This window comes from Phocoena phocoena, chromosome 2 (assembly GCF_963924675.1).
Source record: "Phocoena phocoena chromosome 2, mPhoPho1.1, whole genome shotgun sequence".
NCBI classification, from domain to species: Eukaryota; Metazoa; Chordata; class Mammalia; order Artiodactyla; family Phocoenidae; genus Phocoena; species Phocoena phocoena.
Genome location: NC_089220.1, coordinates 99,205,776 through 99,468,446, shown reverse-complemented (window position 1 = coordinate 99,468,446; position 262,671 = coordinate 99,205,776). Strand labels below are relative to the sequence as shown.

At 38.0% G+C, this 262,671-nt stretch overlaps 1 protein-coding gene across 1 annotated transcript; it reads left to right on the top strand.

The window, feature by feature from the left end:
* Nucleotides 1-45,228: 45,228 nt before the first annotated feature.
* On the top strand, nucleotides 45,229-192,903 carry RFX7 (regulatory factor X7). Its single transcript, XM_065872360.1, has 9 exons — nucleotides 45,229-45,389; nucleotides 98,940-98,973; nucleotides 126,723-126,805; nucleotides 128,157-128,279; nucleotides 181,777-181,893; nucleotides 183,192-183,276; nucleotides 183,922-184,129; nucleotides 187,737-188,032; nucleotides 189,619-192,903. Exons 1-9 carry the CDS (start codon nucleotides 45,229-45,231, stop codon nucleotides 192,901-192,903), a joined length of 4,392 nt encoding a protein of 1,463 aa, XP_065728432.1.
* Nucleotides 192,904-262,671: the final 69,768 nt, after the last annotated feature.

The following is a 262,671-nucleotide window of genomic DNA, read 5'->3' as shown; positions in this document are numbered from 1 at the left end:
ATGTATCACAGGAAAAGTTTCCTAAGGTTGAATCTTGATTTCTTTCCTGGGATAAATCTCTTTGGTCTGGGAGATTAAAAATACAATTGTTGTTTTCTCTTTCTCACATTCTGTTTAGCATTTTTTGCACCTATATGAATGAGAAGGATTAGTAACAATGATTTGAGAGCGGTAACTTAGAATGAGAGAACATCAACATTTAAAGGAGCAGGTAGTCTCTCAACTTAAGCCAGAAATGCCTTTTATTATAAATGAAAACAATTGATAATCTGAAAAAAAGGTATCCTGTGAATTTGATTAGCATGAACCCATATCATCTCATCATCTGTGGATGAATCAAATTACTCAATCTGTAGTTCTTAGGGGGGAAACACTGTATTGGGGCAGAAGTATAAAGTATCATAGCCATGAAAACTGCCTGCATGCAGTCAGCCACACCAATTCTCACAAGTTCCTAGGTCGAAGACCTTAATTTCAAAGGGCAAAAATATTACAAAATTACTTCATTATATAGATACCACAGTTTTCTTTTGCTTTTCAGTTATTTTGACTACCTGAGGATTTAAACCCATATACTAACCTCTGTAAACTAATATCTTTTGGGGGATTTTCTTTTCATTTGCCTTAAAAGGGTTCTATTTTTTTCCCTTTCCCATTCTGTGACACAAATATCTTTAAAGGCCTATTAAGCATTTAGGAACCCTTATATTCAGAAACACCAGCACTTTTGTAATGCTGAAGGTAATATGCAAGTAACTCAGATGTCATTTAACCTGTTCAGTGCAAGTTTTCTATCACACACACAATAACTTTCTTACCAATCATTAAAAAAAAATCCCTGGAGTACCTCTGAACTCAAAAGAATCAAACTTAAATCAAATTAAGTCTTTCTGAAGCTATAAAGGACAACTTTGCTTTGGTTTCTGGTTTAATTCAGTGACTGATACCCAAACACAAACCTTTGGTTGAAATTACTGCAGCAGATCTATGACAGGCATTAGTTATTCATGTGGCTTTGCAATAATGTTGGTTTTTCTAATTAATGTTCACTCTTAGGCATAAAATCTGCATTGAGAATTTAAATGATTCAGCCAGGGACTGACAAATGTGGAAATCATTCCCAGCTCCGATGATTCTGTTACATCTCTCTTCAGATAACTTTATTCAGAACAACAGTTCTCTGAAATTAAAAATATCCTGATGGAGTTATGTTCTTTTGTATCTTTCTTGTGGACAATGTTTCTTTTTCTTATAAATCTGCTAGAAAATGGTTAAAGTAGGCATAACCTTGCTTTTATTTGTAGCAGCCACAATCATACATTATTTAACTTGGCTCGTGTAATTTATTCCTTATGCACAGAAATTACATCTATCATTACCACCCCCCATCTTTGCCTTTGGGTAGAATATTCAGAAGATAAAAGGGGGTTATTTACCCCTTCTGGTAAAATTATTCCTGCATAAGAACGTGTGTATTTTCAAGACTTACACAATGTGAGGGTTTAACAATAAAATAAATAACATCCTTCATCTCCCTAACACCAAAGGTAATTCCCACAAAGCCAGCTAAAGTTGTTAGTAAGGATCATAGGGAAGAAATGCCTCCAAATTATCTCTCAATTCTTATAGCACACTTCTGCTTTTCTGTACACAAATTTAATATTTCTGAGACATTTGCTTCATGTTAATATAATTACGTTAAGAAAAATGTTCTGATATTTGTAAATAAAGCAAAAGGATAAGTACATACCTTTTTCATGTGTTGACTGAAAAAAAATGCACCACCTAAAAGTTGAGAATTATGTTTTATTCAGCAGACTTACTGAGAACTTCAGCCCAGGATACAGCCTCTCAGATAGTTCTGAGGGATTGTTCCGAAAAGGAAAGGGAGGAGCCAAGATATATAGGCATTTTTGCCAAAAAAACCCCCAAAACCCCAAAAACCCAGGTAGTCTAACATCAAAAGATTGCTGCTAATCGAAGAAAAACCAGGCATCTCAAGTTAATGATTTTAGCACTTTTCTAAGTACGGGAATATGCAAGAGTCTGAACTTAATGAAATTATTCCTTTGATATGAACCTTAACTATCTAGGGTCAGTATCCTCTTTTTCTCCATCCTGAATCCCCTTCAGGGTGCACCACTGGGTAGAGGGTGGGGGTGGCTGCAGTAGCTGATGGCTTGATAGCTGCAACATCCTTTGTTTACTGAAATGGCAGCAGATATTCTTTGTCCACACGTGTTACTCTAAAGCACTAATGGCTCTGTCCAAAGATTATTTAATTCCTGAGTAGGGAATTTTACCCTTGCTTGACTTACTATTTACTCTTGATTATGGGCTAGATTCTATAAAATTAGATATTAATTATAGATTTTCTTCTGGAAATAAAGGTAACTCCAGTGGTTACAGCTCTCTTGCCCTATAGGACATTAACTAGTTTGCAGCTGTTAGCAAATACATTTCAGCTTTCCTTTCACTGGATAACCACCTATCTTGGGTTCCTCAGATTTTTTCTTGAATCAGCTTTGCCATCTTTATGATTTCCTCAATAATGGATTAAGAAATCCCTGACCCACCATGCTCACTATAATATTTGCATAATAAACCAGTCTTAATTTTTTAAAGAAACTACACTTTGACAATTCTCATGTTTAACACATAGTTCACTTTTGAGGTCAAAGCTTCCTATGTTATTCTCCTCCCAAGCTCTTCTCAAAACAATATGAAGGCATGTAGTTTCAAATACCATAAAACATGAGAAACTATAATCCCTGAGGTGTATTTCTTTTTTTTTTTTTCTTTTTTTTCCTGAGGTGTATTTCTAAACGCAAGCATCGAGTAAACCCCTTAAAAAAAAACCCTGTCACTGATAAGTACATGAACAGGGTTTTTTTTTTCCCTTAAATTAACAAAAAATGAAAATTCTGAATGCAATTTAATAGATTGCATCAGGCCAATGTTCCAGATGCAACAATTAGAAAAAAATAAATAAATGACAAAAATCACATTTTTAAAGACATCAGAGTGATATTGAAGTATAAAGGACTGGATAATATTCCAAAGAAGGAAGAACCCTTTCTAATAAGCTATGCTGGCAAGCAGTTTTCTTCCCTGGTGGAATTGGCTAATTCTAGGCTTGGATTACAGATTAGACTTGGTGCATGTAGAAGAATTAGAATGAGTGTAAGAAAAACCAGTGGATCTTTGGGTGGTTACAGAAGGTGACATGACAGATTGGAACTTGAGGAGCCTATACAAATACTAATCAAAAGAAAGCTGGGAAGGCAATACTAATATCAGAAAATTGGACTTCAGAACAGGAATATTTCTGGGGATAAACAGAAAAGTTACATAATGACCAAGGTATCAGTTCACTAAGAATACACCAAAAAATGCTAAGTTCACATGCACCTAACTGAAGACCTTCAGAATACAAGAAGCAAAACTGGGTAGAATGAAAAAATAAAGACAAATTCAAAATTATGATTGGTGATTTCAACATTTTTCTCTCTATAATCAACAAAATAATTAGACCAAAATTCAATAAGGAATTAGAAAACCTGAACAACATGTCAACCAACTTGAACTAATTAGTATTCATAAAACACTCTACCCACCACAGCATATGTCATCCTTTCCAAGAAAATATGAAACATTCACCAAGATAGATGATATTCTGGGCCATAAAACAAACAACACATTTAAAAGACTTAAAGCCATACAATGTATGTTTTTATAACAGGATTAAAGTAAAAAGAAAGATTTCTGAAAAAATCTTCTATTTGGAAAATTTTAAAACTCTTCTAAATAACAAATGGGTAGAAGAAAATCTTGGAAAGGAAGTTAGAAAGTATTTGGGATTGAATGAAAATGAAAATACAACATATCAAAACTACTGGGATGCAGATAAAGCTGTCCTTACAGAGACATTTTTAATATTAATGCTCATACTCACAAACAGCTGGAGAGATATACCATGTTCTTGGATTGGAAGAATCAATATTATCAAAATGACTGTACTACCCAAAGCATCTAGAGATTCAATGCAATCCCTATCAAATTAATATCATTTTTCCCAGAATTAGAACAAATAATCTTCAAATTTGTATGGAAACACAAAAGACCCCAAATAGCCAAAGCAATCTTGAGAAAGAAAAATGGAGCTGAAGGAGACAGGCTCCGACTTCAGACTATAATACAAATCTACAGTCATCAAAACAGCATAGTACGGGCACAAAAACAGATCAATAGAACAGGATACAAAGTTCAGAGATAAACCCACACACCTATGGTCACCTGATGACAAAGGAGGCAAGAATATACAATGGAGAAAAGATAGTCTCTTCAATAAGTGGTGCTGGGACAACGAGACAGCTACATGTAAAAGAATGAAATTAGAACACTCCCTAACACCATACACAAAAGTAAACTCAAAATGGATTAAAGACCTAAATGTAAGGTCAGATACTATAAAACTCTCAGGGAAAACACAGGCAGAACACTCTCTGACATAAATCGAATCAAGATCTTTTTTGATCCACCTCCTAGAGTAGTGAAAATAAAAACAAAAATAAACAAATGGGACCTAATGAAACTTAAAAGCTTTTGCACAGCAAAGGAAACCATAAACAAAATGAAAAGACAACCCACAGAATGGGAGAAAATATTTGCAACCAAAGTGACCGACAAGGGATTAGTCTCCAAAATATACAAGCAGCTCATGCAGCTCAATAACAAAAACAAAAAACAAAAAAACAACCCAATAAAAAATGGGCAGAAGATCTAAAAAGGCATTTCTCCAAAGAAGACATACAAATGGACAAAAAGCACATGAAAAGATGCTCAACTTTACTAATCATTAGAGAAATGCAAATCAAAACTAGGTATCACCTGGCTATCACAGAAAAATCTACAAACAATAAATGCTGGAGAGGGTGTGGAGAAAGGGACCCCTCCTACACTTTTGGTGGGAATGTAAATTGGTACAGCCACTATGGAGAACAGTATGGAGGTTCCTTAAAAAACTAAAAATAGAATTACCATATGAGCCAACAATGCCACTACTGGGCATATACCCAGAGATAACCATAATTCAAAAGACACATGTACCCCAATGTTCATAGCAGCACTATTTACAATAGCCAGGACATGGAAGCAACCTAAATGTCCATCAACAGAGGAATGGATAAAGAAGATGTGGTACATAAATACAATGGAATATTACTCAGCCATAAAAAAGAATGAAATAACACCATTTGCAGCAACATGGATGGACCTAGAGACTGTCATACTGAGTGAAGTAAGTCACACAGAGAAGGACAAATATTGTATGATATTGTTTATATGTGGAATCTAAAAAAATGGTACAAATGAACTTATTTACAAAACAGAACTAGAGTCATAGATGTAAAAAACAATCTTATGGTTACTGGTGAGGGGGGAAGGGGGAGAGGGATAAATTGGGAGATTGGGATTGACATATACACACTACTATATATAAAATAGATAACTAATAAGGACCTACTGTATAGCACAGGGAACTTTACTTAATACTCTGTAATGACCTATATGGGAAAAGAATTTTTAAAAAGAGTGGATATACGTATATGTATAACTGATTCACTTTGCTGTATAGCAGAACGTAACACAACATTGTAAATCAATTATACTCCAATAAAAATTCTTTAAAAAAAAGAGACATGACTATATGTAATGTGGTATCCTGGAAGGGATCTTGAAACAAACAAAAAAACAGACATCAGTGGAAAAACTAGTGAAATCCAATAGTCTGTAGTTTAGCTAATAGTACTGTACCAATGTACCAGTGTTGGTTTCTTAGCTGTGAGAAATGTGCCACTCTGAGGTAAGGTGTTACAATAGGGAGACAGAGTGAGACTTATATGGGAACTCTCTGTATTATATCTGCAAATTTTCTGTAAATCTAAAATGATTCCAAAGTTGAAGTTTATTAAAATAAAAAACTAAAAACATGCTAATGCTACTAGAAAATTAGAAAGGTCTCACATCAGTGATCTCAGCTTTTATCTTAAGAAAGTAGAAACCTTATATGAACAGACAAAGGAGCTAGTATAACAAAAACAAAACAGAAAAAACCAAAGGTGGAGGATATTTCCTATATGGTTTCGAGATGTATTACAAATAATGAAATAATCAAGATTGTAATACTGGTGAAAGAACAGACACATAGGTCAATGGAACCAAGTAATCCAAAAATAGAACCATAGCTAACTGGTTTTCAACAAAATTGCAAAGGCAATTCAGTAAAGAAAGGATGTCATACTTTCAACAAACAGCATGGAAAAGTAGGACATCAATTTCAAAAACAAAACTAAATCTCAGCCCATAATATAGACCATACACAAAAAGGAAGTCAAATGAGCTACAGATATATGAAAAATCTAATGCTATAAAACAACTACAGTAAAATACAGGATAAAGTCTTTGTGACCTTAGATCGTGCAAATATCTCATAGACAGATTTCTTACTCAATAATTTATGAACCATAAAAGAAAAAATTGATACATCAAAATTCAAAATTTCAGGTTTTCAAAAGACCATGGTAAGAAAATAAAAGATAAGTGACAGACTGGGAAAGAAATATTTCAATAGCACCTATCAGTTAAAGTCTCATGCCCTCAGTATATAAAGAACTCTAAAAACTTGATAAGAAGAAAACAGAAATCCTGGAAAAAAACTTGGTGAAAGATCTGAGCAGATACTTTACCAAAAAAGACATATGGAATATCGAATCATTGTTATACACCTGAAACTAATATAATTTTATATGTCAATTATAGCTCAATAAAATAAGTATTAAATAAAAAAAAACAAAGAAACTTATGGGTGATAAATAAGCACATAAAAAGATAATTTACATCAGTAATTTTTAGAAAAATGCAAATTAAAATCACAATGAGGTACCACTACACACCTATTAAAATGACTAAAAAAACCTGACAACACCCAGGGCTGATGAAGATGTTAAATTTTTATACATTATTGGTAGGAATTTAAAAACTGTATGACTACTTTGGAAATGAGTTTTCAGTTTCTTAGTTATCAATTAACTGTTTACTGATCATATGAAATAGCAATCCAACTCCTAGGTAATTACCAAGTAAAAAGGAAAGAATGCATTCACACAAAAACCTGTATTGAATGTTCCTAGCAAATCTATTCCAAATTGCTAAAAATTGGTAGCAAGTTAAATGCATTACTACTAATAGTCAAAAAATGGGAATAGGGAGAGGGGGAAGATGGCATAAGAGTTAAGACGCAGAGATCACCTTCCTCCCCACAGATACATCAGAAATACATCTACACGTGGAACAACTCCTACAGAACACCTACTGAACGCTGGCAGAAGACCTCAGACCTCTCAAAAGGCAAGAAACTCTCCACGTACCTGTGTAGGGCAAAAGAAAAACGAATAAACAGAGACAAAAGAATAGGGACGGGACCTGCAGCAGTGGGAGGGAGCTGTGAAGGAGGAAAGGTTTCCACACACTAGAAGGCCCTTCACGGGCGGAGACTGTGGGTGGCGAAGGGGGAAGCTTAGGTGCCGCGGAGGGGAGCACAGCAACAGGTATGTGGAGGGCGAAGCGGAGATTCCCACACAGAGGATCAGTGACGACCAGCACTCACTAGCCCGAGAGGCTTGTCTGCTCACCCGCCGGGGCGGGTCAGGTGGGGAGCTGAGGCCCGGGCTTTGGTCGGAGCGCAGGGAGAGGACTGGGGTTGGTGGCATGAACACAGCCTGCAGGGGGTTAGTGCACCACGGCTAGCCGGGAGGGAGTCCGGAGAAAAGTCTGGACAAGCTGAAGAGGCTTTTTCTTCCCTCTTTGTTTCCTGGTGCGCGAGGAGAGGGGATTAAGAGCGCTGCTTAAAGAAGCTCCAGAGATGGCCACGAGCCGCGGCTAACAGCGCGGACCCCAGACACGGGCATGAAACGCTAAGGCTGCTGCTGCTGCCACCAAGAAGCCTGTGTGCAAGCACAGGTCACTATCCACACCTCCCATCTGGAGAGCCTGTGCAGCCCGCCACTGCCAGGGTCCCGGGATCCAGGGACAACTTACGTGGGAAAATGCACAGCACACCTCAGGCTGGTGCAACGTCACGCCAGCCTCTACCGCTGCAGGCTTGCCCAGCATCGTGCCCCTCCCTCCCCCCGGCCTGAGTGAGCCAGAGCTCGCGAATCAGCGGCTCCTTTAACCTCGTCCTGTCTGAGCGAAGAACAGACGCCCTCCTGCGACCTACACGCAGAGGCGGGGCCAAATCCAAAGCTGAGCCCCGAGAGCTGTGCGAACAAAGAGGAGAAAGGGAAATCTCTCCCAGCAGCCTGAGGAGCAAGGGATTAAATCTCCACAATCAACTTGATGTACCTTGCATCTGTGGAATACCTGAATAGACAACGAATCATCCCAAATTGAGGAGGTGGACTTTAAGAGCAAGATTTATTATTTTTTCCCCTTTTCATCTTTTTGTGAGTGTGTATGTGTATGCTTCTGTGTGAGATTTTCTCTGTATAGCTTTGCTTTCACCATTTGTCCTAGGGTTCTATCCATCCTTTTTTTCTTTACTTTATAAAACAATTTTTTTCTTAATAATTATTTTTTATTTTAATAACTTTATTTTATTTTTTCTTACTTTTTTTTTTCTTTTATCTCCTTCCTTCCTTTCCTTCCTTCCTTCCTTTCTTCCTCCCTCCCTCCATCCCTCCCTCCTTCCTTCCTCCTTCCTTCCTTCCTTCCTCCCTTCCTTTCTTTCTTTCTTTCTTCTCCCTTTTATTCTGAGCTGTGTGGATGAAAGGCTCTTGGTGCTGCAGCCAGGAGGCAGTGTTGTGCCTCTGACATGGGACAGAAAACTTCAGGACACTGGTCAACAAGAGACCTCCCAGCTCCACATAATATCAAACGGCAAAAGTCTCCCAGAGATCTCCATCTCAACACCAACACCCAGCTTCACTCAATGACCAGCAAGCTACAGTACTGGACACCCTATGCCAAACAACTAGCAAGACAGGAACACAACCCCACCCATTAGAAGAGAGGCTGCCTAAAATCATAATAAGTCCACAGACACCCCAAAACACACCACCAGATGTGGACCTGCCCATGAGAAAGACAAGATCTAGCCTCATCCACCAGAACACAGGCACTAGTCCCCTCCACCAGGAAGCCTACACAACTCACTGAACCAACTTTAGCCACTGGGGACAGACACCAAAAACAACAGGGACTACAAACCTGCAACCTGCAAAAAGGAGACCCCAAACACAGTAAGATAAACAAAATGAGAAGACAGAAAAACACACAGCAGATGAAGGAGCAAGATAAAAACCCACCAGACCTAACAAATGAAGTGGAAATAGGCAGTCTACCTCAAAAAGAATTCAGAATAATGATAGTAAACATGGTCCAAAATCGTGGAAATAGAATAGAGAAAATGCAAGAAACATTTAATGAGGAACTAGAAGAACTAAAGATGAAACAAGCAATGATGAACAACATAAATGAAATTAAAAATACTCTAGAAGGGATCAATAGCAGAATAACGGAGGCAGAAGAATGGATAAGTGACCGGGAAGATAAAATATTGCAAATAACTACTGCAGAGCAGAATAAAGAAAAAAGAATGAAAAGAACTGAGGACAGTCTCAGAGACCTCTGGGACAACATTAAACAAACCAACATTCTAATTATAGGGGTTCCAGAAGAAGAAGAGAAAAAGAAAGGGACTGAGAAAATATTTGAAGAGATTATAGTTGAAAACTTCCCTAATATGGGAAAGGAAATAGGTAATCAAGTCCAGGAAGCACAGACAGTCCCATACAGGATAAATCCAAGAAGAAACATGCCAAGACACATATTAATCAAACTGTCAAAAATTAAATACAAAGAAAACATATTTAAAGCAGCAAGGGAAAAACAACAAATAACACACAAGGGAATACCCATAAGGTTAACAGCTGATCTTTCAGCAGGAACTCTGCAAGCCAGAAGGGACTGGTAGGACATATTTAAAGTGATGAAGGAGAAAAACCTACAACCAAGATTACTCTACCCAGCAAGGATCTCATTCAGATTTGATGGAGAAATTAAAATCTTTACAGACAAGCAAAAGCTGAGAGAGTTCAGCTCCACCAAATCAGCTTTACAACAAATGCTAAAGGATCTTCTCTAGGCAAGAAACACAAGAGAAGGAAAAGACCTACAATAACAAATCCAAAACAATTAAGAAAATGGGAATAGGAATATACATATCAATAATTACCTTAAATGTAAATGGATTAAATGCTCCCACCAAAACACACAGACTGGCTGAATGGATACAAAAACAAGACCCATATATATGCTGTCTACAAGAGACCCACTTCAGACCTAGGGATACATAAAGACTGAAAGTGAGGGGACGGAAAAAGATACTCCATGCAAATGGAAACCAAAAGAAAGCTGGAGTAGCAATTCTCATATCAGACAAAACAGACTTTAAAATAAAAACTACTATAAGAGACAAAGAAGGACACTATATAATGATCAAGGGATCGATCCAAGAAGATGATATAACAATTGTAAATATTTATGCATCCAACATAGGAGCATCTCAATACATAAGGCAAATACCAACAGCCATAAAAGGGGAAATCGACAGTAACACAATCATAGTAGGGGACTTTAACACCCCACTTTCACCAATGAACAGTTCACCCAAAATGAAAATAAATAAGGAAACACAAGCTTTAAATGATACATTAAACAAGATGGACTTAATTGATATTTATAGGACATTCCATCCCAAAACAACAAAATACACATTTTTCTCAAGTGCTCATGGAACATTCTCCAGGATAGATCATATCTTGGGTCACAAATCAAGCTTTGGTAAATTTAAGAAAATTGAAATTGTATCAAGTATCTTTTCCAGCCACAATACTATGAGACTAGATATCAAAAACAGGAAAAGATCTGTAAAAAATACAAACACATGGAGGCTAAACAAAACAATACTTAATAACGAAGTGATCACTGAAGAAATCAAAGAGGAAATCAAAAAATACCTAGAAACAAATGACAATGGAGACACGATGACCCAAAACCTATGGGATGCAGCAAAAGCAGTTCTAAGAGGGAAGTTTATAGCAATACAATACTACGTTAAGAAACAGGAAACAACTCGAATAAACAACCTAACCTTGATCCTAAAGCAATTAGAGCAAGAAGAACAAAAAAAAACCAAAGTTAGCAGAAGGAAAGAAATCATAAAGATCAGATCAGAAATAAATGAAAAAGAAATGAAGGAAACAATAGCAAAGATCAATAAAACTAAAACCTGGTTCTTTGAGAAGATAAACAAAATTGATAAACCATTAGCCAGACTCATCAAGAAAACAAGGGAGAAGACTCAAACCAACAGACTTAGAAATGAAAAAGGAGAAGTAACAACTGACACTGCAGAAATACAGAAGATCATGAGAGATTACTACAAGCAACTCTATACCAATAAAATGGACAACCTGGAAGAAATGGACAAATTCTTAGAAATGCACAACCTGCCAAGACTGAACCAGGAAGAAATAGAAAATATGAACAGACCAATCACAAGCACTGAAATTGAAACTGTGATTAAAAATCTTCCAACAAACAAAAGCCCAGGACCAGATGGCTTCACAGGCAAATTCTATCAAACATTTAGAGAGGAGCTAACACCTATCCTTCTCAAACTCTTCCAAAATGTAGCAGAGGGAGGAACACTCCCAAATTCATTCTACAAGGCCACCATCACCTTGATACCCAAACCATAAAAGGATGTCACAAAGAAAGAAAACTACAGGTCAATACCATTGACGAACATAGATGCCAATATCCTCAACAAAATACTAGCAAACAGAATCCAACAGCACATTAAAGGATCATACACCATGATCAAGGGGGGTTTATTCCAGGAATGCAAGGATTCTTCAATGTATGCAAATCAATCAATGTGATAAACCATATTAACAAATTGAAGGAGAAAAACCATATGATCATCTCAATAGATGCAGAGAAAGCTTTTGACAAAATTCAACACCCATTTATGATAAAAACCCTCCAGAAAGTAGGCATAGAGGGAACTTTCCTCAACATAATAAAGGCCATATATGACAAACCCACAGCCAACATCATCCACAATGGTGAAAAACTGAAAGCATTTCCACTAAGATCAGGAACAAGACAAGGTTGCCCCCTCTCACCACTCTCATTCAACATAGTTTTGGAAGTTTTAGCCACAGCTATCAGAGAAGAAAAGGAAATGATATAAAAGGAATCCAAATCAGAAAAGAAGTAAAGCTGTCACTGTTTGCAGATCACATGATACTATACATAGAGAATCCTAAAGATACTACCAGAAAACTACTAATCAATGAATTTGGTAAAGTAGCAGGATACAAAATTAATGCACAGATATCTCTGGCATTCCTATACACTAATGATGAAAAATCTGAAAGTGAAATCAAGAAAACACTCCCATTTACCATTGCAATGAAAAGAATAAAATATCTAGGAATAAACCTACCTAAGGAGACAAAAGACCTGTATGCAGAAAATTATAAGACACTGATGAAAGAAATTAAAGGTGATACAAATAGATGGCGAGATATACCATGTTCTTGGATTGGAAGAATAAACATTGTCAAAATGACTCTACTACCCAAAGCAATCTACAGATTCAATGCAATCCCTATCAAAGTACCACTGGCATTTTTCACAGAACTACAACAAAAAAATTTCACAATTTGTATGGAAACACAAATCCAGAATAGCGAAAGCAATCTTGAGAACGAAATACAGAGCTGGAGGAATCAGGCTCCCTGACTTCAGACTATACTACAAATCTACAGTAATCAACACAGTATGGTACAGGCACAAAACCAGAAATATAGATCAATGGAACAGGATAGAAAGCCCAGAGATAAACCCACGCACATATGGTCACCTTATCTTTGATAAAGGAGGTAGGAATGTACAGTGGAGAAAGGACAGCCTCTTCAATAAGTGGTGCTGGGAAAACTGCACACCTACATGTAAAAGTATGAGATTAGATCACTCCCTAACACCATACACAAAAATAAGCTCAAAATGGATTAAAGACCTAAATGTAAGGCCAGAAACTATCAAACTCTTAGAGGAAAACATAGGCAGAACACTCTATGACATAAATCACAGCAAGATCCTTTTTGACCCACCTCCTAGAGAAATGGAAATAAAAGAAAAATAAACAAATGGGACCTAATGAAACTTCAAAGCTTTTGCACAGCAAAGGAAACCATAAACAAGACCAAAAGACAACCCTCAGAATGGGAGAAAATATTTGCAGATGAAGCAACTGACAAAGGATTAATCTCCAAAATTTATAAGCAGCTCATGCAGCTCAATAACAAAAAAACAAACAACCCAATCCAAAAACGGGCAGAAGACCTAAATAGACACTTCTCGAAAGAAGATATACAGACTGCCAACAAACACATGAAAGAATGTTCAACATCATTAATCATTAGAGAAATGCAAATCAAAACTACAATGAGATAGCATCTCACACCAGTCAGAATGGTCATCATCAAAAAATCTAGAAACAATAAATGCTGGAGAGGGTATGGAGAAAAGGGAACACTCTTGCACTGCTGGTGGGAATGTGAATTGGTACAGCCACTATTGAGAACAGTATGGAGGTTCCTTAAAAAACTACAAATAGAACTACCATATGACCCAGCAATTCCACTACTGGGCATATACTCTGAGAAAACCATAATTCAAAAAGAGTCACGTACCAAAATGTTCATTGCAGCTCTATTTCCAAGAGCCCGGAGATGGAAACAACCTAAGTGTCTATCATCAGATGAATGGATAAAGAAGATGTGGTACATATATACAATGGAATATTACTCAGCCATAAAAAGAAACGAAATTGAGGTATTTGTAATGAAGTGGATAGACCTAGTGTCTGTCATACAGAGTGAAGTAAGTCAGAAAGAGAAAGACAAATACCGTATGCTAACACATATATATGGAATTTAAGGAAAAAAATGTCATGAAGAACCTAGGGGTAAGACAGGAATAAACACACAGACCTACTAGAGAATGGACTTGAGGATATGGGGAGGGGGAAGGGTAAGCTGTGACAAAGCGAGACAGAGGCATGGTATACACTACCAAACGTAAGGTAGATAGCTAGTGGGAAGCAGCCGCATAGCACAGGGAGATCAGCTAGGTGCTTTGTGTCTGCCTGGAGGGGTGGGATAGGGAGGGTGGGAGGGAGGGAGACGCAAGAGGGAAGAGATGTGGGAACATATGTATATGTATAACTGATTCACTTTGTTATAAAGCAGAAACTAACACACCATTGTAAAGCAATTATACTCCAATAAAGATGTAAAAAAAAAAGTGGGAATAACTCAAATGTTTTTCAATTGGTGAATGGGGAAAGACTGGCTGAAAAGGGACACAGGCACAATTCTGGGAATCACGGAAGTGCAATATACAGGCATACCTCATTTTACTGTGCCTCACTTTATTTTACTTTATAGATACTGCATTTTTTTTTACAAATTGCTGGTTGTGGCAACCCTGCACTGAGCAAGTCTCTTAGTGCTGTTTCTCCAATAGCATTTGCTCACTTCATTTCTCTCTGTCACACTTTGGAAATTCTTCAAATATTTCAAACTTTTCCATTATTTGTATATCTGTCATGGTGTTTTATAATCAGTGATCTGTAATCAGTGATCTTTTATTTACTATTGTAATTTTTGGGGGCACCTTGAACTTCATCCATGTAAGAGAGCAAAATTCATCAATAAATGTGTATGTTTTGCCTGCTCCACTGACCTGTGTTTCCCCCATCTTTCTCCCTCTCCTCAGGCCTCCCTGTTCCCAAAGACACAACAATATTAAACTTAGGCCAATTAATAACCCTACAATGTCCTATAAGTGTTCAAGTTAAAGGAAGAGTCATATGTCTCTCACTTAAAATCAAAAGCTGGAAATTATTAAGCTAAGTGAGGAAGGCACATAGAGAGCTGAGATAGGCCCAAAGCTAGGTAGGCCTCTTACATCAAACAGTTAACCAGGTTGCAAATGCAAAGGGAAGTTCTGGAAGGAAATTAAGAGTGCTACTCCAGTGAACACATGAATGATAGGACAGCAAAACAGGCTTATTGCTGATATGGCGAAAGCTTGAGTGGTCTGCATAGATTAAACCAGCTACAACATTCTCTTCAGTTGAAGCCTAATCCAGAGCAAGAACCCAACTCCCTTCAATTCTATGTAGGCTGGGAAAGATGAGGAAGCTGCAGAAGAAAAGTTTGAAGGTAGCAGAGGTTGGTTCTGAGGTTTCAAGAAAAGGTGAAGCAGCAAGTGCTGATGTAGAAACTGCAGTACGTTATCCAGAAGATCTAGCTAAGATCAATACTGAACATGGCTACACTAAATAACAGATTTTCAGTGTAGACAAAGTCGCCTTATACTGGAAGAAGATGCCGTCTAGGACCTTCGTAGCTAGAGAGGAAAAGTCAATGCCTGGCTTCAAAGCTTCAAAGGACAGGCTGACTCCCTCATTACATGCTAACGCAGCTGGTGACTTTAAGCTGAAGCCAATGCTCATTTATCATTCTGAAAATCCTAGGGTCCTTAAAATTATGCTAAATCTTCTCTGCCTGTGCTCTATAAATGGAACAAGAAAGCCTGGACAGCAGTACATCTGTTGACAACATGGTTTACTGAATATTTTAAGCCCACTGTTAAGACCTACTGCTCAGAAAAAAAGGTTCCTTTCAAAATATTACTGCTTATTGTTTTCATGCCTGCTAACGCAACATCCATACTTCAGCCCATTGATCAAGGAGTCATTTCAACTTTCAAGTCTTATTCTTAAAGAAATACATTTTGTAAGGCTATAGATGCCATAGATAGTGATTCCTAGGATGGATCTGGACAAAGTAAATTGAAAACCTTCTGGAAAGGATTCACCATTCTAGATGCCATTAAGAACATTAAGGGTTCATGGTAAGAGGTCAAAATATCAACATTAACAGGAGTTGAAAGAAGTTGATTCCAATCCTCATGGATGACTTGGAGGGTTCAAGACTTCAATAGAGGAAGTAACTGCAAATGTGGTGGAAATAGCAAGAGAACTAGCATTAGACATGGAGCCTGAAGATGTGAGTGAATTGATGCAATCTCATGATAAAACTTTAACGGATGAGGAGTGGCTTCTTATGGATGAGCAAAGTGGTTTCTTGAGATGGAATCTACTCCTGGTGAAGATGCTATGAAGATGCAGTGGCAGAGTTTGAGAGGACTGACTCTAATTTTGAAAGAAGTCCTACTGGGGTTACAATGCTATCGAACAGCATTGCATGCTACAGAGAAATGTTTGTGAAAGCAAGAGCTTACTGATGCAGCAGACTTTGTTTCTGTCTTGGTTTAAGAAATTGCCGCAGCCATCCCAACCTTCAGCAACCACCACCCTGATCAGTCAGCAGCATCAACACTGAGGCAAGACCCTCCACCAGCAAAAAGATTATGACTTTCTGAAAGCTCAGGTGATGGTTAATATTTTTTATCAGTAAAGTATTATTTAACTAAAGCACATACATTTTTTTAAAAAGACAATGCTATTTCACATTTAATGGACTACCGTATAGTATAAACAACTTTTATATGCACTGAGAAAGCAAATCTCTAAGCTATGCCTATATCTTGACTGTGATGGTATTTAAGAAAAACTAGTAAAGAAGTAATACAGAATAATAAAATAATTAATCCTAAAAAATAGGAAAGAAGGAAAAAAGAAAGAATAGATGAGAGAAATTAAAAACATAAGCAAGTCAGTTATATGACTAATTATATGAAGTACAAATGGACTAAACCCTTCAATTAAAAAGCAAAGATTTCCGGACTGGATTTAAAAAACCAACTCAAGTGTGTGCTGTTACACTTTAAATATAAGTACACAGATTGAAACCAAAATAATGGAAATAAATATCACACAAACTATAAAGTAAAGGAAGCTTGTGTGGAAATATTAGTAACAGATAAGGTAAACTTTAAGGCAAGAAGTGTACTAGAGATAAAGGGTGGCATTTCCTAAGATAAAAGGGTCAATTCAACATGAATACACAGCAATCCTGAGTTTTTACATCCAAAATAACATAGTTTCAAACAAGGTAATAAAACAAAAAAGGAGAAATAGACATAACCTCAATCTTAGTTTAATACACCTATTTCTGGTGTGTTAGACTAAAAAAAGAAAACTAAGTTATATAGACTCTTTGAACAAAATTATTAAAAAATTTAACCTACCTGATATATATATATATATATATATATATATATGACACTATACATGTAGGATACTATATATATATATATATATATATGTAGGACACTATACATGTAGGACACTATATATATATATATATATATATATATATATATATATATGTAGGACACTATACATGTAGGACACTATATATATATATATATATATATGTAGGACACTATACATGTAGGACACTATATATATATATATATATATATATATATATATATGTAGGACACTATACATGTAGGACACTATATATATATATATATATATATATATATGTAGGACACTACACTAAGCAACTGGAGAATCCACATTCTTTTCATGTGCTCACAAAGTATTTACCAAAATGCACTATATGGTATACATAAAACAAGTCTGAAAAAACTTCAAAAATTAAAATCACATAGGGTATGTTCTCAGGCTACGGTGGAATAAAACTAGAAATCAATTAATAGATAACTAGAAAATTTGATAACGTTTAGAAGTTAACCAACATTCTTCTAAATAACCCAGCAGTCAGGAAAGCACAATGAAAATTAGATATTGAAAATAAAACACACTAAACTTTATGGGATATGGCTAAAATGGTGTGTGCTGGTTATTACTTACTGCCTTTCAGTTCTAAGTTCCACCTATTAGGCTGCTTTGTGAAAATGGGTTTGGGTCCTTTAAATATTTCCCCTTGCCAACTGGTACTTTGCCATTAGAGGGCACTGTAAATACATTGCAAGAGGGAAAAGTTTTTGCTTCCTGGTTCTGGGGTGCCTGCTGTGCAAGCTTCTCCAGGATGCATTATTTTCCCCTACACTAGACTTCTGCAGTGCACAGTGGCCAGCAGCGCCTAGCAGCCAGCGGCTTCCCCTGGCATATCCCTCAGGCAGTTTTGTAGCAAAGGGCCTCCAGTGAGATATCTCCCTGTGAAGAGTCTTCCCTGGCACCCCACAGGGTGGATTTCCAGCAAGTTTCAGAGGGTGGATTTCCAGCATATTGAAGCAGGATGGCACCACAGTAACCTTTCTGCCATCTAGTGAGCCACACTGTGCCTTCTAAAGAAAGGTCTGGATCTCAGGCCTCAGTGGGCCTCTTCCTTGGTGTGCTATCTCAGCTCTGGGGTGTACTAGCTTTTCCCTATATCTACTATTCCTATATTCTTTTGAATCCTCTTTAATTCTTGCTAACCAATCCCTCATTACTGCCATCCCCTGGTATTGTTAATAATTCCTTATATTAAAATCTTTCTGTTGAAATTACTGTGTGATTTCTCTCTCCTGATTGGACCTGTTGATTCACAGTGCTTAGGAGGAAAATGACTTTCAATGCATATATTGGAAAAAAAATTAAAAATCAACTTCTAAGTTACCATCTCAAGAAGTTAGAAAAAGAATAAAAAATAGAAGGAAATTAATAAAAGTGAAAACATAAATTGAAAAAACAGTAAGCTCACATACATAGACAAAAATCAACAGAATCAAAAATTTTTTCTGTCATAATATCTATAAACTTGATAAACTCTTAGAAAGACCAATCAAGAAAAAGAAAGTATACACTACTAATATCAAAACGAAAGGGAGATATCACTGCAGATCCTACAGACATAAAAAGATAATACTGGGTTATGATACATAGTTTTATATAAATAAATTTAAAAAACTAAATAAAACAGATGATTTTCTTTAAGATCACAAGTTATCTAAATTGACACAAGAAAAAAATTTTTAATCTGAATAGTTGTTAAATATATTAAATCCAGAGGGGTCCAGATCAAGATGGCAGAGTAGGAAGATTCTGAGCTCACCTCCTCCCATGGACACAACAAAACAACAACTACATATAGAACAACTATCTCTGAGAATAACCTGATGACCTGCAGAATGGATTTTCTACAACTAAGGATAGAAAGAAAAGGCCACATCAAGACAGGTAGAAGGGGCAAGAGACATGGTCTACTTAGAACCCATACCCCAAGTGCTGTGACCCACACATGGGAAAGATATTACAACCACAGAGGTTTCCCGGGAGGAGTATGGGGTCTGAGCACCATGTGGGTCGCCACGACCCAGAAAATCTGCACCAGGAAGATGAGCCCCCATAACATCCAGCTTTGAAAACCAGCAAGGCTCACCAGGAGAACTGGTGGGCTTTGGGAAACCAAGACTCTGCTCCTGAAGAGCTCATGCACAGACTCACTCACTCTGATACCCAGCACAGAGGCAGCAGCTTGGAAAGTACCTGGGTCACACAAGGAGATTCACTGGCTAATTTTAGGGCATATGCTGGAGAGGCAGGTATCTGGTGGAACTTTTTCTGGGGATGGAAGTGCTGATGGGCACCATCTTTTTTTTTTAGCTGTCTTTCTACCTAGCTGGCCCAGGGCTGGCAGGCACCATTTCTGTCACTCTCCATCAACCTAGCTAATGCCATATGTCCTGCCCTGGCATTCCCCTGAGGACCCATCTACCAAGCCTGCCAGCCACTGGCCAGCCCCTCCAAAGTGGCTCCCACCTCGCCCCACTTAGTGGGTACCCTGACTGGCACTGGCACCCCTCCAAAGCAGCTCCCACTCTCGGGGGCAGCCCTGCACACCAGCATGACTACAGAAGTCACAGCCAGCCCACACAGCCAGTATACCAGGGGACAGCCCCACTCACCAGTGTGTCTGCAACAATCAGGGCCCAACCACAACAGGAGAGTGCACACAGCCCACAGAGGGAATACTCCTGGAGGCGCTGGTGACCAGCACTATTGGGCTGCACTATTGGGATTGCACTATTGGGCTCCACAAAACACTTTCTACATAGGCTGCTCTTTCAAGACCGGGAGATGTAACTGATATACCTAATAAAGAAACAAACACAGAAAGTTAGGCAAAATAGGAGACAAAGTAATACCTCCAAATGAAAGAATAAGACAAAACCTCAGAAATAGAACTAAACAAAATGGAGATAAGGAATTTACCAGAGACTATAAAGTAATAGTCATAAAAATGTTCACCAAACTTGAGAGAAGAATGGATGAAATCAATGAGACCTTCAACAAAGACAGAAAATATAAAAAAGAACCAGCAGAACTGAATAATACAAAAATGTAAATGAAAAATACACTAAAGGGAATTAATAGCAAATTAGAGGATACAGATGAACAGATCAGCAATCTGGAAGACAAGGTAGTGGAAATCGCCCAATTAGACCAGCAAAAAGAAAAAAGCACTAAAACAAGCAAACAAAAATAAGATAGTTTAAGAGACCTCTGAGACAACGTTAGGTGTAAAAATGTACAAACAAGACTACCATACCCAGCAAGGTTATTATTCAGCATAAAAGGAGCGATAAAGAGTTCTCCATACAAGTAAAAGCTGAAGGAGTTCATAGCCATTAAACCAGCCTTACAAGAAATGTTAAAGGGACTTCTTTAAATAGAAAAGAAAAGGCCAAAACTAGAAACAAGAAAATTATGAAAGAAAAGTATTATCAGTAAAAGCAAACACACAGTAACGATAGCAGATCGACCACTGATAAAACTAGTATGAAGGTTAAAAGACAAAAGTAGTAAAATCATCTATCTAAAATAATTAGGGACTTCCCTGGTGGTCCAGTGGTAAGGAATCCACTTTCCAAGGCAAGTTCCATCCCTGGTCGGGGAACTAAGATGCCACGGGGCAACTAAGCCCATGCGCAGCAGCTACTGAGCTCGTGTGCCTCAACAAGGGAGCCCATGTGCCACAAACTACAGAGTCCATGAGCCCTGGAGCCTGCACACCACAACTAGAGAGAGAAAACCCACATGCCACAACTAGAGAGAAGCCCACGCACCACAACTAGAGAGAAGCCTGCGCACTGCAACAAAGAGCCTGAGCGCTGTGGCAGAAGATCCCACATGCGACTACGACGATCCCATGTGCCGCAACTGAGATCAAGGCAGCCAAAGAAATAAAGTAAAATAAATAAATTAAAAAATAAAATACTTAGTTAAGCAATACAAAAAATAAAAAGGTGTAAAATATGACATCCAAAACATAAAACATTGGAAGGGGGGAGTAAAAAATGTAGCATTTTTAGAAGCATTCAAACTTAAGTGACCATCAAATTAAAATAGACTGAAATATACATTGGTTTTTATATATGAACGTCATGGTAACCAAAAACCAAAAACCTATAACAGTTACACAAAAAATAAAGAAAGGAATCCAGACATAACACTACTGACAGTCATCAAACCATGAGGGAAGAGAGAAAAAAAAGAAGGGAGGAACAGAGAAAAACTACATAAACGACCAGAATACAAGTAACAAAATGGTAGTAAGTACATATCTAACAATATTTACTTAAAATGTAAATAAATTCTCCAATAAAAAGACATGAGTGGGGCTTCCCTGGTGGCGCAGTGGTTGAGAGTCTGCCTGTCGATGCAGGGGACACGGGTTCGTGCCCCGGTCCGGGAAGATCCCACATGCCGTGGAGTGGCTAGGCCCGTGAGCCATGGCCGCTGAACCTGCATGTCCAGAGCCTGTGTTCCACAATGGAAGAGGCCACAACACTGAGAGGCCCACATACCATAAAAAAAAAAAAAAAAAAAAAGACATGGGTGACTGAATGGATTAAAGAAAAAAACGAAGACCCTTATATATGCTGCCTACAAGAGACTTACTTTAGATGTAAAGACGCAGACTGAAAGTGAAGGGATGAAAAAAGATATTCCATGCAAATGGAAATGAGAAGAAAGTTGGGGTAGCAATACTTATATCAAACAAAATAAACTTTAAAACCCAGACGGTAACAAGAGACAAAGAAGGGTATTACATAATGACAAAGGGATCAATCCAACAAGGTGACATAACACTTGTAACTGCCTATGCACCCAACATAGGAGCCCCTAAACACATAAAGCAAATATTAACAGACATAAAAGGAAAAGTTGACTGTAATGCAATAATAGTAGGGGACCTAAACACCACACTTACATCAGTGGACAGATCATCCAGACAGGAAATCAATAAGGAAACATTGACCTTAAATGACATATTAGACCAGATGTACTTAACAGATATATGTAGAACTTTCCACCCCCAAACAGCAGACTACACATTCTTCTCAAGAGCACCTTGAACATTCTCCAGGATAGATCACATGTTAGACCACAAAACAAGTCTCAGTAAATTTAGGATGACTGAAATTATATCAAGCATCTTTTCTGACCATAACACTATGAGACTAGAAATCAATTACAAGAAGAAAACTAAGAAAAAAACACAAATACTTGGATGCTAACCAACATGCTTCTAAGCAACCAATGAGTCAATGAAGAAATCAAAGAGGAAATCAAAAAATTCCTTAAGACAAAGGAAAATGGAAACACAGTGTTCCAAAATCAATGGGACACAGCAAAAGCAGTTTTAAGAGGGAAATTTATAGCAATACAGGCCTACCTCAGGAAACAAGAAAAATCTCAAATAAACAAACTAAATTTACACCCAAAGGAACTAGCAAAGAAGAATAAACAAACCCCAAAGTTAGTATTGTAGAAGGAAAACAATAATAAAGATCAGAGTTGAAATAAATAAATTAGAGATTGAATACAATAGAAACAATCAATGAAACTAAGGGCTGATTCTTTGAAAATATAAACAAAAGTGATAAACCTTTAGTCAGACTCATTCAAGGAGAGAGAGACAGAGACAGAGACAGAATTCAAATAAATAAAATCAGAAAGAAGAGAGAAGTACAACTTAGACCTCAGAAATAAAAAAGATTATAAGACATTACTATGAACAATTATACACCAACAAATTGGACAACATAGGAGAAACGGATAAATGCCTAGAAGCATACACTCTTCTAAGAATGAGTCAGGAAAAAATATAAAATTTGAGTAGACTGTTCACTAGTAATGAATTAGTAATCAAACAACTCCCAACAAAAAAAAAGTCCAGGACCAGACAACTTCACACGTGAATTCCACCAAAGATTTAAAGAAGAGTAAATACCCATCCTTCTCAAACTACTAAAAAAATTGAAGAGAAATGAATGCTTCCAAATTCATTCTACAAGGCTAGCATTACCTTGATACCCAAACCAGATAAAGATACTACAAAAAAATTACAGACCAATATCCCTGATGGACACAGATGCAAAAATCCTCAACAAAATATTAACAAATGAAATTCAACAATACACTAAAAGGATCATACACCATGATCAAATGATATTTATTCCAGAGATGCAAGGTTGATTCATTATTTGCAAATCAATCAACATGATACATCACATTAAGAAAACAAAGGATAAAAATAATATGATCATCTGAATAGATGCATAAAAAACATTTGACAAAATTCAACATTTATTTATGATAAAAACTCTCCAGAAAGTGGGTACAGAGGGAACTTACCACAACATAATAAAGGCCATATATGAAAAACCCACAGCTAACATAATACTCAAGGGTGAAAACCTGAAAGCTCTTTCTCTAAGATCAGGAACAAGATAAGGGTGCTCATATCATCACTTTTATTCAACATAGTATTGGAAGTCCTAGCCACAGCAATCTGATTAGAAAAAGAAATAAAAGGCATCCAAATTGGAAAGCAAGAAATAAAACTGTCACTATTTGTAGATGACATGATACTATACATAAAAAAACCCTAAAACTACCAAAAACTATTAGAACTAATGAATGAATTCAGTAAGATTGCAGGATGCAAGATTTTAATATATAGAAATCTGTTGCACTGCTATACACTAATAATAAACTACCAGAAACAGAAATTAAGAAAACAATCCCATCTACAACTGCAATTGCATCAAAAAAAAATAAAATACCTAGGAATACATTTAACCAAGGAGGAAAGACCTGTACTCTGAAAACAATAAGACTGTGGATGAAAGAAATTGAAGACAATACAAATAAATGGAAAGATATACTGTCCTCATGGATTGGAAGAATTAATATTATTAAAATGACCATACTACCTAAAGCAACCTACAGATTTAATGCAATTCCAGAATACCAATGGCATTTTTCATAGAACTGGAACAAATAATTCAAAAATTTGTATAAAACCACAAAAGACTTTGAATTTGCAAAACCAATTTTAAGAAAGAAGAACAAAGCTGGAGGTATCATGCTTCCTGATTTCAAGCTATACTGCAAAACAACTGTAATCAAAACAGTATGGTACTAGCACAAAAACAGACATAGATGAATGGAACAGAATAGAGAGCCCAGAAATAAACCCACATTTACATGGCAAATTAATTTACAACAAAGGAGCCAAGAACATAGAGTGGGGAAAGACTGTTTTTAATAAATGGTGTTGGGAAAACGGGTCGGCTACATGGGAAAGAAGGACACTGGACCACGTTCTTACACCATTTACAAAAATAAATTTAAAATGGATTAAAGACCTAAATGTTCATTCTGAAACCATAAAATTCTTATAAGAAAATATAGGCAGTAGGCCCTTGATATTGGTCTTAGGAATATTTTTTTTGGATCTGTCTTCTCAGGTAAGGGCTACAAAAGCAAAAATAATCAAATGGAACTACAACAAACTAAAAAGGTTTTGCACAGAAATGGAAACCATCAACAAAATGAGAAGGCAACCTACTAAATGGGAGATGATAGTTGCAAAAGGGGTTAATATCCAAAATGTATAAAGAACTCACACAACTCAACATCAAACAAAAACAAGTAAAAGTTGGGCAGAGGACATGAATAGACATTTTTCCAGGGAAGACATGCAGATGGCCAACAGACATATGAAAACATGCTCAACATCAATAATCATCAAGGAATAGCAAATCAAAACCACAAGGAGATACTACCTCACACCTGTCAGAATGGCTATTATCAAAAAGACAACAAATAATGAGTGTTGGCAAAGATGTGGAGAAAAGGCAACCCTCATGCCCTGTTGGTAGGAATGTAAATTGGTGCAGCCACTATGGAAAACAGTATGGAGGTTCCTCAAAAAACTAAAAATAGAACTATCATATGATCTAGCAATTTCACCTCTGTGTATTTATCTGAAGAAAATGAAAATATAATTCAAAAATATATATATGTACCCCTATGTTCATTGCAGCATTATTTACAATAGCCAATGTGGAAATATGGAAGCAACCTAAATGTCCATCTATAGACAAAGGGATAAAGAAGATGTGAGATACATATATATTATATATATATGTATTATATATATATAAGAGAATATTACTCAGCCATAGATATATACTCTATGTTATCACTTGCATGTGGAATCTAAAATACAAAACAACCCCTCAGGGGCAAAACTGCCCCTGGTTGAGAACCACTGCTTTTGACAAATTATTAAGCAGAGAGTATCTCATACTCCACTCTGAATCTGAATAACCACTGGCAAGAGATGATGATTCACAGAGACCATTTTAATCTTCTCATTAGTCATTATGATGCTTTTCCTATGCAAAAATAAAACTGACAACATTGCAAAAAATACAAAACAAGTGAATAAATAAAACGAAATGAAACAGACTCATAGATTCAGAGAACAAACTGGTGGTTATCAGAGGGAAGGGGAGTAGGGGGTTAAGCAAAACAAGTAAAGGGGAATAAGAGGTACAAACTCCTAGATATAAAATAAGTAAATCATAGGGATGTAATGTACAGCATAGGGAATATAGTCAATACTATTGTAATAACTTTGTATGGTGACAGATGGACTTAGACTTATTGTGGCGATCAGTCTGTAATGTATATAAATGCTGAATCAGTATGTTGTACAATTGAAACTAATATAATATTGTGTGTCAACTATACTTCAATTAAAAAATAAAAAGGGGGCTTCCTTGGTGGCGCAGTGGTTGAGAGTCCGCCTGCCGATGCAGGGGACACAGGTTCATGCCCCGGTCCGGGAAGATCCCACATGCCGCGGAGCGGCTGGGCCCGTGAGCCATGGCCGCTGAGCCTGCGCATCTGGAGCCTGTGCTCCGCAACGGGAGAGGCCACAACAGTGAAAGGCCCGCATACCGCAAAAAAAAAAAAATTAAAAAAATAAAAAGGAAAAAATGGATAAGGTAAAATAAATAAATAATAAAAGAAAGAAATACATTAAATCTGTAACTAAAATCTATCCCAAAGAAAATTTGAGTATAGATGACTTTACTGGTGATTTCTGCCAAACATTTAAAGAAAGAAAGAATACCAATCTTGTACAACCTCTTTTAAGGAATATAGAGAGAGCACTTCTTCCTAACTCATTTTATGAGACCAGCATAAGCCTGATACAAAAATATACAAGGAAATTACAAGAAAAGAAAACTGCATAAGTGTACTTCTTATTAATTGATACACACATTAGTATAAAATATTAGAAAATCAGATCCAGAGAATATATGTACTACATCATGACCAAATTCGCTTATTCTAGGAATAAAAAATGGTATAGGGACTTCCCCAGTGGTCCAGTGGTTAAGACTCCGCCTTCCAATGGAGGCCATGGGTTTGATCCCTAGCGGGGGAACTAAGATCCCACATGCCATGGGGTGTGGGCAAAAAAATTTTTTTTAATGGTTTAAATTTTGAAAGTTAATCAATATAATTTACTTCTTTAACAAAAAGTGAACATTAAGGCCATATGATTACCTCAACAGATACAAAAAGGCATCCAATTAAATTAACCACTAGTTCATGATAAAAACTCTCAACAAACTAGGAATAGAAGAGAACCTCTTTAATATGATTAAGTTTATACATAAAAAGTCTATTGCTCACATATTTAATGGTGAAATGTTGCGTGCTTTCTCCCTGAGCTCAGAACAATTCAAATACATTCATTTTCATCATTTCTGTTAATTATTGTTCCATAGGTCCCAATTAGTGCAAAAGGGCACGAAACAAGAATTATGAGGTATAAATATTGGAAAGGAGCAAGTAAAAATGTAATTCCAGGTGATGTGGTTGTCAATATAGAAAAACTCAAAAAAATATGTACACTATTAGAATTAATAAATGAATTTAGGTAGGTCACTAGGTACAAACTCAATATATAAAAATCTATTGCATTTCTATATATTACACTTGCAAAAACAATTAGTCAATAAAATTTTAGATACAACACTATTAACAATAGCTTTGGAAACGGTCTAATATCTAGGAATGAATCTGATGAAAGACAGGCAAGATTGCTAAACTGAAAAATACAAAACATTGTAGGGAAAACCACAGAACACTTAAACAAATATATAAATATACCATGTTCATGGATTTGAAGACTCTGTTTTATAAAGACATCAATTCTCCCAAAATTAATTTATTGACTCAATGCAGTCACAGTCAAATTCCCAGCAAGGTTTTCTGTGGAAATTTATCAGGCAATTCTAAACTTTATATGGAAATGCAAGAGTCAAAAAATCAGGAAGAAATTGTTGGAAGATTTACAATATCAGATACCAAGACTTAGCATAAACCTACAATATTTAAGATAGTGTGGTACTGGTGCAGTGATAGATAAACAAACAGTGAAATAGAAGAGAGAGTCTAGAAACAGGCCCATGCCTATACAGTAACTTGATATACATCAAAGGTGCTACTGCAATTTTGTGGTAATGAGATTTTTTTTCAAAACGTGATGCTGGAGCAATTAGATAATTCATACGTAACAGACTTTAACCCTATTTTATACCATTTACAAAATTTAATTCCAATTGGATTATAGGCCTAATATGAAAGGAAATCAATAATTTTCTAGAACAGGGGTAGTAAATTTTTTCTGTAAAGTACAAGATACTCAATATTTTCAATTTTGTGGTCCACATGGTCTCCGTTGCAACTACTCAACTCTGCTGCTACAGCACAAAAGCAACCATAGACAGTACACTAACGAATTGGAATCGCTGTGTTCCAATAAAAATTTATTTACAAAAACAGGTGGCAGGCCACATGGGCCATAGTCTGCTGACACGTTCTAGAAGATAACATAGACGAATAATTCCAGGCCCTTGGGGTAGGCAGCGATTTCTTAAATAAGACCCAAAAAACCATGAACCATAAAAGATTTATAAATTCTGAAATTCTATTTATCGAAGTACACCATCAAGAGAGTGAACCAGAAAGTCATAGACTAAGAGAAGACATTTGTGATATATATGCATACATATATATATGCATGTTTATATACATATATCATAGATGTAGCATATATATCCAAAAAATATCTCATAGCCACAATATCTAAAGAATGCCAACAAATCAGTAAGAAAAAGATAAACAACACAATGAAGATAAACAGCTCAAACAAAATGAGAAAAATCTTGAGTGGGAGTTTTAGAAAACAGAATATCAGCATGGACATAAGTACATGAAAAGATGTTCCATATGATTAGTTATCAAGCAAATAAAAATAAAACCAGAATGTAATATCAGTATGGACTCATCAGAATGGCTAAAATGAAAAGAATTGACAATATGCAGTGGTAACCAGAATATGGAGCAACTGGAACTGGAACTTCCATATACACTAATGAAAGTGTAAATTGTTACAATTACCTTGAATCACTCTACTAAAACCTCCTCTACGACCCAGCAGTTCCAGTACTAGGTATATAAGAGAAATGCATGAATATCGCAGAAGGCATGTACAAGGCAAGTCATAGCAGTTTTCTTCCTAATAGCCCCAAACTGAAAATAACTCAAATGTCTATCAATAGAGGAATGGATAACTAAATTGTGGTGTATTCATACAGTGGGATACTATAAGCAATAGAAAAGAACTGATAACATGGATTAGTATAGTAGACATGATATGAAACTAAAAGAGCCAGACAGAAAATTAGAACAAGCTGTATGATTCTATTTCTATGAATTTCAGGGACAGATAAAATAATCTGTGGTGGTGGGTACAATGGAGGACCACAATGGAGCATTCTAGGGAGCAGAAATATTCTACATCTTGATCTGGGTAGTGGTTACATGAGTAATACACGTGTAAAAATTCATTGGGCTATATACTTATAATTTGTGCACTTTAGTCTCAGTATGTTAAAACTCAAAAAAAAAACTTTAAAAAATCATAGAAATTTACAGGATATATTTTCACTGAAAGATTCAAACAACACTGAAATATAGAGACTAAAACATTAGTCTTACCTCTGTTTCCTGTCCCTCATTATTGCTGTCCTCCCTAAAAAAAAACATTAGGTGATTCTACTTCCAAATTATTTTTTATACATTTACATGCACATATATATGTGCATATATATATGTATATGCACATGTATGTGTAACATTAAAAAATTCACATTCACACTTCACAATAATTCTGTAATTTTATTTTTAGCCTAAAAATACATCTCTCAGCTCTTTCTGTCAAATACAGATCAGTCTCATTTTAACAGCTGCACAGTATTCTATTGTATCAATGTAACATAATTAATTTCCCTACTAACGGATATATAAATTACTCCTAATTTTTCACTATTTGAAACAATGTTGCAACAAACTTTCTTAAAATTTCCTGGTGCACACAAACAAGTATTTTCTTTTTTGTGCACTATGAACAATTCTTTTGGCTGAAACAGTAGAAACAAAATTGCTGAGTAAAAGAAATTGTAGAGTAAAAATTTTGGTAAATTCTGCTAAATTGCTTTCTAAGAAAATCTTACAAATTACATTCTGACCAACAGTATATGAAAATACCTGTTTCCCAGCATCTTTATAAACACTAGATATTATCAATCTCTTACAAATTTGCCAGTTCTAAGGGCAAAAAAAAAATGCAATTCACTGTTATTTTAAATTACTTTTTATTCATTATTTACATTTCTCCTTATGGAAGTGGTTATTTAGATCCTTTGCACATGTTTTTATTAGGTTGTTTATATTTTTATTATCAATTTTGGGGTGTTCTTTATTAAATGTAATAATATATATTTTGAAAATATTTTCTCCTGGTTTGCCACTTTTAACTTTCTTTTTCTTATCATATAGCATTAGCCAGGACTCTCAAAGCAATATTGAAAAAACTTTCATAGGAAAGCTTCTAATACTTCATTAGCTATGATGCTTGTGTATGCAGATATCTTTCATTAAAACAGAGAAGTTTCATTCTATTTCTGGTTTGCAAAAGTGGTTTTCTTTCTAATCAACCTAGGGGCAGGACAGGAATAAAGACACAGACGTAGAGAATGGACCTGAGGACACAGGGTGGGTGAAGGGTAAGCTGGGACGAAGTGAAAGAGTGGCATTGACATATATACACTACCAAATGTAAAATAGCTAGTGGGAAGTAGCTGCATAGCACAGGCTTCTGTGCTTTGTGACCACCTAGAGGGGTGGGATAGGGAGAGTGGGAGGGAGATGCAAGAGGAAGGGGATATGGGGATACATGTATACATATAGCTGATTCACTTTGTTATACAGCAGAAACTAACACAACATTGTAAAGCAATTATACTCCAATAAAGATGTTAAAAAAAATAGATGTCAAATTGTATCAAACGCCATTTGTATCTCTTAATATTTTTTTTATTTTGAATGTAATGATTTGCATTAATATATTTTGAATTTTGAATCAGCCTTGAATACCTTAGATAAATAGCTTAGATAAATCCTTCTTACTTATGACATTTAAAAAATACATTTCTGGCATTAGTAAAGTGTTACTAATACCAACACTTAAGATATGTGTTCATAAGTGAGTGTATGCTTTTCTTGCCAGTTTTAAAATTCAGGCCATGTCAGCTCCAATGTAAATGGGTTAGAAAACTTTCTATTTTTTCCATGCTTTGGATTAACTAATTAATATACCATAGGGATTATTTGTTCCTTACTTATAGAACCATCTTTGTTTGGTGACCTTTTATGAGAGAGCTTTGACTATGCTCTCACTGTTTTTATTGTTGTTGTTTTAAGGTGACTATTTCTTCATGGGTCAATTTTGGTGATTTCTATTTTCCAGAAATTATTTTAATCTAGAATTTTCTAACTTATTATCTTAAATTTTGTATTCATCTCAGATTTTTTAGAATCTACTCTATACTTATAATGTCCCTTTCTTATTTCAAAGGTTGATAATTCTGTCTCTTTTTCTTTTTTTTTTTAACCTTGATTAAACATTCTAGACTTCTGATATTTTTGCTTCTTTTCAGATGATCAGTTTTAATTTTATTCAGATTAACTCTACTCCTTATTTCATGCATTTCTGGTTTTTTCTTTAGTAATACTTTCCTTATATATTTTTATTTTTCTTCCTTTAGCTTCTTGAACTGTATGCACGATTTACTTCCATTCAATCTTTTCCTATTTTCTAATGCATACATCCAGGGCTATAAGTTTTCTCTGAGTATGTATAGATTTTGAATTGTATCGATCTCATTGTTCTTCTTGTTGTAGCAGTTAAATATACTGGCTCTGGACTATACTATCTAGGTTCAAATCCCAACTCTGTCATATATGGACTATATGCCCTTGGGCAGGTTATTTAACAGAGCTTTGTGTTTCAGTTCTTCATCTGTGAAATGAGATGATAATGGAATCAACTTCTCAGGATTATTGTGATAATAAAATGAGACAATCCAGGTGGATCACTTACCACAAAGCTGGTTGCATAGTAATGTTTAATAAATTTTTGGTATTGTTATGTTTAAATAATTGATAGCTTCAGTTTACATTTCTTTTCATTAAAGTTATTCTAAGTTAAAGTTATTTAAAGGTGTGGGTTTTTTATTTCCAAGTTATAAAAATTGTATTCTTTTGTACTAACTCCAAATTTTATTGCAGTGTGATCAAAGAATGTGACCTGAATGATTTCTTATCTGAGAATTTATTAACATTTTCTTTTCTCTCTTTGTTTTAGAAAGTAGTTAATGTTGCATGTGTGTTAGAAGAGATTATGCATTCACCATTTATTGTGTACAGTCCTTTACACCTATTCAGTCAAGTTTCTTTATTGTGTTATTCAAATTCTCACTACGCTTGCTTCCTTTTTTCCTACTTTATCTGTCAATATCTGAGTTGAAGTCTTCCAAAATAGCTGTGTATTTTTCATCACTACCTGTATTTCTATCAGTTTTTACTTTATACGTTATATTATAAACATGACTTTTGATGTTATATTGTTAGGTTTGTAAAGGTTCATTATTAATTGACCTTTTAGAACTTTCCTCTTATCTCTTCATCACACCTTGTCTCTGCCATCTTTATGCTGCATTCATCCAAAACAGGGGTGGCAGGCAGGCTAAATCTGTCCTGCTGCCTGTTTTGTAAATAAAGTTTTATTGGAACACAAACAGGCCCATTCAATTACATATTATCTATGGCTGCTTTCACACTATAGCAGCAGAGCTGAGTAGTTAAGACAGAGTCTGTATGGACCACAAAGCTGAAAATATTTACTCTCTGGTCTTTTACAGAAAAAGTCTGCCAGCATCTAATTAGATTTTAATTTTATGTTACTAATTTTTAAACACAGGCCATAATTAGACAAGTTAACTAGTTTCTTTCCTTTCCACTGTTTCTTGAATATCTTCACCTTTCTTGGATTCATTATTTATTTTATTAAAATTCATCCAAAAGTCAGTTATCCTTTCAAGGAATTTCTATTGATGATACACATCTGCTGAGTTTTCTTATTTTGAAAATCATGTTTTTAACCCCTAAGATCACTGTTTGCTTCCTTTCCATTAATGTAATAATGTCCTAATCTCTTTGAAGATAACTGTTAATTTGTAGCAAGTATATATTTTACTTATAGTTATATTTTTCTTAAAATAAGACGAAATTTATACTTGCTTTTCATTTATCTTTCCACAGGTATTATTTCAGTATTTACTGAGTTTGTTGCCTCTACAAACTTGGGTTATTCTTACGTTGATTAATCTTTTACTTTGTAAATGAAAATTCCTTTTAGTGCTCTACTTCTGCTTAATGTGAGTTGACTTCAGTGATTATAGGAGAAGGGAAGGACATACTGCTGGGCAGAGTGATTTCAGAGTGAGGGGTCTCCCTGTCCCTCCTGGAGTCCATTGCTATTATTCTATCTTTGGCTCCCAGGACCCACAGGCTCACTGCTTTAATCTGGGGACAATTCTAAGCAGGAAAAGGGAAGGAGATCAGCAGTCCAGCTGCTCCAACTGCTATGTCTTCATTCATTGCTCTGGTCATTACGCTAGCACCCTCTACGCACTGAATCTGCTCTTTCTGAGATGGGAGCAGCCCTGAAATTGCTTCTAATCCTTTAGCAGTCTTAAGCTTAGGAGTATTTGAGGTCCAGGTGCTCTAATTTGTTTTTCCAAGAAAATTTTCCAAATTTTCTGATAGACTGATGACACTTCTTTGTCCCCAGTCCTGTTACCAATTATTCCTCTCCCCCTTCCCCTTTCCCCCATCTCTCAACCTTTTCTGTCATTTCGTAAGATTTGGTAGAGGTAAGCTTCCTTCAGTCTGACGTCTTGATTTAATCTTCAAACACAGGATTTTAAAACTAACCCTTTCAAAACACCATTAAATATAATTTATTTGTGGGTGGTAACTTATTATCTTACCATATTTAAAATTTCAAAACATTTAAAAATATACTCAGAAAGAGCATCTACGACACAGAAAGAACATTGAAGCCCTACTCCAACAGCATCTCTGAGGGGACTCGAAATGAGAAAACGATGTTCACCAATTAGAGTGAAAAGGGGTACTTAGTCTTGAGTCACTTGCCTTTAAAAATAGATTCGGTGGTCCATTCAATTAAAAAGTGTTCCTTCATGGGGGTGGGAGACACCGGTTGCTGCAGAGCTGTAATCATTTAGCATTTTCTGCCTGATAACAAATGACACATTAGGCAGCAATCAGTGACATCTGTGACATATTCAGTCAGAAAAATCTGACTAACAAGCTCATCCTGTTTTGGAATGCTACCCCCATCCTGCCATACCTCAATCCCTGCCTGCCAAGCAGCCTGTCCAGTTAGCCTGTTTATGAGCTAACTTTTAACCGTTTTTAATCCTGATTTAAGGGAACTCTACCCAGAGCAGCTGGAAAACATAAACCCTGACGCCCCCCTCCGTCTATCACACACACACACGTTATCTGGGCTCTTAAGTCCCTGGGAAGAGTAGCTGGTCTCACTGGGCTTTCTTTCGGGACCTCAGAAGGGATACATATGGATGTGAAATTCCTATGAATACTCTGAGATTCCTCAATTGATTATGAACACCTTCCCTTCTTTCTCCATTTCCAGTGTTGGGTTTATTTGCAGAGGTTGCCTCTGTACATTCTCAGAACTCTCTGAGACAGCATTAGATGAATCTCAAAATTTTCTCTGCTTGGTGTAGGCCAAAAATTTTCCCCTTGCCATTAATGATGCCTATCTCACTATCAACTGTGCCCCAATTTCAACCTGGCAGGGTTTGAATGTCCTTCCACACTGATCAAAAAATCTCCTGTGGCAGCTGCCTCAGGTGCAGTGTGGCTTTGGATGACTAAGACCTGTGCTTTATCAGATTTTCAAGTGGTGGCACACAGTCCCTCAGCTGCTGGCCCATTTGATTTTCAGGGCCTCTGTAACTGTCAAGGTCCTTGTCTTCCACCATCATCCTATGTCTTCCCATCCCTTCTCCACCTCCTCAGGAATATACAGGAAATTCACATTTATTTGGCTCTTATGAAGTATAAGACATTGTGCTAGGTATTTTCACAAATATTTTTCATCAAACATTCAGCATAACTATGTAAGGGAGTCCTATTTCCCCACTTCTACCACTTTGAAACCAAGGCTCAGAGAGTTGTGAGGGACTTGTCTGGGACTACAAAAGTGGCAAGGGGTATGGCTGGGATTTGGGTCCTGGACTCTCAGCTCCGAAGCCCAAGGGATGTTCCTGAGAGTGAGCCTCAAGCCTGGCCTCTCCAAGAGTGTGGATCTGAATTCAGATGAGAAACTGGAGGCTGAAGGGAGAACGTAGCTGACTCTTCTACTTAAAAGGAAGAGGGGGCTTCCCTGGCGGTGCAGTGGTTGAGAGTCCGCCTGCTGATGCAGGGGACATGGGTTCGCGCCCCGGTCCAGGAAGATCCCACGTGCCATGGAGTGGCTAGGCCCGTGAGCCATGGCCACTGGGCCTGCATGTCCGGAGCCTATGCTCCGCAACGGGAGAGGCCACAACAGTGAGAGGCCCGTGTACCGCAAAAAATAAAACAAAACAAAATGAAACAAAAAAAGGAAGAGGGCTGGCCAAAGTACCTTTAAAACTGGTGAATCATAGCACCAGATATCTAGCTGAACAGACAATATTTGGCTGCTTGGGAAATTTTTGTATAGTCACAGAGACATGAATTTTAAGTATGAATTAACTAAATTCTTAGTACCTGCACTATTATTACAGACAAGCTATTGAGTTTTCTTATTAGCCCATTCTGCTTTTTCCTGCATCCTGCCTTTGTTTTTCTTGGCCTAAACAAAAGGAGTTCTCTCTAACTCAATAATTCAATTCAACAAACATTTATTATTTGGCTACTTTATGGTAGGGACTGTACTATATGTAGGAGATACAGAAAAGAATAAAAACATAGGGCTTCCTTGGTGGCGCAGTGGTTGGGAGTCCGCCTGCCGATGCAGGGGACACGGGTTCGTGCCCCGGTCCGGGAAGATCCCACATGCCGCGGAGCGGCTGGGCCCGTGAGCCATGGTTGCTGAGCCTGTGCGTCCGGAGCCTGTGCTCTGCAACGGGAGAGGCCACAGCAGTGAGAGGCCCGCGTACCGCAAAAAAAAAAAAAAAAATTATAAAAACATACATCCTAACCACATACAGTTCACAGTACTTGGAGCCAACGGTGGGGAGGGTAGGTACAAGAAATTGACAAGTAAGCCTACAATTACCATATAATGAGATAGTGTCTTTGACATAAGGCTGTGTGAGGTCCTAAAGTACCACAGAAAAGGGACAGCTAACTCAACCTGGGTGCGGGTGAGATAAGGAATGGATAAGGTAAGACTTTCAAGAGGACGCAATTCTTGACATTTAATTGAGCCCTTCAGATGGTCAGGACCATAACCGCATGTGTAAGAATCTTTTGGAAGAGAGAGATCCACCCTAAAGTAAGGTAGCAATGGAAACCTTCTCCTGAGGATCTGAGGAAATAAACCACTTGCTAGAACTGCATTGGAACCTAAATGGACTTTTAGTTCCCTAGCTCTCTTCAAGTCTGTATGAAGTCACTTAAGACTTTCTGCTCCTTGGTTTCTGGTCAGTTACTCTGGATTTCCCCAAGGCCTGGCCAATAATCTGCTCTGCCTCATTTGTGCCCTCTTACTCTGGAGCTCCATCAAAAAATCTCCCCAGTTTCTATCCACCTCTGGGCCTATTGCTCCTACCATTACTAAGCAACTATCTTATCTTCTGAAAGCCTTTTCTGCTTGTCTTCTCACAGTTGCCTCTTACTTATTCCCTCTACTGGTTGCTGCTGCCTAATGCTTTCTGAGGTCTGCCTCTCTTGTGTCTCTTAGCTACTTTATTTTTTTTTTTTACCGCCAACTGCCTAACTGTCTCTCTTTATCATATTCATATTCTCGAAGAAAGGAATCAATTTGTTAACTAATTACTAACCTCTTCCTTGAGCAAAGACCTTATATTTAGCCAGCTCACAGGTCACTGTCCAGCCAGGGGATTGGTTGCCCTTATGTTGGATGCTGAGCCCTGTTCCAACCACAGACCCAGGGTTACAAGTGACAAGGATGGAGGCTTACATCAGCTGAGCCTTTTAGAAGGTAGCTACAGAAGGCAGAAATCTGAGAGCTTGGCCAACTCAGGAGAATGATGGTAATAGGTACATTAGAGGCACTATAAATAGGAAAAACAAAAGATTTCTTAAAAACCCATACTAACATCAAACCACAATTCTTACTTGGTACAACTTCAGGTAATGGGAGCGGGAGGGAAGGATGAAGAAAAACAGGAAGTTCCTGGGAGTATGTATATTTATATACAAAAAAGAGCAAAGAAAATAAATATACCCAAGGAAAGGACACAAGTTGGCCTACTTCATAGGAAAGGATCTTTCCTGAGGTTCCTAAGAAGAAAGTCCAAAGACTTCCTCCTCTTCTCAAATACATGAGGGATGACATAAAGAGTGTAGTGAATGTGACTGTTAGTTTTATGTGTCAACTTGACTTGACTAGGCTAATGTACCAGTTATTCAATTAAATGCTAACCTAGGTGTTGCTGTGAAGGAATTCTGTTAGATGTGGTTAACATCTACAATCATTGGACTTTAAGTAAAGGAGATTATCCTTGATATTCTGGGTGGACTCCATCTAATCAAGTGAAAGGCCTTAAGAGCAAAAACTAAGGTTTTTCCTAAGGAAGAAGAAATTCCACCTGTAAACTGCAGCGCCTGTTCCTGCCCAAGAGTTTCTGGCCTGTCAGCCTGCTGGCCTGCCTTACAGAGTTTGGACCTATTAACCCGCACAATCAGGCAAGCCAGTTCCTTTAAATTATATATTATAATAGAATAATTACAATAAATATTGTGATAAATATGTGATCATAATGAATATTACAAGAAATTTATCATATATTCTACTGGTTGTTCTCTGATCCAACCCTGCCTTGTACAGCAAGGACAGAAGCAGAGATTTGGAATTTGGTACCCAGCACAATCTTTATCATCAGCTATTCACTCCGGTTAGGCCAGTCTCCTGTTTGTCTCTTTAGTCATGCTGATTTTCCTGCTTCTGTTCACACTGCTTTTCCCTTCTGGCTTGCTGACATTCTCTCTCCCACTTTCACAAACTTCTTCCCTTTCCTTACACTCCAACTCTGTCCGAAGCCCTCCGTGAAGCCACCTCTGTTTTACTTTTTTTTGGCCCTCCGTGAAGCCACCTCCATTTGCTCTTTGCTTTCTCTTAACTCCCTCAGCAGTTATTAGCTGTGCCATTCACTGTGATGCTTAATCTTACACATCTCGCTTAACACTGCTTTGTATATAGTATCCACCACTAGTTAGGTTTAAAGCTGTAAGTACAAGTTTGGGCGCGCAAGAAATGTCACGTTTCTTTATTGTGTTTAAATCAAATTAAATTCACGTCAGACTTAAATGATCCCAGCCTTAATTCCACTGAAGTAGAAGGAACTCCAATCCCAGTTATTACTGGGCTTCCCTCCGTTCTTCCCTAGAAATGCACTAGAGTCTGGAAGATTTATGTTGAGCCCAGAAAATGGGGGAAGATGGACTTTGACAACTTCTTTGTTCAGGGATACATGGTCCCTAGAAGCCAAGCAACAGCTCTGCTCATAGACAAAGAGTGGTAGGGCGATCCAGCCTCCATAGGGTCACCATGCATCTGTCTGAGGTCTGGCTATCACTTGGGGTGATCGAGGAAACAGGGCTGGTGTCCCCACTACTGCAACCCTGAACTTTGACTCTTTTCCAGTTTGGGAAATTTTTTCATTTGCAACAGTTCCAACTACGCACAACCCCTCCTTCCTTCTCTCTCTTTCCTCCTTTCCCTCACTAGATGCCCCTACCTCTTGAACCCCCTAGCAAAATCCCTCTAGGAGCAAGGAACCTGGAAGGCAAATTGCTGGGCACAACTCCAGGGGTAACAGCATCCTAAGGAGTTGTGATCCAGGAGGCTTCAATTACAATGTGAGTGGTGCCCCCTGGAATGGTCTAATATGGAGCTCCTGTAAACTTCTTTCTGCCTAGAAACACAAAACTCCCTTGAAGCATGTTTGGAATGGAGAGGAGGGAAAATATAAGGGGAACATAAACCAAATTAATAGCTCAATAAATTATCCTGGCACACACTTATTTTTTTGTTTGTTCCCTGCATTTTCACTTCATGTTTAAAAATATGTGTGGGCTGATATGTCTATGTTCCAATTAGATTATGAACTTCTTGAAGATTAGAACAATACTGTATTTACCACTTATTTTTTTTCATTTTTTTTTGATTTATTGATTTATTTTGGCTGTGCTGGGTCTTAGCTGTGGCACGCAGGATCTTTGTTGAGGCATGTGGGCTCTTTAGTTGCGGCATGTGAACTTCTTAGTTGTGCCATGCGGATTCTTAGTTGCGGCACGCATGTGGGATCTAGTTCCCCGACCAGAGATCGAATCCAGGACCCTGCATTGGGAGCACAGAGTCTGACACACTGGTCCACCAGGGAAGTCCCTTACCACTTATTTTTAAATCTTTCTGTAGTTTCAGCATAATAATTAGTATATAAGAGGGACTTAAATGTGTCTTGAACTGAGGAGTGATGAGTTTGTGGATTACTGACTAGGCTCTACCAGTTCAGACTGCACCAGTGCTGACCTCCTCATTGTAGGACTGGCTCTAGTGTCTTTTTACTGTCACTTTTAAGGTTAAGTAAATATGCTTTTCCTTTACCGGCTTCTGTTCATAGCTGCTGCTGGCCTGAATTTCCAAGATATCAAATTTCTACTTGGGACCTTTCTGGCCCCAAGTAAAAGTAAACATTTCTTTTAAAATTCAGACGGATGATATTAACTTGAACCTTCTTTCATAAAAAGAGAATGCAGGTCACAACATAAACGTGTATTGTAACAACAGTGGAAAATTTCTAAATGAAATCAAAGCAGTACCTGGCATTCATTTTCATAATACCTTTCACTTGAAGAGCCAAGTACATTACGAGAACTTTATCCCAATAATCCTTAGGAGTAAGTAAAGGGACCTGACAGAATGACTGGTATAGATAGGGTCACATAGCCAGGTAGTGACAGGGTTGTTAACACCTTGTTGCCTTACCCAGTATTTGAATAGTTAGGCTACTTCCCCTTAACAAACCATTGTTTTGATGACATAATAGAATATTAGCACTCTAACAGGAGAAATCATATTTTCATATCATGCTAACATTAGTAAGTATGGAGTGGAGAAAATTTAACCAAATTTGCCAATATGCACTTGATTTTGAGCCTTCCAACCTCCCTCTTCTGTAATCTTGCTTCCTCTTTGTTGTCTTCCCCCTGACTGCCCTCACCTCCCTCCCTCTAATGCTAGTAAAAGACTGAAAACTCAATTACATTACAGCACTGGAACTTGATACATCAGCTCCCCTTGTACTACATGCATTTTGAAAGACAAGAGCTTAGTCCAAAGAAATTAATCATCACTTTCTGATACACAGAAAGTTTTTTTGGAGATGGAAAGCCTTCCTTCCCTGTTCCCTTAAATAATAACATGTAGATAATTACATATTCCACTTTCAGCTGCTAGAGGGAAAAGTTTGCAATGGAAGAAGGCAGAGAAAGTAATGATAAAGGAAAAAAGGATGAGGGAATCCTTTGTTTTTAAGAGGGAAAGGAAAAGAGGGTAGAACCTGATCTTTTCCACATCTGTAAACCACCATACTTGGTGGAAATTAAATGTACACTTTAAGCACTTAACCAGTATTAACAAATGATGAGCCTATTTGAGGCCTCATTTTGTCAGAACAATCGTAACTAACGGAGTAACACTTAGTAAAATGGGCTGTGTCTCCCTCCCCTCCTTCTCCTCCCCTATACACTCCATTAAGGATCTGAGCACAGAGCTAACACTGGGTTCTGCATTATGCACTCATCTCATGTGCCCTTTCATGGCTTCACACCAGTGTTCATGCTGCTCCTTGACCTGAAAACATCTTCCCTCAGTGTACTGCCTGTTGAACTTCTATTCACCCGATGAGACCCCATTCAAATGATAGCCAAGAGGCCTTCTCCAAAAGCTCTTTTACCTTGAGCAGGACCAATCCCTCCCTCCACTATACTCATCACCTTGTGTAACTAATATATATTAATAGGTCTCTCTTCTCCCCAGAATGTAAACTACTTCAAGTTAGGACCAGGTCTTACCTATCTATCTATTTATTTATATTTTCAATGCCTGACACTCTTATGTATGGGGTATAATAAATGTATGATAAACATATGTACATAAACATATGTACTCCTGTAGTTTCATAAAGAAGACAAAGTTTAGACATAAGAGAGCAAGATGGTATAATGTACTGGGCTAAGAAAATTCAGGTTAGGTAACTACTCAGTTCAACAAATATGAACACCCGGGAGTAAGGAATTGTGTCCCGGGATTACTAAGATAAAATAAGGCTTCGAGGTACTCACGATCCACCTTATAGACTGTGTTTCTCTGTGTACAGCATTTCCCTGGTTTAGGTATCACCTTATGTGTTTCTCACAATAACCCTGTGAGATAGGTCATGATTTTCATTTTTATAGAGATGAGAACAGAGGGTTTGAATTCCTAGGTTTTCTGACTCTCAGACTGGAGTCTTTCTTCCCCACTACATCAGTGTTTCTCAAAATTTTCCACAGGAGTACACTTTCCCAGGGAGAACAGACTTATACTCCTCAGGGTTGAGAAACAAAAGCTCAAAATTTAGTGTATTCTCTTGAAAATTCATGTTCACTATAATGTTTTCCGCTACTTCTCACTGAGTCAAACCGAAGGTCTGAGGAAATCAGCCACATTGATTCTGGGTCCCTGAGGGACCTTAGTACAGAGTTTCATAACCAGAGGGGGGCAAACACAATTTCAGAAGCACCATGGCTACACTGCCACCTTTACTCAAGGTATCTGGGTTTGGCTTGAGTCCCCACCCACGATTTTGAATAACTTCATCAGATTTCTTTTAGGTTTCTACTGGTATAACCGTATTCACCGCCCTCTCGGAAGACGGTAACAAAACACACACTCCACTCCCAGATTTTAAGTGAGCAGTGGGGGCTGACTCTTTTAAAGCCTCCCTGCAAGGATGTCCATTCTGGCAATAAGATCTCTTAAGTCTGACATTATCTGCGACCCCTCTCATTGCTGGTTGAACCTAAGAGTCCCAGATGTCAACCCCCCGTGGGCCCTTGAGGGCCCACAGGCTCAACACTGCCCTCTCGTCAGCACCGCCGCTAGAGGGCAGTTCAGGGTTGCGGCTCTGCTGTGCCCTCTAGTGGCTGCTGGGATGACATGCTCTTTTATGGAACCTATAAAACCCTGAAAAATTGCAGTCGGGAAGTCAGCCTGTGTGACACCCGGTAGTAAATTTTAAAAGAAACGTCTTGGTTCTCAGCTTCCTTTTCTTAAGGCGTTTGGCAGTCTCAGATACATTACCCTTCTTGGATGAACCTCCTCCCTAGGGTCTCCCCCTCCCAGGGTGTGGCAACGTGGAGCCATCATTCTCTCTTGGCAAGGTAAAAAAATTAGAACCTGGGAGACTTTGCAACTTTCCCCAATGCCTTTTTACTCCCTCCATCTTCCCCATGGATATACAGCTTAGATATGCATTCAAGATTTTTCAGTATAACTTCATTTTCACCAAGGCTTGTAAGCTCTGGCATTAGACTTCAGGATTCAAATCCTGGCTCCCTCATTTACTATTTGGGTCACTTTAAGAATGTTAACCTCGCTAAGCTTCTGGTTCATCTGTAAAATAGGGAGACTAGTACTACACTATACAATTTGGGGATGACAATATATGGAAAGTGCTAGGTCTGTCTTGCACAGTAAAAAGTGCTCAGCAAACATCAGCCATTTTCATTCTTCAAAGCTTCTGTCTAGTGCACAGCACGTCTATCAATTTGGTACTGAAAAAAAGCCTGTTTTTACATAGAACATAAGGGTCCATAAGCAAAATGAATTCATAAACAACTAATATTTTCTAGAAATGGCTAAGCTAATAGTGACCCTAGGTTATGGAAACGGGGGCTTGTTTGTGTGGCAGTCAGTGCGGTGGGTTTCAGGGTGCAAAGGAATCCAAGGGGCTTCGAATCCTCATGGAGGAGCTGTCTTGCACGCAGGTGTCCTTCCTCCCTCCTACTCCTCCTGCTCCCGCCATGTGCAAGAACTCAGGGTGAAGCTGGGAGTGGATTCTGTGAGTCAGGCCTGAGGGCACAGTGGTGCAAAAGCAAAAAGGTTCCAGGCCAAGGCAGGGAACCTAGAACTCCAAAGGCCAAGAAACCCAAGCCAATCAGATTCCCCACCCAGGAGGAGTCTAAAAGGTGGCAGGGACTCACTGCCCAAAGTCCAAGCACTGCAGGAAAGTGGCCAGAGAATCTGACAGGTAGAAACCTGATAGAAACTGTCAGAAAAGTTAAAGCAGAATAGCTCATAACACCCACAGCCCCATAGAAAGGTCAGTGTGAGCTGAGCAGCTGTTCCGTCTGGTGCCAGAGGCCTTGGCTGTAGCCTTCTACACCCAGGCAGTTTAGGCCTCCCTGATCAGCCCCACCTAGAAAAGCCAATTCTTCTGCTCTTAAAGGGGACTTGCATGTTTCTGGCAGGGAGTCTTACTCTTCGTGGGCAAAGCTAGCTCTTAAGGATGAGTAGCGTGGTAGGGGGCAGAGAGTACGTCCAGGGGTTCAACTGGCTCCGAAGGAAGGAGCTTGTGGCTGGAGTCTGAGCCTCCATGTTGTGAGAACTACACGCGTTTCTTTCCGAGGCAGGCAGGGGCCTTGGCTGCCAGGGACCCTGACAAGCCGCGACTTGAGCTGTGCCCGAGAGCCTGGGTTGGCTGGAGAGCGGTATAGAGGAGGAGGGAGGGCAATCCAGGAAAGGGGGTGGGGTGGGGAGGGAGGTGAGAGGAAGAGCACGAGCAAAGGCACGAAGGAAGAATGAGTCTGCGGCGCATTGAGAATGGCATGGAGACTTCACTGATTGGAGCCGGGAGTTCTTGCACGGGGATGGAGGCAGCTATGATTGGATAGCTAAAGTGGGGCCAGATTTGGAGGGCTTTGAATGCCCGACCGAGGAGCACTCAACCCAGCTCCTGCCTTGCGACTTCCGTTCAAGACTAAATGACCTAAAGGGTGGTTAATTCCAACGGGTGTTCTTCTTTGGGGGCTTCTGAAAAGTCAGCTTATGCTCTTACCTGCTTCAGTTCTCTTCCTTTACCCAAGGAGAAAGTAATCCTCGCTTGCCGAGGGGAGGGAGGATAATGTTGATTGATTTCACTTTACTTGCTTGGAGGATGCAAAAAAAAAAAAAAAAATCCCATTTCCACGCCAAATGTTAAATTTGGTTTCTCCTCCTCCTCCTCACGCAAGTTCTCCTTCTCTCGCCAGCACCTCCCCCCACGTTTTCCTGCTCTCCTCCACCAGCTCGGCCAGTCCCCTCCTCGGCCCCGGCGGCTCACGTTCCGGGCCTAGCTGGCCCGCGCCCGCCCTCCGCGCCCGTGCGGCCCCCCGCGCCCGCGCGCGGATCCCGCACACACTGGTCCACGCCCCCCCCCCCCCCCCCCCCCGTCGCGGCCGAGCGGTAGGTGTTTTGCCGTCTGCGCCGGGCCGCAGTGCGGCTGCGCGCACTGGGCTGCCTCCGGGGCTGGCAGGGCAGCGGTGGCCGCGGCGGCGGCGGCGGCGGCGGCGTGGGGAGTGGCGTGGAGCCGAGCCTGGGGCTGCAGCAGCGCGAGGCTGCCGGAGTAGAAAGCCCCGGGGGCAAGAAAGGAAGGCCAGGCCGTCAGGTCCCTGAGCAACCGTTCTCCTTGGATTTGGGGGAGCCCTGCCCCCCCACCTCGTGTTCAGACGCCCCCTCCTCACCCCCCCCAAGCCCCGGCCGCTGACGGGAGGAGGCGGCGGCGGCGGCGGCGGGGGGCTGAGGGGCGCCGCCATGCCTCTCCCGCGGTGAAGCGCCCCGGCCGTAAGGAGCCGCTCGGTCTCCCCGGTGATGTCCCCCAGGCGGCAGGCGAAAGCGACTCACTCGAGCCCTGGGGTAAAGGCCTAGCTTATCCAGCTTCCTTCCTCCTCCTCCTCGTCCTCCTCCTCCTCTTCCCCTCCCCCCTCCTCCTCTCCCCCGACGTCCTCCCCTCCCCGTCTCTTCCCTCACCCTTCCCCGCGCCCCCATCTTCCCTCCCTCCCTCCCCCCCCCTCCAGCAGCGATGGCAGAGGAACAACAACAGCCGCCACCACAGCAGCCTGATGCCCATCAGCAGCCTCCCCCCAGCGCCCCCAACTCGGGGGTGGCTCTGCCAGCCCTTGTGCCCGGGCTGCCAGGGACAGAGGCCAGCGCGCTGCAACACAGGATCAAGAACTCCATCTGGTAAGAGGATCCTCCATCGCTGGGGTAAAAAAGCCCAGGCACATTTCTGCTGCAAAGCGGGTGGGGGGCGGCGGGCAAGGGAGCCGAGGAGGAGGCTGATGCATTCATTGAATGGGGGTCTCCACAAAGTCGGGTGCATATTCATAGGACCTCTGGAGGTGTGGGGACTTTGCATCAGCTCCTGGGCTCCGGAGCCAAAAAATGCTTTTGCCCCCTCCTTAATTTCGAGTGCAGATAAACAAGTCATTTATGTTTTTCACTTATGTGTAAGAGGAATACGGGTCGAAATTAAGTCATGGTGCATGATGGTAGCATGAATTTGGGACTGAGGAATGTAAAATGTGTTTACTCCTTTTTGCAGTCATACTGGGAGGAAGAAGTGTATTGTGAATTTTCACCAAACAGACACTGTGCGTAAGAATATTAATATGCAGCACAAAACCTAATGTGTCTCTTCCTTTCAGTTGGTTTAGCTGCTGTTTCTGGATGTTTTTGCCTTCTTTATTCTGAGATTAAAATTCTCTTCCAGGGATCTTAATCTTTGCATTGATTGTGAAGAAAGAGTTTCTTTAGTATGAGATATTTTAAGGTGGTAGTTTACACAGCAAAGTGATTTTCTAATTTAAAAGGATGTGTTTAATTTAAAATAAATGTGTTGCCATTCCGTGTGTATTTTTTTAAAAACCATGGATGAAATATCCTTTGCTATTCCTATACTTTCTTGTATGAGAATTTCCAATATTTCAACATTAGATTAAACTCTGAAAGACTGGTAGCAGTCTTTTAGTAATTAAATACACTGACTTAAGTCTGTACTCTGTTAGAGCCATTGCAAATATTCTTTGAACATGAACTTGCATTATTTTTGTAGGGTTCTTCATTAACTGACATGTTTTAAAAAGTGTAGTGCTATTTTAAAAATGGAAAGCATTATTTGGAGTTTAGTCTAAGAGACTGCTTTTAATAGAAGTTTAAAAATAGAATTAAATGTGGTGTTTAAAAAAGCTCTGATTTTAAAAATGAGATCTTGCATGTTCATCATTGAATATGATTACTGAAATATCAAAACTCCTTTTTTATATTGCAACTTAAAAAGTATAAAACAACTGGCCTTGCAGTACAATATTTACACATTTAAAAACAGTGACAATTTTTGAATAGAAAATTAAAGTTTGTTATATAGTAATTTCATTATTTTCTTGGCATACATCCATATTGTCATGATGATAATATGAAGTAGGTCAGTGCAGGCTTTAATAGTTTCATACTACACAGTAGTTGGCAGCTGAGTATCTTGCTTTCAGTTTTAATTTTAAAATGAAGTTTAAATACTTTAAAGGAGAATTTTTTAGGGTTAACAATAGTCCTGCTGTGACAGTTTGAATAGGTCAGATAAATAGGATTGCCTTGTGTGTGTGCGTGTGAGAGAGAGAAGGCTTTATTCTTCGATGGATGCCCTACCCCCTTTTAAAGCTGTAATTTAAAGGAAGAGATGCTTAATCTCCTTACCACCAAGGTTTCCAGAAACCAGGTTTTTTTTCCCCCCTATTAACTTGATGTAACTAGTGTCTCTGAAATCTGAATTGAGCACTTTGGTTTTTACATTCAGGTAAGGGACATCCAAGTTAAAGGACTAAAATCTTTTAAGAAAGGCAAATTTTGAAAGTTGAATTAGTAAGTATATGTTTTAATTTATTATGAGAACAGTAGGGGAAAGGAACCTTCACCTTATATTTTTAAAATATGAATAAGTTGTATAGGCAGTGGACTGAAGTGTTTGAATGATAATGATAGTGGAGTGGTGCTCTTTTTGGTAAATCATGTGATTTAATTATTCTTTAATTGATAATTTATATTTACACATCCATTACAACTTAACCACGCTGATTTTAATGTAAGAAAAACTTCTGAAGTACAGTGTGCTTCAGTTTTTGGTACTTGCTCTGAAAAGCAAAACTGACAACAAACACCTTAATCCCCAAATGTACAATTTTATAGCTTCATTTTAAAATTGTACTGGCACACTTAGTAGCATTTAATTTTAAGCTTTAGAAATCCTATTTGCAAAAATTATTTCTTTATATTTAAAACTTTAGAATAAACAACGTTTGTGGATCATAAACAACGTTAGTGGCTCTATGTAATATATAGACTCATAGCCGCTGCTTCGCAAGACTGGATTTATGTTATTCATCAAGTGACTATATAAAATAAAGACATTAGAAAGTGAAATCTCCTTCACCACAGTCTCTTCCTAAGAAATAGTGTGTGTATGTGTATAAAATTAAAATGACTTTTAATAGGTAAGAGTGCAGTTCTTTAGGTATCTCTTTTCACATTTTTTTGAAGCAACAATATCTTTTTACCAATTATTTTATCACTTGATAATGTTCTGAAAGATTATCAGTTTTGTAGTACATCCTATATCAACCTTTGGTATCATTACTAATGAGAATTTAAAATTGCATTAAACAAATGTGGCATTTAATAATTATCAAAAGGGTTTTGCATTTAGGTTGATCATAGTTTCTAAATTATTGGACTTGCAGGTCACAAACAAGTCTGAACTTGTCCTCCTATTTTACACATATATAGTATGTGATGTAGGCCTTTAGCTGGATAATGAATTATTTATTATCTCAGTTCATAATTAATCTATTCTGTTTAGTAAACTAAAATACTGTTAGATAAAAGTATGACCATGGTTATTTCAAGCATTAAAAATGAGTCTTTGGAAAAAATATTAAGTATTCAGAGTTGAAATCATGGTACTTAATGATTAACATCAGAAACCAGATTTCTTAAGAATTGGAAATATAATGTATTTTTAAGATAGTTCTACAAAATAAAGTTACTAACTTGATAACTTGATAGTCTTGTAGTATTTGTGTAATATATTTACGGGTATCTTCAGCTTAAGTCCAGTGTAACGAGCCTGTACCTTTCTTGGTCTTCCTTATTCCCACTCCATAGACAGAGGTCCAGATCACTTACACAACTCACTTGAAAGGAGATTTATTTGCAGAGGTGTGTTTTAATACTGAATATGCTATAACATAGTATTTATATTTTGTAAGTAATAGAAAATAATAGAATTCTGATATAAACTTTTCATTAAAAAAGGAAAGCTGGTAACTCATGCATTGTTTCTAAATAAAAACTCATACTGACAACCTAAAACAAAGCCACAATCTAACCTCACTGCAGACTTCTTTAACTTACATTGCACCCCTCTTTGGTTACCTAAAAAAAGAATACTGAAGCAAGTTTTTCCTTCCTCTTATCTCCCAGTGTCTTCACAGTTTTAAAAAAAAAGAATGTTTGTATTTAATTTAGACCAAAAGAATGTAAGTGCTTTTCTTTTCCTTTTTAAAGCAGTTTTTCCTGAAACTCTGATAGAATAAAATTACTGTGGAAAAATTGTGTTTGAAATCGCTCTGCCTGTTTGTGATTAGTTATGTTTAAGAATAATCATACCTGCATGTTTGGGGGTGATTAGCATATTTGGAATTACACTGTCACATAGACGACAAACATTTACCTATAAATTCAAAAGAAATCATGATGTTTCATTGTAGAAAATGTTCTAATACTGTATTTACTCAACAAACAAATTCAGGGATTCTTAAAAGAATTCATTATCATCAGTTATTATTTTTATTTATGTAACTATTTGCAAGTAAGACCTTAAAAACCATTTTTTTAAAACAGTTCTATATGATGTGTCATTATTCTACACACTTTACGGAAAGAGATAAATTGAGTGACAGGGAAGCTATAGGATTCCTCTGATTCATTGTCAGATCCTGGGAGCAGTGCTGTGGCTATAGTTCCTTGTCTTTATTTAATCCTGTAAGTCATACAGAGGTCTGAATCTGGTACATTTTAGATTTAGAATTTAAACCCAAATTGAGCAATTTTGTTTTACTCTCTTATTTCTTAGTTGCAGTGAGCAAAGTACGGCGATCCATACGTTTTTCTTATTAGCGCCATATTTGTTCTGATTTCTGTCCCCTGTCATAGAACTCAGTAGTTCAGTTTTGTTCTTGGCTCTGGGACAGGCAATTTTTAGCTCTAAGGAATAGTTATTGTTTGTTCAACTTCAGGGGGAAACATTTGCTATAAAGCTCATGACTTTAGAGTTTACTTTAACCATAAGCCCAAGATTTTCATTTTGCTTTAAAATTAGAGACTGACTAGTACATCAGCTGGCTTTTAAACATTTTGATTAGTTGTTTGACATGTCACCTACCGAGTTCAACCTATCCTCCATACCAAGCACACTAAAGACTTACGGTCCTTTTAGCTTGTCTGTATTGAGGCCAGCTGTGATGGTGCCTCCTAGCACTAAGTGTTTCTGATTCCAGAAAGAAGGCAATTCCTTGTTCTCCTCTGTTATCAGAAGCTGATGAAATTGTCTTCCCTATTGCTTAGATAGGCAAGTTAGGCAGTTTCAAACCCCTCAACTTTATGGCCTCGTTTAACTTAGGTACTGATTATGTGTGTGTATAAATTATTGACCAGTTTGCTCTCCCCATTGGGAGGTGTCTTGAATGATGTAATGTGCAGAACTGATTTGGTTTCTGTGTCACTATTAGTTTTTGGTATTATTGGGGGGAATGAACTTCACAGTGGTAGGAAAGGCAGAAGTGTCTTATTTGTTATGAAAGACGCTTTAAATAAAAGCTTAAGTCAAATCACTTTTTATATTAGAAAAATGTTACACACTAAAACTGTACAAATGAAAATGAGCATTGTCGTTCACTCAGATTTCAACACTTTAAGCAAGAACAGTGTTTAAGTACTCACCTGAGTACCTGCTGTATACAAAGTACTATTCTAGAGACTGGCATTTGAGGAATGCCCATTCACATGTAATATTAACCTAAGCAAAAATGTGCAATAAAACGTCTCTTTCATTCAGTTAGAGGACCAGGGAATGCGGTGACAAGTGCCAAAGCATGGGAAAAGTAGACCCCTTCGTTTCCTTGTCTACAAAATGAAAGATTTATACTAGATGACCCTGCAAGTTCCTTTAGCTTAAATTTCTATGGCTCTTTTACTAAATTAATATTGACAGCAATAATAAAGCAGACCATAAGTACAGTGAAAGACTAACATTTAATTAATCAGCAATCAGCAGAACATTTTCAATGGACGGATTGTTAGGTTTTGTCAGTGTTTCCTTGGGTGCTAGCCCAGGAGAACTACCTGAAGGTGTAATTCACTTATTGTGCAAGAGTTCTGTTACGTGAGATTCAGTCTGCAAATATTTATTGAGCATGTATTACATTTGATGTATTCTAAGAGCTGTTGTTGATTATGCAAAAATATGTGAGACTATGTAGTGCTCCCTGGTGTTGGGGAGTTTACTAGTTGCTAGTTGAGAGATTGCACTAGGGGGGTTATTTGTGTGATTGTTTTGTTTATGAAGAGGTGCTCAATACTTAAGAGCATGTCACATAGGAACTTTTCTCCTGTAGTAATAATATAATATTTTAAGGCAGTAGAGAGTGTTATATTGTAAATTTGGTTATGTAAATAAGAAAGGTGTGTATTCTTTTCAGAAAATTGAGTGTTGAGTTGAGCTTCACCACTTTATTCATCAAGGGTAGACATTTTTTTTTTTTTTTGTGGTACGCGGGTCTTTCACTGTTGTGGCCTCTCCCGTTGTGGAGCACAGGCTCCGGATGCGCAGGCTCAGCGGCCATGGCTCACGGGCCTAGTCGCTCCGCGGCATGTGGGATCTTCCCGGACCAGGGCACGAACTCGTGTCCCCTGCATCAGCAGGTGGACTCTCAACCACTGCGCCACCAGGGAAGCCCCCTGCATTTGGTCTTTTTAGTTGCTTTCTTTTCTGCTTCCTTGAGGTTCTAAAAGTTCAGGTTAAAGAAGAGTAACATGGGCCAATAAGAGGAAGACTCTTTCTGCCCTGGGCAGGATAATAAACAAGGAACAATAAGCTCTGAAACCTTAATGCACTTGATTGCTGACTATGAGATTAAGGTAGTTAACGCTTAACCTTAACCCACATGAATAAAAACTTTAAAACATGATTTAATTTTTCTTTCTTGAGACGTTTACTTTTTTCTGTGTCATGGACTGTGTACTTCCTATTCATAAGAGGAAATAGAAAACAATGAGGTTTGGTTAATTATGCACAATACCTCTATCAGGCATCTATTACAGGAGCTCCTATATATATTACAAGAATGTGTGGGAGGTGAGGTTTTGTATCGCAGAACAAACTGAAAACATACAAGTGTATTCCTTGCTATTTGTACCCTATTTGGTTTCTTAATTTGAAGAGTGAGAGGTCGGAGTGACAGGTTCCGAATCTGTTATGCTTTGGAATTTGGGGAAGCAAGAGTACATATGGTGGGAAATACCATCTCCTCCAAATAGCTTTATCTTAAAAAAAAAAAAAAAAAAATTCCTGAACCTGTTTGTGGTGGTCTGGGTTTGGATAGGAAGCGTTCAGATAGCAAAGGATACCTTTACACTCATTTCAACACAGGATTCAAATGGACTTGAACTTGCATGCCACAAGTCTGATTAATGAGTGATGCCTATCAAGGGCATGGGAATAGGAAGTGATGGTACGTATGCCCTATATTTACCTCCCCTTTTCTTTCTGAAATCCGTGATTTTTAGAATTTGAGCTGTGTTATAGGTAAAGCATCAGAACTATTGGTTATCTTGGAGGATGATTCCCTAGAACTTTGGGGTTGCCATCTGTGATTCCTAATTTTAAGATACAAACCAAGCATGTAGAGCACTTGGGTTTGTGTTTTTCATTCTTTTCTTGTGTTTTTATTTTTCTGTGGCTTTCCTATTTTGATGATCTTTTGCTGCTAAGTAGCTTCAAGATGGGAACGGGATTACTGTATTAATTGGCTACTTCAGTTTGTATTATCCATAACCCTTTTTCTTTGCTTTCATTATCTTATTTCTCTGCTTATGCCTGTGCTGGTCTTTTTACCTGCTACCTTAAAAACCCTTCTCTTTTTTCTGTTGATGTAAGTGTCTAACTTTAAGATCCAACTCATGTGCTACTGCTTCCATGAAACTTCTCCCAACTTCTAAGGAACAATGATCTAAAGTGTATATAAATTAGTTTTTTTCATTAATTTAGACTGGCCTTACCTGAGATGAATCCATTTTAGTGAATTTTTACTGAATTTAAATGAAACATTCTCATTTTCCAATATGTAAGGTTTATAGGAATTCAGAGACCGAATATACCTGAAACACAGCAATCACTGCATAATAAGTAGTTTACAATATGACAGTAAAATATTATTTGTATATGGGAGAGCCAAGAATTTGCCATTGCTTTTGCAGTATACATGAAATTTTAAAAATGTAATTGGATAAGAGGATCACTTCAGTGATATCTTGCTTGGAGCAAAGTTGGTGCTTCTTGCTTGGAGCAAAGCTGGTGCTTCTGGGAGGTTGGGAAATGTATTTGAACAAGATGCTTCAGTTAATGTAAGTGAATCATTTCCCTAATTTGATTGCATTCAATAGATTTATTAACTGCATTTGTGTATAAGCAATCTATGATCAAAAAATTAACTGTCAGATTACTAAATGCATGATCCCTTTTTCTGCAGTAGAAGATATTAGCAAGCTTTGTTTGGGCAAATTCTGTACATACAAGTTCCAAAGAAGTGAGGAGGTCAACAACTAATCCTGCATTTATGGAATCAAGTGGTCAAAGAAAACTGAATTCAGTGCACATTTATTTTAATGTCTACTGCATACAGGCATAGAAAGATTAAAAAGCAATATGACACTAGCTCTACCTTACATTCACCCTCTGTGTGTAGTTGTATGCAACATAATTGAATTTAACAAAAGTAAGGTTTTGTTACATGCAATGATGGTATAATCAATGGTATAAACAAATACCGAATTAGATGAGAGAAAGAATCAGTGAGGACAAAATAGTTTTATTGGCAAAATTCAGGATCATGGCCTTAGCAAAAAATCAAGGGATGGGCTGTTGATCCAGGTACATCTAACAGTTTGCTTACTGGGAGGTCTTTATTCCCACTATCAGGAATTAGATTCAGAGTTGTGGATGACAGTAAGCCTTGCCAGTAATGAGACTAATTAGAGGAAAATAGCTTAGGACAAAGTTTGCTTGACTGAGGAGTGGGGTTTTCACCAATCACAATCCTCTCATCTAAATTTTAATGCACAGAGGTGGAAGCAATAATATAAAGTAATAATAGAGAAGAAAAGGACGAGGGTGGGTGGAGCTGGGGCAGGGGACCAGAACTGCTCCAATAGCAGTCTTGGCAGCGGACTGTGTGTACCCTGAATTGACTCTGTGAGTGATGCCGCTTCATGAAGAGGATTAGAATATTTAATGTGGGGGGTCCCTCATGTATCTCATTCAGCCCATATCTTGGCTCCTATATCTTGGCGTCTATATCTATGTACTTTTCTATTATTGGAGGCAGTTTGCTTTCCCCCTTGGATTCATCTGTGTCCATATATGTAGGGAATTTGTTTTAACACATACCCCTTTTCTGTCAGCATCATCAAACTGTTCTTTTCCATAGGCTGCTTTTCCTGTGGCTTTATACATGCTTAGGGCTTCCTTAAATCAGCAGCAAACAACCTTGGAGGTTTTGCAGTAAAACAAACAGTTGATCCCTCAAAGACCTAAAGAGCTCATTCATAGTCATAAGAAAAACGTCATTAGGTAAGTGAATGAAGAATGTAGATACTCATTTTATAGGAAGAATAGCATAAACTATTAACAAATATGCAAAAATCTTTACTCTCGATGATAATAATTATAACAGAAAAGTACTATTTTTCTGACCACTAAGAAAAGGTTTAAGAAATATAGTAATTATTGCTAGCTAATCTTACCCCTGGTAGTTTTACTATTTTCCTTATCTCTTTCCCTCCCTCCAGTCCCTCACATATTATCCTGTTGTATGGTATGTAAGCCCACTCATATTTTTGGTAGAATAAGTTTGAACATATATTTTAAAAGTGTTAACTGTGTCTGCACTTAGGTGGTGGAACAACGTATGGTTTTTCCCTCTGCTTTGTTATATTCTCCAATTTTTTTTAAATGAGCAAGTATTAATTTTAGTTTGGAAAAATATCCAAACAAGTAAAATAATGCTCGTTGTCTATCCTGCTGCTCTTCCCTTTAGGCTGCCATCTGTCCTTCAGATCTTTTCTCTCTCTTACCCATTTTAACTCTTGCAGTCTGGCTTCCTGCTCTTCTTGCCAACTTAGTGGCCTTTTCTGAGACTCTGTTTTTCACTTTGTAACTTTTCTTCTGATTATTAAGATTCCTTCGCACTTTGGAAATTCTCATTCATTCCTTTTTGAGAGTCACCTTTGTATCAGCTGCTCTGCCAGGCATTGGGGATTCCATGGGCAAGGATGTAGGATCTCTGTTTTCGGGACCTTACCTCTGATTAATGTTTTATCTGTTCTGCTGCTTTCCTCTAGATGCTCTTTAATTGTGCATATCCAAAAACTTACTTCTCAGCCATACATTCTTTTTCTCTTTTTATATCTTTGCTAAAGTCACGAAATAGATAGGCTCACCAGAAAACTCTAACCACATCTACTTATTCATTCGCCAGAGTACAGGTTGCCACCATTGTCACGTTAAACTTGGCATTTTCACACTAACCCTTCTTCTGTGCCTCAATTTGCTTTCCTTTCCAATTATTCTAGTTCTTTTGGTAGTAGATACCCGTGTTCCTTCATTCTATAAGGCTAGCAGTATTGGCTTCATATTTGATTTTTCTCTCTCATCCCTTGCCCAATATTTTAACATGTTGCCAAGTTCGCCTTGTCACTTAAGTTTCCCCCTATCTTCCTATTTCTACTGCCAGGACCATAGCTAAGTGCTTTACTATCTCATTCCTGGATTATTACAGCAGCAAAATGGCTGTTCTCTGCCCCTGGCCTTTCCGCCTGTTCAGTGATGCTGTATACTGCTGCCAAAATCAGTCTCTAAAACATCCTTTTTTATGTATCTAAAGCCTACAGTAATTTCTTCTTGCCCCCCCGTACTGTGATTGAATATTTGTCAGGTTTCAAAGGCCTTTGTAACCTAGTCCTGTGCAGTACATCCAGCCCTACTTCTTGCTGTTCACAAGCATTCAGCCCCACTTCAGTGCAGCAGGCACTTCACTGTCTGTCTTATATTTTGTGGTCCTGCTTTCACTCCTGCTTTGTATGTTTTCTAGAATCTCCACTCCTCTCTCTCCAAATCCTGCTTAATCACATTTTAACTATTTTGAAGTCATAGCACAAGTTATTGTACTATAAAACATTCTTTAGCTACCCTAGTCCATATTTGTTTTTTCTTGACCTCACGTTGTATATTGAGGTCTGTACAATTAAGCACTTAATCACTCTTAATTTTTTTCCTGTGCTGTTTCAATCAACAACAAGTTCTTTGAAGCTAGGGGCAACATCTTTTGCATCATTTTATTTCTCATGTAGCAGTAGGTACTACTGAACACCATTTTTGTTTACTATATTCTTAGAGGTATTTTTTCCTACATATTAATGTTTCTGTATTTTATATATTTAATGAGGTAATTTCCTCCCCAAACAAGTTATTAAACTCATGCTGCATTTTACATAATAGAGGCCTTATAGCAGTTGTTTTTTTAAAAATTATATTGGCGAAACTGAAGTAATCATGTGTTTCGAGTTTCAGTTTCACTAGTCAAATGTCTTTCACTGTATTTAGATTAAAAAATGTTGTATATCCCAAGTGAGAGCTGTTGTGTCCCTCATTTAAAAAATACTGAGCAGATGACAACTACATAGTTCTGTAACCTTTCATGAATGAGTATACAGTAGTAGAGTTGACCCTTGAACAACGTGGGTTTGAACTGGGAGGGTCCACATTTATGTGGAATTTTTTCAGTAGGTATGTGCTATGGTACTACACCATCCGTGGTTGGTTGAAACCGCAGATGCGGAACCATAGATACTTAGGGTGACTGTAAAATTATACTCAGAGTTTTGACTGCACAGGGGTGGGCAGCCTGTCCTCCGCATTGTTCGGAGGTCATTTGTATTTAGTTAGGGTTTTCTGGACTGATGAGCTGTGTCCCAGCTTAGTTCCCAAGTGATAAACTTGGAATTTTGGAGACTCTCTTAACATTGAGCTGGAGATAGCTTCTTTTAAGTTTGGTCCTGGTGGAAGGTTTGACCTACTTATTTTGGGAGCCAAGATCCAAGGCTAAGGTAACTTGTTGAGTCATGACTGAAGTCTGAAGACAGCAGAGGAAACCTGTGAGTGAGGGCAAGTAACTGAGGGAGGTGGATTTATCTGGGAAGTAAGGAGGGAATGACTAAAATATGAAAATAATTCTGAGGGCCTGAAGTATTTCAGATTCATAAAACAGGCTAGTCTGCTGGGCCTGTTTATCTGACATGGAGCCTTTTAAATTTGTTTATTTGGCCTGCTAGATATTCTTTCAGAGAAATACAGCAACTAGTTTATCTTTAAAAGACTTTTTAAGCTTTAAAATTGTATTTATACGATGCTACTTGGTTTTTTAGAACAGTGGTTGTCAAATGGTGGTCATACTAGCATCACCTGGGAACTTGTTAGAGCTGTAAATTTGGGGACTCTACCTCAGATTTACTGTAACAGAAACTGGGGGTGTGACCAGCAGTCTTTGTTTTAGTAGCCTTTCAAGTGGTTCTGATAGATACTGAGGTTAGAGAACCACTGGCTTAAAGGAGATATCTTCTAATAAAATATTAAGCCCAAGTCTTCTCTGTGGCAGAGCTTTAGTATTCTCAATTCTTGAGTACCCCAGGTAGAGTTAGTAACTCCTTTATTTTAATTTTCATAGTACTTGAATATAATTCTGCTATAGCATCATTTACACTGTGCTGTAAAAGATTTCCACTAAGTTGAAATCTTTAGTTTCAGTAATTGTACATTAAGTGAATTGGTGAATAAAAATAAAACAGATAGTGCATAGTCATCATTGCACTCATCCCTGGTCAACAGTTTAAAGACAGGCAGTCAGGCACACGATACCAGTGACCACATGTGCAAGAAAGTATGGGATGTATAACCCAGGAGTCAGCAAAGTTTTTCTTCAAAGGGCCAGATAGTAAATATTTTTGGCTTTGTAGGACATAGAGTCTCTGTTGCAACTACTTTACTCTGCCATTGTATTAGGAAATTAGCCATCAGTAACATACTAGTGAATGGGGATAGCCAAATTTGTTCCACTGCTGGCAGGATTTGGCCCTTGGGCAGTATTTTGTGGACCCGTGTATACCACTGCTACCTGGGAGAAGTATGCAAAGAATAGAGATAACTGTTCTCAATCTTCACTGTCTCACATTGACAAAGAATGGATGCTAGTCACCTGCTTGATATTAATTGTCTTGTAATTCTCCCTTGGGTAAAACCAGGATTATATGCAAAGCATATTAGAATACAAATGAGAGTTATATTTCAGCAGTAGTCGTAACTCAGCTCCCAGTGTTGATAATAAAGTATACTGACTTGATTTCTGGTCCAACATATAAAGAGCTTGAAAGTCTTCACTCCTGTTGTCACAACAAGAATAAAAGGAGGAGGAAAATAACCATTTTGAAATACAGCCAGAGCTCTTTGTTCTCTTTAAGAAGGCCTGCCTCAAGGGAAACTTTTACCACAGCCTAACTAACTGGGGCTTTACCAAAGCCTAATTGACCTGAGGGAAAGAAAATACCCAACTCCAGTCCCCTCTAGTCTTCTATGTGGGGGAAGGGAAATACCCAACTCAGGCTCACTGAAAGACCTGAGACCAGGGGCTTCCCTGGTGGCACAGTGGTTGAGAGTCTGCCTGCCGATGCAGGGGACACGGGTTCGTGCCCCGGTCTGGGAAGATCCCACATGCCGCGGAGCGGCTGGGCCCGTGAGCCGTGGCCGCTGAGCCTGCACGTCTGGAGCCTGTGCTCCGCAACGGGAGAGGCCACAGCAGTGAGAGGCCCGCGTACTGCAAAAAAAAAAAAAAAAAAAGACCTGAGACCTAATCATAGGACAGTAGAATGCTCCTCACCCCCCACCCCCAATTTTACCACGTCAGTAGGGCTTCTGTATAATAATGGGATTACAGCTAAAACAACTATAAACCTCAGACCTTGCTTAATAAGTACCTTATTATAGGTACTCTCAAAGACAACACAGGAGACAAAAACAAGGAAGTTAGAGAAAATTTTAGTTTCAGGCACCACAGCAATGGCAAACAATTAACGCAGCCCAGCTCCTAGACAGATGAACATAACACCTTGCAGTAAGGAGCTATCTATCTCAGTTCTTTTTACCCAACATCATGTCTGTCTTTCAGCAAAAAATTACAAGGCATGCTAAAAGGAAAAAAGCACAATCTGAAGAGGTAAACCAAGCATCAGAACCAGACGCAGATATGACACAGATTTTGGAATTATCAGACTGAATTTAAAATCACTAGATTAATATGCTAAGGGCTCTAATGGAAAAAGTGGACAACATGCAAGAACAGATGGGTAATGTAAGCAGAGAGATGGAAACTCTAAGAAAGAACCAAAAGGAAATGCTAATAATCAAAAATACTATAACAGAAATCGAGAATGTCTTTGATGGGTCCATCAGTAGACTGGACATGACTCAGGAAAGAATCAGTATGAAGTATGAAGATACCTCAATAGAAACTTCCAGAACTAAAATACAGGGAGGAAGAAAGAATGAAAAATGTGGAACAGAATATCCAAGACTGTGAGACGATTACAGAAAATGTAACATGCATAATTGGAATACCAGAAGAAGAAAGAAAGAGAGGAACAGAAAAAATATTTGAAGTTTAATGGCAGAATTTTCCCCAATTAATAACAGACAGCATACCACAGATCTAGGAAGCTCAGAGAATACCAAGCAGGATAAATAAAAAATATCTACACCTAGGCATATTATGTTCAAACTGCAGAAGATTAAAGGCAAAGAGGAAATCTTGAAAGAACTCAGAGGGAAATAACCACCTTACCTACAGAGGAACAAGGGTAAGAATTACAATAAGACTTCTCTTTAGAAACCAAGTAAGCAAGCAAGCAACCAAGAGAGTAGAGTAAAATATTTAACATTGAAGGAAGGAAACCACCAACCAGTGAAATTATCCTTCAAAAGTGAAGGAGAGTGCTTCCCTGGTGGCAAAGTGGTTAAGAATCTGCCAGCCAATGCAGGGGACACAGGTTCGAGCCCTGGTACGGGAAGATCCCACATGCCACAGAGCAACTAAGCTCATGTGCCACAACTACTGAGCCTGTGCCCTAGAGCCTGTGTGTCACAACTATTGAGCCTGTGTGCCACAACTACTGAAGCCCACCGCTTAGAGCCTGTGCTCCGTAACAAGAGAAGCCACCACAATGAGAAGCCCACACACCACAACGAAGAGTAGCCCCTGCTCGCCACCATTAGAGAAAGCCTGTGCACTGCAACGAAGACCCAACGCAGCCAAAAATAAATAAATTAAAAAATAATAATAATAAACATATTTTTAAAAAAGTGAAGGAGAAATAAAGGCTTTCTCAGACCAACAAAAATTGAGAGAATTCGTTATCAGTAGACCTGCTTTGAAAGAAATGTTAAAAGAAGTTCTTCAAAGAGAAGGAAACTGATATAGAACAGACACTCAGGTCTGCATAAAGATAGAAAGAGTGAGAAGGAATAAATGAAGATCAAATAAGATCTTATTTTTCTTTAATTGATTTAATGGCTAACAGTTTGTTCAAAATAATGCGTTTGGTAATTATAGCTATGGATAAGTGAAATGAATGACAGTAATGTTATAAGGGACTGAAAGAAGGAATTGGGAATACTCTTAAAAGGTACTTGCACTGACTGTTAAGTGGTATAGTGTTACTTAAAAGTGAACTTCCCTGGTGGTGCAGTGGTTAAGAATCCCCCTGCCAATGCAGGGGACATGGGTTCCAGCCCTGGTCCAGGAAGATCCCACATGCCTCGGATCAACTAAGCCCGTGTGCCACAACTACTGAAGCCTGCACACCTGGAGCCCATGCTCTGCAACAAGAGAAGCCACCACAGTGAGAAGCCCCCACGCTGCAACGAGGAGTAGCCCCCGCTCGCAGCCACTAGAGAAAGACCGGGCGCATCAACGAAATCCCAGTGCACTCATAAATAGATAGATGGATAGATGGATGGATGGGTAGAAAGAAAGTGAACTTAGAGCAGTCATAAAAGTATCCTAGGGTAACCAGTAAAAAGATTTAAAAACGAAGTATAATTGACATGCTAAGAGAGTAGAGAAAATAGAATCATATAAAATGCTCAAATAAAATGAAAGAAGGCAGAAGGTGGAGAAGACCAAAAAAAAAAAAAAGGCAATGAATAGTAGTTACAAATATGGTACATATTAATCCACCTATATCAATAATCACTTTAAATGTGAATGTTCTAAATACACCAATTAAAAGAGGCTGTCAGTAGATTAAAAAACAAGCCCCAACTATACGTTGTCTACAAGTATTACTGTTCTTATACTTTGGTACATTTAGTAAGCAATTACTTGTAACATAGCTCAGGAATATGTTGTAACTGAATTTGAGAACCTTTGCTATAAAAGTTGCAGGCAAATGGTGAGCAGTTTAAATGGTAAAGCGCTCAAGGGAGAGTGGCCATGTTTTGTGCCCAGTTTTGTCTATAAACTATTTAATATCCATTTAAAATTAATTTTACAAGTAATTATTGAGCATTTCTTATGTAGATTCTGATTTTTTAAACAGCTTTAATGAGATAATTTGCATACCATTAAATTCACCTGTTCTAAGTGTACAATTCAGGGGTTTTAGTATATTTACAGAGTTGTGCAGTCATCACCATGATCTAATTTTAGAATGCTTTAATTTTTTTTTAAGCAATTGAGAAATTAATTATATTGACTAGAAGTGGAAAGGTTATTTGTCTAATTGTAATTCTTCAGGGTCAAAGGTAGTAGGAGCATTTGAGGTAGAGTTTTTGTTTTACCTGTTGATGAGACTTAACAATAGTACATGGGTTTCTAGAAACTCAAGAGATGAAGTTGCATTTGGCTCTGCTCTTTTTCCCTACAGTCTTTGCTTGTCTTTATCCTCTGTGGACCAGTCTTTCATTACTTTAGATATGCCAAAAAGCTTTCTTCTATTTGGGTGCTTGCTGCTAAAAAAATTTTTCGAAGTATTGCCTTGAGCTTCATCATAACTGGTTAAATACTTGTGTGAGTCTTACTATGGCACACATTATTTTAAGACATTTCTATTTTATGTATTTGTAATTATAAAGCATAATATGTCAGCTCTCACTTTTTCTTTAACATGTTTTTGAACCAGTGAGGTAATTGTACTGTCCTAAATTAATTTTCTCTTTAAGATGGTTAGAAATTTTCTCTACCAAGCATAAAAACTTACAAAATAGAGTAACTTTTATTTTTAAAATCTTACATATTTAACAGTTTTAAAGTGAAAGTAATCAGAATCACAAAGAGGCAGTCCAGTGCAGTGGTATAAGTCATTATAAGATATTCTGAAATTAGTTGCCTTGGTTTGCCACTCAAGTCACATAACCTTTTGAAGTTGTCTCCTTTATCAGTAAAATGGAAACAGTAATAGTGTTTACCTGGTAAGGTTGTAGTGAAGGTTAAATGAGATAATTCATGTAAAACACTGAGTACAGAATCTGGCACATGGTAAGTACTCAGTAAATGTTCGCTACTATTTTTTAACCACGGTAAAATTCAGAGAACTTTTTCACTTTAACACACAATCTGTTTACACAGAGAATTCAGGTTACTTCCTGATTCTAATTACTGAATTACTGTACTGTGATAGAAGGAACCATATTTGAAGGACGTTTTCCAGGCTGAGGGAACAGCAAATGCAAAAGTCATGAGAAGGCCTCCCCAAGGAGGCCAAGTGATGAGAGTGCATCAGAGTGTACAAGTGAAGTCAGAGATAGAGGGGCAGATTTGTTTAGGGCCTTGCAGGTCTAGTAAGCAGTACGACTTAGGCTTTCCTTCTGAGTGAGATGGCAGCCACTGGAAGGCTCTGACCCGAGGAGTGACATGATGCTACTGATGTTTTAAAACGCTCACTGGTCCACACTTTCCCAGCCCAAATACCCCCTTGGTAAATTTCTGCTTACCATTCAGAGCTCAGCTCATATAACTCGAAAAGGAAAGAATCTTTCCTGAATAATTTAAGGTAAGTCAGGTCCATCACTCTCCTAGGTTCTAGTTCTTATTACCATGCATTACAATTGTAGTAAAATAGTTGAAGAACTTCATAGTCTCCTCCGTTAGAATATTAGCACCATAAAGACAGGGATTGTATCTCTCAAAGATATTTCCCCAGTGCAGTGAATACATGCATGTATACAGGAGCTAACTTAATAACTATGTACCAGACTTCTTTTAAACTTCAGTTGGAGGTCTGGTGCAGTTTTCCTGCTATTCCTTCTCCCACCTTCCACTGTCTACCCCTCATGTAAGTAACTTATTTAAGTTGTAAGTTACTAAGTGTAGGAGTTATAAATAAAAATAGCAAACTTTAGTATTTTTACCATTAAAAATCTTAAGTTTTCTTGATAAACCGTTTTCAACAGTACAAAAGTATAGCTTATTTAAAATTTCTGTTTAGAGATGATCTTTTTGAATGTCTAAATTAGTGTTACTATAGGCAGCATTACCAAAAATAAATCATTTTATCAGAATTCAAATTGATATGTATTATCTCAAGTTGGTGTTTTTTAGCTTGAAGTATGAAACATTTTTCTGAAACTCTCCCACATATTCCTTTTTCCCTCAGTATGGTAGATTTTTACTGGTGTATATATATGTATATTATAGTATGTTTTATTGTGAAGAAGTATTAAGTGCTCTTAATAGAAATTTGTTAAATTTCTTTATAATTTCTCATTGGGGAGGTAGGGGAGGAGAAAAAAAATGACTTTGTGGTGTCACTGCCCCACTTCTTTATTTTTAATATCTGGAAATGATGACATGTCTGATTAATACAGCCTGAGTGTACTAATCAGTATGAGGGAAACAGTATGAAGGAAAGTCTGGCATATAGACAGCCTACGCACTTAGCTATGATCCTTAAGGCTTAATTCTGGGGGGATGTGATTTATTTCTTGAAGGGCATTTCCAGGGAATTCAAGATTAACTAAACACATATGTTTTTATGTCTATCTCAATTCTTTAAAAGATCTTTCTGATTGCTTTTTTCCCCTTGGAGAGTGATAAAGTTTTTATTCACAATTTCTTGCTTGGGGATTTTTGGAGTTTTTTTGTTTTATTTTTAAACACAGAGAATTCCAAAAAAGTTTCTCCGATGTAAAATGGATCTGAAGAACCTCCAAACATAAAGAAAGCTCTCTTTTGTTCTTTGGCTTGTGGTTCACCACACTTACTCCCTTCCCAGTGTTGGGTGCCACTTTCCTTGGGGCTGCACTCTTGTTTTTATGCTCTTCCTCTCTGGAGGGTTTCACACATTATGTGCTCAACTATTTATAGCTTTTCATTCTATATATCATATATACCATAATGATAAGGAAATCTTTGGTTATGGACTTAAATACTGATGGGTAATTACATCAGGGTCACGCTTTTGTCATGTGAAAGAGCAGGTCTTAACACAGTGTGTAAGTATTTACAGTTTCCTCTGTATATTACCTTCTTGTTCCATCTTTGCTTCTAGCACATTTAAGTCTGGGTTTTCTTTCTCAGTTTCTTTCATCACTGTCTGTCTTTTTTCCTCCAGTTCTGCCTCTGCAGTTGGCATGTAGCATCTGTTTGTCACTCTTCCCAGAGCTATTCCTTGTTCTCTATCCTTCTCTAGGGGACTTACCTCAGGATAAGTAACGGTGGATATCTACCCTGTACTTCCTCTTAATCTTCATAGTTAATCATCAGTTTCTCATTTCTTCTAGTCATTTCTTTAGGCAGACTCTCTGTGGCCCCAAAATATTTACATTGGTCTAGTACATTTACTTCTTTAAACTTCTGGATCATTTCATCTAAAACAAGACAAGAGATAATTTCCAGTAAATTGTGAAGTGTTTCCTCACAGTGCTCATATTAGTACAAGGTGTTTATAACAGCTAATTCAGAACCTCCTAGTTTGTCTCCCTCAGTTTTTCTCCATCCCCCTTTTTTTCTATTATTTTGTTCTCTCTTATTCTTTTCCTTCCCCCCTCTTCTTTTACGTTTTTTTCTGTCTCATACCTTTCCCCATCATAAAAGAAAAAACTTTATGTAATTTATTAAAATTGTATGTCATTTCTTAAATTTAGAATCTGAGAAGTTGATAGCTTTATATTTTTTTTATCAGGGTATTTCAAAGCCTAATCAGGTTTTTATCCTTTTTTTCTTTTTTTGGCCACGTCTCTCTGCATGCGGGATCTTAGTTCCCCCACCAGGGATGGAACCCATGCCCCCTGCAGTGGAAGTGCGGAGTCTTAACCACTGGACCACCAGGGAAATCCATAATCAGGTTTTTAAAGAAAAGATGTGATGAGCCTTTGCTATGGAAAAGATTATGCAAAATCATTTAATAATGTACTGTAGAGAAGGTGTTAGTCAGCAGGCAAGTTTAACAGAAGGAAGGGCTGTGCTCGGCTGATTACTTTCTTGCTTTAGTCTCCAGATATAAGGCAACCAAATCCCCACCAGTTGAAGACAGATAGGAATTAAGCTAAAAGGACATTTTGGGATACCTGACTCCTGAAGTGAGAATGTGAAGTGTTGTGAATTCTCTAAAATTTCAGCTTATTTGGGTAGACATGCAGCTTAGTCTTGCTTTATTTAAATAACAGAATAAGTTCTCTGTAGTTGTTTAAAATCTTTTTTTTTAAGTAAGTTGGAAGTTGTATTCCAGCATTGGCAATGCAGTATGAAGAATTTAGACGTTGCTCAGACAATTGCTTTGCTGGATGAAGACAAAGAACTGTGAGGGACTATAAATGAAACCCAGCTAGAGAAATTCAGTTTTTTTTTTTTTTTTTTTGCGGTACGCAGGCCTCTCACTGTTGTGGCCTCTCCCGTTGCGGAGCACAGGCTCCGGATGCGCAGGCTCAGCGGCCATGGCTCACGGGCCCAGCCGCTCTGCGGCATGTGGGATCTTCCCGGATCGGGGCACGAACCCGCGTCCCCTGCATCGGCAGGCGGACTCTCAACCACTGCGCCACCAGGGAAGCCTGAGAAATTCAGTTTTATAGGAAATTGTTCTGGGATGTCAGTGCTGTAGTGTGTTTGCTATTTGAATGTATAGCTGAGGTTATATGTGTTTAATCTTTCTGATAATTTAAAGAGATGAATGGGCTTTGGAGTAATCATGGCAGATTAAAAAACAAAACAAAACTGTATATTTTAGACCTGTATAATTTGGCTGTTTTGGATTACAATTATTCATCCCTTGAGTTCCAAATATAAAACTGTTATACATTAAGTAATATTTAATAATATAATTTTGTTTGTTACTGTCATTTATATTTTTTTAAAATTTAGAATATAATCAAGTTGTTATTTCAACTATAATACAAATACATGATAAAAAGGGCACCACAGGGCTTCCCTGGTGGCGCAGTGGTTGAGAGTCCGCCTGCTGATGCAGGGGACACAGGTTCGTGCCCCGGTCTGGGAAGATCCCACATCCCACATGCCGCAGAGCGGCTGGGCCCGTGAGCCATGGTCGCTGAGCCTGCACGTCCGGAGCCTGTGCTCCACAACGGGAGAGGCCACGGCAGTGAGAGGCCCGCGTACCGCAAAAAGAAAAAAAAAAAGGGCACTACAAATGAGCAGGAGGATTATTTAAGAAATGGTGTTAGTACAATTGCTTAAATTTAAAGCTGCAACTCACAGCAGTCATCAATATATTACAGATGAATAAATGGTTAAATGAAAAGAAAAAAATGGGTTGATTAAAATAAAAGACTAGAACAACATAGAAATCAGTTTTGGTGTAGTGAAAGATTTTTTTCTGTTAGAAGTAGTAGAAGACATCTCAGAACAAACCAAAAAAAAAAGAAGAAAAACAAGATTTTACTACTTAAAATAAAAAACAAAAAACGTAGTAATTTTTTTTACCTCCTAGTTCAAATTAGAAGACAAATTGAACAGAATAAAATTTAAATGGTTATGCTCCCATTAAACATGATTGAGGAGAATAAATAAATAAAATATTTTGATAGACTCTTAGTGGAATAAAAAAACAATATAGTTGCACATTTCATACACATAACCAAACATACACACACATGTGCACATATACACACACCCACACACAACCCTAATCTTAGAAGAGAGAGTGAGAGAAAACACACCAAAATACTGCCTTTCAATAATGTTGGGAGTGGTGGTGTGGGTGATTTTCAAAATAATTTATTTTATTTTATTTTTAGTTTTTTTTTTTTTTTTTTTTTTTTTTTTTTTAGTATTTTTGAACCTCTCTGAAATGCTTACTTACTTTACTTTAAAAGATATTTCTTTTAAAATTGCTTACAGGATGAAGTCTAAACACTTCCCAATTTGTTTCCAGTTTTCCTTTGTCTTACTTTCTCTTACACAGTGTGTCTACCAGGGACTAGCACAATGCTTTTTATAAAATTTTACAGAAATTTTAATGTGAATACCTTCAATTTGTTTGATTTCACAGCATGGCCCACCACATCTTATTTGTGTTAGATACTGATGTGTCACACATTTAGGTTATATGTCTATCCCTGGAGGATATCCTTGCCTTGCACCCCTTGCCTGATAGGTGTTTTGGAGTTTGTGCTGTTCTCTTACAGATCTGTCACATAGTCTTCATCTCTTTTCCTTGGCTTTGGCTTCCCTTTTCCCTCTGCATATTCAAAGACAGTTTTCAAGAACATAATTAGGCCACCCCAGTTTACTGTATTCTTTCCAGTGTTTCTTTTACCCCATTTTACCTTGTACTTCCAGTATAGCACTTATCACAGTTTGCATGTACTGTATTTTGTGCTGTGTATGTCTTTCTTTCTCAGTAGATGTTGAGTCTCTGATGGGCAACAACCATATCTTATTCATCTTTGTATCTCCCACAGTGCTATGTTAGCAAATATTTATGGTCTTGAGTTGATATAAGTAATAATTTGTCACAGTTTAAATCACTAGTCAGAAAGATGTTTTAGTTCTTTTTTTACTTATATGCATTTATTCTTGTTTGATATGTAATCCAAATGCACTGTCTTTTTCAAAAAGAACATTTATTTTTTACATCTTCAAAGCAAAGAATATTAATTGCAGAAAACTTATAAACATGTTTCTTTTGTTTTTTTTCTATAAATAATTTTTGTTTTGGTCTAGTTTAAATCATATTGTATAGTTTATCCTTCTTTAATATTCATATAATGGTTCATTCAACAAATAATAAGTACCTGCTGTTAAGCAGGGATTCTTTTAGAACTCTGGGGTTATAGCAGCAAACAAAATAGTAGAAAATGTCTGCTTTCATAAAGCTTGCATTGTTGTTGAGGGAGACAATAAACAATAAATAAATACACACACACTAAGTAATATGATGGTAAATTATATATACATATATACCACCATTTCTTTATTCATTTATCTGTTAGTGGACACTTAGCTTTCTTCCATAACTTGGATACTGAAATAATGCTGCAGTGAACATAAGGGTGAATATATATTTTTCAGTTAGTGTTTTTGTTTTCTTTGGATAAAGACTCAGCAGTAGCATTGATGGATCATATGGTAGTTCCCTTTTTAATTTTTTGATGGACCTTCATACTGTTTTCCATGGTGGCTGCGCCTATTTACCTTTCACCAACAGTCCACAAGGGTTCCCTTTTCTCCACATCTTTGACAACACTTGTTATTTCTTGTCTTTTTGGTAATAGCCATTCTAACAGGTGTGAGGTGATAACTCATTGTGGTTTTGATTTGCATTTCCCTGATGATAAGTGGTGTTGTGCATCTTTTCATGTGTCTGTTGGCCATCTGTATGTCTTCTTTGGGAAACTGTTTATTCAGGTCTTCTGCCCATTTTTTTTTTTTTTTTTTTTTTTTTTTTGCGGTATGCGGGCCCCTCACTGTTGTGGCCTCTCCCGTTGCCGAGCACAGGCTCCGGACGCACAGGCTCAACGGCCATGGCTCACGGGCCCAGCCGCTCCGCAGCATGTGGGATCCTCCCCGACCGGGGCACGAACCCGTGTCCCCTGCATCGGCAGGCGGACTCTCAACCACTGCGCCACCAGGGAAGCCCTTCTGCCCATTTTTTAATTAGGTTGTTTTTTGGTAAGGGCTGTAATCCCTAAGAAAAGGAAAACTCAAGAGGTGAGCTCACTCTGGCTTTCCAGACTGCAACTCAGGGAAGTAGAGCCCACTGAGAGACCAGAGATTTAATGAGATGGTGGAAACAGTGATTGGAGTGCATGGCTGCTGAAACAGCTGGAATTGGAGGTATTAGAAAGGAAGGAGATACTTACAGAAGGAGCTTCAAAAATTTCAACAGTGATTGTCAGATTCTTTGGCTAAATAGTGACCTCCACATGTGCAGGACAGGCCTTTTTTCAGAGAACAACTACTGGGACCTTCAAGTCAGCAGGAGATTCTGAAGGTCACATGGTGCTGAGAGACAGAATTTCAACCAAGCAGATTGGAAAGACCTTGCTGAGCACCTTGAGTATTAGTTGAAACCCCAGAAAGTCTTATATTTTAGGGCTAAGGCTATTTTACCCATAGAGTAAGGGCTGTTCTAGACCTACTCCAACAAAGCTTAAAACTAAGCTTCAACAGAATCATGTTGAATTGCCATGCATTAACTTCCTGCCAGAAAAAAACACACTTTGAAGGAACTTCAGACACTCAACAACATAGTACCCACAGTGTCCAGTTATATAAAAAATTATTAGACATATGAAGAAGAAGGAAAATGCAACTCATCTGTAGAGGAAAAAACAATAGGAACAGACCCAGAGATGACAGAGATGTGGAATTAGCAGGCAGATATTAAAAATTATCTCTGGTAAATGGGACTTCCCTGGTGGTCCAGTGGTAAAGAATTCACCTTCCAATGCAGGGGACGTGGGTTCGATCCCTAGTCAGGAAACTAAGACCCCACATGCCACGGGGCAACTAAGCCCGCATGCCACAACTACTGAGCTCACGTGCCTCAACTAGAGAGCCTACATGCCACAACTACAGAGCCCACACACCCTGCAGCCTGTGTGCCACAACTAGGGAAGAGAAAACCTGCATGCCACAACTAGAGAGAAGCCTGTGTGCCGCAACAAAAGATCCTGCATGCTTCGACAAAAATCTTGCATGCTGCAGCTAAGACCTGACACAGCCAAAAAATAAATAAATAAATAAATTTTAATTAATTAATTAAAATAAATAAATAAAAATGATCTCTGGTAAATATTTTCAAGGGTGTAAAGGAAAAGATGGGCATGATCCATGTGTGCAGGTAGGGAATCTCAACAGAAGTGGAAATCTAAGTAATTATCAAATGAAAAATCTAGAACAGAAATATTCAGTATCTGAAATAAAAGTTCACTGAATAGGTTTAATAGCAAATTGTAAACTGCAGAAGAAAACTTAAGTGAACTGAAGCTCAGAGAGGAAAAAAAATGAACAAGCCTCAGTGATCCATGGGCCACTATTGAGTGGTAGAACGTTTGTGTAAATAGAGCCCAGAAAGAGAAGAGAGATTGGAGCAGGAAAATATTTGAAGATAGTAGTTGAAAGATTTCCAAATTTGATGAAAATTCACAGACCTATGGTGGTCAAGAAACTCCAAGTACAGTAAACACAAGGGAAGCCATACTAACGTATCAAGTCAAACTGCTGAAAACCAAACATAAAGAGAACACCTTAAAAGTAGCTAAAGGGAGGGAAAGACATTGCATTATAATAGGGGAACAATAATAGGAATGACCACTGATTTCTCATCAGAAATAATGGAGACTAAAAGACAATGGAATATATTCTTTATAAAGTGCTGAAAGAAAACAAAAATCAACCTGGAATTATAAATCCAGCAAAAATATCTTTTAGCATTGTAGGCAAAATAAAGACGTTTTCAGATGAGCAAAAGCTAAGAGAATTCATCACCATCAGAATTCACTACTAGTAATACTAAAGTAAGTCTTTCAGGCTAAAGGAAACATACCAGTCAGAAACTCAGCTCTAAATGAGGGAATGAAGAGGGCCAGAATTGGTCTTTATTTAGGTAAATATGAATAACATTTTTCTTATTTCTTATTATCTATAAAAATTCTATTTAAAATTGCCTCTTTAAAACAAAAATGTTAATATATTGTGAGATAAAGTAAAAAACATGGGACAGTAGCACAGGATAGTAGGAAGGTAGATTGAATCACATACTTGTAAGATGATGCAATGGTGTAATATTAACTGAAGGTAGACTGTGATAGATTGAGGATATAATATAACAGATCCCTAAAGCAATCACTCAACAAAGTGGTATGGCTAAAAAGCCAATAGAGATGATAAAATGGAATACTAAGAGATACCAGATGAAGCAAAGCCAACCATGTTAATATTTACCTTAAATGTAAATGGACTAAACACTACAGTTACAAAGCAGAGATTTTCAGACTGAATAGACATGCAAGACCCAACTATATACTGTCTCCACGAGATGCACTGTAACTATAAAGATACAGACTAGGTGTAAAAGGAAGGAAAAAAGACATACTGGTAAACACTAATGAGAAAGTTGGAGCAGCTCTATTAATATTAGACAAAGTAGTCTTCAAGACAAAGAGCATCACCAGTGATAAGGAGGGACATTTCATGATGATAAAAGAGCCAATTAATCAAAAAGACCTAGACACCTAAAACACGTATTTGTGTTGTCATGTAATGGAGCTTCAATATACATGACACAGGAACTGATGAAAGAAGAAATAAAAGTAAATATTGTAGTTTTGCCAGTTAATAACCAAGGAATTAATATATTTTAGGTTTTTATAGTAAACTTCAGAGGGTATTAGGTTACCAACCTTTTCTTTTCCCAGTGTCATCTTGCTCACTAAATTTTTATCTGAACTTGAGTTCCTTCACTTATTTACGTTAGTTTATTCACTGTTCTAATGGACATTAACTCTCTAATTTTGCAGTTAGGTGTTTCTCTTACCTGGTATTGGTAAATAGTGAGTGTATACGTTTGTAATAAGACAGACCTACATTTGAACTCTGGTTCTTTTTCTAGATTTGTATTTCTTTGTACCTCATTTTATAAGCAATGTATATAAAATACTATGTATTGGCACTTAGTATGTGATAACATTATTACCTGGGAGAGTTTTTGTTTCGTTTTAGTATTTTTTTGCTTTGTTTTGGACAGAGGTGATTAGATCTTTCTTGTTGCTCACTGCACATGCTGTTAAAGTTCAGTCTCTACTTCCTTCCCAAATAGAGAATAACTATTTGTCATCCCTTCTTGCCTCTAGAGGCCCAGGTACTGTAGTTCCAAAAACCAGGCTCACTGTGTTTTCTCCAGTTTCCCAGGTAATCAGCCTGACAGTGCATTGCCCCTGCTGTGGTTTTAGGGACACTATGTTTCTTCTGTTTGGGATTTAAGACCTAAGGGACTAATGGTGTACAATAGTCAGTAGTCAGTGAATTGTTGAAGGACTCCTTAGAGCCTACTCTTTAGGGAAGATGTAGAGAAAGATTAAGTCTCAGTCATAACTGTACCAGGGAAGAAGGCAGGATCAAGGAATATTGGTTCTCTTTTTAATATGTGATTATTGAATATGAGGATTAAACTCTATGCTGTTATTACATGCAGTAGACCTTGGTGCTAGTTCATTACTGGAGAAATAATAAAAATGAAAGAAAAACTGACAAATTGGTTTGGTTGAGTAAAAGAATATTGATAACTATCATTTACCTGAGCTATTTAGCATTTGTGTCTGAATACTTTGCCAGAAAACCAAAAAAAAAGCATATCATTAAATTTGGGTCAAATTAAAGCTATAATCAAATAAATCTTACGTACCATGCAGTTCAGCTAGTGTGTTCACAGACATCCAAACTGGTGCTCATATTATATGGACATTGACTCATAACTTAAAATGTTTAGTGGAAAAGATAAAGTATTTGCTTTAGGGTAGTCCTTGCATTCACTTGTGCCATCAGGAGGAAGCAATTACAAAAATCCAGAGTATATGACATTATCAAGTCAACTGTCCTGGACTTGGACTCTTCAAAAAGTGAATGTCATAGGGGAAAAATGGGAAGAGACTGTTCTAGATAAAAGATAGAAGAGCCACTTAAAGTGTATGAATCTGGATTTGATCTGGTTTTGGGATAAAAGCTATACTAAGATATTCTTGAGATAATTAGGGAAAATGTGAATGTGGGCTCCATGCTATCTTGTGGAATTATTATTAATTTTCTTAGGTGACATAACGGAATTGTGGTTATTTAAGAGATTGTGCTTATTCTTAGGAGATGCATGCCAGACTCTTTAGGGATCAAGTGTCTTAGTGTCTACAACTTTTAAATGGTATAGCAAAATGCATGTGTTATATATACTATATATGTGTGTATGTATTAAGAGAAAATAAATTTGGCGAATAATTATTATTGAATCTAGGTGAAGCATATATACAGTTGTTGGTTGTACTTTTTAAAAAATTTTCTTTGCTTTGACTGTTTTTATAATGAAAAGTTTGATAACACCTCCATGCATTTAGCAATTTAAAAAATATCTTCAAAGAAGAAATGATGATGAATATTAGAAAATAGTAAGAACTGGCTGATAATGAAAAGATTCCCTGTTAGAACTTATAGATGTAGCTAACTGGTACTTAATAGAGAAATTTGTAGCTTTCCTCGCTTGTATTAGGAAAAAAGAAGGATTGAAAATTAATGAGCTAAGCTTTCAGTTTAAGATGAAAAATAAACCACAGAATTAACCCAAAGAAAATAGAAGGAAGGAAGTAATAAAGGTAAGAATAAAAATCAATTGAATAGAAAACCAAGATATGATAGGATCCAACATCAGAGTTCGTTTCTTTGCAAAGTCCTATTAAATGGTCAAGACTCAGGAATGATGAATCAAGAAAAAAGTAGATAGAAATAATATTAGGGATGAAAAATGAGATATAACTATGGATGCAGCAGAGATCAAAGTAAGGGAATTTGTAAGCAACCTTGATGTCAGTAAATTCGAAACATTAAATGCAGTGGATAAATTTTTTTTAAACTTTAAATTACTTCAATAACAGAAAAGCTGGTTGCCCTTTAACCATTAAGGAAGTTGAATCTGTTCTTCAAAAATTGCCTACAAAGAAAATAGCAACTCACAATAGTTTTAGAAGTGAAATCAACCAAATATTCAAGGAACAGATCATTCCGATTGTACACAAATTTGGAAATTAGAAAAAGAGAGAATACTCTGTGGTCATTGTAAAATATGTTAAACTCTTTGGGTACTGGCTGGACCTATTGATGCAACCTTTTTTTTTTTTTTTTAATTTATTTATTTTGGCTGTGCCAGGTCTTAGTTGCGGCATGCCGGATCTTTCGTTGCAGGCTCTTTGTTGCGGCAGGCGAGCTTTCTCTCTCTAGTTGTGGTGCATGAGCTCCAGAGCGTGTGGGCTCTGTAGTTTGCAGCACGTGGGGTCTCCAGTTGAGGCACACAGGCTCAGTTGTTGTGGCATGTGGGCTTAGTTGCCCTGCAGCATGTGGGATCTTAGTTCCCCCACCAGGGATAGAACCCATGTCCCCTGCATTGGAAGGTGGATTTTTTACCACTGGACCATCAGGGAAGTACCCTATTGACACAGCCTTAACAGAAAAAAAGCAGAAGCGATGGTATGAGACTTTAGAGAATAGTTCTTAAAGGCCCTGCAGCTTCTTCCTCACTCTGTCTGTTGGATTACTCATTCTTGGAATAGCCAGCTAATTATCATGAGGACACTCAAGGCTATGGTGGAACCTCTGTTTGAGGAGGTGAGGCCTCCCACCAGCAGCTGTGATTGGGCCATCTTGACAATGGATACTGCAGCCCCTGCTGACATCCTGACTGAAACCCCATGAGAAATGCTTAAACCCCACCCAGCTAAGCCACTCCCAAGTTCCTGACATACAGAAACTGTTAGAAATGTTTGTTGCTTTAAACCACTAAGTTTTTAGGTAATGTATTACACAGCAAATAACTAATATATACTGTTACTCATTTTGTGAGGCTAGGATAATCTTGGCACCCAAATCAGGCAGAATATTTAAAAATAGTCTTTAATTTTACTATACCACTCAAACATAGGAACAGAATGTCCAAAACAAAAATAAGAAGATTGAAGCCAAAAATGTTTAAAAAGGTTGAGTTTTACAGAGTACAAAGTTAGTGCATTAGCAAATCTATTCATATAAATGACCACTTTAACATGCAGGAAGACAAATTATTTATCTGTGATGCAGGAAAAGAATTTAATAACATTCAGTATCTGTTTATGATAAAACTCTTAACAATCTAGGAATAGAACTTTCTTGACTTGTTAAAGGGTATCTACAAAGAAGCTACAAAAAACATACCTATTAGTGAAAAAGATTTAAAATATACTTTTTAAAATCAGAAACAAGATGGTGATGTTTCTTATCACTCTTATACACATTGTACATTCAGAAATAAAGAAAAAAATAAAATGAGTTAAAGTTAGGAATAATTACAAGGAAAAAGCAAATTTATGGGTTAATTTGTATAGAAAACTCAATCTACATAAAAATTACTGAAATTATTAAAATAATCTAGCAAGAGATTTTGCTAGATTTTGCATTTGCCTATACAACAGTAATTTTATCTAAAAATTTATATACAAGTATAAAATTTAATTTAAAAACATATTCAGTAACAAAACAAATAGGTACTTGTAAATAAATCTAATAAGAAATGTGCCAACCTTTTAATAGATTTTAAAACCTTATTGAAAGATTTAAAATAATTTAGACCTAAATAAATGGAGAAACTTACCATGTTTATTTAAAGAGTACTGTGAAGATTTTTTTTCATTTCTTACCAAGTAGTTCTACAGATTCAATGCAATTTTAAACAAAATAGTGTTTTTCAAAAAAACACACTATCTAATTTTAAGCTTTTTGTGAAAGAGTAGTCAAGGTGCTTCCTAAAGAAGGACAAAGTTAAGAACTTGAAATGCCAAGGCTAATTATAATTATGACTGCAGTATTTATGGAACAAGGGTTCCAATTTCTCCATATCCTTACCAAGACTTGTTGTTCTGTTTTGTTTTTTTGTTTTGTTGATAGTAGTTATCCCAATGGCTGTGAGATGGTACCTCATTTTTCAACCTATGGAATTGCTCCAGCACTGTTTGTTGAAAATCTGTCTTTCCTCCATTATTGCTTTTGCACTGTTGTCAAAAGTCAATTGAGGGCTTCCCTGGTGGCTCAATGGTTGAGAGTCTGCCTGCTGATGCAGGGGATATGGGTTCGTGCCCCGGTCCGGGAAGATCCCACATGCTGTGGAGCGGCTGGGCCCGTGAGCCATGGCCGCTGAGCTTGCGCGTCCGGAGCCTGTGCTCCGCAACGGGAGAGGCCACAACAGTGAGAGGCCCACGTACCGCAAAAAAAAAAAAAAAAAAAAAAAAAGTCAATTGAGCATGTTTGAATGGGTCTAGTTTTAAGGTGCTCTGTTCTATTTCATTGATCTATGTGTGTTATCACTCTGCCAGTATAGTCGTAATCCCAGCTTCATAAAATGAATTGAGACGTTTTCCCTCCTATTCTATTTTCTGGAAAAGACTGTAGAGTTGGTGCTAGTTCTTAAATGTTTGGTAGAAATCTCTAGCGTTTCTGAGCATTTAAATAAAAGTTTATTTAATTCTAAAATTTTATTAATTTTGTGTCAGCATAATGAAAGTGAAAGGATAAGTCACGAACTGAGAGAACGTGGTTGCCACATAACTGAAAGATTAGTATTTGAAATATATAAAGAAGTCCTCCAGATTACTAAGAAAGAGAAACAAGTAAATGGAAATTTGGGCAAAAAATGTAATCAGGCATTCCGTAAAAAGGAAACATGTTTGTTTATTTATTTATTTTTGGCTGTGTTGAGTCTTCGTTGTGGTGTGCAGGCTTCTCATTGCGGTGGCTTCTCTTGTTGTGGAGCACAGGCTCTAGGCACGTGGGCTTCAGTAGTTGTGGCACACAGGCTCAGTAGTTGTGGCTCACAGGCTCTAGAGTGTAGGCTCAGCAGTTGTGGTGCCTGGGCTTAGTTGCTCTGCGGCATGTGGGATCTTCCCAGACCAGGGCTCGAACCTATGTCCCCTGCATTGGCAGGCAGATTCTTAACCACTGCATCACCAGGGAAGCCCTTGCTTTTATTATCTTAATTGGCACCCTTATAGATATTTTCGATTTCTTTTCATTCTAGACAGTTTAGCTGTTTCATGTGTTTCTGTTTACATTAATTATTCTGGTTGCTTGTTTACTTTAACTTTGTGCTGTGATGTTCACAAAGTCCTTAAACATGCCTAATTTCAACTGCAGCAGCTTTAGAATCAGATGAGATTTTGACCCTCACTCCTATTTGATTTCATAAAGTTTCTCTTTTGGTTTGCAGGAGCATAAAGACCAAAATAAGATTTGGGGAGGGTAGGATTTTAATTAAATTAATCTTGTATTTCATAGACATTATGACTTGAATATAGGAAGAGGGTAGGTATTACAGCTCTCCAGACAGATCATTGCCTTTTATACTGGACCAAATCAAAAGGGTGTTCCTGATAATTTAGTCCTTAGAGTTTGTTAGAATATTGTTAGGAACTATACCTTCAAAGCCTACCCTAACAATACAGTATATTCTGTTCTTAAAGCCCTTACCAACACTCTAGCATTGATGTTCCCTGGGGTTGTGGAAGTAGTCTTTCTTCCCTGTGCTTCTAGATCATTATTTCACAGCTTGAGATACTAGTTTCTCAAGATGATCCATGAGAGTAAAGTATCTTTGTTAAATTAGTTGGGAAATGCTGCATACTGTAGCCCTGTTTCTAACCCACTCTAAGATGGAGACAGTGCATGGTAGCATGTTAAGGTGCATGAACAGTCCTGTATTATAAGGATGGCGGAACCTAGAATATGTTTAATTTTATTTAACTCAACAGTTCCTAAATTTACTTGAATATTGGCCACTTTTCACATGGGATACCTATTTGTATTAGGAGGAACAGTCCTCACAAAATGCAACTCTAGAATAAATACCAGCAATATGTCACTAATGTCTACTAACTTTACAGTTCTCAGTTCCAGATGACTGGCTGCTAACATTTTCATACTCTTTCTTACTTGACAACTACCTTCTCCCTGTATTATGTTGTAATCACTGTATTATGTTATAATCCCTTATTGACTACAGCACATAAATGCTTTATCATCTGTGCCTGTGATTCTTGGTTTTAAGTGAAGGACAACAGGATATTAGCTTAGTGACTTGTTTTGGTAGGGACAGATATTGGGATACTGATCCCTTCATTGTCCTAGTAAGATCTAGAAAAGGAATTATTCCACATGAATCGTGAAGGCAGTCAACCCAAGAGATTGATAGTTTCATATACTTTTTAAGGAGTAGATATAATTAAAGAGTAACAGATGACGTGTTTGGTCTCTGCTTGCTTACCTCTGAAGCCATCATCAAACGTACTTATATTCTTTTAAGTATAGCCCAGGAGACATACTGTGCCATACACCTGTGCTTTCCAGTACACTAGCCACTAGCTACATGTGGCTATTAAGCACTTGAAATATGGCTAAATCATATTGAGATGTGTTAAGTAGAAAATACATACTGGATGTCAAAGATTTAGAAGTATGAAAAAACAATCTAAAATATTTTAATGATTTTTGTATTTAAATACTGAGGTGGTAATTTTTTTCTCTCTTAATGCCTTTATTTTTTTATTAAAAAATTTTTTATTGGAGTATAATTGCTTTACAATGTTGTGTTAGTTTCTGCTGTACCATGAAGTGAATCAGCTATATGTATACTATATCCCCTCCCTCTCAGACCTCCCTCCCACCACCTCCCCCCATCCCACCCGTCTAGGTCATCACAGAACACCGAGCTGAGCTTCCTGTGTTTTATAGCATGTTCCCACTAGCCATCTATTGTACACATGGTAGTGTATATATGGCAGTCCTAATCTCCTAATTTGTCCTACCCTCCCCTTCCCTGTCCTGTGTCCACATGTCCGTTCTCTATGTCTGCGTCTCTATTTCTGCCCTGCAAATAGGTTCATCTGTACCATTTTTCTAGATTCCACATGTGTGTGTTAATATACGATATTCGTTTTTCTCTTTCTGGCTTACTTCACTCTGTATGACAGACTCTGGGTCCATCCACATCTCTACAAATGACCCAATTTTGTTCCTTTTTATGGCTGAGTAATATTCCATTGTATATATGTACCACATCTTTATCAAGAATATTTTAATGATTTTTATATTGAAATACTGAGGTAATTTTTTGATGTATTACTTATAAAATATTTAATTAAAATGAATTTCATCTGTTTTTTACTACTTACTGTGACTACTGGATAATTTAAGATTACGTATGTGGCTTGTATTATATTGCTATTAGTCAGTGAGACTGTAGATAATTTTCCCATTCACTGACAGATCTTGAAGAACTGAACCTCGTTATATAGGTTTTTTTTTTTTTTTTTTTTTTTTTTTGCGGTACGTGGGCCTCTCACTGCTGTGGCCTCTCCCGTTGCGGAGCACAGGCTCGGGACGCGCAGGCCCAGCGGCCATGGCTCACGGGCCCAGCCGCTCCGCGGCATGTGGGATCTTCCCAGACCGGGGCACGAACCCGTGTCCCCTGCATCGGCAGGCGGACTCTCAACCACTGCGCCACCAGGGAAGCCCCGTTATATAGGTTTTTATAAAGCTTTCTGGCCCAGGGAAGAATTCTGTTTTTGTTTTGAAAACTTCTGACCTAAGATCAAATGATCCTTCATTCTGTAAGTCTCTTTGAAGTATCCCAAGAAGAGATTATTACCAGACGTTCCTTTATGAAATCATGCTTTAGGCATAGAAAGATGAAAAATCTAGATGTTTCTAACTGTATCATTAATAAATTATTTTACCTATTTGAATTGATAACTATTCTGTCTTTAAAATATATCAGTATCTTCCTTTCTAAAACATCTGAGCATTGAATATCGATCTCCTTGGATGGTCTTCTACTTTATAGATTGGAACACTGTTTTTAGGTTAGGCTCTCTGCTTTTGGTTCTTTTAGTGCTTTGGGGGAAAGAATTTCAGTATTAACTATCAAATTGCTTTTTACCTTTCTGACAAAAGTCCTTGATTCTTGAGCTTAAATGGCAGACAATAGGACATTGAACTTGGTGGCTTCGTTTTTTGAACAGATACTGAAATACTGAACCCTCTACAGCCCTAATAAAATCTAGAAAAGGGTAGTAGTAAGTCATGTCTCAAGAAGGCAGTATACACGAGGGTCACTTCAAGTACAATTTTAAGAAATATTCTTGTAGCCGTTTATATGAAACATTAGCGTAGTTTCTGATCTGCACATCAAGCATCATTGCCTGCATCTGCCATCTTCGAGGAAGTCTCATTTTAAGTTCAGTCCTCTGTAGCCATCCTCACTTTGGTTTTCTTCTTTTAGAATCTCAGTTAAGCATCTAGTAATGACTACCACAGGTTAGTATAATGCTTTTTAGTTTAAAAAGACTTACACAGGTCTTCCCTGGTGGCGCAGTGGTTGAGAGTCCGCCTGTCGATGCAGGGGACACGGGTTCGTGCCCCGGTCTGGAAGGATCCCACATGCTGTGGAGCGGCTGGGCCCGTGAGCCGTGGCCGCTGAGCCTGCGTGTCCGGAGCCTGTGCTCCACAACGGGAGAGGCAATGGCAGTGAGAGGCCCGCGTACCACAAAAAAAAAAAAAAAAGATTTACATGTATGTCACCTATTGATCACACATAAGGTACCTACAAAGAAAATGAAGTCACTTACTTTTATCTCTGTTTTTCTCAATTTAAAGATCTGCCTTCTCTCTGATCCTGCTTTTTCATAAGGTAACATAAGAAGATATGAAGCTGCATGGCTGTGTAACTCTTTTTCTGAAACTATGCAGTAGGGGGAGAAGAATAGTTTACCCCACTGGGCTACCCACATGATTCTGTCCTCTGCATAATTTAGTTTGTTTTTGAAAGTTTAATATGTTTATTATAAAAATTCAAACAGAAACAGAAAGTGTAAAAAGTTTTTTTTTTAAGTTTGAAAAGAAAACAGAGCCTCTCAAAAATCTCATCTCCCAAAGAAAATGGAGTCACCTTTATAGATGGGTCTCTATGTGCATGCACTTGTCTCATGTTTCACTTCATTATTTTTATGGGCACTGTTAACCTGTTCTGTTCGGAACCTGAGGCTGCCTCTGCAAATCAGCACTAGAGGGCATTGAAGCCCAGCAAAGAGTATATGGCTTGGGAGCTAGCCAAAGCCTTCATCCAGCCCACTTACCGGCAATACCTAATGTTTTTTGGAGAAGTAAGTTCCCAAGCGATGAGACTAGGGCACAGTTTTTCTTCTTAATTAAAATACCAGTGTAAAATAGAGGCATTATTATCAGTTAGTATTTTTTACTGGATAATGGGGCAGTGTGTGACTACCAAATGTAAAATAGATAGCTGGTGGGAAGCAGCCACATAGCACGGGGAGATCAGCTCGGTGCTTTGTGACCACCGAGAGGGGTGGGATAGGGTGGGAGGGAGGGAGACACAAGAGGGAAGAGATGTGGGGATATATGTATATGTATAGCTGATTCACTTTGTTATAAAGCAGAAACTAACACACCATTCTAAAGCAATTATACTCCAAGAAAGATGTTAAAAAAAAATCAATGAGTGACCTTGCACAAGCCATTTAATCTTTTTGATCCTTAGTTTCCTTACTGTAAATGAAAAAGGATTTGACTGTTTAGTTTCATTTAACATTTATTAGCAATCTATTACTTGCTTGTTGTTGCAGTATGGCTTTTATATAAATCATCTTGTTTAATCTTCACAAGAAATTTTGGAGGTATCATTCCTCAAGAAAAAACAGTTCATCTAAGTAAGCAGCATATCGCTGGTAGTGGCAAAATTGGAGTTCCTTCTTTCAAAAACCACAGTATTGGGACGTCCCTGGTGGTCCAATGGTAAAGAATCCGCCTTACAATGCAGAGGACGTGGGTTCAATCCCTGGTCAGGGTACTAAGATCCCACATGCCGTGGGGCAACTAAGCCAGCACGCACCACAACTACTGAGCTCGGGCGCCTCAACTGGAGAGCCTGCACGCTGCAAACTACAGAGCCCATGCACTCTGGAACCTGCGCACCGCAACTGCAGAGCCCACATGCCCTGGAGCCTGCATGCCACAGCTAGAGAGAAGCCCATGCACTTCAAAGAAGAGCCCGTGCGCCACAACGAAAGATCCGGCGTGCCGCAACTGAGACCCGACGCAGCCAAAAATAAATAAAATAAATTTAAAAATAAATAAATCTTTTTAAAAAATGATATTTTTCTCCTGCTGCATGTACCATGGTGTTTCTTACTACATAAATTTCTTTGAAGGAGTCTTTTGAACTTTAAAAAGTATATTTATGAGCAAATGCTTTCCTTTTATTTCACTGCACATTTGAATCCTGTTGACTATTTGAACTTTTATTATCAGCCTGAAAATCTGCGTTGAAAAAAATTGGGCAGATGCATAGATTGAGACTAAAGAGAACAACCAATATTGTTCAGTACCCTGCCTCCCCAAAGTACAGATTTTTACAGTCCTTTTAGAGCAAATTTTAATGGTAAAAGTCAGCATTTGGAACAACCAGCTCATATAATGAAAGATGCCTGTATGTGGAAGAACAGCAAAAAAAGGAAAAATAACTCATTAGAAACTTTTTATGAAAATGAGTCATTATAGTCTAAACTTTATAATACAGTCATCCCTCGTTATCTTTGGAGGATTGGCTCTAGGACTGCCCTCGGATACCAAAATCTGCGCCACTGAGATCCCCAATATAAAATGGCGTAGTACAGTTAGCCCGCAGATACTGAGGGCTGACTGTACTACCAACATAATTTTTCAGTATCACTCAGGAGACATTGGTTATTGTAAGGTCGGATCTTAACAAACGGCACCGCGAAACAGAGAAAAGCTTCAAGTGAGCTTTATTAGGGAGCGCTCCCGGGCGAGGTTCACTGGTCCGAGAGAAAGGGGGCCAGAGAAGTCGCACCCTGGCGAGGGTTGGGCAAGATTTTATAGGGGAAGAAGGGAAAGGGGTGTGGTGAATCTGGGAGGGCGTAGGGTATTCCTTATTTGGTGGTCTTTTCAGGTATCCTGGGGGACGGTTAGTCCCGCCCCTGGAAAGGCTGGGCTGGTTTCAAAGTCTCCAGGTCAGTTTCTGGAACTGGGTGGTCCGGAATGTCTCCAGGGCAGTTTCTGGAACTGGGTGGTCTGGAGAATTTTGTTCTGATGCAACCTGTGAATCTGATTGTGTTCCCCTGCCTTGGGCCAGTTGGCCTTACAGTTATAGTGGATGAATCGATGATTCTTAAGTATTCTATATAGTCCTCTCATAGAATTTAAGTTCTTCAGAGTTTTATCAACATCAGAAGGTTTCTAGGTCTCAAACCATTCTCTCAGCTTTAGGACCTACATGGTTAGTTTGCTTTTCTTTCGAAAAGGAGCTACTAAGTACTCCCACTTTCTAAACATGTTTTTGAAACATTTCAGTTGTATACAGGAGGAGAGAAAATGCAGTGAACTCTCCTGTCCTTATTCAGCCTCAACAACTAGTCTCATAGCTAATCTTATTTTTATATAACCCAATCTGTAACCCTCCATTGATTATTTTGAAGGAAATCTCAAACATTATATGATTTCATCTGTTAATAAATATAGCTCTATGATTAACACACAAAAAAAATAGTGATTCCTTAATATTTGCAAGCATACAGTCAGTGCTCAAATTTCCACATCTCATTTTTTTTTGTTTTTTTTTTTTTAACATCTTTATTGGGATATAATTGCTTTACAATGGTGTGTTAGTTTCTGCTTTATAACAAAGTGAATCAGTTATACATATACATATGTTCCCATATGTCTTCCCTCTTGCGTCTCCCTCCCTCCCACCCTCATTTTGTTTTATTTTTTCCTTTACAGTTTGTCTGAATCAGCATCCATACACTGCTATTGGTTGATAATCTCTTAATCTGTAGATGTTCTTTTAAATTTTTTCTTGTAGTTTTTGTATTTGTTGAAGAAGCTGGATCATTCGTCCTCTGGATTTTCCCACAGTCTGGGTTTTGCTGGTTTCATTCCCGTGGTGCTATTTAGCATATTTTTCTTCCCCTCTTTTTCCTGTATAGTGGTGGTTAGATGTATATATGGTTCAATATGCAGACATTGTTCAGTATTTCAGCAAGAATATTCCTTTTCACTCTTATGGAACATACTTCTTATACTATACTGAACTAGATACCATAATGTTACTCTAGGGAGCTGTTTTTCTGTTGAGGGCCACTGAGACAAAAGTCATTCTAGATCTCATTCTTTTCTTTGTTTTCTATTGTCCCCCGCCCCCATTTGACTTTCAGGTTAAGAATGGTTGGGAGGAGACTATTCACCCACCTGTTGATTGTTCCTGTATTATTTAGTTAAGGATATAGGAGCCACATGACTGTTCTGAATAGTAGTAAATACAGCTTACCTTTTAACAGCTTTTTCAATCTCTAAGCTTCTTGTGGTACATATAGCCACCTTTCCTACAGGAAAAATTCAGCTAGAGTTATTATATCGAATTCTTGTTATATCTTTGCCCTTTATACTTAGGCTTTGATGAACATTCTGCAAAGACTTGATGTAACCATCAAGTGATGCTTACAACATCACAGTTTTCTGGATTTTTGAACCAGTTCAACACCAGGAAGGCCATATTCTCATCCTGGGAGAGAAAAAGCAGAGTCAGTATCAGTTACACATGAGTAATATCTTTGCCTCTAACTTTCAAGAGTTCTGGAAAGTCATCTTCCTGCAGACCACCTCTGAATCTGTTTTGATACCTTTTGACTTGTATGGGTCTGATATTTAGTTTGCACCAAGGACTATGATCTGAATACTTTTCCCCACACTCCCATCCCTACCTTGCCTTCCTTTCTTTCCCTTTTCTTCCCTCTATTCCTTCTTTTATTGATCACACATTTATAACAGCCTAATATGCACCAGGAAAAGTGCTTTTAAGAAACATTAATAAGACATAGGCCTTATCTTTAAGGGAAAGGGGGGACTGCTGGGACCTTTAGTTATCTATATGAAAGAAGAAAAGCTTATATCACATGCAGAATTCAGGGAAATTTAACCCCCTAAATGTGAAAAGCAAACATTAAAAAAAAAAAACCTCTATGGCCTCATGATAAGGAAGACTTTTTTTTAAAGGAAGACTTAAGACACAAAAAGCACTTCTCATTAAGAAAAGTATTAATAAATTTGACTATATTAAAATAAAAACTTCCTGTAAAACAATGAATGCCATAAAAAGAAAAACAAGCTGCAAATGGGGAGAAGATATATGTAATTCAAATAATTGGCAAAGGATTAGCATGCAAAGTATAAGTGGGCTCCTCTAAGTATTGTATATATATATATATATATAATATTGGCAAATAACCAAATAGAAAAATGTGTAAAGGATATGAGTAGGTAGTTCACAGTTGAAAGATTAATGGTCATTAAACATGTAAAGATGTTCAGCCTCACTAATAGGGGAATGCATATTAAAACTATTTCACGCGCATGAGATTGGCAAAAGTCTGTCATTACCACATTTTGGAGAGGATAGAGAGAAATCATTCTCATACACAGTTCATGGAGTGTACTTTGAAGGGCAATTTAGCAGTAATTAGAAAGTTGAAGATCAACATTCCAGAATTTCCCTGCAAGGTTTGTCTATGTATGTTTCTGTATGTGTCTATCTGAGGAAAAGTCTTGGCAGTGTGTATAGTAAGATCTGTGTGCCACATGTTTGTTGCAATATTGTGTGTTACAAAAATAGAGCTGGAAGTACCATAAAAGTCCTTCAGTGAGAGAAGGTATAAATAAAAAGTGGTATGTTCAAATAATGGGATACTATATGTATTACTTTGCTAGCGCTGCCACAACTAAGTACCACAGAGGAGGTAGCTTAAACAACAGAAAATAATTTTCTCATAGCTCTGAAGGCTAGAAGTCCAAGATCAAGGTTTCAGCAGGGTTGATTCCTTCTGAGGGGTATGAGGGAAGGATCTCTTTTACAGGGCATTCTCCTTGGCTTGTAGATGGCCCTCCCCTTATGTCTCTTCACATTATCTTCCCTCTATGTATTTCTCTGTGTTCACCTTTCCCTTTTTTATAAACACACCAGTCATATTGGATTAACGTCCCTCAAATACTGATTAACATTTTGACTTGATTGACCCTATAAAGACCCTATCCCCAAATAACGTCACATTCTGAGGTACTGAGGGTTAGGACTTCAACATATGAATTTTGGGGTAGGAGAGATACAATGCAACCCATCACACTATGTAGCAGTTAAAAATGGGTAAACTAGAATGAATCAAAGTAGATAAACTTCTAAAGCCTGTTAGGTAAAAGGAAAAAAAAAAGATAGAGTGATATATGCATCATAACTCCATGTCTCTAAAGTAAACAAAACTGCTTTATATAGTTTATGAGTAAACTCAACATCTATAGTAAAAATCTCAACATTTATGGGAATGGTAAACAGCAACTTCTGGATAGTTCTCACCACTGAGAAAGGAATGGTGAAATGCAATTGCAAAAGGACCATAGCAGCTTCAGTTGTATCCGTAAAGTTTTCTTCCTTAAGGGAACAAAGGCAAAATGTTCAGATTTGTTCAAACTGGCTGGCAGGTACATGAGTGTTATTAATATTCTTTTTAACTTTCCTATATTCCTGCAACTTGATAATTTAAAAAATAATAAGAGAAAAGAAAATATTAGTGAATGGAATAATGTCACTAAGTTGAAAAGTTAATTTTAATAATATAACCAGTAATTAAATCACAGGCAAAAGTTATAGAGTAGTGACAAGAGTTAATTCTGGTTGAAATTAGTTTTAATGTTTAGAGCAACAAAATGAATTTTATGATAAAATTAACAAACGTTTATAATATAGGCATACCTTGGAGATATTACAGATTTGATTCCAGACCACTGCAATAAAGTGAATATCAGAATAAAGTGAGTGGCATGGATTTTTTGGTTTCCTAGTGCATATAAGAGTTATGTTTACAATATACTGTAGTTCATTAAGTGTCCAATAGCATTATGTCTAAAAAAAAAGCAATGTACCTACCTTAATTTAAAAACACTTTATTGCTAAAAAATTCTAACCATCACCTAAGCCTTCAGCAGGTCATAATGATTTTGCTGGTGAGGGTCCTGCCTTGATGTCGTTGCTGCTGACTGATCAGGGTGGTGGTTGCTGAAGGTTGGGGTGGCTGTGGCAATTCTTAAAATTGCAGTAAAGTTAGCCACATCGATTGACTCTTCCTTTCAAGACTGATTTCTCTGTAGCATGCAGTGCTGTCTGATAGCATATTACCTATAGTAGAACTTCTTTAAAAATTGAAGTCAGTCCTCCCAAACTCTGCCACTGCTTTATCAACTAAGTTTATTTAATATTCTAAATCCTTTGATGTTATTTCAACAATCTTCACAGCATCTTTACCAGAAATAGATTCCATCTCAAGAAGCCACTTTCCTTGTTCATCCATAAGAAGCCACTCCTCATCCATTCAAGTTTTCTCATGAGATTCCAGCAATTCGGTCACATCTTCAGGCTCCACTTATAATGCTGGTTATCTTGCTATTTCTACCACCTCTGCATTTACTTCCTCCACTGATGTTTTGAACCCCTCGAAGTCATCCGTGAAGGTTGGAATCAACTTCTTCCAACTCGAATCATGAATGGAATCTAGAGTGGTAAATCCTTTCCAGAAGGTTTTCGATTTACTTTGCCCAGGTTCATCAGAGGAATCACTGTCTGTGGCAGTTATAGCCTTACAAAATGTATCTCTTAAAGAATAAGACATGAAAGTCAAAATAAGTCCTGATCATGGGCTGCAAAATGGTTGTGTTAGCAGGCGTGAAAGGAACATTAATTTTGTTGTACATTTCCATCAGAGCTCTTGGATGACCAGGTACATTATCGATAAGCAGTAGTATTTCAAAAGGTATCTTTTTTTTTTTTGAGCATAGATGTTCAATAAACCATGCTATAAACAGACGTGATTCCATCTAGGCTGAGTAGATTTAGCATAATTCTTAAGGGCCCTAGGATTTTCTTAGTGGTAAAATGAGCATTGGCTTCAGCTTAAAGTCACCAGCTGCAATAGCCCCTAATAAGAGAGTCAGCCTGTCCTTTGAAGCTTTGAAGCCAGGCATTGACTTTTCCTCTCTAGCCATGAAAGTCTTAGATGGCATCTTCTTCCAGTATAAAGCTTTTTGGTCTACGCTGAAAATCTGTTGTTTGGTGTAGCCACCTTCATTATTGATCTTAGCTAGATCTTCTGGATAACTTGCTGCAGCTTCTACATCAGCATTTGCTGCTTCACCTTGCACTTACATGTTATGAAGGTGGCTTCTTTCCTGGAACCTCATGAGCCAACTTATGCTAGCTTCAAACTTTTCTTCTCCTTCATCAAATTGCAGAGAGTTAGGGCCTTGCTCTGGATTAGGCTTTGGCCAAAGGGAATGTTGTGACTAGTTTGATCTTCCTTCCAGACCATTCAAACTGTCTCCATATCAGCAATAAGGCTGTTTTGCTGTCCTATCATTCATGTGTTCACCAGAGTAGCACATTTAATTTCCTTCCAGAACTTTCCTTTGCATTTGCAACTTGGCTGACTGGTGCAAGAGGCCTAGCTTTGGGCCTGTCTCAGCTCTCTACATGTCTTCCTCACTTAGCTTAATCATGTTTAGCTTTTGATATTAAGTGAGGGACATATGACTCTTCCTTTCACTTGAACATGTAGAGGCCATTGTGGGGTTATTTATTGGCCTAATTTCAATATTGCTGTGTCTTAGGGAATAGGGAGGCCTGAGGAGAGGGCGAGAGATGGGAGATTGGCTGGTCAGTGGAGCAGTCAGAACTCACACAACATTTATTGATTAATTTTGCCATCTTATATGGGCTCAGTTCATGGTGCCTCCAAACAGTTAGAATAGTGACATCAAAGATCACAGTTCACCATAACGGGTATAATAATAATGAAAAAGTTTGAAATATTGCAAGAATTACCAAAATATGACAAAGAGACATGAAGTGAGCAAATGCTGCTGGAAAAATGGCACCTGTAGATTTGCTTGATGCAGGGTTTCTCATCAACCTTCAATTGATAAAAAATGCATTGTTTGTGGAGAGCAAAAAAGCAAAATGCAATAAAACAAGATATTCCCGTGTCCTTTGTAGAAAGCAAGAAGTTCACTTTTCATACCTGAAGAAGTTTGAACTTTTGAAGTGACTCATTTGTGGAGCATTGTGTTGGGCATGTTAGGGAACATCTCATATGTGACACAACACATAGCATATAAATGACTTTATTCTCTACACTCTAGAGCAGTGGCTCTTAACTAGGTATGTATGATAGTAGGTGGGGCATTTTTGGTTGTTATAATGTCTCTTGACACTTAGTGGGCAGCATCTAGTAATGCAAAACATCCTGTAATGTATAGGACAAACTTGTAAAGAAGGATGCCAATAAATGTCAATGGCCCATTGAGAAATGTTGGTCTACAGGCTAATTTCCTTTCAAAGCAGATCACCTGAAGGTTCATAAAAGCAGATAAGAACTGTGAAACAGTAACTATTTTTAAAGCATTTTGGGTTATAAAAATAAACAGTACTTTTTTGATTAGACACCGGTAGCATCAAAATGAATTTTTCTTAGTTTTATGATAACTATTATTTGTTTTTCACTGAGGTAAAATTTACATAACATAAAATTAACCATTTGAAGTGTACAGTTCAGGGACTTCCCTGGTGGCGCAGTGGTTAAGAATCCTCCTGCCAATGCAGGGGACATGGGTTCGATCCCTAGTCTGGGAAGATCCCACATGCTGCAGAGCAACTAAGCCTGTGTGCTGCAACTACTGAGCCCACATGCTGCAACTACTGAAGCCCGCGCCTAGAGCCTGTGCTCCACAACAAGAGAAGCCCACACACCAAAACGAAGAGTAGCCCCTACTCAACGCAACTAGAGAAAGTCTACATGCAGCAACAAAGACCCAAAGCGGCCAAAAATAAATTAAAAATAAATAAAGTGTACAATTCACTGGTATTTAGTACATTCACAGTGTTGTGTAACCAACACCTCTGTCTAGGTCCAGAATTTTTGTCATTACCCCAAAATGAAGCCCCATATGCATTAAGCAGTCACTTCTCATTCTCCTGTCCTCTCAGCGCCTGGCAACCACCAATCTGTCTTCTTAGATATTGTGGGTATTTTATATATATGAAATCATATAATATGTGACCTTTTGTGTCTGCCTTCTCTTAGCACAAAATTTTTAAGATTCATCCATGTTTAGCACATGTCATTACTTAATTCCTTTTTGTGGCTAAATAATCCCATTGTGTGGCTGTATTGCATTTTGTTTATTCATTCATCCATTGATGGACATTTGGGTTGTTTTCACCTTTTGGCTCTTGTGAATAGTGCATCTGTGAATATTTATATACAGGTTTTTGTTGGCATAGCTGTTTTCATTTCTTTGGGTATATACCTAGGAGTAGAATTGCTGGATTTTATGGTAATTCTGTGTTTAACTTTTTGAGGAAACGCCAAACTGTTTTCCACAGCAAGTCTACCATCTTAAATTCCCACCAGTAGTGTATAATCGTTCCAATTTCTCCACATCCTCACCAACAGATCCCAGTTATATTTAAGATGACGTACTAAGTAATTGAATCAAAATGTCTGGATAGTGGGATTTTTTATCACTATAAAAAATATAAAATTTTTTATATTTTTCTGGCTACACCTTTTAACCTTTATAGAATTAGCCACTATTACTATGGTTATTTTTTAACGTAAAATTTTATTTGTTCTCATTTGAGCAAACTAAAAGTAAATGCTTCACATTCATTATCGACAACTGTAAGGTTAAAATTCGTTTTATATGTTGGACTGTGAGCTGAGTTGTAATCCACAGAAAAGATCTGAAGTCTTAATATATTTTAACAGAATTATTTTACAAGAGAAGAATGTACGAGTTTGATTGGTCCTGGTAAGACTAGAATGCAAAAGGTTCTTACGGTTGATATATTACACGGTACTCTGCTACCTCAGATTTTCTGTGGGTGAAGTCTTGTATCTAGTGTTCACAGATCTCTATTTCTGCAACACAAGAATTTTGAATCAAGAATATAGGAATTGTGAGTCTGAATTCAAACTTGGGGACTCCAAATAAATTTAGAAGTAGTACTGAACTTTTGGATGGAGGCCAAACTGGTGTTGGAAGAGATGAGTGGGAGTCTCTTAGAATCATATTATTTGCATTAAACAAATAGTTTAGAAACAACTTGTTTAAAGTGGGGAAGCAGGTTCTGAAATGTTTTTAGCAAGAGAAGTCTCTAAGTGTTCTTTCACGCATCCTTTTACTTACAGTGTATTTATTATATACCATGTGTGTTTGGCCCATGACTGTTAATTTAGTTATTGTATCATATTTTAAGTCTGAAGAAAGGAAATATTACAGGGTATTTTTGTGAAGTGTTTCTTTGAGGTAAAGTAGGCTTAGATTAAGTTATTTGTTTTTGTTTTTTAAACATGTGCTTCTTCAATTTACTCTCTTTTGTGTAGTCCTACTGGGTAAGAAAGTTTTCCCCAGCTTCACTCTGTAATTTGATTTAGGGAAAACAAGATATGCTTTCTCAAACTGTACCCCTCTTCCATAAGTTTTTATATGCTCTCCTTGCTGGTGTGTTTCCCCCTTTTTCTTACTCCATTGGTCTAAGATTAAGCTTTACCTTATAACATTGTGGTGATCTGACTTGATATGCGAAGGTTGAACTAAAAGATTTAGAAGATGAATGATTGTCATGTTTCATAAACTTTGTAATTACAATAGCACAGCAAAATTATCATCCTGATATTTTGTTTTTTAATACCAAAATACCAGGTTGATACTATTTAATTAAAATGTTTACAAAATAACAATTTTTAAAAAAATAAGTGAGACCAAAAGTTTAATGCATATCAAATATTATCAATTATCAACAGTTCAGAAAATGTCAAAAACCTTATAAAAATATTAATGTTAAATATATATTATTTGAACATAAGCTATTTGTGGATAGAATTAACAAAATACAGTTTGAATAAAGATACATTCTTATTCAAAAATAAAAATGAATAACACTTAAGTGCAGGTTCAAATCTGCATCAGTGGTTCATTATCGAGCGATGATCGTTATTTTTGTGCATTTTTCCTGCTGCTGAAGAAGTTTTCTTAAACTTAATGAGTTGAAATAATGGTGAAAAAGTAATTATAATCCCAAATATATTCATAGATAATCTCATTTCTTGTTTGATAGCTTTGAGATTTTTTTAATTTAAATTTTATATATTTAAGGTTCATTTTTGATTGACGTTTTAATGCTCATAGTTTAATGAGTCAAAAAGGTCTTACAAGACTAGCTAAGAAGAACCACAGCCCCCCAACCACTAACTTATTGCCTTGTCAGAGAGAAAAGCCAAGTGCGGTAAATACCTCCTCTCTCTTTTGCTCTCTCACCTCCTTCTCGTGACTAATATCAGCCCACTGGAAACCAAAAGGGAAGGAAGTCATATAGATACAATGCATAAAGGCCAACCTCCTTTTGCAGAGGGTGGGAATTGGATCTGAAAGGGCAAACAGGAAAAATTTAGCCCAATAGTTTTAATTTCTAAGACACCACTTTTTAGTGACTTTTTTTTTTATATATATAGTAATATAGTACCCAGTTTTTGGTTTTTACCTTTGTGAGGATTAAAATTTTTTTCCTTCTTTCATGGTCTTCTTCCTTCCAAGTGACGGTTTCATGCCCCCTTTATAAGGGGAATGTTCTGTCTTCCATATTAGAGATTTTTCCCAATTGTACACCCATCTGAGTGAATTTAAGAGTGAGGCACAAAAAGCTGGCAGGAAGGTCTTTGCAGATGGGTGGGGCTTCTGCTTTCTCATTCAGTAGGCCTGAAGTGGGACTTACAAATTTGCATTTCTAACTAGTCCCAGGTGTTGCTAGTCCAAGAATCACATTTTAAGAACCACATTATTAAGGAGACTCACCTCTATGAAAGGAATGGATTGGAAGGAAGCAGAGAGAAAGTTAAGCTGCAGTGCGGAGAGTTCTGAAGCTACAATGGCCCATCAGAGATGTCCAAGTTGAGACAAAGAGCTGGACCTTTATTACCCCCTTGTTGATCAGCCTCTGGATGTGGGCTGTCCCTGGAAGGAGATATGACCTTAGGGAGTGAAGTTTTCTTCAGCATAGGTATCCCCATAGGGGGCTGACAGCTGAGGGCTTTCTGCTGGAAGCACTCCCAGCAGGTGTGGGGGACAGAGTCCTTCTTTCCTGAAAAGGGGAAATGGGTATATTACAGAGTCCATATATGCTCTTTCCCAGTCATTTGCTGAGCTTCTTTGGATATGTAAGTTTGTGTTTTTTGCAAAATTTGGGGAAATTCTGGCCATTATCAGATATTTTTCTGTCTCATTATCTTCTCCAGTGGTACATAATTAGACCACTTGATATTGTACTATGAATCTCTGAAGCTCTGTTTATTATTTTGAAGATCTTTTTCTTTCTCCTTTAGAATCAGTAAAATGTATTGATTTATTTACTGGTTTAGTGTCCCCTTTTCTGCTGTAGCTGATCTCCTTTAAGGTAATCCAATGAATTTTTCATTTCAGATATTGTCCTTTTTACTTCTAGAATTTCCATTTGGTTCTTTCATTTTGGTTCCGTCTCTCAGCTGAGATTCCTCCCAGGTGTACATTTATTATGACCATATTTTCTTTTAAATACTTGAATGTGTTTGTAATACTTGCTTTGAAGTCTTCATCTGCTAATTCTGATGTCTAGGTCATTCAGGATTTGGTTTCTTTGAGCTGCTTTTTTTTTTCTTGACTCTGGGTCTCTTTTTCCTTTGTTCTGGTAAATTTTGCTTGTGTAATGGGTATTGTGAGTGATATGTTGTAGACTTTGGATTCTGTTATTTTTCTCTGATGAGTGTTAATTTTTTTTATCCTGGTTGCCAGTTAACAGGGCTGGATTCAAACTCCAACATTATCTCTTTTGTGTTAAGTAACAACAAAAGTCTCAACTCACATCTTTACACCTTCCAGCTATTACTTTTTGCTGGTAACCTTGGAGTCTTCCCCAAATGAAGGTCATCCAAATATTTGGGCATAGTTTATACAGAAATTTTGTGACATTTTCCTTTCTGGGATTCATCTTTATTTTAAAGTGGCTCTGGCAGCCCTAGACTTTATCCTGTGGCTCCTCAGCTAGCAAGAAGGCAGATTTCTGCTTCCGTCCTGAGTGATTGTTGCTGTGTGGGCAGATGAGTGCTATCAGGCAACAGCCCTATAAATACAGCTCCTACCTGGTGCAGTTCCTTCTTTTAAGGATGACTTCCCTCCAGTTGCTACCTGATTTTGGTCTTGTTTTTATATTTTAATGTTTGTTTTTATATTTTATCCACAGTATATAATTGTTAAGGGTGGGAAGGTTACTCTAATATAAGTTAGCTTGTCATTTCAAAGCAGAACATTACAATATTGAAGCATTATTTTATTTTAGTTCAGTCAAAGCATCCATTATTCAAAGAATATTTTAGGAAATTGTAAAACATCCAGTAAATGGAATATTACGATACATTATGTTAAATTTTTGAAACAAAATTTGGAAACAAGGATGTCTGCTATCACTGCTACTCTTCACCTTTAGATGAGAGATTTTAGCCAAAGTAATTAGATAAGAAGCGGGGTGTGGGGGTGGGGGGAGGCCTAAAGATTGGAAAGGAAAAAAAATATTTTCATTAATTGTAAGTGAAATTATTATCAACAAGAGAATCTACATACTATGAGAACAGATAAGAGTTCAGGAAGGCTGCTGGATATAAGGTCAGCGTAGAATACCAATAGTTTTTCTGCACCTCAGCATGCACATTAGCAAAAGCCAATTAGAAAACATATTAAGAAAAAAGAGGTACAGTTTACAATACCATCTACAAGCTACCTAGTACTCTGTAACAAAAGATATAGAGAAAATTACATGACATTTTTAAAGGACAGACAAGAATAAATTCAAATTATCAGTCAACCCCCCCAGTTCAATCTATAATATCAGTGCAGTTCAATAAAACTCTTAGGACTTTTGTTGAGTTGGAAAAACAAAAAGCTCACCTGGAAATGAGAGGTCCAAGAATTCTCAAGGCTGTTCCGAAAATGGTTGAGGAGTATCATACAAATTCAAAGTGTGGTGTTGGCTTAAGTATAGACAAGTAGATTAATAATAAAACTGAAAAAAAGCTGGAAACAGATTCAAACATATATGTAAACTTGACATAATAAAATAGAGAACAATTGGTTTGCCAAATACCAAACAAGAATAAATTCTGATTAAAATAAAGATCAAAAACAAAAAAGCTACCTTCAAAAATTTTAGAATGAAATATAGAATGTCTTTAAAACCTTAGCTAGATAGGATTTCTTATGACAAAAAACACAGGTCATAAAGGAAAAAAATTAATAAATTTTACTAAGTCAAAAACTTAAACTTTAGTAAGTTATTAAAATGTACCACTAACAAGCTTAAGTATATGTAACAAGCAAAAGATTAGTATCCAGAATATATTAAGAACTACTACAATTTAGTAAGAAATCATCAACTCCACTTAAAAATGGGCAAAAGCCAAGAACCAACAGTTTATGGAGGAGAACCCATGTGGTCAAAAAGCAGTTGAAAAGGTATACAACAATGCTAGTAATTGGGATAATGACAAAGAGTTTTTCATACCCATTAGAATAGTAAGTTTTTAATATATGTCAGCGTAATATATGTATCATATATAAATGGCATATGTATATACATTTTTTTTCGCGGAAGTTGACAGGAAAATAGGGACTACATATACTGCTGATGGAAGTATGAATGTATACAAGTGCTTGCGAAAGGAATTCTGTAATACATAATAAAACTGAAAAGATACATCCATGAATCCTAGAAAATCAACTTTTAGACTTATAACAGAGAAATTTTTGATTGTGTATACCAGGAGACATGTACAAAGACGTTATTGCAGCATCGTTTGTAGAAAAACTGAAAAGTACATAATTGGCTTTCAATAGAGGAATGGATGAATAAATTTGATACGTTCATTCAGTGGAATACTTTGAGCAGTTGAAATAAATGGACTTCATCTAAGTGTGTCAACATGGAAAGATCTCAAAAACAGGGTTGAGTGAAAAGGACATTTGCAGAATGTATATAATGTAATGGCATTTATATAATCACTTAAAAGCTTCATGGATCAATAGTGTATGTTGCTTGTAGATCTAATACACGTATTGAAATACCACCTGGGAAGGTTATACATCAGATTAATGATGGTTGTGTTTGGGAAGGTAGGGGAGGGTGTGAGACTGGACAGAAGAACAAAGGGGACTTAAATGTCTTCTATATCCCTCTATCATGTTTGTGTTAAGTATGAAGGGCTAGATTTAGATGTGTTCCCATTTTACTTTATGAGTTTATTCTTTAAAAGGCTGTCTTTTACATATTCTTTTCAGAGATTTACCAACTTGTTTGTTTGTGATAGGAAGTCACAGTCATCCTCTTTACATATGCTGTAGAGCAGTCAGTTTCTCGTAGAAGGGGAATGTATTTAGATCTATTGTTTTTAAAATAATCACATTTTCAAGTTCATATTAATTTCTCTGAAAATGCTTTCTTAAGTGGTCCCAAAGAGTTGTCTTTATATGGGGGACTAAATGTCTTTGTCATTCATTTATTCAACAGATTTTATTGAACATCTAACATATGCCAAATGGTAATGCAGCAGTGAGCAAAACAGATGAATCCTGCTGTCATAGAGTTTAAATTCTAGACAAGGAAGATAGCCAGTAAACAAATAAATTAATAAAAATATTAAATGGTGGTAAGTGCAGTAATGAAATTTAAAACAGGATAAGAGGGATAGAGCGTGATGGAGAGTATTTTACATGAGGAAGTAGTCAGGGAAGAAGTGTCTGTGAAAGATAATATTGAGCAAAGTCATGAGGAAAGTGAACAGATAAGTTATATGGGAGAAGATTCTTAGATGCTGCCCGAAAAAGCCAGTGCAAGGCCCTACTCCTGCCTTGAGAAGCAGCATGGAGGACAGCGTGGCAGGAGCTGAATGAATGAGGAGTAGACTAATATGAGATGAGATTAGAAAAATAGCAGAGGGCTGGATCATACAGAACTTTGTTGGCCGTGATAAGGACCTTGGAGCATAGGACTAATGTGGTGGATGGTATCACTCTGGCTACTTGGTTGAGAATAGCCCACAAGGTAGGTGGTGGGGATGTAAAGATAGAAGCAGGGAGACCAGATAGAAGGTTATTATAACAGTTTTGAAAAGAAATGATAATGGTTTAGACCAAGGTGGTGAGAAATGGTTGTTTTGGTTTTTTTTTTTTTGGCTGTGTCGGGTCTTAGTTGCCGCACGCGGGATCGACGTGTGGGCTTCTTTCTAGTTGTAGCACTCAGACTTCTCTCTAGTTGTGGCACGTGGGCTCAGTCTTTTCTCTAGTTGTGGCATGCGGGCTTCTATCTAGTTGGGGCATGCAGGCTCAGTAGTTGCACATGGGCTTAGTTGCCCCGTGACATGTGAGATCTTAGTTCCCCGACCAGGGATCGAACCCGAGTCCCCTGCGTTGGAAGGCAGATTCTTAACCACTGGACCACCAGGGAAGTCCCGGTTGTATTTTTGATATATTACTTTTTAGCATCAATTCTTAATCTGTAGATTACCTTCTTATCTCAGGGAAACTGTGGGAGTTATTAAGAAGAGGGAAAAACAGCACACTTTAGCTGCTAATGAGTGAGAAGCTATACACACAATCTCCAAAGATTTTAAACTTCTAAAGATTTTCTGTGGGATGGTAAGGAGGGGATTTCAGTTCCTCTTACCTAGAGGTGTCATTTACTTTTTCCTTTTAGTCGTTGTGAATTTTGCAGTTGAGCTTAATCCAGTCATACTTTGTTCTTTAAATAATGAAATTTGAAATTCAAGTACAGGTGTAAAGTTTTGAGGTTACTGATTGAATTAACTGAATTGTGATTTAAATACTTATTTTTACTTACTCTATAGATTAACTGTATAGCTATATACAAAGGTAAATAACCACTTTTTTTTTTCATTTATTTGGCTCTAGAACCTTTTATGGAAAATAATTTGGTTTGTAACATCTATTCAAGATAGTATATAAACTGTCTTTGAACTTTTGCATGATTTCATTGCATTTGCACTTCGATATGTTAAAATCCAAATTATAGTTCAGTTATTTTATACCAGCTTCATTTGTATTATATATTAATTGTTCAATTATATTCAGTAGTTCAGTTAAATTTTTATATAGTGGCTTTTTGTGTTATTTATTTCTAAATACAGTCTTTCTTTCCAACTTATTACCATATTAGCTAATCTTTATTATTACTTTTATGTCTATGGATTCTGTGTGTGTGTGTGTGTGTGTGTGTGTGTGTGTGCGCGTGTGTGCGTGTGTACATGAGAGAGGGGGGGAAAGAGAGGAGGGGAAGAGAATCTACTTTTCTTTTTTTAATTTTTTGACCATGCCACGCGGCATGCAGCCTCTTAGTTCCGCAACCAGGGATGGAACCTGCGTCCCCTGCAGTGGAAACGAGGAGTCTTAACCACTGGACTGCCAGGGAAGTCCTCGAGAGAATCTACTTTGTAATAAGTCTTTAGAAATACAGATAATGTTACACCATTATGGCTTTTAAATGCTAAATAAATCATTGTCCAGAGTGGCAGGCATAGAGTAAAAATCATAATTCATTGTAAACTCTGTGTTCTATTTCTACGTGTAATAATACATCTGCACTTTTATGTATCACTAGAAACAAACTTTGTTCAAAAACATCTTTTACAAAGATAGAGCATATCAGCAATAGGGTGACTGTAGCAGTGAACTCAGAAAATATTCTGATCATGCTTTAGGATTGAATTTAGTACAATGAGTGGGAAGCAGACTTTTGTTTTGCTTTGTGAAACATGCAGTTTTAGGGTATGATGCCTAATCTTAAGAGCTTTTGCTTATTTTTTTCATAGTACAGATAACAAATTACCATGTCTGTTTGAAAATGCTTTGAACATTTATCAGTCTTATTAACTTAACTTTCTTTTTCTTTTAGCAAAACTATACAATCTAAAGTGGACTGCATTTTGGTAAGTAAAATAACTAATCTTAAAGTTCTTTTGTTATAAGGCTTTTCCCACTATATAAAATACATTTTTGAGTAAATATTTATTTTAAGTATAACTCAATTTAAGTGAATAAAATTTGACATTTAATTACAACCCTAGGGCTATGTGCTGTCTAGATACTTTGCTATATCTCATCAGTAATAATTGCATGTTTTTGAAACTTACTGGCTTTTACTAAAGATCACTTCAGCATTTAATAAAGTGAATGTTTATTTTTCTTTTCTAATAACTCTTAAAGGATTTGTTAAAGAAAAAATTCAAGATGTTTGATGGGTTAAGTTTTGTTGTGATAGTGTATTTTTTGTATTTGCGTTGCTAGACTTCAGGAATTAAAGCCACAATAATAGTTTACATTCAGGTTTGACTTGCAGACTATAAGAATTTGTTTAAATGATAGCTTTTTAAAATACTTTATGGGTTGGTTTTTGTTGCTATAATATACTTTTTATGTTTGGATTGCTGGCCTTCAGGCGTTAAAGCCACAAAAATAGTTTAAATTTAGATTGTGTTTTTAGTTCCTTAGATCTTCTCTTAAACATATGAGGGAAGAAGTATGCAGCTACTGAGACTACTGGAATAGTACTGACTTCTTTCATGGAAGTGTATATTAATGGAATGTTCCCTAGGCTCTAGAATATTCAGTGATTCTGCACTGTTAGATTCCCCAAAATGTCACTGTAGTTAGTCCTCTTTCTATATTTGTGATATCAGAACTTTCTTATTCAGGTTCAGGTCTTCACTATAAGCTAACATTTTTTTGTTAGGGAGTAAGTGTCTGTAGTGTATGGTGCTGAAATAGTATGGGATCTTATTAGCTTATGATATTATTGTTAGTTTCTAGGTAGGTGAGTAGATAACAGTACTTCATAGGAGAACAGGTAACTTGATCAGTTCTCCTATGCCTTTCTAACCTAATAGTTAAGAAAGAGGACTTTGTGGGGATGTTTTCCCCTTTTTTTAACTTACCTTTATTATCTTTTTTTTTTCCACAGTAACCCTCTGAAGCAGATAATCTTGTTACTTCCCTTTTACAAATAAGAAACTGATGCTCTTGCATTTACTTCAAAAATAATTATTGAGCCCATGCTAGGTATAAGGGATACAACATTAAAAGGACATGTTGCCTTGCCCTCAAGAAATTCAGTCTGTTAAAATAGATTTAATAGTGCTCTTAAGAAAATAGTATGATCTAGTTTTTTTGTTTGTTTTTTGTTTTTGTTTTTTTTTTGTTTTTGTTTTTTAATACCTTAGCTGTTGTTGGAAAATGGACTTGTAGGGGGATGAGAGTAGAAGCAGGAAAGCCAGTTAGGCTCTTCGAAAAGTCCAAGTGAGAATATAAGGCTCTTGCTCAGATGATGACAGTGGAAGATGGGGAAAAAATAGATGAATTCAAGGCATATTTTCGATATAAAGCCAGTAGGCCTTGCTTGCTGACGTATTGAATGTGAAGGGAGAAACAAAGAGGAATTAAGGATAATTTCTTTTGGTCTAAAGGATTTCCTTTAGTATTTCTTACAAGGCAGGTTTGCTCATAATGAATTCTCTTGATCAGTATTTATCTGTGAATGTCTTTATTTTACTTTCAGTTTTGAAGGATAGTTTTTTCCTCCTTTGGCCTTCATTGTTTCTGATGAGAAGTCGGTCGTTAATCATGTTGTTTTCTGGTACATGATGAGTTGTTTTTCTCTTATTGCTATCAAGATTCATTGATAAATTCATTCCCTGTTTGTTCACTCACCCACCTACTCTTGCTTTCAACAGTGTGACTATATATGTAGGTGTGGATCACTTTGTGTTTATCCTACTTTGGATTTGCTGAGTTTACATCTGTAGATTACTTTGATTTGGGAAGTTTACAGCCATTATTTCTTCAAATACTTTTTCTGTCCCTTGGATTCCCCTCTCCATAGAAAGCTGCCATTACACTGCTGTTGAAATTATTGATTTTATCACTCTAGTCGCTGGGGCTTTGTTTCTTTTTTTCTGATTATTTTTCCCTGTGTTCTAGTTTCTCTGTTTTTATTAAGATTGCCTATTATTTCATTCCTTTTCATCATGGTTTCCTTTTTATGTTTACACACAGTCAGCCTCATCCACGTGGGATAGGTCATGGGAGAAGCCCCAAGCAAGAGTAAAACAGACTCTCACAGTTAATACCTGAAGTTCAGCAGTTTTTAATGACCAAAGACTTCTCAGTTTGTTGCCTTTCATCAGTTTCCAAAGCCCTAAAATCATTCTTTTTGACAATTTTTCATCATTTTAGAGTTATTTTGAGGGGAGGATTTGCTGGCTATTCATTCCATTTGTTCTAGATAGCTCAGCTTTCTCACATAGATTTTATCATGTTTTCTTCAAGAAGTTTTATAGTTTTAGCTTTTTCTGTTAGGTCTGTGAACCATTTTGATTTAAATTTTCTGTTTGGTATAAGGTGAACTTCAGTGTTTATTTTTTACCGTATGGATAGATATCCAGTTGTTCCAGCATCACTTATTGAAAAGTCTACCCTTCCCCAGTCACTTCCTGTATCAAAAACCATTATGCGTGGGTCTTTGGCTAGAGTCTCTTTTTTCCATCAATTACTGTCTCTTTCTCTATGACATCACCACACTGTCTTGTTTACAGTAGCTTTGTCAAAAGTCTTGACATCAGGAAGTGTGATAATTCAAATTGGTTTTGGCATTTCCATACAAATTTCAGAATAACCTTGTCAATTCCTTTCAACAGAAAAGTCTACTGGGATCTTTTCAAGTTGAACATGTTCCCTTCTGTTCCTATTTTGCTGAGAGGATTTTTATCAAAAATACATGTTGGATTTTATCAAATGATTTTTCTGCACTTACTGAAATAATCACATGGTACTTCTACATGATTCTGTTAAAAAGGTGAATTACACTGAGGGATTTTCCAAAATCAACCATCTTTGCATTCCCCTGGTAAACTCCATACGGTGCATATATTTCCGTATGTTGTGTTATACTATTATATATTGCTACATTGGATTTGCTATTTTTTTTAAAGACTATTGTCTGTGTTAATCAGGACTTTTGATCTGCTGTTTTCTTATAATGTCTTTTTGTTTTTGCTCTCTGGGTAATGTTGGCTCATGAAATGAGTTTGGAAGTGTTTTTCCTTTATTTTTTGAAGGGATTTATTTAAAATTAATATTATTTCTTCTTTAAATGTTTGGTTGTTTTTTTCTTTTGGCCACACTGCACGGCTTGTGAGATCTTAGTTCCCCGACCAGGGATTGAACCCAGGCCCTCACCTGGACCCTCGGCAGTGAGAGCGCAACGTCCTAACCACTGGACTGCCAGGGAATTCCCTCTTCTTTAAATGTTTATGGTAGAGGTCACTAGTGAAACTATCTGTGGAAAAGGTTTTAGTTATGAAATCAGTTTCTTTAATTATTATAAGGTTATTAAATTCTTAAATTTTTTCTTCACGCAGTTTTGGTGTTTGTGTCTTTCAAGGAATTTGTTCATGTTTCCTATGTTAGTGAATTTGTTAGTGTAATGTTCATAATATTCCCTTATCATCCTTTCCTATCTGTAGGATTTGTAGCAGTTTCCTTTAATTTCTGATAATGGCCATTTGTGTCTTCTTTTTTCTTGATCAATTTAGCTAGAGTTTTAAAAATTTTATAAATAAAATTAATTATATTAAATAATTTTGTTACTTTGTAAATAGGAAGGAAATTTTAAACTTTTTTTTCTTTTCATTGTAAGCATTTAATGCTGCAAATTATCCTCTAAGCATTGGTTTAGCTACGTTCCATAAATTATGTTGTGTTTTCATTATCTTTCAATTAAATTTTTTGTCTATTTTCCATTCTGATTTATTCCTGTACCCATGGAACACTTAGATATAGGCTGATCAGTTTCCAAATAGTTGAGTGTTTATTGAATCTTGTTTATGGTATATCTTCATGAATGTTTCATGTGTACTTGAAAAGAATGTATATTCTAGTGTTATTGGATGGACTGCGTGCTCTCTCTCTCTATATATATTTATATATAGATATATAAACTGATGTATATATCAGTTGGTTATTGTTTTTCAAGACATATTTATCCTTACTGATTTTTTTTTTTACTTATTTCACTTATTGAGAGGGATGCCTAAAATCTCATATTTGTGATTGTGAATTTTTTTTCTCTGATCTTGTCAGGTTTTGCTTCATGTATTGAAGCTGCTAATAGGAGCATAAGTTTTTAGGATTTTTATGTATTCTTCATGAATTGATTCTTTTATTATGATATTTCTATTTTTAACTCTGGTATCATTTGTTGCTTTCAAGTCTGCTTTGTCTGATATCACCATAGCCCCTCCATCGTTCTTATAATTAGTGTTTGTGTGGCATATCTTTTTTCGTCCTTTTGCTTCTAAACAATCTGAGTCTTCGTAGTTAAAGTGTTTTGTTGTTGTTGTTGTTGACATCATATGCTTGTCTCTTAACCAGTTTGACAAGTTTTGTCTTGTGATTGGTTGAATGTATGTATACCATTTTGCTATTTATCTTCTTGTAGTGTAAGTCTCCTGTTGATTAATTCTCCCAGTTTTAGCTTATCTGAAAAAGGTCTTTAATTTCCCTTCATTTACAAAGGGTATTTTCACTGGGTATAGAATTCTAGATATTTTTTCTTTCAGCATTTTTGCAATGTAGGTCCGTTTTCTTGTGGTTTGCATAGACTCCATTGAGAAGTTTGTTGTCATTCTTAACTTGTTTTCCTGTGTGTAATGTGTTGTTTTTTCCTCTGGCTTCCTTTAAGATTATTTATTAGTGGTTTTTAGCAATTTTATAACCTTAGTATGGTTTTCTTTGTTTTTGTCCTGCTTGTGGTTTACTGAGCTTCCTCAAACCTGTGGGCTTATGATTTTTCATCAACTTTCAAAAATTTCCAGCCATTCACATACTCTTCTTTGCCCCCTTCCATCTTGGGATTCAAACTATGCCTGCATTGCATTCCTTAGTAATTTTCCACAGGACACTAAGGCTATGTTTATTTTTTTCTCTTTTTGCTTCATTTTGGATACTTTATATTTCTTTATTATTATTATTATCACATTCCTTAATCTTCTTAAAGTGTCTAATCTGCTATAATTCTATTCAGTGAATTACCCATTTTAGACCTTGCATTTTTTAAGTTCTAGAAATTTCACTTGGTTATTTTTTTATATATATATATCCTCCGTTTCTTTCCTTGTTTTATCCTTGGGCATGTTTATAATAGCTATTTTAAAGTCCTTGTTTGCTAGTTATATTATCTCTAAGTATCTTTTTATTTACTGAGTTTTTGTTGCAATTATGGGATCACGTTTTTCTGCTTCTTTCGACATCTAGTAATTTTTAGTTTAGTATTTATTTAGAATGTCTAGATTTTGTTCTCTTTCTTTAAAATGTATTGCAGTTTTCTTTGGCTGGCGGCTAAACTACTTGCAGATTAGTTTGATCCTTTTGAGGCTGTGTTTAAGCTCTGTTGTGGCAAGTCTAGAATAGCTAGACTTTAGAGTTCAGCTTTTACACTAGAATGTTACCACTCTAGTGTCTGTACTGCATTCCTTGGGTGTTGACTGAGATCTCAGTGCTGTCTGACTGGAATTTGAACATGTCACATTCAGTTACAGTTCCCCGGTAGTTCTTTTCCCAGCCTCATGGAGTTTTTCTCTACCCATATATAGTTTAATACTCAGCAGTAGATTCCAAATCTATGTAGGGATTTGTATAGATTTTGAAGATATTTCTGTGTCTTCCTTCCTTTTGGTACTTTGCCTTCTCAGACACTGATCTCAGAAACTGAACTGCTTGGGTTCCTACTCCCTATACCACAGTTCAAAAGTTGCCTTCAGACAGAATCATCTCATTTATTTTTTTCGCTAAGAACATTCCATCCAATGACAGTAGAATATACAACTCTGTTTTCAGAAAATGGACAACAAATGTGCTCTTTTTAACTTAAGCTTCTTTAGCTAAAGTTCCTAAAGTCACTTCTGTTGTCAGCAGATGATCTCACCTCCTACTTCTCTGAGGAAGTAGGAAGATGCAGTGTAGGTATCCCACAAAATTAAAACCACTTCGTATTCCCAACTCAGTAGTTCCTCACTTCTGTACCATGTCTTCCTTCCCTTCCTCCCAACAGAAGAAATATCTTTCTGCCTATCTGAAGGTTGATCTCCTCCTTCTAGGCCCTGGATACCATCTCTTCCTGTCTCTGAATTCATTTATTCTCTTCCTCCTGTTCTTTTATGCTCTCATTTTCTACTGACCTTTTCCCATTAAGAGTTCAGTGCTTAATTTTTTTCCATCTAAAAAACAATCCTTCCTGAAACACACAACCCTTCTTTAGCTACCACCCTGTCTTCTTTCTTTTGAAAGAAGAAAGTCAAGGCTTAGTCAAAGTGTTGATTGAATTCAGTCTCCTCCTTTGAAACTTGTGTTTATCAAGGATACCATGACCTCTCATTGCTAAATATAATGGACAGTCTCAGTTCCTAACTTGACAACCCTTTTTCGGTTGACTCTGTTGACCATCCTTTTACCCTCCCTTGTTTAGTTCATTCTCATTCTTTTAATTCATTAGATGCCACACTATCCTGGTTTTCCTGTTACACCTTAGGCTGTTCCTTCCCAGTTTCTTCAAGGGCCTCTGTTCCTCAACCTAAGTCCTCTGTACTCTGTCTATATTTGCCCATGGTGATCTCATCTATTTTGATGGTTTCAATTAATCTCAGTATACTGATGATTCATAATTATACATCCCCAGTTTAAGCTCTGGACCCATACAGCCAAACTGTTATCAATTGACCAGTTTTACTAAGATGTCACATAGGCACTTCAGACTCAGCTTTTCCAGAACCAATCTCACTGTATCACACCCCAAATTCTGAACATATTTCTATTTGTTTCTTATTGCTGCTGTAACATATTATCATAAATTTAGTGGCTTAAAACAACACACATTTATTATCTTTTAGTTCTGCAGGTCAGCAGTCTGACACAGGTCTCACCTAGATAAAATGAAGGTGTCAAGAGAGCTGTGTTCCTTTTGGAGGCTCTAGGGGAGAATCTGTTTCCTTGCCTTTTTTTTACAGCTTTTAGTGGCTGCATCTTCAAAGCGAGCAATGGCTGCTCAAGTCTTTCTTACACTGTATCACGCTGACACATCTCTTTTTTGTAGTCAAATCTCCCTCAACTTCCCTCTTACTAGGACAGTTGTGATTACATTAGGCCTACTAGATAATGCAGGTTGCTCTCCCCACCTCAAGGTCCTTGATTTAATCACATCTGGAAAGTCCCTTTTACCATGTAAGGAAACAGATTAACAGGTTCCAGGGATTCAAGGATTAGGACATGAACATCTTGGAGGGCCATTATTCTTTCTACCATATTGCCTTAGTGAATATCCTCACTCATCCAACCTAAAAGCCTGGTGGTCCTTCTTGTTTTCATCCTCTTTCTCACCTGCCTCACATCTAGTCAGTCACCAAGTCCTATCACTTCTGTCTTCATAATTGTTCCATTTTTGTCTGTCCCTACAGCTACTACATTAATCCAGATCATTGTACGTGTTGGAAATACTGCAGCTAGTTTTCTGCTTCTCGTCTCTCCACTTTTATTCCATTCTTCACATATCATTACAATCATCTTTATGAAATGTGAATCTGTGTATTTTGCACCCTTGCTTAAGACCTTTTGCTGGTTCCCCATTGTTCTATCTTTAAGGCACTGAAGACCCTTCTTCATACTCAGGCTTTACTTTTCTTATTTAATGTCATCTTTCTCTACTCCCTCCACAGGCTGTCAGCAAGCTGTAATGAACATTTGTGGAGTAAGAAAAGAGAATATATACTCTCTCAGTCTAGAGCAGCAGTAGCCATTAGAACATTCTGTGGTGGTAGAAATGTTCTGTATATGCACTATTCAGTATGGTAGCCAGTAGACACACGTAGCTATGTATTAAGCACTTGAAATGTGGCTAGTGTGACTGAGAAACTGAACTGTTAATTTTATTAATTTAATTTTAAGTTAAATAGCCACAAGTGGCTAGTGGCAACCTTTTTGGATAGTGCATATCTAGACAGTGGTTCTCAACTGGAGGCAGTTTTGCTCCCCAGGAAACATTTGACAGTATCTGGAGACATTTTTGTTTTGCTACCAGTTGAGTGGGTAGAGGACAAGTATGCTGTTTAAACATCCTGTAAAACACAGGACATCACTTTATCAGCCCAAAATTGTCAGTAGTGTTAAAGTTGAGAAACTGTGGTCTAGACTATCCCATTTTTTTTTCCCCTCTATCTAGTTATATTTTAAGATTCATCTTAGATATCACCCCTCGGAAAACCATGTGTGATTTATCAGGTCTGAGTCTGATACATTTTCTGTCCCCTAATGTCCTGTGCTTACCTTTATTTGTTTTACGTCGTCACCTCTATGATAGTCATAACCAGCATTTTGATTTGTTCTTGGCTTCTTGAGTGTAGGAACATATTGGAATATGCCCAGAGGCACATGAGGATGATCAATAAATATTTGTTAAATGTATGAATGAGTATAATCTAACGACTCAATTATTAAACATATTGCAATTTAAAATGTAAAGAAGTGTTACCACCTTCAGTTGAGACCTGTTTAGAGACCATATACTTGATAAAACATTTGAATTTATTTGTTGGAATTACTTCACAGTTTGCCCGTAAGAACAGAAACTGGTCTCATTCCTTTAGAGGGAAAGAACTTTTTTTTTTTTCCTGGCATTCTCCTCTTTTCCCCTGTTCTTCTCAGCTTAGGTATTTCCCTTCCTCCTACACTAACCTGTTAAGAGAGAACCAGCCGAAACCACTCCCACTCATCCCCAGAGTACAGATGGGGAAGTGAAAATTTATTGCATAGATTCAGGAAGGATTTAAGCAAGTAAAGTGGGATAAATAGTTCAGAAACTAAGAGAAACTGGCAGCATAACAGAATGGCTCAGAGCTGAGGCTATAGAATGACACAGTCCTGAATTTGAATCTTTGCCCCTACCATTATTGCCATTATTGTCTGATTTTGGACAATTTTAACCTATTTTAGTTTTTTAGTTATATTTTTAAAGGTGATAATAATAGTACCTAAGCCACTGAGTTACTGTGAATATTAAAGGAAATAACAACTGTACTTGTTACAGGCATACCTCAGAGATGCTGAGGGTTTAGTTCCAGTCCACTGCAGTAAAGTGAATATTGCAGTAAAACGAGTTACACAAATTTTTTGGTTTCCCAATGCATATAAAAGTTATCTTTATGTATATGTATGTCTGAGTCATTTTGCTGTGCACCTGAAGCTATCACAGCGTTGTTAATCAGCTATACTCCAATATAAAATAAAAAGTTTTAAAAAGAAGTTATTTTTATACTATACTGTAGTCTTTTAAGTGTGTGATAGCATTATGTCTAAAAAAAATTGTACATACCTTAATTGAAAGATACTTCATTGCTAAACAATGCTAACCCTCATCTGAGCCTTTAGCAAGTCTTAGTAGTAATATCAAAGATCACTGATCACAGATTACCATAACAGATATAATAATAATGATGGAAAACTTTGAAATACTGTGAGAATGACCAAAATGTGACTCAGAGACGCAAAGTGAGCAAATAAGATTGGGAAAATGGTGCTGATAGATTTGCTCAACGCAGGGATGCCACAAACCTTCAAATTGTAAAAAACACAATATTTGCAAAGTGTGATAAAAGGAAGCTCAATAAAAGGAAGTATGCTTGCAGTATAAATACAGTGCCTGGTACATCGTAAGCACACATGACAGCTTCAGTTGAAGGTGTTGTATGTGTGAATTGTTAATGTGGATCTAATTGACTTTATTGCCACAAATTTATGTTTCTAGAAGTCTAAATGTTAGTCAGGGATAACATTTTATGTTCATCATCACAAAACTTACCATTTAAGAATGAATGCTTACCATATGGAACCAATGAGGGGAGAATATTGAATCCCTCAAACATAGACAGTGGAAGACAGAGAAGTTGGGAATCACCTGGCTAAAGCTGCCTGGAAGCCAGAAGGTACATATTGTAGAACAGCTGCCAGTATCAACACTCTATGCTCCCTCCCCCTTCAGGCCTTTGTAGGTGCTGTTTCCTCTGCCACCTGTACCCTTCTCAGATTTCTTCACTTGGATAACTCCTAGTCCTTTTGGACTTGGCCCAAAAACCCTTTTCGGAATGCTTTTTATCTATTAGGAATGCATTCAGTTGTAGATAAGAGAAAACCCCAACTATTGGTGGCTTAAAGGAATAAGAGTTTGTGTCATCTAATAAGTCCAAAGTTAGACATCCAAGAGTGGTGCAGTTAACTCAGTAATGCCACTGGAATCCTAGGCCCTTTGTTTTTTGCTGTGTCATCTTTTATCCTGTCATGTCATTGATGGCTGCTGCACTTCCATGTCTTCTGTCCAAATGCTAAGGCAGGAAGAAGGGAGGAAGGGTCAAAGGGCTTTCTTCTAGGGAAGCTCTGTCTTTGTTTCCAGTACAGGACTTCTGTTTCAAAAACCCACTTCAGGAACTTCCACCTCCAGGGTAATGTCACCTGGGGGCCTCGAGCTGCAACGGAAACTAGGATATGTAGTTTTTTGTTTTCTAGCCTCTATACCTACCAGAAGAAGACCAAAAAGAAGGTGGTTAGCAATATACGTCTGAGTCCAGCCTGTCTGCCATACCTTCTCATGTTAAGGTCCCCTGCTGTCATGCACCTTATAAAAAGCTTTATACCCCTGTTAAAGCTCTTACCATATAGTATGCTAATCCCCAGATTAATTGGTTTTCTTCCCCAAGAATAAGCTTTTGGTAGTAAGGACTGTGTCTTACGGTCTTGGTATCCTCAGTGCTTAGCACAGTGTCTAGTACGTGGAAGACACTCAGTGAATATTTGCTGAATGATTATCCACAAACAATAATTATCAAAAAGAATGTATAACATGCACATAATATCCCCAGAGTTTCTTTATACGTGTTGTTGTTATTAACATTTATTGAATATTTATTATCACGTGCCAGACAAGTGCTTTACATACTTTATCATTCAGCCCTCATAATTTGCCTATGAGGTTAATCTGTTGTCCTCATTTTACAAATGAAGAAACAGGCTCAGACAGGTTAAGTAACTTACTCAAGGTCATAAAACTTGCTAATTGATAAAATTAGGCTTTTAATCCAGATAGTCTGACTCCAGAGCCCAGGCTTTTAAAAAACTGTGATATACATAACATTTTTAAAGTGTCTGAAATATTAGGTTATTATATATGAATTTTTAAGAATTCTACTTCTTCATCTTCCTATAATTAAGAAATGTTCCTGAAAGTAGTTATCCACTTTGAAAATAAATCTGAAAAGAAAAAATGTAAAGCTGTCCTCATTATCTTACTGAATTTTAGTAGTCAGTAATTCTAAATTCAGTCTCTTGTTTTGCAAGCAGGTTGCTTGAATGCCATTTTAAAAACATAATATGCTTATTAAAACAAAATTGCTAAAATGATTTCAACTATTTAAATTGATTACAATTGTGAAGACTATGGTGCTGTGAAATACGCTAGAAGTGAAAAATAGAAAATTGTATCTGTGCTATTTTTAAAGCCTAGTATTTTGCCTGCTTATCAGTAAAGACAAATGGAAAATATTTGCAGAAGCATAATTGTGAACAGAGTTTTTTGTTAATATTTTAATGCTTTTGCAATAAAACAATTGATTTTTACTTAATTTTAATAGTAATCAGCATGACTTAAACTAAATTTCTCATGAGTTGTAACAATTTTAGATCTATAATATCATTATATATTTGTAAAGCTGATCCAATTATATTTTTCATAACCAGCTTAATAGTCAAGGCAAAAATCTTACCATTGATACTTCCAACCCCCTAGGATTAGCTAGACCTCAGCAGAGTTTGAAAGCTGCTCATTCCATATTATCTAGGCCCCTTATTTTAGTTGAATGAAAGTTGGACTACCTGAAAGCTATAGCGAGGCCTAAAATGTGAGAGAAATAATTCTGAATGTTTGATGGAGAAAAGGCCTGGTTTGGTGAGGCTCAACCACAGAAGGATGGGAAATAATAGTTAATTTCCCAAAATATGGTCCTTGGAAGAATAATTCCATAGGATGTTAATATGCAAAAAAGGTTCCAAAAGTCAAATATGTTTCATGAACCCTGGATTAAAGGATGTGTCAAGAGCTGTTATTAATATGCTGCTGTGTATTATGAATTCTAACAAATATTCAATATATACAAGACTTCCCCTCATAAAACTTCTCATGAAACTGATGTTCATGAGAAGACACACTATTTGGGAAGTGATTGATAAAACTGATAGGGTAACTTTCTGCACTAGAGAGAGAAATTATTTTCCGTGTGCCATCCAGAACTATCAGGATATTGAGAACTTCCTGTTTATATTACTGTATATTAGGTGTGTATGCTACCAGGAAGCAATCTTTCACCAGTTCTAATGTTGAGGTCCCCTATATTGATTAGTTGTGTTGGAGTTACTAGAACTAACAAGAGAGGGGGAAAAATGACCATATATTTTGGTTCCCATTAGGAAAAGCTAATGTAAATATTCAAACAAATAACATTTCGCTTATCAGGAAATCAGTTGAAAGCAAGAAGAAAACTATTTCTGTCTCATGGACTGGGCAATTCAACAGCAATCCTAGTAAGATTATAGAGATAAGAGTAGACAATCTTTGTTTACTTTTTTTCCCATCAGCTGGAGAGATAAAAGGCTTAAAAGGAGGAATAAGGGAGGCTAAGTACAGTTGACCCTTGAACAACACAGTTTTGAACTGCTTGGGTCCCTTATATGCAGATTTCTTTTGCTAAATATGGTAGTACAGGATCTGTGGTTGGTTGAGTCCCCAAATGCAACTGTGGTATGGAGGGCCAACAGTGAAGTTATACTCGAATTTTCAACCACAAGGATGGTAGACACCCCTAACCCCCATATTGCTCAAGGGTCAACTGTATTTTAGATCCATTTAAGTCCATATTTTAAATGTCTTAGGAAGAGTATACTGCCTTACTTCTACGGCTCTCTACTGACGAGTATTCTAAGAGAGGACTCTTATGTATTGCTAGTTACTTCTAAGTTTAATAAATGCAGTGTTGGCGAGTTAACATGGCCTAATAAAGCATGTGCTTTACAGAGCATTCTATGCTCTGCACCGAGAAGGCCAAGTAAACTCAACTGGGCAGAAATTGAACATGTCTAATGATTTCCTTGCACAGATGAGTCTAAAGACTTCTTGACCGAAGTCTGCTATACTGGGAGAGGGCGAGTTATATTCATGCGAGTTGAACCAAGGAGGACTTTCTAGGATTACCAGTAAGAGAGAGAAGTTGAAAGTGATGTGAGGTTGCCAGAATGCCTATTCCTTCTGGAGGGCTAGAGAAACTTGAAATTTGGTGACAGATGCCATCATTCAGATTATTCTGTAGTGAGGCAGGTTCCCTACAGGGGAGAACTCTCAATAGGGTCCTCTTGCAAGGGAATACGGTAGAAAACTTGAAAGGCTAAGATTGTAGGGAATCAATCAATAGTCAGTGTGTGTTAGGTTCTGAATGCTGATTAAGTAGTCCTTCAGTACTCTGCTGTCGCCTCCCACCCACGCTGGACTAATGTTTGTCCTCCCTGGGGGAAATGAACAATAATTAACAGTCTAAGCTATGTTCTATAAAAACTTTCCTTCTGTAATGGACACCAAAGTCTATTATTAGATGAATCCTAAGAACCAACTTTCTGGGCACACGTGAGTTGTCCATTATAAATGCTAAAACCTGGAAAGAGAACCACAATGGAGGTACTAACTACCCCATCTGAAAAACCCTGTTTAGCACAGTAATAAGTTGGTTAGAAAACAGGCAGTGGGAGGAGCAGGGCAAGCAATCTGTCTGTAGCAAGTCTATTCATTTATCATGGATATCTAAGTAGAGGTTCAACATTACTTACATTCTCACCAGGGTCATATCTGGAACATTGCAGTAGAGAATATTACCCTGGGTATAACCTTCCCAGTTTCATTTCATCTTGGCTTATAGCATCTTATTCATATAGCTTACTCTAAATCGACGTACTGTACATTCCAGAGATCCTGGATTTTAAAACATATGGTTGCTATGGACTGGATGGTGATAGCAAGCAGGCCTGGTCCAGCAACTCAAGCATCTTGGTGCTTATGGCCCTGGAAGGAATCAACCCTTAACCCTGTAGACCTGAGGAGCTAAACTGGAGACCCACAGACTAGATCCATTCCACAGAGGTGTTTCCTTTGGCCCACGGTAACATTTTCTAAATTTCAAATTGGTTGCCATGTTTCAAATTTGAAATTTTAAAATTGGGAGAGTTCAAAGAAAAAAATCAGGTGTCTGGCCTCTCTGAAAACTTAGGACACTGATGAGTCTTTATTTCTACATGATGTGTATTTTCCAATTTTCTTGCATTTTCCTGCCACGCATTTAACTCCTAAACATATATATTTTTCTTACCTGTAGTCTAGTTTAATCATTTGCATTACCTACCTGGCATTTGAGCTTGTGACCTCTGTGTTAGATCCTTTGGGGGCAAGATTTTCCTGAGAGCCATTCATCACAGGATTGGAGGAGCCATAATAGTATGTATGAGGACAGATAATGAGAAGGCAGCCTCCATTTTTGTCTCTTAGTAATGTGGCCTCTTTACTGTCAGTTCTTGCCCTGCCTGGCCATTACAGCAGTCAGTCAGTAGAAAGCAAAAGTAGGGTAGAACAAAGGATAATGGTAAAGATCTTTGAGAAGCTTTCCTATTGGTTAGCTACTGTGTAAAACGTTTTATCTTCATACTTTCCAATGAAACCTTCCCTGACCACTCTAGTTTAAATTGTACCCGTTACCAATACTTATTCTTTATAGCATTTATCATTATCATGTAACGGATGTTCTACTTTTAAATTTTATTCTCTGTCTCCCTGGTACTAAAATGTAAGGTCATGCATGTCTAAAGCATAGTTGGCACTCAATACTCAATGAATGAATGAATGAATATAATCTCATTTAATTTTTTAAACTTTTCAAATCTGTCCCATAGTTAATGTTTTAAGTTAGAAACCAATTCTTTTAATGTGCCTACTGCTGAAGTGGTTGGATGAGAAGTAAAAGATATGTGAAGCAGGGTGTAGGATATCTGCTTCCTGAGAACCAGACTAATGTTATTAGAGTGGGACTTTCTAAGACAGATGACACACTCCCAGAAATACATTCGAGTAACTTGCGCAAGGGAGAATTTTTCACAAAAGGCACACCTCCTCTCCTGCCCTCCAGAGATATATGTTACTGAGGGGGCATGTATGAGGTGTATACAATTTGAAAAGACTTCTTTCCTCCCTTTCCTCCTTTATGGAGGAAAGCATGCTTTCTCACCTCAAATCCTTGCTATAATGAATACTAAATGATGACCAAGGTCAATTTCCTGACCCAGTATTGATTGAAACTAAAAATTTTGTTTGGACTATCTAATTAAAATACATCAGACTTGAAAAAGGCTCGTTGTTAGAATAGAAGATAGGGTTTATCATGTGATGTAGCACTGGGGTTACTTTTAGTAAAGACCTAGCTTAGAATCTGACTTTTTCCTTTCAACCTCTCCTTGGTGGAGAGGAAATGAGTAACTTTCAAGAGAGCTACTTTTGTGTAGATTTTACCTGTCCTGGCAGGGGTTGGGGCATGGTGCTTGCTGACAGAGGGGCTGGATTTAAATAGCTGCTTTTGCTTTGTTTTTTGAGTATCACAAAAAGAAATCATCTGTATAAGGCCATGCCATCCATTCAGAGGAATTTGAACCCTTTATTCCTTTTTATTTACATCAAGTACATGAGTTATTTTATCCCTCAGTATGGGAGGATAATATAGTTACAATGTTTTCGGTTTTTTGGGTTTTCTCCTGTTAGGAATTCAAGTGGACGAAATTGCCGCTAAGGCCCAAATCATGAGTTCTGGTTACTTTTCTCTTTCGTAATTGTAAAGAATGCCTTTACCATTGTCAGCTAGCTTTCAAATTCATTTTATTGCCACTAAGAGGAATAGGATAGACCAAGATGGCAATCTGTCACCCATTTACCTGAAATAAGTCCAATTTTCATTAGTACCTTTATATTCAAAGAATGATATAATACACAATAATGCGTTTTGATAGAAAACAAATGAATTCTTATAGTATTCTAGTTTTTCATTTTAAGTTATTTTCAGACTTACAGAAAAATAAACTAAGGGGGAAAGAAGGAAAGGTTACTAGGAGCAGAGACAGGAATTAAAGAACTAACTTTTCCTCTGTGGCCTACACCTTAGTTGAGGCTGTAGCTTTGTGATCTTGAAGAATCAATTAGAACAAATCCAGTTTTTCGGAAACATATTAGTAGCTGGGCTCCCAGGGACTATCCTTTCTTTCCATGCTATAAAAACAAAAACAAACAAACAAAAAAACTTTAAACACAGTGACTAGAAAGACCTAAACCTTATCCTTCTTGCTAGTGCCCTCAGCCTTATCCTCAGCCAGTAGTAGAACCCTAGGATCTTTTCAAACAGCATACAGAAACATTGATAATAACCTTTGCCTCACCTAAATGACCCAGAGAAAGATTACATGATCATTCCGTGATGCTCACTTTTTGTAGCATTTAACTATGGGAAGAAGTATTCTCCCTAGAGATGTCTCTCATTTGAATCCTGTTTCAAAGGGACTCAAATCTATAGGTTTATGTACCCTCTGCCTATTTGAACCCTAGCAATATGCCCTTGTCTCAGCATTGCATTTGGTTTTTAGTCATCTGGGCATTTACGTAGCTGTGGTACTTGCTACCATGTTATTCATTATTTCAGTTTGAGGGATTTAGCTTCCTTTTTCGTTAAGCCCTAAAAAAAAAAATCAAAGAGTATATTTTAGGGCACATTTATAAAAAATGACCACATGGTTCTCATAGCAAGTTAGGAAACTGAAAATTAAGAATTCTAAGCAAAACAAATTGAAAAATAGAATCCTTATACCTTGACCTTTTTCTCTATCTTCCTTATTCAATCCTGTGGAAGGACAGCTTTCACAACTGCTGGGGCCTGAGAGAATGTAATATCAGGTATGTTCATTGTTTCCATAAATTTTTTAAAAGGCTATAGAATAAGGTTCTACTTTCCCATTCAAGTCCTTCTGTCAGTGATGCTGGTGAAGAAAGAGGCCTTTTAGTAACTGTGCTCTGGAATCAGAATCAGTGTCTCTTGTCGGGGAAGAAATAATTAGAATTTTTTTCACGTTTTGTTTTGTTTCTGAAGTTTACAAAATTAAAAAACAAATTCAAGTCTGATTATCCTGTCATTGTTTATATTTTCTCTCCTTACCTGGTAACTTAACTGAAGAAACTGTCAAACTGGAGAATTTAAGTTTCTGGATTTTAAGCTAACTGTTCTAAATACAAATTTAAATTAAAAATTCTTTTAAAACCTTTTTCTGATACTAGTTTGAAAAGTAAAATTTAAAGAAGTAATCATGAATGTGACACCCTGGTTGGTCATCTTCCATCAAGACTCCGTCACTGTCAACCTGACTAGTTCCTTGAAAGGTGTCTATACATCTCAACAGGAGAGTTTCTGCTTCTTTTGGAAATAAAGATAATGATCCGTTAAGGATTTGCATGAAAGCTCCTCAGTTAAGTCCTTACTTGTTACCATCTTTATAACCATCAACCCTTCCCCAGTTTTGTGACCTTGTAAAATAAAAACAAACAAACCTGAATAACACCTGAGAGCAAAGTCTCATAACAAGAAACACATCACTGCAAAGAAATTTATTTCAAACAAGGAAAACCTTTTTTAGTAATGTTTGAGAAATTGTGGGGTAAACCTGATTCAGGTTGTTCCCTAAAAACCGGAGCAGATCTCTCCACTCAGACTACCTTATAACTGTATTCTATGCCAGTAAATAGTGGGAACGTTTTTCCTTACCATCTGCTTGAAGGTTTTCAAGTTCTAGTAATAAGACATTGAAAATTCTACCTGGTTCTCTGCAATTCATCTAGTATGTTTTGACAGTTTGGAGGTGGATGTCCTGAGCAGACAAGCTGAAGCACTAAAAATTAACTCAGTTTTCTGAAATATAGAATATTGTTTCAGGTATTTTTTTTAATAACGGAAGACAAATGGAAAGTTATACATTTTTTTCCAAGTCCAACCTAGGGAAAGCTTTTATTTCTGACCTATTCTGCTTAGATTGATTCCTTTCTCTCTAGTATCACAGTTAATCAGAAATATTTTCTAACTTCAGTTACATCTTGATGGCTCAGGAAGGAATAGTGTCTACATTTTTCTGCACTTAGACCCTGACGAAAGTCAGTGCTGGTGGAACATTGTCTTCAGTAATTTGTGGTCAAGTCTGATGCTCACATAAAATCTAGGAACCTTGCTCTTGTGGTATACCTCTTAAGTTAGTGGAGGTCACCAGGCAGAATATTTCCTAAATTTCTTAAGATACCTTGCTTTTTCAAATAAAAGATTCTATACTTGTTGATAGAATTTGAATTATAAACTCTTTTGCCAAAATCTGACTTTAAGCAAGTATATATTTCAAAATAATATTTATGTAATAATAATACCTATTATAGATACCTTTTATAAATTTATTTTAATCCTCACTAAAATATTATGGGCATTTTATCACTGTTTTACAGACTTGAAAATTAATGCTCATCTTGCCTAATATCACAGAGCTAATGAGTGGCAAATCTGGAACTCTTCTGATTCTGTATCCTGTACCTTAGCACTATATCCTACTGTTTTAGATACATTAGATTTGAAAGGTCCACCAATCAAGCTCAAGTAGCAGCTGCTTTATTCATCTCTAATATATGATATAGCTCCTTTATCCTTATTAGCTATTAATTTATCAATACGAGACTTGCCTATTAACCTCAGATTTCTAAAAGTTCCATCAAAGCTGCTTTATTACTACACTAATCAGTTACTGGGAGATATTCTTATATGAAAAGTCTGTTTCACAAGTTCAAGAAGGATCAGTGAATCATACATTTTGCTGTATGATCCTCTCAAGGATAAGTTGCCAGATTTTTTCTAAGTTAAATTCCAACTCAGTGAAAGTTGTTTTTAAATACCGAAAGTAAAAACAGCATTATTTTTAGCCTTTAATAAACAAGAATCCCATAATAGATGTGGCATGAAAATTAGAATTGGTGAATCATTCAATAAATTATACTTGGAAAATTAGCTAACCTTGAGGAAATTTTTTAATTAGGTTTCTACTTCACAACTTATAGAAAAATAAATTTTAGAGGAATTAAGTACAATACCTAAAGACGTAAATGTGAAAAACAAAACTTTAAAAAGAAAACATGGGATATCTTAATGACATTGGGATAGAGAAGGATTTCAAAATAAGACACAACAAAGCACAGATTATAAATGAAAAGATTGATATATTTGACTGCCTGGAAATTAAAAACTTCTCTGCATCTCAAGACTCCAAAAACAAAATGCAAATACAAGCTACAACTAGAGAAGATACTAGCAACACTTCTAAGCAATAGAAGATTACTATGTGGACTACATAGTAAATATTCCCATCTTTAAATGTGTAGTTCCTTGAGCAGTGGTTCTTCAGATGTGATCCTCTGACTAGCAGTATCAGCATCACTGGGAACTTTTTAGAAATCCAGGTTCTCAAGGTCCCTGCTCCAGACTACTGAATCAGAAACTGTCATCTTTAACAAGCTCTCCAGGTGATTCTGATGCATGATAAAATTGGATAGCCATTGTATTAGAGTAAACTCAAATGGTAAATAATAGGATAGTCTCATCCTCAATCAGAAAATGTAAAATAAAACAGATACTTTTTCATACTTATAAGATTAGCTAAAATGGAAATCTTTAAGTTTTAACAAGGCTGTAGAGAAACTGTAGCATTGCTGTTGGAAATATAAATAGACATAACAGTTTTGGCGAGCAATTTGGGAATACCAACAAAGTTGAAGATGTGCATCTTATATGACCAAGTACTTCTACTTTTAGGGAGGTTCGTACTGTAGAAAAAAACTCCCACTCAAGGACACAACAGTCACAAATAAAATTTTTTATTGCAGCACTCTTTGAAATAATGAGACTTTATAACAACTGTCTGTCATAAAGAAATGGATAAACTGGTTTCAGTCCATATAACAAACACTACTGTATAATCTAAAAAGTGAAAGAATTCTGAAGCAAATATGGTAAAAAGTTAGCATCTTTTAAATATGGATAGTGATACATGTGTACCTACTTTGTATACTTTGGTTGAAATACTTTATCATTTTAAATTTAAAAATTAAATGGGGTATTAAAATATTAAAAGGAGTACCATCTGGCTCTGTCTTACATTTCAGGATTCTGCTTCAAAAGGTGATTGAGTTTGGATAAACCAGAATCTTCAATCTAGCTGAGGGGGGGAAGGTGTAACTAGATACCGAAAAACTTTTTTTTAGCAATCAATAAATGCAAATTAATTGAGTATAAATCCCTGAGTAATTGCTGTGGCCCAAAGTAAAGGGACAAACAGGCATATTATAGGACCTTGTGTACAAAATCTATTAGAGTTGAATTCTTTAACTAGGTTTTTTTTTTTTTTTAAATAAAGTGGGAGAGAGCGTGAAGGCTGTATATTCTAAACTGGTACTTAAACTTTTTTTTAGCCCATGTCTCATTTTGATAAACATAAATATCTTATATTCTTGGTTAATATAATTTGAAATTTCAGAATATGTTAAATACCATTCTAAAAATGAGTGAATGAAAGCTTTTGTGATTAGAGAGGAGCCCAGTTCCTCTCTCAATGCTTTTATCTGCATATCTAAAAGGGATCTTCAGTTCTCTCAGAAGTGCTAGGGGGAAAGGTCTGACTTGCTATATTAAGCAGGATGGGCAAGGCTATGCTGCTGAAACAAAAGAAGCTTGAAATATCAGTGGCCTAACCAGAAGAACTTATTTTCATTCACACTACATGTATAGCACAAATCATTGGAGAACCCTGTTCCACGTAGTCCCTCAGGAACCCACACTGACAGACATTGCCATGTTGTAGCCTCACCACTGAAACACAGGACTGCCAAGGTGCCACAAAGGCGGAAAAAGGATATAGAGGTGACACATTGATTCTTAACTATGTCAGCTGAGAAATGAAATGCATCACTTGTGCTAAGTTCACGGCCCTAAACTAACTGCTGAGGAGGCCGAGAAATGTAGGTGAGCAGATGGAATATTTGATGAACTGTCTCTGTTCCTTATTCTCTTCACCACTTTACTTACACCTCATAGAAAGAATTAGATAACTCCATGCTCCTTGTTCCTCATGTGAATATTCTTTATCAGCCAAAGTTTCAGAGGGGAAGGGCATAGGAGTGGTAGAACTCGAACACAAAAGTGCACCTTGATCCTCCAAAAGTAACTTGATCTTGTATATTTTGTATATATTTTCTTGTAAAGGTATATATTTACACCTTTAATTTTCTCTGGATCACATGATATCAAAGTGAATGTTGAATCTGGTTGTTCGCTATATGCTTTTCTGTCTAGGATGTGAAAGAGCAAAGCACTATCTAGGTCATTTGCAACATTAAGTCTGTAACATTGCTTTGTTTTCATACCCAAAGTTTCTGAAAAAACCAGCTACATAAATGTATGCTTATGTAAATGTGATGATCGACATACAAGGTCTGCTTACTTACGGGGAAGTAAACAGGGAGATTTTTACCAAAAATTCTCCAAAGGGGTTTCCTGGAATGTCTTTGACATCTAAATCAAACTTTAGTTCCAAGATCCCTTGGATATCTTCTTGCAGAGATTGCACTGTGTGAGAGAGAAGTCCCCATAAGCTTTTGGGCAAGATTTTCAACTCCAGTAGTGGGAAATCATCACCTGAGTTCATTCAACAGACTGGATAATATTTGAGGTTCCCCCTAAACTTGAAGACATTTTCAGTAACTTTGCTTTGAGAACTTAACTTCTTCAACTCGAGAAAATGAAGACTTTTAAGACTAATGAGTAGAGATGTTGTTGTTTGTCATTTGACATTTCAGGTCAGATATTCAGATATATCTGCCATATATGCCAAGTGCTATTTTAAATTGTGATTTTTTTATTGTAAAATACATTTAACATAAAGTTTATCATTAGTGATATTTATTATAGTATATTCATAATGTTATGTAAACACTGCCTCTACCCAGCTCTAAAACATGATTTCATCACCCCAAAAGGAAACCCATTAAGCAGTCAGTCCTCTTACTCCCCTCCTCCCAGTCCTTGGCAGCCACTAATCTTTCTCTCTCCATGGATTTGACTGTTCGGCATATTTCATAAAAGTGAAAGCATTTGATATGTGGCTTTTTGTGACTGGCTTCTTTTGCTTAGTGTAATGTTTTCAGGGTTCATCCATGTTGCAGCATGTATCAATACTTCATTTCTTTTTATGGCTGAGTTTTTAAATTATAATTTTTTTAAAATTTATGCAGTTGGTCTTTTTCCTAATACTCTAAAAATAAAGCAGCTTTGTCCTTCATTTCATAAATGCATCAAACATATTTCTTTTTGACAACCACTGAATCTCCACTTGGAACAGAAAGCTAATTCTTTATTTTTTGGCAGCATTGGGTCTTCGTTGCTGCTCTTGGGCCTTCTGTAGTGGCGAGCGGGGGCTACTCTTCGTTGCGGTGCGCGGTCTTCTCATTGCAGTGACCTCTCTTGTTGTGGAGCACGGGCTCTAGGCCCGCGAACTTCAGTAGCTGTGGCACGCGGGCTCTAGAGCACAGGCTCAGTAGTTGTGGCACACGGGCTCAGTTGCTCCATGGCATGTGGGATCTTCCCGGACCAGGAATCGAACCCGTGTCCCCTGCATTGGCAGGTGGATTGTTAACCACTGTGCCACCTTGGAAGTCCAAACCTTTTATTCTTGATGTTTAAATCTTTACAAAGTATATCAAATAATCTGAGGTTTAACATACTTGCCAAATGATATTCTTGCCTTGATAATCAAGCACGGTTAAGGTCTTCTACACCACTGATCATTGTTTTGGAAGCCAGTGATTAGCCGTAAATGACAAGTGTATCCGAAACCAGAAATCCTCGTGGTGAACTCAGCTTTGCTGGACTGGAATGCCATCACTATACACTTGCGTCGTTTTGTTCTCATTTGCTTCATAGAATTTTGATAATCAGTTTTAGTAAACTCCCCCAATTTTTTCTTCTGTGTGTTGAGTCCTACATAACGAATAAAAGAGTGATTGACAGTAGTAAGTTTTCATTGTTTGAAAGGCAAAAAAAAGGGGGACAACAGTGAGTTTGATCTTTTTCAAAACTATTCCATCTCTAAATTAAATCTCTTTGGCACTTTATCCTAATTTGGATTATCTTCTGAATTCCTTATGGAATTTCTTCTCTGTTCTTTTCTCTAGCATATATAAAAATTGAAAACTGTAGCATCCAAGGTTTCTCCAACAGTATGAAGTTTTTTTATTCTTAGTCATCAAAAATGATGTTTTTCATTTGATATAACATTATATTAGTTTCAGATGTACAACATAATGATTTGATACTTGTATATACAAGTACACCTCATTTTATTGTGCTTTATTACACTTTACAGATACTGCATTTTTTATAAATTGAAGGTTTGTGGTAAGCCAGCCTGCATTGTCAGATGATGGTTAGCATGTTTTTAGCAATAAAGTATTTTTAATTAAGATATGTACCTTGTTTTATTAAACGTAATGCTATTGCATACTTGATAGACTATAGTATAGGGTAAAGATAACTTTTATATGCACTAAGAAACCAAAAAATTTGTGTGACTCGCCTTATTGCGGTATTTGTTTTATTGCAGTGGTCTGAAACTGAACCTATAGTACCTCGAGGTATGCTTGTATTTCAGAATGATCACCCTAGTAAATCTAGTTAACATCCGTCACCATACATAAGTTTTCTTACGACAGGAACTTTCAAGATCTACCATCCTAGCTACTTTCAAATACGCAATACAGTATTATTAATTGTAATCACCATGCTGTACATTATATCCCTATGACATTCATTTTGTAACTGGAAATTTTTACCTTTTTGACCTCCTTCGCCCATTTTCCCCACTCCCACTCCCACCCCCCCACCTCAGGCCACCACCAGTCGTCACTGTATCCATGGGCTCAGGGTTTTTTTGTCTGTTTTGTTGTTGTTTTTAGATTCCACATATAAGGGAGATCATACGCTGTTTATCCTTTTTTGTCTCACTTATTTCACTTAGCATAGTGCCCTCCAGGTCCATCCATGTTGCCACAAATGGCAAGATTTCACTCATTATTATGGCTGAATAATATTCCATTGAGAGAGTTTCTTTATCCAAAAAAAATGTGTTCTCTCAGACTTTGCCCATAATAATACGAATGGTTTTTTTGGTAACATAATCTATTTTCGATTTAATATGAGAGGCACTGTTGGGATTAAGTGGGTGATGTTAATAATATTGAACAAGCGGTATTTTAGAGGTGATATTTATTTTATTGCTTATGTCCATTACATCATTTTATTTTATTTTTTTAACATCTTTATTGGAGTATAATTGCTTTACAATGGTGTGTTAGTTTCTGCTTTATAACAAAGTGAATCAGTTATACATATACATATGTCCCCACATCTCTTCCCTCTTGCGTCTCCCTCCCTCCCTCCCTCCCTATCCCACCCCTCTAGGTGGTCACAAAGCACTGAGCTGATCTCCCTGTGCTATGTGGCTGCTTCCCACTAGCTATCTCTTACTTTTGGTAGTGTATATATGTCCATGGCACTCTCTCACTTCGTCCCAGCTTACTCTTCCCCCTCCCCGTATCCTCAAGTCCATTTTCTAGTAGGTCTGTGTCTTTATTCTTGTCTTGCCCCTAGGTTCTTCATGACCTTTTTTTCCCTTAGATTCCGTATATATGTGTTAGCATACGGTATTTGTTTTTCTTCTTCTGACTTACTTCACTCTGTATGACAGACTCTAGGTCCATCCACCTCACTACAAATAACTCAATTTCGTTTCTTTTTATGGCTGAGTAACATTCCATTGTATATATGTGCCACATCTTCTTTATCCATTCATCTGTCAGTGGACACTTAGGTTGTTTCCATGTCATGGCTATTGTAAATAGTGCTGCAGTGAACATTGTGGTACATGACTCTTTTTGAATTATGTTTCTCTCAGGGTATATGCCCAGTAGTGGGATTGCTGGGTCATATGGTAGTTCTATTTATAGTTTTTTAAGGAACCTCCATACTGTTCTCCACAGTGGCTGTATCAATTTACCTTCCCACCAACAGTGCAAGAGGGTTCCCTTTTCTCCACACCCTCTCCAGCACTTATTGTTTGTAGATTTTTTGATGATGACCATTCTGATGGATGTGAGATGATATCTCATTGTAGTTTTGATTTGCATTTCTCTAATGATTAATGATGTTGAGCATTCATTCATGTGTTTGTTGGCAATCTGTATCGTTTCTTCAGAGAAATGTCTATTTAGATCTTCTGCCCATTTTTGGATTAGATTGTTTCTTTTTTTGATATTGAGCTACATGAGCTGCTTGTAAATTTTGGAGATTAATCCTTTGTCAGTTGCTTCATTTACAAATATTTTCTCCCATTCTGAGGGTTGTCTTTTTGTCTTGTTTATGGTTTCCTTTGCTGTGTAAAAGCTTTGAAGTTTCATTAGGTCCCATTTGTTTATTTTTGTTTTTATTTCCATTTCGACAGATTAAAGTGGGGAAAGGCTGGAGGCAGGGAAAGCAAGTAGTTAGACATTTTTAGTAATTCAAGAATCATTGTAAGTTCCTTAAGGGCAGCGCCTATTGTTGTGTTGTTCATCTGTCTATTTCCAGTCTTTGTATAGGTTGTGATACACAGTATAAGTTCATAGTTATAAATCATTTGTGGAACATTGCAGAAAGTAAGCTTAGTGAATAAATAAATGAGTAGATGAATTCTCCTTTATTGTTAAAAGAAAGACAGCTAAAGACTTAAACTAATGTGGTGGCTGGGAAATAAAGAGACTAGAAGAACATGGTGGAAAGAGTTAAGAAGGCTAAATGAAGGATTAGAGTGTAATACACCAAGAGGAACAAAACTAGGCAGACTCAAAACTGAACACTGGGAAACTAGAGAAAAGAAGGTGCTAGGTAACAACTGAGAAAGAAAATACCTGTGTGCATGTAGGGGTTTTTTGTTGTTGTCAAGGGAAGAGTTATACAGGATAATTGCTGATCAGTCTATCAGATATTAAAGCAAGAGCTAATTGGAAAATACCCCATAGACAGTGGAATGAAAAAAAAATATGGATTTGAGAGTTAATTGCATGTAATTGATAGATTAAGTCATTCTATGGATAAATTCTAAGATTAAACTGTTTCGTGAGTGAATTCTGGTGAGAATAAGAATAGGCTAAATTATATCATTGTAAGCTTTTTTAAAAAATTGGATCTGTGTTTGAGCTATGCTTTATTGTATAAGAATAAATTATGCCACCAAGAATGCCAGTAATCTGTCCATATTTTCCATTGCAGTGCAATTCAGTTGTAATGAATTAGGCTACCAAAATTTTATTATGTTTTTTTTATTGCAGTAGGATTTGTGGCATATTTAAAGCTATCCTGTGGCAAACTCAGCTGGGAAAGAAAACTATACAGTCCTCTGCATAGCAGAAATTTTCTTAAAGGGTACATTTATAGACAAAATGACAAAGTTGCACAACAGTAGTGATAGACAGTCTTACAAGTAGGTTCTCCAAATAGTATCCACTGTTGCAAGTCAGAGAGTAATTACATCTGCATAGCATGGAACAGATTGTTAGTTGTACTTTGGAACAGTTGGCCCTCCATATCCACAGGGTCTGCATTCACGGATTAGACCAACCCTGGATCAGATTTGATTCCTCAGTTATGGAGGAACTGTGCATAAGGAGGACTAGCTATATAACACCATTTTATATAAAGAACTTGTGTATCTGTGGATTTTGGTATCCGTGGAGGGGAGGAGGGGGTTCCTGGAACCAATTATCCACGGATATTGAGGGATAACTGTATTTTTAAACTTCAGTTCCACTACACTTACATCATCTGTTAGCATCATAGTAGCATCATCAGTCACATGTTCTAGATTTTTGAGAAATAGAAAAGAAGCCTAGAAATCATCTCATTCATTTCACATTTCTAAGGAAAATCCGCCAGAGCATGGAAGCCTCATAACCAGTTAAATAGTTAGGCTAAGGCCACCTAATAAATAGTCTCTTGACTCCCAATCTAGTACTTTTCCTGTAATATTGCACAGCCCTCCTTCTTTAAATGTGATTTAAGATGAGAAGTTTTCGTCTAAGCATCGATTTATGGTTTTATTTATACATAGAATGTAAGAATTAATAGGAAAGTACCATTTTCTCTTACCAACTTTTTATATGCAATAAATTTATCACACAACTTGACTGTATTATTTTACTGATAAGAAAAAAGGCTGGATTCTGTTTTCTTTGGCAAGTGATTCATTCCACCTGGTTTAAATTTAGATAGTCAGTATTTTTAGGGAGGTGTTAGTAAATTTTGTTGAGGGAGAAACAAGAATTTTTTAAATGATCTCTTTAATCCTTTTTAACCAGCAAGAAGTTGAGAAGTTTACAGACCTAGAGAAACTCTACCTCTACCTTCAGCTGCCTTCTGGTCTCAGCAATGGAGAGAAAAGGTAATATCACTTCTTGTCTTTGCCTCAGTTACAGTGTTTATGTGTGTGTTGTGGTTGTTATTGTTTTGCACTATTCCTAAAACCATCAGGAAACAGACTGTCAAAACAGACTGTCATATTTGGTTAAGTGTTTACCCATAGTTTTTGCTAATTCATTTGTGTACCTGGATGAGTGCTGTGAAATGCAGTTGGGTTATGTTTTATAAACAGATTAGTGTATTTATACAGTGTGGCAGATTTTGAAAGTTGAACAGAAAGCCAAAGAATAAACAGATAAGTATTGTAAGCAATAAAGTGCAAGAGTTTTTTTAGGTACTGTCAGGTAAGCAGATCACAGAGCATAAAAAAGAAAAAAAATGAATTGCCTGTATGGCACATGAATTTATGATAAATGTGTGATGTTTTAAGTGCTTGCGGGGTATTACTCTATTTTCATTAGTACAAATATTTAATAGCCTCATTTAGAAAATATAGAGAAAAGTTGTTGGTTCATGCATTCTGTTCTTAAAGGAGTTTCTCTACCCTTTTAAGTATTTCTCAGAGTTCATTTCATTCATATAAGTTATGCTTAACATTACTTTAAAAGTAGAGGTATGAAAAGAACTGGAATGAAAAATCTGTTGCTTTTACTTTTTTCCCCTTGGACCACATTTTGTAACTATTTTAATAATTTTCTGTCCTAGAAATTGCTCAGTAATTTCTTTGAAAATGCATAAATTATTATTTATGAGTGAGGAGCTTCCCTCATGTTATAAGAGACACTGCCAGATAATAAAAATTTATGATGTTTAGTGGAGGTGTTGTCCTGGAGAGGAGAACTAGTTACAGAAAGGACCATAGAGGGAGACTTGTCCTTTCAGGATCTCTCCAGTGTGAATTCCATTCTGGATCATAGAGGCTTTAGTAAGATTCAGGGTAGTTACTTGAGAATGCTAAGCAAATAGAAAATAAACAATTTTTTCCATAACTTTCATTATATAGTTTGATGATTGGGTAAGTTTAGGCAAATGAGCAGGCAAGTAAATAAACAAATATCCCCTTAGAGGTAATTTTGGCCAAACAAATACTTTATGTTTTCAATGCTCCATCATCTCTGCCAGTTTAGAGACGGTGGTGGGGATGGAGCAGGGCAATAACTTTAGTCAGACACTAGCTATAGAAAATGGCTCACGACCACAGGTGGACAATTTGTATTTGGATAACTAGGCATATACTTTATGCCCTGAGTTTGGTTTGGTCATGTATAGTGAGTTTACACAGAGTCCTTTAGTGGAACATTTAGGCCTGGTTCAAAAATTATCAATGAATTGCTGTCTAGTTCAGCTAAAACATGTTTTTGTTTTATGATTAGTGATCAGAATGCCATGTCATCTAGTCGGGCACAGCAAATGCATGCCTTTTCCTGGATTCGGAATACCCTAGAGGAGCATCCTGAGACTTCACTGCCCAAACAGGAAGTCTATGATGAGTACAAGTAAGTATTATGTGTATATGTCAGGCATGCAGTGTATTAGAGATTATATACTATACTTGGCTACAATGATTTGTTTTATCATTGGCAAATATCATACTGGTATATGAGAGTTTAACTTAGAAATCTCTGGATTCCATTCATTTCTAAGCTCCTCTGGTAGCGTGTGTAATAAAGAACAGGATTACTGAATAAAAGGATTTCTTTAGAGTTCTTCTGGATCACAGGAGGGATGTCTGAGGGCAGAGGGACAATGGAGTAGGTTTGGTGAATAAAAGGATTCCTGTGAAGTTCTTAAGGATGACAAGAAGTGTGTGTCTGGGATTCGTAGAGGGACAGTGGATGGCAATAAATAAATCAATGCATAAGGAAAAACTAAAACATGTTTTTATTTAGATTTCTTAAATATCTTTTTCATGAATCCAAAACTTTCCTAATCATTTTCTGTGCCAACCCGAGAAAAAGCTAAGTATCTGGAATGTTGTGAATTACTTACTCAGACAAAGGCATTCAGTGGCTTGCACATAGAAGACACTCAAACAGTTTTGATTGTACAGATAACTTATTTAAACACGGAAAACACAAGTATAGAGGCTAGTGGGCCTTTCTGGATAAATGTCATAGATGCTGAATCTAGTCTTGTTTAACATTTTATAACTGATTTGAAAGCGGGAATTTGTTCTAGCAGAGTAAGTGAAACCAAAATTTTCTGGGTATTGAAATATCAACGCAAGGACCACGTATGCGTTGTACTTACACAAATGTGGAAGAAAAGTGTCAAATAAGTGCTGCTGTTAGCCAGTGTAAGATGATGCAAAAGAACTACACTTACTGAGAAGATTATTGGTATCTAGAAAGAAAACTTTCTGTGCTCATTCAAAATTCTGATTCCCGCAACTTAAGAAATGCAGTAGAACTGGAGAAAGTCTAGAGAAATATGTCTGAAATAATCAAGGGAACAAGGTTAAACTGAACAGCTTTAGATTTTTCCTCTTTAGAAAAATTAAAGCTAAGAGTACATGTGATCCAAGTCTATAAAGTTCATTTTCTCAGTCTACAACAGTCTACTGAATACCTGCTATGTGCCATGTCAAACCCTGTAAGAAGTTCTGAGGATACAACAAATAAAACACAGCTTCTGCCCTCATCAAGAATATGAAAAAACAAACAAACAAAAAATATATATATATAAATATATATATAGTGAGCATGAATTCTTAACTACAAGTTAATTCTAATTAAGATAGAGATAACCTTGTGAAACTACAAAGAAGTAAATTTAAATTCATTAGCAGTTTATTAATATCAAGCAAACGTGATACGTTTAAGAAACCCTGTATCGAGGATCAAGAGAATAGGTTCTGTCGTTAAACTTGTGTGACCCGGACAGGTGTTTTAACCACTATTTTTTCAGTTGCATAATCTATAAAATGAGATGATTGAAGAGGTATGAGGTTTCTTCTAGCTCTAAAATTCTGAACGTTGTCTGAGGTAGGAAATGAGGAAAACAAATTATCCAAAATGTCTCATGTTTCCCAAAAGGCAAATCGGACAAATTAATGCATGACATTTCCATAATGAATTAATAAGGAAACCGAGGATGTTTATATATTTTTGAAGTGATATCCTTCCCCTGCACAACCCTTTGCATCACCATTAGAGACAGCACCCTACATTTGTGGAAGTATGACTCTGAACCATTAAAGCAGTCCTTACGTTCCTAAAAGTTTCCTGCCTTGGGCAAAGCACAGTTATATTTTTCTATAATATTTTGCTGTGAAATCATTTTCTAAGGTTCTCATAAATTCTTACAATTTTTTTCACTAAGAAAGTTAAAGGTTTTTCCTAAACGAAAGAGAACCAAAACATAACATTGTTTTGGGACAAGGAATGGTAGCTCCAATTTTGAGCGGTTTATTCGCAATTCAGTAGAGAGCAACTGAGTTAAAAGGAAGTAACTTAGACTAGAGTTTTAAAAGGAAGTAGTAGGTAAGGGAAATTCTTGATAATGACGTAAATAGGAAAGAAATACCAGTTCTGTTCATGGAATTTGAAAGTATTACACTAATGATTGTCTCTTTATAAAAATCAGTATATTACTATACAATAGTACTGTAACTGAGTCTGAGTATTTTAGTTCAAAACACATTTCACTAAGAATGTACGCTATTCACTGTTGTATTCTACATAGTGTTTCCACATAGTAGGCACTAATTTAATATTAAGAGTGACTAGGGACCAGTCTCTCCCATCAGAAAACTTGCACAAGCCTCTTAGATAGCCTTATCCACCAGAGGGCACCCAGCAGAAGCACTTCAGACCTAGGGACACATACAGACTGAAAGTGACGGGATGGAAAAAGATATTCCATGCAAGTGGAAATCAAAAGAAAGCTGGAGTAGCAATACTCATATAAGATAAAACAGACTTTAAATCAAAGAATGTTACAAGAGACAGGGAAGGACACTACATAATGATGAAGGGATCAATCCAAGAAGAAGGTATAACAATTATAAATATATATACACCCAACATAGGAGCACCTCAATACATAAGGCAACTGCTAAAACAGCTATAAAAGAGGAAATCGACAGTAACACAATCGTGGTGGGGGACTTTAACACCTCATTTACGCCAATGGACAGATCATCCAAACAGAAAATTAATAAAGAAACACAAGCTTTAAATGATACAATACACCAGATAGATTTAATTGATATTTATAGGACATTCCATCCAAAAACAGCAGATTACAGTTTCTTCTGAACTGCACATGGAACATTCTCCAGGATAGATTACATCTTGGGTCACAAGTCAAGCCTCAGTAAATTTAAGAAAATTGAAATCATATCAAGCATCTTTTCTGACCACAACACTATGAGATTAGTAATCAGTTACAGGGAAAAAAAACATAAAAATCACAAACACAGGGAGGCTAAACAATACGTTACTAAATAACCAAAATATCACTGAAGAAATCAAAGAGGAAATCAAAAAATACCTAGAGACAAATGGCAACAAAAACACGACGATCCAAAACTTATGTGATGCAGCAAAAGCAGTTCTAAGAGGGAAGTTTATAGCAAAACAAGCCTACCTCAAGAAACAAGAAAAATCTCAAACAATCTAATCTTACACCTAAAGGAACTACAGAAAGAAGAACAAACAAAACCCAAACTTAGTAGAAGGAACAAAATCATAAAGATCAGAGCAGAAATAAATTAAATAGAAACAAAGAAAACAATAGCAAAGATCAATAAAACTAAAAGCTTGTTCTTTGAGAAGATAAACAAAATTGATAAACCATTAGCCAGACTCATCAAGAATAAGAGGGAGAGGACTCAAACCAATAAAATTAGAAATGAAAAAGGAGAACTTACAACAGACACTGCACTAATACAAAGCATCCTAAGAGACTACTACAAGTAACTCTATGCCAATAAAATGGACAACCTGGAAGAAATGGACAAATTATTAGGAAGATATAACCTTCCAAGAGTGAACCAGGAATAAATAGACAATATGAAGAGACCAATCAGAAGTAATGAAATTGAAACTGTGATTAAAAACCTTCCAACAAACACAAAAGTCTAGGCCAAGATGGCTTCACAAGTGAATTCTGTCAAACATTTAGAGAAGAGCTAACACCCATCCTTTTCAAACGCTTCCAAAAAATTACAGAGGAAGAAACACTCCCAAACTCATTCTGTGAGGCCACCATCACCCTGATACCAAAACCAGACAAAGATACTCAAAAAAAAAAAAAAATTACAGACCAGTATCACTGATGAATATAGATGCAAAAATCCTCAACAAAATACTAGCAAACAGAGTCCAACAACACATTAAAAGGATCATACACTATGGTCAAGTGGGATTTTTCCCAGTGATGCAAGGATTCTTCAGTATACGCAAATCAATCAATGTGATACACCATATTAACAAACTGAGAGTAAAAACCATATGATCATCTCAACAGATGCAGAAAAGGCTTTTGACAAAATTGAATACCCATTTATGATAAAAACTCTCCAGAAAGTGGGCATAGAGAGAACCTACCTCAACATAATAAAGGCCATATACGACAAACCCACAGCAAACATCATTCTCAATGGTGAAAAACTGAAAGTATTTCCTCTAAGTTCAGGAACGAGACAAGGATGCCCACTCTCGCCACTATTATTCAACATAGTTTTGGAAGTCCTAGCCACAGCAATCAGAAAAGAAAAAGAAATAAAGGAATACAAATTGGAAAAGAAGAAGTAAAACTGTCACTGTTTGCAGATGACACGATACTATACATAGATAATCCTAAAGATGCCACCAGAAAACTACTAGAGCTAATCAATGAATTTGGTAAAGTTGCAGGATACAAAATTAATGCACAGAAATCTCTTGCATTCTTATACACTAATGATGAAAAATCTGAAAGAGAAATTAAGGAAACACTCCCATTTACCACTGCAACAAAAAGAATGAAATACCTAGGAATAAACCTTCCTAGGGAGACAAAAGACCTGTATGCAGAAAACTGTAAGACACTGATGAAAGAAGTTAAGGATGATACCAACAGATGGAGAGATGTACCATGTTCTTGGATTGGAAGAATCAATTTTGTGAAAATGACTATACTATCAAAAGTTATCTACAGATTCAATACAATCCCTATCAAATTACCAATGGCATTTTTTACAGAACTAGAAAAAAAAATCTTAAAATTTGTATGGAAACACAAAAGACCCCCAATAGCCAAAGCGGTCTTGAGGGAAGAAAAATAGAGCTGGAGGAATCAGACTCCTTGACTTCAGACTATACTACAAAGCTACAGTAATCAAGACAGTATGGTATTGGCCCCAAGACAGAAATATAGATCTATGGAACAGGATAGAAAGCCCAGAGATAAACCCACACACCTATGGTCAACTAATCTATGACAAAGGAGGCAGGGATATACAACGGAGAAAAGACAGTCTTTTCAATAAGTGGTGCTGGGAAAACTGGACAGCTACATGTAAAAGAATGAAATTAGAACACTCCCTAACACCATACACAAAAATAAACTCAAAATGGATTAGAGACCTAAATGTAAGACTGGACACTATAAAACTCTTAGAGGAAAACATAGGAAGAACACTCTGACATAAATCACAGCAAGTTCTTTGTTTGATCCACCTCCTAGAGTAATGGAAATGAAACCAAAAATAAATAAATGGGACCTAATGAAACTTAAAACCTCTTGCACAGTAAAGGAAAAACCATAAACAAGACGAAAAGACAACCCTCAGAATGGGAGAAAATATTTGCAAACAAATCAATGGACAAAGGATTAATCTCCAAAGTGTATAAACAGCTCATGCAGCTCAATATTAAAAAAAACAAACAACCCAATCCAAAAATGGGCCGAAGACCTAAATAGACATTTCTCCAAAGAAGACATACAGCTGGCCAAGAAGCACATGAAAAGCTGCTCAACATCACTAATTATTAGAGAAATGCAAATCAAAACTACAGTGAGGTATCACCTCACACCAGTTAGAATGGGCATCATCATAAAATCTACAAACAGCAAATGCTGGAGAGGGTGTGGAGAAGAGGGAACCCTTTTGCACTATTGGTGGAAATGTAAATTGATACAGCCACTATGGAGAACAGTATGGAGGTTCCTTAAAAAACTAAAAACAGAATAACCATATGACCCAGCAATCCCACTACTGGGCATATACCCAGAGAGAACCATAATTCAAAAAGACACATGCACCCCAATGTTCATTGCAGCACTATTTCCAATAGCCAGGTCATGGAAGCCATCTGAATGCCCATTGACAGACAAATGGATAAAGAAGTTGTGGTACATATATACAATGGAATATTATTCAGCCATAAAAAGAAACAAAATTGGGTCATTTGTAGAGATGTGGATGGATGTAGAGACTGTCATACAGAGTGAAGTAAGTCAGAAAGAGAAAAATAAATATTGTACATTAATGCATATATGTGGAACCTAGAAAAATGGTACAGATGAACCGGTTTGCAGGGCAGAAATAGAGAAACATATGTAGAGAACAAACATATGGACACCAAGGGGGGAAAGTGGTGGGTTCAGGGGGTGGTGTGATGAATTTGGAGATTGCGATTGACTAATATGTATAAAATGGATAAGTAATAAGAACCAGCTGTATAAAAAAATAAATAAAATTCAAAACAAAATGAGTGACTTGAATGGAATCTGATCTTGACATTCATAATAAAATTTCAGTGTTATAAGACTTCATAAGTCTTCTAGTACACTACCATCCCCATTGTATAGGCAAAACATTAAAACTCGAAAGTTAGGTGACTCTTCCAGTGTTCCAAAATTTGTCAGGGATGAATATAAGGCTAGAACTCAGATTCCATGAGTAGTTTCATAATAGGTGAGAAGGCAAACCTGTTCAATTTGAGTGATATGAAGCAGAGTGAGTAGAATAGGTTGGGAAAGTAGTTAGAAATAAAGTTGCCTAGGGCTTCCACTTAGTGTCCATAAATAAGCTGCACAAAATATGAATCTGGTAATATGCAGTTAGTATACATGCATACACATAATGTGAGTGTTGTAAGAGACACAGCACAGTAACATCTATTAGCAGCATGCCATGTTCTAAGAAGAAAGTATGTTTGTGTTTCCACAGAATTACAGCATGTGGGAGCTCCAAGCTATTCTCTCATTTCATTGTACATTGCCTAAAACCATAATTTGCTATGTGGGTTTAAATAACTTGATGAAAACTGTAGAAAGGCTAGAGACAGGCAAAAAGTAGATCAAAGTATTAGGAAATAGATACTTAAACGTATTTAAATTATGTTGTCTAGAGAAAGCAAAATGGAATATAGCTATATTTTTTTAAAGGACAAGAAGTTTAAATCACAGGAGGAGAGATTTCAATTAGACATAAAATAACACTTCCTGCCAGAAGAGATTTTTTAGAGAAATTTTGTCCTTTTCTAAAGGCCTTTTGGACTAGTCATTTTCCAGTTTGGAGTGCCTTAATGAGGTTTCCTGAGTAAAAACTTAACATAGAGTGACAAATCTTAAATTGAGTCTGTTCTAAATATTCATTGAAAAATATTATTAATGTGAAATGTACATTTATTTTAAGCCATTCCTATTCATTGCAGTGATGTTTAGATATATTTGTGTGAAAATCAATCCCTTTCATAGCCATTAAAATCAGAATCCCTTTGAGAGAAAAAATGAAGATGTAATCTAAGACAGTATGGTTTCTTTTAACTGTATTTTTATGGTAAATTAAGGTATTAATAGAACCAAAGTTTTAAGGGACTTCCCACATGCAAAGACAGTCGATTTACAAACTATTATGAATTTTTATATTTGTTGAAACTTCTGAAGTCTGATAATCACATGTGTTTATGAAAGTGATGATTAATGTGTTAATTTTTCTAATTATGAAAGTAGTATGTGTTCATCATGAATGTTTTGGCAGGTAGTTATAAATGTATAAAAAGAAAACTAGCACCAGTAATCTTACTACCTACAAGTAACCATTTTGGCTTATTAATTCTTTTTATTTTTTCTACCACCTTCTTTTCATGTATATGTTCTTGTTATTGTTTAATCAAATCTTGACCCCACTGGTTACACAATTCTTGAATGGGGGAACAGTTGCAAATAATACTGCAGTGAACATTCTTGACTATATAATTTAGTGTAGATTATTACAATTGGAATTGCTGCTTATGAACCATTATATATTAAGGATATTAAGTATTGAAATATAAGTTTTTTTCAAGATTGCTGTTTATTATTTAATTTTTTAATAAGTAGTCTGATCTGTCTTCTTTCCTTGCAGCTTGTAACATTGCTATTATGCTTAGAAAGAACTTCTTCCCAATGCCATTAGCAGCTGAATACTCATGTGTATTTTCCCTAGATATTACTTACTTCATTTTTCACATATAACCCATTAGTTCTTCTAGACCAAATATATACATTTATTTTGATAAATGCCATAAGATAAGGAGCTAATTTTAATTTTTTCTAAATGGTTAATTTCCCAGTCTTATTTAATGACAATTTTTTACTCAATACTAATCTATAATGTAATTTTTATCTTACTAAAGCCTTTAGGATTCAATTTTCTTCCTTTGTATTTTTCTGTTCTTATGCCAGTACCATACCATTTTTAAGTATTTTAGCCATTAAATGTTTAAAAAGCTAGTGGGACCAGTCTTCCTTCATTATTCCTCTTTTTCAAAAATTTCCATGGTTTTATTTTCATACCACTTAATATTTCTTGTGAAGTTTGGAATCACTTTTCTAACTATTTTTTAAAAGGGAAACCTCAAAGGAATTTTGATTCAAAATGCATTAAATACGAAAATTTATTTTAGAAAAATTAACTTCAGAGCTAGAAGTATGTTTCTTAACATCTTTCTCGTGTCGTTCAGTAAAGTTTTAGTTATTTTTCCTTCAATTGACTCCACTTATTTTTCTTGTTAAGTTTATTCCTTACAAATTTTTATTGTTATTTATATTATGAAAAATGTATTTTATTATTTTATTATTGGTTTGGTTTGTAAGATACCTGTAGACTTCTATTATATTTATGTTGCACATTTTATATTTAATGAACTTTGTTTAATCCTAATTTTTCAGCTATTACTTTGGACTCTTCTGGGTAGCGTTTATCCTGTATATCTTCCTCATCCTCTTTATTTAATTACATTGAATTGATTTTCCTTCTGACTTTGAATAATAGCAATAATAGGCATCATTTTGTCTTACAGTTCTTTGATGTTAAGGGTGTATCATTTATAATTGACTAAGACTTTATTGGCTTTCTTATGAGAAATTGATATTGAAATTAATCTAATGCTTTTTGGGCATCTGTTAAGATTATTCATTGCTTCTTCTGTTACCTATTGATACGATATATAAAGATACTACCTAATATAAACCCTTCTTTTATTCCTAGAATGAATGTCTTCTTCATGTCAAGATCTGTAATCTTTTAGCATACTGTTGGTTTCTATTTTCAAGTATATTTTTTAGGATCTTTGCATCTATATTCATAAGTGAATATGGTCTGTAATTTTCTTTCTTTGTGCTGTCTTTGTCAAGTTTTGATATCGGGTTTGGCCAGCTTCGTAAATGAATTAGAACTCTTTCCCTAATTTCCTGTGCTCTGGAACAGTTTATATAGTTTGGGAATTATTTGTTCTTGAAAATGTTAAAGAACTCAACTATAATACCATCTAGGCCTGGAACCTTTGTTGGAGGTAATTCATTGACAATTTTGGGGGGGCGGTTTTCTGGTTAGATTTTTACTTCGTTAGTCAGTTTTGGTAATTGGTTTTTCCTGGAATTCATTCAGATTTTCAAATATATTGGCATAACATTATATATACTATTTTCTCACAAATTGAATATCTTCTTTATCTGTTATATCCTTTTTTATATTTCTAGTTTTAGTCATTTGAATTTTCCTCCTTTTTTCAAAGTATATTTAGCTGTAGTTTATTTTTATTGGTTTTCTTAAAAAAAAACCTAAGATTGATAAGTCAGTTTTTTTTTTTTTTTTTGCCTGATGTCTCATTTTTAGATGTCTGTTTTTGTTATCCTGATTTTCTCAGGTTTTTCCCTTATTAAATGGAATGCTTACTTTGTTTTCATTCTTTTCATATTTGAGATAAAAAAGACGGCACCATTACAATGGAGAAGCATATGAGGGTGATGAACATCATCCTTGGGGTGGTGTTCCTTGTCAGACCTCCTAATATGGCCAGTGAATAGCACTCACTATTGGCATTTTATTTGCAGTAGTGATTGAGTGAAGGACCGTAATCATAATATGCTCACTACTTGCTACTGTTTGTTTTAATATTCAACTATAGTAGTGTTTTAAAAATTAAATGAAGGGGCTTCCCTGGTGGTGCAGTGGTTGAGAGTCCGCCTGCCGATGCAGGGGACACGGGTTCGTGCCCCGGTCCGGGAAGATCCCACATGCCGCGGAGCAGCTAGGCCCGTGAGCCATGGCCGCTGAGCCTGCACGTCCGGAGCCTGTGCTCTGCAACGGGAGAGGCCACAGCAGTGAGAGGCCCGTGTACCGCAAAAAAAAAAAAATTAAATGAAGAATAAACTTGAATATAAAAGCTCAAAAAAAGAATCTCCGAATTGGATCTTTATTTTTAATTCCACTTTCATTCCTCTGCTATACACGGCCTGGTAGTCAACATTCTACACGACTCTCTTTCCATTCAGGAGAGCCATCTTTATATCTATGAATTTGCCTCTTATAGTTCTGGCTGTATTCCTTAGGTATGGATATGATTACCTTTATTTTCTAATATACCTTTATTTTCTAATAGTGTGCAATTATAGCTTTGATTTCTTCTTTGACCCAAAATAGTTAGGAGTGGTTTTTTTAACTTTTCACATGCTTGAGGGAGTTGAGGTTTTTTTCCATTTTGTTTTGCACTTTATTAATTCCTAGTTTTATTATATTATAGTCAAAGAATGTGGCTCATTCAATTTTTGATTTTTTTTATAATCATTGAGGTTTACTTTCAGACTAACATTCAATTTTTATAAATATGTCTGGACGTTCTCTTTATTTGCACTGTATATTGACTTATATTGATAAGCACTGAATCCAGTTCCTGTAATTTTCAAATCCTTCGAATCCTGCAAGAAGTCCTTACTCTTTTGTCTGCTTAATTAGTTTAGCATGAGTACTGTGTTAATCTCTTACAAAAGTGATATTTCTCACAGTTCCTTATGGTATTTTTTTTTTTTTTTTTTTTTTTTAACGGTACGTGGGCCTCTCACTGCTGTGGCCCCTCCCGTCGCGGAGCACAGGCTCCGGACGCGCAGGCTCAGCGGCCATGGCTCACGGGCCCAGCCGCTCCGCGGCATGTGGGATCTTCCCGGACCGGGGCACGAACCCGGGTCCCCTGCATCGGCAGGCGGACTCTCAACCACTGCGCCACCAGGGAAGCCCCCTTATGGTATTTTTAATGGGTTTTGCTGCACAGGTCTTGGGGCTGTTAGACAAAAAACATTCATGATTGTATATCTTTATGATAGTTAAAACCTATTGTCAACAACAAAAAAAAGATCCTCTGTCATATTAAATGTATTTTGTCTTAAATTCTCCTTTGATACCAATATTTGTAACCCATTCTGGATATCTGTCTAATATAAGTATGTAGTTTTCCATCCTTTTATTTTTACCATTTATGTCATTTTGTTTTAGGCAGTTTACATTATTATGTTTCTAAAGTTTTTAATCTAAAATTGTCTTTGGTCTTAAAATCTGACCGATAGGAGAAGCTGGTGGAATGAACCAGTCTCAGAACTCTGATGTTTGCAAACACTTAGCAACAGAGACAGCAGCAGCCACAGTTCCTGCTGCTTTTTCCTGCTGCATGCTAGAGAAACACAAGCATTAATCCTAAGTGGATTTCTTACTAAATAATATGTAGCCTGTTTTAGCATTCCTGAAAATCTGTTTGCTTTCATTCTCGGTAGGATCACAAATGTTCAGATTTATAAACTTGACAACTTTGGCTGCAGTGTTTCCTGGGACACAGATGTTCTCTCCAAATCCATTTTTTTAATCTATGTAATATTTTAAGGAATATGATTTTTTTGCTTTTTATTTTTTTTAATTTAAAAAGAATTTATTTTTATTTTTGGCTGTGTTGCGTCTTTGTTGGCTGCATGCGGGCTTTCTTTAGTTGCAGCGAGCGGGGGATACTCTTCGTTGCAGTGCACGGGCTTCTCGTTGCGGTAGCTTCTCTTGTTGCGGAGCACGGGCTCTAGGTGCGCGGGCTTCAGTATTTGTGGCATGCGGGCTCAGTAGCTGTGGCTCGCGGGCTCTAGAGCGCAAGCTCAGTAGTTGTGGCGCACGGGCTTAGTTGCTCCGCGGCATGTGGGATCTTCCCGGACCAGGGCTCGAATCCATGTCCCCTGCATTGGTAGGCGGATTCTTAACCACTGCACCACCAGGGAATTCCCTGTTTTGCTTTTTAGTTTGTGCATGGTCATTAATTTTGTATGTGTGATACTTTAGTGCTTACCCGTCTACATTTGTAATTTGTTGTATTAATCAATGTAAGTTAAATTCTTAGGACAACCTTGAAGGTAGAAATAAATTCTAATAACATATTTGTTTTAAGACCTTTAAAATAGTGAACATTTCATGAGTTAAATGACATATATGTTTTACAGCAACCTATAATCTAGGTCAGACCTAAACATATGTGTAGAATTTATAAATTTCTTAAATACGTATTGTTTAATGTTACATCACCTGTATGAAATAAATGGAAGCAGATATTACTCCTGCTTTGTGGATGATGTTCTTATGATTCAAAAGTGAATTGTTTTGGACAAATCTGAAACCAGGTTTTTTGACTTCAAAGCTGGGCTCTTTTTACATTAATCCCTATTACCTCTAGAAACTTGTCCCAAATGCTATCCTTTTTCTTTTTTATATAAATTTATTATTTTATTTGTCTGTGTTGGGTCTTCGTTGCTGCACGCGGGCTTCCTCTAGTTGTGGCACATGGGAGCTACTCTTTGTTGTGGTGTGCGGGCTTCTCATTGCGGTGGCTTCTCTTGTTGCAGAGCACGGGCTCTAGGCACGCGGGCTTCAGTAGTTGTGGCTCACAGGCTCTGGAGCGCAGGCTCAGTAGTTGTGGTGCACAGGCTTAGTTGCTCCATGGCACGTGGGATCTTCCTGGACCAGGGCTTGAACCCGTGTCCCCTGCATTGGCAGGCAGATTCTTAACCACTGCACCACCAGGAAGTCCCTGCTATTCTTTTTAAAATTTAAAATTTTGGAGTAGCATTTGCCAAGCCTTAATTGTATTTTAAATATATATAACTAATTGGAAATAGTAAACTAAAACTTAAAAGTGATCAATTTTGGGATTACTGACTTTTTGTTCATATTTGATAGTTAAATATATACTAAATATGCTTAAGACATAAATTGGTTTAAGATTTTTACCATTTAAATTTACATTAATATTTGTAGTCTGAATTGTTACCCTAAATACATTGTCTAGCCTTTAAGTTATTACTTTTCAGGTAAGTTTTTTTTCACACTTCCTTGGTGTGGCCTGTTTCACAGAGGTCCTTATCCTAGTTTTCTGTTTTCCCTGTGTTTCCTTTGACTTGATTCTCAAGGAGCTAGTTGATAATCTGTCTTTCCCTCACCTTCTCTATGTTTCTGACCTCTGGTACTTTCACAGAGCGCTCATTTACTCTCATCTTCCCCTCCTCAACTCTTTACAATAATAATAGGAAGAGCAGTAACAGCACAGTGGAGAATAAAGCTGGAATTGTAAATATTATATCAGGAAAGGAACTAGGTCTGTTATTTGACACATTTGTAGAGAAGACTGACTGACTTGTCCAAAATTACACCAACTGTACTAAACATATGTTATAGTCATAACTGGAACTACAAAGCAAGTCTCCTAATTTAAAATCAGTCCTTTCCAATACCCCCGCCCGTGTAAACTGCATGTTCATGAGCCCAGCTGTTCCATATCTTGAATCTTTCCGTTATCAATCCATCACTGCTCTTACTTACTACCTTAACTTTTTCATCTGCCACTAACATGATATGTTGCAATTGATAGGCACTGAGTACTTTTCTTTTAGCTAATGCTATTAAGACTTCAACATTACTACTCCTGAGGACAAATTAAAATAAATTATTAAAAATAAATTAATTTGAGTGCATTAATTCACCGAGCATTATATGCACACAATCCCTGCTCTCAAATAGGAGAAACAGACCAGTAAGTAAACAGGTGCAAAGAAAGAGTTACTATAGTTTAACTTGGTGAATTGAAGGCAGACATCACAGAAGAGGTGAATTCTATGAAAACTGAGAAGTTTACCAAGCAGACGAGGGATTGAGAAGGGGGTTCTAGGTGGAAGGTGCAATACGTAATGCATGGAGGCTTATAATCAGAGTTCAGGAGAAGATGTCAGAGACCAGGCCACAAACGTTAGACTACTTCCATGGCCAGGTCATGCAGGCTCACTGAAAACTTAATAAAAACAAACATCGGCAGAAAGTGAGAAACTGTAAGGTTAAGGAGAGAATTAGTATTTAAGAGTTAGGAACAGGAAGAACAAGAGCCCTCCAAAAATGAAGAGGAATTTAAAAGAGAAGCAAGAAAGCATGTTGTGTTATAATGTGAGAAAAGAGATTATTTTGAGAAGGGAATTCGCTCCAGTCTTGTGTGCCTCAGGCAGCTCAAGTAAGAGGAAGACAAGAAAGTCAGTTAATAGCCTGTTTGGAATCTGTTGCCAGAGCAGTTTCCACATCGTGTTAGGGAATGAAGCCTGATTTCAATGTCATGAAAGGTAAATAGGTGGGAAGTAAAGAACTTGAGTAGAGACTTACTTTTAAAGGGTTAGAAAAGAAAAAGTAGTTAGAAGTAGAGACGTGAGGTGGTGAGAACAGATTTTTTTTTTTCAGTCTCATCCATTAGGGATCAAGTTAATTTGCATATAGCAACATGCAATGAGCAGTAGCTGCAACAAGAAGAAGAAATTCAGTTTTCCTTTTGCCAGCTCTGTAATTAGCAGGGTTCCAGGCTTCTAAGTCCCCACTCCACCACCCATAATCCCTAGTCTGGTTTTACTTGGTGCGTCCAAAACGAGCTACTATGGCTGATGGGAAAACTAAGCGACTTAGAATTCAGATGCATTATGGAAGGGAGGAAAAGGTTGGAAAATCACTGATTTATGTTACTTATTTAAAGCTAATCATCCTGTCTTCTGGTTTTCTAAATTACCATTTAAATATAGTGTTTTTTTTCTCTTCCCAAATAGATACTTTAAAAAAAAAAAACCATGCACTAAGCCTTGCTTATAATAAAACCACATTTATTTTTATTTGTGGTAAAATACACACATAAAATTTACCATCATAACCATTTTTAAGTTCATAGTTTGGTGGTAATGAGTACATTCACATTGTTGTGCTACCACACCACCATACATCCAGGGAACTCTCTTCTTGCAAAACTGCATCTCTGTACCCATCAAACAATAACCCCCCATTCCCTCCTCCCTGAGCACCTGGCAGCCACCATTCTACTTTTCTGTCTATGAATTTGACTATTCCAAGTATTACCTCATATAAGCCGAATCATATGGTATTCTCCTTTTGTGAATAGCTTATTTCACTCAGCATAATGTCCTCAAGGTTCATCCATGTAGTAGCATGTGTCAGACTATTCCATTATATGTATTCACAATTTTGTTTATCCATTCTTCTGTGATGGGTACTTAGCTTGCTTCTACCTTTTGGCTGTGATGAATAATGCTTCTATGAACATGGGTGTACAGATATCTCTTCAGGACCTACTTTCAGTTATTTGGGGTATATACCCAAAAGCAGAATTGCTGGATCATATGGTAATTCTATTTTAATTTTATGAGGAACTATCATATTGTTTTTCATAATGACTATACCATTTTACAACCTCACCAGCAGTGTACAAAGTTCTCCATATCCTTGTCAATGCTTATTATTTTCTGGGGGTTTTGATAGTGGCCATTTTAGTGGGTGTGAGGTGGTATCTCATCGTGGTTTTTTTTTTTAACTTCTTATTTTATATTTGAGTATAGCCGATTAACAATGTCGTGATAGTTTCAGGTGCACAGCAAAGCATCTCAGCCATACACATACATGTATCCATTCTCCCCCAAACTCGCCTCCCATCCAGGCTGCCGCATAACATTGAGCAGAGATCCCTGTGCTATACAGTAGGTCCTTGTTAGTTATCAATTTTAAATAAAGCAGTGTGTACGTGTTGATCCCTAACTATCCCTTCCTCCCACCCTTCCCCCCGGTAACCATTAGTTCATTCTCTAAGTCTGTGAGTCTGTTTCTGTTTTGTGAATAAGTTCATTCATATCGTTTCTTTTTAGATTCTGCATATAAGGGATATCATATGATATTTCTCTTTCTCTGACTTACTTCACTCAGTATGACAATCTCTGGGTCCATCCATTCTGCTACAAATGGCATTATTTCATTCTCTTTAATGGCTGAGTAATATTCTGTTGTATATATATATACCACATCTTCTTTATCCATTCCTCTGTCAGTGGACATTTAGTTTGCTTTCATGTCTTGGCTATTGTAAACAGTGCTTGCAGTGAACACTGGGGTGCATGTATCCTTTCGGACCATGTTTTTCTCTGGATATATGCCCAGGAGTAGGACTGCAAGGTCATATGGTAGCTCTATTTTTAGTTTTTTAAGGAACCTCCATACTGTTATCCATAGTGGCTGTATGGATATACACATTCCCACCAGCAGTGCAAGAGTGTTCCCTTTTCTCCACACCCTCTCCAACATTTATTGTTTCTAGATTTTTTGATGATGGCCATTTTGACTCGTGTGAGGTGATATCTCATTGTGGTTTTGGTTTGCATTTCTCAAGTAATTAGTGACATTGAACATCTTTTCATGTGCCTCTTGGCCATCTGTATGTCTTCTTGGGAGAAATGTCTATTTAGATCTTTTGCCCATTTTTCCAATGGGTTGTTTGTTTTGATGATATTAATCCACGTGAGCTGTGTGTAAATTGTGGAGACTAATCCCTTGTCGGTCACATCATTTGCAAATATTTTCTCCCAATCTGTGGGTTGTCTTTTCCTTTTGTTTATGGTTTCCTTTGCTATGCAAAAGCTTTTGAGTTTAATTAGGTCCCATTTGTTTATTTTTGGTTTTATTTCCATTATCCTGGGAGATGGATCAAAAAAGATATCGCTGCAATTTCTGTCAGAGTGTTCTGCCTATGTTTTCATCTAGGAGTTTTATAGTGTCTTTAATCCATTTTGAGCTTATTTTTGTGTATGGTATTAAAGAATGATCTAATTTTATTTTTTTGTATGTAGCTGTCCAGTTTTCCCAGTGCCATTTGTTGAAGAGACTGTCTTGCCCCCACTGTGTAGTGTTTCCTCCTTTCTTGTAGATTAATTGACCATAGGTACATAGGTTTATTTCTGGGCTTTCTATCATGTTCCATTGATCTGTATTTCTGTTTTTGTGCCAGTATCATAGTGCCTTGATGACTGTAGCTTTGTAGTATAGTCTGAAGTCCAGGAGCCTGATTCCTCAGGCTCCGTTTTTCTTTCTCAAGATTGCTTTGGCTATTTGGGATTGGGATCTTGTGTCTCCATACAAATTTTATTGTTCTAGTTCTGTGAAAAATGCCATTGGTAATTTGATAGGGATTGCATTGAATCTGTAGATTGCCTTCGGTAGTATAGTCATTTTGACAATATTGATTCTTCCAGTCTGTCAACATGGTATATCTTTCCATCTGTTTGTTTTGTCTTCGATTTCATTCATCATCATCTTATAGTTTTCAGAGTACAGGTCTTTTACCTCTGTAGATAGGTTTATTCCTAGGTATTTTGTTTTTTGTTTTTTGTTTTTTTTTTTTTGCCATACACGGGCATCTCACTGCCATGGCCTCTCCCGTTGCAGAGCACAGGCTCCAAACGCGTAGGCTCAGTGGCCATGGCCCACTGGCCCAGCCACTCTGTGGCATGTGGGATCCTCCCCGGACCGGGACACAAACCTGCGTCCCCTGCATCGGCAGGTGGACTCTCAACCACTGCGCCACCAGGGAAGCCCTGTTCTTTTTAATGCAATGGTAAATGGGATTGTTTCTTGAATTTCTCTTTCTGATCTTTCATTGTTAGTGTATAGAAATGCAGCATATTCCTCTGTATTAGTTTTGATATCTGCAATTTTTATCATAAATGGGTGTCAAAAGCTTCTTCTGCATATATTGAGATGATCATATGGTTTTTATTCTTCAATTTGTTGATACAGTGTATCACACTGATTGATTAGTGGATATTGAAAAATACTTTCATCCCTGCGAGAAATCCCACTTGATCATGTGTATGATCCTTTTAATGTATTGTTGGATTCAGATTGCTAGTATTTTGCTGAGGATTTTTGCATCTATGTTCATCAGTGATATTGGCCTGTAATTTTCTTTTTTTGTGGCATCTTTTTCTGGTTTTGGTGTCAGGGTGATGGTCACCTCATAAAATGAGTTTGGGAGTTTTCCTTCCTCTGCAATTTTTGGGAGCAGTTTCAGAAGGATAGATGTTAGCTCTTCTCTAAATGTTTGGTAGAATTCACCTGTGAAGCCATCAGGTCCTGGACATTTGTTTGTTGGGAGGTTTTTTGTTTTGTTTTGTTTTGTTTTTGCGGTACACGGGCCTCTCACTGTTGTGGCCTCTCCCATTGTGGAGCACAGGCTCTGGATGCGCAGGCTCAGCGGCCATGCCTCACGGGCCTAGCCGCTCCACGGCATGTGGGATCTTCCCAGACCGGGGCACGAACCCGTGTCCCCTGCATCAGCAGGCGGACTCTCAACCACTGCGCCACCAGGGAAGCCCTGTTGGGAGTTTTTTAATCACAGTTTCAATTTCAGTGCTTGTGCTTGGTGTGTTCATATTTTCTGTTTCTTCCTGGTTCAGTCTTGGGAGGTACCTTTCTAAGAATTTGTCCATTTCTTCTAGGTTGTCCATTTTATTGGCATACAGTTGCTCGTAGTAGTCTCTTATGATCCTCTTTTTTAAAAATATTTATTTATTTTTTTTTCTTTTTGGCTGCGCTGGGTCTTAGTTGCCGCATGTGGGATCTTCGTTGCCACGTGTGGTATCTTTAATTGCAGCATGCAGGATCTAGTTCCCTGACCAGGGATTGTACCTGGGCCCCCCTGCATCGGGAGCTCGCAGTCTTAAGCCCTGGACCACCAGGTCCTTTGTATTTCTGTGGTGTCAGTTGTAACTTCTCCTTTTTCATTTCTAATTTTATTGATTTGAGTCCTCTCCCTTTTTTCCTTGATCAGTCTGGCTAAAGGTTTATCAATTTTCTTTTTCAAAGAACCGGCTCTTAGTTTCATTGATCTTTGCTATTGTTGTCTTTGTCTCTGTTTCATTTATTTCTGCACTGAACTTTATAATTTCTTTCCTTCTGCTAACTTTAGGCTTTGTTCTTTCTCTAGTTGCTTTAGGTATAAGGTTAGATTGTTTATTTGAGATTTTTCTTGTTTCCTGTTGTAAGACTGTATTGCTATAAACTTCTCTCTCAGAACTGCTTTTGCTGCATCCCATAGGTTTTGGATCATTGTGGTTTCATTTTCACTTGTCTCTAGGTAGTTTTTGATTTCATCTTTGATTTCTTCAGTGGTCCATTGGTTGTTTCATAGCATTACTGTTTAACCTCCATGTGTTTGTGTTTTTTATAATTTTTTTTTGTAGTTTATTTCTAAGCTCATAGCGTTGTGATTGGAAAAGATGCATGATATGATTTCAATTTTCTTAAATTTACCAAGCCTCGCCTTGTGGCCCAGCATGTGGTCAATCCTGGAGAATGTTCCGCGTGCAATTGAGAATAATGTGTATTCTGCTGCTTTTGGATGGAATGCTCTGTAAATATCAATTAAGTCCATCTAGTCTAATGTGTCATTTAATGCCTGTGTTTCCTTATTGATTTTCTGTCTGGATGATCTATCCATTGATGCAAATGGGATGTTAAAGTCCCCTCCTATTGTTGTGTTACTGTCGATTTCTCCCTTTATGGTTGTTAGTATTTGCCTTATGTATTAAGGTGCTCCTGTGTTGGGTGTATATACATTTACAACTGTTATATCGTCTTCTTGGATTGATCCCTTGGTCATTATGTAGTGTCCTTCTTTGTCTCTTATAACAGTCTTTATTTTAAAGTCTATTTTGTGTGATATGAGTATTGCTACTCCAGATTTCTTTTGATTTCCATTTGCATGGGATACCTTCTTCCATTCCCTCATTGTGGTTTTGATTTACATTCCCTGAATGATTAGTGGTATTGAGCATGTTTTCATATGTTTATTGGCCTTTTGTATATCTTCTTTGGAGAAATGTATTCAAGTTCTTTTGCCCATTTATGCATTGGGTTGTTTGTTTTTATGTTGTTGAATTGTAGGAGTTCCTTATATCCTGAATATTAACCTCTTATGAGCTATTTACATTAATTTGTTTTTAATTCTACAAATAATATACAATATGTGTTCGTTATAACAAATTAAAACAGTCTGAAAATATAACATCAAATTAAGATCTTTGTTTATTCCCCCCTTCATCCCACTATGCTCTTGAGATTTAAATATTTCTAACAGCTTTATCTTCCTGTTCTTTTTTTCTGTACATATGAGTCCTGTCAGTTATTCATACAGTTTTTTATTTAAAATGAAACTATACTGTAAATGTTGTTCTTACTTTTATCACTAAGCACTGTATCTTAGGTAGCTCTCCTTGTCTATATATGTAGAGTTATTACATTCTTTTTTTTTTTTTTACTGCTGCACAGTATTTCATAATATAAATGTTCCATGGTGTGTGTGTGTGTGTGTGTGTGTGTGTGTGTGTGTGTGTGTGTGTGTGTTTATAGCCTCTATTGATGGACATTTAGGTAGTTCCTGATTTTTTCTACTATTAAAAAAATGCTCAACAGCCTTGAATTAAGTATCTTTGCACTTGTATGAAAGTAACATTGAAGTATACACTGTGATTGACTCTTGAACATTGCAAGGGTTAGGAGTGCTGACCCAAAGCAGCCAAAAATCCACTATAAATTTACACTTGGTCCTTCATATTCTTCGTTCTACATCTGTGAATTCAACCATCCAAGGATAGTATAGTACTGTAGTAGTATTTATTTTTAAAATTTTGCATATAAGTGGACCCATGCAGTTCAGCCTCAGGTTGTTCAGGGATCAGTGGTACTTGGAATTGTTAGATCAAAAGCTACAGTTTATCCATTCTAATTTAATTTTTGAATGATTACATTCACATGATTATAAAGCATAAAAAGTATACAAGGAAGAAATTCCATCTCATCTTTGTCTTTCAGCCACCCATTTTCTAAACCTATAGGCAGCAACTCATATTACAGTAAGTCACCTATATACGAACCTTCAAATTGAGAACTTTCAAAGATGCAAACGTGTGTTTGCATGTCCAATCACGTAAGTTAGTTCACGTGTCTGGCATATATTGTCATGTGCATGCATCCTCTACAAGTAGTTTTGCTTTTATGTACTTTACAGTACTGGATACAGTACAGTAAGTAGTACAGTATCTTTATTTCAAGCCCAGGATGTCCAGAAGCAAGCGTAAAAGCAACGGTGGTGTAGCTGGTACTTTTCAAGGTACTGTACTGTAAGGTTAAAAAGGTTTTCTTTATTTTTTGTGTTTGTTTTTTCTGTATTATTTGTGTGAGAAGTATTATAAGCCTATTACAGTACAGTACTATACAGCCGATTGTGTTAGTTGGGTACCTAGGCTAACTTTGTTGGACTCACAAAGAAATTAAACTTACGAATGCATTCTCGGAACGGAACTCGTTCATGTGTAGGGGACTTACTGTAGTTTCTTTTCTGTCATTGCAGCAATATTTTGTAATACTGTACAGGTAAGCAGTATTACATATTTCTGTTTCCTCTTTCTTTACGTGCTGTCTACATGGTTTTATGCTTTGCATTTGTTCACCCAGCAACGTATCCTGAGATCTACCCATAACAGAACATTAATTATTAATCGTTTTACTATACTGGCATACCTCATTTTATTGTGCTTTGCTATACTGTGCTTCATAGATACTACAGTTTTTACAAATGAAAGTTTGTGGCAACCCTGCCTTAAGCAATTCTGTTGACACCATTCTTCCAGCAGCATTTGCTTACTTCATGTCTCTGTGTCACATTTTGGTTAATTCTCACAGAATTTCAAGCTTTTTCATCATTATTATTCTTGTTATGATGATCAGTGATCTTTGATTTTACTATGCCTCACTGAAGGCTCAGGTGACAGTTAGCATTTATTAGCAGTAGTGTTTTTTAATTAAGGTATGTATGTTGTTTTTTAGATGTAATGCTATTGGACACTTAATAGACTACAGTATAGTGTAAACATAGTTTTGTTATGCACTGGGAAACCAAAAACTTCGTGTGACCTGCTTTATGGTGATGTTCTCTTTATTGCGGTGGTCTGGAACCCAACCGGAAATATCTCTGAGGTATGCCTGTATAATTATTATAATTAAATAATCATAATTAATCTTAATTATGAATGGCCTCATCTCATTCTATCATATGAATCATTATATATATTTAGACTTCAATTGATCGACATCTAGGTTGTTTCTAGCCTTTTTGGTAATACTGACAGTGCTGCCATCAATGAACACACACGTATATCAGTAAAACAAATTCCAATACATGAAATTACTAAGGATTTGTGTTTTTGTAATTTGGACAGAAGTCATCTAATACATAGAGATGCACATTCTTTTTGGTCTTCATTTCCTGCATTATCTCTGCTTCTGAATTTTTATTCTTAGTTGTTTTTTTTTTTTAATCTTCTTTCATGTTGGAGATTTTCTTAAACACGTCCAGTGCTCTTTGTTATCTTCATATTTTGAAAGGCAAGCCAGAGCTTGTCTGCTGTTGGGCTTTACTTTTAGGTGACCAAGCTTTATTTTGAGAGATTTCCAAATGTCTCTATGTTCTCCAGGTGTCTCTCTGTTCTTCAGAAGGATTCTTCCAAACTTCTGCTTAGGAAGCACCACTGGCTACTGGGAATAGTTCTGGACGTTGGGCAGGGAAGGGAGAAATGGACTATTCTGTTAGCAGACTTTTAACAAATCTGCACTGCATTCCCCTTTCCCCTCCCCACTACCACCCAGACTGGCTTGAGATTTCTACCTCATCTTTTGCTTTCTCTTGACTGTCACTCACTCCTTTTAAATTTCTCTGAAGGGTTAAGTTATTCTGCCTGGGAGATGATTTCTGACCGCTGTTACTCTGTGCCTTGGGGGGGAGGGGGGGGAGGATTTATTCCGTATATTAACTTTTTTTTAAGCATGTGATCTGTCCGTTACATTTAACCAGAATTTTTCTTCACTTACTTTGGCATATGACAGTGTAATGCAGCATATGATTATGTAACTATCTCAAGTTTTCTGGCCTTCCAGATTAATCTTAAATCCCCATAGGAACCTAGCACCTAGGAAACACTTAAACAGTGTAAATAACTACCCTGACAGCCTAAGGCAGAATAACTTTTAGAGCTCTAAGAAGTTTCTTTCAGTAGAAGTGGGCCATACATTAACTTCCTCATGTCTCATTCACTCTGCAACTCACCATATTCTGTCTTCATTAAAATTTTTTAGGCAGAAGTTATTACATTTTCTAATAATTCAAGTCTGTGAATCTGGTGAGATAATATAGAAAAATATTTTAAATGTATGCTTAAAAATATTAACTTTATTAACTGTATTGCTTGTATGCATTACATTCTCTCCTGCAACTCTCTGGAAGAAACTAATCAGTCAACATGAAATCCCTGCATGTCTCTGGGAGCATATACCCTATTTACTTTATCTCCTACACACACACCCCGGCTCCACCCCACCACCCGTCCATTCTCCCTTCCTCCATGGCACCCTACCAACTATAAGCAGCAGTGCTATTGAATTTCTAAAAACTTTAAAATTGCGTTGGGTGTGTAGGTTAAAAAATTGTTTACTGAAAGTAAATGAGTTTATAACAAGTCTTTTCTTTCCCAGCTCTTAGCACCTCTTCCCTGAGTGTACTGTTTCATCTAGTAGCCAGACTAGACATGACCAGCATATACCCAAAATGCACCTGTCCTCTCTTTCTGAGAGTTCATAGATATCCTGGAAGGGAGAGAGAAATTATATATAAAATTGTCACTTCAGAGTAGTTTGGCTAGAAATTGCAGTCACCTGGGGTGCTTTCAAAACAAGTCTGTTTCGCACCCCTGTCTACCCAGATAGTCCAGTTTAATTCATATGAGGTGCAGCTGGGCATTAGGAATTTTAAATGTTTACCAAGTGTTCTTACTTTGAGGCCAGAGTTGACATGTACTGCTTTAGAGTACTGGTTCTCAACTGCAGGTAGTTTAGCCCGCCAGGGGACATTTTTGGTTGTCACAAGTGGGTTGTATTACAGGACACTTATTAATTCAGGTGAAGGCTAGGTGTGCTACATACGGGCTACTTAACCATTTTTATTTTACTGTTAGATTTGCCTTTATGTTTAGGTTATTTTATGTTTAAATTGAACAGTAAAGGGTACTGATTTTTCAGAAGGCTTTAACAAGGTAATGTGCCTGGATGTTTTTGTTTTTTACTGGATCACTTTGCTGAAGGATAGGGAAGTAAAAATGAGGGTAAACAAATAACATCTTTAAAGGAGAAGTACAAACAGCAGGGTAGTCTTCTGTGGGCCATGTAAGAAGAAAGGCAGTTTACGTTGAGCTCTATCAGGTCAAGAATGCCAGCAGTATATCAACTGTAGGAACAGTCCTAAGGCATATAAGTTGGCAGAAAAATCCACATAAGCATATTTAATCAGGAAACTTCACTGTGGGCAAAAGTAAGTGTATTTAAGAAAATAACCTGTATTACAGGAAGAGGATTTTCAGCTACCTTTTATAAATGGCTCAGGAAGATCTTTATAAATTATATCCTGGGAAGAGTAGCCTAATGTTGTGCCATGGCCAAAAAGATCAATCATAGTGGGTACCATCAGAAAGAAAACAGAATTAGAAAACAAATATTTCACCCTTTCACAAAACCATGATGCTGCCAGGTAACGCAGCCTGAAATTTGCCAAGTAGACACTATACGTCGTACATGAATTCATAGTTTTGGGAATATCCTTACTCTTTTAGATCTCTTCAGCTTCTCTTCAGTACTGTCATCATCTACCCTGAAGAACTGTTTTGTGTTCAGGGCAATTTCTCCTCCCACTTCTGTTATCAAAATTTTCAAATATATATAACAAATGTTGAAAGAATAATGTAAGAATATGCACATATTCTCCACCTAGATTCAACAGTTTTTTTCCTGTACCATATGAAATTAAGTTTTGGATATGATACTTTTAAGAGTAAGAACAGTCCCTTTTATAACCATAATATCTTTATCACATCTGGGAAAATTAACAATCCTCTAATCCATCTATTACCAGGTTTGGAGCTATTTTAAATATAGAAAAACATTTTTTTCATATTTGGAGTCTGTGTTTTAATGATTTGAGAACAGTGGAGCCTTACTTATGCAAATGTAATTGTCTAGCTTATATCTCAACAAAGGAATCACTTCCACTCCCCAGTCTTTTGTTTATTTATTTATTTTTACTACCCAGTCTTAAAGCATATGATTCAGATTCACACAGTAGTAACGTCTCATTTTACTGCATATTATAGACTAAGACAGTTATTCACAGGTAGGCAAAACTATACATTTTGTTTTGTTTGTGAGCTTTTATATTTTGAGATATGTCACATAAAATTCACTTTTTTTTTTTTTTTTTTTTTGCGATACGTGGGCCTCTCACTGTTGCGGCCTCTTCCATTGTGGAGCACAGGCTCCGGACGCGCAGGCTCAGCGGCCATGGCTCACGGACCCAGCCGCTCCGCGGTATGTGGGATCCTCCCGGACCGGGGCACGAACCCATGTCCCCTGCATCGGCAGGCGGACTCCCAACCACTGCGCCACCAGGGAAGCCCCAAAATTCACTTTTAAATTGCACAATTCTGTGGGTGTTAGTATATTTACAAGGTCGTGCATCAGTCACGTCTAATGCTAGAATATTTTCGTTACTTCCCCAAAACCCCATTATCCATTAGTGGTAACTACCCATTTTTCCTTCCTCCCAGACCCTAGCAACAAATAATCTTTCTGTATGAATTTGCCTATTCTGGACATTTCATATAAATGGGTTCATATATTTTGTGGCCTTTCCTGTCTGGCTTCTTTCAGTTGACATAGTTTTCAATGTGTATCTGTGTTGTATCATATATCAGTACTTCATTCTCTTTTATGGCCAAATAATAGTCCATTGTATGAATATACCACATTTTATTTATCCATCCATCAGTTAATGAACATTTGAGCTGTTTACACTTTTTGGTATTATAAATAAGGCTGCTGTGAACGTTTGTCTACAAGTCTTGATATGGTATGTGTTTTCCTTTCTCTTGGGCGTATATCTAGAAGTGGAATTTCTGGACCATATTGTAACTCTATGTTTAACTTTTTGAAGAATTACCAAACTGTATTCCAGAATGGATGCACCATTTACATTCGTATCAACAATGTATGAGGGTTGCATTTCTCTACACCCTCACCAACACTTGTCTGCCTTTTATATTATAGCCATTCTAGTACATATGAAGTAGTAGCTCATGGTTTTGATTTCCATTTCCCTGATGACTGATGATATTAAACATCCTTTCATGTGCTTATTGGCTATTTGTATATTTCCTTTGGAGAAATATTTATTCTTTTCCCATTTTTGTTATTTGCTTTTTTATTATTTAGTTATAAGTGCTCTATATTTATTCAGGATAATAGATCCTTATTAGGTATATTATGATTTGCAGATATTTCTCCCACTCTTTGGGCTTTCCGCATTGTTTTGATAGTGTCATCTGATGAACAAAAACTTAATTTTGATGAAATCCAATTTATTTTTTCTTTGGTTGCTTGTGCTTTTAGGTATCATATCTGAGAAACTGTTGCAGATTTACACTATGTTTATAATTATAAGAGTTTTATACTTTTAGCTCAGGCATTTGGGTCTTTGCATTTTGAGTTAATATTTGTACATGGTGGGAAGTAGATACCCAAATTCATTCTTTTGTACATGGATATCCAATATCCAATTGTCACAGCATCATTTGTTGAAAAGACTACTTCTTCCCCATTGAATGGTCTTGGCACCCTTGTGGAAAATCAATTGACCATACGTATAAGGGCTTACTTCTGGACTCTGAATTCTGTTCCATTGCTTTATGTATCTTTCTTTATGCTAGTATTATGATGTATTGATTACTTTAGCTTTGTAGTAATTTTTGAAATTGGGAAGATTATTTTGACTCTTCTGGGTCCCTTGAATTTCCATATGGATTTTAGCATCAGCTTCTCAGTTTCTGTAAGGAAGACAGTTGGAATTTTCATAAAGATTGCATTGAATCTGTATATCAATTTGGGAGTATTGTCATCTTAACAGTATTACTCATTTCAGCCCATGAACACAGAATATATTTCCATTTCCTTAGGTCTTTAATTTTTTAAGAAATGTTCTATAGTTTTCTTATATACATCTTATACTTCTGTTAAGTTTATTCCTGGCTTTTTTTTTTTAATGATGTTGTAAATGGAGTTAATTTTTAATTTCATTTTTGATTGTTGCTAGTTTATAGAAGTAAGACTAATTTTTATATGTTTGTCTTGTATCCTGCAGTCTTGCTGAACTAGTTTATTTGCTCTGATAATAGTTTTTTTTTTTAGTACATTCCTTAGGATTTTCTGCATATAATGTCATCTGAAAATAGAGATAGTTTTACCTCTTCCTTTCTCATCTGGCTCTTATTCCACTTTCTTGTCTAATTGCTCTGCTAGAATCACCAGTACAGTGCTGAATAGAAATGATGAGCCCAGTCTGAAGGGGGAAGTCTTTAGCATTTCATCATTAACTATGATAGCTATGGGTTTTCCATAGATTATCTTTATACGTGTGAGGAACTTACATTCTATTACGAGATTGTTGGATGTTAAAATTTGTCAAATGCTTTTTATGCATCTATTCAGATAATCGTGTCAGATTTTTTTCTTATGCAATTAATACAGTGTATTATGTTATTGATTGATTTTTGTATGTTGAATCTGTCTTGTATTCCTGGGATAAATCACACTTAGTCACAATGTATTATTCTTTGTATATGCTGACAGACTCAGTTTGCTAGTATTTTGTTAAGGATTTTTACATGTATAATCATAAGGGATATTGGTCTGTATTTTTCTTTCTTTGATATCTTTGTCTAGCTTTGGAATCAGGTAAGATTGCCCTTACAGAATGAGTTTGGGAGTATTCCTCTTCTGTTTTTATGCAAGACTTTATGAAGGATTGGTATTAATCTTTAACTATTTGGTAGAATTCACCAGTGATGCCATCTAATCTTGGGCTTTTCTTTGTGGGTACTTGTAAAATTCAGTTAAATTCATTTAAATTAAATTTAATTCAGTCTCTTTTTATAGATCAGATTGTCTTACTCCTTTTTGAGTCCACTTTGGTAGTTTGTGTCTTTCTAGGAATTTGCCTATTCATGTAGGTTATTTAGTTTGTTGGCATACAGTTTTTCATGGTATTCTCGAACAGTCCCTTTTATTTCTGTAAGGTTGGTCGTAATATCCCTGTTTTATTTCTGATTTTAGTTGAGCCTTCTCTCTTTTTTTATTTTGGTCTGCTCAGCTAAAGATTTATCAGCTTTGTTGACCTTTTTCAAAGAATCAACTATTGGCTTCATTAAATTTTTTCTGTTGTTTTTCTATTTCCTGTTTCATTTATTTCCACTCTAATCCATATTATTCCTCTCTTCTGCGTGCTTTGGATTTGGTTTCCTCTTAACTTTTCTAGTTTCTTAACATAGAAGATTATTCATTTGAGACCTTTCTTCTTTTCTAATGTAGGCATATGTAGCTATAAATTTTCCTCTAAACACTGCTTTCACTACATCCCATAAGTTTTGGAATGTTGTGCCTTCATTTTTATTCTTCTCAATGTATTTTCTAATTTCTCTTTTGATTTCTTCTTTGACGCATTTGTAATTTCCACATATTTATGAATTTCCAGTTCCCTTCAGCTATTGATTTCTAATTGCATTCCATTATAGTTGAAGAAAATACTTTATATGATTTCATTCCCTTTAAATGTATTGAGACTTGTTTTATAGCCTAACATATGATCTATCTTGGAGAATATTCCATGTACACTTGAGAAGAATGTATATTCTGTTGTTGGGTGGTGGAGTGTCCTATAGATGTCTACTGTTTCTATTTGGTTTATACTGTTGTTGTATATTTCCTTGTATATCTTGTGCTTAGTTCTATCTATTACTGAAAGTGGAGTATTAAAATCTCCAATTATTATTGTTAAATTTTCTGTTTCTCTCTTCATTTCTGTCCATTTTTGTTTTATGTATTTTGAGCTCTGTTGTTTGGTACATAACAGGTTATGATTGTTGTATCTTCTTGATGTTGACCCATTTGTCATGAAATGATAACTTTCTTTTTCTCTAGTAACAATTTTTGTCAAAGGCTTTTTCTCTGACATTAAAATTGGCATTTCAGTTCTCTTTTCGTTACTTTTGGCATGCTGCATCTTTTTCTGTTTTTTTACTTTCAACCTATGTGTGTCTTTGAGTGTAAAATATATATGTAGTATGTAAATGACAGGTAGTTTGATCATATCTTATTCTAAATCCGTTCTGCCTGTCCCTGCCTTTTCATTGGGAAGTTTAATCCATTTACATTTAATGTAACTACTGATAATATTTACATTTGCCATTTTTGTATTTGTTTTCTGTATGTTTTATGTCTGTTCCTCAATTCTGTCATTACTAACTTGTTTTGTGATAAATGGGCATTTTCTAATAAACCATTTTAAACCTCTTCATGTTTCTTTTACTATAGCTGTGTATTTTAAATTATTTCTTCTGTGGCTGTCCTGGAGATTACAGTTAACACTTATTCGGATTAAAACCAACTTAATTTCAAAAATATATAAAAACTTTTGCTCCTATATATCTCTGTTAATCTTCCCCACCCCCATTTATCTTATACATTGTGTACCCATTCAACACAGATTTATATTTGGTGCTTTATGTAGTTGTCTTTTAGATCAGATAGGAGAATAAAGGAGTTACAGACAAAAAATACATTTAGACTGTATTTTATATTTACCTATGTAGTTACCTTTAATGGTGTTCTTTATTTCTTAGTGTGGATTTGAATTACTATTTACTGTCCTTTCATTTAAGCCTAAATGACTCCCTATAGGACCAGTCTGCTACTGATGAATTCTCATATTTTTGTCTGTCCATTGAAGTCTCTACTCAGTTCACTTAATAGTCAGCTGTTGATTGGACAGAGATTTCCTTAAACATCTTAAACCAATAAATCAGTCTTTGCCAGAGGGCTCTGTGTGCATGTTGGGGTACACCATAAACTCTCAGGCAATTGACAGCTCTTCCTTAGCCTTCACTTTCTGCTTTTTTGGAGCCTCAAGTTCAGCAAAAGGTTAGAGCTTAGGGACTTCTTGGGTCTTGAATTGCACATAACTCTTTGCATGTACATGGCTTTCTAGATTCCCAGGAGTATGTTGGAGCTTTTCAAAGCTTCTTTGGACATCTTACTTCCCAGCTTTGCCTTTTAAGCTTTTTGGTTAGTCTATTGTTTGCCCTAATTGATAGCCACTGTCTCAGGCTGTCACGAAGTTAAGATACTCGCCTATAATTTTTTTAACAACTTCTTTTCCCCATCCTTCCACCCCAACAAAGGAGAAAGCTTTTCACAGTGGGCACGTTCCAACACAGTCAAATACAACCAGTAGGTGGGGTCTACCTAGGATCCACCACACAAGACAAATAATGAGTCTTTGGGATGAAGCTTTGAGAGAGCTCTAGCTGTGTTACATTTCTTCTGGTGGCCACCCAAACTAGGAATACAGGCTGTTACTTTTCAAGGCTACTGCTGAAGAATGGGGTATTTTATGGAGAAGTGAATCTTAATGGTCCTTACTATGCAATGTTCATTGATGTTTCACCAAAACTATAAAATTGAAATTCATAAATGTTAAAGGACCAGAAATGGTATATGCGGTTCTGAGTGCCACACTTCATTGAAGTTAACTGAAATGATACAGCAAATGGAATAGCTGTTTCAAACATAAATAAAATTGTTCAGCCTAGAAGATGAAGACCTCTATACTTTCTTTAAAAGTCTACAATCAGGGCTTCCCTGGTGGCGCAGTGGTTGGGAATCCGCCTGCCAATGCAGGGGACATGGGTTCGAGCCCTGGTCCGGGAAGATCCCACATGCCACGGAGCGGCGGAGCCCGTGTGCCACAACTACCGAGCCTGTGCTCTAGAGCCTGTGCTCCGCAACAAGAAGGGCCACCACAGTGAGAAGCCCGTGCACTGCAAGGAAGAGTGGCCCCTGCTTGCTGCAACTAGAGAGGGCCCGTGTGCAGCGGCGAAGACCCAACACAGCCAAAAATAAATAAATTAATTAATTAATTAAAAAAAAAAGAAATCAAACCAATTACAAAAAAAAAAAAAGTCTACAATCATAAACTATGAAAGACTCATTCTAATGAGTCTAATTTAATATTAATTATTAAATTAATTTAATAATTATTTATTATTAGAGTCTAATTATTAATTAGACTGTAATGAGTCTAATTTAATATTAACCATTGCTACAGAATAAAGTTCAACACCTTTATTTTTCAGAGGAAGGCAGAATTATATGGTAGAGAAGGATTAGACTTTGGAACTAGCCACATCAAAGTTTGAGACTAATTTAAAGTGTACTGGGGTTTGTAGCCATAGGCAGGTCCTTAATCTTTAGTGTCAGTTGCTTTCTATCCCTTTGTGAAATGTAAGGATACTATACTGTTTTTATTAAAGTTTACTTAAAACCATATATATGTAATGTTTGTCACAAAGCCTAGAGCATAGTAAGCCCTCAATATGTGGCAGCAGTTGTTACTCAAACTCTTCCACAACCCAACATTTTGGCCTACCTGGTGTAATCCTTATTTTGTATAAACTTCTTCCCCCTCCTTCTTTTCCCCCACCATTCATCCTACACCTTAGCTCTTTTGAACTTACTGAGATTTCAGAAGCACACCCTCCTCTTCTCAGTTTTAGTTCACACCCCTCTACACGAATCACCCCCTCCCACACTAACACCCATATGATTAAATCTGCTTGTTTTTTAAGGCCCAGTTTGAATCTACTTTCTCCATATATGATTATATCCTCAATGACCTAAGTTAAAATTACTCTCTACTCTTTGATCACATTACACCTTTTTTGTATCTCTCTTACCATTTATTTACAGTGTTCTATGTAACTTTCTTTGAGGTGTATCATACACATAGAAAAGTACACACCTTATAAGTGTACAACTTAATAAATTTTCACACAGTGAGTATGCATGTATTACTAGCTTCCAGATCAAGAAACTGAGCATCGCCATTATCCCAGAGGCCCCTTGTGTCCTCTTCCAGTCACTACCCTTCCCACCACCTCCACCCCACCCTTGCCAAGAGCAACTGCTCTCCTGGCTTCTAAACACCATGGATTAGCTTTGCTTGTTTTAGAACATTATATGAATGAAATTATACAATGATCAACATTTGTTTATAAGATTCAAGCATTTTTCTTTCTGTAGTTTTGGTTCATTCGTTCTAATTGCTGTTTAGTATTCTGTTTATGAATATATACCACAATTTCTTTTTCCATTCTACTGTGTATGGACATTAGGTTTTTTTCCCATTTGGGTTTTAATTTGCATCTCCTTGATGACTAAAGTTGACTGATTTTTTAATATGTTTTTTTGGCCGGTCGGATATCCTTTTTCATGAAGGACTTATTTAAGTCTTTATTTTTCTCTCCTGTATAATCTTGAAAGGCAGGTAAATATATCACACTCATCATTAACTGCTGACATAGTTTCTAGAAGAATGCCATACTGTATACATCATAGATTTATATATTTATTGATTGGAGACTTTATGCAGCAGATTAAATTGGGAACTGATGGATGTTCTTCAGAAGGAAGATGTTACACTGCCACCAGTTAACAAATACATATTGAATACCCATTGTATAAAACTCTGCTTGGCCCATTGGTGATAGAAGAACCATTCACTAATGAACTTGCAAGTCATCTTTACTTCTCTATTCTTTTGTTTCTTCATCTATAACATGGTGTGAATACACAAGATGATGTTGGAGTTTGTTGGGGGTTTTTAAATGTAGACAACCTTGTTCCTATCTGAACTTACCATTTTACTAAAATTATTTCAGAAATGTTTGAAACTATTGAAGAAAAATGGTAGTAAAATTGGATTTGAGTGGAAACTCAAAGAACAGAAATGGTTGATCAGGAATTAATTGACTCAAGGCCCACTGCTTCAGTATTTTTGTTCATTCTTAATCTGTATGCAGAAACTACATTCATATAATAGGAACATTTTATGTGAGGCTAATTTAAAACAAAGAAAAACTGAGACAATCTAGAAATGAAAGTAAGCATACCAGTATAGTTTACACTATATACAGAGAGATTTTTTTTAATTAAAAAAAAAACTACAATCCAAATTGAGCAAAAGGATAATTGTTTTAAATGGCTCTTTTATAAGCAATAGTGAGAAATCAAGTCTTTTTAAAGAAATAATAAAAGCAGAAATATTTACTTTTTATTATTAAAAAATTGACACAAATTCCTTTTTAAAATATTGAGGATTTATCAGTGACTACACCTGAGGTTTATATTCTTTTATTAGTAATTTTTAAACTTTGCAATAAGATCCTTGACATACCAATCATGATTCATCATGGCTGAGTCTTTTTCATGGGATTGTTACCTAAAATCATTTCAGCTAATAATCCCATGAAAAAGGAAAGGAAAGACCTGGTTACTAAGGTCATACATGATCATTTTGATCATTTGTTTATATATACATGGTAGTTTAATTATTTTTATTTTTTTAAATAGATCTTTATTGGAATATAATTGCTTCAGAATACTGTGTTGGTTTCTGTTGCACAACAGAGCAAATCAGCCATATGCATAACATATGTCCCCATATCCCTGCCCTCTTGAGCCTCCCTCCCATCCTCCCTATCCCACCCCTCTAGGTAATCACAAAGCACTGAGCCTATCTCCCTGTGCTATGCTGCTGCTTCCCACCAGCCAACTATTTTACATTTGGTAGTGTATATATGTTGATGCTACCCTCACTTCGTCCCAGCTTCCCCCTCCCACCCCATGTCCTCAAGTCCATTCTCTGTGTCTACCTCTTTATTCCTGCCCTGCAACTAGGTTCATCAGTACCTTTTTTTTTTTTTAGATTCCATATATATACGTTAGCATATGGTATTTGATATTTGTTTTTCTCTTTCTGACTTACTTCACTCTGTATAACAGACCTCTAGGTCCATCCACCTCACTACAAATAACTCAATTTTGTTTCTTTTTATGGCTGAGTAATATTCCATTGTATATATGTGCCACATCTTCTTTATCCATTCATCTGTCAATAGACATTTAGGTTGGCTCCATGTCCTAGCTATTGTAAATGGTGCTGCAGTGAACATTGTGGTACATGTCTCTTTTTGAATTATAGTTTTCTCAGGGTATATGCCCAGTACTGGGATTGCTGGGTCATATGGTAGTTCTATTTTTAGAGTTTTAAGGAACTGCTATACTGTTTTCCATAGTGGTTGTATCAATTTACATTCCCACCAAAAGTGGAGGAAGGTTCACTTTTCACCACACCCTTTCCAGCATTTATTGTTTCTAGATATTTTGATTCTGACCAGCATGAGGTGTTACCTCATTGTAGTTTTGATTTGCATTTCTCTAATAATTAGTGATGTTGAGCATCTCTTCATGTGCCTCTTGGATATCTGTATGTCATCCTTGGTGAAATGTCTGTTTAAGTCTTCCACCCATTTTTTAACTGGATTGGTTTTTTTTTTTTTGATATTGAGCTCCATGAGGTTTTTGTATATTTTGGAGATTAATCCTTTGTCTGTTGTTTAATTTGCAAATATTTTCTCCCATTCTGAGGGTTGTCTTTTTGTCTTGTTTATAGTTTCCTTTGCTGTGCAAAAGCTTTTAAGTTTAATTAAGTCCCATTTGTTTATTTTTGTTTTTATTTCCGTTATTCTAGGAGGTGGGTCAAAAAAGATCTTGCTGTGGTTTATGTCCAAGAGTGTTTTTCCTATGCCTCCCTCAAAGAGTTTTATAGTGTCTGGTCTTAAATTTAAGTCTTTAATCCATTTGGAGTTTATTTTTGGTGTATGGTGTTAGGGAGTGTTCTAATTTCATTCTTTTAAATGTAGCCGTCCAGTTTTCCCAGCAGCACTTATTGAAGAGGCTGTCTTTTCTCCATTGTATGTTCTTGACTCCTTTGTCGTAAATTAGTTGCCCATGTGTCTGTGGGTTTATCTCTGGACATCTATCCTGTACTGTTGATCTATATTTCTGTTTTTGTGCCAGTACCATACTGTCTTGATTACTGTAGCTTTGTGGTATCGTTCGAAGTCAGGGAGCCTGATTCCTCCAACTCCATTTTTCATTCTCAAGATTGCTTTGGCTATTCAGGTTCTTTTGTATTTCCATACGAATTGTAAAATTTTTTGTTCTAATTCTGTGAAGAATGCCATTGGTAGCTTGATAGGGATTGTATTGAATCTGTAGGTCACTTTGGGTAGTGTAGTCATTTTCAGTGTTGATTCTTCCAATCCAAGAACATGGTATATTTCTCCATCTGTTTATGTCATCTTGGATTTCTTTCATCAGTGTTTTATAGTTTTCTGTGGACAAGTCTTTAACCTCCTTAGGCAGGTTTATTCCTAGGTATTTTATTTTTATTGCAATGGTAAATTGGAGTTTTCCTTAATTTCTCTTTCTGCTTTTTCATTGTTGGTGTATAGGAATGCCAGAGATTTCTGTGCATTAATTTTGTATCCTGCAACCTTACCAAATTCATTGATTAGTTCTATTAGATTTCTGGTGGCATCTTTAGGATTTTCCATGTATAGTGTCATGTGATCAACAAACAGTGACAGTTTTACCTCTTATTTTCCAACTTGTATTCCTTTTATTTCCCTTTCTTCTCCGATTGCTGTGGCTAGGACTTCCAAAACTATGTTGAATAATAGTGGCAAGAGTGGACGTCCTTGTCTTGTTCCTGATCTTAGTGGAAATGCTTTCAGTTTTTCACCATTGAGTATGATGCTTGCTGTGGGTTTGTCATATATGGCTTTTATTATGTGGAGGTAGGTTCCCTCTATGCCCATTTTCTGGAGAGTTTTTATCATAAATGGGTGTTGAATTGTGTCAAAAGCTTTTTCTGCATGTATTGAGATGATCATATGGGTTTTTTCCTAATTTGTTAATATGGTGTATCACATTGATTGATTTGCAGATATTGAAGAATCCTTGCATCCCTGGAATAAGTCTCACTTGATCATGGTGTATGATCCTTTTAACGTGCTGCTGGGTTCTGTTTGCTAGTATTTTGTTCAGATTTTTGCATCTATGTTCATCAGTGATATTGCTCTCTAATTTTCTTTTTTTGTGATATCTTTTTCTGGAATTGGTATCAGGGTGATGGCTTCATAGAATGAATTTGGGAGTGTTTCTCCCACTGCAATTTTTTGGAAGAGTTTGAGAAGGATTGGTGTTAGCTCTTCTCTAAATGTTTGATAGAATTTGCCTGTGAAGCCATCAGGTCCTGGACTTTTGTTTGTTGGAAGATTTTTAATTACATTTTCAATTTCATTACTTGTGATATGTTTATATTTTCTAATTCTTCCTGGTTCAATCTGGAAGATTGTACCTTTCCAAGAATTTGTCTGTTTCTTCATGGTTGTCTATTTTTTTTTTTTTTTTTTTTTGCGGTACGTGGGCCTCTCACTGTTGTGGCCTCTCCCGCTGCAGAGCACAGGCTCCGGATGTGCAGGCTTAGCGGCCATGGCTCACCAGCCCAGCCACTCCGCGGCACGTGGGATCCTCCTGGACCGGGGGCACGAACCCGTGTCCCCTGCATCGGCAGGCGGACTCCCAACTACTGCGCCACCAGGGAAGCCCATGGTTGTCCATTTTATTGGCATATAGTTGTTTGTAGTAGTGTCTTATAATCCTTTGTATTTCTGCAGTGTCAGTGGTGATTTCTCCGTTTTCATTTCTAATTTTATTGATTTGCATCCTCTCCCTTTTTTTCTTGATGACTTTGGCTAAGGGTTTATCAATTTTATCTTCTCAAAGAACCAGCTTTTAGTTTTATTGAACTTTGCTATTGTTTTCTCCATTTCTATTGAATTTATTTCTGCTGTATATGATTTCTTTCCTTCTACTGATTTTGGGTTTTCTTTGTTCTTCTTTCTCTAGTTGTTTTAAGTGTAGGCTTAGATTGTTTATTTGAGATTTTTCTTGCTTCTTGAATTGCTATAAGCTTCCCTATTAGAACTGCTTTTGCTGCATTCCATAGGTTTTGTGTTGTCCTGTTTTTATTGTCATTTGTTTTTATGTATTTTTTTATTTCTTCTTTGATTTCTTCAGTGATCTCTTGGTTATTTAGTAGCACACTGTTTAGCCTCCATGTATTTGTGTGTTTTACAGTTTTTTTCCTGTAATTGATTTCCAATCTCATAGCGTTATGGTCAGAAAAGATGCTTGATATGATTTCAATTTTCTTTCATTTTCCGAGGCTTGATTTGTCACCCAAGGTGTGATCTATCCTGGAGAATGTTCCATGTGCACTTGAGAAGAAAGTGTAATCTGCTGTTTTTGGATGAACTGTCCTATAAATATCAATTAAATCTATCTGGTCTATTGTGTCATTTAAAGCTCCTGTTTCCTTATTAATTTTCTGTTTGGATGGTTGTCCATTGGTGTAAGTGAGGAGTTCAAGTCCCCCACTGTTACTGTGTTACTGTCGATTTCCTCTTTTATAGCTGTTAGCAGTTGCCTTATGTATTGAGGTGCTCCTATGTTGGGTGCATATATATTTATAGTTGTTATATCTTCTTGGATTGATCCCTTGATCATTACGTAGTGTCCTTCCTTGTCTCTTATAACTATCTTTATTTTAAAAGTCTATTTTATCTGATATGAGTATTGCTACTCCAGCTTTCTTTTGATTTCCATTTGCATGGAATATCTTTTTCCATCCCCTCATTTTGAGTCTGTATGTGGGTCCCTAGGTCTGAAGTGGGTCTCTTGTAGACAACATATATATGGGTCTTTTTTTTGTATCCATTCAGCCAGCCTGTGTCTTTTGGTTGGGGCATCTAATCCATTTACATTCAAGGTTGTTATCGATATGTGTGTTCCTATGACCATTTTCTTAATTGTTTTGGGTTTGTTTTTGTGGGTCTCTTTCTTCTCTTGTGTTTCCTGCCTAGAGAAGTTTCTTTAGCATTTGTTTTAAAGCTGGTTTGGTGGTGCTCATTTCTCTTAGCTTTTGCTTGTCTGAAAAGCTTTTGACTTCATCGAATCTGAATGAGATCCTTGCTGGGTAGAGTAATCTTGGTTGTAGGTTTTTCTCTTTCATCACTTTAAGTATATCCTGCCACTTCCTTCTGGCCTGCAGAGTTTCCGCTGAAAAATCAGCTGATAACCTCATGGGGATTCCTTTGTGTGTTACTTTTTGTTTTTCCCTTGCTGGTTTTAATATCTTTTCTTTGAATTTAATCTTTGTTAGTTTGATTAATATGTATCTTGGTGTGTTTTGCCTAGGGTTTATCCTGTATGGGACTCTCTCTGCTTCCTGGACTTGGGTGACTATTTCCTTTCCCATGTTAGGGAAGTTTTTAGCTATAATCTCTTCAAATATTTTCTCACATCCTTTCTTTTTCTCGGAATCCTATAATTCAAATGTTGTTGCGTTTAATGTTGTCCCAGAGGTCTCTGAGATTGTCTTCCATTCTTTTCATTCTTTTTTCTTTAATCTTCTCCTTGGCACTTATTTCCACCATTTTGTTTTCCTGCTCCCATATTCGTTCTTCTGCCTCAGTTATTCTGTTATTGATGCCTTTAGTGTGTTTTTCATTTCAGTATTGTGTTGTTCATCTCTGTTTGCTTGGTCTTTAGTTCTTCTAGATCTTTGTTAAACATTTCTTGTATTTTCTCAGTTTGTATCTCCATTCTCTTTCTGAGATTCTGGATCATCTTTACTGTCATTACTCTGAATTCTTTTTCAGGTAGATTGCCTATTTCCTCTTCATTCATTTGGTCTTGTAGGTTTTTACCTTGCTCCTTCAACTGTGACATATTTTTTTGCCATCTCTTTTTCTTTTTTCTTTTTTCTTTGTTTTCTTTTTATGAGTGGGATTGTGTTCCTGTTTTACTGGTTGTTTGGCCTGAGGCTTCCAACACTGGGGGTTGTCGGCTGTTGGGTAGAGCTGCGTCTTGGTGCTGAGATGAGGAACTTTGTGAGACCTCATTCTGATGAATATTCCCTGGGCTCTGAGGTTTTCTGTTAGTCCAGTAGTTCGGACTCGGAGCTCCCACCGCAGGAGCGTCAGCCCGACCTCTGGCTCGTGTACCAAGATCCCGCAAGCCGCGTGGGATGGCAAACAAAACAAAACAAAACAAAAAAGCAATTACAAAGTAAAAAATAAAATTAGACTAGGAAACTAACAGATATGTTAGAAAGAACTTAAAAATAAAAATATAGATGAATAAACAACCAGAAGTTACATCAGTACCACAATAGTAAGAAAGGGGATGGGGGAAAAGAAAAAAAAGTAGGGGGGGGGAGGCCTTGGCTGTGGAGGGGGGTGCTGAAACAAGGGTGAGGTTTGGGTGGTGGGCAGGGCCTATGCTTAGGACCCACAGGGCTGGAAAAGGCCCTGGGGTCTGTGGGGGTTGGAGCTTAGTTAAGCTCAAGGAACAGAAGGGACCCAGACATGCCCCCACCCCTGGTCTCAGAGGGCAGAGGACCTCACCTGGGATCCCAGCAGGCTTCCTGGGCTCGAGTGGGCGGGGTAAACGCCCTCCTCTCCTCTCCTGCTCCTCCGGTCTGGGAGGGCCTCTCCTGCCTGTCTTTCCTGATCACCCCGGCCTCTCTCCTATGCCCCGAGAACCAACGTGGCAGCGGGGACAGGGGGGCCTCAGAGGACAGGCGACTGGCCTGGGAGCTCAACACGCTCCCAGGCCCGAGTAGGTGGGGCAGTCGCCCTCCACTTCTCTCCCGTTCCTCCTGGAGGGCCCCTCCTGCCTGCCTCTCCTGATTTCCCCAGGTTCCCTCCTGTGCCCGCAGGACCCATGCCACCTGGATGGGGCTTTGGAGGCGGGTACCAGCTTGGGAGCTCAACAGGCTCCCCGGCGCAAGTGGGCCAGGCAGTCACCCTCCACTTCTCTTCCGTTCTTCCTGCAGAGTCCCTCCTGCCTGCCTCTCTTGATCTCCCTGGTCTCAAGGGTGCCGATCCTGTCTGGCCTCCACTGCCCTCCCCCCTCAGTCCCCCCATGTCCTACTGGTTCACTTGAGGGTTCCTCCTGTCTCCTTGGGTGTCAGTGTTCCCCACCAGCAGCCAGCAGGTGTCCTAGTTGTGGGGAGATGCTCTAATTCTTCTTTAAATTAATTATGTTGACTTCAAAGTAATCTTTTAAGTATATTGTTTATTATGTAGTTACCACAAAAATAAGATTTATCACGTGAATTTCAAAGGTGATGTTTGATCTTAGTCTAAGCTCGGCTTAATAGTACTATTAACAGCTCTTAATTTCTCTCCAGGGCCTAGACTAGAACACACCATAACTAACCAACAGACTTATGCAGTGCTTTTCCAGCTGTGCTATTCCCTGGGACACCAAACCTTCATGTACTTTACACTGTGTACTTCTGCAGTGTTCTCTGAGTGTTCCTGTCAAATGCCAGACTCTGGTGGACTTTAGCCATGCCTCAGACTCAGCTGTGTATTATTTGTTCTGTCCAGAACCTGGAACAATAAGAAAAATCAAATCTCTTTATGATCAAGGTCAGGCCCCTTCAAAGAGTTTTCTCTCCAGAGACTCGATCTAATTGTACCTTAAAATTATTGGAGGATTTCAACAACTGTTATACTTTCAAAGGCTCAGGCTAATTAGACATTTGACCGTATTGCTTTTACCTCGTTTATGTATTACCTAGCGAATGTATTATTTGCTTAATACTTGTAAGGGAATATAATTCTACCATGTCTTTGGGACCTTTCTAAATTCCATCTTTTATTGTCATCTGTAATACATGAATGTTAATAATACTGTAGGTCTTGGTAAGAAAAAGACTCCTAATAGAAATTAATGAGTTCTTCTCTTTAGAAGTATTAGAAAACCTTTCAGTGATATAATTTTGGTTGCTTCCCAGCCATTCAGTTTACTTACACTCACTGATTAGTAACAAAATCTTCTCATGTATAAAATGAGTGGATTAGGCTAGATGAGCAAATTCTTTCCAGATTCACCTCTCTATGCAAGTGTCTCATTTATAAAATGTGTATAATAAAAAATACCTGGGGAGAACAGTTCAAGATCTTGATGCAGGAAGCTCTTGAACTCATCTCCTCCCATGGACACACTGAGTCTCCAGCTACATATGGAAAATTTCCTCTTTAAAAAAACCTAAAGGCTGGCTGAGTGACGACTACACATCAGACAAACAAGAAGAAAGCCACATGAAGCAGGTAGGGGAGGCTCAGACACAAGGAGGCTCAGACACAATCTTGCCATAAACCCCACCAGTGACACAGCAACCTCCAATCAAGAGGGAACTCAAAACCCGGAGCTTCTCATCAGGAGCAGAGGGTTCACACTCCACATTGCACACCCCAAGTTTTAAGACCTGCACCTGAGAGATGAATCCTCAAAAAAACATGTAGTTTTGAAAAGCAGTAGGGCTCACAGCCCGAGAACCACAAGACTATAAGGTTCTGAGACATGGCTATTGGAGGGCCCACACACTCGGACTCTGAGCTGCCCCAGGGCCCAGCTCAGAATCAGCCTGTCTTGCCCAGACATAAGGGAAGGAGGATCACCTACTTATATTAAAGCATCAGCCTGAGGGGTAGGCATCTGATTGAAGACACATCTAGGAGACAGCTGGAACACTGTCCAGGGACAGAGACTTGCAGGTGCTATCTTTGCAGTCTCTCTTTGCTGTGCTCCAGAATATCAGTATCTCCCAGAAGGGAGCTACTACATGTATCTGGTGCCCTGATTTTTGCAGTTTCCGCCCAGGAGACACGTCTTAATTGCCTTGCTTTGGAGGCCAGGGGAGCTTGTGTTCCCGGTCTAATGGAACTGTAACAGTCACCCAGAAAGGAGATTTTACACCCTTGTCTGGCACCCTGATTTTTGTGGCTGCTGCCAGAGGATACCTCTACATAGCATGGCACTGGTGCCAGTGGGCCTTACAGTAAAGGGTCCCACAGGACTGTAACCAACAGAGAAAGAGTTCTTCAACAGCTACCACCTCTAGGCACAGCAGCAGTCACAGACCCAAGAGCTCGGTTTTTCTGTGGAGACCTGTTACCCAGCTGTCACGGCTGCAGCCTGAGGGTCAGGCTTCTACTTAACCGTGTATCTAGCAACTGATTGTAATCCTTTTCGGAGACCTCAGAGGGCTGGTGCTATCTTTGTGCTCTCCCTCTGCCACACTCCTGAATGCCAGTGTGCCCCCAGGGGGAGCTTTCCATTCATCTGGCAGCCTGGTTTTTGTAGCCACTGCCCAGGGGATGCCCCTAAATCAACTGGCTCTGGTAGCCCGGGGGGCTTGCATTCCTGGGTCATTCCAAAGTAATGTGGCAGTTGGAAAGACAGTTCTTGGCCAGGTACCACCTCCAAGGCACTGCACAGACAGCAGACTGGGATACCCCCTCCCATCCCCAGTTTTTCTGTGAAGGAAGCCTCTTTGCTTTCCTCGAGCTTTGGCCTAAGGGGTAGGCTTCATGTTTGGCATATGTCTAGTGGCCTACAGAGCTACTCTCAAGGAATAGATGTAGTCTTGCCTCTTTCACTCTGCCTTGCTCCAGCTCACCAGTATCTCATACACTTGTCAGGAGCCCTGATTTTTGCAACTGCCCAAATGACACCTCTAGATTGCTTGGCTCTGGTGGCAAACAGGGTTTATGCTGTAGTCATACTGGACTATATATACTTGCATACTTTTAAAAGCTGCTGCCTGAGGGTCCAACTTCCAGTCAGCCTGATTTTAGGTGCTGAGATCCTCCCTTCTGGAACCTTGATAGGTCTTGGTACATACCTAACTACTGGGAGCTATTAAAGATATAATAAGCTGCTTGGACAAGCACAAAAGTTTAAGGGACAACCAAGACCTAGGACAGAGTTGAACAACAAGTTTCATCTCCTACATCCTTCAAGACTGGGAGGGGTGGTAGTTTCATCTACTGCATAGAAACCAACACAGAGTTAAGCAAAATGAAGAAACAAAGGAATATGTTCCAGGGACTTCCCTGGTGGCACAGTGGTTAAGAATCTGCCTGCCAGTGCAGGGGACATGGGTTCGAGCCCTGGTCTGGGAAGATCCCACATGCCGCGGAGCAACTAAGCCCGTGCACCACAGCTACTGACCCTGCGCTCTAGAACCTGCAAGCCACAACTACTGAGCCTGAGAGCCACAACTACTGAAACCCGTGCGCCTAGGGCCCATGCTCCACAATGAGAAACCCGTGCACCACAACAAAGAGTAGCCCCCGCTTGCAGCAGCTAGAGAAAGCCCACGCACAGCAACGAAGACCCAATGCAGCCAAAAATAAATAAATAAATTAAAAAAATATATATATATGTGTGTTCCAAATGAAAGAACAAGGTAAAACCTCAGCAAAAATTCTTAATAAAATGGAGATAAGACACATTATAATTAAAATGTCAGAAGTTAAAGACATGGAGAGAATCTTAAAAGCAGCAAGAAAAAACAACTAGTTATGTACAAGCAGACTCTCATAAGATTACCTGCAGATTGGTCAGCAGAAACTTTACAAGCCTTTGGGATTGGCACAATATATTCAAAATGCTAAAAGGAAAACAATCTCCATCTGTGATCAAGAATACTCTATCCAGCAAAGTTATCATTCAGAATTGAAGGAGAGATAAAGAGATTTTAAACCAAGCAAAAGCTAAAGGAGTTTATCACCCATGAACCAGCCTTACAAGAAATGTTAAAGGGACTTCTATAAGCTCTAAAGAAAGGGTACTAACTAGTAACAAGAAAACAAATGAAAGAATAAGTGTCACTGAGAAAGTAAGTATATAGTAAATGTAATGGGTTAGTTATAAAGCTAGTATGAAGATAAAAAAACAAGTAGTAAAACTATGATTATAATAACTAATGGATACAGAAGATTAAAACATATAAAATGTGACATAAAACATTGGAGGGCAGAGTAAAAACGTTGAACTTCAGAATGTAATCAAATTTAAGGTGTTAACCACCTGAAGTAGACTGTTAAAAGTTTTTATATGTAAGCCTTATGGTAACCATAAAGCAAAAACCTATAGTAAATTCACAAAAGATAGAGAGAAAGCAGTACAAGCATATCACTAAAGAAGGTCATCAGACTACAAAGAAAGAGAGGAAGAGCAAGAGAGGAACCACAAAAACTTCCAGAAAACAAATAAGATGGCAATAAGTACATACCTGTCAATAATTACTTTAAATGTAAATTTACTAACTCCTTCAATCAAAAGACAGAGTGGCTGAATAGATAAAAAACAAAACCCATCTATATGCTACCTACAGGAGACTTGCTTTAGATATAAGGACACACAGAGACTTGAAAGTGAAGGGATAGAAAAAGATATTCCATGAAAACAGAAACCAAAATAAGCTGGGTTAGCTATACTTTTATCAAAATTGACTTTCAAACAAAGGCTATATAATAAGAGACAAAGAAGACATTATATTACATTGGGCCAACCCAACAAGAAGATAAAACATTTATAAAATATTTTTTTATCCAACTTAGGAGGACCTAAATATGTAAAGCATATATTAACAAACTTAAAGTGAGAAACAGACACCAGTACAACAATAGTAGTGGATTCTAATGCCCCCTTTACCTCAGTGGATAGATCATCCAGACAGAAAATCAATAAGGCAACATCATCCTTAAAAGACACAGTAGGGGCTTCCCTGGTGGCGCAGTGGTTGAGGGTCCGCCTGCCAATGCAGGGGACACGGGTTTGTGCCCCAGTCCAGGAAGATCCCACATGCCATGGAGCGGCTGGGCCCATGAGCCATGGCCGCTGAGCCTGCGCGTCCGGAGCCTGTGCTCCGCAACGAGAGAGGCCGCAACAGTGAGAGGCCCGCATACTGCAAAAAAAAAAAAAAAAGACACAGTAGACCAGATATACTTAACAGATATATAAAAGACATTCCATCCAAAAACAAGAGAATACATTCTTTTCAAGTACAGATGGAACATTCTCCAGGATAGATCATATGTTAAGCCACAAGACAAAGTCTTAATAAATGTAAGAGAATTGATGTCATGTCAAGCATCTCTTCCAACCACAACGGTATGAATCTAGAAATCAATTACATGAAGAAAAGTGTAAAGTTCACAAATATGTGGAACTTAAACAACATGCTACTTGAACAACCAATGAGTCAAAGAAGAAATCGAAAGAGAAATAAAAAAATACTTGGACACTAATGAAAATGGGAATATAACAAAGTTTATGGAATACAGTAAAAGCAGTTCTAAGAGGAAAGTTAATGGCAATAAATGCCTACCTTAAGAAACAAGAAAAGTCTCAAATAAACAACGTTACTTTTCACCTCACTAGATAAAGAAGAATAAAGCCTAAAGTTAGTAGAAGGAAAGAAATAACAAAGGTTAGAGCAGAAATAAATGAAAGAGACAATAGAAAATATCAATGAAAATAAGAGCTGGTTCTCTGAAAAGATAAACAATACTGAAAAACCATAAACTAGACTCACCAAGAAAAAAAGAGAGGACTCAAATAAATAACAACAGAAGTGAAGAGAAGATGGTACAACTGATAGCACAGAATACAAAGGATCATACGAGACTACTTTGAACAGTTATATGCCAACATACTGAACAACCTAGAAGAAATGGATAAACTCCTAGAAACATACAACCTACCAAGACTGAATCATGAAGAAATAGAAAATCTGAACCAACTGATTACTAGTAAGGAGACGGAATCACTAATCAAAAACCTCCCAACAAACAAAAATCCAGGACCAGGCAGGTTCACTGGTGAATTCCACCAAACATTCAAAGAAGAATTACTACCTATCCTTCTCAAACTCTTCGAAAAAATAGAAGGGGTGGAAACTCTTCCAAACTCATTTTGTGAGGCCAGCATTACCCTGATCCCCAAACCGGATAAGGATGCCACAAAAAAAAATTACAGGCCAGTATTCCTGATGAATACAATATTAAATTGTATTAAGTATTAAATTGTTTGCTAATAAAAAATATTAGCAAACAATTCAACGATACATTGAAACGATCATACACCATGATCAAGTGGGATTTATTCTAGAGATGCAAGACTGGCTCAACATTCACAAATCAGTCAGTGTGATTCAACACATTAACAAAATGAAGGATAAAAATCATATGATCGTTTCCATAGCTACAGGAAAAGCATTTGACAAAAATCAACATTCATTTATGATAAAAACTCAACAAAGTGGCTGTGAAGGGAATGTACCCCAACATAACAGAAGCCATATATTGTACAACAAGCCCACAGTCAACATCATACTCAAAAATTGAAAGCTTTTCCTGTAAGATTAGGAACAAGACAGGATGCCCACTTTTGCCACTTTTATTCAGCGTAGTATTGGGAGTCTTAGCCAGAGCAATTAGGCAAGAACAAGAAATAAAAGGCATCCATATTGGAAAGGAGGGAGTAAAACTGTCACCATTTGCAGGTGACGTGACGTTATATATAGAAAACCCTAAAGACTCCAACAAAAAAACTTCTAGAACGAATAAACAAATTGAGTAATGTTGCAGGTTACAAAATCAATACACGAAAATCTTTTGCATTTCTACACACTAATAACAAACTATCAGAAAGCAAAATTAAGAAAACAATCCCATTTCCAACTGCATTAAAAAGGATAAAATACCTAGGATTACATTTAACCAAAGATGTTCAAGACCTGCATACTGAAAACTACAAGACATCAAGGAAAGTAGTTGAAGAAGGCACAAGTAAGTGGAGAGAGATTTTGTGCTCATGGATTGGGAGAATTAATAGTGTTAAAATGTCCATACTACCCAAAGCAGTCTACAGATTCAATACAATCCCTATCAAAATTCCAATAGCATTTTTCACAGAAATAGAACAAAGAATTCTAAAATTTTTATGAAACCACAAAAGACCTCAAGCGGCCAAAGCAATCTTGAGAAAGACGAACAAACATGTAAGCATCACACTCCCTGATTTCAAGCTCTATTTCATATCTATAGTAATTAAAGCAGTATGGTATTGGCATAAAGACAAACACATAGTTGAATGGAGCAGAATAGAGAGCCCAGAAATAAACCCACACATATGTGATCAATTAATTTACAACAGAGGAGCCAAAATTAGTGGGGTAAGGACAGTCTCTCCAATAAATGGAGTTGAGAAAACTGGAGAGCCACATGCAAAAGAGTGAAACTGGAACACTACCTTATACTGTACACAAAAATCAATTCAAAATGGATTAAAGACTTGAACATAAGATCTGAAATCATAAAACTCCTAGAAGAAAACATAGGTAGCAAGCTCCTTGACATAGGTCTTGGCGATGATTTCTTTAATCTGACACCAAAAATAAAATTTTTTAAAAGCAAAGATAAAAAGTGGAACTATATCAAACCAAACAACTTCCACACAGCAAAGAAAACCATCAACCAAATAAAAAGGTAACCTACTGAATGGGAGAAAATATTTGCAAGTCATATATCTGTTAAGGGGTTAATATTCAAAGTGTATAAAAAACTCATACAACTCAATAACGAAAAAAAAAGTAATTCGATTTTAAAATGGGGTAGAACATCTCAATAGACATTTTCCAAAGAAGACATAAAGATGGACAACAAGTACATGAAAAGATGCTCAACATCACAAATCATCAGGGAAATGAAAATCAAAACCACAATGAGATATCACCTCACACCTGTCAGAATGGCTGTTATCAAAAAGAACACAAATAACAAGTGTTGGTGAGGATGTGGAGAAAATTGAACCCTCGTGCACTGTTGGTAGGAATATAAATTGGTGCAGCCACTATGAAAAACAGTATGGAGGTTCCTCAAAAAATTAAAAATACAACTACCATATGATCCAGCAGTTCCACTTCTGGGTATATATCTGACAAATGAAACACTAACTCAAAAAGATAAGCACCTTCATGTTCACTGCAGCACTGTTGACAATAGCCAAGACATGGAAACAACCTAAGTGTCCAATGATGAATGAATGGATAAAGAAATTGTGTGTATATACAGTGGAATATTATTCAGCTGTAAAAAAGAATGAAATCTTTCCATTTGCAGCAACATGGATGGACCTCAAGGGCATTATGCTAAGTGAAATAAGTCAGACAGAGAAAGACAAATACAATGTGATCTCTCTTACATGTTGAAACTAAAAATTCCTTTAAAAAAAAAAGCTAACAGATATAGATAATATATTGTTTGTTGTCAAAGGATGATGGTAGAGGGTGGGAGAGATGAGTGAACTTGGTCAAGAGGTTAAAAATAAAAAATCTTGAAATCATACATTAAGTCAGAAGTATATGCCTTGAATTGTAGGAGTCCATAGCCAAATTAGAATTTTTGGTACACAAATTGAAAGCATGTTCTTATAAATAAAAGCAGTTGGACTTTATAACATTTTATACACATGCTGTTTTCTTTATTTTCTACATAATAATGTAAGGATTATCTTTTGCATCAGTCTTTTTATAGGTAATAATGTGTCATTGCAATGAGACAGCTTAATTGCATTCTAGGAGCTACTGTCACCATCCTCATTAACTGGCATTTAGACAGTATAGGTAACATATACTTTATGTATACTAAAGTATGTGTGAATGTTTTCATATAAATAATGTTGAGGCCATTTTTTTTAACATCTGTAAGAAAATAGGGGCTTATTTATAATGGGTTTTGAAATTTAATGTCTCAAAAGAGCTATAAAAACAGCTTCACAGGAAAAAAACAAAAAAACAACCTGCCTCAAGGTGGTTGGGGGGATTAAATGATGTAACACATACAAAGCAGTCCAAAACTGTCCAGGTATTGTTATGTATCCTATGACTATATTTTGCCACAAGTCTTTTATAATTTTTATTTGTATTTTTGTACCTTTAAGCAGTGTTTACCTTTAACTTAATAGTTTATTTGTAAATGGTATGAATAAACATTGAAGACTGACTTGCTACTGAGGATTTTGAGTGACATGTTCATGGCCATATTAAATATTAAGCTTAATTTCAAAGTCTGTAAAGCATACTTTTAAAAAAAGAGTAAGACCAAAGGAAAAATCTCATTTTAAGAATGGCATTAGAGTGTTAGTTATCCTGTGAACAGAACATTCTCTGTACCTTCCCCTTTTTTGAGTCTTGCATAAATATAATCTGACGCTGAGTTAGGTGTTAACTGACACCATATCTTGCTTGATCAACCTGCAGTTTAGTTATGAAGCAGGAAAACAAGGTGTAAACTATCCAAGATCTCCACATGGCCTGGAATGACCTATGGCATCTTATATAGCCCTAGTTTCAAAATTATGAATAGATAGCCTATAAATACTTAATTATATTAAACAGTGTCACTGAATGTCTAGAACTTCTCAATGGGGAAGAGGCTGTAATAAGTTATTTTTCTTTGAAAATTAGAACCACTGAAAATTGGATAGGCCAGGTCACAATATAGAGCCCTTCCTATCAGGAGAAGTGTTCAGAGGTAACCCATCATTCAGGAGGATAGCCATTTCCACACCTGGCAGGAAGTTGAACTATACAACCCTCTGAACTCATTTCCAGTTCATTAATTTCACAAAATTAAAGAAATTGATGACCTGTCTGGGTATTGTTATTGTTACTTTCAAATTGAGGTGCTCTCTATTTTCTCTTTGACATGTAAGATGTCAAAGTATAGAGTCTTGAACCATAAGCAGTTTTATTCTTAACATTGCCTACTATATGATTCAGGAGGTATAATTTGAGTTGTTTATTACATGTCTCCAAAGTATTGGGTTGGCCAAAAAGTGCCTTCGGTTTTAAGTAAAAATAAAAGACATTTTTCATTTTCACCAAGAACTTTATGGAACAACGTATTCACCGTTTTTTTCCACTACCTTCTGCCATTTTTCAGGCAACTTCATAATTCCATCTTCCCAAAACTTTATCTTTTTGAGCAAAGAACTGTTCCAGGTGCCTTTTACAGTCCTCCAGAAATTTTTTCCATTAAGAGGATTTTGTAAAGACCAAAATAAATGGAAATCTGAAGGTGTAATGTCTGTTGAATATGGTGGATGAATCAGAACTTCCCAGCCAAGCTGTAATAGTTTTTGCCTGGTCATCAGAGAAACATGTGGTCTTGCATTGTCCTGATGGAAGATTCTGTGTTTTCTGTTGACTCGTTCTGGATGCTTTTCGTGGAGTGCTGCTTTCAGTTGGTCTAATTGGGAACTTGTTTGACTTAATCTTTGGTTTTCCAGAAGGAGTTCGTAATAGAGGACTCCCTTCCAATACCTCCATATACACAACATCACCTTCTTTGGCTGAAGACCGGCCTTTGGTGTGGTTGGTGGTGGTTCATTTCGCTTGCCCCATGATCTGTTCTGTTTCACATTATTGTACGGTATCCACTTTTCATCGCCCGTCACAGTTTGTTTTAAAAACAGAGCGTGTTCGTTATGTTTTAGTAGAGAATCGCATGTGGAAATACGGTCAAGAAGGTTTTTTTCGCTTAACTTATGTGGAACCCAAACATGAAAGCGATGAACATAACCAAGCTGGTGCAAATGATTTTCAGCGCTTGATTTGGATATTTTGAGTATGTCAGCTATCTCCCACGTGGGATCACGTTGATTGTTCTCAATTAATATCTCTATTTGATCACTATCAACTTCAATTGTCTACCCAACCGTGGAACATTGTCCAATGAGAAATCTCCAGCACAGAACTTCGCAAACCACTTTTGACACCTTCAGTCAGTCACAGCACCTTCTCCATGTGTTGCACAAATCTTTTTTTGCATTTCGGTTGCGTTTTTACCTTTCTTGAAATAATGTTGCTTTTTTTCTTCCATCTTCAATATTAAAATGGCTACACAAAAATTCACCAGTTTTGATGTCTTTTTTTAAATGCACGCTGATATGACAGCTGTCACATACAATCTAACAGAATTGTTTTGAATGAAGTTAAAGACAATAAGTGCTACTAGAGCCATCTTACAGAAAAAACCAAACGAACCTTTTGGCCAACCGATACTTTATATATTTATCCACTAAAGAGTATTTTAAAGGTAAGTTCATTGTTATTCTTCCAAATAGTGAATTCCCTGCTTTTAGTGGAATAAATAAGAATCAAAAACCAGATGAAACTAGATGGTCACATTCTGAAATCACACTCAGGATTAGTTCAGTTTGACAAGCAAATTTTGCATTCGTCATCCTGATACTTAATTTTGTCAACCTTCCACCTACCCCTTCTGCCAAAATAAAGAACTTCGGTATACTAATATAATGAAAAAAATATCAAAACCTAAATCACAAAAGGAGAAGAGAATGGATATTATATCTCTCATTAGACTCATTGCTTTGATTCTCTTTATTTGGTTTCAGTTTTTTTAGGCCCCTCTGCCAGTGCTGTCATAGGAGCCAGTGGGCACTGTTTTCTTTTTTGCTTTGTTTGTTTTATGTGTTTCTTTAAGGTTTCTTGTCATTTTAAATGTGACATACTTATTAAGTCATATTTAAAGTCATTTTAAGTTGTATGTCATATTAAGGTTTAATGTGACACGTGGGCATAATATGACTCTTCAGTCTTGTTCCTAGTGCTAAGAATACAGTGATGATCCAGATAGATATGGTCACTGCCCTGGTTGAACTTACAGTCTAATGGAGGATACATAACAAATGAATTGGCTGTTCCATAATTTTAAGTCAGGCGTTGAAAAGGAAGTACAGACACAAGGAATATGGTGAGGGTATGGCAGGAGAGCACTGCTTTAGATAGGGTAGTCAGTAGAGACCCTTTCAAAATCATAACAAGCAGGGGCTTGAAGGGTAAGAAAATATTCCTGGTAGAGGAAACAAGTATCAAGTCCCTAAGGTGTAAAAGAGATCATTCACATTTTCTTTCTGCGCTGGTTTAAACCATAAAGATGACCAATTTAACTTGCTACTGAGATGGTTATGATTTGATGCAATTCATTTAAATTGTCAGCCCCCCAAAATAGTCACTCCTTCACTTTGTGCTTTAAACCTTGGCCCCCAGACACTTGGAGTATTAGTCTCAACTTACATATGATGTATCTGATATTCCTTATAGAGGGAGTTTTCGATACATATTAGCTCCTTTCCCTTCTCCCTACTGTGCAGCATTGTTGAGAATGCACTTGCCAGGCAACTCTTCTCCTTCCCCTCAGCCCCACCCCCAGCAGAAGTGTGTGGTATTTGGTGCTGGGATAGGGAGGGCACAATCAAGAAAAACACCAGTCTTCAGACCTACCCTGTTCTCTCTATTAAGTCTCCCAGGGGTCCCAACCTTCTCCTGAGTCTACCAATTTGACTTCTGGAATTCAGGTCACTTCAAGAATGTTGCCAGGGTATTCAGCCATCTACAAGAACTCAAGTCCCAGTTACTGTTATATGCTGCCCATTCCAGGGGTTTTCCTTCTTCATCCTAAACCTCTCTCCTTGGCTCTCTACTGCATGACTGCTTCATCAAGAAGCTGCTCTAGTTGGTGCTGAAATGGGGGATGAGCTGGGGAGACTTGATTGAGTTATTTTGGAATTCCTCTGACTTGCTCTTTGGTAGCGGTTCTCGTCATAACTGTTGGCCTTGGTAGCCAGAACAGGACATGGCATTTTCCTGCTGCTGAACTGGTAGAGAAGGAATTGGCCTTTTACCCATGACTGGCAGTTGTAGAGAAAAACAGAACACCTGATCTAGTAGTAGGTGAGACTTGGCTTGTTTCCCTGGTCCCACTTGAAGTTACTGCCTTACAAGGTACTTTCTCCTCGCAATAATGGGGGAGGGGGGGTGAGAACACTGTGCCTTCATTTTTTTCCCTTATTGGTAAAATGAGAGTGTTGGCATAGATGATCCCTAAGGTCCCTTTTAGTTCTGATACATCGTGTTTCTATTCCAAACCATGTAGTAGTTTTGTCTCTAATGTCTGACACACATAATGTTTACATTGGAAATTATTCCAGTACGTGAGCTTGATATATATGTGGAAACGTATAGCCCTACTGGTCGAGCCTGGATATTCACATTTCAGAATGCACGTTTGGATTGTAGCTGGAAAACTTTGTACTGCCAATGTCTTACTGCAAGTTTTTGCTATTAAAAGCAGTAGTACTGTGTACCCTGAGGATGAAACAAGCTAAGTAAGCCTGAGTTAGTCTTTAAAGAAGGATGAGCCTGTATCAGTGAAATTTGTGGTGAATGACTTGAAGATGTGTTTTTTCACTTTGTCATAGGGGTCAGATTGGACTGAAATAACGCTGTGCTAATATGATTCTGAGTTCTGTTGCTCTCTCTGAATTGATCCCTCCTTCTTTTGCAGGAGCTATTGTGACAATCTTGGTTACCATCCATTAAGTGCTGCTGACTTTGGAAAGATCATGAAAAATGTCTTTCCAAACATGAAGGCACGTCGTCTGGGCACAAGAGGCAAATCTAAATATCCTTTACCAGAATGGTTTTTAGTAATCTCTTTAAGTTCTCCCTTATTACAGAACATCTGCTGCTGTAGTTCAACTAGCAACTATATTTAGAAATAAATTTAAATCAACAAATATAAACGACTCAAAAGTACTTGGAATAATTGTAAATTGTATTTTCCCAGCTGTTTATCACACTGCAGGAGAAATAACAAATAGTGGTTATTAGGATGGTGATAGATTTCACCTTACTCTGTCACTATAATGTGTTCTTAATGGTCTGATCTTCTTTTCCTTAACAATAGAATTACTAAGGCACGCCACAGTACAGCAGTTGTAAATTATATCAGTGAAAGTGGAGAAAGATGTTAGTTTATCATCTTTCCTTCCCCTAATTTAGAAACATAGAGATCTTTTTGGCAATATATACAACATTCAAACAATGTTTTTGTGGAACTTGTGCTGTAGGATTAGTGTTCTCTTTGTATTTTCATCCAGCCCTTTAAAGGCTGTATTAAAATTAAAGCCAGGGCATAGAAAAGGCCCCTCTCATGATAGAGAAATACTTAGGAGCAAACAGAAGTAAGGAAATTACAATTAAGAGTTTACTAAAGTTCTTCCTACCCTTGGAAGAAGATTGTAACATGGAGGGTCTCTGTATCATATTAGAAATGCATCATTTCTCTCTGCTTAGCTTTTGGCCTTTTCCAAAACATAAAAATTCTGCTGTGGGGGAGATGAAGAGGGGAAGGGGAGAGGCTGCTTTTCTAAAACAGCTCCAGGTGTTCTGTAACCAGTTGTTGCACGACCGAGTCTTGTTTCCTGAGTACAAACAAAAATGTCTTCATGTGTCTTTGGCATGTTACAGGTGATAATCCTGTACGTTTCAGTGGAAAAAGAGAAGTGAAAAGGTTAAAGCTCTTGTGACACTCATAAGAGTTGTTTTTGTCCCAGTGCCCTGGGCTAAAGTTTCCCTTCTCTCTGCCAGGTTTCCATCTGGATATTCCTTTCCTTCTGACCTGTTTGTTACTGGTGGCTGGCACCGCTTATTAGGAACATTTATTCATAAAATTTATAACAGATGAAAATCATTTTGTTCCATTTGAGCCAGTAACATTCTACAAGGACTGTTTCAGTTTCAAAAGAGTAAAGGTGTCCTGAGCTTCTAATATTAAGTTTTCTTTTACAGAAGAACTCAGAAAGTCGATGGTATCTCAGGCTGATTTTATTCTCATTTCATATATGGTTACTTTTCAAGTGCTAACTATATAAACAGTTCATTTAATTTCGAGTACTTTAGACCTTAACCATTTATTACGTATTGCTACAGTGGACTAAGAAAAAAAGCTTTTGTTCATATGCCAACACTACCCAATCTTGATTTTCACAAAACTGGGGATGGGGTAAGAATTTCTGCCTTTTCTTTTTGATAAGTAGAATTGTACCTTATTATCAACATTGAAACGATTCTGCATGGTCTCATTTGGATAAAACCAGGGACCAAGAACTGTCTTTTACTAAATAAATGAGCCAAAAAATTCAACAGTGGCTGGTAACTGTTAGCATATATGACTTATATCACCGTGGTTCGTGAAATTAAGGAGAAAAAAGATGTGTCTAAAGTTCCTGATTGGTAGATATATCTATGGTATATATTGTCAAGAGGAAAATTTAAGTTATAGAATAACGTGTAGAACGAATGTTTTCAGAAGAGGAAATACGGCTTATGGCATAGTTTGTTTTCTTGATGTTAGAAAAGGTTTTTTAAAAAATTCAGAAGATCTGTTAGTCTCCATATATGTTTAACAATATATGTTTAAATGTTATATTCACAACACTGCTGGTGGCTGTGCACCAGTGGGTATAGGCATAGACCTCATATTTGCAGGTCTCTACTTTTATGCCTGCCAGTACCAGTCACTTAGTACTACTTTGACTCAGTAGTTTTATATTGTTTCTTCTGATTAAGAACATGTATCTTAAGTGTGCTTCAATTTAATTTCTCTGAACTTTCTTTTAAAAGTTTTTTTCCTTTTTCCTTTGTTTAGTTGGAAGGAGCTGAACCTTCTGGGCAGCTTCAAAATATTGATGAGGAAGTTATCACTTCTGCTTGCCGTCTTGTGTGTGAATGGGCCCAGAAAGTGTTAAGCCAGCCATTTGACACGGTCTTGGAATTAGCCCGCTTCCTTGTAAAAAGTCACTATATAGGCACCAAGTCGATGGCAGCTCTAACTGTAATGGCCGCAGCACCACCAGGTACAAAATTATTAACAAGCTAAAACTGACAGGGTGTTAACTGTCTTTAGAGTTTGTAGTAAAAAGAAGAGCTTAGCTAAAAGCCTCCTTTGTCTTTTTAGTATTTGTATGCATCCACTCTTACTTCCCTTAATACTAAATTCAGATGGGCTTGTTGAGCTAACAAAAATAATAATAGTTCTTTCATGATAAACTTTAAGTTATAGCTTTGTATGTTGCTCTGCTTAAGTATGAAACTTTTATGATTTCCTAGTTGGTATTTCATTAATTTTTCCATTGCTGTTTTAAAGTTTAAAGATGTGTATGTGTACTTTTAAGTATATATGTATTTCTAAATTGATAAATATTACAAGTAAAAAGTAAGATTAAGTTTTTTAATTACTTGCTAAGACTCCTATCCCCAAAACTAATACTTATAAGTGAAATGATCTTTGGACAATGTGAAAGGTACCTTAGTCTCACAAAAAATAAACCATGTGAAGCATTACTATGAAATAGCAAGAGTGATTTTTTTAATATGCATTCAGATGAGTATTTTTATTCAGAGAGCAACTTAAGAATTAACAGTATTAGGACTGACAGTATCGTTGGAATAATAACTCCCTCCTAAATTAATAGCTGTGTAAAGTATCTATTTTAATGAAATTTTTTTTATTTTTTTTATAAATTTATTTATTTTTGGCTGTGTTGGGTCTTCGTTTCTGTGCGAGGGCTTTCTCTAGTTGCGGCGAGCGGGGGCCACCCTTCATCGCGGTACGCAGGCCTCTCACTGTCGCGGCCTCTCTTGTTGCGGAGCACAGGCTCCAGACGCGCAGGCTCAGTAGTTGTGGCGCACGGGCTTAGTTGCTCCGCGGCACGTGGGATCTTCCCAGACCAGGGCTCGAACCCGTGTCCCCTGCATTGGCAGGCAGATTCTCAACCACTGCGCTACCAGGGAAGCCCCTAATGAAATTTTTTAAATGTCTTATTTCAGTCATACTTTATAAACCTAAAAAAAAGAGTGAATACATTTTTTTATTACTCTAGGAAATTATAACTTCTATAAAAAATTTATTAATATGAAACAGTAGATTTATCACAGCCAGAACTATAATTATAGTTATACTCTTAAATGACTTTACTTTTCTATCTTAACTTCATTATTTTAATAAGGAATCCTTTTTCTCTGTTTAAATTTATCAGAAGCTTTAAGCATTTGCAGTATGTGTGTGAGAGAGATTGTTCTGTTCTCTCATTTTATTGTCAATTGAGGACCATAACTCTCAGCAAAATAGCCTTTTACAAGAGCCTCATCATAATTTTTCCTGTCTCGATATAAAATGGATGGCTCTAATCTGTATACTCATGTAGTTACACAGGGGCAGGAGAGTGCTTAGGCAGCCTGATCTAGCTAGATGGCTCACATCTGTTACCTCATTTATTCTCCCAGCGGTCCTGTAAGATAGGGGATATTTATTTCCATTTTACAGATCGGGAAACAGATTCAGGGAGGTTAAGTAATTTGTCCATAGTCAGATAAGTAGTGGAATTAGCCAGAATTTGAATCCTGGTTTGTCCTTCTCCAAAACCCAGGTTACTCCTTTACACCAGACTGTCTTCCTAGCTTCTGGCAAAATGAGGTTCTAAAAGATATGGGCCCTTCAGCTTTCTGTATTCTCTTTCTCCTACCCCTACTGACACCCAGAAGAGTACTTTTCACAAGTTGAGGACTTAGGAGGTATCATGGGGTAAAGAAACAGAGACATCTCTGTCTTCTTATTTCCCACATTATTCACATAGTCTCACTGAAAGAAATGTTGAATGAATGGATTTTTAAGGCATAAGTGTGAATATTTTTTAAATCAAAATACTAAAAATCACATATATAAGTAGGCATTTTCACTTTTTGAAAGTAGCTTGGGAGGCTGACTGTTTTTTTAACAATCTTCTGAAATTTCGTTCTCAGCCATTGCCACTTTTTTTTTTAATTTATTTTTGGCTGCAGTGGGTCTTCGCTGCTGCAGGCAGCCTTTCTCTAGTTGCAGCAAGCGTCTTTCTCTTCGTTGTGGTGCACAGGCTCCTCATTGTGGTGGCTTCTCTTGTTGTGGAGCGTGGGCTCTAGGTGCACGGGCTTCAGTAGTTGTGGCACCTGGGCTCAGCAGTTGCCGCTCACCGGCTCTAGAGCTCAAGCTCGGTAGTTGTGGCACACGGCTTAGCTGCTCCGCAGCATGTGAGATCTTCCCGGACCAGGGCTCGAACCCGTGTCCCCTGCATTGGCAGGGAGATTCCTAACCACTGCACCACCAGGGAAGCCCCATTGCCACTTTTAAAAATATCTTTGGTAGTGATGAATCTTCTTCCTTTGAAGGTGCACTTGGTTTTTTGTAAATATCGTCTCCATATTAAGAACAGGTTGTATTACAGATGTCCTTTGTAAGCAGCTGCTTGGAACTCATGCCTGTCCAGAAACCCTAGCAGGAGGCATGAGACGGCGAGCTTGAGCAGTTGGCACAGGCTCTCGGGTTCAGGTGCTGAGCAGCCAGAGCCGAGGCTGCGGACCGGATGGGAGCAGTGCAATTCGAGTTGGATTTGAGGAGAAAGAATAGTACTTAGGTGATAAAAGGGCAGTCAGAACATGTGGGATTGTTGAGCAGTGAGTGTGTGGGTTAGAGTTTACAGTCCTTTTCAATCCTTCCCGTCTCCCACTCACGAAGCTGTTGCTGTTAACAAGATGAAAAGCAGAAACGGCTGGGGAAGGGAAGGTCAGGATGTGCCAGCAGGACAGGGGTGTCCTCCCTTTGCCTCTCTCCACTGTTTCTACCGACCCCTGCTCACTTTCTAATGATCTTAATGCCACTCCCTAAATGTGAAATGAGCTTTTGAAAAATTAGTTGTATTATGTAATCAAGTTTTCTTAAAATTTATCCCTTGCTTATTTTATCATTCCTTTTTCTCAGTGTTGATCTTACTACTACTTTAAAAAGCTTTCTCAGTGACCCTTTTTTAGAAGATCTTAACCTCAGTCTTATTAAGAAACTCTGCTTAATTTCTCCTAGGTCATACTGGAATACTTTAATTAATTAATTAATTAAAGCGGTTAAAATTGTATTACCTGTTTTCGTGAAATTCATGTAGAATTAAAGACTTGTTTTCCCCATACAATTTTTTTCTAAGATATGGATGGTTTCAGCAAATATTTATGGAGTACCCCTTGTGGACTGAGTATTAAAATCATGAAAATGCATGAATTTCTTAATTAGAGAAGGGGGAAGGAAGATTTTTCTGACATCTACTGATAATATGTAAAACATGCTCTCTTGGCATTTATCTTAGCTTTTGCATATTAGTGACATAGCTACTACTCTTTTCAAAATCTTCATCTATTATTGCAGATATAACTACAGCGGTCACCCAAGTTGAACCGTATTTTAAGGTGTCAGTTAAAAGCATATTGACAAATGTTTATAAACTGGAAGTGTAATACTTATGCTTTATAAAGAAACTGTGAGTTAAAATTTGCTGGGTTTGGTTGCTTTGTCCAGTAAATGGCTACATAGTCTTAGAAATTGAGTTGTAACCGGTTTCTATAAAGAGGAGTATTTTAGCTTTACTTTCTGTTTATTTTCAGGAATTAAAGGAATTACCCAGCCTTCTGCTTTTATACCTACAGCTGAAAGTAATTCCTTTCAGCCCCAAGTGAAGACTCTGCCATCTCCTATTGACGCTAAACAGCAATTGCAACGGAAAATCCAAAAGAAACAACAAGAACAGAAACTACAATCCCCTTTGCCAGGAGAACCCTCAGCAAAAAAATCAGAAGGCGCTACAACCAATGGAGTGACTAGTCTTTCTAATGGAAATCCTGCAATCCTCTCTCCTCAGCCTATTGGTATCGTTGTGGCAGCTGTCCCTAGTCCCATTCCGGTAATATCATTAAACAGCATTTGGCCTTACTGGGATTGTGGGAAGTCAGTTGTTTAGTTAAAAGTGGCACAGAAGAAGGAGGCAAGTATAGGTGTAGATTCAGTTATAAACTGATTTTGTGACCACACACAGATTTCACTTCAGTCGGTTGTCTTTTATTCAGGATATACGTTGTTGATTACAGCGTGAGCTATAAAAGGAACGGAAGTGAAATTACAAGACATACAAGTTTGCACATAACCAGTCAGAACTTTATGTAAGAGATGAGTCATTTTCAGAGTTGTTTCATCTCTAGCCAAGCAAAGGTGACAAAATTGCAAACTTTTTTTGGTTTATATTTTTTTCCTTTTTAACATTCAGATGGAGCAAAATTGTAATATGTGTTGGTAATACATTAACATAGACTTGTCTCAACGGTGGGACCTCGGTCAAGTCTCTAAGCTACTCTGAGTCTCTTTCCTTATCAACAAATAGAGGTTATGGTCTACTTGTCTGTCTCACACAACTGAGTTTATGATGAAGAGGCTTTTAAAATGAGAGTGCATGGGCTTCCCTAGTGGCGCCACGGTTAAGAATCCGCCTGCCAGTGCAGGGGACACGGGTTCACGCCCTGGTCCGGGAAGATCCCACATGCCACAGAGCAACTAGGCCCATGCACGGCAACTACTGAGCCTGTGCTCTAGAGCCCGTGAGCCACAACTGTTGAGCCCGCATGCCACAACTACTGAAGCCCGTGCTCCTAGAGCCCATGCCGAACAACAAGAGAAGCCACCGCAATGGGAAGCCCGTGCACCACAACGAAGAGTAGCCCCCACTCGCCGCAACTAGAGAAAAGCCCACAAGCAGCAACAAAGAGCCAAAGCAGCCAAAAATAAATAAATAAATGTTTTTTTAATGTTTAAAAATAAATAAAAATAAAACGAGAGTGCATCATGCTAAAGCAAGATGGTATTTTATGTTGTTATTTATGATGTTATTAGGGAAATATAGTATCTTGTGGTTTTTCCTGTTCTTATCATTATCCTTATCATCGTCATCATCATGTTATTGAAACATGGAATACCTGGGAACCATACTCTTGCACTATTCATTGTAGAGCAAACTGGGGAAGGCAGTAGTTTTATCTGAGACCTTATCCACAGTGGTTTATTAGTAATGCCCAAGGTAGATCCATTTATAAGACAGTCTCCCCTGTGAGTGAGTCATCTTGCCACAGACTCCAGTTAGAAACCTTTATAGTTGCATGTTTCTTCAAGATTTTACTTCTGCTCCCTATAACCTCCTTCAAATTCATTGTTTTAGCAAGTATTCATCACAAATGTGAAGTTTTTCATTGAAGTCTTAATACTCTTCTTACATATCATTGTATTTGGTAACTGTATTATACTATGTTGCATTTATTATGGTATTTACTTGTCTGATCCTATCGAATCTGGTCTAAAAGCTTGTCTAACATACGAACTGTCTTTTTTTTTTCTTTTTAGCATTACATGTATTAAATGCCTTAATACTAATGAATATATGAATTGCTATTTATATTCTAGACTTGTTACATCTGATATTTTTGTTTTCCGCCTTTTTAACAGGTCCAACGGACCAGGCAACTGGTAACTTCACCAAGTCCAATGAGCTCTTCTGACGGCAAAGTTCTTCCCCTCAACGTACAGGTGGTCACTCAGCACATGCAGTCTGTGAAGCAGGCACCAAAGACTCCTCAGCACGTCCCAGCCAGTCCTGGGGGGGATCGCTCTGCCCGGCACCGCTACCCTCAGATCTTACCCAAACCAGCCAACACCAGTGCCCTCACCATCCGCTCTCCAACTACTGTCCTCTTTACTAGTAGTCCCATCAAAACCGCTGTTGTACCCACGTCACACGTGAGTTCTCTAAATGTGGTGAAAATGACAGCAATATCCCTCACACCCAGCAACAGTAGTGCCCCTCTGAAACATTCTGCCTCAGTAAACAGTGCTGCAGGAACAACGGAAGAATCAAGGACCATTCCACAGATCAAGAATGGTTCTGTTGTTTCACTTCAGTCTCCTGGATCCAGGACCAGCGGCACCGGGGGACCATCTGCTGTGGAAGTCAAAATGGAACCTGAGATGTCATCAGATGAGCATCCTGTACAGTGCCAAGAGAACTCTGATGGGGCTGACGTGCCCAAAACAACACCTAGTGCCCTCCCAGGGCAGAAAAGTAATACAGAGGGAGTAGTGCAAAAACCTTCAAATGAAGGTGTTAATGAAATAAAAGCAACTAAGGTCTGTGACCAGAGGACCAAATGTAAAAATCGCTATAATGAAATTCTGCCAGGCACTTCAACAGGCAATAATCAAAGCACTATCACTCTCTCAGTTGCCACTCAGAACTTAACTTTCACCAGCACCAACTCACCATCTAATGGTGACTCAATAAATAAAGACCCTAAATTATGCACTAAAAGTCCAAGAAAGCGGCTGTCTTCTGCATTGCAAGAGTCCCAGGTGCCTCCTGTAAAGAAACCAATTGTGGAACAGCTTTCTGCAGTTATCTCAGAAGGTCAGAAACCAGGCAGTGTTAAGAAGGACCAAAAGGTTCCACATTCAGGGAAAACGGAAAGTTCAGCAGCAGGCTCTCAGATTCCTAGCAAGGTATCAACAAATGTTAACTCACACGTAGTGGCAAGTCAACCTCAGCAAGTGAATTCCTCTGCTCTTGTTACCAGTGAGTTAGCTTCAGAACAGCAAACCACACCATCATCATCTCCAGATATAAAAGTGAAGCTTGAAGGCAGTGTCTTTCTCTTGGACAGTGATTCAAAATCGCATGGCAGCTTTAATCCAAATGAATGGCAACAGGTCACTAAGGATTCTGAGTTTCTATCTGCCGGCTGTGAACAACAGCAAGATATCAGTGTCATGACAGTTCCTGAGCACTCTGATATCAATGACTTAGAGAAGTCTGTTTGGGAATTAGAAGGAATGCCACAGGACACGTATTCCCAGCAACTACACAGCCAGATACAAGAATCTTCTTTGAGTCAAATGGAAGCACAGTCTTCAGATCAGTTACCTCTACAGTCCGAACTGAAGGAGTTCGAGCCTTCTGTTTCCCAAGCAAATGAAAGCTACTTTCCTTTCGATGAGGAGCTTACACAGGACAGTATTGTAGAGGAGCTGGTACTCATGGAGCAGCAGATGTCAATGAACAATTCCCATGCTTACGGTAACTGTTTGGGAATGACCCTTCAGAGTCAGTCTGTGACTCCAGGCGCTCCAGCGTCATCTCACGCCCCCAGCACCCACTTCTATCACCCCATCCGTAGCAATGGCACTCCGATCCCCACCCCGACCCCGACCCCCACCCCCACCCCGACCCCCACCCCCACCCCCACCCCCACATCTGAAGTGGTTGCTGGGTCTCAGAGCCTGTCACGGGAGAGCCCTTGCTCCAGGTTGGCCCAGACCACGCCCGTGGATAGTGCTTTAGGAAGTAGCCGACATACACCCATCGGTACTCCCCATTCTAACTGCAGCAGCAGTGTCCCTCCCAGCCCCGTGGAATGCAGGAATCCATTTGCATTTACCCCAATAAGCTCCAGTATGGCATATCATGACGCCAGCATTGTCTCAAGTAGTCCTGTGAAACCGATGCAGAGACCCATGGCCACACACCCTGACAAAACCAAGCTTGAATGGATGAATAATGGGTATAGTGGGGTTGGTAATTCATCCGTTTCTGGCCATGGCATTCTCCCAAGCTATCAGGAACTAGTGGAAGACCGTTTCAGGAAACCTCATGCTTTTGCTGTGCCTGGACAGTCCTACCAGTCTCAATCCAGACATCATGACACTCATTTTGGTCGTCTGACTCCTGTCTCTCCTGTGCAGCATCAAGGTGCCACTGTAAGTAACACCAACAAACAGGAGGGCTTTGCGGTCCCTGCCCCTCTTGATAATAAAGGAACTAACTCTTCGGCCAGCAGCAACTTCCGGTGCCGAAGCGTGAGCCCTGCTGTTCATCGCCAACGTAATCTTAGTGGAAGCACCCTCTACCCGGTATCTAATATCCCCCGATCTAATGTGACCCCCTTTGGAAGTCCAGTAACCCCTGAAGTTCATGTTTTCACAAATGTTCACACGGATGCATGTGCCAACAACATAGCTCAAAGAAGTCAGTCGGTTCCATTGACAGTCATGATGCAAACAGCCTTCCCAAACGCTCTTCAGAAGCAAACAAACAGTAAAAAAATAACCAATGTTTTGTTGAGTAAACTTGATTCTGACAATGATGATGCAGTGAGAGGTTTGGGCATGAACAACCTGCCCTCCAATTATACAGCCCGGATGAATCTCACTCAGATTTTGGAAACTTCCACTGTCTTTCCTAGTGCCAATCCACAGAATATGATCGATTCCAGCACTTCTATTTATGAATTCCAAGCACCATCTTACCTCACCAAAAGTAATAGCACCGATCAGATCAGTTTTTCTCCTGGCGATAATCAAGCACAATCAGAAATTGGAGAGCAACAATTAGATTTCAGTAGCACTGTTAAAGACCTGTTGAGTGGAGACAGCTTGCAAACCAACCAGCAGCTGGTAGGTCAGGTAGCATCTGATCTCACTAATCCTGCATCTGATTTTTCTAGCGACATCAGGTTGTCTTCTGAGCTCTCAGGCAGCATCAATGATTTGAACGCTTTAGATCCAAATCTACTGTTTGATCCAGGTCGTCAGCAGGGACAAGATGATGAAGCTACACTGGAAGAATTAAAGAATGACCCATTATTTCAACAAATTTGCAGTGAATCCATGAGCTCTATGACTTCATCAGGTTTTGAATGGATAGAAAGCAAGGACCACCCTACTGTTGAAATGTTGGGTTAAATTGTATTTTATAATATGTAGCACACTGTATCGAAAGACATATGTATTGTATTTGTCTTAATGGAAGTGCCTCCCGCAGCAGAAACACTTACTATTAATTGTGACATTTTAAGAGTTTGCTGCAGAAGCGGTTTCTTCTTCAGTAGGAAATGGTTAGACTCGCCTCAGCTCTTAACAAGTTTCTGAAGAGAGTAGGCTGTAGAAAAACAAATACTAGGTTTTCAATTTTATAATGTTCCCCATTTAATCACATCGTTTGCTAGTAAGCAAAAGAATAACCAGCTTTTACGAGAGCAGTCTAGATCTTTATTTTGTATAAGTTTATTTTAATTCATTGGTTGATCTGCACAGATTTTAGAGGAAACCATTGATTTTAGGTATAGGATATTTTTTGTTGTTGGCATTATCATTTAGATATGAAATCATAGTTAAGGTGAACTGTAGACAAGAAGGTCTTCCTTGAAACAGGGATAATATTCAGGTTATTATAAATATTTAGGCTTGAAGCATAGAGCTACTGTAGAATGAAAAAAAAAATCTCTGTAGGACTTTCTGGGACTTCAGTACCATTTGCACCTGCAATGAAGGGCTTAAATAGGAGAGGAGAATGGAAAATTAAATATTAATGTAAGGAAAGCAAAAGCTGCGCTAAAATATTTAAAAGGAAAAACTAGTAGCCATTTATATTTGTGACCTTGCATTAGTCTTCTTTTAAAATGTTGATTTTAACATGGAGCTTACACAGAGATATGCCCGCACGTGCACACACACACAAACAAAACAAGTACGTAATTCCAAACATTGTAATTTAATAGAATAAATAAGAGCATGTTAGAAGAATATTTTATGTTTTATTATTTGGTAGTTGAGATAGGGGAATTTAGAAGGAAACTAAAAGCATTTTCTTAGTTTCATCACAGTATGTCTGCATGCACATATTAAAATTCTATTTAAGATTTACTTTGAAGGGTTTTAATTATAAGTCCTCGATTTAGTGACTGACTCCTTCACTGCTCCTGAATATAGAAATGCAATTTGATCCTGGGAATCCCTTTGAAAGACAAATAAGCAGGAGAGATCATAAAAAACTAAACAAAACATTTCACCACCTGAGGTCTGAAGTCACAAATCTTTGTATCTCTGATAAAACAAAGGGGATATCAATAGTACTTGAAGAAGAGGAGCATTTTATAACATGCTTAATTTTTATTTATTGTGATAACCACAATTGCAAAAGAAGCACTCAGGATTTGTTTTAAAATGTTTCTCTCTGTGGCTCCCATTTTGTTTTGTGAATAATTATTTATGAATTTCATGCTGACACAAATCTTCTCATTAGTCGACAGCTCCATTTAAGTGAGCTTCAAGATCAGTTTCAAATAGACTTAAAAATTGCCATTACGTTTTTAAAGCTAACATTAAACCATTGCTGTGCTACCTTGAGCCTAGCTAAGCTTTCCTTTACCTTAATTAGTAAGCCAATCAGAAGACTACAATCCATGAATATTTAACCAATGTGATGAAGGGTTTAATTTAATAAGATTTCATTGTTCAATAAATTTGCAAAGTAGGGTATTAACATTTTGATAAATAAATGGTGCTAGGTTTGGCTCAGAGGTTTATATATTGATATGTCCTAGTTATTGGCATTTGTGTGTGTTTGCTGTTATCTTGATTTAATGATCTGTTAGATTTTCTTTCTTGATGCTAGTTATTTCTTCACTGTACATTGAGACACAGCACTACTGCACACCAAAGTATGCAATACCCAAAGGAAACTGTGTGATTTCTTTTAACAAATGATGGGAGCCTTTCTACATGAGATACTCTGAAAAGGAGATTTTGAGGCCATTCTAATCCCTTGTTTACATTATTAACTTCCTACTAATACAAAAATAATGGAAATCTTTTTTGATAAAAATATAAAGACTGGAGGATTTTTAACCCCCTGTACAGTATTGCAGCAAACACTTTAAATTTGGTTGAATTCGTCCAGCAAACTTTCTGGGGTTCATATATTGCACTAAATTTGTTGAACCTGTGGTAGGCACATCTCTTAGGATAAATGCAACCAATACAGTCCACAGATTAAACTTTTTAAATGTGTTTCATTACGAAAAGACAAAATGTCATCAAAGTGACAGATAAAATTGTCTTATGTAGCAATGTGCATTAATCTCAATGAGATATTTCTATTTCTTATTCTCTTACATGAGAATATTACAGCAGGAAAAGTTAAGTTTAGTTTGCTTCACCATGTTAATACATGATCACAAAATGTGCATGAGTGTTATTGACTTATCTTGTACAGTACTAGGTATTCCTGTAACCACTTTTTTTTTTTTCTTGGCTGTACTGAAACTGGTTCATTGTTAACCAGACAAGCATAGTTATTCACAAGTTATTTGCTTTTTTATGTTTACTAATTCTGCTTAGTTATTGTTGAATATGTTCTTTTCTCAGATTATTTTCATTGTTTTGATGTTTTAAACATTTTGCATACTGTTTATCATGATAAGACTTCATGAAGTAAATAATTTTGCATATAATTGCAATAAGCACTGACTTTTGAACTGAAAAGAAGGAAAGTGTTTTTTTGTGCAGTGCATCAGAGGTTCTTATAACAGTCTTGTACTATAATGTGTTTTACTACACCATAAATGACAAAAACAAGCCCTGTTTCATGTTTTCATTTAGTGCAAAAATTCAAGATTTCCCCAGTGTTTTGTTGTCTGTTGTACCTGCTGAAACTACAGTAGTTGAATATTGCAGTAGCATTTCAGTTCTCTTTTTTTATTGAAAGTGCTCAAAAATTGTTTTTTAAATGTTTTCAAAAACAATTAAAAACATTTTATATTAAACTGACTGAATCTTAAGGTGATTTATGGGACCCGTTTTATGTAGACAGCATGCCATTGTGTAAGCAGACCTGAAGCATTTCTTCCTTTGATCTCATGAAAGTTGAGAAAATGGGAAAAAATCAGCATCAGGAGGAACGGTGCTGCTAATCTATTCTCTGCTATTAATCCAGAGGGCTACACAGATCTTATTTTGTTCATCAGAACTCTGCTACTCACTTAGAGTTTATTACCAATGAATGATACATGGCATAGAGCTTTATGTTGTCCAAAAAAAAAAAAAAGGTCTTTCCTTTCGTTCACGGACATATACTGTTTGCTTTCAAATGTTAGTCTGTGTAGTACCTAGATATGGGTATTTGGGGAACTTTGAATAGAAAAATAACAAAATTTTAAAGCACAGCTATGTCCAAAAGCATTATAGGCATTTTGGTGAAGAACAGGCAAGCAGAACAGGAACCAATGGATATAATGAACCAATAAGAAATTCTGGAGGAAAAAGTGTTATGTAGTACCTGAGGTGCTTTTGGCTGCAAGTAAGAGAAAACCTAACACTGACTTCAGCCATAAGGACATTTATTTTTAGCTTAATAAGAATTTTGGTGATAGGAGGTGCTCAGGTTCATTCAGTGACTCAGTGTTTTTTTCTGTGTTCCATCAGCTTCAGCGTTGCTGTTCTGTGTCTATTGCCTCATGGTCACAAGATGACTACCACAGCTCCAAATATGGTATCTTCATACATCCCAAACAAGGTGGTAAGGGCAGCTCTCAGCCTTTTATCAGAGAGAAAAATATCTTTCCCATACTCTCCCGTTACTCCCTCCCACTCCACCCCCTACTTAATCTTGTTAGAAAAAAGAAGGTCAAGGCCCACCATAAAACTAACTAGTTTAGATTCTTGATTCATCTTTTATAGCTAGGGGAGGGGCCCATTTCCAGGAGCATGTGATCATCCACCGAAAATGAGTTCCATAACCTAGAGAAGATACCAGGGACTTAAGCTATTGTGCCCACCTTTGAGAGAGGCTCATAGTCTTGTGAAGAACTGATTGCATGTTCTTTGATAAGTGCGAATTAGAAGTATATATGGCATGCTATCTAGAAGAAAAAAGGTGAGAGTTCACACTCTGAGGATCCATGAACTGGGCAAAAGAGGTCGTTAGTAAGGGCTACATTTAGAAGTAGCCTGTAAACTAGTGTAAACTGTTAACTTGTGTCTTGCCTCCCTCTCTTGAGTTGAAAATCAGATATTATGGAATATCATAAGTGTAAATTGCCTCAGTACCTATTACTGTCATAGAAGACCGAGATTTTGATTCTGTTGAGTCTGTAGAGATTTATTTTGATATACATTGCTATCAATGAATTTTTAAATAATTAGAATTACAAATTTGTGAATGGGATCATTTATCAATAGCATATGATCTGGAATTTTTTTAAAATATGTATATGACTAGTCCTGGAGCTATAAGTTTAGAAGGGGAAAAACAAAAAGGCAACAACTTTCGAGATAGGTTTTATTTCTAAGAACTACTTAATTTCAGAGAGAAGGGAAAATAGTTTTATAAGTGAAATGTATCATGAGAATGGTATTACTACCATATAGAGAATATTTCCTTGCCCTAAACCTTGTATTAAATACTTCACATATGTTCTGATTTTCTCATTGTAACAATTATGAAAGAATATCATCTTTCAAGTGAGAAAATTTTAGCTGAGATACTAACTGGTAGGAGTAACAGCTAATAATAGGAAGAGCTGCAATTAACTTGGTTCCAAAGCCAAGTTCTCAACTATTATGCTGTACTTGAAGATACTTGTTCAAATTACCTACAGTAGTAGTTTGATTTGGTGGCTTCTTTGAAATCTTCATTCTGGCTTAAAATTTAAAATTAAATTTGATTTTCGTGGGAATTTTGTTTCTGTTTAACCTCTGATCCTTATATTTCTTATACTTCCTTTGCATTTTTGTTGCTTTTGGATTTTGCCTGTATTTTGTAAGTTTCCTCTAAATTATTTGCGTTCCTTTCCCCTTCTCTCCCCCCTTGGAAATACATGCCCTAATATATTGGAAATCAAGGGAGAAGTAAGATTTAAATAGAAAATTTTGTTTTACGCACAGATTTTCAAGCACGTCTTACAGGTATACCTAATCATATCTATTTTAAAACCACTTCTTAAATTTCATCAGGAAATAAAAACTAGGCAAAAAATGTTTTGTTGGACAAATGATAAAGTGCCTAAAATATGTCAGTGTCTGTGCCAGGAGTAGGAGAAGACATCTGCCATTTTTAAATTTTACAATATGATGGGGAAGATGCACAATGAACAGGATTGCAGGATGCAGTGATGTCACTGTTGCAGAGACTGCTGTTTGCCACTCACACATTCTCCTAGCCATCTGCACAAAAGACATTTACCAGCTTCCCTTGTAGCTAAGTGGAGCTGCATACCAAGTACTCAGCCAAAAAGAATCAAAAGGTTTGCGTGTTTCTTCGAAGTGTTCCTGCACTCCTTCCTCTCAGCTGGCTAGAATGTAGATATGAGGACTAGAACTCCAGTAGCTCCCTTGGACTTTGCGGTAAGGCCACAGAGGATGATGGAGTAACAAGATAGAAAGAGCCCGAAGCCCTGATGACTGTGAGGGAAGCTGCCCTACTAGTCCTGACTGTTGCCTCTGGATGTGTTTTATGTGAGGCAGAAGTTTCTTTCTGGTTGAAGTCATTCTGAGTTTTCTGTTACTCAATGCAAATGCAAATTCTAACCAATGTAGCCACTAGAAGGTTTTAAGCAGGAGTGGGGAATGTTAGATTAGCATGGGGATCACTAAACCATCATGGGTTCCCCTGCAGAATGACAAACTTGCATCTCCTTTTTGTTGAAATTGGTAAATCAGGAGAGACTCTTGGAAAGAATATCCTGATTTTAGCACAGATTTGAATAGTGTTTCATGACTGTCCAATATAAAGAATAAATTTAGGTGGATTCTAAGCTACTTAAACAGCAAAAGAAAATTGATTGAATTGAAAGGAAATATGGCTTTCTGGTCATTGGTGTCAGACCTAGGTTTAAATCTCAGCTCTGCCTATTGTAACCATAACTCTACCAAGTTATATGAGTACTAGTGATGATATCCATCTGGAAAGCATTTCCTAGTGGTGTGCCACGTGATTCTGGCCTGTTCGTTATTTTTGCCAACATCTTGAATGAAGACAAAAGTTTTACTGTGGCAAGTACCATGGAACAGCTTGCTCAATTTCTGTTCCAGCCTCTTCCTCTTATGCAGACCCTGGGAAGTCCAAAACTACATTTTCTAGACTTCCTCACAGCTTGGATTCTGGATATGAATTGCATGCTGTCTAGTCAATGCATTCTTGCAAGATTTGGAGGATGAAAATGAAACAGAAGTTATCCTCCTACCCATTTTTGGTGATTTTCTTGAAAGCAAGCTCATAGCAGCAGCAATGTTCTAGAGTCCATTCTTGAGATTCTTCGGGATCTAGGGTCCACGTCCCAGTGCCAAGTCAGCAGTTCCGTGAATATCAAGATACAGTCGAGTGGTGGCAGTGATGGTAGCAGCAGCAGTATCAGCAGCTTCCTGGTCTGGCTTCCTGATCCGTGGAGTGGTCTCAGGTATGAACTTGTCCCCCAAATGATCAACTCTACCGTGTTGTTCTGGTTGTCATTTCTGGAGGCACAGTCTAAAGCTTGTTCTTCCATGTTATGTAGAAGTACCAAATTCCCTGCATTAAGTATTTTTTTGCTTAAAATACCTAGAGTAAACATTTCCTACACATAACTCTGACTCATATGCCTACAAGGTAGGAGTCATGAACATTGGAGCTCCAGACCTGGTTCTGTCATTCTTTCCCCCTCTTTGCACTTTATGAAGAATAATGACCTCTGTTCTGGTTACATCCCAGAATCTTTTGTGAAGTTCAGTGAGAAATGACAATATTTTGTAAACCCTAAATATAAACTATTATGATTGTTATAAATGCCTACATAAAAGAACAGACATTCACCTAGGAGTGGGAAAAATTCTTGTCCTTTTTAGCACTAAAATGCACTGTTTTACTTGAACACACACACATATCACATCTGTCAGGAGGTAAAGTAAGAATTATATTCAGACAAAGGGCTGAACTTTGAATTAGGTTATGTGTCCATAAGAAATCACCGTTAACAAAATTTAATTTAAACCAAGTTATTGTCACCTGAGCATGTTTGTTTAACTGACACCTTCATAGATTATTTAAATCATGATACCATGTATTTAGATTCCACGTGTTTGAAGGACACAGAGTTTAAATTTCCTACGCAAATTCACCCCTAGTCAATATAATCTCTCTACTTAGTCTTTCATAATTTTACCACACCCTCACAACAGTTCTGAAATGGCTGTCTCAAAATTACTGGTGATTTCATAATTAGTAAATCCTGCGACACTGTTCCTTTGGTTTCTGTGGCTTTATTTTCTGGTTCACTTCCTACCTCAGACCCCTCATTGCCCATCTCTCTCATAGATCGGCTTCCTCTGCCTATTATTTAGATATAGAAATCCTTCAACATCCTATCATTGTCTTTTCTCATTCTGCTTTCTCTCCCTAGCCATTTCGAACACTCCTACAGCTCCTCCAGATGGCTTCCAGCCTCTCCCTGACTTCCAGTCTTAAAATCTAAGCACCCAGAATTGAAATTCACTCTCTTCTCCCCAACCCTCTCCTCTTCCTATTATTTGTTAACAACATTACCGTCATTGCAGTCACGCAGTTGAAAGCTCGTGTGCCCTTTCCTTCATCCTCTCCTCAACATCAGATTAGTTTCCAAGTTCTATACCTTTGATGTCCCTATCTCCTTGTTCTTCTTTTTCCTCCTGATCCTGCCCTGGTACATGGATTCATTTCTCACTTGAAATATCGATACTTAATTATCTCTCACTTTTCTGATCATCTCTGTACTATGTCACCTTTGAAATCCTTAACTCAAAAGCCTTTGATATTCAGAAATCAGTATTCTTCATATATATAAACAATAACCAGCTAGAAGATACAATGCAAGAGAAGACCCTTTTTATGCTAGCAAGAAAAAAGATAAAATATCCAGCCATGAACCTAATGGGAAACGTGCAAAAGTTATATAAGGAAAAATTTTTAAACACTTTTACTGAAAGACACAAGGTAGACTAGAGCAAATGGGATGAGAAAACCATGTTCTTAGATGGGAAGACACAACATCACTAAGATAATTGATGAATTTAACATGATCCCAAGAAAAATGTCAATCTTTTTTTCTAGACAAGTTGAATGTATTCTTAGAATATAAATAATTATAGCCCCCCGCCAAAACAAAATCTTTAAAAAGAAAGCAATGTCTGAGGGGTTGACCCTACTAGGTATTAAACATAGAGTCATATTCCTAAATCCCTATAAGTAAAGTCAAACAACAAATGACAAAGTAGGAAGAGATATTTCTAACACATACCACATACAAAGGAGTAATGGCTCCAATATGGAAAGAACTCCTAAAAACAGGGGAAGAAGGAACACCAACAACCCCATAGAAAAGTGGACAAAAGATGTGAACAGACAGCTCACAGAAAGAAGAAGTGATCCTTAAACATTAAAAAAAAATTCTCAACCTGATTCATACTAAGAGAAATACAAATTAAAACTATGCCAAGTTGGCCCTCCTTACCTATCAGGTTAGCCAAAAAAATAAAATAAAAATCTATGCTTGATGCCATCCTCTTTTAGAAACATTGGGGGAGCACAGACATTTAATATTGTTTCCTTGCACATTTCGTAAAGAATCTACTAGAGAACAGACTTCAAATGTCCAAACGACTAGAGAGATGTCAACCTAAGGACCGGTGGTGAGCATTAAATACCTATTTACTTGTAAAACAAAGATGACATGAGGGTTAGAGAGGAAAGAGCATACTGTGTATTGGCTATATGCTCTGAAAATGTATATAAAATCAAACTAAAGAAAATGGAGAGAGTATATGCAAACAATTTTTAAACTGTTTCAGTAATACTGGTGATGGTAGAATGGGTGATTTTGCTGAGACTGTACTGGGTATAATGCAAGACCATGCAAACTGTAATTGTGTGATCTTCTAATTCTATCATTCTCTGGTCTCTGAGAACCTGGATTCTCAGAAGAAAGGTGATACCGATGTAAAACAGAAGATGTTAAGTAAAAACATTACAGTCCTGACTTTGCATTGGAAGTATCAGTGTGAACTCATGGAATATCTTGCCATACGATAGCAAGGAAACTATCAAATACTACTGAGGTCATGTCAAAAGGACATAAGACCCAACTTGAAGAAGCTGCCGCTGGCCAGAGATGGAACAATTAAACTCCATAGGGGTAATAACTTCAGGGGATTGACACACTTAAAATGTTTTAATCCATGAGTTTTAATGATCCTAAAAAATTAATTGGTCACTTTTGAGGGTGATAGGCAACCAACTTATTAGTTTTAAAACTGGGTAAAGGGAAAGAATCAAATATTTATCCTGCCTTTCCTATGTGAGCTATACTACTGGATAATCAAATAATAGACAAGGGGGAGCTACTCTATATAGAAATGTTCCAGCTAATAAGTAAGGGAGTGATAAAATTGGAATATCATCATTTTGCAATCCCTAATGAATTGAATGGATCTAGACAATGGGCATTGACAGCTACTAATACCACAAAGAGAGAAATAAAAAGACATCCTGTGCCCCAATATAGAAGAGTACAGTTCACAATTAAGTAGCCTTGCCTCCAAAAATTAAACTGAAATCTAATCAAGTCTCTGTACCCAATTACCAATTGACAGGAAGTACACAGATCATGAAACACTGCATCATGGCGATACAATCAGTAGAATCCAGAGTCTGGGAAACTCTACAGGCCAAACAGTTGAGTTTCTTTAACATAACAAATAACTTACAAGGGAAAAAAAGAAAAGCAATGGAAGGAGAACCTGTAGATTAAAAGAGACTTTTTAAAATGTTATATTAAAATTCATAGTAAATAAAAAATAGAAGAAAGTTAACTATAGTGTTTAGAGTTGCACACTTGGGTGATAAAATATAAAGAGAAGCAAGGAAATGATTATCATAAAAATGAGAATAAGCGGAAATACGGGTGGCTTCTGGGGTAGCTGCCAAAGTTCTGTTTCCTCACCTAGGTGGTGGTTACAAAGGTGTTTGCTTACAATAATTTATTAAGGTATTCTTTATTTTATGTGGCTTTCTGTATCTGTTATGTTTTACATTTTTAAACGTTATTCTTTTAAGTAGTATGTTGAAAATTGACCAATTATAAGGAAATTTGCCTTTCCTATATCAACTGTATTTAGGATAACCAAATTGCCAACTTGACACAGGGAAAATTTTTCTCTAGTAAAAAATTCCAAATAATAAGTGTGGAAGGAGTGATAAAATTAGAAAATCACCACTTTGCAACCCCTACCCCTAATGAAATAGGAGCTTAAGGCAAATTTCATTAACAGATGAAACCAGTAGGTAGTAGATGAATAGGAAATTTTATAATGGACGAATCAGGCTGTCACCACCTGAACCCACTTACCAGTCTTTGCAATACAGAATCAGGAGCATTCTAAGGGATGACTTGCATGGGTATCTCAACAAGACAACAACATAAAGAAAAAAGGTGGGGTGAGTACTGCTGCTGTGGATTAAAATAAACTGAAGAGCTATAAAAACCACATTCCACGTGTGGACCTTGTTTAGAACATGATTTAAACAAGCCAGCTAACCAAAGACATTTTTTAGATAATCAGGGAGATTTTACTTTATTTTGTTTTTCAATTTTTATTTTATTTTGAAGTATAGTTGATGAATAATGTTGTGTTAGTTTCAGGTGTACAGCAGAGTGATTCACTTATACATATACATGTATCCATTCTCTTTCAAATTCTTTTCCCATTTAGGTTATTACAGAATATTGAGCAGAGTTCCCTGTGCTATATAGTAGGTCCTTGTTGGTTATCTATTTTAAATATAGCAGTGGAAATTTTAATATGGACTGGGGATTAGTCAATCCCAAAGAATCATTAGGTGTGATGATGGCATTTTGTTTGTAAGAAAATGTCCATACTTTTTAGAGACGCATGCTAAAATACATAGAATTGAAAACACAGGATGTCCAGGATTTGCTTTGAAATACTTTGGCAAAAGACAGAGCGGAGGATAGAGGAAGAAAATCTTGACACAGGCATACCTCAGAAATATTGCAGGTTTGGTTTCAGACCACTGCAATCAAGTGAATATTGCAATAAAGCGAGTCACATGAATTTTTTGGTCTGCCAGTGCATGTAAAAGTTATGTTTACGCTATACTGTAGTCTATTAAGTGTGCAATAGCATTATTTCTAAAAAAAAACAATGTACAGGGGCTTCCCTGGTGGCGCAGTGGTTGAGAGTCCGCCTGCCGTTGCAGGGGCCATGGGTTTGTGCCCCGGTCCGGGAAGATCCCACACGCCACGGAGCGGCTGGGTCCGTGAGCCATGGCTGCTGAGCCTGCGCGTCCGGAGCCTGTGCTCCGCAGCAGGAGAGGCCACAACAGTGAGAGGCCCACGTACCGCAAAAAACAAAACAAAACAAAACAGAAACAAACAAACAAAAAACAATGTACATACCTTAATTTAGAAATAATGCCGTTGGGAAAATGGCACTGATAGACTTGCTCAACTCAGGCTTGCTACAAACCTCCAATTTGTAAAAAACACATTATCTGCAAAGTGCAATAAACCAAAGCACAATACAATGAGGTATGCCTATAATTGTTTAGTCTGGGTATGGGGCTTATAGAGATTCACTGTTTTGTTTTGTTTTACTTCTGTACATGTTTGAACATTTTTTCATTTACAAAGGTTTTCATGATTCTCCCTTCTATTAAATAAGAGACTTGAAATACGGAACTCAAAATCCAGGCTTTTTAGATGGTATTCATGGCATTGCACAATCAGCTCCTTCAAGTCACATGAGCTGAGAAAGAGGGCAGGCCTAGATTCCCAAGGGAAAACCATGGTGCTGTTTCTAGAAGAAGGAGAATCAAAGCCAGGCAAAAATCATAATAGATGCCCACCATTGTTCCCACACAACTTTTTGAGCTTCATCTTACAAAACGCATGTAGCCAAACAGGACCACGTGCTGTGTCCTGAGTAGAGTGCATTCCTATGCCTGTTAGTCTTGCTCAGGCTGTCCTCTGTACTTTTTTTTTCTTTAACTGAGGTCATATTTTCCTTCAAAATCCACCGCAACTGCCATCTTAGGGGTAGCCTTTGCCTTACAAGCCTATAAAATAAGAAGACTCCTGTGGCACTGGATTCAGCCTCTGTGATAGTATTCTGCCTTGTATGGGCAAACGTGCGTATCCATAGCCCCCACTAAATTGGAGGCTCCCTGAAGGCTCCTTTCATTGTATACCTCGAACAATGGAGCCCAATGAGCTGTCTATAGCAAGGGCACAATCCTTGTTTGCCTAATTGAATTAACACCAGGGATTTTCAGATTGAGTTTCTCAACAAGGCACGAAGTATTAATAAGCTAAGAACTTGTCATCTTTCATAATAGCAAATAAATGGAACATTTATTATCCAATACCTCTTGCCTGTTTAAAGACATTGGATATCGTTTTAGCTGAAGTACTAGATATTAGATCCAAATTGTCTATAGCCAAGATGCCTGCTTTGAGGTCTGTAGGGGTAGACTGAGCAGTGTTTGTATTTTGAAATATGTTAATTTTTTGCCAACCACAGCAGATGGTCACCCTTACTGCTTGTAACAGACATTTAACTGATTTGACAATAGCCTTATGGTCTTTCTGGTAGGACTCCAAATATTTGCATTAAACAGATCTTTGATTAAACTACTGTTTTATCATGAGTCTGTAAATGGTAACATCCTCAAATCTAACTGAATTCCAATAAGAATATAACATTTTTATATTTTTATATTTGTGATTGGAGTCTACTGATGTCTATGTGAAATTATGCTATGCAAATGCATATTTTTTTTAATTTAATAAGCCCTTTTTGAAAGGAAGTCTTGACATATGCTTGTGTTTGCATTTGCAACTCAGAACTGCTTGTCTCTCTTGTCCAGGTGATGTGGTCCTACGTATGGAAGGTGGGCTTCATCTATGGGAAGGAAGCAGGAGACACATTCATTGAGCACCGTGGCAGGTACCTTCATTTAACTTATTCCAAAAAGCCAAGGTCAATGTGGGCCTTTGAACATAATCACAAAATGAGGAACTAGTTCCTCCCACTTGTCCATGATCTACTACCCACCTACAGGAACTACACACCAAATATTCCTGGATCTTTAGATCCTGATATCTCAGAGAAGTTAGACCACTCCCTCCTTGTTCAAATGGGAAAACGGGGTTTGGAAAGGTGAGAAAAGTGATGACTCAAGACCAATACTCAGGCCACCTGGCCCCTGTCCTCCAGTATAAGTTCAGGGCCTCCCTGAGAACGAGAAGCTGCCGGAAGTTAACCCACACTTGCGGTTCACTGTTACTTGCAGCTGAGAGCACCCTAAACTGTTATGCTTCTCTTACCCCAGGTCTCTTCCCTCCACACACCTCTATTTCTGTGTTTTGGCCTTCCTCCAACCATTTTTATAATCAGACAGCATTAAATGTAGGGGTGTGTGTGTGAATTTTGAGTGAGGACAAATCCCCCAGCAAAGAGACTTCCATTAAAACAAATTCATACTTGTTGCCTTATCTCTATTCCAGAGGCAGAGATGCCCAGCAGAATGGTCTTCCTGAATGGATTTGCCTAGTTATAATAAATCTGGGGATCTCTAGGCGTGGGAGAGCTCACTGCTCTGCCTGGAAATCAGTCACCTGGTCTTCTGCCCCAAGAACCACATCATCGATTCCATTGCTCACTCATGAATAAGCTTTATGCTGAATGATTTTGGCCCCATGGCCCTGATCCCTTAAATGAATGCCCAGGATATGACAGCCCCCAAACACATTACTCTTCTTCTAGTTCTGGATGGAAAATATTATATAATGCTTAAGGCTGGACTTGTTCCTAAGCCCTTGAAATCTTCAGGCTCTTTGATACCAGGGACAAAACCATATTTCTTCTATGTTTCCCCAAATTATGACTTGTAAGGAAGAGATATAATAATTAAAAGTCCTTATTAATTGAATTCTGCCAACAGACTAGCAACTCCCCAGACTGATAACAAAGCCAGGCAAAGCAGTTGTCAGTTTGAGGATGGCATCTGTGGAGGCAAACTCTTGCTCTCCCTGGCTGCTTCTTGATCCAGGCAGAGAACATAAAAATTTCTTGCATCAGATACCTGATTGAGCCCCAGATCAAGGCAAAATGCCAATGCTTACATGAGCTCTGCACTTCCCATCTCCTACCTTGGGCTATAATTAGCAGACAGGGAAATCAGGAGGTATGAGAGCATGTCTTCAAAAGTGAATGGAAATCAGTGGGGAAATGACTTGCTTTACCGAAATCTGTTCCACATGCAAAGTTCCAGGAATATTTTAAAATAAGGTCTATTACAGGTTAAATGCAACATCTAAATAACCTTCAGATTATCTAGCCAATGACATTTCTAGATGATCTTTAAAATGCCTCCCATCATATCTCTTTCTAAAAGATGTAGGAGAAGTAGGAATATTAAGAAATTAGTTCATACTTATGAATATTTCTCACAGTCTTTCCAATGCTCTTCAGTCCCTTAATAATCTACATGTAATTTTAAAACTTTTTATTATGGAAATTTCAAACAAATATGTAAGTTAAGAGAACAGTATAATGAACCTTCATGTACCCTTAACCCAACTTAAATAAGTATCAATTCACAGTCAGTCTCATTTTCTCTGTACTCCAATCTATTTTCCCCATGTTCTCCAGATTATCTTGAAACAAATCTCAAGTATATCATTTATTTTAAATATTTCAGCAAGCTATAATCGTTGTTCAGTCCAGTTCTCAAAAAGGCTTTTTCTGGATTGTACAGTTTCTACAAAAATAAACATATTTACTTATAAATTTCTTTACACTGATTTAGTTCATCCATTTGTCCATCCATTTGTTCATTCATCACACGTCAGAAACATTTATTGGGAATTCCCTTGCGGTCCAGTGGTTAGGCTCCATGGTTCCACTGCAGGGGGCACGGGTTCAATCCCAGGTCAGGGAACTAAGATCCTGCATGCCGCAGAGCCAGAAAAAAAAAAAGAAAAAAAGAAAAAGGTTATTAAGTACTTAGTATGTACTGGACCTACTTGGAATTCTGGGAATATAGCTATGAACAAAATAGACAAGAACCCCTGATATTATATTTTGGTAGGGAGAGGAAAATAGTAAACAAATTAGAAAATTCATAAACAAGTTTATTTCAAATGTCAAGAAAGAAAGGAACAAGGTAATGTGATAGTAACTCGGCCTGGTGGAAGGAGGGGAGGTGTGACATTTCAGCTGATACCTGAAGAATATAAAAGAACAGCAATTTGAAGACTGGGTATAGAGTGAACCAGGCAGAGAAAATCAAAAAGACTGAGGCAAGGAAGAGATTTCTGTGTCAGGGAACAGCAAGGAACACAGTGTAAATTCAGCATAATAAACAAGGGAGAAACTGGTCAGACATACAGCTGGAGAGTGTGGTAGACAGTGACCCCCAACAAATCATCCCTTCCAATATTCATGTCCTTGGTATCCTGCATGCCACACAGCCAGAAAACAAAAAGAAAAAGTTTATTAAGTACTTAGTATGTACTGGAGCTACTTGGAATTCTGGGAATACAGCTATGAACAAAGTAGACAAGAGCCCCTGATATTATATTTTGGTAGGGAGAGGAAAATAGTAAACAAATTGGAAAATTCATAAGCAAGTTTACTTGATTGTGTGCTTTGCTTTGGCCAGTGGGACATTAGCAAGCATGGTAGAAGGAGACTGGATTAGCACTTGCATACTAGAGCTTGTCCTCTTGGAACGCTGTCTCTGGAAGCTAGCCACCATGCTGAAAAGTGACTTGAGCTAGACTTAGTGAGTGATGAGGGGCCACATGGAGACACCCTCTGGAGGATGAGAGTTCACCTTGGACAGTGCAGCGCCACCGAGCTCCTAAAAGAACATGGTCACGTTACTGCAGTCAACCCACAAAATCATGAGAAACAATAAATCACTGTTTTCAGTCATTATTTTGGGGGGTGGTTAATTACATGGCAATAGAAAACTGAAACAGAAAGTAGTACCTGGAAGTGGGGTGCTGCTGTAACGGAAACCTAAAGCAGGTGATTTTGAGATTGAGCCATGGAGGAAGGCTGGAAGGGTGGCAAAGGCAGTGAGCAAATGGAACGTTGGAAAGATGGTCATCTGTGTTGTAAAGCTGGGGAACAACTGGTAAAGCTGATGACTGCGGTAACATGTAAGATAGAAAACGTACTTAATGAACTTGTGGATCTGTCCAAAGGAAACTTCCAAGTAGAATGCCAAAGGGGCTAATCTACTTCTTTTAGCTGCCTGTCATAAAATATGGGAAGGAAGGATGAACGAGAATTTCAGTTTTCAAGCAGAAAAAATAATAAATGGCCTCAGCATGCTGCCAGCAAAACGTGATCTTAGTCACGATCAAGTTGAGGGTGTGGCTGTAAGACCTATTTTAAGACCTCAGAGCCCAAAATGCAGAGGGCCCGTTCCCAAGAGATGTGTGGATTGGTGTGTGACTCTTGTCTAATGAAGTAGATTATAATTTACCATACAGAACATCCGCAGCATTTTAAAAGGCACTGTACACACTTAAAGGAACAAAGACAGTTGAAAATGAAAAGAGGCCTCTGGGCTCCCACCTTTCCATGAGCAAGAAGCAGACTGAGAAATCAGCCTCAAAGATGAACCATTTCTCATGGAAAATGCAAAAGGTCTCAGAGGACAGAGCCAACAGCTAAGAACAATGGATTGAGGAAAAAGTGAACATATTAGAAAATTCATAAACAAGATCATTTCAAATGGCAAGAGAAAAAAAAAAAGAACAAGGTGATGTGATGGTAATTTGGCGGGGTGTGGTGGAGGAGGGGGCAGAAGCAGGCCCCAATCAAGCAATAGTCCCTCCCTCCAGACCTAGGGAAACTGGCAACATGTGTACAGCTGGCTTTTAGAACTGCTAAGGACCCGTGCCTGCTACGTGCCTTTAATGTCCTCCCCCTGAGAATGGGAGCATCTGCTGCCATCTTATCCCTCTCTCACCACTGCATGTGGGGTTGGGGGAGGGGGGTTGGTGATGGTGGCAGATAACTTGAATTTTTAGTTCACAGGTTTGCAGACTGAGAAAAGCCACACCCAAGCAACCTCATCCACATCCAGACCTGATCCAAATGATGAAATTCTGGGCACTGAGCAGCTGCCATACTGGGTGAGACTTTGGGAGGTACTGGAAGAGATGAATGTGTTTTGCATAAGGGAGAAATGCCAGTAATTTATGGCCAGAGGATGGATTGTGATAGATTATAAATATGGCCACAAAGGGCTTCCCTGGTGGTGCAGTGGTTAAGAATCCGCCTGCCAACGCAGGGGACACGGGTTCGAGCCCTGGTCTGGGAAGATCCCATATGCTGCGGAGCAACTAAGCCCGTGAGCCACAACTACTGAGCCTGCGCTCTAGAGCCCGCAAGCCACAACTACTGAGCCAACGCGCCACAACTACTGAAGCCCACACACCTAGAGCCTGTGCTCCGCAACAAGAGAAGCCACCACAATGAGAAGCCCAGGCACCGCAATGAAGAGTAGACCCCGCTCGACCCATCTAAAGAAAGCCCGTGCACAGCAACGAAGACCCAATGCAGCCAAAAATAAATTAAATAAAATAAAATAAAAAATAAAAAGTAAAAAGATGGCCACAAAATCTTTTGTGTCCTTGCATAGAGAGACCAGAAGTCTATTTCTCCTCCCCTTGAGTCTGGGCTGGCTTCGTGACCTGTTTTGACAAATAGAAGCAGCAGAAGTGATACTGTGTCAGGTCTTAAAAAGACTGTGCAGCTTCCACATTTGCCCTCTTGGAGCCCCAAGCCACATGGAAAGAGGTTCAGCCACCCAGATGGAGAGCTGAAAGGTGCCTGGCTAAAAGAAAACTGTTTCTCTGCTCGTAGCACTTCTGACCCCAGTGTGTAGCTCTTCCACACCAAGCAATTCTCCAATTCTTTGTGCACACCAAGTGGTGTCCCACAATTTAATTCAATTCTGACATTATTAATCTAGAGTTAGCACACAGGTTAAGGGATCAGTCCCACTATGCAAATAGTGGGTCCCCAGGTTACCCACACTTCTGTCCATCTTCTGTCCAACTTCTGGCTACGAATCAGGAGTTCCCACGACCCTCCCCTCAGGTTTGATAATTTGCTATAATGGCTCAGAACTCAGGGAAACACTCTGCTTACTATTATTGGCTTATTCTAAAGGATACTGTAAAGGGTACAGAGGAACAACCAAAGGAAGAGGTACATGGGGTGGGGTCTGGAAGAATCCTGGGCACAGGAGCTTCTGTCCCGTGAATTTGGGGTGTGCATCCTCCCGGCACATAGTTCACCAAACTAGCAGCTCTCTGAACAATCTATAGTTTAGTCATTTTAGGAAGGTCCCATTTTGTAGGTATCATTGATTAAATCACTGGCCATTGATCATTAACTCAGTCTCCAGCTTCTCTCCCCTCCATGGAGGCTGGGGGTGGGACTGAAAGTTCTAATCCTCTAGTCACTTGGTTGGTTCCTCTGGTGACCAGCGTGTATCCTGGGGCTTTTGGCCACCATTCATCTTATTAACATAAACTCAAGCATGGTTGAAAGAGTTTTATTATGATTAACAAAGACCCTTCTCTCACCACATCACTCAGGAAATCACAAAAATTTTAAGAGCTCTGTGACAGGAACTGGGACGAAGACCAAATATAGATGTCTTATTTTATCACAGTGTCACATTGGCCAAGCCCTTGATGTTCCAGCTGTCACAGTTAGACACCAGACTTGTGGGAAAACCTGTCTTGAATTCCCAGCCGCAGGCAAAGAGCTGTCCTGCTAAGTCCAGGGAACCCAAGTTGCACAACTGTGAGTAAATGCACAGGGGTTGTTTTAAACCACTAAGTTTTGGGATAGCTAGTTACAAAGCAATAGATGAATGCAACAGAAATATAGTGATGGACTAATGATAGCTCAAGTTCTTTGGGGGTTCACCCTTCAAAAGGTGGAGGTTTTGCCTGGGCTCACTCATAGGGCTGCATTCAGCTGGAGGGTTAGCTGGGCTGGAAGGTCTAAGACAGCCTCACTCACAGGGCTGGCCATTGGTTCTTCTCCATATGTCCTCTCGTCTTTAGTAGGCTAGACCAGTTTCCTTACATGGTGGTCTTAGGGCAGCATTCCCAGAAGGAAAAACCAGGAGCTGCAAGGCTCCCTGAAGGTGAGTCTCTACGGACTTATACAGTGTCACTTCCACCACATTCAAAGCAAGTCAAACAGTTAGCCCAGATTCATTCAAGAGATGGGAGAGAACCAAGTAGTTTCTTTTCTCATCTTATTGATGAGAAGAGCTGCAAAGTATTGTGGCCAAGTTTTTCAATTTACCATCATGTCACAAAAATTTTAGTGAAATGCCAGATATTTGTGCTTAGAAACAGAACTGGAATGACTGTACACAAAATAACATATATGACATTTTAATATTAATCTAAGAAAGCATTATATCATCATTTTTACTTTAGCCCTATTGTCAAAATCACCTTAACTTTCTTTTTTTCTTTATTTTTTAGAAAGCCAATTTTAAAAGATACCAAATACTAAAATCGGGTCTCCGAACTGTTTTATGAATTACCAAACATTTCCTCAGATCTTGAGATCATCCTGCATGGACCCCATCGCTGGTGAGCGTTTTTCTGCCCCTGAAATCCTTTTAAGCCTGGGGAAAAGAGAGTAAGGAGGAAGTGGAATGTGAAAGCAACAATCAGCTGGAAATTCTGTCAGGTAAGACCTTTAGATCATTGGGTAGGTCCCTATCTATCAGAAATCGTGCTCTAAAAACTTCTGTAAAAACCTACATTTCAAAATGTTAAGCTTAACTTTTCTGGACTTGTCCTTGAGTGATTAATAGTTAGAAACGTACTGAGAACCAGCTCTTATAGAGCATCCTTTCGTTCACAAATGCCACAAATATGGGTTTGCTAAACTAGAAGAATTAGAGAATATCTGCATTTAGTCCAAGATATTTATGTCATGGGTCATAAAACAATGGTGGCACTTATCTAAGCCTGATAAAGGAAACTTACCCATTTACAGGAATCTTTATGATTGCTTGTAGCATCTTTTATAATCTAGAGAAATATCTTGCACACAGTGTTTTGATCAAAAATGCTATAAGAGGGCTTCCCTGGTGGTGCAGTGGTTAAGAATCTGCCTGCCAGCTCAATGTCAAAAACACAAACAACCCAATCCAAAAATGGGCAGAAGACCTAAAGAGACATTTCTCCAAAGAAGATATACAGATTGCCAACAAACACATGAAAGAAGGCTCAACATCACTAATCATTAGAGAAATGCAAATCAAAACTACAGTGAGGTATCACCTCACACCAGTCAGAATGGCCATCATCAAAAAATCTACAAACAATAAATGCTGGAGAGGATGTGGAGAAAAGGGAACCCTCTTGCACTGTTGGTAGGAATGTAAATTGATACAGCCATTATGGAGAGCAGTATGGAGGTTCCTTAAAAAACTACAAATAGAACTACCATATGACCCAGCAATCCCACTACTGGGCATATACCCTGAGAAAACCATAATTCAAAAAGTCATATACCACAATATTCATTGCAGCACTCCTTGCAATAGCCAGGACGTGGAAGCAACCTAAGTGTCCATCAACAGATGAATGGATAAAGAAGATGTGGCACATATATACAATGGAATATTACTCAGCCATAAAAAGAAACGAAATTGAGTTATTTGTAGTGAGGTGGATGGACCTAGAGTCTGTCATACAGAGTGAAGTAAGTCAGAAAAACAAATACCGTATGCTAACACATATATACGGAATTTTTAAAAAATGGTTCTGAAGAACCTAGGGGTAGGACAGGAATAAAGACGCATAAGTAGAGAATGGACTTGAGGACATTGGGAGGGGGAAGGGTAAGCTGGGATGAAGTGAGAGAGTGGCATGGACATATATACGCTGCCAAATGTAAAATAGATAGCTAGTGGGAAGGAGCTGCATAGCACAGGGAGATCAGCTAGGTGCTTTGTGACCACCTAGAAGGGTGGGATAGGGAGGGTGGGAGGGAGATGCAAGAGGGAGGAGATATGGGGATATATGTATATGTATAGCTGATTCACTTTGTTATAAAGCAGAAACTAACACACCAGTGTAAAGCAATTACACTCCAATAAAGATGTTTAAAAAAAAAGAATCCACCTGCCAATGCCGGGGACACAGGTTCGAGCCCTGGTTCGGGATGATCCCACATGCTGCGGGGCAACTAAGCCAGTGCGCCACAACTACTGAGCCTGTGCTAGATCTACAACCTGCAAGCCACAGCTACTGAGCCTGAGTGCCACAAGTACTGAAGCCCGCCTAGAGCCTGTGCTCCATAACAAGAGAAGCCACTGCAGTGAGAAGCCCGTGCACTGCAACGAAGAGTAGCCCCCGCTCACTGCAACTAGAGAAAACCACGCACAGCAGCAAAGAACCAAAGCAGCCAAAATAAATAAATAAAATATATAAATTTATTTTTTAAAAATGCTATAAGAGAGCTCAGTGTCTGCCTAAGAAGTAACACAGTGCATTCCTCAATAGAGATTAAAGTTGAAGCAATCTGTAGTATCGATGAGGCAATCTTTTTTTGTTGTTGGAGAGGAGGTTATGATAACTGTTTTAGATAAAGCAAAAGTTGCATGCAATTTTTCAGTTCTACCACTAGATGTATCCATCTTCTTACCAACTTACTCATCTTCTTATCAACACAAGACAGAAATCTCCAGTGCATAATTTGTGCAAAGCTTAATGTTAGACACTCCAGATTATCAAAAATAAGATGCAGTTGATGTTCTAAACATCATAGTAGTCTGGTGGGGACAAGAGAAGAACTCAAGAATCTGTATTTCAAAGCAGAATATAAATGTCAAAATACAAATGAGAAGTTCTATGGAAACTCAAAAGAAAGAATAACTCCAAAGCATTAGCAGAAGATTTTTGGATGAGGTAGCATTTGAATTTTGAAGTTCAAGTAGCATTTCAACTGACTGAGGTGGAGAGTGTTGGATAAACAAACACAGAGGTGGGAAGGCATGATAATGTGTTCTTGGAACACCAAGAGATAAGACTTGAGATGTAGTGTAGGGCTATATTGTTTTAAATGCCGAGTTGAAGAGATTATAATTAATTCAATCAGTGATGGAGGTGCCCCCCAGCCCCACCCCCACCCCCGGTTCTTTGAGACACCAGTCTATAAACCAGGCTCTGTTCCTCCACATTCCTTCCTTTGGGCGGAGTCAGGACTCCCTTTCCCCCACACCTACAGCCCTCCTACCTACTAGAATATCTGACATGGGTTGGGGGTAGTGAAAGTGAGAGATAAAAAATAAACCCAAATTCATTTTTCCCAGTTTTTTTATTAAGGGTACTCATGTTATTATTATTTTGACTATTTTCGAAAATTTGGCTTACCACTAAAGAATGTATATTTCATATGATGAGAATATTCAAAAGAATAGACCACATTATGGAGGTAACTAAAATATCCACAAATGTTACTGAGTTGAGGAATATTATTTGAACACACAGTGTATATTGCTCCAAAGAATAATGTCCAATTAGGGCAGAGGTTGCAAACTGGTGACTTGGGGTCCTATCTAGCTCAAAATATGTTCTGTTAGGGCACTTCCCTGGTGGTCCAGCGGCTAAGACTCCGTGCTCCCAATGCAGGGGGCCTGGGTTTGATCCCTGGTCAGGGAAATAGATCCCACATGCCACAGCTAAAGATCCAGCATGCCACAATGAAGATCCCGCGCTTCACAATGAAGATCCTGTGTGCTGCAACTAAGACCTGGCACAGCCAAATAAATAAATATTTAAAAAAAAAAAAAATATATATATATATATATATATGTTTTGTTAAATTTGTACAACATTAAAAAAAATTTTTTTTTGAGGGCTTCCCTGGTGGCGCAGTGGTTGAGTCCGCCTGCTGATGCAGGGGACACGGGTTCGTGCCCCAGTCCGGGAAGATCCCACATGCCGCAGAGCGGCTGGGTCCGTGAGCCATGGCCGCTGAGCCTGCGCGTCTGGAGCCTGTGCTCCAAAATAGGAGAGGCCACAGCAGTGAGAGGCCCACGTACTGCAAAAAAAAATTTTTTTTTGAGTTACTTGATATTACTTTACAAATCATGAGGCTTTCACATACAATCTAGACTTCTGGCTTCTCTTCAAACACTGTAAAATTTCATAACAAGGCATCCCCGTTCCCATTCAGCATAGTCAGCTGGAGCTGTGTAGAGACCACCCCCCCATTCAGTAACACACCTCCTCTCTAGTTTCCATGTGCCCTGCTCCCTTCTGTAATACATAGGACCTGCTTTCCAATTTATATTACCTGTCTGGCCCATAGACATTTGATTTGTGTGATCTCTATGTCTGCCCATTTGGATCTGCAGATTTTAGTGTCTTTGTTGGACTGGTCATCACCAGTCATTACACACTGATGTTCTCAAACTCTTTCCTGCATCCACATTTTGGTCAGTGTGTAAAATTGATTTTGTTGCAACTGAGCATATATGCCATCAATTCATTAGACTAAGTGGGTTTGTGACTTGCTATTGAATCGGGTATAATCTTCTACAAGTAAGAGGTAAGAGACAAAGTGTAGAATCCAGAAAGATCACATGATTAATGGAACACCGGAGAACTTTGCCCCATGAGTATATAAGGGCAGCAAAATAAATGTCTATTCAAGTAACAATACAATGAATTCAATAACTGTGGGTGCTCTGGTGGTGAGATATTTTGAAATATATTAATGTGTTTTTTACTTTTGTACTTCTTTGGCTATGCCTTCCCCCCCAATTTAGTCTTCATTGTCTTGAGAAGGATTAGGATATTTTTTAGCAGGAATGCAAAGTCATTGTTTAATCTTGAAGCCTATTTCAGAAGCAAGAGTCTTGAAGCCAGGTGTACAGTCAGGGTCTAAATAGGAAAACAGAAATCCCTTTAAGAACTTACAGTATAGGAAAATTGACTTAGGTAACTGGGTTTACAGGAGATGGAGTAGGTGAGAAGCCAGAGACTGGATGGTGAAGTCACCCAGAGCCACATCAGCAAGACTGGAGGGGCAAAGGGAGGAGACTGTCGCTACAGGAAACTGGATCCACAGTGGAGTAAGGCAGCTCCTGCCAGAGGTACCGCAAAGGCAGAGAGAAATATTTAGAATTCTCCCTTCCCATCCCGGCCCCATCTCCTGCTAGTGTCATCCAGTGGCTGAGCCCAGCCAGAGTCAGTACCATGGGGACCTGCAGGCATCCGGAGCCCCCGGAGAGATGGACAGGGGCAGGACCAGAGAGCACTAGAGGGCAAGCAGGTTCAGTGTCCACACGGCAATTACAAAGGCCAGCCACTGGAGATAGAACAGGGTTTTGCTCTGTTTTGTTTTCATCTTCCTAAACGTTCTCTTTAAATCTCTAGACCCAAAGCCTGGAGGGCTAAGTTTAGAGTCTATAACATAAACCATAGGGTATAGAACATGAGGTCATGGCAATTTCCTGTCACACAAAAAGGCAATAAAAACCCTTCCTGGCTTGGGAGAAGGAGCTTGGAGGAAATACTGAGGAACACAGGATTCTCAAGCTCCATGCATGAATGGGGACAGGCAGGGAAAAGGAGCCTCAGCTTGAAATTCCTAGAGCAGGGGGTGCTCATGCACTATTTTTTTTTCTTTCTTTTTTTTAATTCCTTTATTATTATTTTTTAATTTATTTATTTATTTTTGGCTGTGTTGGGTCTTTGTTTCTGTGCGAGGGCTTTCTCTAGTTGCGGCGAGCGGGGGCCACTCTTCATCGCGGTGTGCAGGCCTCTCACTATCGCGGCCTCTCTTGTTGCGGAGCACAGGCTCCAGAGGCGCAGGCTCAGTAGCTGTGGCTCACGGGCCTAGTTGCTCCGTGGCATGTGGGATCCTCCCAGACCAGGGCTCGAACCCATGTCCCCTGCATTGACAGGCAGATTCTCAACCACTGCGCCACCAGGGAAGCCCCTGCACTATTTTCTGTTTGGAAATTTGGAAGGACACCACCTTAAAGAATACCCGACACCAACAATAGAGTAGCAATGGCGGGGTGGAGTGTTTAGGCAGAGAAACGGCCCGTGATTGTGGTTTGCCATGGGTTTTCTGGGGTTATGTGTGTCCTGGACAAGATCCAGAGGCCACGTGCCTCCATGCAGGCTGCTCAACAGCTGAGAGGGCGTTACTGGGGCAGGACTGGATTCCAGCTGAGGAGAGCAGACCCCTCGAGCAGGGAGGCCAAGGCAAGAGCCATAGGCTTCCGAGCAGGTGATGGCTAGTGGTGCACACAGCAGAGAATGAGACACCTTAGCTGAGCAAGGTGTCGTCTTAGGCCAACAAGGGGCAGAGGTCGGCAGATCAGCAGGTGAGCCAGACACTCCTCTGCACAGCACAGTGCTGGACCCAGGCCACCTGCCACCTGTACTCAGAGCACAGGCCTGGGGCAAAGGGTTGGGAGACTCAGAAAAGCCTAATCATGGACTTTGACTTTGAATTAACTGAATTTGAATTTTGAATTGGTTATGTAGGGAGAAAAAGAATAAGTTTCCTTCTACTCTTCTAAATTCTCAGCTGGGCCTCTATAACAGAAGACAGATTAACAAGCGAAAACAAGCAGAAGTTTATTAACATGTGTATCACACATGTAACACATGGGAGAACCCAGAACTCATAGGTTTGGTTAGAACTTTAGTTTATATAATATCTTAGCAAAGGAACAATAAATTTTAGAGAAGTGACAAGAAAAAGAAAAAGGACCTAGAGTCCCCAATGGGCAGCAAATTATGGGATGGCAAGTATATGGGAAACAAATGAGAGACAAAGGCTAGGTTGTAAACTTTGCATGTAAACTCCTCTGGTGTCATCTCCAGGCTGACAGGGTCTAAAGTCTCCAGTGATTCACTTTTGTCCTTCCTCATAGTGAGGGGAGGGACACCTTTGTAAATTTATGTCCTACTTTTAGGCAAATAGCGGGAAGGCAGGTGGCTTTTCTTTTTTCTTTCTTTTTTTAAAAGGAAATTATTTCATAAACAAGTATCATTTTTTTAAATTCTGTTGAGGTATAATTGACATATTAGTTTCACGTGTACAGTGCAATGATTCGGTATTTATATAGCGAAATGATCATCACAATAAATCCGCTTAACATCCATCACCATGCACAGTTATATTTAGAATTCTTTTCTTGTGCTCAGAACTTTCAAGACCCATTCTTCTAGCTGCTTTCAAATATGCAATACAGTATTCTTAACTGTAGTCACACTGCAGTGCATTATATCCCCATGACTTTCCTTATATCTGATTCTTCTCATTTGCCTTTAGCTCAAAATAATCCTTATGCCTAAGTGGCATGTTTGGGGGTGGCATATTCTGTCACCCTTCAGTTATTTTTCCAAAACAGATGAGATTTTAAACTGGAGCTGTTTGAGTTACCTTAAAGGAACAGGACGAAATGTTTTCCCACCATTTGTAGAAATGAGGGGCTCTTTCAATTTTTAATGACAAATAAAGAAGCTTACATTTCTTTGCTTCTGAATCATTATGACCATAAACTTCAAACCTATTGCATATGAAGAGTTTCAGGTAATTTTTTCTGCTCTGAGTTTAAACACACACACACGCACACGCACACACACACACACACACACACACACACACGCATGCACTACTTTGCAGCCCTTCAATGGCCTCCTTTATTCTAGCTGAATCGGCCTTTCCCCAAAGCAGTGAATGCCATTCTAATGAATGGAGAATCACTGGGCAGCAAGTATCATTTTTGGAAAGAAAACAAATCTTGATATAAAATTTCCAAGTAGCTTTCAAAATTCCAGACTCATTTCTTCTAGCGAATTAACCATGGTCCTCACAAAGACATTTACTTTCATCTAGATGTCCCCACTTCCAGGAGGTTTCTGTATAGAACCTGTTTTATCTCTCTTCAAAAGCCCTCTAGGTTTACCTGGGTGGCCTTGGTCTTAAGTAAAATCCTCACATTCCTTCATCAGTGGCTTTCCTTCATTCCCCCACCGACCGCACCTCGTAGGAAGCTTCAGCCATGATGTACACAGAGCCTCCCTCAATGGGGGATAAGCTTCAGGCAGGCTTTGGACAAGGTCCCAAGTACAGGAGTGCAGGATGTGCATTGCCCCGGGGGGCATCGTTTTTATCCTCAGCTGTATGTCTGACTCCCCCCACAGGGTTATACATGGTGGTCCTCACTCCACAACAACAAGGTAAGCGGCTATCTTTTCTCAAGAGCAACAGACAGTGCGGGCCAGTCCCTCCACCCAAGTCCCTCTTCTCCTTGCTGGCGGCTGTGTCTTCCTTGGCTTGTGGCAGAGAAAGGATTGTGGGCATCTCCTGAGCCAAGGTTCTGCCCGAATCAGTATGGCCCTACCCTTGTCTCTTCTCTGCCTCCACAGCACCTCCCAGGTCTGCACAGTTTCTCTGTCAATAGCGTTGGGTTCTCTTTCAAGCCTAGCTTTAAAAAATCTTGTCTCTTTCTCCAAAGCCTAGTCTTTCCAGATATCCCCTAAGCCTGACATTAGGGCCTGAGTTGCTTTAAGATTTTGTTTGGTGCTTCATGTCTTTATCTCTCTGAAAAGAGGCTCAGTTCTTTGAATCATTCGGAGTCCAAGAAAGAAACTTTAAATATAGCATCCCACGTTCTTTGCTTTCTTCTGCCAGCTATCCTGTGTCTACCTCTGCTTAGCGCTCCTGGCCTATCAACTGGGCCCAAGGAACTCAGGGATCTGGTCCAGGTCATGGGGAACCAGAGACTCAAACACATTATGGTACCATTTCTACTCTACTGAGGCCACCCATAGTGGGGTGGGGCACTCTGCAGGGGTGTCCTCCAAGGGTCCCTTGTGAAAAGTGGGGCACAGGCTCCTGCTTTGCTTACTGAGCCAAGCTCCACCAACCTATCCCCCACTGCAGGTCTGACTGCTCCCCAAGGGGCTGGGTTCTAGTAGCCCCATTCAGTCACTTTAGCTTTTTTGCTCTCCTCTCCCTCTTTCTCTGATTTCTCTCTTCCAGTCCTGGAAGAGCTTCTGTAACTGTCCTGCCCTGGAGGTGGGGAAATGCCCGGGAGTCAGAGTGTATTGCTCCCTACTTTACGGTTACTTTTTATAAAGCCTAAACTCTGATCCTCTAATCAAGCTCAAAATTTGGAACCAACCCCTCTGTGAATTCAAAACAAAACCATTTCTCTGTCAGAGGCTTGGCTCTCACAAGTCCAAAATGCTGTGCTTTCAGACTCTTTTGCCAGGTGTGAATTTAAAAATTCATTCAGTCCTTCAACTAAATTATTTGAATTATTTCTTTGTAGGCAGCATCTGCTTTCATCAAACAGTGAATGTCATTATCCAACCAGTGAAAAACTACAGAATAATTTTAGGAGACGAAAAGGTCCAAGGTTAATATCTCTAAATTCTCTCTCAGTACAAATTTAGAGACATGCTGAGACATTGTTATACTTTGGAATTATTGCTGATTGTATGGTTTTGTTTTGACCCTTTGTATTTCTTCAAGAATGCCATCATGGCTTTAAAAATATTTGATGAACCCCTTCTTTATTGACATGTCTTGCAAGGCACTATGGAAAGATGGATGTTAAACGGAGTCAAGGTTTAAAGGCTTATCAAAATTTCTGTACTTAGAAGGACTTCCCTGATGGTCCAGTGGTTAAGAATCTGCCTTCCAATGCAGGGGACACGGGTTCGATCCCTAGCTGGAGAACTAAGATCCCACATGCCACAGGGCAACTAAGCCCGTGCACCACAACTACTGAGCCTCCATGCTGCAACTAGAGAGAAGCCCACGTGCCCCAACGAAAAACCACATGATGCAACAAAAGATGCCTCATGCCGCAACTAAGACCTGACGCAGCCAAATAAATAAATACATAAATATTTTTTAAATATTCTGGACTTAGGGCTCTCCTGGTGGCGCAGTGGTTGAGAGACCGCCTGCCGATGCAGGGGACAAGGGTTCATGCCCCGGTCCGGGAGGATCCCACATGCCACGGAGCAGCTGGGCCCGTGAACCGAGGCCGCTGAGAATTCTGGACTTAAGAGATTTCCTTATGACATTTGGTTATTTCTTCTGATATATTTAACATCTCTTTATAGTCTAATACTCAGTAGAGAGAATCTCTACATAAACGGGGAGATCATATATTTTTATAGGGAAAGACATGAGTTCATTAATCATTGAATTAAAACTTGTTTCAGTAAATTTATGAGGTAATAGAATAAATTTAAGACTTTATTTAGTAGCCTGTTTTTTCAGATCTCCACTTTGGTCATAATATTTAGTTACTCCTTGAGAAGAAGATTCTAGAAAAATTGTCAGTTTTTCTTCAAAGGGGTCTTTAAATAATCCACGTAACCCTTTGTACTAAATAACCAGATAATTAAGCCCTGACCTATGTCTCCTGACCCTGTAGACTTTCTCCCTTTAGAATCTGTGGCTGGTCTTGATTCCTGCCTGGGGCAGGACCTAATATTGATGAAGAGATAATGTGTTCTTAAAATGTCTTTTCACCCTGTACAATTAATGAGAAAATGATGTATTTATCAAAGGCTTGCCAATATTTTTTTGCTCTGTATTCCAAAGCTTTCAAGCTATTGCCTCAAACTATAGCTCAACAACATTCTTAAATAATGAAGCATTTGAATTTCTAGGAAGGTAATAGCCATTTACTGCAAAGATATCCAGGCTAATTTAGAAAGAAAGAGTAATGCATCTACTGAAAGAGAGTTTTCTAGTTCCCTTCTCCAGGTTCTAATATCTTCATGGAATTCCTTACTGGGGAAATCTCTTTGTCTTTCATTAAAGATTTAGCTTCTGCATGAGAAGTATTCTTTTTTTTAAATTGAAGTATAGGGACTTCCCTGGTAGTCCAGTGGTTAAGACTCCACGCTCCCAATGCAGGGGGCATGGGTTCAATCGCTGGTCAGGGAAAAAAGATCCCTCATGTTGCACAGTGCAGCCAAACAATAAAATAAAATATTAATAACAAATAAATTGAAGTATAGTTGGTTTACAATATTGTGTTAACTTCAGGTGTACAGCAAAGTGATTCAGTTATACATACGTATATTTTCTTCAGATACTTTCCATTATAATTTATTACAAGATATTGAGTATAGTTCCCTGTGCTATATAGTAAACCCTTGTTGTTTATTTTAAATATAGTGGTGTGTATCTATTAATCCCATACTCCTAATTTATCCCCCCTCTTCCCCTTTGGTAACCATAAGTTTGTTTTCAAATGTCGTATATTAACGCATATGTGTGGAATCTAGAAAAATGGTAAAGATGTACCAGTTTGCAAGGCAGAAATAGAGACACAGATGTAGAGAACAAACGTATGGACACCAAAGGGGGAAAGCGGGTTGGTGGGGGGCGATGAATTGGGAGACTGGGATTGACATCTATACACTAATATGTGTAAAATAGATAACTAATAAGAGCCTACTGTATAGCACAGGGAACTCCACTTCGCTGTACAGTAGAAGCTAACACAACATTGTAAAACAGCTATACCCCAATAAAAAAAAAAGACAAACTGTAAGTTTGTTTTTGAAGTTTGTGAGACAGCTTCTGTTTTGTAAATAAGTTCGTTTGTATCATTTTTTTTAATTCCACATAAAAGTGATATCATATAATATTTGTCTTTCTCTGTCTGACTTATTTCACTCAGTATGATAATCTCTAAGTCCATCCATGTTGCTGCAAATGGTAATATGCCATTCTTTTTTATGGCTGAATATTTATATATATCTCACATCTTCTTTATCCATTCATCTGTTAATGGACATTTAGCTTGCTTCTATGTCTTGGCTGTTGCAAATAGTACTGCTTTGTACATTGGGGTGTATATATCTATGCCCAGGAGTGGGATTGCTGGATCATGTGGTAGTTCTGTTTTTACTTTTTAAAGGAATTTCCATAGTGGCTGCAGCAGTTTACATTCCCACCAACAGTGTAGGAGGGTTCCTGTATGGGTAGTATTCTTAAAGAGAGCAATCTAGTTCCTTCTGGAAAGCAATAGGGGTATTCTACCTATAATATGTTTAATTAAATTAAGGTGTACACTATTTTTTTACCTTAAATTATTAATTTATTTGGCCAGTTCTCTACTACAGATATTTCTTTTTCTGTAACAAGTAATGCCACATTGAACTTCATTTACATATATAGCTGTGTATTTGGGAGAGTATTTCTGTAGATTTATTCCTAGAGAAGAATTTCTATGTTGAGTAGTAAGTAGATTTTTTAATTTGATAGATGCTGTGAAATTTTCTCCACAAAGCTCTGTGCCAACACAAGTATGTGAGTGGTATTCCATTAAGGTGTGCACTTCTTAACTTATTCATTGATAAGAAATAATACAATTTACTATTAGCTGTATATTATATCACTTTCACCAAAGTAATATTAGTCCATAGTTTTAAAATATCATATAACTGCTAAAAGCATGTACCAAAACACAGCAATCTCCTGCCCTTTTCATCTTATTGTTCTCTGCCTTAAATGTAACCACTTAGGTATATATATAATTTTTTTACATATGTATATATATATTTTTTCACATACATAATTCAAGTAGTATGAGTGAACAGTCTTGTTGGTTGGTGGTCTTTATTTTAGAGCAAACAGGTGGCCAGCTGCCTTTTTCATCATGTAACCCCAAAGGTCATTCTCTATAGACATTTTTTCCTGAGGCTGTCCATCTTGCCATCTCCTGCCTGTGTTTATAAGACTGGTTACTGTTAGTCTGAAATTCAGTGGGGAAGGAGAATGGTTTTACTTTTCAGTATGCAGAATATCACTTACTTGTTTTAAATGTGTCGTTTCATCCTCATTCTCCTCTATTCCTGGCATCCTCAAGCCCGGAGCCTCTGGTCTAATTTCTCCAAAGCATCCCTTCTGCTGAAAGTGTTGGGAAGGGGGAGGGCCCTACTACTTAGAGTGTGAATGGCAACCTAGCAACCTGACTGTTGATTATACAGACTTTCAAACAATCCCCTGCTTCCGGTCCTCACACACGCACTCACATGCCTCACTCTCTGACTTCTGAGGTACTCGGCACTTCTAATCCCTAAGCATTTCCAGGGTTCTGAGGGGGTAAATCAACTTCTTCCCATCAGTATCCCCTCTATAGGTACTCCTCCATCTTAAAATTGTAAATGTACTGATTATATTTAATATGTCACAGGGTGGGGAAGCGTGGGGAGAGATAGGAATTAGTCTTCAAATAAGCCATAATCAGGACTTCCCTGGCGGTGCAGTGGTTAAAAATCCGCCTGCCAATGCAGGGGACACGGGTTCGAGCCCTGGTCCAGGAAGATCCCACATGCCACGGAGCAACTAAACCCGTGTGCCACAACTACTGAGCCTGCGCTCTAGAGCCCGTGAGCCACAACTACTGAAGCCCGCGCGCCTAGAGCCCATGCTCCGCAACAAGAGAAGCCACTGCAGTGAGAAGCCCACGCGCTGCAGTGAAGAGTAGCCCCTGCTTGCCACAACTAGAGAAAAGCCCGTGCACAGCAATGAAGACCCAACGCAGCCAAAAACTTAAAAAAAAAAAAAGCAATAATCAAAGCATCAGTTGTGTTCGTTTTTTTGTCTATATGTGGTTATAAATCATACTTGTCATTTAATTAGAATTTATATTCTAATAGAAAAGTGCTGTTTATCCTCCATTAGTTAGGTGTGACATGTCCTTTTTTAAATAGAAGTCAGTCTTTATAGGTAAGAAAGGCACCTTGAAGTAGCACTTGCCAGACGCCCTAACAGAACAGTGACCCTGTGCTATTGGCGAGGTCCACGAACCTTGACTTAAACCTTTGAAACATTCTAGTAACTCCAGGAACACATGAGAGGAAGAGTTGAACTCTGTCTCAAGAGTAAACTGAAGTAGTGAAAGAGCCTCAGGCTGAGATGAACTCTGAATATCTAATTCCATCCCTGGCTCGGAGGTATTAGAGACACCTGTCCTGGACACCTGGGATCCAGGTAGTAAGTTTGGGCAATCGATCTATACTCACTCTGTGCTCCTTGCCTTCCTAGCAAAGTACCAGAGGGCATAGGTAGTTTGGATTGGTGTGGCTGCCAGGTGGAAAGTATCCAAGGCTGAATGAAAGCCATCATTCATATGGCCTCCAGGATTATAACACATTTATAGTTTCCTCCATTCCTATACAATGATAAGAAGTGGAGGATGTATGGATTTTGAATTGTGTGACACCCAAGGATAATCATCAAACCAACATATTCCTTGCCTCTTTTTCTCTTCTGATCTCTTATTTATATAAATATTGTTATTAAATCCCAAACAAAATAATGAGCTATAAAAGATTTTGACCTGATCATTTGATTTTATCTAAAAATAATCTTAAAACCCCAAATAGATAAGTAAATCCCATTATTTTAAAATTTGTTTATTTATATTTTATTTTTGGCTGCCTTGGGTCTTCCTTGCAGTGCGTGGGCTCCTCATTGCAGTGGCTTCTCTGGTTGCGGAGCACGGGCTCTAGGCGTGCGGGCTTCAGTAGTTGTGGCTCGTGGGCTCTAGAGCGCAGGCTCAGTAGTTGCGGCACACGGGCTTAGTTGCTCTGCGGCATGTGGGATCTTCCCGGACCAGGGCTCGAACCCATGTCCCCTGCATTGGCAAGCGGATTCTTAACCACGGTGCCACCAGGGAAGTCTGTAAATCCCATTATTTAAATCCTAAAAATGTAGGTGGAGATCTTAGGTGGTGACCCTTTTCTAGTAAAACACTAAAGACAAAATACTAACAGGAATCTGAAACAACTGTAGAAAAATAAGATTCTATTATAGTTGAAGGAAAGCTTCAGTTTCAAGGTTAAAAATGGATGACCAGACCTCTGAGTTTACCGAGGTGCCAATGTCCTCTTTGTCACAGCTCACAGGGGGCATGGTCTTTCCGAGAGTGGGACTTCCTGGAAGACTTAGGCACAACCTGAGCTCTGAAGGCAAAGACCCTCATATATGAGTCTCAAAGGGAAGAGTCTTACATTTTTGCCCGTGTGACCTAAAGAAATTACATAGGATTTTTGCATCTCGGTTGCCTTGTGTGTAAAATGGGATGATTAAAGTTAAAAGAATTAAACATTTAGAGGAGTGTCTGGCACTCCTCTAATTCTTAGCAATGATCACCTCACACATAAGAAAGGACAGAAACAGAAAAATGCATTTAAAAGGAGGAGGAAGGGCAGAATTAGCTAAAGGCCAAAGAGCCCAGGGTCCCTGCCTCTGGTTCTAAATTGTATTTCAATTCAGGAAATTCCAGGATTGCATCAGCCCAATAAGATAAGCAGCCTGTCATCTTACACTGTTTGCCAGGACGTGATGCACTTTTTATATTAGGTTGCTGTTCTAATATGAGTCACATATGTGAGCTACAGCTACTTCTGCAGATGGAATAGTGTTTCATCAAGGTACAGGAAATGGCCTTTCTCCTTTTTTCTCACCTTTAACCTGAAAATCATGTGGTATTTATTTCCTACGTATTAACTCTACAATTAACTCCAAATTACCCATGCTAGTAAAGGGAAAGAACAACACAGATGGTTATGAAGGGTGCTTCAAAAATCCCTTATAATTTATGACTTTCGTGTTTAGAATATTACAATTGAGAGTTGGTGTCTAAATGTTGTGGAAACAAAACATCAAGCAAAACAACTCTTTCTGGAAGACTGATCTCAGAGAAGTCAGAAAATTTATCCCATTCTCCATCCAATAATCTGGTACAAAGCCATGCTGTTTTCCTCTTCTGAGCTAGGATGCACTGTAGCATCTGAATGGAGAAAACCAACACCCTAACTTGTGTGGTTGTTCAGTGTTTGTTCACACCCTTCCTGTGGATAAGGAAGATGTTTATTCATTCCTGACAGTTGAACTTAATTGTGAATAGAGCCTCAGTCTCCTTATCCTTCTGGAAGATTGTATATGATAAAAGGAAGTAACAAAAAAAATAATGAATTTATCTATGAGTTTAAATTGTTTTTTAAATGCACAAGTAGTATGGTTATATAATATGAAGAAATCAGGTCTTTGACAATCTAGCCCTGTGCAAACTCGTTAATTAGATGTGTTTTCCCTCAAACCCCTGACAAAAAAAGGAAGGAAGGAAAGAATTATAGACTTGAAATCAATGATATTTAAATATACATATATATATACAGTTTCATTGAGTTGTAATTTTTTTATTGAATGAAGGAATCTTTAAATTCTTTAGCGCTTTCTGATTTTCAAAGTTTTCACACACATGATTTCATATAACCCCATAATAACCCTTTTTTTCCCCCTACCCCTGTATTGCCCTTCCTCCCTTCCCTCTCCCCACTGGTAACCACTAGTTTGTTCTCTATATCTGAGAATCTGCTTCTTTTTTGTTTTATTCACTAGTTGGTTCTATTTTTTAGATTCCACATATAAGTGATATCATACAGTATTTAACTTTCTCTGTCTGACTTACTTCTTTTAGCATAATGCCCTCCAAGTCCATCTGTTGCTGCAAATGGCATTACTTCATTCTTTTTTATGGCTGAATAGTATTCTGTTGTATGTGTATATATATATATATATATATATATATATATATATATATATACCACATCTTCTTTATCCATTCATCTGTTGATGGACACTTAGGTTACTTACATACCTTGGCAATTGTAAATAATGCTGCTGTGAACGTTAGGGTTCATGTATCTTTTCGAATTAGTTTTTTGTTTTTTTCCAAATATATACCTGGGGTGGAATTGCTGGGTCATATGGTAGTTCTATTTTTAGTTTTATGAGAAACCTCTATGGTGTTTTCCACAGTGGTTGCACCAATTTGCATTCCCACCAACAGTGTAGGAAGGTTCCCTTTTCTCCACATCCTCACCAACATTTGTTATTTGTGTTCTTTTTGATGGTAGCCATTCTGACAGGTGTGAAGTGATATCTCATTGGTTTTGATTTGAATTTCCCTGATAATTAGCGATATTGAGCATCTTTTCATGTGCTTGTTGGCCATCTTCATTTCCTCTTTGGAAAAACGTCTCTTTGGTTCTCATGCCCATTTTTTAACTGGGTTTTTTTTTTTTTGATGTTGAGTTATATGAGCTGTTTATATATGTTGGATATTAGCCCCTTGTCAGTCATATTATTTGCAAATATCTTCACCTATTCAGTAGGTTGTCTCTTCCTTTTGTCAATGGTTTTGCTGCGCAAAAGCTTTTAAGTTTAATTAGGTCCTATTTGTTTATTTCTGCGTTTGTTTCCTTTGCTTTAGGAGACGGATTCAAAAAAATATTGCTATGATTTATGTCCAAGTGTGTTCTGCCTATGTTTTCCTGTAGGAGTTTTATAGTATCTGGTCTTTGAGGTGTTTATTACATTTTGAGTTTATTTTTGTGTATGGTGTTAGAGAATGTTCTGATTTTATTCTTTTACATGTTGCTGTCCAGTTTTCTCAGCACCAGCTATTGAAGAGACTATCTTTTCTCCATTGTATATTCTTGCCTCTTTGTCATAGATTAGTTGATCATAAGTGTGGGAATTTATTTCTGATCTCTCTATCCTGTTCCATTGATCTATGTGTCTGTTTTTGTGCCAGTCCCATACTGTTTTATTTTTTTTTCTCTTTGCGGTACGCGGGCCTCTCACTGTTGTGTCCTCTCCCGTTGCGGAGCACAGGCTCCGGACGCTCAGGCTCAGCGGCCATGGCTCACAGGCCCAGCCGCTCCACGGCATATGGGATCTGCCCGGACCGGGGCACGAACCCGTGTCCCCTGCATCGGCAGGCGGACTCTCAACCACTGCGCCACCAGGGAAGCCCTCCCATACTGTTTTGATTAATGTATAGTCTGAAGTCAGGGAGCATGATTCCTCCAGCTCTGTTCTTTCTCAAGATAGTTTTGGCTATTCAGGGTCTTTTGTATTTCCATACAAATTTTAAAATTATTTATTCTAGTTCTGTGAAAATGCCATTGGTATTTTTATAGTGATTGCATTGAATCTGTAAATTGCTTTGGGTAGTATGGTCATTTTAACCATATTAATTCTTCCAATCCAATAACACGGTATATCTTTCCATCTATTTGTGTCACCTTCAGTTTCTTTCATCAGTGTCTTATAGTTTTCCAAGTACATGTCTTTTTCTTCCTTAGGTAGGTTTGATCCTATTTAGTTTATTATTTATGATGCAAAGGCAAATGGGATTGTTTCCTCAATTTATCTTTCTGATAATTTGTTGTTAGTGTATAGAAATGCAACAGTTTTCTGTATATTAATTTTGTATCCTGCAACTTTACCAAATTCATTGATGAGCTCTAATGGTTTTCTAGTGACATCTTTAGGATTTTCTAGGTATAGTATCACGTCATCTGAAAACAGTGACAGTTGTACTTCTTACTTTCCAATTTTGATTTCTTTCATTTCTTTTTGTTCTCTGATTGCCATGGCTAGGACTTCGAAAACCATGTTGAGTAAAAGTGGCGAGAGTGGATATGCTTGTCTTCTAACTAATATCTTAGAGGAAATGCTTTCAGCTTTTTCACTGTTGAGTAGGATGTTCGCTGTGGGTTTGTCATATATGGCCTTCATTATGTTGAGGTATGTTCCCTCTATGCCCACTTGCTGGAGAGTTTTTATCATAAATTGATGTTGAACTTTATCAAAAGCTTTTTCTGCATCTATTGAGATGATCATATGGCTTTTATTCTTCTATTTATTAATGTGGTATGTCATATTGATTGATTTGTGGATATTGAAAAATCCTTGTATCCCTGGGATAAATCCTACTTGATCATAGTGTATGATCCTATGATCCTTTTAATGTATTGTTGGATTTGGTTTGCTAATATCTTCTTGAGGATTTTTGCATCTATGTTCATCAGTGATATTGGCCTGTAATTTTCTTTTTTTGTGATATCTTTGTCTGGTTTTGGTATCAGGATGATGGTGGCTTCATAGAAGGGGTTTGGAAGTTTTCCTTCCTCTGCAATTTTTTTGGAATAGTTTAAGAAGGATAGATGTTGTTAACTCTTCAAATGTTTGATAGAACTCACCTGTGAAGCCATCTGATCCTGGACTTTTGTTTGTTGGGAATTTTAAAATTACTGATTCAATTTCATTACTGGTGATTGACCGGTTCATATTTTCTGTTTTTTCCTGGTTCAGTCTTGGAAAATTATACTTTTCTAAGAATTTGTCCATTTCTTCCAGGTTGTCCATTTTATTGGTATATAGTTGTTCATAGTAGTCTCTTATGATCCTTTGTACTTCTGTGGTGTTGGTTGTAACTTCTTTTTCATTTCTGATTTTATTGATTTGGGCCTTCTGCCTTTTTTTCTTGATGAGTGTAGCTAAAGGTTTATCTATTGTGTTTATCTTTTCAAAGAACCAGCTTTTAGTTTCATTGATCCTTTCTATTGTTTTTTTAGTTGTAATTTTTTAATGAACTCTACTGTGTGGTAAAACTATGAATCATGATTTTCAGTAAATTCTACTAACAGTTCATATATAAGTTCTAGAATGTGAGCTATAACAAAGTTTAACTCTCCAGCCTCAAGTGTGCAAACTCTTTTTAGTATGCACTTAGAAATGCTTGCCTGAATATGTGATTTCTAAAATAGAAGGTGATATATCCTTTATAACTTTATATATTCCACTTTATCTCTTTCTCTAGAACATCAGTTCACAAGGACAGTTCATAATTAGTTAGCCCCTCTTTTTGACTTGACCTTAGATGACTATATTTTCTCTAAATCCTTACTTGTTGTCAGCTATGGAAAGTTGGGTTTAGGATCGAATTTCCTCCTCACATTCAGAAACTATCCCAGGACCAGTTTTTCATTTTTCCTCTGCATTGTCACTAATATTTGACAAGGGAGCCAAGAAGACTTAATGGGGAAAGGAGAGTCTTCTCCATAAATAGTGTTGGGAAAACTGTTTAACCACGTGACAAAGAATGAAACTGGACCCCTCTCTTATACTATTTTTTAAAAAGTAACTCGAAATGAATTAAACATTTATGTAAGACCCAAAACTATAAAACTCATAGAAGAAAACATAGGGGGAAAATCTCCTTGACATTGGCTTTGGGAAAGACTTTTGGACATGACACCAGAAGCACAAGCAATGAAAGCAAAAATAAAGTGGAAGTACATCAAACTAAAAAGCTTCTGCACAACAAAAGAAATAATCAGCATTAAAAGGCAACCTATGGAATGAGAGAAAATATTTGCAAACCATCTATCTGAAAAGGAGTTAATATCCAAAACATATAAGGAACTCATACAACTCAATAGCAAAAAACCAAACAATTCCATTTTTAAATGGCAAAGTATTTAAAGACACTTTTCCAAAAAGAGAGACACAAATGGCCAACACATACATGAAAATATGCACGACTTCACTATCAGCAAAATGTCAATCAAACATATATAAAGAACTCTAGGGCTTCCCTGGTGGCGCAGTGGTTGAGAGTCCGCCTGCCAATGCAGGGGATGTGGGTTCGTGCCCCGGTCCGGGAGGATCCCACATGCCGCGGAGCGGCTGAGCCCGTGAGCCATGGCCACTGGGCCTGCGCGTCTGGAGCCTGTGCTCCGCAACGGGAGAGGCCACAACAGTGAGAGGCCCACATACTGCAAAAAACAAAACAAGCAAACAAAATAAACATATATAAAGAACTCTTAAATTCCTAAATGTAGACTATGGTATATTTAAAATGTTAGTATATGTTACCAGGTTCTTTTCCAGAAAGATGTACCAAAGTATTATCCCATTAATTTTGCCTATCCTGGGAATTATTGTTATTTTTAATCTTTGTCTGTTCGATTGATTGAAAACAATACTGTTTTGTTGCTTTAATTTAACTTTCTCTGACTATTTCTAAGGTTGAGAAACTTGTTTATGAGCTGGTCTTCTGTCTCCAAAATTAACTCTAAACAGAGTTAATAAAGTACCCACTAAAGTGAAAGTTCTAGTTGAATTATTTATTTAGCAGGTAGAAGTTAGAGAGAACAGTGTTCCAAAGAATCATGTAATTGTAGAGTTGAAAGGGACCTTAGAGATCTTCTAGCTTAATTTTGAGTAATCCTATGGTATGATTTACTCCCTGTCGAAAAAGCAGTGACCTGAATGCTACTAAAATTAGAGAACTTAGATTAAACACTAGTGAGTTAAGGAAGAGAAGCAGCAAATGGGAAGAAAGTCTAAACTGAGTAGGAATGAGCATGACAACAAAGTTGAGGGAAGATCACAGAGAACAGAGGAAAAGGTTAGTACCACCCTATAGGTGACTATTGGTAAGTCCTGCCAAGAAAGGAATTGGTGGGTACAGTGGCAAGGGCACTGGGTCCCAGGGGCTGTCAGATGGGAGACTGGCTTCTCTAGATCAGGGCAAGTAGACCCTGCTGCTGACCCTGCTGCCAGCAACAAATGTGCTGGAAGCTGAATCCAGACAGACAGACAACTGTTGGTGTCCTAAGGATAAGTCAAGAAAGCACATACCCTAACAGAGACAGGACTCACGTTCTCATATGGGGGAGGTACAAAACAGCAGCCCACAGTAATTCTACGAAGTGGAATTCAACCACCACTGCTATGTTTGGAAGGATAATTTTTGGTGGTTGTATATTTGAGGCCAGAGAGGGGGGTTCACCTCCTAGATCCTTGGATGGTCAGAGTTGCTTCCCAAGGAAGCCTGGCAGATAACCTGACTTTTTTTTAAAAGATTCTTTATAATATCTGTATTGTGAAATTTCTAGACTTTGGTGGGTATTTAAAATTGCTTGTTTCAGCTTCATATGCTGGACAGGGATTCTTTTCTCTTGAACTTTAATAATAGTATAGGTACTCCTTTACCAACTTTGAGTTGATTATATGCTAAGCCTAACATTCTACTTGCTCTTTGATCACTGACAGAGAAGTGGGTACTTCTGCAAGGAAAAGTTTGTTGTTCTAGGGTGTGAGGACAGAGCTATAAACCATAGTTCTTCAGTTAGATGGTAACGGCCCATAGGGCTTACTTCTAGATTTATTGGTCCCACCCAATCACAGTGAAACCAGCAGAGTGGGGTTACCCCCCAATAGCCAAGTGGGGCTAACCCCCAATAGCCAGGTGGTTGTGAGTGAGAAGGCTGGAAAGTTGACCTCTGACAGGTGGGCAGACCCTGTAACCCTCCCCTAGAGCCCTGCTGTAAGCTTCGACTGGCTAGGCAGGATCCAGAGATAAGAGTACCTCTAGGGAACACAGTGCAGCTTGGGGCTTGACAAAATGCCTGCCACTTTTGCTCCATCCTGGGAGTGACCTTGAAGACTATTGATGTTGCTGGGAGTTGTCAATGTCCTCCAGTCAAAGAGCACCCGGAACACCCCTGCAGTTTAGCATTTGGGTTTATTGCTCCTAGAAAGGGGGAGACAGCATCCCATGGCATGCGTCTCAGTAACCATGGGGGTTTGAAAAGACTTACTATAGGATCTGGGCTCTAGTTAGTTCATTTTAAGGCGAGCTTAAGGAGGCAAGAGCTTGCTTTGGGCTGGAGGCTGTCGGGAAGCAGGGGCAATTCTGTGACTGGGGATCTTAATGAACCTTATCTAGAAGGAGGGAGGACTAGAGTAAAGCTAAAGCCGTAATTGGTAAAGAAGCAGCAGTCACTCCTGCTGGCCAGGCTAGGGCATATTTGGGTGGTCATTTTTGTGGTCTGGACAGTGTTTTTGTCTGTGTTCAGACATGATTACAGAGTGGACTTGTTTCTGTCTTGATCCATCCTGGTCTCAGGGGCCTTGTCTGATGTTTGTTCTGTGAAATTATGTTTGACCAGAGAACACCAAGGCCAGCTATGAGTGCCCAGCATCAGGGGCTTCTCACACCCTTCTCCCAGTCAATCTGCAGTGGGGAGTGGAGTTCTTAAAGATCACTTGGGGCGATAGAAGAATGGGACTGTGGCTGGAAGGAGTGCCAGAGGGCTGTGCAGGGGGAGGAATGGCAGAAAGGCATGGACAGGCAGCAAACTGCATCCAGGAGCCAGAGGATGTGCTGGGTGGACACACAGAAAGCACACTTCCATGAGCGAGCTTGAGCCAGTAATGGAGGGCTCAGATGAAGCAGGAAGGCTCTGGTATGGAAGATTCTGAGAGAACCAGGAGGAGCTAGGGAAGGAATGAATTCTTAGGCAGGTATACTAAGGATCAGGCTTCTCCCGTTGCGGAGCACAGGCCCCAGACATGCAGGCTCAGCGGCCATGGCTCACGGGCCCAGCTGCTCCGCGGCAGGTGAGATCTTCCCGGACCAGGACACGAACCCGTGTCCCCTGCATCGGCAGGCGGACCCCCAACCACTGCGCCACCAGGGAAGCCCCAAGATCAGTCTTCTTAGGATAGCTGAATTGGAGCAATCAGTTCAATAAAAGTGTATCATTGATTTGAACATGGAGACTTGAGCCTTCCAGCCTGCTCTTTTATATCCTGGAAAGTGTGGACTGCAAACCATTGAATGCTTTAAAAGATGTACTTTTATTACTTGATTGGTTTCAAAAACTTAATCTCCATTAGCCAGCACATTAATTGTGAACTAGGTTTATCACTCAGACCAGAAAATAAAACTAGTTGGTAATAATATCTTGGGTAGGGCGTAAGATTGCCAGATTTAGGAAAATATTAGAAATACACACACACACACACACACACACACATATTTATAGATAGATAGATAAGTATAGGTATAGACATAGAAATAGAGCTCCAGTTAAAATTTGTATTTCAGATAAACAATGAACGTGTAATACTTAGGAATACTGAGGAGCTTCAAGATGGCGGAAGAGTAAGACGCGGAGATCACCTTCGTCTCCACAAATACATCAGAAATACATCTACACGTGGAACAACTCCTAAAGAACACCTACTGAACGCTGGCAGAAGACCTCGGACCTCCCAAAAGGCAAGAAACTCCCCACATACCTGGGTAGGGCTAAAGAAAACAAGAAAAAACAGAAACAAAAGAATAGGGACGGGACCTGCAGCAGTGAGAGGGAGCTGTGAAGGAGGAAAGGTTTCCATACACTAGGAAGCCCCTTTGTGGACGGAGAATGCGGGTGGCGGAGGGGGAAAGCTTTGGAGCCGCGGAGGAGAGCACAGCAACAGGGGTGCGGGGGGCAAAGCAGGGCCGACGGGCACTCACCAGCCCGAGATGCTTGTCTGCTCCCCCGCCGGGGCAGGCGGGGCTGGGAGCTGAGGCTCGGGCTTCGGTCGGAGTGCAGGGAGAGGACTGGGGTTGGAGGCGTGAACACAGCCTGAAGGGGGTTAGTGCACCACGGATAGCCGGGAGGAAGTCTGGGAAAAAAGTCTGCAGCTGCCTAAGAGACAAGAGAGTTTTTCTTGCCTCTGTTTCCTGGTGCTAGAGGAGAGGGGATTAAGAGCGCCGCATAAAGGAGCTCCAGAGACAGGCGCGAGCCACAGCTATCAGTGCGGACCCCAGAGATGGCATGACACGCTAAGGCTGCTGCTGCCGCCACCAAGAAGCCTGTGTGCGAGCACAGGTCACTCTCCACACCCCCTTCCGAGGAACCTGTGCAGCCCGCCACTGCCAGGGTCCTGGAATCCAGGGACAACTTCCCCGGGAGAGCACACGGCGCGCCTCAGGCTGGTGCAACGTCACGCTGGCCTCTGCCGCCGCAGGCTCGCCCCACATCTGTACCCCTCCCTGCCCCCGGCCTGAGTGAGCCAGAGTACCCGAATCAGCTGCTCCTTTAACCCCGTCCTGTCTGAGTGAAGAACAGATGCCCTCAGGCGACCTACTCGCAGAGGCGGGGCCAAATCCAAAGCTGAACCCCAGGAGCTGTGCAAACAAAGGAGAGAAAGGGACATTTCTCCCAGCAGCCTCAGGAGCAGCGGATTAAAGCTCCACCAGCAACTTGATGTACCCTGCATCTGTGGAATACCTGAAGAGACAACGAATCATCCCAAAATGAGGAGGTGGACTTTGGGAGCAAGATTTATGATTTTTCCCCCTTTTCCTCTTTTTGTGAGTGTGTATGTGTATGCTTCTGTGTGTGATTTTGTCTGTATAGCTTTGCTTTTACCATTTGTCCTAGGGTTGTGTCTGTCCGTTTTTTTTGTTTTGTTTTGTTTTTTACTTAAAAAATTTTTTTCCTAATAATTATTTTTTATTTTAATAACTTTATTTTATTTTATTTTATCTTCTTTTTTCTTTCTTTCTTTCTTTTTTTTTCTCCCTTTAATTCTGAGCCATGTGGAGGACAGGCTCTTGGTTCTCCAGCCAGGCGTCAGGGCTGTGCCACTGAGGTGGGAGAGCCAAGTTCAGGACACTGGGCCACAAGAGACCTCCCAGCTCCATGTAATATCAAACAGCAAAAATCTCCCAGAGATCTCCATCTCAATGCCAAAACCCAGCTCCACTCAACAACCATCAAGCTACAGTGCAGGACACCCTATGCCAGACAACTAGCAAGACAGGAACACAACCCCACCCATTAGCACAGAGGCTGCTTAAAACCATAACAAGGCCACAGACACCCCAAAACACACCACCAGATGTGGACCTGCCCACCAGAAAGACAAGATCCAGCCTCATCCACCAGAACACAGGCACTAGTCCCTCCACCAGGAAGCCTACACAGCCCACTGAACCCACCTTAGCCACTGGGGACAGACACCAAAAACAATGGAAACTACGAACCTGCAGCCTGTGAAAAGGAGACCCCAAACACAGTAAGTTAAGCAAAATGAAAAGACAGAGAAACACATAGCAGATGAAGTAGCGAGGCAAACACCCACCAGACCAAACAAATGAAGAGGAATTAGGCAGTCTACCTGAAAAACAATTCAGAATAATGATAGTAAAGATGATCCAAAATCTTGGAAATAGAATGGAGAAAATACAAGAAACTTTTAACAACGACCTAGAAGAACTAAAGAGCAAACAGAGATGAACAACACAATAAATGAAGTTTAAAATTCTCTATAACGAGTCAACAGCAGAATAACTGAGGCAGAAGAACGGATAAGTGACCTGGAAGATAAAATAGTGGAAATAACTACTGCAGAGCAGAATAAAGAAAAAAGAATGAAAAGAATTGAGGACAGTCTCAGAGATCTCTGAGACAACATTAAATGCACCAACATTCGAATTATAGGGGTCCCAGAAGAAGAAGAGAAAAAGAAAGGGACTGAGAAAATATTTGAAGAGATTATAGTTGAAAATTTCCCTAATATGAGAAAGGAAATAGTTAATCAAGTCCAGGAAGCACAGCGAGTCCCATACAGGATAAATCCAAGAAGAAACACGCCAAGACACATATTAATAAAATTATCAAAAACACAGCGACCCAAAACCTATGGGATGCAGCAAAAGCAGTTCTAAGAGGGAAGTTTATAGCAATACAATCCTACCTTAAGAAACAAGGAACATCTGAAATAAACAACCTAACCTTACACCTAAAGCAATTAGAGGAAGAAGAACAAAAAAAACCTGATGTTAGCAGAAGGAAAGAAATCATAAAGATCAGATCAGAAATAAATGAAAAAGAAATGAAGGAAATGATAGCAAAGATCAATAAAACTAAAAGCTGGTTCTTTGAGAAGATAAACAAAATTGATAAACCATTAGCCAGACTTATCAAGAAAAAAAGGGAAAATACTCAAATCAATAGAATTAGAAATGAAAAAGGAGAAGTAACAACTGACACTGCAGACATACAAAGGATCATGAGAGATTACTACAAGCAACTGTTTGCCAATAAAACGGACAACCTGGAAGAAATGGAAAAATTATTAGAAATGCACAACCTTCCGAGACTGAACCAGGAAGAAATAGAAAATATGAACACACCAATCACAAGCACTGAAATTGAAACTGTGATTTAAAATCTTCCAACAAACAAAAGCCCAGGACCAGATGGCTTCCCAGGCGAATTCTATCAAACATTTAGAAAAGAGCTAACACCTATCCTTCTCAAACTCTTCCAAAATATAGCAGAGGGAGGAACACTCCCAAACTCATTCTACGAGGCCACCATCACTCTGATACCAAAACCAGACAAAGATGTCACAAAGAAAGAAAACTACAGGCCAATATCACTAATGAACATAGATGCAAAAATCCTCAACAAAATACTAGCAGACAGAATCCAACAGCACATTAAAAGAATCATACACCATGATCAAGTGGGGTTTATCCCAGGAATGCAAGGATTCTTCAATTTACACAAATCAATCAACGTGATACACCATATTAACAAACTGAAGGAGAAAAACCATATGATCATCTCAATAGGTGCAGAGAAAGCTTTTGACAAAATTCAACACCCATTTATGATAAAAACCCTCCAGAAAGTAGGCATAATAAAGGCCATCTATGACAAACCCACAGCCAACATCATCCTCAATGGTGAAAAACTGAAAGCATTTCCACTAAGATCAGGAACAAGACAAGGTTGCCCACTCTCACCACTATTATTGAACATAGTTACGGAAGTTTTAGCCACAGCAATCAGAGAAGAAAAAGAAATTAAAGGAATCCAAACCAGAAAAGAAGAAGTAAAGCTGTCACTGTTTGCAGATGACATGATACTATACATAGAGAATCCTAAAGATGCTACCAGAAAACTACTAGCACTAATCAATGAATTTGGTAAAGTAGCAGGATAAAAGATTAATGCACAGAAATCTCTTGCATTCCTATACACTAATGATGAAAATCTGAAAGTGAAATTAAGAAAACACTCTCATTTACCATTGCAAGAAACAGAATAAAATACATAGGAATAAACCTACCTAAGGAGACAAAAGTCCTGTATGCAGAAAACTATAAGACACTGATAAAAGAAATTAAAAATGATACAAATAGATGGAGAGATATACCATGTTCTTGAAGTGGAAGAATCAACATTGTCAAAATGACTCTACTACCCAAAGCAATCTACAGATTCAATGCAATCCCTATCAAACTACCACTGGCAGTTTTCACAGAAGTAGAACAAAAAATTTCACAATTTGAATGGAAACACAAAAGACCCCGAATAGCCAAAGCAATCCTGAGAAAGAAAAACGGAGCTGGAGGAATCTGGCTCCCTGACTTCAGACTATACTACATAGCTACAGTAACCAGGACAGTATGGTACTGGCACAGAAACAGAAATATAGATTATTGGAACAGGACAGAAAGCCCACAGATAAACCCACAGACATATGGTCACCTTATCTTTGATAAAGGAGGCAAGAATATACAGTGGAGAAAAGACAGCCTCTTCAATGAGTGGTGCTGGGAAAACTGGACAGCTACATGTAAAAGAATGAAATTAGAATACTCCCTAACACTATACACAACAATAAACTCAAAATGGATTAAAGTCCTAAATGTAAGGCCAGACACCATCGAACTCTTAGAGGAAAACATAGGCAGAACACTCTATGACATAAATCACAGCAAGATCCTTTTTGACCCACCTCCTAGAGAAATGGAAATAAAAACAAAAGTAAACAAATGGGACCTAATGAAACTTAAAAGCTTTTTCTCAGCAAAGGAAACCATAAACAAGACGAAAAGACGGCCTTCAGAATGGGAGCGAATATTTGCAAATGAAGCAACTGACAAAGGATTAATCTCCAAAACATACAAGCAATTCATGCAGCTCAATATCAAAAAAACAAACAACCCAATCCAAAAATGGGCAGAAGAGCTAAATAGACATTTCTCCAAAGAAGATATACAGACTGCCAACAAACACATGAAAGGATGCTTAACATCATTTATCATTAGAGAAATGCAAATCAAAACTACAATGAGATATCATCTCACATCAGTCAGAATGGCCATCATCAAAAAAATCTACAAACAATAAATGCTGGAGAGGGTGTGGAGAAAAGGGAACCCTCTTGCACTGTTGGTGTGAATGTAAATTGATACAGCCACTATGGAGAACAGTATGGAGGTTCCTTAAAAAACTACAAATAGAATTACCATATGACCCAGCAATCCCACTACTGGGCATATACCCTGAGAAAACCATAATTCAAAAAGAGTCATATACCAAAATGTTCATTGCAGCTCTATTTACAATAGCCAGGACATGGAAGCATCCTAAGTGTCCATCAACAGATAAATGGGTAAAGAAGATGTGGCACATATATACAATGGAATATTACTCAGCTGTAAAAAGGAATGAAACTGAGTTATTTGTAGTGAGGTGGATGGACCTAGAGTCTGTCATACAGAGTGAAGTAAGTCAGAATGAGAAAAACAAATACCGTATGCTAACACATATATATGGAATCTAGAAAAAAATACGGTCAGAAGAACCTAGGGGCAAGATGGGAATGAAGATGCAGACCTGCTAGAGAAAGGACTTGAGGATATGGGGAGGGGCAAGGGTAATTTGGGACAAAGTGAGAGAGTGGCATGGACATATGTACACTACCAAATGTAAAATAAATAGCTAGTGGGAAACAGCTGCATAGCAGAGGGAGATCAGCTCAGAGCTTTGTGACCACCTAGAGGGGTGGGATAGGGAGGGTGGGATGGAGGGAGATGCAAGAGGAAAGAGAGATAGGGGTATATTTATATGTATAACTGATTCACTTTGTTATAAAGCAGAAACTAACACACCATTGTAAAGCAATTATACTCTAATTAAGATGTTTAAAAAAAGGAATACTTATACTAGAATAAAGTATTACTTGTTTATCTGAATTGCAAATTTAACTGTCCTGTGTTTTATCTGGCAACCCTAACCTAGGGAGGTTTGAACTACAAAACAGTTTAGCTTAGAAATGAGTTGGTGTCTGCCCAAATGGAACTAGTTGTGCAGGGCGCTGGCGCCTGACTGAGGGAAGGATTGCCATGTGCCAATCACTGTCTTGACAGAATGGTGTTACCTTAGGACATGGGAATTTTGGATTCAGTAAAGCTAATTAGCCTCATTATTCAGACTTTTTTGACGTTTTATAACTTTCCATCAGTATATTATTCTGATTTTTTTGCCTTAATTTGTTATCAAAGTTGTTTTTGAACAATCCAGTGTATGTTAGCCATGCTAAGATGCTAAAACATTTATAAAATTAGCAAAGCATTTATAAAATTAGCCTAGCAAAGTCCCAACTAGATCTAATAAAAAAGCATTACAATAAAGGTAGGTTTGAATAGAACAAGCAATATGTTGCATTCTGGGGTGTAAATAATTAATATATTAAGGAACACAATATCTTTCCTAATTTAGTCATAGATTTAATGCAGTACAATTAAAATATCGGTGGAAACCTCTATAGAAAATAGGAAACTGTTTACAGAAAAATAAATAGTAAGAATTTCAGGAACTATTTTTAGTGGAAAAGCAGTATCTTTTTAAATAGAAAATAAATATGTATTTAAAAAAATTTTATAAACAGAAATAAAGGTTAATGATACAGATAATGTAAAAATAGAACCAAACAATTCAAAGCTTTACATGAGTGTCTGGATTTGACTTTCTTCCTTTTTTTCATCTTTATATCCCCATTCCCATTTCACACTCACACACCCAAATGGAAAGAAATCCTTGGTAAGACTTTGCACTAAAAATTGGCCACAAGAAGTAGTCACCATCTGCAAAGGAAAGCTTTGTCTCATAGATCAGGGGTCCCCAACCCCCGGGGCTGTGGACCAGTATCTGTCCACGGCCTGTTAGGAACCGGGCCGCACAGCAAGAGATGAGCAGTGGACGAGCAGGCGAAGCTTCCTCTGCCTGCGGCTCCCCATCCCTCCCCATAGCTACATTACCGCCTGAACCATACTCCCCCCTCAAAGCCCCATCCATGGAAAAACTATCTTCCACGAAACAGGTCCCTGCTGCCAAAAAGGTTGGGGACCACTGTCATAGATGCTTCACTCCCCAGGACCTGAAGGAGTGAAACCGCCTCTCAAGATGCAAAGGCCTTGAGCAGACACTGCTGCGCCGGGGAACACACAGGACTTCAGGGATCCGACTCCAGCCCTCAAGGATCCGACTCCAGCCCTCAAGGACAGTGCCAGCAAGGAGAAAAGTATCAGGACCCTGTGTGCAGGAGAAGGAGCCCCAAGGGAGAAGAAGGAAAGTCCTAGATGTCCATCTGAGGGAGACCCTGGACCGAAAGGTAACTCAGTATGAAAAGCAAAGAAAAGTTTTGCTCTACAGACTTGTGCCTCACACACAAGGTAGCATACAACACCTACTGTTAACACGATAAAAGCAAATCACAGAAGTGTGTATGAGGTGTACGACCTTGTGTGTACGAAAAGAAGATAAAGAATATATGTTCATTTTTACTTGTATCTGTTCTGAAAGGATACATAAGAAACTAATAAAAGTGATTACCTGTAGAGGACAGGGCAGATGAGGTGGATAGGGAAAGAGCAGGAGAAAGACTTCAACATAAACTTCTTTAACATTTTATTATGGCAAAATTTCAAATATATATATATAAAGACTAGGATAATAAGCCTACAGGGAGTCATTATGCAGCTTCAACAATTATTAATATTTTGTCAATCTTATTTCACTATTTCCTACATATTTTGAAATTTTTAATGGAATTTTGATTATTTTAATTTTTGTTCCATAGTGTATATACCATTTGAAATAAATTCATAACTTTAAAAAGAGATTGGAAGAAAGATGAGATGATACAAGTTTAGACAATTCCTTTTTAGTTTACTGTAAAGGGTAAGTGAGAATTCAGGATTCGAAATTGTGATCAAGAGTGTTTTCTTGTCATTTTTTTTATTTTTTCATTATTATTTTTTTTAATTTTATTTATTTATTTATTTTTGGCTGCTTTGGGTCTTCATTGCTGTGTACCAGCTTTCTCTAGTTGCAGTGAGCAGGGGCTACTCTTCACTGTAGCGCGCAGGCTTCTCATTGCCATGGCTTCTCTTGTTGCAGAGCATGGGCTCTAGGCACGCAGGCTTCAGTAGCTGTGGCATGCGGGCTCAGTAGTTGCAGCACATGTGCTTAGTTGCTCCACGGCATGTGGGATCTTCCCAGACCAGGGCTTGAACCCATGTCCCCTGCACTGGCAGGCAGATTCTTAACTACTGTGCCAGCAAGGGAAGTCCCTGTTGTGTTTTTTTAAAAATAGGAGATATAAAAGGCATTTTGTATGCTGCTAGGGAAAAATCCAGTAGAGAGGGAAGTCGAATAATGCAGGAGAGAAAGGTGAGATTTGTTAAAACAGTATTCTAGAGAAGGTGAGAAGAGATAGCATCTGAAACATTGATGGGGGGGGGGGGATTTCCCTAACTAAGAAAACATTTACAAAAGACATACCTGATAAAAAAAACTGTTATGCAAACATTAAAGAACTCTTAAAACTCAACAACATAAAAACAAATAATGCAACTAAAAAATGGACCAAAGACTTTAACAGACACCTCACCAAAGAAGATATACAGATAGCATATAAGCATATGAAAAGATACTCCATATCTTATATCATCAGGGAAAGGCAAATTAAAATGAGAGGCCACTACATATGCATATACATTCTACACATGTTAGAATGGCCAAAATCCAGAACACGGACACAGCTAATGCCAAAGAGGTTGAGTAGCAATAGGAACTCTCATTTATTGTTGGTGGGAATGCAAAGTACTATAGTACAATCACTTTGGAAGACAGTTGGCTGTTTCTTACAAAACTAAACATACTCTTACTATTAGATCCAGCAGTTGTGCTCCTTGATATCTACCCAAAGGAGTTGAAAATGAAAAACCTGCATAAGGATGTTTATGGCAGCTTCATTCACAATTGGAAAAACTTGGAAGCAACCAAGATGTCCTTCAGTAAATGAATGGATAAATAAACTAAGGTACATAGAGACAGTGGAATATTATTTGGTGCTAAAAAGAAATGAGTTATCAAGTCAAGAAAAGTCATGGAGGAAACTTAAATGAGTATTACTAAGTGAATGAAACCAATGTGAAGACTACACACTGTATGAGTCCAAGTTTTGGAATCCTGGAAAAGCCAAAACTACAGAAACAGTAAAAAGATCAGTGGTTGCTAAGGGGAGGGAGGGATGAATAGGCAAGGCATAGAGGATTTTTAGGGCAGTAAAACTACTCTGTGTGATACTGTAATGGTGGCTATACATCACTATACATTTGTCCAAACTCACTGAATGTACAACACCAACAGTGAACCCTAATATTAACTATGAACTTTGCCTGATAATGATGCATCAGTGTACATTTGTCAGTTGTAACAAATGCATCACTCTCGTGGGGAATGTTGATAATGCATGCCTCAGGGCAGGGAATATATGAGAATCTCTACCTTCTGTTCAATTTTGCTGTGAACCTAAAACTGCTCTAAAATATAAAGCCTATTAAAAATAAATAGAGAAAGAAGGAATTTGGTATAAATCCATGGGCTAAATCTAGCCTCATTAGGTCCAGGGATGATCATAGTAACAAAAACAAAAATAATATTTTAACAATAATAATAATGAGAACAAGTAACATTTATTCAGAACTTATTATATGCCAGATTCTAGTCAAAACATTCTTCAGGTAGTAACTCATTTTTAAGGATAGTAACTAACAGCTTGTTACAAAGAGAAACATAAAGAGTAAACGAAGAAAATATTCACATTTTTAGTAAGTAAATAATGCAAATTAAAATAATTTATTAACAGCCAACTGTCTTCCAAAGTGATTGTACTTTATTTCTTTATACTTAATAATGTAGCAAAACCAAATATAATACTAAAACTCTGTTTTGAAGGTGATATGGGGAAATAGGCACTGATAAAAGTAAATGGGACAGTCTTTCTGGCACTGTGTCGCAAGAGAGGGGCAGTCTTTCCGGCATTGTGTTACAAGAGCAGGGCATATTTAAAAAATAAAATAAAATAAAATAAAATATTTAAGTAAGTAACGCTTTAAAAATCATGACATTAAGGACTTCCCTGGCAGTCCAGTGGTTAAGACCCTGTGCTCCCACTGCAGGGGGCATGGGTTTGATCTCTGGTCCCCTGGTCAGGGAACTAAGATGCCACACGGTGTGGGGGAAAAAAAAAAAATCATGACATTAGATATTCAGTTGTATTCCACAAAAATCAAGATTCTGATGCTGCTAAGCTGTTTAGTATTTTAAAAAATATTTACAGGTTGAACGTAATTCGTATCAACATTAATAAACTAAGAAGACAAGATATATTGGTTTCATATTTTAGTACAGATGCGGTTGTAATAAAGAATATTTTGAATGCTGGCAAAGGTTAGAGAGAATATTACTGATGATGTCAGTGAGGGGTAAGAAGTAGTGATGGAGGAAAAATAATTTGAGACAATCAAATCAGCTTTTGTTAATTCTTATTGATGGGACAAAGACCATGAGTAAAAGAAGTTAGCAATACATATTACATTTTTTAAGGAATAACAAGGGAGCCCTTGACCAGGTTTAATTTAACTATTCTATTTAAATTTCCCCACTAGTGATGTATTGATATTTTCATTTATTTTATGCTGAAATGTAATTACTTTAAGGTGACATAACACTGTAAATCTCATTGGTTATTGTGACCTAGTTAATAAGATTCTTTCATGACTGTAGGTATTGATAGACAATAGGTATTAATAGGAAATAATATTTTCTGAAGTCAGTAAGAAGACTGATGTCCACTGTCACTGCTCCTTTTCAAGAATTATCTTGATGTGCCTCAGTTTCCTCGTATGTTAAATGGAATGATAGTAAGACCTACATCAGGGGTTAGTAGTGGGAGTGTTTAGAACAGTGCTGTCTGATGTGAAGCATGTGCACACTGGTCAAGTGGTGTGCCAGGGAAATATATCTACTATGATTTTTTTTTTTTTTTTTGCGGTACGCGGGTATGATTTTTTATTATACTTTAAAAACATTTTTTTTTTTTTTTTTTTGCGGTATGTGGGCCTCTCACTGCTGTGGCCTCTCCCGTTGCGGAGCAGCTCCGGACGCGCAGGCTCAGCAGCCATGGCCCACGGGCCCAGCCACTCTGCACATGTGGGATCTTCCCGGACCAGGGTGCGAACCCGCGTCCCCTGCATCGGCAGGCGAACTCTCAACCACTGCGCCACCAGGGAAGCCCTAAAAACATTTTTTAATTGAAGTATAGTTAATTTACAATGCATTAGTTTCAGGTGTATGGCAAAGTGACTCAGTTATAAATATATATATTTTTTCAGATTCCTTTCCATTATAGATTATTACAAGGTATTGAGTCGAGTTCCCTGTGCTATACAGTAGGTCCTTGTTGTTTACCTATTTTATACATGTGTATAAAATATATGTATATATACACATAGATATATGTGTATCTGTTAGTCCCAAACTCCTAATTTACCTCCCCACCCCCTGCTGTCCCCTTTGGTAACCAGAAGTTTGTTTTCTGTGTCTGTGAGTCTATTTCTGTTTTGTAAGTAAGTTCATTTATATCATTTTTTTAGATTCCACATATAAGTGATATCATATGATATTTGTCTTTGTCTGACTTACTTCACTTCATATGATAATCTCTCGGTCCATCCTGGTTGCTGAAAATGGCGCTCATTCATTCTTTTTTATGGCAGAGCAATATTCCATTGTGTGTATATACCACATCTTCTTTAATTATAAATATATTAAAATAGTTATTATTTAAAAAGAAATATGTTCAGGGAATTCCCTGGTGGTAGTGAGGACTCCATGGTTTCACTGCCATGGGCCTGGGTTCAACCCCTGTTCAGGGAACTAAGATCCCATATGCCATGCAGCACAGCCACAAAAAAAAAGTTCGTTTTTCATTTTAGAGAATTCTAAAAGTATGTCAACTATAATTGACATTTAAAATTTTTTCCACTGTGCTTGTTCTCTTTCTTATGATCCCAGGGCCCCCTTCCCAGTGAGGAGTCTTGTCTACGTGGGTCGGGTGGGACTGACATGCTCCCTCCCGCCAGAGAGGGTAGAGCAGGGTGCAAGAAGGACCAGTCTTCCCATAGATCCGTACAGAGAGCTTGAGAGACAAAGGGTTTCTTTTTCTTCTGGGTTTGTGGGTAAACTAAGAATTACATAGACTTGGGGCTACCAGCGGCTGTTGTGCTAACGGGTGGAGAGAGGTTTTCAAGAAGGAAGCTGAGAAAAGGCAGAAGATGGAGGCAGAAAGAGCCCTGGAACTCTGAGATCCAGACACACCTGGCATCAGATTCACCTTCTAGGACTCCCCAGGTATATGAAGCAATATACAGTTGATCCTCATTATTCATAGATTCTGTATTTGCAAATTTGCCTACTGGCTAAAATTTATGCGTAACCCCAACATCAGTACCTGTGGACTTTTGTGGTCATTCCATCATTTGTGGACATGCACGTGTGCAGGATGGTGAAAATTTTGAATTGCCTGATGTGCACGTTCCCAGCTGAGGTCAAACAAGGCGACACTCTGCCTTCTTATTTCAGCTCTCAGACTGTAAACATGTCCTTTTCGCATTTATCTAATTTTTGCACTTATTATTGGTAACCTTGCTGCTTAAAATGTCCCACGAGGGGAGTGCTGAAGTGTTCTCTAATGTCCCTGAGCGCAGGAAGGCGTGAGGTGCCTTACAGAGAAAACACGTGTGTTACATCAGCTTAGTTCAGGTGTGAGTTATAGTACTATTGGCTGTGAGTTCTATGTTAATGAGTCAACTATATATTAAATAAGGTGTCTTTAAACAGAAACACCCATAAAACAATGTTATGTATTGGTTGGTTACTGACAGTGTTGTGACCAGGTTTCCTGGAACCTAAGCCTGTATCCCCTAGTAACAATGGTTCAGTATTCACTAACTCGGTATCTGTGGCAACTTTATAGAACATACCTACCAGGAATAATGAGAATCAACTGTCTTCTCTTTTTGCTTAAGTTAGAGTGGGAAGAAGCAGCACGTGAGTTAGTATGGGGCTGAGGGAAGGGTCTACTAAAGGGGTGACTTTTCAGTGGAAAGCACACCGATGAGTATTTCACTAGGAAAGGGAGAGGAAGAAGAGCATTCCAGGCTAAAGGAATAGCTTGAGCAAAGACCTTAGAGGGAAAAGGAACAAAGCATGTTGAAGATCTGAAAGAAGGCCAGTGAGGATGGATCACAAAGAGCAAGGGGGAAAATAGTGCAAGAGTCTGAGGGAGGTAGAAAATAGATATAGTGGATATTCTAGATGATTACCCATAACCCAGTTGCCAAGCCTCCTTTCTCATTAATCTTCAGTTTTGTTTGGGTACTGGTCCTTATCAGATATAGCCTTTCTGACTCAGGGAAAGGTAACTCCGTCCTTGGCTCACCAAGGGAGGACTGGTTAAGGTAAGCTACTCATGGTAATCCTGCCCCTGGCCAGCAAATGGTTTACAAACGGGAATGTGCCCCGATGTTGGCTAATTAAATATGAGTTACTTAAAGCTTTTAGGAAAGTACTTCCTTTTATTTGAGTGGTAGTGATGGAAAGTCAATCTCACTCTTACGTATTGAATGTTGCCCATTTCCTGCTGGCAGCCATTTTGTGACCTTGAGGGATATCAGCCTGAGAACAAAACCTACACATGAAGGAGAATGGAGCTGACAGAACTGCAAGAAAAATAGGACCAGAGCCTTGATCACATTGTACCTGAAGCCTGTACTGTCTAGACTTCTGGATATGTGAGCCAGCATCATTGTTTAGTCTTGGATTTGTTTTTCTGTTATTTAGAGTAGCAAGCCTCTTAACTGACCAATAGATGTCCAGGTATAATCCCCTAAACAATAAATCCCCTCAACTGGACAGGGGACTGAGAGCTGGTAAGCAAATCATAAGCAGGCAATCTAGTTTGGTCTTACATGATGAGTTGATTTCCCTTTTGTTACTTCTTAGCTTTAGTGAAGTCTTGTGTAAGCCATGTGTTAGTTGGAGTTTCCTTCCCATGAGACTATGCAGAGAGTATCTTGATCCCACTATTCCAAGTTCTGTGGAAATACAAAGCCTTCCTCTAGATTTCTTTGAATTCTAGATGTACCCATGTTCATATACCCACTGTTGGCAATGGTTCTCTTTATGGGTCATCTCATTCCCTAGTATATGTTGAGCAGTATGCTGTCTGCTAAATATTATACCAACTTTTATCTGAAAAAGAACTCTTGTGTTTGAAATATACACACACAAGAAACATGTGTTGAGTAACCTTGATTGAATATTTTGGGAAGATAGATATGGGGCTTACATTGTAAAAATGCAAATAATTTTGAAGAAAGTTAAACACTCTCAAGGGGTGTGTAGCCCAAGGTATGTTTTTTTTCTACCCATTTCTCCCCAAGTTCATGTTATCCTCTTCCTTTCTTTCCTGAGCTCCTCTACCCTCAATGAGTATACCAGGAACTCCAATTTCTTCTGTCTCTGAAATGCAGAGCAATTCAAATCTTCAATCTCAAATTTAGCTCTAGCCTTGTTTTGCGTATCCAAATCTATCAAGGTGTTCAACAAAACAGAAGGGGCTTTCTTATAACAGGATCCACCCTCTTTAGAAGAGAATTGTCCTTGTAAGTTAGCCATTTTAAACTTTCCAGCCTTCTTGGTTGCACTAGGGAATATTAAGGATCAGTTCATCATGTATAGGTCAGTGTGCTCAAGAGTAATAATTGGCAGGAGACACCAGGTCTAACTGATCTTACCCATGTGGCTATTATTCTTTTAATTCTGATGTTAGATCTGGATTTTATTGCTGTTAAGTTATATGGCATTCCCTTCCAGTACAGGTGTCACTTATATAACGTTCTTGCTTATAGCCAAGCATTCCAATGTACTCAACTAGGCTTCTATCATTTATAAGAAAATTTTTTTCCACTTTACCTATAAGGCATTTGTCTTTTTAAAAAAAATAAAGTAACTATTTACCTCAAGAATAATACCAACATTTTTCCTGGCAACTCAAGTTGGGTCTCAGTAAGAAACCAACGCTTACCATGTTAGGGAAAAAATGGAAAGGAATTTATTGTAAGGATCCAGAGAATCAAAACAATAATTTAACAACCAGTTCCTGGGCAAGAGAGAAACTAGAATAGCTCTGGAGCTCTGGGGACCTCAGAGGTGGGAACTCACGGTCAGTCTTATAGAGGTCCCAGCTTTGGGATAACTTGGTTCCACCTGCCTTCCATCTCTGTGTGTCTCTGCCACAAATTTTATTTTGTAAACCTTTTAAATTAAAGTATAACATATATTAAGTACACAGATCTTAAGTGTATAGCTCAATAAATTTTTACCAAGTGAACACACTCATGTAACTGATATGGGAGAAGGAAATATCACATCCCAGGATGCGAGTGAGCCCCTGGGACGGGCCACCAAGTGAGGGTCCTTGGCTTCATGCAGGAAAGAATTCAAGAGCGAGCCATAGTAAGAGGTTTCATGGTGAAAGCAGGTTTATTTGGAGGGATACACATTCCATAGGCAGAATGTGGACCGGCTCAGAAAGTGAGAGCAGCCCCCAGGGTATGGGGTGGTTAGTTTTTATGGGCTAGGTAATCTCATATGCTAACAAGTGGGAGGAATATTCAAACTATTTTGGGGAAGGGGTGGGGATTTCTAGGAACTGGGCCATGGCCCACTTTTTGGCCTTTTATGGTGGGCCTCAGAACTGTCAGGGCGCCATTGATGGGTGTGTCATTTAGCTAATGTATTTCAATGAGTGTATAATGAGATTCAAGGGCTATTGGGAATCAAATCTTCCAACATCTTGCGCCTAGCTGGTTCTAACCAGTTTTTGTCATATCCTGATTTTCTCAACGGCTGTGTCATTCTTTAACGGCTGTGCTCTGCCCCCTTCCTTCCTGTCTCATAACTAGTACGTATACCAAGATATAGGCCATTATCATCGCCCTAGAAATCTCCCTCATGCCCTCTCCCAGTCATTACCCCTCAAAGGTATCCACTATTCTGACTTCTCTGTGACATAAATGTGTTTTGCCTATTTTTGAACTTTATTTAAACGGAATCATACAGTATGCTTTAATGTCTGACTTCTTTTGCTCAAGGTAATGCCTGTGAAATATATCCTTATTGTTGCATTTACCAATTGCTTGTTCTGATTGGTATATAGTATTTCACTCTACAAATACTATATTCTTGATGGACATGTGGGTCGTTTCCAATTTGGTAATATGGTAAACAAAGCTACAAATGAATGTTCTTCCACATGTCTTTTGGTTCACATATGTTTTCACTCTCTAAGGGTGTAACTGCTGGGTGGTAAAGTAAGCGTATATTCAGATGTAGTAGATATAGCCAAATAGCTTTCCAAAGAGGCTGTGCCAGTTTATATTCCCACCTGCAAATGATAAGAGTTCCACTTGCTCCACATTCTTATCAACACTTGGTAGTGTCATTTAAATTTTTTTATCCTTTCTGGAGAGTAAGTAGTGTTATCTCATTGTGTACATTTCCTTGATGACTTTAGATGTTGAACACCTTCTTTTCATATGCTCATTGAATAATTAGATACTCTCCTTTGTGAAGTGCTTGTTTAAGTATTTTATTGGGTTGTCTGTCTTTTTTCTTATTGAGTCCTTTATTAGATTCCACACTTAAAACTTAAATTCCCAGAAGAGAGTTAGAGTGGCCTAGCTTGGACCACATTCTCATCCCTGTGGTAAGGGGTGTGCTGGCTTATGATGGACATTCTTTCAGAATTATATAAAGTGGGAGTAATGGAAGTTTTCCAAAGGGAGATCCATTGGGCAGCCAAAAGCAAATGTTATAACATTAGTTTTCATTTAAATGCTCATTTCTTACTTACAGTGACAGTGTCCTGGAGCCATCATGAGCCAGAATTTGGTTTCTCATTTGAATAGAAATTTTAAACTAGTCTAAGAAGTCCTCTGGAAAATTATTTCCTTGCAATATTATCATCGAATAAGAATCAGGAGTAATTTTGGTTAAGTGCCTTAGCTTTTCCTCCTCACACCAAATCTTATCTAATATTTTTATATTAAATATAAATTTATATTAAATATAAATTTATATTTGTATAAATTTAAATTATTCTTAAAAATTTTATTCTATAAATTTTAAATTATTCTTAAAAAAACGTAATATTGAATACATTTTCAATAAGGCTGAAGTTCCTTTTGACCAAATCCCCAAATCCCAATACCCTCCCCCTGTGCCAGAAGTTACCACTGTTGTAAGTTTGATGCATACAGTGCTATTTAGTAAATAGTATACATTTTTCCTCAACTTGTTTTTTTTTTTTCCTACTATGTCTTTTAATCTATGGTGTTGCATACCCATCTAATTTATACATTTATATTTTGGGGAATATAGTGTCAATATACCACAATTTATCTAACCTCTTTCCCTATTGACGTTAATTTGGTTGTTTAGATTTCACATTGTTTCCTATGAATTTTTCACGTAATAGGAAAATATTTCTATACATAAAACTGATCCAAAAAGCTCAATGTGGCAAAAGAACATTATTTTCGAAGTCAGTATTTTTCTACTTATTTTGCAATAAACACTTTTTTTGTCCTTCAACATCAGCTAGCACATACGATGAGGGACATGCCCTGTTGTTCTAAAATTCTGTGATTCTATGTGTATTTCTAATGAGAGATGCCAAGTTGCTTTTTTTTTTTTTTTTTTTTTCGGTACACAGGCCTCTCACTGTTGTGGCCTCTCCCGTTGCGGAGCACAGGCTCCAGACGCGCAGGCCCAGCGGCCATGGCTCACAGGCCCAGCCGCTTCACAGCATGTGGGATCCTCCCGGACCGGAGCACGAACCCACGTCCCCTGCATCGGCAGGCGGACTCTCAACCACTGCGCCACCAGGGAAACCCCCAAGTTGCTTTTTGTACTTTCACTGTACACTAGACCGGTAGTATAGCGTTTTAACCTCAAAATTTTCTCCTTAGAAGAAGTGAGTTTATTTTTGGCCTCATAAATGAGTCAAGAGAAGGAGGAAGAGTTCAGATGCAACAGATTTACTTAATAAATTGCTTGTAACTTATTTATCTTCACTTGAGTCTCTTCAGTTGAAAGCTAAACAAGTTTGTGCAGGTAGATAAGACCTTCAGCTTAATTTATAAGTGGTTTCTTGCAAACCCCTCAAGCCATTCATTTTATCTCTCACCATCTCTTAACAGAACTGGAATGTCAACCTATATTTGGTAAGAAAACTCAAAGAGAGTTTTCTCAATGGTTTAGATATTTGAGGCCACGTGTAACTTAGAAATGATTTCTTTGCATTAGAAATATGGCATGTAAAGAAAGAGGACAAAATTACACACACTCGCACACACACCACATTACCTACAGGATAATTTTCAATTTTTAAATAAAATATTGAGCTTCTAATTGCTTTCCAACTTGTCTTCTTGGGTTTATATGGAGGTAATGTTATTTTTAGCCACAGATTTGAGTCATTTCAAATTACACTGTAGAAATCCTCATTTATAATACTTTTACTCTATATGTTATAATAAAGTAGAAGCAATTTCTTAAATGTTTAACTCAAATTCACTCTAATGGATAGATTCTCTAATTCAGACTTAAGAATAGTTAGGGTAAAAGAATCCACTGATACAATGTCTTTTATTCCTCCAGAGAACAATATAAAACATTTTGCAGTTCAAATCGTTAGCTTTCTATCTTTTTGATAATTCATGCAAATATCATCTATAGTCCTAAGTGCTACTCATTTTAAGTAAAAGCTCAACAAGTCATTATAGAAAGACCATTTTTGTAGTAATTATTAATATTTTTTCCTAACCTCCACTTTTCAATTTTATCACTCAAAAATTATTAATAACTAAAACTGAATGTCCTTTGTAAGTTTATTTTATATTTGGGAGTGAAAACAAGCAATAGCGTTTGCTCACACGTTTTGAGCTAGAGTATTGATGGTTTAGACATGAATTATTTATTTGTAGAGCTGAGTCAGATGCAATAAGAAAGCAACATAAAATCCATAAGTGTAAAAATTTTATGAGGTAGGGCTTCCCTGGTGGCGCAGTGGTTGGGGGTCCGCCTGCCGATGCAGGGGACACGGGTTCGTGCCCCAGTCCGGGAAGATCCCACGTGCCGTGGAGTGGCTGGGCCCGTGAGCCATGGCTGCTGAGCCTGTGCGTCCGGAGCCTGTGCTCCACAATGGGAGAGGCCGCAGCAGTGAGAGGCCCGTGTACCGCAAAAAAAAAAAAAAAAAAAAATTTTATGAGGTAAAAATATGAGTGTTACATATGCCCTTTCCTCTACTGCTGGGAAATATCTTTCATTCATTTAACACGTAACTGTTGCCTGGCTACTATATGTCCAGTGGTAAGATAATACACATGATTCCTATATTCAAGGAATTCCCACATTAATTCAGGGAGCACTGTAAATCAATTTATAAGACAATGCATTAGGTCCTGTAAAAGAGGTATGAATAAGTTTTTAGAAGAATGAAAGCTGACTAAAGTTTTTTTCTAAAGAAAAAGGTAAGAATCGAGGTCTGTGATTACACTGAAAACAGTGCAACTAAGTTTGCCTGGGGGAATTGTGACATGTGAGCTGGATCTTAAAAAGTGAGTAACTGGGACTTCCCTCGTAGCGTAGGGGTTAGGAATCTGCCTGCTAATACAGGGAACATGGGTTCTATCCCTGGTCCAGGAAGATCCCACATGCTACGGAGCAACTAAGCCCGTGTGCCACAACTACTGAGCTTGCTCTCTAGAGCCTGTGCTCTCCAACAAGAGAAGCCACGACAAAGAGAAGCCCGTGCACTGTAAGGAAGAGTAGCCCCTGCTCACTGCAACTGGAGAAAGCCCGCGCACAGCAACAAAGACCCAACGCAGCCAAAAAATAATTAATTTTTTTTAAAAAAACAAACAGGGCTTCCCTGGTGGCACAGTGGTTGAGAGTCCGCCTGCCGATGTAGGGGACACGGGTTCGTGCCCCTGTCCAGGAAGATCCCACATGCCGCGGAGTGGCTGGGCCCGTGAGCCATGGCCGCTGAGCCTGCGCGTCCGGAGCCTGTGCTCCGCAACAGGAGAGGCCACAACAGTGAGAGGCCCGCGTACAACAACAACAACAAAAAAGAAATGTGTAACTGCTTTCCAGTAAAAGAAAAGTGAGGCAGAAGGGCACTGCAAGAAGAAAGACAGCGTGGGCAATGTTATAGAATGGTGAAAGTCGTCAGAAATCTTCCATGTAAAGAGATCTGTTTCTCCTGTAGCTCTAAGGCAGATTGTGATGAAAACAAGTCCAAGCTTTAATGGCAAGGGTGGCAACACTACACAGGAAACTGAATACACAGACTCAACAGGTTGGTCATGCCAAAGTCAGGGCTCTGATGGAGAAAATACTGGACTCAGTTCTGTAAACCTTAGAAGCGGACATTTGGTTGGAAGAGCATGAGAAACTGGAAACCCCATTATGCTAAACTGAATAATGGCCACCCGAACATAGCAAGTCTCAGTCCTTGGAACTTGTAATTACTTTACCTTATTTGGAAAAGGGGTCTTTGGAGATGTAAGTTAAGGATCTTGAGATAAGGAGATTACTCTGGATTATCCAGGTGAGCCCTAAATGCCATCACAAGTGTTCTTATGAGAGAGAGGCAGAGGGACATAACACAGACACACAGAGGAGGCAACGTAAAGACAGAGCAGAGAGATGCAGCTACGAACCAAGGAATGCTGACAGCTGCCAGAAACTGGAAGAGGCAAGGAACTGATTCTCCTCTGGAACCTCCAGTGGGAGTGCTACCCTGCCAACACCTAGATTTTGGACTTCTGGTCTCCAAAACTGTGAGATAAGAATTTTATGTTGTTTAACTCAGCCCGTTTGTGGCAATTTGCTATGGCATTCCCTAGGAAAGTAATACACCCAGATTTCCCTGAACTCTCTGGACTGGCGGAAGCCCTTCCCTTGCCCTTGCTAGCGGCGAGCAGCCTCCTGCACCTAGAGGCCCTGCAAAGATGTTACACCAGGCAGGTGCCTCTCAAGACGATGCTTGTCCTCTTCAAGATCCTGGCCCATTACAATGGAATATTACTCAGCCATAAAAAGAAACGAAATTGAGCTATTTGTAATGAGGTGGATAGACCTAGAGTCTGTCATACAGAGTGAAGTAAGTCAGAAAGAGAAAGACAAATACCGTATGCTAACACATATATATGGAATTTAAGAAAAAAAAATGTCATGAAGAACCTAGGGGTAAGACAGGAATAAAGACACAGACCTACTGGAGAACGGACTTGAGGATATGGAGAGGGGGAAGGGTGAGCTGTGACAGGGCGAGAGAGAGGCATGGACATATATACACTACCAAACGTAAGGTAGGTAGATAGTGGGAAGCAGCCGCATGGCACAGGGATATTGGCTTGGTGCTTTGTGACAGCTTGGAGGGGTGGGATAGGGAGGGTGGGAGGGAGGGAGATGCAAGAGGGAAGACATATGGGCACATATGTATATGTATAACTGATTCACTTTGTTATAAAGCAGAAACTAACACACTATTGTAAAGCAATTATACCCCAATAAAGATGTTAAAAAAAAAAAAAAAAAGATCCTGGCCCATCAGTTCCTCCAGAAACATAATGGATGCATTTTTGGGTCAGGTCACAGCACAGCCTTAAAATAAAGGAATATAATGCCTGCTCTGGGAGGAAATACTATACACATTGCCGTAGCTGAAAGAAACCAAGACAGCATAAGCAAGAATAGATCTTGAAGGTGTTGACTACAAAGGGCAGACTATAAAGGCTGGGTGAGGGGAATTTATTAAAATGGGCTCATTCTCCTCTTACTCAGAATTTAGAGTCCTGAGAAGAATACCTGGATCTAGTCTTAATATGCTGCTGGGATTGTTCCTTGAGACTTGAGCGTGACTGTGGCATACAGCAAATGAAGAAGAGGGGTCCAAACAGCCTTCGCAGGATCACTGAGGTAAAAATCAGAAAGCTCGGGGAGGGAGGAATATTAGAATTGGTTTATAATCAATAAACTCATCAGAGAACTCACCATCCAACTGTATTCCCTAAGAGGACAACAGAGGGCACCTTGCTAAGGCAATAAGGAATGCACTGGCGAGGGGGCTCCTAATGGCTTTGGGTTCATTGGCTAACCTCTGTAGGGCAGGGATGGCAATAATAGATATTATCATGAAACTATATTTGTAAGAGTAGGGTTCTGGAAGCGCAGAGGCCTGTAAACATTACTACAACGGGCAGTAAGGTAGCAGACTTTTGGTGTTGTTCTCTAAGAACTAGACCCTCAGATCTGTGACCCAAAAGGTGGAAATGGGCTAGACTCTCTCACAATCATCTTAGTGACTCATTTGTGGAAATTGTGCTCCCTGCTCCTGCAATTTAGGCTCTATGGGATTCGAAGTCCTAGTTCTTGAAATGGTGTGTGGGGATGCTTCCTTTAGGAGACAGTAACGGTTCCCCTATACCTGAAACTATGGCTATCACTTGGTCATTTTGAGCTTTTCATAATAGTAGGCCCATAGACAAATGAGGGAGTTATCATATGTGGCTGGGGAGGGGTCAACTCTGATTCTCATGAAGAACTAGTTTTGGGCTATACAAGAAAGAGCATGTGTGTAACTCAGGGGATTCACTGCGGCATATCCTAATACTGGCATGTCCAATGATAACTGTAAATAGTCTATTGCAACAACGATGGCCTGATAAGGTTAATACAACTGATGGTTCACAGCCCTTGGAGATAAAAATCTGAGTCACCACCAGGCAACAACACAGACTTGCTGAAGTGCCGGCCAAGGGCGGGGGAAATCTAGACTGGGTATTTTAGGAGAGAGATGATGAATATTAATTACTACTCTGAGCCCAGTTACTGCGGTGGGCGCTGCAACTAATCCTTGTGTTGGATTTCTTTTGCACTCTGCTTCATATTTCCTCATATCCCCTCATCTAGCCTTTACTTCAGTCCTGCTGCAGCAGCCAGCTGTGTGGAGACGTCTTCGGGCCATGACTTCCTTTGGTTGCTTAGCAGGCTCTCCCCTTCTGCACCCAGGCTTCACTGTCACTCCTGTTTAAGATGCCGGCTGGAGCCTTCTCAGCCATGCTACACGGAAGCAAATCTGGAAAAGTAGGAGAGGTAACACCCCTCAAGACAACCCCTGTCCAGTGGGGAATGGAAACCCGTGGATAAATACTCCTTTCTTGGGAAGATAATTCTGAGGTATGGGAATTCCCTGGCGGTCCAGTGGTTAGGACTCCATGCTTCCACTGCAGGGGGCCCAGGTTCAATCCCTGGTCAGGGAACTAAGATCCCATAGGTCGTGTGTCATGGCCAAGAAAAAAGAAAATTCTGAGGTGTATTCTGCATGGCTCTTCAGGGGACTTTAGTGAGACTGAGCCCCACATCAACTCAATAATAGTGATCAAACTCAGTAATTCAAAAACCATTACATTGGTTTTACCCCCTTCCCTGTTTTACTCTTCTCCTGCCCTCACTCATGTTCCCTAGGATGAGTAGTATGCTGGTCAATGTTTTTTCCTGGCTCTCTAGGAAAAAAAAATTACCCTGGTTTGTACCATTTGCCCATTTCTGCAGTTGGATCGAGATATGCATAGTTGGTCCAGTTGGTCCTTGGGAGCCAGTAGGAGCTGAGTCTGAGCACACCACTGCTCGGGAGCATGACCCAAAATAAACTACCTGCCTACAAATCTTTGTCTCAGAAGACACAGGTGGCTTAGGAAGGACGAAGAGTTACCTATCTGTCTGAGCCAATAAGCAGAGACTGGTTGGTACACCGACATTAGCCATGGATACCAATAAGACAAAATATTATAATGAGATTGGAGGGAGAAGAATTTCTATTATATAACAAATTGATGGTGGGAAAAGGGGTAGGGGGTAAGAATTTGAGGATACTCAGAAGTTTCTACCGGGTAGATAGTAATGCCATTTCCAGACACAGAGAATATAGGACAATGGTGAGTTCATCCTTGGATCTATTAAATGTAAGGGTTTTTTAAGATATTCAGGCAGGGTGTGGAAGCTGTGCCCAATATTATTGTGAAATGTTATTGTTGATAATTACTCACTATTCCTGGAATATCCCGCCTGCCTCTCTCTCCTCCAACCCAGGCAGCAGTGAGCGGTGCTTTCCATATTTACTGCCCTCAGGGGAGGGCTGTTACTACAGAAGTGAAAAGAGAAAGATGAGTCCATGTTCAGTTTATAAGTTTCGAAACAGAGCTTTGAATCTCCTAGTAGAAAAAATAGGTTGAGATAAAAAGGTTTTTTGAGTTTCAAAAGCCTGGATTTTGAGTGTCAAGAGCCAAAGCTGATGCCATTAGCATCAGATTTCGGTAGAATAAATGATGATAAAAGAGCCAGTTTTCCTACCCTTAAGAGAGAGTTGGAGGTGAAAACAAGATATAATTGAGTGTCTCTGAGAAAGGACCCTTCTCCCAGCCTACATCCTCACTGCTGAGCTATTAGTAGGAGACAGTGATATAATTCCCAAATAATGGTGGAGATCTGAGAGGAAGTGTGTGCCCACTTCCTATCAGGATCCCTGTGAGATGGTAAGCCCCAGGTAGTTCTCCTTGGCTAGCATACCTAGCAGCAAATAATAGCTATAGTAGAAATGATGATAGTGTGTGATCTGACAGTGTGCTGGAGTCCAGCTGCCAAGATTTCAGTCTCCAAAGTAGTAGGGGATAGCATGCAGAAGTTTCCACAATCCTAAAGAGGGTGGGAAATGGTTGAGAGAGGGCCAGTGAACCAGTAGAGCCCGTAGAGATGGGACAACAGCCAGAGAATGATAGGTGACCTGACAACAGCTAGAATTACAATACGGAGGGATGACAGGAAAAAACCAGTCACCCTCCTCCACGGCCATGACCACATGTAAGCTCCTCGTACTTAGATTCTACTCGTGAGAGAATGGGGAGAAAAGAAAAATAATTATTTGATTGAGTTAAAGCCTGAAAAGACTGGGGAAATCTGGAATGACTACATCTTTACACCTAAAATTTACCATAACTAATTACAGTAACAACCAAAATTTACCACACTAGAAGATTAAAAGAAAAAAGACCATCTCAAAAGATACAGAAGACATTGTTAAGTAAAATTCAGTGTCCATTTATGACCAATAATCTTAGTGAACTAGGAATAGGAGTGAGCTTCTTAACCAAATAAAGGCTAGAAAGAAAAAGACAAACCCCAAATGAAAACAAAATCCAAAACCCTAGAGCAAATATCATTCTCTTTAAAACCAGGAATAAGACAATTATGCCTGTTATCACCATGTCTATTTGTTAGACAGGACACTAAGATTAAAAAAAAGAAACACAAGTTGAGAGGAATGGAAAGGAACAAGCAAAATTGTCGTTCAAAGATGTTAATGAATGTCCGTGTGAAAGTGAAAATAATTATTTTAGACATAATGAAGTTGAGGAAGTTTGTTGAATACTAAGGTAAATGTACAAAACTGTTGTATTTTTGTACACCAGCAATAAACTATTAGGGTGTGTAATAAAAAAAGACATTAAATTTACAGTAGCAAGGAAAAATGCAAAGTATGTTGGGATAAATGTAGCAAAATATATGCAAGACCACAGTGGAGAAAATTGTAAAACTTTTTGAAAGACACTAAGATTTATTTATTTTTAAACTTTACTTTTTAGAACAGTCAGATTTACAGAAAAATTGTGAAGATAGAACAGAGAGTGCCTATCCACCCCACCCTCAGTTTCTCCTGGTATTGCCATCTTATGTTAGTATGGTACTTTGTTGTAATTAATAAAAAAAACCTTGATGCATTATTATGAGATAATAGAAAATATATGTCTGCCCCCAGTTCCCAGCACAGAGCTCCTAAAACCCTTGGCATTTCCTAAGTGATAAGAGCACTAGGAACATCTGTTGTTCTACTATTGATCTTTTTGTTTTATTTTGTTTTGTTTTTGCAGTACGTGGGCCTCTCACTGCTGCGGCCTCTCCCGTTGCGGAGCACAGGCTCCGGACGCGCAGGCTCAGCGGCCATGGCTCACGGGCCCAGCCGCTCCTCGGTATGTGGGATCTTCCCGGACCGGGGCACGAACCCACGTCCCCTGCATCGGCAGGCGGACTCTCAACCACTGCGCCACCAGGGAAGGCCTACTATTGATCTTTGATCTCTGTTCCTAACACAGAACTTCTGAAAGCCTTGTAATTCAGTGGGTGGTAATTTCGTGGGTGATAGGACTGTCTTTTGTTCTAATGAGACAACTCTGCATGGGTTCCTGGATGAGGGCTGGGAGAAGGGAGAATGGCTGAAAATGGAGTCAATGATAGATAATGCTGTGTGATGAAGCCTCCATAAAATCCCCAAAGCATGGGGTTTGAGGAGCTTCTAGGTTGGTGAACACATCCATACTGTGAGGGTGAGGCACCCCAGCTCCATGGGGACAGGAACTCTTGTGCTTGGGACCCTTCCAGAGCTCTCTTCATCTGGCTGTTCATCTGTTTCCTTTATCATATCCTTTAATAAACTGGTTAACGTAATGTTTCCCTGAGTTCTGTGAGCTGCTCTAACAAATTAATCAAACCCAAGGAGGGGGTCGTTAGAATCTCAGCCTGTCCG

Excerpts from the sequence above, each read along its gene's own strand:
- RFX7 (XM_065872360.1), top strand. The coding sequence starts at position 45,229 with ATGGCAGAGGAACAACAACAGCCGCCACCACAGCAGCCTGATGCCCAT. Across the intron at positions 126,806-128,156 it reads CTCAGCAATGGAGAGAAAAG|TGATCAGAATGCCATGTCAT; the intron begins GTAATATCACTT and ends TTTTATGATTAG. Across the intron at positions 181,894-183,191 it reads GGCACAAGAGGCAAATCTAA|GTATTGCTACAGTGGACTAA; the intron begins ATATCCTTTACC and ends ACCATTTATTAC.